The 288358-nt window shown below is 36.1% G+C and overlaps 16 protein-coding genes and 1 long non-coding RNA gene across 22 annotated transcripts; 12 read left to right on the top strand and 5 right to left on the bottom strand.

Moving 5' to 3' along the window:
• The first annotated feature begins 9808 nt into the window (after window positions 1-9808).
• On the top strand, window positions 9809-21465 carry LOC113114251 (transforming growth factor-beta-induced protein ig-h3-like). Of its 2 annotated transcripts, XM_026281118.1 has the most exons (17): window positions 9809-9971; window positions 10195-10293; window positions 14081-14145; window positions 14227-14384; window positions 14539-14703; window positions 14900-15046; window positions 15153-15294; window positions 15799-16011; window positions 16893-17030; window positions 17119-17264; window positions 17710-17846; window positions 18947-19077; window positions 19245-19369; window positions 20130-20232; window positions 20308-20369; window positions 20518-20542; window positions 20678-21465. In XM_026281118.1, exons 1-17 carry the CDS (start codon window positions 9856-9858, stop codon window positions 20737-20739), a joined length of 2034 nt encoding a protein of 677 aa, XP_026136903.1. In that variant the 5' UTR covers window positions 9809-9855; the 3' UTR covers window positions 20740-21465. The 2 variants fall into 2 exon arrangements, with proteins under 2 accessions (XP_026136903.1, XP_026136904.1); XM_026281119.1 differs by lacking the exon at window positions 20308-20369.
• A 6034-nt stretch (window positions 21466-27499) lies between these two features.
• On the top strand, window positions 27500-43664 carry LOC113114252 (mothers against decapentaplegic homolog 5-like). The gene is made up of 7 exons (XM_026281121.1): window positions 27500-27653; window positions 33631-34384; window positions 35766-36023; window positions 38627-38740; window positions 39720-39941; window positions 42596-42852; window positions 42944-43664. Exons 2-7 carry the CDS (start codon window positions 33982-33984, stop codon window positions 43085-43087), a joined length of 1398 nt encoding a protein of 465 aa, XP_026136906.1. The 5' UTR covers window positions 27500-27653; window positions 33631-33981; the 3' UTR covers window positions 43088-43664.
• Window positions 43665-45280: 1616 nt separating this feature from the next.
• Window positions 45281-54827, top strand: LOC113114254 (E3 ubiquitin-protein ligase synoviolin-like). The gene is made up of 16 exons (XM_026281124.1): window positions 45281-45479; window positions 46224-46361; window positions 46455-46547; window positions 46627-46779; window positions 47336-47384; window positions 47578-47681; window positions 47835-47961; window positions 48047-48146; window positions 48221-48286; window positions 51904-52020; window positions 52111-52262; window positions 52347-52502; window positions 52589-52729; window positions 53502-53685; window positions 53778-53890; window positions 54154-54827. The coding sequence occupies exons 2-16, from the start codon at window positions 46230-46232 to the stop codon at window positions 54318-54320; spliced, it is 1854 nt and encodes a 617-aa protein (XP_026136909.1). The 5' UTR covers window positions 45281-45479; window positions 46224-46229; the 3' UTR covers window positions 54321-54827.
• Window positions 54828-55433: 606 nt separating this feature from the next.
• LOC113114256 (integral membrane protein GPR137-like) lies at window positions 55434-60242 on the bottom strand. 3 transcript variants are annotated; one of them, XM_026281127.1, is made up of 8 exons: window positions 60106-60242; window positions 57450-58052; window positions 57305-57354; window positions 56981-57221; window positions 56453-56596; window positions 56239-56367; window positions 56015-56121; window positions 55434-55927 (listed from the first exon to the last, which is right to left on the bottom strand). In XM_026281127.1, exons 2-8 carry the CDS (start codon window positions 57792-57794, stop codon window positions 55834-55836), a joined length of 1110 nt encoding a protein of 369 aa, XP_026136912.1. In that variant the 5' UTR covers window positions 57795-58052; window positions 60106-60242; the 3' UTR covers window positions 55434-55833. The 3 variants fall into 3 exon arrangements, with proteins under 3 accessions (XP_026136912.1, XP_026136913.1, XP_026136915.1); XM_026281128.1 differs by lacking the exon at window positions 60106-60242 and adding an exon at window positions 58468-58600; XM_026281130.1 differs by lacking the exon at window positions 60106-60242 and adding an exon at window positions 58473-58557.
• LOC113114253 (phospholipase D3-like) lies at window positions 58770-65392 on the top strand. Of its 2 annotated transcripts, none has more exons than XM_026281122.1 (11): window positions 58770-59489; window positions 59969-60859; window positions 61767-61954; window positions 62040-62223; window positions 62338-62452; window positions 62579-62706; window positions 62972-63175; window positions 63544-63683; window positions 64215-64380; window positions 64478-64577; window positions 64792-65392. In XM_026281122.1, the coding sequence occupies exons 1-11, from the start codon at window positions 59487-59489 to the stop codon at window positions 64995-64997; spliced, it is 2325 nt and encodes a 774-aa protein (XP_026136907.1). In that variant the 5' UTR covers window positions 58770-59486; the 3' UTR covers window positions 64998-65392. The 2 variants fall into 2 exon arrangements, with proteins under 2 accessions (XP_026136907.1, XP_026136908.1); XM_026281123.1 differs by having other exon boundaries at window positions 61770-61954.
• A 1282-nt stretch (window positions 65393-66674) lies between these two features.
• Window positions 66675-72576, top strand: LOC113114255 (vesicular integral-membrane protein VIP36-like). Of its 2 annotated transcripts, none has more exons than XM_026281126.1 (8): window positions 66675-66898; window positions 68239-68357; window positions 68548-68665; window positions 68956-69035; window positions 70164-70325; window positions 71257-71371; window positions 71461-71580; window positions 71661-71890. In XM_026281126.1, exons 1-8 carry the CDS (start codon window positions 66724-66726, stop codon window positions 71819-71821), a joined length of 1050 nt encoding a protein of 349 aa, XP_026136911.1. In that variant the 5' UTR covers window positions 66675-66723; the 3' UTR covers window positions 71822-71890. The 2 variants fall into 2 exon arrangements, with proteins under 2 accessions (XP_026136911.1, XP_026136910.1); XM_026281125.1 differs by lacking the exon at window positions 68956-69035 and adding an exon at window positions 68834-68916 and having other exon boundaries at window positions 66677-66898; window positions 71661-72576.
• Window positions 72577-77167: 4591 nt separating this feature from the next.
• LOC113114257 (transmembrane emp24 domain-containing protein 9-like) lies at window positions 77168-80527 on the top strand. Its single transcript, XM_026281131.1, has 5 exons — window positions 77168-77408; window positions 77905-78005; window positions 78086-78211; window positions 79003-79149; window positions 79257-80527. The coding sequence occupies exons 1-5, from the start codon at window positions 77198-77200 to the stop codon at window positions 79404-79406; spliced, it is 735 nt and encodes a 244-aa protein (XP_026136916.1). The 5' UTR covers window positions 77168-77197; the 3' UTR covers window positions 79407-80527.
• Window positions 80528-81386: 859 nt separating this feature from the next.
• On the top strand, window positions 81387-87053 carry LOC113114258 (beta-1,4-galactosyltransferase 7-like). The gene is made up of 6 exons (XM_026281132.1): window positions 81387-81975; window positions 83371-83700; window positions 83789-84014; window positions 84107-84190; window positions 84274-84378; window positions 86394-87053. Exons 1-6 carry the CDS (start codon window positions 81923-81925, stop codon window positions 86547-86549), a joined length of 954 nt encoding a protein of 317 aa, XP_026136917.1. The 5' UTR covers window positions 81387-81922; the 3' UTR covers window positions 86550-87053.
• Window positions 87054-91317: 4264 nt separating this feature from the next.
• On the top strand, window positions 91318-100490 carry LOC113114259 (homeobox protein EMX1-like). The gene is made up of 3 exons (XM_026281133.1): window positions 91318-92052; window positions 97798-97982; window positions 99138-100490. The coding sequence occupies exons 1-3, from the start codon at window positions 91704-91706 to the stop codon at window positions 99303-99305; spliced, it is 702 nt and encodes a 233-aa protein (XP_026136918.1). The 5' UTR covers window positions 91318-91703; the 3' UTR covers window positions 99306-100490.
• Window positions 100491-106184: 5694 nt separating this feature from the next.
• LOC113114532 (uncharacterized) lies at window positions 106185-137558 on the top strand. Its single transcript, XR_003293758.1, has 3 exons — window positions 106185-106466; window positions 125360-125499; window positions 137284-137558. It is a non-coding gene; the product is annotated as an uncharacterized LOC113114532 (long non-coding RNA).
• A 7120-nt stretch (window positions 137559-144678) lies between these two features.
• On the bottom strand, window positions 144679-156629 carry LOC113114260 (coiled-coil domain-containing protein 69-like). Its single transcript, XM_026281134.1, has 9 exons — window positions 156354-156629; window positions 152389-152452; window positions 151907-152064; window positions 149678-149765; window positions 149432-149505; window positions 149191-149292; window positions 148988-149107; window positions 148531-148628; window positions 144679-146176 (listed from the first exon to the last, which is right to left on the bottom strand). The coding sequence occupies exons 1-9, from the start codon at window positions 156399-156401 to the stop codon at window positions 146017-146019; spliced, it is 912 nt and encodes a 303-aa protein (XP_026136919.1). The 5' UTR covers window positions 156402-156629; the 3' UTR covers window positions 144679-146016.
• A 4222-nt stretch (window positions 156630-160851) lies between these two features.
• On the bottom strand, window positions 160852-163246 carry LOC113114533 (ganglioside GM2 activator). The gene is made up of 4 exons (XM_026281444.1): window positions 162929-163246; window positions 162689-162841; window positions 162285-162470; window positions 160852-162195 (listed from the first exon to the last, which is right to left on the bottom strand). Exons 1-4 carry the CDS (start codon window positions 163019-163021, stop codon window positions 162022-162024), a joined length of 606 nt encoding a protein of 201 aa, XP_026137229.1. The 5' UTR covers window positions 163022-163246; the 3' UTR covers window positions 160852-162021.
• A 603-nt stretch (window positions 163247-163849) lies between these two features.
• On the bottom strand, window positions 163850-166407 carry gm2a (ganglioside GM2 activator). The gene is made up of 4 exons (XM_026281135.1): window positions 166061-166407; window positions 165494-165646; window positions 164527-164709; window positions 163850-164398 (listed from the first exon to the last, which is right to left on the bottom strand). The coding sequence occupies exons 1-4, from the start codon at window positions 166163-166165 to the stop codon at window positions 164219-164221; spliced, it is 621 nt and encodes a 206-aa protein (XP_026136920.1). The 5' UTR covers window positions 166166-166407; the 3' UTR covers window positions 163850-164218.
• A 16479-nt stretch (window positions 166408-182886) lies between these two features.
• Window positions 182887-228185, top strand: LOC113114262 (protocadherin Fat 2-like). Its single transcript, XM_026281136.1, has 24 exons — window positions 182887-183114; window positions 186143-189427; window positions 191076-191387; window positions 193143-193201; window positions 194215-194526; window positions 195729-195939; window positions 198259-198398; window positions 198575-198850; window positions 199196-199406; window positions 199606-203646; window positions 203862-204058; window positions 204436-204589; window positions 205159-205392; window positions 206379-206768; window positions 210560-210771; window positions 211975-212112; window positions 212296-212439; window positions 213670-213867; window positions 215208-216009; window positions 217314-217468; window positions 222084-222525; window positions 223547-223706; window positions 225362-225867; window positions 226552-228185. Exons 2-24 carry the CDS (start codon window positions 186172-186174, stop codon window positions 227019-227021), a joined length of 13020 nt encoding a protein of 4339 aa, XP_026136921.1. The 5' UTR covers window positions 182887-183114; window positions 186143-186171; the 3' UTR covers window positions 227022-228185.
• A 5417-nt stretch (window positions 228186-233602) lies between these two features.
• Window positions 233603-241677, top strand: mtnr1al (melatonin receptor type 1A like). Its single transcript, XM_026281445.1, has 2 exons — window positions 233603-233841; window positions 240658-241677. Exons 1-2 carry the CDS (start codon window positions 233655-233657, stop codon window positions 241425-241427), a joined length of 957 nt encoding a protein of 318 aa, XP_026137230.1. The 5' UTR covers window positions 233603-233654; the 3' UTR covers window positions 241428-241677.
• Window positions 241678-247829: 6152 nt separating this feature from the next.
• LOC113114264 (proton-coupled amino acid transporter 1-like) lies at window positions 247830-276870 on the bottom strand. Its single transcript, XM_026281137.1, has 12 exons — window positions 276708-276870; window positions 274870-274979; window positions 274207-274318; window positions 274041-274131; window positions 271812-271900; window positions 271585-271674; window positions 269844-269928; window positions 269222-269440; window positions 267737-267835; window positions 267467-267633; window positions 266630-266799; window positions 247830-249494 (listed from the first exon to the last, which is right to left on the bottom strand). Exons 2-12 carry the CDS (start codon window positions 274895-274897, stop codon window positions 249226-249228), a joined length of 1419 nt encoding a protein of 472 aa, XP_026136922.1. The 5' UTR covers window positions 274898-274979; window positions 276708-276870; the 3' UTR covers window positions 247830-249225.
• Window positions 276871-278544: 1674 nt separating this feature from the next.
• On the top strand, window positions 278545-280158 carry atox1 (antioxidant 1 copper chaperone). The gene is made up of 4 exons (XM_026281138.1): window positions 278545-278699; window positions 278882-278954; window positions 279127-279277; window positions 279837-280158. Exons 1-3 carry the CDS (start codon window positions 278694-278696, stop codon window positions 279249-279251), a joined length of 204 nt encoding a protein of 67 aa, XP_026136923.1. The 5' UTR covers window positions 278545-278693; the 3' UTR covers window positions 279252-279277; window positions 279837-280158.
• The last annotated feature ends 8200 nt before the right edge of the window (window positions 280159-288358 follow it).

The following is a 288358-nucleotide window of genomic DNA, read 5'->3' on the forward strand; positions in this document are numbered from 1 at the left end:
AATGAATCATCCGTTTCTAACGAATCCATTGATTAAATGACTGACCGACTCACTCATTAAGGCAGTGGCATGCCGCCACCTAGTGGCAAAGTACCATTCTAATTTTTTTTTCATAATTTCATATTTCTGTAGCCTATTCCAAATTGTATATTTGATACATTAACCTTCTTATGATTATTTATGCAATTTGTAAGTGCTGTGTAAGTCCTCCTTCAAAAATATAAGTGTATAGAGCCCTGCGTTTATAATTATACTTGGCTTTAAACACAGAGATAAAGTCCTTTGACTGGTATATCTTTATAGAGTAAGAGTATGGCAGTGCACTGCTTCATGTTTGCTTCTTATCCCTGTTCTACCAGGACGAGTGTAGCCAGTCAGGCTTGATTGGAAAATAAAATAAAACAGAGACAGAGACAAAAAAAAAAAAGTGAGATAGAGACACAACATCAGCATATGTGTCAGGATACAAGGGATAAACTTTAAATAAAATGTTTTAAATTTGTTTTTATTGTTTTTGTATATTTTAAACGAGGTAAATCTTTCTGATTTATTAAAATAAAAAGTCACATACATGGATCTCCACTCACCCTAGAACCAACCCTGCTTATGACAACAAACTGTTAGAAGAAAGGGATCATTGGGGTTCTATATAGAACCATAGGGTTCTTTACTCAAGATCCCGCTCAAGCTCGCCGTCTCTGCAAGATTAACGAGCACAGCTACTAGAAGATTTACATCTGTCAGACAGGTTGCTGACGTCATCAAGCTTCGTTTGAGTCTGCGCGTCAGAAACGGAAGTGCTAAAAAACGCTAAAACTGGGCTCCATTTGTCTCAATTGAGTTCCAATGGGGTCGCTCTGTCCATTTCTTTTACTGTCTATGGCTACGAACTCCCGAACTGACTCAAATGATTCGTGATCCTCAAAATGACTCAAATGATTCGCGATCCCGCTATGCACTCCCGAACTGTTTCAAATAATTTGCGATCCCCAAACTGACTCAAATGATTCGCGATACCGCTACGAACTCCCGAACTTATTCAAATGATTCGCGATCCCCAAATTGACTCAAATGATTCGCGATCTCGCTACGAACTCCCGAACTTATTCAAATGAATCGCGATCCCGCTAAGAACTCCCGAACTGACTCAAATGATTCGCGAACCCGCTACGAACTCCCGAACTGACTCAAATGGTTTGCGATCCCAATACACATAATGCTATAAAAGTGTGCACATCGAGAGAAATAAACAGCAGATGTTCATGTTAACAACTTCTTTAACTTGAGCAAACGCTGCAAATACACCTACATGTTAATAAAGTAAATAAAACAAAAAATGAATGTTTTAATGCTACTGAATAAAAATAAACGATCCAGTCGAAAGTCTCTGCTCATCATGACAGGACCTGGATCAGTGAGTAGTGATGGCCGATTCGTGAACGAATCGTTCAATTTAACCAGTTCACCAAATCGAACTGAATCGTTTGAAACGGTTCACGTCTCCAATAAGCATAAATCCACAAATTACTTAAGCTGTTAACTTTTTTAACGTGACTGACACTCCCTCTAAGTCAGAATAAACCAATATCCCGGGGTAATCCATTTACTCAAACAGTACACTGAATGAAATGCTGTGAAGACCGAACTGAAGATGAACACTGAGCCGAGCCAGATAATGAACAAACACGCCCACTGCTGGAGCAGTTCTCGTTCTCGAGTCAAGAACCGGTTGCTTCGGTGTTCGGATCACCAGTACACTCAACCGAGAATCGTTTCTGTCGGACGCGTCCGATTTGAGAACCGATGAGCTGATTCTCGTTCTCGAGTCAAGAACCGGTTGCTTCGGTTTTCGGATCACCAGTACACTCAACCGAGAATCGTTTCTGTCGGACGCGTCCGAATTGAGAACCGATGAACTGATGATACTGCGCATGCGTGTAATTTTGTAAGTATTTTGTTAAACATCGGAAAGTGTGATAAAATAACTATATTTTATTTTGATTTTTTTATTATTATTTGTTTTAGAATAATGTTTCCAATCTGTATATTGTATATAATGTATAGGCCAAATGGGTTTTCAGGGAAGTTGGACAATAATTAAGACTCTAAAGACTATTATGTTTAATAGGAATAAGGGATGATTTATGAGATATCTGTACTGTATTTATAGTTAATGATGACATTCACAAATTGAGTTTGTAGTAAACAGAACATGAACATGAGTAAAGCAGCTGATGACACTGAACTGCAGCACGTGCCGGTTAGAGCGATTCTCGTTCTCGAGTCAAGAACCGGTTGCATCGGTTTTCGGATCATCAGTACACTCAACCGAGAATCGTTTCTGTCGGACGCGTCCGAATTGAGAACCGATGAACTGATGATACTGCGCATGCGCGATTCAGCGTGAAGCCAACTGACTCACAGCATGTCTGAACCGAAGGGATTCTTTTGGTGATTGATTCTGATTCTGTACTATTAACGTTATGAGCGGGTATTTTGAGGGCTTGGATGAAGGGCAATCTGGCGAAACGTAAGTTCATTTAATAACAAATACATCGCAATGGATTATGTTTAGTAAGTGGATCATGGTTTCTGCGCTGATGACACCTAATTTATTTACTTTATATCTTCAAGACTTAAATCCTCATATGCACATTATTGCTGTTACTGTATTTAGGTGTTGCAAAACTCAAATGTAAACTTTTCATGATTATGAGGTTTTAACTGACTAAAGTTATGATTAATGACTTTATATATTTGAATGTTTGATAGACGTGACGCCATTATGTCATCGCCAATGACGTCATTACGTCGAGCGTGAAAGAACCGATGAACCGGTTTTTTCAACCGGTTTATTGAATCGAACCGTCCGAAAGAACCGGTTCGCGGAAAAGAATCGAACTTCCCATCACTATCAGTGAGCTGCGTCTGGGGCCGATGACGTCACTTCCATGGAGGCATGTTGTACACGCCCCCGTCCATTGACTCCGCCCCCACGTCAAAAACGGTGCCACAAAGAGTGACGTGCAGAAAAGTGAAGCGCAAAGGAAAAATGGCTTCGCAAGCTCAAACTAGACTGACACGCAAAATAAAAGCAGCGTTGCAAATAAATTAATAGATATGACCATGGAAAATATGTATTGCAAAATCATTACTTTCGCGCTGTTCCATTTGTTTTGCAATTCTTAATTTTTGTTTGCAAAAAGCAAATGTATTTTCCTCAATACTTTAAATAAAATGTTTTAAATTTGTTTTTGTTTTTATTGTTTTTGTATATTTTAAATAAGGTATATCTTTCTGATTTATTAAAATAAAAAGTCACATACATGGATTTTTCTGGGCTAAGCCCCGGATCTCCACTCACCCTAGAACCACCCCTGGACTCAAATGATTCGCGAACCCTCTACGAACTCCCGAACTCACTCAAATGATTCGCGATCCCCAAACTGACTCAAATTATTCGCGAACCCGCGACGAACTCCCGAACTGACTTAAATGATTCGCGAACCCACTCCGGACTCTCAAACTGACTCAAATGATTCGCGATCCCCAAACTGACTCAAATGATTCGCGAACCCGCTACGAACTCCCGAACTGACTCAAATGATTCACGAACCCGCTCATGATTCTCGAACTGAATCAAATGATTTGCGATCCCTCTCCGAACTCCCATACTGACTCAAATGATTTGCGATCCCAAAACTGACTCAAATGATTCGCGAACCCGCTACGAACTCCCGAACTGACTCAAATGATTCGCGAACCCACTCATGATTCTCGAACTGAATCAAATGATTTGCGATCCCTCTCCGAACTCCCATACTGACTCAAATGATTTGCGATCCCAAAACTGATTCAAATGATTCGCGAACCCGCTACGAACTCCTGAACTCACTCAAATGATTCGCGATCCCGCTCCGAACTCCCGAACTGACTCAAATGATTCGCGAACCCGCTACGAATTATTGTTTGTAGTAACTTAATATCATATTTTAATCATGCTGATTTTTTAAGAAAAGCTGAAATGGCACTCTCCGTGTGATATTGATTAACTACATAAAATTATATCAATATATACATTTTCTAACCCCCAAGTCCCCCATATCTTGAATTTTGTGATTCACATGCATTCATAAATAATGCAGTGAAAGAACTCACTCAAAATGCACACGCACCACTTGCACTAGTGACTTCATCATGTAACAGATGCGTGCACTTTTTAGGCACGATTTGTTTAGTTTTTGAATATACTTAATACTGTTAAAATGCACATCATTAAAAGAAACACACGTAGAAAACGTAATAAGAACTAGCTACTAAATTTTTTAAAAACTCCTATCCATATACAGCTCCCCATATTTGTGTGAAGAGCAGATGAGTGTTTGTATTCAAAAGTTTGGGGTCAGTACAATAGTTTTTTTAATTATTCTTTTGAAGTTTATTTTTTTCTTCCAGAAAGTAAATTGATCAAATGTGATGGTAAAGACATTCATAATGTTTCAAATAAATGCTATTTTTAAGCTTTCTTTTCTGTAAGAATCCTAAAAAAGAAGATCATGATTTAATTTCCTCAAAAATATTTAGCAGCACAACAGGAAAAGTCTAGGTAAACTTTTTTTTTTTTTTTTTTTTTTGCTATAACTATAACTAACTGAAAATACCATGGCTAAACTATAGAAACAATATTTTTTCGCTTTAAGATAACAATCTGTTAGCAAGAAATTAGTATTGCAGTAATGAAATATCCACTTAGTTATCACCAAAAAACTCTATATTTTGCTTTAGATCATTAAACCATTACTTCACCTCTAATATAAAGAAAAGCAATAACGTGTTTTTTGTTAATCTGTTTAATTATATAATAGCCTATTATATAATTTATGTGATCCTATACATTTTTATTCCTTTTATGTGCTTAATTTCTGTTTTTCTCCTTTCACAGAAGCGCTGTGCATGATGCGATGACTGAGTCCTCATGGTCTTGTTTATTACGCTGCTATTCACGCATATACAGCTAAAGCCCTGTATAAACCCCACAGGTTTTTTAGGCTAACTCAAAAACTTACGTACACAAGCTGAGACCTGACGTGAGATTTGATCGTAGCCATCGTAGTTTTGTGTTGAAACGATCATACACCTAATATTCTGTGGTACGTTCATTTCATAAATGAGGCCCAATGGGACTGATATCAAATGGGTATCAAATGTAAAAATTCCACTTTCACTCTTTTTTGTTTACTGGGCATCTGAAACACTGAGGTATCAAAATTCAAATGGCAAATGGGTATTCCTTCTCCCTCTGGAGGTTTCGGAGCAAAGGAATTTGCTCTTCCCTGGATGAAGCCGAGCTGAACATTAAACACTAGGCCTCATGGCAACTCCTGGACATGGCCATAAAAAGTAATAGAAGAAACAGACCTCAGAGAGGTAATGTGCCGTATTTCATTTCTGACATGAAATAACAAATACAAAATAGTGAGTAAAGTAGACTGTCAATCAATGTTGATTTTTTTCACTGAAGATTAAACACTTTTTATTGGAGATTTTCTTGTTTTTTGACAATGCATTGAACAGATGTCCTTCACTGAAATTATATTTAAATCAGATAAAAATTGGAGGCTGGATTTGTATTGTGTACAATTTCAAAACCTGTAGAAACCAGAAGGATTTATGTTTATTATGTATGAAAAGGGAGATTGAAGTAACAGATTGGGAGGTTTGTTGCAAAAGGTTTCGAATGGTTCTCTAGAGGATGTCTGTGATCAAAATGTTTGCTTTTTTCCTCTTTGATCTTAGAATCAAATCGAAATGAGTTTCTCGTCATGCAAATAAAGCGTGTAAGTTATTCACATCTATCAGGAAACTTTGGCTAACATTTGGAAAGGTTCTGTCAGTAGCTAACATTAATAGAACATTTATTCAGTTATCAGGGGCCAGTTGCATAATGTGTTTGACCAACTATAGCAGTAAGCCAAAAAATAATCAGTCTTTCTTTTCTGATTCAGATTGGGCCAATTTTGTAACTGACTTTAATGACCACTCTTGAAAAAAACAAATAAGATGATTAGTCTAAGCAGCTTACGCAACTTCCCCTGGTCTTCGATGTTATTGAAACATTAGCAAAAATACAAAAACACTATTTATATTTTGTTCATAGAATGTTTTTATGAAATATTGATGCTTTACAGAACATTCAAATGTAACATTCTCATTATGTTTTCAAAATTAAATAATGGAATGTTCCCCTTAATTTTTTTTTTTAAATAGTGGATGTTTTGAAGTTTCATAGAACATTCAGAAATAATTAATCAACTTAATTGCAAAACAAAGTGCAAAAGATTAATTAAAACCAATGGTTTAGAGACCGATGGCTTTCATGTGCATGTGTGCCAGGCTGTATGTGATATGATATTTGATGTGGCAGGCATCTGCATCATAAAGGTCTACCATAACATGCAGCATCCTGGATCCATGCTGCTTTTATACAAGGAAAGATAATCAAGATCGGAAAATAACCCCATTATGGTTCAGGTAGATCTCAGTAGACATTCCTGTTATTCAATAAACTTCAAAAACAAAGTCGTACCATAAAAGTAAGGCTTTAATGCACATGCAGCAAAACAAGGGAAAATCACTCCAAAAGCTACTCAGGAGGAATCATCTCTCTATAATACCACACAGCTAATGGAGCATCGGCCGTCTAGAGGATATGAGGGGCGGTTATTAACCACTGCTGCTAGATTTATAGGCAGGGGCGGGTCTACGTGGTGGCCAGGGGGGGCACCGGCCCCCCCTGAAATTCGATTGGCCACCCCAGGTGCCCCCCCATAAGATGTCTTGTGATTGGTTCATTTTATGGCAAATCAGTCTATAGACTCTACTGAAGTTCGGGATTCAAAGAAGTGCAGCGTCTTCAGAGAAACAACGCTCGTCGCGATCTTGGACTTAATTAATTAATTCTTGACCTGGGTATTCAGTCTGTGATTAACTCACCTCGTGTCTGACAAGTCTTCGGGTTCAAATCATTCCTTAATCACGTGACAGACCCATGCGCTATTTCTGACATTTCTGTCACTGTGTTTTTGTTACTGTTTCTTGAGGATCTGTGATGTTATTATTTTATAAATAAATAAAACCTTTTAATAAATAAAATATTGATTAATTTGTCTTTTTGACTGTCTATCAGTAAATAAACACTAGGCTATATAATAATCTAATAATCTAATAAAGTATTTATAGCCTAGTTTAATTTTTAATCCATTTTTAATAATATATGTATAAGATGCTTGCTCAAAAAGGACATAATGACATAAATTAAAAGCAAACAACATTTTGAATCCTAAACAAGTAACACTACAGTTCTATAGTCTAATCTGAAGGGTGAACTCAAAAGATATAAATCATACAACACGGTCTTTTTTGAAGATTAGAATCCACTGTAAAAAAAAAAAAAAAATCAAAGTGATGTCGCCGTCATAGAGACGACTCGTTCTTCCCTAGTCACATTAAAGATTCGTCGTTCAAGAACGACACATCACAAGACACCAAACAAAGAGCTGGTAGGTAACCTTTATGTATGGTTTAAAATGTTTGTATGGTTTTCTCAGATCAATGTTTTTACCCCGTCAGGCTCTGCTCGCGTTGGTCGTGGTTGATTTCAATCGAATGTTCAGTCAACGTTTAATAAAACACAATAAAAGTAAAATACGATGGGGGGCTATCAAACAATAAACATGTCATGTTGATTTGCATATTTTGTATCAGTTTATTTTGTGACAGTGACCACATATAGCAAGATTGCACCAAATGACAATATGCACAGAATGTTCCATAATAATATTTGTCTGGTGACACGTTACTTGTTAATGCATGAGAGTAAGTCAGTTAGAGAGTCAGTTAAATTGTCAGGCCTAACTTAGCCATTTACACATGAAATGTTGTTGATGCATTCTGTGCATTTCATTTACAATTTGAATTTTTTTTTTTGAGATTGAGAAAAACAGACACACATAAGTGTTTCTTTTGAAGGCAGGGAAGAGAGCAGTGGCAAGCCATGAAAAGAAGTAAAGATATAGGGAGTTTCTTTCAATGAAAAAAAAAAAATATGAAAAAAAAATTTGCTTTATTACTGCATTTGTTTACAAGTAACTTATTCAAGTTAAAAATAATAATAAAATCAATAGGATATACGTAATAAACTTTAGAATTTTGCTTTTGGGGGGGGGGGGGCAGTGGCGGCCACCCCATTTGGAGGCAGTGCCCCAGCATGGCCCCCCCACTGAAAATGCTCTAGACACGCCCCTGTTTATAGGGTAACCCCAAAATAGACCACATGCCAACCCTACTGTAAATGAAAACGACAAAGAAAGCCTGTCCAAACATACCATCTCCTCCCATTGACACAATGTTTATTTTAGATCATCTCTCGTATTTTTTGGCAAAATCTGCTGTATCAACATTATTTAATTATGAGTTTCTCACTTATTTATTAGTTTACAGTAGTGGATTTGATTATGTAACTAGCCACATAACTCCCACACTCGATTAAAAAATGTAACTGATGGAATTAAGTGTAATTTAAACATCTAAGAAAAATGATTCAAGGGTTTAATCAGCCCATTTATTCAGCTGGATTGGAAACTTGACCTCTTTATTGTACAATTAAATGCTTTTTGGAAACAAATTTGAAAGAAAAGTGTAGCAGTAAGGCATTCTGTAATGGATTTAAATGCCATTTGTGCTGCTTTTGTAGGGAAAATAGAAGAAAGGATAAGTGTCTTTTTGGGATGTAAATCCAAGTTTAATAAAATAAAATAAAATAAAATATTGCAAAGACATTGTTGGGGTTGAAAGTGAGTGTTTTGAAAAGTCTAAGCACACAGACACAAGTGTTTTATAAATGCTGAAAATAGTTGAAGTATTTTGATGTTCCAAACATGTGACTGTTCAAGTGAGGTTTTGGTGACGTTTATCAGGTAATATTATAGTTCCAGAATAGGTGTGTTTCTTTAGTCATTCTTCGGTCTTTAGAGGTCAGAATTGAGGTAAATTACACAAAGCAAGCATGCAAACCAAGACATTTTTACAATTGCCACAATACCCCAATTTTAATTAAGAATTCTAATAGTGCAATTAAAATATGGTGAATTATCATGGTATCACAAATTTTAAAAACATTTTTTTAAAATGCACTGCTTGGGGGGGGGGGTGCTCATTTTACCCAGGGGTTACACCTTTAACCCAAATGGCAGCTCAAATTCATTGGATGTTGAGAAGCTAATTTTACCTCATGGTTATTACATTTATAAATTAACAGTGAACTAGTGCAAGCTATTGATAGGATTTTTCTTTTACCTAATTGGAATTTGTTTTTGCAAGTAAAGATAAATTAATTAAAATTATTTAAAAAAAAAAAGAAAGAAAGAAATAAGTACGCCATCAAAGGTAATTATATACTACTATTTTACTATTTGACTATTTTAATGATAGGCTATACTACATAGACTACACAAGAATGGGTCAGGCTATTGAAAAGGCTATAAATAAGCTATAGGCTATATTTACTCCATTTTACTTTCATTTTGCATTCAATTACTTTATGCACAGCTGTCGGTTTACCTATTAAATAAATATAGCAGTATAATATGTTTACAGTGTATTAGCCTATTACAAATAAAAACTTTAACGGGGTTATTCTGTTCGGTGTTATAATCCAGTAACATGCATCAGAGCTGTGAAAGTGTCGTGTTTCTGCTCGTCTCGAGCCCCTCCCTGAGCTCCGAGCTCTCGGTATATAAGCCGGACTCTGGCGCGCGCGACGCGAGCCGCTCTGGAGTGCGCGTGCAGGGACGCGAGATGAAGCGCTTAACTTTGTGTGCCCTGGCTATCACCTTAATCGCGACAGTTTTCGCCGCGAAAACCCCGTATGAAGCGGTTCTTCAGCACAGCAGGATAAGAGGAAGATCCCATGGGTAAGAGCTGTTCCGCAGGGATCATACTCTTGATTCTTTCGATGATTATTATAAAGGCAGATAAACACAAATAAAGGCCATCTGGTTTATATGCAACCCTACTGATCATTTTCCCAATACCACTGAAAAACTTTCCTTCTTTAGTCCTGCAAGCATGCATTGAGCATTTGGTGCATGTTGGGAAAATGTAAAGAAAGCTGTGTTGATTTGATTTGTGTTGCAGCCCCAATGTTTGTGCTATGCAGAAGATTCAAGGAACCGATAAGAAGTATTTCACCAACTGCAAGCAATGGTATCATCGCAAAATATGTGGCAAACCAACGTGAGTTACCACAGATATCTTAAAACAGAAACTGAAAATATCTATCTATCTGTCTATCTATCTCTCTATCTATCTATTTATCTGTCTATCTATCTATCTATCTATCTATCTATCTATCTATCTATCTATCTATCTGTCTGTCTGTCTGGTTGTCTGTCTCACAGTATAACAGCATTTTGCAAATATTATTTTACTGCAAAAAGAATGAACCAGTGTATTGGATTCAGTGAAGAGTTCTTAGACAAAATACCATTGTCTTTTTAAGTTGCAGAGGAAAAAAAAAATCTCTCAGGACGTAACTAGATGGAAAATATTTCACCAGTTGTCATGCAAGAGTCTTTTCCCCTCATTTATGCAATTAGATTTACATTTATTATAGACCTTTTCATCTAAATTACCTGAATGGGGAATTCATCACATATATTCATAGGGTTGGACAACTTTGGTCAAGCATATTCTAAAATAATAACCTTTTGAAGACCTGAATAGGAAATGTCTTGTTAAAGTGTTAATGACTTTAACTATAGTTATATATGTACATAGTAGACACATGAAGCATCTATATAACGGAACAGTGAACAGGGTATCTGAGTTCAAGTTGACAGTAGATATAGAAGAACTTTGTCTAGTAATGGTATCCATATGTCTCTTGGTAATTGGCTTCAGTCTTCGTGAGGTTAAATTGCCTGACATCCTGAACATTGCATTAATGTGAGGCTGACAAATCTTAGTGCCTCTCTGTCTGAAAGCTCTTCAGTGCAATAAGACCTGGATCACAATTACAACTTGTAGCAACGCTGTTTGACTGACATCCACTCGATGTCCCCACAGGGGGAAAAGTTATTATTGGTTACACGAACATACCACAGACAAATATGTGACCCAGGACCACAAAACCAGTCTTAAGTGTCATCTTCATGGAACATGATCTTTACTTAATATCCTAATGATTTTTGGCATAAAAGAATAATCGATAATTATGACCCAAACAATGTTTTTTGGCTATTGCTACAAATATACCCCAGCAACTTAAGACTGCTTTTGTGCTCCAGGGTCACATATATAAGAGTTCAGGGGAAAACTGCGTATTCAGTGTCTACAATGCAGAAATCAAACTTTAAAGTATAAAATCACGGGTGTAAATGAAGCCGATGTTTTGGCACAGGACATGATGGATGCTTATTAAGAATGCTGGAATGGAGTCTGGAATGTTTATTTGCGTCTAGATTTGAAGACATTATGTAACAGATTAATGTTGTTTTCATAAGGTACATCAACAAGTGTTGGGGGTTGCTTAGTGTGCAGAAGTTTTGGAATATCCCAGTGTATTCTGGTTTAGGTGATACTTTGTCATAAAATAATCAGGCTTATTTACACCGCCGTCCAAAAGATTAAAAATACACTATAAGTATAAAAATTGTGAAATATAATTGCAATTTAAAATAACACTTTTCTATTTGGGAAAGATAAATGATTACTCCAGTCTTCAGTGTCCCGTGATTCTTCAGAAACCATTCTACATGCTGATTTGCTGCTAAAGAAACATTTTTGATTAATATCCGTGTTGAAAACAGTTCAGCTGCATTATATATTTGTGGAAACTTTGTAAAAAAAAAAAAATTGTGGTTACCTCCTTTGATCAGTTTAATGGATCCTACTGAATAATAGTTTTAATTTTACTGACCCCAAACTATTATACAGTAGTGTACATTAAAAAAAATGTTGTGGGAGAATGACAGTGATTTTTTTCTAACTAATAATTAGTTGGTTTTGCCTGTTATTAGTCATACATTTAGTTATTTTTTTCTTTCCAACGCTGTCTGTTTGGCAATTCTGCTCCAGAACAAGATTTAAAATCACACCGGAAAATCTTGAGACACAGAAGGACTTGTTTTAATCATCTCCCCATGTTTCAACAGAGTTTCTTTCATAGCCGTTCTCAAGAAACAAGAAGGAAGTCAGAGTTGCTGTGGGTGCTTGGATGCTTTTAGGAAATGACTTCAGTTGGGACTCCTGAAAGTCTTACATCCCCAAACACACACAAATCATTGAGACCAGGTCTCAAGGAGTTTTCCATTCACTCCGATGTCTGTGAGAAAAAAAATGTTGAGCCTTGCGGTGAAAGGATGTACCTTGCTCTGGAAAGCCCAAGGTTGGGTTCTGTGACACTTAAGTTCACTTGATTTACAGAGTTTCTTTGGGGTTTGGAAGTATGGGGTTTGAGGAATTTTGTGGGAACAATTGCACTCTTTGTATGGTTGGTCCATAAAGGTCAGTGCTGTGAAACAGGATGTTTCCAGGTCACTTGAGGAGACCAATAACTTTTTTCACAAATTACTACCCAGTACTCTTTTTTTGCTAGCCACCTGGTACAGGCACTTTATTTTCACAGAATTTTTTTTTTGCTGAATATCAGTGGTTATATTGATACATAGATTGGTTATCGCAATTATATGATTGGATGAATTCAGCAAACCTTTTAAAAATGATAAAGATTTTTTAGCCTTATCTTCTGTTTAAGAAAAAGCTTATTATATTGTCACCTCTGGTATAAGGAAGTGAGGCATTTTAGAAGATGCAAAATGACGAATCAGATGACCACCCACATGTAGATTTCAACATAATACAGTTTTCACAATGCTTTTTGGAACCACTTGAAAGTGCACAATATGTAACTTATGTGGCCAAGCTGTTTATTTTGTGAGAAATCTATGGCTACCATCTTTGCTTATGTTGGCAGAGGACAACCAGAGGTTGAGTTACCATCTGTTTTGATAATCACTTCAATCTGTTTTCCTCTTCCGTGTGTTTTACAAGTCTGTCCCATGCCTAAATGTTAGGATTGTTGACTTTGTTTAGATTTGCCTTCTAGTTTTTCACTCGATCACTGTCTAAGATGCTGTGGGTCGCTCAAGATAGCATACTAACAATTTGTTGAGATTGGTATGTCAGCAACCTTTGAAAAAATATAACTCAAATACCTAAATGCACATACCATGGAATATATCATCAAAGTATCTTCAAGGTTTCCTTATCAAAATATCTTGTCAAACAACTGTAAGTCACGATGTGGGATGAATTATGCAAAAGCAAATTCTTATGTTACACAATAAGCAGAAATATATTTTTCATTCAAGTTTATAGTCTAGTAATGGCTCTGAAATAGACTTAGTAGTCTCAGTACAAGCACTGTGTCATTGAAAAACCCCATTTTACCCTCGTGAAAAAATGCAACGTTTATTTCTTGGAAAAACAAAAATTTTTAGTAGTGCGTTAGTAATAGTGAACTGGTAAAAAGTGATGCATATAAGTATTAAATGCATTATTAAGAGATCATAAAATCTTTCAGAAAGGAAACGTTTAAGGAAAGTTGCATGTCAGTCTTCAGTATTGCACCTTTGCATGGTGGTTCCTTGGAATTTCCCATTGTTTTTATTGGCAGGACTTCTGGTGTTAGAGTTCCCTCTCAGGAGTTTCCCTGGCCCATACCCTACCTCTGGATTCTTCAGCTACCAAAGGAAATTAGATTTTATGACCCTCTAAGACAAACTCGAGCACAGACCTTATTTATCATGGAAATACCTGGCACAAAATAAAAAGAAGAAGTACAGTATAGCTTAAGCCATGCACTTTAAAACGCATTTCACGAGTGTGTTGTTCACAGCCCTCACAGTAATAAAGAGAGAAATATAGACCTGATTTCCTGCAGAAGTTCCTGAAGAACTCCCATCTGTACAGAATCTTCTATGAAATCCACTGAAGTGATGTTTTTAACATTTCTTTGTAGGGTGGTCAGCTATGAGTGCTGTCCTGGTTATGAGAAGGTGATTGGGGAAAAAGGCTGTCCAGCAGGTACGTTATTATAAATTGTGTGCATGAAAAGGGGTTTGTTATGATGACATAACAATTAAAAAATGTATTTATTTTTCAAAGCTCTACCTCTGGTGAACATCTTTAGAACCTTGGGTGTGGTTGGAGCCACTACTACCAAGATGTACTCTGAAAGAGCGAAATTGCAGGAAGAGATCGAAGGTCCTGGCAGCTTCACATTCTTTGCTCCAAGCAATGAGGCTTGGGCTGCACTTCCCATGGTGAGTTCCCACTAGTGCGTCTCCATACATCATGTAGAAGAAATAAAGAGTTTCCTTTCATTTTAGGCAACGCAGAGTTCCCAAAATCCATTATAATTGTAAAAACAGCTAAATTATTAAGATTAGCTCAATGTCATTTCAAAATGTGCTGTAGGAAATTCTGGATGCCCTGGTGAGCAACGTCAACATTGAACTCCTCAACGCTCTTCACTACCACATGATCAACAAGCGCTTGACTTCTGAAGATCTTAAGCATGGCGCTTCGTTCCCCTCCATGTATCAGGACTTTGATGTTCATATCCACCATTATTCTAATGGAGTAAGTTCAGTTTGGCTAAAAACCGTAAGTGCTGCTTGAACCAACAAGAATCTTGTTTAGATGTTCTCAATGGAAATATGTTGTTTACTTTCTCTCTGTGTATGTAATGCTGTTGAGATTTGTGTCAACTGGTGTATATTCCAAATGATTTGCTGTGAGGTTTTGTGTACTTAACCAATCCTATGTTTTGTTGCAGGTTGTTACAGTGAACTGTGCAAGGCTTGTGAAGACAGACCAGCATGCCACCAATGGAATTGTGCATGTTGTTGACAGAGTCATCACCGCCATTACCAATAATGTCAACTCTTTGATTGACACTGATGATGACCTGGACACTCTACGGGTAGATCTTATATAGTTTTTTTGAGGGAATTTGCTAGTTCAGAAGGCATTTAGTAGTATAAATAGTACAAAGTCAATTGAACGACATCATTTGCTTTTCATTTTAGACTGCGGTTGCTGCCGCTGGCCTCACCAGTCTATTGGAGAACGAGGGATCCTACACCATCTTTGCTCCAACCAATGAAGCCTTTGAGAAGATTCCTCCAGAAACGCTGACCAGAATTTTGGGAGACCCTGTTGCTCTCAAAGGTTTGCTTTTGCTCTTTTTCTGCAAGAAGCAATTTTCATTTTACTTCCAAATATGATGCATTTCTGAGGAAAACTGGATATTCAGAGAGAAAAAAGTGAGTGGGATTTAATTTATGTCCATTGGGAATTGATTGGCTTGTTAAAGGTAGGCGTTTGTCTGTAGCAGAATGGACCCGGGTGGAAGTTGGAAGTAAGAGGGATTTGTTCGTAATGTAAGCCAAGGAGGAAATTGTTTCAGCATCCAAGCAAGCTATTAGACTGTGCAAAAGATTATGAAGACAAACATTTGGTTAGGAATAATGTACACTTGTGATTTGTGTATATTAAGAGCAGAAACATGCAGAAAATATAGGAACTATGTTGAGTTTGGGTTCATGTAAGTGTTACCCCATAAACTTCCCAGATGTTGCAACATCAGTTTCATTTTTTGTGTTTCCAGAACAGTTGTCTTGGTTTCACAATTGTGCTGATGTTTTGACTTTTTTTGGTCTCCACCCACTTTAGATCTGCTGAATTACCACATTCTGAAGAACCTGCACTGCTCTGAGTCCATTGTGGCTGGAACACCTCTGGAGACCCTGCAGGGCACCGTGCTGGAAGTCGGCTGCAGCGGCGAAGAGATGACCATCAACGGCAAAGCCATCGTCACGCAGAGAGACAAGCTTGGAACCAACGGAGTCATTCACTACGTCAATGAACTTCTTATCCCTGACTCAGGTTTGATCTTTAGAAGATCTTAGGGCCAGATTTACTAAACAGGGAATAATTAGTGTGAGAGCACAATCCCTCAGTGCATGAAATGAAGAACACAGACACAGCTGGATCATTTCCAAAATGACCAACGCAATCTACTAAGAGCAGTGCAAATTAGCATCTGGTTTAAGATATGCTTTTTCAGCTGTTAAATTACGGTACAAAAAACAACAAAACTGACTAGCTCAAACCTTGCTAAACTTGCATGATTCATTTAAATACTCTCATACCATAAAGTTTGCTTCGGAGAGGGAAACTTCAACAAATGCATAAGCAAATAAGGTCTGGATAAAAAATAATTGTCCATGTTCCATGCACAAATTTTTCACTGCATGCCTTTAGTAAATCCTGACAGTAGTTTCTCAATGCCAAAAGTAGGTCTGCGCTGGTGCAAGCTGTTAGTAAATCTAGCCTAAATCTCAATGTTTTTTTCATGTGAATTTATCAAAAAAAAGATATGTACAAAATGCAATTGATACATACAGTAATTTGATTACACATATTTTATTTTATATTCTATTATAGATATATGTGTGTGCATGTGTGTGTGTGTGTGTGTGTGTGTGTGTTTCTATGTAATAATTTCTAAATTAATTCATGCTGATTTATTTATTTATTTATTTATTTTGAGGACATAAAATCAGATAATAGGAACTTTTGATTATGTTCTAATAATTTAGGATGATACAAAAAGAGCATAATGGTATTTTTTGAATTTGCAATACATGATATTTGTACATTTATTTATTTCTTTTTTGCAGAAAATGTAATTAATGTTTCTATATACATGCATGCATATTATACACATCATTTTAAATATTTTTTATTTATTTGTTTATTTTTAGCCAAGACCCTCCTGGAGCTTGCAGAGGGTTCAGTTGTTACTACAGCCTCCAAGTTTTTTAAAGACGCCGGTCTTACTGATCATCTCATTGGCTCTGAGTCTGTGACTTTATTAGCTCCGCTGAACGATGCATTTAAAGGTTGGATCACTCCATTTTCTTTGAGCTACTGTAGCAACTGAGCATTACGAAACTCTGAAATAACTGTAATTGTGTAATTTGCATGCAGACAAGAGTTTGGCCATGACGCCCGACCTAAAGAGACTGCTGAGAAACCACATTCTCAAGGAGAAGTTTTCCTCTAAGAGCCTTTACCATGGGCAGGAGTTGGAGACCCTTGGTGGATTGAAACTCAGAGTGTTTGTGTTCAGAAATGTAAGTCTTGAATTATGCACATGGGAATGATTCAACAGAAGCTATTTTTAAACGAAGCATTGATATCTATCTATACTGAACAAAATCTTAACAACAGATCAATACTTTCATTTTCCTGACAATGGTTAAGGAAATAAATCTTTCTTGACCACATCTTGCATTATGAAACTCCCCATTTCCCATCTCTATCCATCAAACCCACATAAGAGCCACGTTTGTCTTTTTAGCCATGTTATAGCTGGCAGCAAGGTTGGTATAGTTCAGTCTGCACTCTCACATTTCTGCTTTGTAATGGAATTCACAGACCACCGGAAACCTCTCCTTTGGATCACCTTAACGTTTTCCACAGACCGCTTCATGCATCATTTGTCTTGTGAGAAAAGAGAGCTTTGAAACAAATGTGCTGATCTGTTTAGCCAATAACCTCAGGCGTTTCACTTTGCAGACCCTGTGCATTGAGAACGCCTGCATTGCTGCACATGACAAAAATGGCCGCTATGCAAATATGTTCATCATTGACCAGATCCTAGCACCCCCCATGGGAACTGTCATGGACGTCCTGAAGGCAGATGATCGTTTCAGGTAAGCACGTTGATGATAATCCTCACAGTGATGTCGTTGAATTAAATTCTAGTGTCAATTTCTCATCTGAATGTTATTTCAAACCAGTATGGCTTTCCGCTGTATATATTCAGTACTAGGACAAAAGTACATCTTAAAGTTGAATCAAATGTGGCCTCACTGATGTGAATGGCAGGTAGTGAGAAGACATTTGTAAACAAATTGCGTTTGGTGTCAAAAGGCACCAACAAACCAAAGCTATTGAGTGGTTGAAAGACCAAATTCCACGTGCTTTTCATTTTTCAACATTTTTTAATTCCCCTTTTGTATTCCACACAAAACATATAGCTGTATGGGCTTGGATCAGTGTAATTTTCGTATCAGTGAGATACTATTATAGTTTTTATTATCACTTTTTATTTTTATATTGTCAGTTTTTAATGTTTAGTTAGTTTTAATAATTTTTTAAAAACTTTTCCATAATACTATTCTATTATTATTTTATTCCGTATATTTTAGTTTTAGCTTTTGTTATTTTACTGCATTTTTTATTATTTTAGTGCAAACTAGATTTCAATTAAATCGAAAATATATTTATTATTTCATTCTAAATTATGATTATTTCATTATATATTATTTCAGTTAGTGTTTATTTTATTTCAAGTAAAGAATAATTTTTTATGGTTTCAGTTTTAGTTAAAAATAACCGTTTAGAATGAAAAGATTTAATATATATATATATATATATATATATATATATATATATATAGTTTTTTTGTTTTGTTTTTTTTTTACTTTAAAAAAGGTGATTATGACCATTTAAGCCATTCAAGAGGTATTTGAGAGTACAAACGATTTAACCTCACATCAGTGGCGAGTTAACCAAAAAAAGATTTTCCTCTATAAAGGGCGTCTTATTGAAAGGGGACTTGCAGCTGCCGTTTCTCCCCCACGTTCAGTGTTTTTCGTAATGATCTTGTTCTTGCATGTTCAAACTCGATGCTGCAATTTCTTCAGATTTCTAATGACCCAGGTGGAATCTGAACTGTCAGTCTAACTGTCTTCTATCGCCTAAAGATACACTCCTAATAATGTGCATTAATGAACTCTCATCTGTACAGCACTTTGGTTGGCGCCATTCAGAAAGCAGGCCTGTCTGAGCTCCTGAACAAAAAAGGGACCTACACCTTCTTCGCCCCCACCAATGCTGCCTTCAGTGCAATGCCCCGCGCCGACCTCAACAAACTCATGAGTAATGTCTCCTGTGTTACCATATGTGTTAGAAAAGCAGATGTTCAGTCCATCATTACACACTAACTACACGGATTTGTTTCTATGGGAACTCTGCAATCAGTTTAAGTGTTTGTGTCTGTGCAGAATATACCTACATCTGTTGTTCCCTTGCTATTTCGTACATAGGAGACCCCAAGGAGCTGGCAAACCTTCTGAGATACCACATTGGTGAAGAGTTCCTGGTCAGCGGTGCTGTGACCTCACATACCAGAGTGACGCCCCTGACAGGAGAAAAACTGGAGCTAGGCACTGTCAGTTCTCAACAATCAATTTCATCTTATTATTGAATCCAGAAATAGATTTTCTATCTTTAATAGAAGTGAAATCTAAGCCAACAAATTGGTGTACTGATGTTAAAAAGTCTGGGGTTGGTACGTTTTTTAAAAGAAGTTCACCAAGTCTGCACTTATTTGATCTAAGATCAGTAATATTAGGAAATAATATTACATTCTAAAATAACTGAAAAACATATAAATATATTTATTCTAGAATTTTCAGCAGCATGAGTCCAGCCTTCAGTGTCACATGATCCTTCAGAAATCATTTTAATATGCTGATTTATAATCGGGGTTGGAAAGAGTTGTGCTGCTCAATATTTGTTTTTGTTTTTTTAATTTTCTGATAAACAACGTTCAAAAGATCTGTATTTATTTAAAATAGAAATGATTTGTAACATAAATGTGATACAAATCGTTACTGTTACTATTAATAGCATTCGTTTCTTCTTCTTTTAAAAAAAAAAAAAAAATCTTACTTACCCCAAACTTTTGAATGGTAGCACAGCTCGGTTCACCCAAGGGCAAGGTTGGGGGTTCGAATCCCACGGAACACATGTTAGGAGAAAATTGTTAGCTTGAATGCAATGTAAATCGCTCTGGATTAAAAGTGTCTGCTAAATACATAAATATATGCTGTTGTTTTGCAGAACAATGTCAATTTAAGGCTTCTCCACAATTTTGTTTTCAGTAGAAAAAAATAACATGAGTTTCTTTTTTAATCTCTTTTGTTCAGCGTAACTCCACTGTATACGTGAACAGGGTGCCTGTTGTCGAGACTGATCTGATGGCTACCAATGGAGTTGTACATGCTGTTGATGTAATCATAAAGCCACTGCGTAAGTCATAATCCAGTTTTTCTTAAACTTTATGATAAAAGCACTCTTATTTTAGAGCATGCAACTCTATTGTAGCTCCTAAAGTTATGAGTGACCAGGCTGAAGACTCAACAATCAGACGCACCTCTGCTGTGAGGGTTAGTATGTCATCAACTGTTATTTACTAATAGATCAGTGTTCATATTTAATTGCTTTCATCTTCGCTTGCTAACTTTTTGTCCGTATTTTTGCGCTTGCATTGTCAAAATAAATTAAATATATCTTCTTCTCTATTTTTCATCCCAGGCTGGGACTCAAGGAATGAAAAATGGTGTGTACGCATTCTTCACTAACGTTTAGTTAAAAGTTAAACTGTCTCTTCAAATTTGCATGTGATTGCACTGAAAACAAAATGAAAGAGAAAAGTCAAATGAATCTTAATAATATATTTCTTGTCACATTACAGATGATCTCTTCCAGAAGGTCCTGAGAAGTCATAGCAGCAGAACAATGTCTCGTGTTCAGTAAACATTGCTCTACAAAGTAAAACTGTAGTTCATTTTAACCTCCGCCACTTCAAAAGGATGGAAACACACAGTTGAGAGATAATTAAAGGCTGAGAAAATCCAGGCAACAAAGTACATAATGCTGAAAGTGGAAACCAGTTCAGCATTGCAAGATTGTGACTTTTTTCATGTGCCAAAGACCCTTGGATGAAGAGCTGTGGTTTCTAAATATCGCAAAATTCATGACATATGGCACTTCATGTGGTTTGGATATTCATATGACTTCTGTTTTGGAATTTCAGTCTGAATTATTTGAATAAGATGTTGGTTCAAGGTTTTTTCTTTTACATTTTGTATTTCTTTTTATTGTTTTGTAATGATTTGATATACCTGAAGCATGTTTGCATGGTTTATGCTGGAACAAATGCTATTTGGGCACATTAAAAAATTCATTTCCCATGCATGGTCTATAATGTAAACTTGTGCAGCTTATTTGTTATATTATACCAAAGATGTTTTGTGAAGAACTGAAGATCACTGTCTGCATATTTCTTAATAAAAATGACCATTTTGTAGCCACAGAGTTATAGTTTACATATAACTAGCTAGTGCCCTTGAATGTAGTTTGCGCTGTCTGTTACAAGCCAATTTGTCAGTTCACAGAGCTGAATTCACAATGTGGTGGATTGTCATAATGTGGCGAATTATGCGTGGCAATAAAAAGTCTCACTCGGATGATAATTTAAAAGTCTGCTTGTTCCCATTATTCATAAATCATTTCTCCACATTTCCTGTTTGAAGTCCCCCTGCAGTCGCTAATTTTATCCCTTAAAACTCATCTTAACTCAGTAAAACATCATATTTCAATATTTCCCCCATGAAAATAATTTTTTCATGCTATTGCGTAAAAAAAAAGCTTAGATCTAATTAAACATGCAGGGTTCTATACACTTTTTTTGTTTGTTTTATATTCATATTAGAATTTGCATTTACACTGCACTTACAAATTGCATAAATAATGTTATGAAATTAATGTTTTATTAATGTATCTGTATAAGATGATGATTATGATCCATTCATTTATTTACATATTGAAAAATAAAAAAGATGTAAAAATAGTAATTGTAATAGATTGTAATAAATAGATTGTTATCATGTCTAGAACAGGTTAAAATTAATTGAAAACAAAAACAGGTATAGGCCTGTAAACAAATTAATAAACAAAAGTGAGAATTTAAAAGTGAGATTATGAGGTAAATGAGATATGAAATAATTGATACCAAACAGTTGCATTTCGAAAAAAAAAAAAAAAATTATCATAATAAAACTGCAGGAACACAACAGTGTACACTCTAAGCAACTGATGGGAATTATTCAGAATGAATATATTTTCAAAATATTTCACCTGTTTTGTGACATCTTCTTCTCCCATTTGCTCTTTTTGACTACCACTCTAATACAACCAGGTACAACAGTCATTTCTCAAATATCTACATATTTATTACAATACTGATAAATCTTCAAGCTACGAGAATAGGCCCACTATTTGTCTGGGGTACTCACATACTCAGGGAAAATAATTGTTGAATAAATTATGTTATTATTGTTTTCTTTGCGCACAAAAAAAAGTATTCTCATAGCTTCGTTAAAATGAGTTGAACCACTGATGTCACATGAACTATTTTACTGATGTCCTTGCTATGTTTCTGGACCTGGGAACATTGCAGTTGTGTTGTTCTACGAAGGGTCAGAGATCTCTCAGATTTGATCAAAAATACACTCTTAAAAGTAAAGGTGCTTCAAAAGGTTCTTCAAGCGATGCCATAAAAGAACCATTTTTGGTTCCACAAAGAACCATTTAGTCAAAGGTTATTTAAAGAACCATCTTTTTCTTACCTATTGATAATCTGAAGAACCATCTTTCGCCACAAAGAACCTTTTGTGAAAGAGAAAGGTTCTTCAGAGGTTAAAGGTTCTTTAAGGGACTGTTTAGAAAAAAAGGTTCTTCTATCGCATCCTGAAGCATTTTATTTTTAAGAGTGATTCTTAATTTGTGTTCCGAAGATAAATGATGGTCTTGCAAATTTGGATAGCATATATCTGCTAAAGGTGAATTTTGCTTGTTACTGTTTAAGGGTACACTAAAATGTTCAGCAGATGACCTTAAAGCAAGTACATGTACTAAAAGCAATAAAATATTTATTTTAATTTCATGCGGTCTTTAAAAGTTCTAGTTAGTTATCCTCAACTCACAATTATATGGTTCATTGCATTTTATTATTTACATTTAGCATTGTGCCCCCCCCCCCCCATTCATTACCCTATCAGAACAGACGTGCCATTTTTGGATCCCAACCAACCACTGGAATGCAAAGATGCCTCTGCTATTTTGCTTTACTGTGCTTGTTATATCACCGCATACACTCTGGAAACATTTGAGGATGGTAAACAGAGCTTCTGTACCCAGCAGCGGTCCTGGGATGGGATGTGATGGGATGTCTCAAAGCTGCCCAACAGAGCTGCAGTAGGAAGCATATGTGCACAGTACCCTTTCTCAGCTTTCAGCCCAAACGAAACATTCCTGCTGCATTTTGCTCCTACAGCAAGACACTGGCAGCCTGTTTTGTGTCTCGGAGGGCAGTGGGGTTTAGTGCTACTGGAACCTGCTGGCAAACACACTACTTAAGTTATTATTACAGTATACATGTAACAACCAATGGTCAATGTGCTGAAAAATATTGAAGATACTCTCATCTCTTCTTGCTAAACCATGTTTATCCCGCCGTTAAAATCATTACAGCACTGCACGGAAATAAATGTCAAGTCTAATAAGTCTCCATCTGTATTACATTCAGAGTTACGCTGTAGGATGCCTGAGACGTTTATAAATAATTTGATGTCTGTTTCCCTTTAGTGTCAATCCACAATAATCAGAGGTGTTTTTGTTTTTCAGGTTTTTTTCTTGTCCACTAATTTGACCTTCTAAATTTAAATTGGATTATCAGTATTATTGTTATATCTGGCATTATTAATGGTGATTTACAATCTGCTTTGGACCAAAATGCATAAATCTGACATTTTTATTTGAAGCAGTCTCCTGTAATGCCTCCAGCTCACCTACACATGCGATTGTAGGATATCTTATATCATAGGATATCTGTCTGTGAACGATCTTTCTAATGGGAAACACGTGTGGCCATTAATGGCTCGATATAATGTCGTTTTTCACTCTCTGTATATCAAAAATGTGCTTCATGTGGTTCTACATCTACATCTACTGTATCTATTCAAGTCAAAAATATAGAATTTGTCTGATCGAACCTGAGTTCATTAGGTTACACCATTTTTTTAAGGAGTAGTTAACCCCAGAATTAAAAATGACGATGAAATGTATGATGAAATAATGATGAAACTCATCATCAGGCGATTCCAATATGTAGATGAGTTTGTTTCTTTATCCGAACAGATTTGGAGAAATGTAGTATTACATCACTTGCTCACCAATGGCTCCTTTGCAGTGAATGGGTGCCGTCAGAATGAGAGTCCAAACAGTTGATAAAAACATCACAATAATCCACACTACTCCAGTCCATCAGTTAACATCAGTTTGTACATCTTTTTGCTTTTCAAGACGATAACTTATGAACTGGAGTGATGCTGATTACTTGTGGATTATTGTGATGTTTGAATCAGCCGTTTGAACTCTAATTCTGACGGCACCCATTCACTGCAGAGGATGCAATGGTGAACCAATTATGCTAAATTCTTCAAAACTGTCCCGATTAATTTTCTTTAAAGGTAAGATCGAGTATTATAATGTAACAACTATACACACTGTTCACTTTTTACAGTATATTACAGTATATTACAGTATACAGTATATTATTTACTGAGACTTACTGAGCAAAAATATCAGTGTTTGGCGACTTGACTCTTGCTTGGACAATGCATAGTGAAGTCAGAGCTACATCAAACATAAGTGGAATTTAGGGCAGTTGTTTCATGCTAGTCATACGTTTCATATTAAATGTGTGTATTGCATGCAGCTGTTCTCTTTTAGCTGGAGTGACAGAGCGAGTTTTCATTGATGGCAAGGCTTACAGTAACAAAACCCAGCCAAGCTTCAGTGTTCATAAAAGGTGGTGACATAAAAGAGACAAACTGTTTAGATTTCTGAAACTGAAAAGAATAAGTCCTTCTTCAGTCCTTACAGACAGACACAGATGTTTTGGGATCTGGGTGGATGACCTGTTCTACATATGTTGCCCTCTGATTTGGCCTTTTGCTGTGTGGGCTTGACCCACAGTAGCTCTCTTATATCACATGCAGGACACCCAGTGAGAACCGATTGTAGAACCAGGTCTCCAGTATCCATACAACTCACAGCTTGTGAAAGACTGACCCTTGTATGAACAAAACCTGTGAAGATGTCTTGAAAATCAAGCTGGAGACACAAAGTAAAACAGGAACAGAAATTAAATATAATGACCTTAAACTGCACAAAAACACCTCGCTCCACTCAGGAAGACTAATGGTTCATTTAATACTACTTAAGAAACTTGCTGGCCTCTGACATTGATGTTTGTTACTTCAGCTGTTCGAAAACATTGTCCAAAGTAAATGTGAAAAATAGTATTCCATCTTGTATATGCATTTTGTTTGTAGATTAAAACCCACATTTTACGAACTGTTTAAAGAGTTGTTAACATACATTTAAAATATTTTTTTAAGAAAAGTTTAACAGAATATATGAAACCGTCTTTTTTTTTTTTTTTTTTTTGAAGAGAAAGACTGACCCCTGGTGATTATTTTAGGATGTGTCTGCTTGTTTATATATATATATATATATATATATATATATATATATATATATATATATATATATATATATATATGTATATATATATATATATATATATATATATATATATATACGTATATATATGTATATATATATTATATATATATATATATATATATATATATATATATATATATATATATATATATATATGTATACATATGTATATATATGTATACATATATATATATATATATATATATATATATATATATATATATATATATATATATATATATATATATATATATATATGTATATATATGTATATATATACGTATACACACACACACACACAGACACACACACATACATACACATATATCTTATTATTTTAAATCTTATGATCTTATGATGAATCTAGGTGTTATGTACCATGAACATAATGTTCAGATAAAGATTAATTATACCAACTTAAATCCACACTTACCACTTGGCTCATTCATGACAATATCATAAGATTCTTTATTTATTCACTTATTGAAAGACATTACAGAAAAGCTTGAGAGAAACTCTGAATGGAGATGTTTTCACATCTGCACAGTGGATCCATTGCAACTTAAAAAGCATCATAGTCTGAAACTTACTGTTAAAACATATTAATAATGTAAATACTTTCTTCAAGTGCTACCTACTAGATTAAACATATTCATTATCTTAAACATTAAATCAATGGTGTGCTTATGTACTGATTGTAAAGATAGGTTTATACATACACTAGATTCAGAAGATAGATAGATAGATAGATAGATAGATAGATAGATAGATAGATAGATAGATAGATAGATAGATAGATAGATAGATAGATAGATAGATAGATAGATAGATAGATAGATAGATAGATAGATAGATAGATAGATAAGCGAACTAATTAGTTTGAATATGACCTCGTGTGTATGCGCGAGCAAGTACTGCGTAACTCACTCTCTATTGGTTGTTGTACTGCTGAAGTTTTAAAAGCCAGACAGAGTGGAGCCAACTTTCGTGACGTCACGTGACCGTAGCACAACTTCAAGACAGTAGTTGTATAAAGTGGCAACCTGCTGTATCCTTCCGCCTTTACATAGACTATAGTTCTAAGTGTATTTTGTGGTTGCTCTTTGTGTCAAGTCAGATCGTGTGTGTGCTGTACACAAATTAGGCTGTTTGTTTTTCAGATGATATTCACGTAAATAGATACCGTATAATAAATAAGCATAGCGCCTAATGTTATGTAAAATGTTAGAAGTTCATTTGAATATTTTTCTGGCTAAATATATGAAAATAAATCGTTAAAGCTGATTAAATCATCAACATAGACTATTTTATTCAGCTGCATACGCATCGCAGGGTTGTGCATTTTGAAAAAAAAAATTTTTTAGTTGTATTATTATTCATAATTATTATTTAGGAACTAATGTTATTATTAATAATAATATTTGTTATCAGATATAATAATGATTTCTGTCTGTTGGAAACTGTTTTTATGTATGCACAAATGTTCATATCAATCTTTATGTGCTCCAGTACTATGTTTTTTCCAGTAAAATCGCAGTGGCAAAATATCCATAAATCTCAATAAAGGCAAAACAGAAACAACTAAATAATAATAATGAGCAATAAATTCAGGGCCAGATATAGCAAGTCAGAACGAATGAACACTAATAACATAATATAACACTAATATTGTAATGTAATAAATTATATAGAGTTAATTGAATCACAGTTACATCCACCTCCATATATAGGCCCCATCTCATTAGAACAAGTATTTGACTGTTAGTAAATGCCTTCTAATATTACAGCCATTATAGAGAAGCCATAATACTAACATAATAATACAATACTATTCTTCATTTATCACAGTCATACTTTGATTATCTCAAGTGCACCCGCAGGCTCAGAAGAGTAGTGGGTTGTCAAATGCGCGGATGGATATGCACTAATGTGATTCGCCTCCAGCCTGTTTGACGCCAGGAGGGACTGATAGACGAGGGAAAGAGAGGCAGGAAAAAAGGGAGAAAAAAAAAACTCCTTCATGTCGGTGTCTGTAAAACAGAGCAGAGGTCGACAGACGCTACACTACTTCATGAAAGGTATGTAATCTAATGATAATACATATAGGCGATAAAAACGGTTCAGTGGTCACTTATCAACTTTATTCCAACAGGGATGGTGGCTTTTCCGCAGGGGGGTGTTGAGAAGTGAATGAAAAAGTTTCCTTGCTGTTTTTTTTTCTATCTTTCCTTTCTGTGCGTATGATGTGAGGGAAACACGTGAACGAAGTATAGTTTTATTTTATAAAAGTACTATTTGAAATGGATAGACCGTTATATTGAGCTTGTAACGGTTATTTGGGTTTAATTAACGTTAAACCGCGAACTGCAAATCTAAACGGCTAACTGGCTATGTAGCGACACGGCTAGCAGTAAGTTTTACACACAACACAGAAAAACAAGTGTAACAAGAATGTATCCACAAGTATGTCGTTGAAAGTTTTGAAAACGCGTCATTTTATAGTAAAAGCGGCTTGAATTTAAACCGAAGACCCAGTTTTGAACTCAATCCCACAAAGTTGCGGCTAACGTAGCTTAGCTTCGCTCCTCGTTTATTCAGCTAATAAATATTTATGATTTCACGCGAAGTCGCGCATGTTTACACATAAAACCCCGCGAGGATTAAATAAACAACGACTTGCTTTAATAATAATTAGTGTATAGTTAAAGAAAGTGTCTGATCACATTCTTGTGAGGAAAGATGTGCGTGTCGTGGCGTGTCTTACTGGCTGTGTCTCAAAACCTAACGTAGTGTGCTGCCCACTCAGACTGCATTTTTGGGGGCGTTATAGTATCTAAAAACTGGTGTTCTGCCTTGGCTGGGACTTTCTAAACGTGCCTGTGAAGTCCAAAATGCTGTCTAGATGGGTAGCTCACTTGGTTTTGGACAGTCAGCGAGATTGTCTTCAGTAATATTCGTTCAAATCACATTCACAGATGTTTTCTTATGGTTAAGTCCCTATCGGATGGGTGAAGTTTATATTTTAGCATCTTTTTGATAGTAATCATGTGATGTGATAAGCTGATATCAACCATTTCTGCTGAACAGTCTTTTGAAATATCTTTAGTGTCCTTCTCAAATCGTTCTGAGATGTGATCATCCTTGAAACATTTGGAGAAAGATGTTTTGAAGATCTAAATATATTAAGATGTGTGTGGTCTGAGACAAAGACAAAGAGCTTCAAAATCACAATTTTTACTTGGCGCACATAGATAAATGCTGCACATTTAATGGCATTTTCCTAAGTATCATAATATTACAGCTCTTTGTAGAAACACATTTGAAAGACATCGGCTTGTTTTTGACCTTGACCAAGGGGAGGTTTAGATACAGTCAGCTTGTAACATGTTATAGGAGATGGTGTGCCTTCAATGAGCAGCATCACCGTGTTACTGGCTTTCATTCATTACATTAGAAGATTCTGGTTTATAAAAGTGTAGCATTGCTTTATTTCTTTAATGGTGATGCATAAATTATTGTCTCATCAATACTGCTGAACTCTCTGTTCTTTTTCAGTAGTCTTATATTTGAGATATTTCTTTTAAGCAGAATAGAAATTTAAAAAAAGTCTGCATTGGTAAGCATTACAAACCAGATCAAAAATATACATAACAGGAAATATGAGTCCGCATCTATTGATTTTCTATGAAAAAAAATCATATTTTTCACATAGTGGATCTAACATTGGAAGTAAAAATAGATGATACATACAAAATTTGGTTGATTTCAAGAGTTTGATTTTTAACATACTGATGAGATGTTTTTTCCAATTAAACATTTTTTTCATGGGTGGAGCTGTAAGTCATATTTGGCTTCTGGACTGGTTGTTTGAAGTTTCTTCTTTGCATTTTTGCAATCGCCGAATTCGTTTCCATTGAGAGCCTCTGAATATCTGCCAACGTGTAACATCTGTCACATAGATGTTCATGTGAGCGTTCACATCTGTTGTCGATCTTGAGCTATGATCTGGTCCTGAATAATGTTGATTAAAATGAATGTTGCAGATGTATACCTTCAGAAACCTGTTTTTCTTTGTAGTATTTCAGGCATGGAGAACAATGGGGTGGTAATTGTTTATGTGCAGCATAAAGAGGATCTATCTCTATTTGTGTCGATGATGTAAGGCTCCAGGGATGGAGAGACTGGATGGTGTCAAGCAATTAAACAGCCCCCCTCTGAACGACTGCATCTTTGTCTTGGATGGGTGTGACGGCTCTCCTTTTTATTTAGAAAAAGAGATCTTGTTCGGTGCTTTTAAGAAAGCCATATTTTTCTGATCAAATTCAAACTGATAAAATTGTAAGGCTGTCTTACATCTGTCGTGCTCTTAAATGTCACTGAAATGTTAGATGGCTTTTTCAATCTGGCTATTATACCTAATTGCATGCGTAATTTGATTTTAAGGATAATGCATGGGTTGAAGCCCACTAGAGGCATTGCGGCTGCAGGACAGTCCTTGTAATAAATCAATTGATCCAGCAAGGAATAAAAGCACCTCTTCCTTGGTCTGGAACTCTATTAGTGTCAAAATGTGACTCCCTTATGATTTAGAAAGCTGATTTCATGTGTAATTTTGCAAATGGCATTGCTCTTGAATGTATATCATAATTATAAAGCAGCATCAAGATGCACATCTTCTGATAATCATGTTGTGGTTGTGGTCAGCATCTTAATGTTATTTTAATTATTTGGGATGAAACAGATGACTGTCAATTTTCATTTTATGGGCATATTAGCCTCACGTCAAACATTTCTTCTTCACTTTTAAAGCAAAATGTCGTTCTCCCCATGAAATAAGAGCATAGAAAGAGTAAAAGCTTTAAGTGGGAGGCTTTTGTGACTCCTAGAAAAATCAATACGAGTAATGCTTTTCTGTGCTTCTCAGTTTGCAAATGGTGTATCTGAGTGTAGCGGCAGGATGGAGATATGGAGCAGGGAAGTGTGTGTTTGTGTATTGAGCTTCTATATTGCTGATCTGAGTCCTGTACTTCCTATTGTTAAAGCTTCGCTATCACCGGTCTCTCAGCAATCAAGGCAGAGTGTGCTGGTTACAAGCTGATTACTTTTCACTGCTGATAAGCAAGGTGTTTGGTGTGTGCCGAACATAATCACAGGAAGATTTCAGGAAATCAATCTCTGGCTTAATTTGTTTTTTTACCATTCACCCTGTTAGTGATTGATCAGAATAGAGCAGTCTAAAGTAATGGTGAGTTTCAATTCAAGTTGTCCTCTATTGACAGGATTGGTGGGTAGTGTTGAGTAGCACATAAAATACTTTTCACTCAGTTTTTTTTAAATATACTGAACATTGTTTCGACGCATTCATATTTTGTAAATCATAGTCATGTAACTTTGGCATGGTATGTGTGAGGATCCAAGAACAGGACTTTTTACATACAGTATTGAAAAACAGGAATTTCATCAGTGACAAACTGTATGAAGTTGACACCCGTCCCCAGTGAAATGCGGGTACGTTTTCCACAGTAAATAGATTTTTTTGTTTTTGGGGCAGTGACCGTGACGGGTAACTTCTCCAATCTTAAAGACATTTGACACATACTGGTTTTTTTTTTTTAATGCAAACTTAAAAAAGAAAAATTACTAAATGCATTTTAATGCTTTTTGCATTTTTTTACCGTTCAAGTGCATATCTCCATAAACTTGTTAATGCATGTTTAATATTACTGCTATTTTTGAAAGACTAGTAGATTTTTCCAAACGAAGTTGTCAATGGAGCTAAATTTACACTCATTAAAAAAAAAAATTATTTGCACTTTTATTTAGCAAAGATGCATTAAATGGATCAATTATGAATTATCACATTACACTGACTTCGATTTCAAATAAATGCTGTTCTTTTGAATCTTTAATCAAAGAAACCTAAAAAAAAAGATTAATTTCTGCAACAATATTAGGCAGCACAACTATTTTCAGCATTAGTAGTTAACTGCAAATTAGAATGATTTCTGGAGGATGGAGTAATGATGCTTAAAATTCAGCTTTGAGTCACGTGAATAAATTACTTTTTGAAGTTTTTTTTTTTAATATTTGAAATTGCAAATAATATTTCATATTATTGATTTCATTGTATTTTTGATTAAAAAAATGCATCCTTGGTGAGCATAAGAAACTAAAAAGGGGAACAGAATATCTTAGCAACTCCTAACATTTGAACAGCAGTGTATATTGAACTCCTAACATTACCTTTAATTCATATGATGAACTGCAAAATTAAATCTGTACTCCTGGTGGAAGGCAATGATATGTCAATTGCAGCTTGTGCTATTAATGTCAGGGCTGGTTTGATTTGCTCCTGCTTCCGTTGTATATATGTGCCTGTACACACACAGGGTCTGAACAATATTGGGGAAACTCTGTTGTGCTGACAGTGGAGTGAGAGGAGATGACCTACTTCACTTACTGTGTGGAGATGTCTGGCTGCCCGTCTTAACTGCACCTTTGACTGACAATGATTACTGTTCCATCATTCTCATTTTACATAAAGCATGGTGTGGTTTGACAGGACAAACACCGTAGTGGTCTGGGTGTGGGAAGTGCTTTGAATAGTAAGATTTTTCCAGAAGAGCCAATGGGCTGATGTTTGGCAGCTGAAGAGGTCAAGGGGAAGGGATGTGGCTACAGGAAGTGCCTCTCAGAGGTCTTATATCCTTTCTGTCCTGGTTACTCTTGCAACTTGTTCAGCAGCTGTGCTGTGCTTCGCTGGTCTTGCTCTGGGAGCTCCCTGGGTGGGGCAGCGGGAGGCTGTTGCTTACAGATCCAACACAATGAGTCTGTTGTAGTACACCATAATACATGGAAAATGGGTACATCCTAACAGTTATCTCCAAGACCTCAGATGTGTGCGTAAGTGTGTGTGGTTTTTATAACTGATTAGGCCGTAGTGATTTTTGTGAACTTTCTTGAGACAGTGTTTTTATGTATTTTATTTATTTAATTTTTAGATGCCTAAAATTGTCATTGTGTTCACTGATATACTGGTTTAAATGATTGGTCACTTGTTACCAAAACCTATAAGTATTCTAATTATACTACTTAAAGACTCAGTAGGAATACAATTTTAGCCTGTTTTTCAGCACTGTTAAGAGCTTAATGGCTTTAGTGTAACTGTTTGTCACGCATAAGGGCTATGGATTTTTTTTTTTTTTTTTGTGTGAGTGCATGAGGAATGTTATGTATTTTACATCAATGCTTTCCGACCTTTTTGACTCTCATGCTTCCCATTATCCACAACAATACTCAAGGCACTGTCATATAGCTGATGGGTTTCCACATCTGCTGTAATATCAGTTTTGTTCTCAAAACTTTTTTTTTTTTTTATGTGCAGAATCTGGGACTGTTCAAAGATTAAAATAAGTAGAAAAAGTAATTATAATTTTAGAATTCCACAATTTTAAGAATGTTGAAGTGAATTTATATGATTTTTCAAATGAAGTATGCGTATTCTGTATAAAAATGCCTATGATGTTTTAAGTAAAAAAAAAAGTTTAGGTATAGAAAACTAAACTTTTAAAATTAGGCTACCTCTTAGGTTCTTCAAAGGAAACCTATATTAATTGATTTTCTCTATTTAGATTATTATTCTTTTTTTTTTTTCAAATAGTTATATCTCTGCCAAATATTGTCCTGTCCTAACAAACCATACATCATCCTGTGTTTGAAGATGGTGAGCGTGCGGCCGGGTCTCGCTCTCTCTCTCTCTACCCTGTTAAACTGACAGGACTTAAAAACACATGCAAATGATAAACTTTCACTCTATGATGGTTAAGCTGTGCAGCTGGCCTGTACAGTTAATGAATAACAGATCAACTACGACAGCCTACATCGCACATCCTGCGATGTGACTTTCATGGATTCGTACATCGCGATATCGATGCTTAAACGACACATCGTGGAGCCCTATAGGAGATATACAGTCCATGTGATCTTTGTCATCATTATGAATTGTATACATGCATGTTATTTCCAAACTGATGTCAGTTTCTCTTTTTGTTGCAGGTGCCCTTTCTCGATGTGTCAGCCTCTGACCGCAACCAGTTTCTGGCATGGATTAGTCTAATATCTAATAGTCATCTCGTCGTTGTTTTAAGCTTTAATTTCTCAATTGCCCTTTACACTAATTCTCGGAGTGGTTGTGACCCAGTTTCACCCCCTTCACTGCAGGCCTTCCTGAACCCTGAGCATCAGCAGCTGTGTCCTGCCTCGACTTCCTGTCCTTGGCCGTGCAAGGCTAATCTCGTCTACTCCCCTACCCCCCCCCCACATACACAAACACACACTTAATCGTCTTCCTGACACACTGCAGGCCGAGAGCGCTTCAGATCCTGCTTCCTGGTGCAGCCCAGCACTATGACCTCCATGTCCAGTCTGTTCTCCTTCACCAGCCCGGCGGTGAAGCGGTTGCTGGGCTGGAAGCAGGGCGACGAGGAGGAAAAATGGGCGGAAAAGGCTGTGGACGCCCTGGTGAAGAAGCTGAAGAAGAAAAAGGGCGCCATGGAGGACTTGGAGAAGGCCCTAAGCAGTCCCGGACAGCCCAGTAAATGTGTGACCATCCCACGGTCGCTGGACGGGCGGCTGCAGGTGTCCCACAGGAAGGGCCTGCCTCACGTCATCTACTGCCGCGTGTGGCGCTGGCCTGACCTGCAGTCCCATCACGAGCTCAAACCCCTCGAGGTGTGCGAGTATCCGTTCGGTTCCAAACAGAAAGAAGTGTGTATCAACCCATATCACTACAAACGAGTTGAAAGTCCTGGTAAGTCAATACTGATGTTTATTTTACTTCTCATGACAGATTATTTACAACAAATGTTTTTCATATTACGAATTTTCTTGGCACATTTATGGATAAGTGATAAAAGAACACTACAGGGTAATTAAAGTGAAAACTATAAAAGCATTTTTGTTACTTGAAATGAAATAAACAAGACCAGGAATAAAAAAATAATAATAATTTTAAAAACCTGTATTTTATTTTGGCTAGTTGCCAAAGCAACATTTCTCATTTTATTATTTATTTATTAATTATTTATTTATTTGATGTACTAAAATTACTGAAATAATTCAAACTAAAATAAAAATAATAATATAGACATATTTAAAAATGCATAATAATAATAAAAACTGCATAAAAATTACTAAAATTAAAATAAAATGTAAAATACACAATTAATTGTAAAACAGTAGCAGTATTTCAGTAATATTAAAATAACACCTTGTACGCTACTGTTTCTAATTTGTTGGTATTTTTTGTTAATATCTTATGTTCACTAAAGCTGCATTTATTTGATCAAATACAGTAAAAACAGTGATATTATGAAATCTTATTACTATTTAAAATGTTTAATAATATATTTTAAAATTACATTTTACACACCCACTGCTTCAGGTGTGCGTTCACGGCTGTGTGTGTGCACTTTGATGGGTTAAATGCAGAGCACGAATTCTGAGTATGGGTCACCATACTTGGCTGAATTTCATATCATTTTCACTTGAAATTTTATTTATTCTTGACTATAACTGTGTACATTTTTCAACAAAGAATCTCCAAATCCCCAAATTTTCAAATGTGTAGTGTTTTTTTTTTTCAACCAGTATATCACCAGTCTTAGCAGTTTAATCTTTTTTGTTGAATCATGTTAAAACTCATTTGATCATTCACACATATTAAATCCTAATCGGCTGATTTCATTTCTCTGCAAGCGCAGTGTTCTTCCGATAAGCTGTTGTTGATGGCCAGCAAACAAAAACAGACAAAATAACAGTGGATTGGTAAACACATGTCCCCTGTGAGGATATGTGGCCTATAATTTCCTCTGCATATCCAGCAGTATAGACCGTGTTGACTTGTCAGATATACCTTCCCCCAAGAGGCCTTCTGATCTCCGTAACCTCTGTTGCCCTCTGCTTCGATTGAGATGTGCATTGTATTTAGATTTTCAAGGGCAGATATCACATGTCTCTCAGGAGAGAAAACACATTTCTGTTGAAGCCGGAAAACTGATCTGTAGTGCCTTAGCCATATTACCTTGGAGCCAGAGTCGGCCAATCACCACAAAGATGTTAAGGATGCAGGATTTTTCTGCCATGAATATAAAAATCAGAATCATGTTTAAAATCCTGTTATCTTTTCTCAGTGCTTCCTCCGGTGTTGGTGCCACGACACAGCGAGTTCAATCCTCAGCACAGTCTGCTGGTGCAGTTTCGCAACCTGAGTCACAATGAGCCTCACATGCCTCTCAACGCCACCTTCCCAGAGTCCTTCCAGCAGCACAGCGGAGGAAGCTCCTTCCCCATCTCTCCAAACTCGCCTTACCCTCCGTCTCCCGCCAGCAGCGGCACCTACCCCAACTCTCCTGCAAGCTCTGGGCCATCCAGCCCCTTCCAGCTGCCAGGTACACACAACACCTCTCGTTAGAGCTGCACGATTAATCCTTAAAAGATCACAACCTCGATTCAAACACCCATGCCATCCCATTTTTAAATGATGACGATTCACCCGTGTCTATTAAACCTTTGGAAAAATTATATCGGAAAATTCAAATCTGTGTTTGCTTTGCTGCTCACACAGAGAGAGCATGTTTAGATAAGAAACAGCTTCACAAATAATCTTTTCCAACTACACAGTATTATTTTTGTCTTGCATTTATATTATCACAGAAATACTGGGATGAAAATTTATAGTACAGATATAAACTTTGTTGTCTATGATAGCATTCAAAATTGAGCAAATGCCCTTTTGAAAGTAATTGGCGCTTTAACATTTGTGTTGGTTACATTGTTTCGATACGAGGTGGCAAAAAGTGGCTTTTGAATATGTATTTGTCACTGAGTCATTCATTCGAGAGGTTTGTTTAAAAACACTGATTCATCCAGTAATGAAACAAGTTAAGTATTTATGAGTGAGTCATTGAATCATTCATTCAAACCACTTAATAATTTTTTTATTTTTTATTTTAATATAAAAAATGTTTGTATTAAATATTATATTGTAAATGCATATACATTAAATCATTTAATAACTCATTAACATTTATTAAACCCTTAGCAATAACATTTTGTTATACATTATTTTGTTTAATTCAGTATCTCGTGAGAATCTTTGCAGTATCTTGATCTCTATTTGAGACGCACAAAAATCGTGATTCTCAATTTATCCAGAATCGTGCAGCTCTACCACTCATAATATTGATAGATCTTTTGGGATGTTTTTGCCAGTGGCAAACTGATGTGTTGATTTTCTTTGCTGCTGCGATTGCAAACGGATGTGTGACGCTGAATGATAAACCTGTGATATGACGGTGAGTTGTGCAGTGGCAATTGCTGTCTGTAAACAATGGAAATGCCAGCTAAGCAGCACACTAAAGCCTGGTGACTTCAGTCCTGCTGCTGGGTGCCCATCACTTGGCACCGGCCCGCGCTCCCTCTATTCTGTATCGAGTGATTTGCTGATGCCTGCATCTGTAGGCTGGGTGCACTCAGGCAGAAGCACAGCAAATGTTTTATAGCGCTGTGGGTTAGAACTAAAGCTGGTTTTATTCATAGAAATTGCTTGATTCATCACAGCTTCAGATCTGCCTCAGTGATTAAAGTGATGGAAAGCACTTGAAGCTTTGACATTTACATTGTGAAAGAATAACTGCTTTTTTGTGTTGGCTAATCACTAGTGCAGTGCCAACAGCATCAACAATTTAATATTTAAACACTACCATGATAAAGTTTGACACTTTTATTCAGCAAGGATGGATAAAAATTTTCAAAAATGACCGTAAAGATGTTAATAATTTTACAATAGATTTTTATTTCCTTTTTAGTCAAACAATCCTGAAAAAATGTACTGCAGTTTCCACAACAAATTAAAGCTTCTGCTAAATTACTAAATGAAAATATAAAGCAGCACGACTGTTTTCAACATCGATAATTATTAAATAAAATGCTTAAAATTCAATATTGCAATCACAGAAATAAATTACAATTGTTAATGTATTCATAAAAACAGTAAGTTGTTATAATATTATACAATAATACTGTAACAAAATGTAACTTTTTGATCAAATAACTGCAGCCTTTGCAATCATTTTTCAAAAACATTAAATCTTACCAACCCCAGACTTTCGTGATGATAATGATTCATTCAGATTCCAAAAGAAAAACAGCATAATTTAGTTCCATTGTTCAATAAAAAAACTCATCTTTTATGACTGATACACCAGACAAGCAATCTGACAACGCTCTTCTCCTTTGCCTTCATTGAATTTTAACTTAATTAGCTTTTTTTAAATACTTCTTGCATTAGATAATGTCTTTCACCAATTTTTTTTTTTTTTTCAGAGCCAGAGGTGCTTTTATTTTTATTTTATTTTTATTTTGTTATTAGCCATAAACTGTTAACGGAAGAGATTGCGTTCAAATATATTTTGCTGTTCTGTTTGCTTATTAGTGGTGAAACAGATACCGTATTTCCCGGACTATAATTCACACTTTTTTCATAGTTTGGCTGGTCCTGCGACTTTTAGTCAGGTGCGACTTACTTATCAAAATGAATTTGACATGAACCAAGTGAAAACATTACCGTCTTCAGCCGCGAGAGGGCGCGATTTTTGGACTGATGCGACTTATACTTAGGTGCGACTTATAGTCTGAAAAATATGGTACTTTAAAGTACCAAAAACTAAAGTACTAAAGCAATATATGTGTCCAAATAATACTCATCCCTGACACATAAACTAGCCCAGATTATACTGTCAAAAAAAGGAAAAGAAAAGAAGCCTGCTTTAAATAGCTGTTTCCACATCATGAATAACTGTATTGTACAGAGGTGGATGTTTGATGTAAGGGATTCATGAAATCTGACACTAAAAGGTTTCCATAAGATGCAAAGCAGCTTCCTGTAAAGAATCATCAGAATTCAGGCTCCAGAGGATTGCAGTGGTAGCCCATATGTTTGCAGCAGGCCTCATTGTCTGACTGCTATCTCACTGTGGTGTCTCTTTACCAGCTGATACCCCTCCTCCTGCCTACATGCCTCCAGATGAACAGATGGGACAGGACGGGTCTCAGTCCATGGAGACTGGCAGCACTAGCATGGTTCCTCAGAATATGCCCAGAGGGGGTAAGAAACTATTAACGTCCTATTCAGAAGTGATCCAGGTGTGATGACAAAGAACATAAAAACTCCATCAAATCTGAGTATTTTGTCATGTAGCTTGTTCATTACAGAAGTATGCATGTATGTCTGTTTATGGCATGTTTCATTGAAGTAATATTGACCTATATTGACAATGGCCTTGCAGAAACAGACTTTATTACAGCCATAAAGCCACCCATTTAAACAGGGAATGAAATATAAGAGGTTAAAATTCACAACAGTCCAAAATCTTGCGATTTTTATTTTTAAATATAGTAATTAACACACATTTATCTGTGGAGTGATTTATCACAGCATATTAAAGTGTGTTTTGAATTTTGTGATTTAAATTCACAAATTAAATTGAAAGCTTGATATAAAAGTAAAACAATGCAAAGCTCATTGCAACCGGTGCACGACAGGCATGCTACAAATTGTTAACAGAAAACAGCACTGACTAAAATATCGCTCTTAATATTTAAGAATTGATATTGGTTCATCAAAATGAGAACCCATTTAAGTCAAGAAATCAAATTTTGAAAACCCAGGACTAAAAATCAGTGTAATAAAATGACCAACAACAGTTCACTCTTTGTACAAATCAATTGAAATGACTAGTTTTTCATCAGAAGTTTTCATTGTAGTAACCTGGTACTTTGAAAACACAAGTTTGTTTTGCGGCAGACCGAAATAAAACCTGTGCATGGCAATTGGGTCAAGCCAGACAGTCCGATTAGAGGTCACAACACTGAGAAAGCTCTTGCAATTTTTTTTTAAGGCAAAGTCACAGTAACACCCTCTGAATTTCTAACACATTGCCTGTTGTGATCTTTAAATCCTTTTGGCCCGGTATCCCCCTCTAATCTCTCCATAAGGTTTATCTAGCTGATGTGGTGAAGCATCTGAGCAAGTAGAAACAATAGATGGCTTCGGCTCAAGGTCTTGTTTTATTTTCCTCTTTCAGATGTGCAGCCAGTGGAGTATGAGGAGCCCAGTCACTGGTGCTCTATTGTGTACTATGAGTTGAATAATCGTGTGGGAGAGGCTTACCACGCTTCCTCCACCAGCGTGCTAGTTGATGGATTCACTGACCCATCCAACAACAAGAACCGCTTCTGCCTGGGCCTGCTCTCCAACGTCAATCGCAACTCCACTATTGAAAACACTCGTCGCCACATTGGCAAAGGTATGCATAATGTTATTATGCACGAAGATCTTGTACACACAACTGTGCTTTGTCACTCAGTCCTGGAAACCCAGTGGGAGGTGACTTTAACCTTCTGCACAGCAGTGATCTTATCATTCAAGGGTTAGTTCATCGAAAAATCATAATTATGTCATTAATAACTCACCCTCATGTCGTTTCAAACCCGTGAACCCTCTGTTTATATTTGGGACACAGTTTAAGATATTTTAGATTTAGTCCGAGAGCTCTCAGTCCCTCCATTGAAACTGTGTGTACAGTATACTTTCCATGTCCAGGAATGTAAGAAAAACATCATCAAAGTAGTCCATGTGACATCAGAGGATCAGTTAGAATATTTTGAAGCATCGAAAATACATTTTGGTCCAAAAATATCAAACACTACGACTTTCAGCATTTTCTTCTCTTCCGTGTCTGTTGAGAGAGAAAGAGTAACAAACAAAGCAGTTTGTGATATCCGGTTCACGAACGAATAATTCGATGTAACTGGATCTTTTTGAACCAATTCACTAAATCGAACTGAATCGTTTTAAACGGTTCGCGTCTCCAATACTCATTAATCCAAAAATGACTTAAGCTGTTCACTTTTTTAATGTGGCTAACACTCCCTCTGAGTTCAAACAAACCAATATCCCAGAGTAATGCATTTACTCAAACAGTACACTGACTGAACTGCTGTGAAGAGAGAACTGAAGATGAACACCGAGCCGAGCCAGATAACGATAGCGAACAGTTTAAAACGATTTGTGTTCAATTTGGTGAATTGGTTCAAAAAGATCCGATTACATCGAATGATTTGTTCGCGAACCGGATATCACAAACTGCTTTGTTTTGAACTGTCTTACAACAGACACGGAAGAGAAGAAAATGCTGAAAGTCGTAGTTTTTGATATTTTTGGACCAAAATGTATTTTCGATGCTTCAAAATATTCTAACTGACCCTTTGATGTCACATGGACTTCTTTGATTTTGTTTTTCTTACCTTTCTAAACTGTGTCCTGAATAATGGATGTCTCACGGGTTTGGAACGACATGAGGGTGAGTCATTAATGACATAATTATGAGTTTTCTGTGAACTAACCCTTTAACTAAAGGTTTTGACTTTGTTTCTTTTTTTTCTTATATATATATATATATATATATATATATATATATATATATATATATATATATATATATATATATATATATATATATATATATATATATATATATATATATAGACAACTATTACGTTAAACATTAGGTGGAAAAACTAAACAAACATTAGAAATGTTGCCTTGTCAAGTAACTGAGGTTGAAATTCTAGAATTACTAACTCAACTTATCTAAACTTGAAAAAAATTCAAACATTTAAAAATATTTTTTACAAAATTCATTAATAAAAATACAAAAAAGTAAACTAAAATGTAAGTAAAAAATAACTAAATATATAAAAATAAGTTATTCAGAATATTATTAAAAAGTATAATAGTGTATAAATAATACTAAAATAACCCAGTGGCAAAGGTTTGTCAGCAAGAAGACCAATAATGTCAACCTTAACCCTGTTTAGGGCCCGTTCACACCAAAAAAAGATAACTGTACTGATAACTATATGGCATGCACACCATCTGAAAATAATGGTCTAATGGTGTAATATATGCTGTTATAAAAAAAAATATTTTTTTATAAAATAGTTTTTGCCAATTTAAATGCTTGTGATCTTTAAATTTGGGTGGATTCGGATTGTTTTTAGCTTTCAGATGGATAAAAATAGTTTTGAAAGTGATTTGAAAGATATTGTTCCTCTGGTTATAGATGTGATGTAGACTTCCCTATTGTCATACAATCGATTTATCATTGCATTTTATAATAAAAATTATAGTTTTTGTCCTCTGTGTGCATGGGCTTTTAAAAGCAAGGCACTTTTTCCCATCAGTTTTTAGATGATTCATGTTGGCATGATCTGGTTTAGTAATAGAGACAATTGTGTTAATATTACAATGATTAGCAATGAATCATCTCCACACCTAAAAAGTTAAATGTGACCCTGGACCACAAAACCAGTATTAGGTTTTCATTTTTCACAATTTAGATTTATATATAATCTGAAAGCTGAATAAATAAGCTTTCCATTGATGTATGGTTTGTTATGATCAGACGATATTTGGCCGATGTACAACAATTTAAAATACAAATACTGAGAAAATCACCCTTAAAGTTGTCCAGATTAATTCTTATGAAGGCTTGTTACTAATCAAAAATTTAGTTTTGATACATTTACAGTAGGGAATTTACTAAATATCTTCATGGAACATGATCTTAACATCCTAATGATTTTTGGCATAAAAGAAAAATCTTATCATTTTTTACCTATACAATGGTTTTTAAGCTATTGCTAAAAATATATCCCAGAGACTTAAGACTGCTTTTGTGCTCCAGGGTCACACATTTTCTCAAAGTGAACATGTTTGTTTACAATGGTGGATCACTGTTGGACTGTATTATGATTCACTATTGAAATAAATCACAGGAAGACCATCTTTTTCTAATCTTGCACAGAATTTTTATGAAGCCAAATGTTAATTATTTAGCATTTTACTCTATAATAGAATATTTCTGAAGCACATTTACGACGATCTCTTCTTCCTCAGGTGTCCACCTGTATTACGTTGGAGGAGAAGTGTATGCAGAGTGTCTGAGTGACACCAGCATTTTTGTCCAGAGTCGAAACTGTAACTACCATCATGGCTTCCACCCCACAACCGTCTGTAAAATCCCCAGCGGCTGCAGCCTCAAGATCTTCAACAACCAAGAATTTGCTCAGCTGCTCGCTCAGTCGGTCAACCACGGATTCGAGGCCGTCTACGAGCTCACCAAGATGTGCACCATCCGCATGAGCTTTGTTAAGGTACGAGTTTCACCACTGATGAGCAGTTTACAGATGGTTATTTACCAACCTCTTACAATAATTTACTTTTTTTTTTTTTTTTTTTTTTAAGGGTTGGGGCGCGGAGTATCACAGACAAGATGTTACAAGCACCCCTTGCTGGATAGAAGTGCATCTTCACGGTCCCCTCCAATGGCTGGATAAAGTCCTTACACAAATGGGTTCTCCTCTGAACCCCATCTCTTCGGTCTCATAATGATGGGCCCTGCTGGGCTGGGAGGATCTTAAATTTTTTTTTATTATTATAATTTTTTTATCTTCACTTTTGAAAGAAAAGGAGATCTTAAGGGGTGAACTGTTTACACTACCTGCAGAAGGGCGACCGGATCCTGCGGCAGTCAGAACCAGAAGAATGAACTTGGGCTACAAGCACATCTAGCCGAGGAAAATTCTAGGCAGTGACACAAAATGGACTAACTACTGCTTTAGCAATTGCCTTTGTTTGTTTGTTTATTTGTTTTTTTGCATACAATTGTTTTAAAATGATGCTTGTATGAATGACTTTCTCTAACTGTAGGTAATCTAGTAGATGAAACTGACATGCTTTCATGCATCTCTACTTCACTTTACACCAGTTGATAATGGTAATTTTCTAGTTCTATGAGAATCTTTTAAATTTCTATGCTGTCTAATCCCTGTTATTCACAAGGCATATTTTCCTTTATATGTTTACTGTTAACTGACTCATTACAAATGTTTCCTTTTTATAGCATCTGTTGCCTTAAGGCAAATCAAAATTACTGCTTTTAAATAAAGTTCTTTTATCTGAAAAATTGTGCTCATTTGTTTTATGATGACAAACAAAATGTGTGAGCCTTATGGACAGAGACTTTTAACTTTTAAATCCACAGCTGTTGGCTAGAACAATATGTCATTGCATGTGTCTCGGTTTTCTCCAACATAGAAAACCTAAAAGTGCATAGTGAAGTAGCTTTCATTTGTGTTGCATGATTGTACTTGTTTTATACAAACAGATTCTTGAAGTGGAATCAGTGCTCATGGAGACTAAACTGGTCTTTGATGTCTGTTATCTGGTTCCCTCTACTGGTCAAGACATGGACTATTTTTAGTGCAAGTTTCTGTGAAAATCTGTAACATTCATGTTTGTTTCTGTTCACATCAAAACGATATGCGTTCTAGGATCTAAAACAGAAGTTTGAATTTGAAAACGTTAATTTCGACCACATTAAAGCCATTCTGTTTAGAATGGAATAGACTTTGTCAGATTTGTGACCCTGCTGTATCTCTCTGTCTGTTCACGTGAGAATGATCAGACCAAAATACTTTCTAAATACAGAAGTGAGAAGTGTAGACATCCGTGTCAATTTTAGGGGTGATACCAGACAGTTTATCCATAATAATAACCATTAAAAATGCAATAACGTCTGGATGGACTGCACGTTGTATTAAGGTATTTACTTTTCAATCAAAAAAGTAAAAAAAAAAAAAAAAAATCAATTATGTAACCTGAGCATGATTGCCCTCAATACTGCGCTCTCACACTAATATCTGACAAACAGAGACCTGTAGTTAAACATTTCTTGTTTCAGGTTTCATTGTATGATCACTTTTTATTCACACATCTGAAATAGTTGGTTTTTCATTTTTATAAAGACGTACAAATACTATCAACCAAGATTCATCTATCTATCTATCTGTCTGTTTATCTATCATCCATCTATTTGTTTCTATCTGTCTGTCTATCATCCCTCCATCTATCTATCTGTTTCTATCTAACTGTCTGTCTATCATCCCTCCATCTATCTATCTGTTTCTATCTATCAATCCATCCATCTGTTTCTATCTATCTATCTGTCTGTCTGTCTATCTATCATCCATCCAGCTTTCAACTGTATTTTATGACACTTAGGCCCTGTCTTAACATAAGGGGTATGAATCTGTTACTTTTATTTGCTAAATTTAGTTTAATAAATGTAAACGTGGGGGAATAAGTCTGTTTTAAAGGCAGAAATTCACTAATACATAAAAAGTATATTAGAAAAAAAAAGAAAGCTGTAAAATGTAAATATGGAAATTAAACTAATTTGTAATAAATTAGCATTGCATATTTATTTTTATGTAAAAATACGTATATTTTTTATAAAAAATATAATTTGTATAATTGAAATTATATATTTATAATGTATTTATTAACCTACATATTTACCTATAATACATTTACCTTTATTTATTTATTTGGTTTGATTCTCTCAATGTAAAGCTGTATATATTTAAAAACTAATGAAAAAAAATATTTCTTTGAAAACGAAAGGACCTATTCTTGGAAACGAACAAACTTGTCTGGTCGGATTGATGTATTTGTCTTTGATTGAAGGACGTTTCTAAAGCTTTTATTTTGAAAGCGAAACTCTGACGGTTCAGCTTCACTAAATCAACACTCACCGGAAGTGAGGTGGCCTTTCTCGAGAGCAAGCGAAAAATAAACACGTAACCGTCGAGCGGCTTCGACTACGAGAGATTAGAAGCGACACGATTGGTTTAGATGGAAGAATAGACACAGTTATTAGAAGCAGAACTCAACACAGGCATCTCTCTAAAGCAGAAACAGCGGATTCCTGCGACTGAAGGTGAGACACACTTCGTGTCATATCAGTCCACTCCCGACTTCATACTTCATCAACATATGCTGGGTTATTAAAACATGCTGTGACGGATTTAATTAGTGTTTACTTTCTGTATGGAAACGTTAGATTAATTACAGCTGTCATACTGTCTTTCGTATCCTTCTGGTGCTGCTTTCAAACTGTAACGTTATCTGTAGCCAACCATTTAACAGACAAAATGTATAGATAATACAGTGTAAAACAAACTTTATTTAGCTCTCAGTAATGTGTATGATAGGTCTAGGTATTAAATGCATATGCATAGTGTAATCTTGGTCATTACTTTCACTTCAGTTTACTGGAAATGTCTTTCCCAAACATGTAAATAAACAGCATTATTTTTTCCCCCCAGCATATTAATGGTGTTATAATACTGTCCTGTCAGCATTATATTTGGGTGTCATGAAATCTTTTTGCCTCCATCATTGATTCCCTCTTAGCTGTGATAAATTCACTGTAAACAACAGCTTCACAGGGCTTATTGCTTTTATAAAACGGTTATTCCATATGCGTAGTAAGCTTTAACATAATAAAACAGAGCCAATAAAGTCTAATGATATCAATAAAAAAACTAAAACAATGTGGTTCCTTAGGAACAGTTGTGGTTCCGACACAGTGGTTGCAGAGCAACACGCCGAAGTAAACATTGATGTATGTTTGTAGTGTCATGTAACTCTGTTTTATGTTTGTTCTCTCTCTCTTCTGTAGTTGAAGATGGTGCGAGCCGCTCTGGTGACAGCCACCAGTTTGGTGCTGACTGGTGCAGTGGTGGCTCATGCATACTTCCTCAAGCACCAGTTCTACCCCACTGTGGTGTACCTCACTAAAAGCAGCCCTAGCATGGCAGTAAGTTATTACATCAGTTTATTAAATGTCAGACCTTTATGGGAAGGCACTGTAAACTTTGTGATTTTTACTTGTCTACTATTTCTCTGGCAGGTTTTATACATTCAGGCTTTCGTTTTGGTTTTCCTTTTGGGGAAATTAATGCGGAAAGTTTTTTTTGGGCAACTGAGAGCTGCTGAAATGGAGGTTGGTGACTACATTTGCAATGTGTGTGGAAAGACAGAATTTGTTTTGTCTCTCATTTGTATATTGTTTATGTTTTCAGCATCTGATTGAACGCTCCTGGTATGCGGTGACCGAGACCTGTTTGGCATTTACAGTATTCAGGGATGATTTCTCTCCACGCTTTGTGGCCCTGTTCACTTTGCTGCTTTTCCTCAAGTGCTTCCACTGGCTGGCTGAAGACAGGGTGGACTTTGTGAGTGAACACTGAGATTGTGAAAAAAAAAGATTTTATAGATTTCTTTTTAATCATAAATATTTAATCTATTGTTTTTGAATACAATGTTTCATATTTTATTATTAGATAATTGAGAGGTTGCATCTCATTTGGAGAAAATAGTATTTATTACAGTTTGTATCTGTATTTAAATTTTATATATATATATATATATATATATATATATATTAAATTTATTAATTTAGCAGACACTTTTATCCAAAGCGACTTTCAAATGAGGACAATGGAAGCAATCGAAATCAACAAAATAGCAATTATATACAAGTGCTATTATGCTACATAAACTCTCAGTTAATTTAACACAGCTAATTTATTATTTTATTATATATATATATATATTAGAGGGAGAGTGAGATGACATTTTATATCTATTTCATTAGAAAATTAATTAATTTGTAAAATATATTTTCATATTTTATTTTTATTTGTGAGCATTGAGAGGTTACGTCTAATCTGTTAAAAATTTAACTTTATTTATTTTTTTAAAGGTTTTCATTGTTTATTTTATTTTTAGATGGAAAGGAGTCCAAATATCTCATGGGTCTTCCACTTTAGAGTTCTCTGTGAGTAATTTCAGCCTGTGTTCTGCAGGCTCTCTTACTTCCCTTTTACATATGAAACTACTTTGCTAACTCATTTTTTGGACATGCAAATTTTTGAGCTGCACCTGTATCTTGAATTGAATGCCATTTGACTTCAGACTGCACTCATGGTTGTGGTTATTGCATCACTAATGTTCTTGTCTCTCTGCTGCAGCTCTGATGGTGTTGCTGGCAGTGTTGGACTTTCTGTTTGTCAATCATGCGTGTCACAGCATTATAACAAGAGGAGCTTCAGTGCAGCTGGTTTTTGGATTTGAGGTGAGCAGCATTTTTTATTTTTTTTTAATTTGAGTGAGATCCTGCAAAATACATTTCATTAATGAAAGGTCCTTAACATTATTGCATATCCCATAAGAAGTGCAGTATGTCATCTGTCATGTTAGCAGTTGAGTATGCAATTCTGTCTTTCAGTATGCAATTCTGATGACTGTGGTCCTCACCACCTTCATCAAGTACACCTTACATACAGTTGATCTGCAGAGTGAGAATCCGTGGGACAATAAGGCCGTCTACATGCTCTACACAGAGCTCTTTACAGGTACATCCTATAGAGCCAGAGCTTGGATGGTTGTGTTTCCATATTGCCTATTCACAGATTGACTGATGATACATTTATCCTTCAGGTTTCATCAAGGTGCTTCTGTATATGGCGTTCATGACCATAATGATCAAAGTGCACACCTTCCCTCTGTTTGCCATTCGACCCATGTATCTCGCATTGAGGTGAGTGATAAACCATCAGGTGTTGTGTCAACAAATAGAACAGTTTGTCTTATGCAATATGTTTGTCTTTCCAGGCAATTCAAGAAGGCAGTGACAGACGCCATCATGTCTCGACGAGCCATTCGTAATATGAATACTCTGTGAGTATCTCTTTGAAGTCGTTTCAAATATCTTTTACGTATTTTTTTTTTTTATGAATATAGTGCAATTTAATGATTACTATTTTTTTTAAATTAGTAATTCGTTTTTTAGTGTAATATTTTTTTTTTGTATTTAATAATTCGCTTTTACAGTTAAAAAAAAAAATATATACTCCATCTCTGAAATAATCAGCAATATCTTTTAATGCCCAAGTGTTATAGTTTGAATTATTATTATTATTATTATTATTATTATTATTTTATTTATTATTTTTTTTAACAATGCAGTGTAATTTTTTTTGTATTCATTTCTTTATTTTTATTTATTTTTTTCAGTTTATATTTGTTTAGAACAAATAGTGGTTACAGTTTTTTTTTTTTTTTTTTAAGGTGTCCTTATTACAATGTAATTATATTTAAGCACTGAGTGATAATAATTAACTATATGTACTTACTATATGATTAGGGTTTGGCTTAAAGATATTTCACTTGCATGTAATTATGCATAATTAGGGCCCGAGCACCGAGGTGCGAGGACCCTCTTGTATCTGCTTTGTTTTTTATTATTATTATTCTTCTTCTTCTTCTTCTTCTTCTTCTCCCGAATGAATCGCATTTTTGAGGGCTTTAACATGCTCAAAAAGTCATGAAACTTTGCACACGCGTCAAACCTGGTGAAAATTTTCGTCTGATATAGGATTCAGAAGAGGGTGTGGCAAAATGGCTCGACAGCGCCACCTATACCAAGAAAATCAACAGCCTTCCAGCTATGTTTCACGTACATGCACGAAAATTGGCACACATATGTAACACACCAATACCTACAAAAAAGACTCTTGGAGCGAAATTCTAAACCCAACAGGAAGTCGGTTATTTTTAATATTATGAGCATATTTTGTGTAATTTTGGTCATTTCCATGTGTTGTATTTTAACGAACTCCTCCTAGAGAGTTCTTCAAATCAACACCAAATTTGGTATGCCTAATCTAAAGGCCTTTGCGATGTTAAATTGCGAAGATCCTGACTTTTCGTTGAAGGGCGTGTCTGTGGCGGCCTGGCGAATTTCGATAATTCGCCATGAAAAATGAAGTTGCTATAACTCACACATACAATGACCAATCTGCCCCAAACTTCACATGTTTGATGAGACTCCGAACCTGAACAGATTGACATGCCCATATTCAGTTATAGTCATAGCGCCACCTATTGGCAACAGGAAGTGACATATTTTAAGCTGCGACGAACTACTCCTAGAAATTTTATGACATCAATGTCTTTTTTGTGGTCAGTCTAATCTAAAGGCCTGTGCGATGTTCAGTTGTGAAGATCTTGAGTTTTCGTTAAAAGGCTTGTTCATGCCGCCGCGACGAAGTTCGATGTCTCGCCATGCGAATAAAAGATGTTATAACTCAGGCATAAGATGTCCGATCTTCCCCAAACTTCACATGTGTGATAAGAGTCCTGGCCTGAACACATCTGAAGGCCAATATTCCACCGGGTGTGGCAAAATGGCTCGATAGCGCCACCTATACACTTTCAACAGAGTGCGCCTCGAGCTATGTTTCACGTACATGTAAAAAAATCGGTATACACATGTAACACAGCAATACCTACAAAAAAGTCTCTTGGCACGAAATCCGAATCCCAACAGGAAGTCGGTTATTTAGAATTTTCTCTGCAAAATTGGCGTTGTTTTTGCCATTTTCAAGGGTTGTACTTTAACGAACTCCTCCTAGAGATTTATTCAGATCAACAACAAACTTGGTCAGTGTAATCTTAAGCACTTTGCGATGTTAAATTGCGAAGATCTTGAGGTTTCGTTAAAGGGCGTGTCCATGGCGGCCTGACAAATTTCAAAGTGTCGCCATGAAAAAGGAAGTTGCTGTAACTCAGACATACAATGTCCAATCTGCCCCAAACTTCACATGTTGGATAAGACTCTTGACCTGAACAGATCTACATGCCCACATTCAGTTATAGTCATAGCGCCACCTGTTGGCAACAGGAAGTGACATATTTTACACTGTGACAGACTATTTCTAGAAATTTTATGACATCAATGTCTTTTTTGTGATCAGTCTAATCTAAAGACCTGTGTGATGTTTAGTTGTGAAGATCTTGAGTTTTTGTTAAAAGGCGTGTCCATGGCGCCGTGACGAAGTTCGATGTCTCGCCATGGGAATAAAAGATGTTATAACTCAGGCATAAAATGTCCGATCTTCCCCAAGCTTCACGTGTGTGATAAGGGTCCTGGCCTGAACATATATGAAGGCAAATATTCCATTGGGTGTGGCAAAATGGCTCGATAGCGCCACCTATACACTTTCAACGGAGTGCATATGCACTTTCAACGGAGTGTGCATCGAGCTATGTTTCACGTACATGTACAAAAATCAGTACACACATGTAACACACCAATACCTACAAAAAAGTCTCTTGGTACGAAATCCGAATCCCAACAGGAAGTCAGTTATTTAGAATTTTCTCTGCAAAATTGGTGTTGTTTTTGCCATTTTCAGGGGTTGTACTTTAACTAACTCCTCCTAGAGATTTATTCAGATCTTCACCAAACTTGGTCAGTGTAATCTAAAGGCCTTTGCATTGTTAAATTGCGAAGATCTTGAGGTTTCGTTAAAGGACGTGTCCATGGCGGCCTGACAAATTTTGATATATTGCGATGAAAAGGAAGTTGCTGTAACTCAGACATACAATGTCCAATCTGCGCCAAACTTCACATGTTAGTTAAGACTTCTGCCCTTAACAGATCAACATGCCCATATTCAGTTATAGTAATAGCGCCACCTGCTGGCAACAGGAAGTGACATGTTTTAGGCTGCGACAAACTACTCCTATAATTTTTTTGAGATTAACATATATTTTGTGGTCAGTCTAATCTAAAGGCCTGTGCAATGTTAACTTTTGGAGATCTTGAGTTTTTGTTAAAGGGTGTTTCCATGGCGCCATGACAAAATTTGATGTCTTGCCACAGCAAGAGAAGTTGTTGTAACTCAAGCATAAAATGTTCAATCTTCCCCAAACTTCACATGTTTGATAAAAGTCCTGGCCTGAACACATCTGAAGGCCAATATTCCATTATAATGATAGCGCCACCTGCTGGCAACAGGAAGATTGGCACATATATGGGATATACTTTGATATATTCAACTTATATTTAGGACATTAAATGCATATTTCTCAACGTTCACCTTTTTACTAAAGCCACACGATTGCTGTGAGCCCGGGTGCGAGGGCCCGTTCATCGCTGCTTGCAGCTTTAATTGTTACTGTAATAGCAAGTACATGTAATGTGTAACAAGGAAACCTTAAAATAATGTTACCAAAATTGTATTTGTTTATTTTATTGTGTAATTTTTTTATTCTTAATATTGGGCGATGATTATTATTGGTAGTCTTTTCTTTTTCAATTTTAAAATTATTTTTTTAAGTAGAATTTCATTAAAGTTTTTTTATTTATTTATTTGTATTTATTTTTTACAGTTTAATTCTTTCAACGTTTTTATCAGTTTCTATTGTATATTTCATGTTTTTAATATGTTAAGTATATGTTTTAGTAATATTTTAAACTCTTTATCACTGTCTGCCATGCTTTGTTCCAGCTATCCAGATGCCACCCCTGAAGACTTGCAAGCCACTGATAATGTGTGCATCATTTGCAGAGAAGAGATGGTGACTGGAGCCAAGAAACTGCCGTGCAACCACATCTTTCACTCAAGGTTCACTCCCTCTGTTTATGGAAAAAAATCGGTCTCTTTGGTTTTAGTGTCAACATACATATTCTGAATAGTTTGTTTTTCTCGTTGTAGTTGCCTTCGCTCATGGTTCCAGAGACAGCAGACGTGTCCGACGTGTCGTATGGATGTCCTCCGAGCATCCCAGCCGAACCAGACTCCAGCTCCTGCACAAGCACCTGCCCCAGCCGCTCCTGCTAATGCCCCTGTACCTCCACCTGTCAATGGTAAAAACACCAAGACCAGGCCGATCAAAGCTGCTGATATTTGGCTGTTTGTGCAACGTAAACCATGCTTTCTTTTCTGTGCAGTCGCTCCAGGTATGATGCCTCAGTTTCCTCCGGGTCTGTTTCCCTTTTGGGGTCCCTTCCCAGGCGCGCCTCCTCCTCCTCCTGCTGCTCCAGGTGCACAGGCAGCTACTGACGCACCACAGACCAGCGCCGCTGCAACACAGGCACAGGGAGCAGGTCAGCAGCTCTTATCTGTTCTGCCTCACTGTGAACAGCTAGAATACTCATGAATCAGATCGTAAATTTCACGTTGTGTGATGTAGAATCAGGAGCCAGCAGCTCGACCCAGCCGAATGCAGACAGCGCCTCTGCTGCTCCTGGAGCAATGCCTGGATTCCCCTTCTCCATGCCTCCACCTTTCCCATCAGCTCCGTGGCTGCCGATGCCTCCTCCTCCACCCTTTAGTACGTTACAGCAGTCAGATCGCAGCATTATAATAATGTCAGAAATTAAAGCTAGACAAATTAATAACACACAAAAATAGGCTATTGGAAATATAGGTTTCATTTTATAATACTTGATTTTTTTAATACCTGTAAAGATCACGATCTAAAGTCCCATCACTGTCCAACACGATTATTCACATTTGCTAAGAAATGTCTTCTGGTATTTCTGTTGAATCTGAAAATAGTGCTTGTTTTAAAACTTTGTTTTAACTAGAAGTGTTATTATATTCCATTTAGTTAATTAATTAAATTAATTAATAATTCTATGCAACAATTGTTATTGTTGGGGAAAAAAAAAATGTTAGCCTGAATGCACTGTAAGTCGCTTTGGATAAAAGCGTCTGCTAAATGCAAAAATTATTAATTATTAAAATTATAATGCGATAAATCGCATCCAAAATAAAAAAATGGGTTTGCATAGTATATGTATTTATGCTTTGTATATTTGTTATGTGTATATATAAATACACACACATGCATGGATATATTTAAGAAAAATGTTATATATTAAATATTTTTATAAGTTATATGAATATAAATGTAGATGTAAATATTTTCAAAGTATGTGTGAGTATTTATATAAACATACAAAGAGCACACATATACATTATGCAAACAAAAACTTTTCTTTTGTATGAGATTAATCGCCATGAATCGTTTGACAGCACTAAATATCATACATCATTGAAAAATGATATATTGGAGTAATCTGGGACCCGTGTTTTATTAGTGTCATCGATGCCGCCGCCTCCATCGACTCTGTCCACCATGTCCGAGGCCGAGCTCAGGGAACTGGAGCAGGAGGGCAGGCGAGGTTTGGAAGCCAGGTTGCAGTGCCTTCACAACATCCACACACTGCTGGATGCCGCCATGCTCAACATTCACCACTACCTCAGCACGGTGGCTACGTTAAGGTATGCAAACATGAAGTGTGATTAAAAAGTGGCACATCCAGTTCCCACTTCTGAAATCCCCATATTTTCTTTCTTTTTCACTTTCTGTTTAGTCCTCCAAGATCAGATAACAATCCTGGTGAGACGAGTGCATCAGTGAATGCAGAGTCCTCTTCCTCCACGGGTAACACGGAAACTCCCAGTCAGGAGAACGAGGCTCCGAGCGGTGAGTAGATTGATGCCACAACTTCTCGAATGACTCGCCTAATATGTGTGCATGCGTGTTTGTGACTTTAGTGTCACATGATTGTTCAGAAGTCATTCTTGTATGCAGTTTGCTGGATAAGAATCTTATTATAATAAATGTTGAAAATAGTTGTGCTGCTTAATATTTCTATAGAAACCATGATTCATTATCTTTCAAAATAAAAAGATATATATATTAATCATGTTAATATCATTGAGTCTTCGTATTTTCTTGCTCCATAGATGGATCCGTCAATGGAGCTACAGGCTTTTCTCTACCAGACTCAACCACAGGAGTGGATAAAGACAGGAAGGAGGAAGATGAAGAGGATGAGGGTGAGCCAAATGCTGCTGAGTTGAGACGACGTCGTCTGCGTAAACTGGAGACCACTAATACTCCTGACCACTGATGATGTGATGCATTTAAATCCTGAATCGACTTCTGTCAGTAGAAATGCTTTTTATGGACTCTTGGGCACTTGGCATGTTGATGTCAGATTATCTGAGGAAGCTTCAAGAGTTCTTAGATTTTCATTTAAATGAGGCACATCAAGCACTTCCCGCTGTGTGGAGGATTATTCACGTGTACAGAAGATGCCATGGGAAACCATGCGTGACAGTCTGCTGTGACGTCTGACTCGAGTATTGCTGAGACTTTCCTCTGAATGTTATTTCTGTCTTTCAGAGGAACACGTCTGTTGAATTCTTGTGTGCCCTTAAAATTTGATGTTTTCCCATTCTTTGTGCATTTTCATTATTTCTAGCTCTACATCATAGATTCTTTTCCTATATCAACTTTGGTTGTGGCTGAAAGATATCCATGAACCAAATATCTACATTAACCTACTGTACATAATGTATAAAGTATTTTAATAGGAGGATCTGTACATACTGCACAATAAATTGTTCAAAACAGACATTGTCTTGATAGTTTATCAACTATACACTTTAGGGTCAGTATGCTTTTTTAAATATATATATACACACACACACATTTATTTAGTAAGACATTTTACAAAAGATTTCTTATTTCATATAAATGCTTTTCTTTTGAATCCTGAATAAACAATGTTTCAGTTTCCACAAAATAATAATTATTATTATTATTGTGGAAACTGATACTTTGATAATGTTTCTTGAGTAGTAAATCAGCATATTAGACTGATTTCTAAAGGATCATGTGACACTGAAGAGTAATGGTGCGTAAAATTCAACTTTGATCACAGGAATAAATTAGAAATAGAAAATTATTCTAAATTGCAGAAATATTTCACAATATTGTATATATATATATATATATGCATCCTTGATGAGAATAAGAGACTTATTTTAAAAGATTTAATCATACCTACCCTAAACTGTAAAGTAAAAAAATAAATGTACTTCTAATAAACATTAACCTAAAAAAAAAAAACTATATATATATATTGGATTAGCTTTTTATTTTACTTTTTTTTTCTGAAACCCTAATGAGACAAACTCTGAATGTGCAACATATATATAAATGCCAAATTACAAACTAAACTGTTTAAATTAGTTTTTTATTAAAATACATAGTCAAATTTCAGCACACGGTTAGATCCAAAATTATTGCTTTCTTATGCACCATTTACAATGGAAGGTCATCATCCCACACACAAATAACATCTGTTAATACATTTCAAGGATACTCTTATAAATGAAGAAAAGACAAATGTGGTAATAACTCCTCCTTATAGAAAAAAATCATCAGCTGGTCCCTTTTTTTATCACAAGCATCTAGTCTATTGTGGTCTGCTTTAAAAAGTCAAGGTGCAACTTCAGAAGTACAGATGCTTCTGTTGAAGAATAGTGCAAATGAACCTATTGAGCTCCTCAGGAAGAGGTAATGCTGTGCTATTGCCTGAGAATGTCAGAGAGGATCTCTACAGCTTTGCATAGCGGTCAGGTCTGTGGAGTGGAGTAGAGAGAGTGGTGCTGGTTGCTCTGCGGAGTCCGGTTGAAGAGGAGTGGAGTCGTCTCACTGGATCCAAACCAGCTGTTGGTGCAGAGGATTGGTTATATCATAACTGATCCCACAAGTGGTTTTAATGTTAAATATCTGAGCTGTCATAAAGCCTGACACCTGCTACTGTGACTCCAGAGAGAACCCGTGTCGTCATCATTTCCACGAGGGTCGTCAAAGAAATATGAGCGTGAGCCTCGTGTGTTGAACATCGCTGGGCTGCAGTTCTGAAATAAACAAAGCAAACAGCTCCAAAAAAAATACACCCAAATATTTTAAACGGTAGTGTGTTAACAAACTAAAATCACATGTAACAGCCATGGAAAAATGCACAATCAGCAAACCTTTTCTTGAGGAGGCTGGCGAACCCTGAAGATGAGAATGAGCAGGCTGGTAGGAAGCAGCTCCCAAATGAAGAGAACCGCTCCGAAGATAATATAACCTCTGTCTCCGAGCTCACTCTGAAGGTCAGCCTTCGAAAACAACAGCGAGCATCACAAACCGACTGACGACAGGAACAACCTTTTCATCAGCAACCAATGAAGTGCAACTGCCCACCTGATCAGAGATGTTGTACCAGTCAAAGTCAAAGGCCTCGACTTTATGATTCTGAAACAAAAACAGCACAGCAAGATTGTAGCATGCCCTGCTAGAGAAGAGCAAGATGACACCTGCCCCCAGCACCGCAGTCCGACAAAGCCCCTGCAAGCAGAAGATGAAATAAATAGCTGCAAATAATCTTTTTGGTATTTGGTAGAATTCGAATCCCATAATATTCCCAGTGTCCTGGTGAGAAACTCTTTTTGTCTGAATCAGTTAGTCATTAGTTCTAAATAAGTATGTTGGTGGATTTTGATGAGAAAGGACAACAGGAGATGGACTTTTTCACTGAAGGAAGTGAAAAATATGGTTTATAAACTCAGAAAGACACAGCTTTTCACTTTACAAGATGATAACTGGTGGACTGGAATACTATGGATTATTGTGAGGTTTTTATCAGCTGTTTGGACTCTCTGTTCACACCCATCCACTGCAGAGCTTTAGAGGATTGGATACTACTTATTTAAGCACATGCCAAGTATGTACCTTACTACGTAGATAAGGAGTGGTAGGGTGCGAGGATCGAGTTAAGAGGAGCAGAGACGTGGCCAGACACACGGCTTCCAGAATGAACAGCAGGTCATTAACCAGCACTCGAACCAGAACCAGCCTCCAAGTATTGTCTCCAGCTCCACCGGAAGAGCCATGCTGTCCGAGGCTTGCGCAAACTATATTGACACACAGGAAGATGACGCTCATGCTGGCATACACCCACCGAGCTGCCCGTCTAGAAATCAAAGTTGACACACAAACACATTATGGCTTTTAAAACACACAATCATTAAGATGCTAATATTGCAATCCACTCACAGTCCTTTCCTGGGCTCAACTCTGAACAGGCTTCGAACTTTGAGCAGCTCCTGTCAAAATGAAACATTGTTATTAAGGGAGGGGATTGATTTCTCAACTACATGAAAACATGCTCTTATGAATCTTTCTTTAGGAGTCGTCTTACCTGAGTGAAGTAAATGTTGAAGAGGCTCAGGGTGAAGAATTGTAAGCACACTGGGAAGCAGTAAAAAAGCCAGTAGACTGGAGCGGGCAGGAGGTTGGCCGCAAGGGCATTACGAAAATAAAAGGAGAAGAGCGTTGTGCGAAGCGCTGCCCAGAACAGGCAAAGAAAAAGAAAAATACTTTGGTAACTCCAGCGCTTGTGCCGGTAGAGTAACAGCAGCCAAAGCTGAACATATACGATTAAAAACAGACTCCCATAAAGACAAGTGTAAAGAACCGTGACCCCCAGCTCTACTGAAGGGGCCACGGCTGGTTTCATAGGGGAAGGTGGAACTGGAATGTGCATTATGATGATAGATGTACAAAAAAAAATAAAAATAATAATAATATCAAAATTATAAAAAACAATGCATAGACCAAAGTTTTAAAATAAAATAAAACAAAACTGGTGCAAAAAGCCAAGATTAATAATATTAAGAAAAAGGACAAACAAATATGTTCAGGCAAGCGTGGATTATCATTGGTTTAGTGTTCTATCTACAGTCTCTTATGACGAGGCCAGGATCAAACACTTATCAGAATTCGCCGCTTCTGTGACGAGCACCTGTGAGAGAAAAATGAAAGTATTAAATGGAGCTGAAGAAAACACAGCCAAGCTTTACACAAAAACATCTCAAAACATTCACAATGATATCAATAACACAATCTCCCTAATCGAAAACAAACGCATGTTTTGTCTGAAAGCAGTTTTGACAGCTAGACTATGTTTATTCGTTAGACCTGATATAACGTTACATCTACCGGATAGATTGTACCGCACAAACTATAATATTTTTTAACTGTTTAACTAAATCGTACAGTCAAACATTTGTATTAAACTCACTTTAGAGACTGATATAAAGTACGTTAGCTATCTGAATGGCTAACCTTACTAGATTAAGTTTATGTTTACCAAGGCTTTGGTATAAATATGCGACACACATTTTTAAAAAATGCTACTAAATTAAATCCAGCGTTACCTTACCAATCACCAAGACCGTGTAATCGACGTAACAAATCCGATAAATCCTTTCCTTCATCACTAAAGTCAATGCGCTGCGTTTTCAAACGAACTAATCGCTGTTGGCGACATCTAGCGGTGAATACTGGTAAAGCAAAAAAACGTAAAAAAGGCGTCTTCCTCTTCCTGTGAGATCACGCCCCCACACGCTTCCTTCTTAAAATTTTACACGTGCAAAAGAATTTTTAAAATAACAATGTTTTAAAATAAGTACAAAGAGGAACAGAGAGAGTCCCGCCATCTAGAAAATCGATGGCTTTATTTAGTGTGCGGGCTTTGTGGGCGTGGTTTGTCGGAAACCTGGGCGTGGTTTACAACGCACCGGGCGTGGTTTGCAGTCTTGCCTATCATGAAAAAACGCCCATTGCTTTACCGCGCTGTACTGAGAAGAACAGGAAACGGCGGTTATTTCAATTTTACACCATCCATAACCGTCGCGTCAACTGTCATTTCTATCTGTCATCATCATATAAACGTTACTTCATTACACGAACTGACGGAGAATCAAAAATCTGGTTCAATTAACAACTTTATAGATCACAAATGCAATCCACTGTATCAGATAAGCTCATCGTTTAATAACTTTGTTATGTTTCGTGTTATATTTTTTAGCAGCGTGTACATATTGACAGGCTGTGAGTCACAAGTGGTTTGTAAGGTAACCATTGACTAACTCATAGCGTGTTAGTAGGCGAGTCTCTCTCTCTCTCTCTCTCTCTCTCTCTCTCTCTCTCTCTCTCTCTCTCTCTCCTCTCTCTCTCTCTTTCTTTATTATACCGCTGTAGTTCTGCAGCCACGTCGCGGACACAGACAGCATTGCTCTTACAAACCTTATCGTCTTCACCTGCAGCTGCCCAAAACAGGACCGACAACAACCGTCTCTCCTCGTACAGTTCGTCAGACAGCGTATTTACACATTTTTATGTTAAAAATAGTTACTCGTCACGGATAAATCGAGAGTAGGTCTCCGCTGTGGTCATGGTGAGTATAGCCTGCTTGCTAACTTATGTCTCAAACTCGCTGACTAAGTGTTAAAAAAAGGATACAAACAGTTTTCTTTAGCGTTTAAGCATCGCAGTTTGTTGTACAGTTTGTTAGGCAAACGTTTTTTTCAGTAATTACTACTTATTTACTATCTATCTATCTATCTATCTATCTATCTATCTATCTATCTATCTACAGTCCTTGCCCTTTAAATACAATACAAATGATAATAACATACATGTATTTGTTCCAAAATATAGTGTATATACAAACAACAAATTACATTTACACATACACCTATATATATATATATATATATATATATATATATATATATATATATATACTACCTTCAGATTTTGTACACTAAATACATTCTGTACCAAAGTGTAAATATTATGCATAAATTACATATACATTACATATGTGTATATACACCCATTATATAATGTTTTTGCATTCAACTAATGCTATAGGAACCAGAGGATGTACATTTCAGGTCAGCAGAACATTTGATAGATGAGGAAGAGAACAAAAAAGCAGCATTCGGGAGGAAGGAGGATGGAGAGAAGCACCGTAAAGCAGGTAGACCACCGTTGACCCGCATCCCTACCTTTCAAAGCTCTGTGGGCCGCAAGCGACTCACTGTCCAGACTGCAGAGTCATCACCGAAGACGGATGGATCTACCCAGCAGGGCCAGAAAGAGAGAGTTGGCTCTACAGAGGCTGGAAGAGTGAAAATGTCAGGATCTGGAGGGATAGAAACAGCACTGCCCGTCCCATCGGCTCGTTTACACACAAGCCTCGCTGATGTTCTCTCTCAAGGTGATATCTCGGGTCACGCCTCCTCTGTTTCAGCTCCGAAAGTAAATCAATCTCTTGATCAAACGCCTGAGATTACCAAAGACTCTGATCAAGTTGATATGTCTCTAAAGCGACCCCCGCTCAGGAATGTCAATGAAGCCTCTGATGTCGTTGTAGAGCCAAGCAGAGAAACCATCTCAGAAGATGAGCAGATGTCGGCGCAGGATGCCATCGTAGAGGATCTGAGCTCATGCTCTTCTGTTGATCAGCGTGAGGCATCTGATCAAGCTTGTGAAGATACTTTAAGAGATGATTGTGATAATGGAAGTGCAGCCCAATCACACTGGACAGAAGAAAATCGTGTCACGGGGAATGATGAGAAATGTGAGGAATGTGTTCCAGATAAGGATGATGGATCCATACTTAGTGGTCAAGATGAAACTACTAAGATCCCGAAACCTTCAGATAGTAAAAAATGCTTTAAAGAAACACAGCAAGGATGCAAAACTGCCAATACTACTCAGACAAAACATGCCGAGACGAAAAGGTGTACACCCTCCAAGGTGAGGTGAACCATATTTCGTAACATGCAACGTACAAAATTAATGGCGTTTGCTAAAGCAAGAGTACTATTATTGTTGGTACTAAGGGTTAGGGATTTTAGCACACAAAAGTAAACTTCATCAAGCACTGTTTTGTCGAGGAGAGATGTGTTATTATTGTTTTAAGTGAACAGACATACAATTTTCTCCTGGTGGAAAATAAAAATGATTTTTTTTTTAATCTCTTGTATTTACATAAAAAAATAAAAGAAATCACACTGCAAAAAAAAAAATAATAATAATTTTTCTCATAATTTATCTTGATTTCTTATAAATATAATAGATACATTTAATTGAGAAACAAAATTATGAGATAAGTCTTGTTTTCCGACAAAATGTATCAAAATAAATGTTACTTTATCTTTATTTATTTATTTTTGCTTAACACAAAAAAAAATGGAATAAGAAAAATAATCTTGTTTTCCCTTTTAAATTAAGTAAATTATTTACCCCATCATACCTAAGGTTTTTTTCTTTATTTAGCCGTAAACTTTCACAATTTTAATACATTTTTCAGAAGAAAAACATTCATCACAGTCATTGAGATAATTTTATTGGTCAAAACAAATAAGTAAGAAAGTAAAATACTGCAGTAAAAGTTATATATACAGTCCAGAATGTTTTTCTCTGCTCTGATTTGTCCTCTTTGATTTGCATACTTATGCAAAGTGTTTAAACTAGTTGCTTTGACAAGTATTTGTTTCGCCATCAAATCCACAACAGAAGAGGATATGTGAAATTAAACAGCCACAAGACAGTCATTTCATTGCTAACAGACATATACATGCAGTATATGTTGCTGGAAAGATGTTTGCATGAGTATAAAGAAAGTCTTCAATTTATTATCACTGATTTTCTATTGTTTTAGCAGACAAAAGGAAGGAGCTTTTCCCTTTTCTGTCTCTTGCCCACCATTCTTCTCCTTTTGGGTGGATTTGCATCACATGTCTGGCAGTATGGAGTCCCTAAATCTGTGTCACACCTGATGACACAACTAGAGCTGCACTGGTTGGAAAGTTTCTGGATGCCTCAAGAGACATGCATATCTGACTGTAGGTGAGGAAACAGCTCCTTTTCATATTTTTAAATATATAAATGGCAAGTTTGAGATGTTAATGTGTTTCTAAACTCTCCTTATCAGGCTTACTCTTGTTGAAAGTGTCCCTGAGGGCCTCATCTTCCCTTCCGGCTCGCCACACCTGCCGAGCATTTCAGACACTTGGATGAATCTACTAAACAAAGCAAACCGCTCTGTCCACATTGGTGCTTTCTATTTCACCCTCCAAGATTCAGATTTAGGCCTTACGGAGCCCTCTTCTGTGCTGGTACATTGTATTGTGGACATTCTACCAACTCTGAAGGCTCTAGAACATTTGTTACCTGCAGGATAATATTAATTTTGATTATATGAGGCATTCAATTTAAATCTTTTTTTATAGGGCAAAAAAGTGTTTAATCGGCTTAAGCAGCTGGAACCAAAAGGAGTGAAGTTGAAGATCGCTGTTAACGCCCCTCAGCCATACATTGCAGACACAGACGAACTGGAAGCAACAGGTACAACAGCATGCCTACTGCACACGCAGCGCGTGAAAATGCATACACTGAGAATGGTGAAGGGTTTGGAATGGATGTTATGCAGCTTTTTTTCCTTTAGTTTTCTTGCTTTGTGCTTTCTCTCAGGGGCTGAGGTCAGGGGAGTTGACTTGCAGAGCATCACTGGAGGCATTTTGCACACCAAACTATGGGTTGTGGATAAGAAACACATGTATTTAGGGAGTGCAAACATGGATTGGCGTTCCCTTACCCAGGTACGTCTAATTCAAGCAACATTGTGTCATTATCTGACTGGACAAATCTTGTCGGTTGACATGCAAATATGCATGGTCAATGCGCATGCATGCCTTTGACGTGTAAATGTGATTTTTATTATTATTTTTATTTTTTATATATTTATTTATTTTATTAATTATCCAGTGCAATTTATTAGACTGCATTGTCAAAATGGCTATTAACCCAAGTAATAAATTTTTGAAAATATACATGCATATACAGTTATATAATTTTTTCTAATAGGTGAAAGAGGTTGGTGTTTCTGTGGAAGACTGCAGCTGTCTGGCACAGGACGCCTCACGGATATTTGATGTGTACTGGGACGTCGGAGCTCAGAAGAATGGATCTCTTCCTCCTTTCTGGCCGGGCCGTTTCTCCGCCCTCTCCAGTTCTAAGTACCCATTAGCTGTTAAATTCAACGGTGTCCCTGCACGTGTCTATTTGTCTGTGAGTTATGTTTCTCTCACAAGTTGACTTCATTTGTTTGGTCTGATTTTTGTTAACCACATTCATAATATGTTTTCATTGCATGTTTTGTAATCATTTTATTCAAATTGTTCACATTTCCACTTATTCTCTGGCTCATTTTCATTTATTCCATGTGTGTGTTTTTCATTTAATGTATTGTGTAGATAAATGTGGTTTTTTGTCTTTTACCACCTTTTTCACTATAGAAAAACATTGCATGGTCAATATATAAGGCCTATAACATCTTGTTCATTTTCATTCATTTCTAAATGTGATGCATGCTGTTTTTAGCGTGTGCAGAAATGTGTTCTAAATATAACATGAGGGTTTTTGACTTGTTCTTGTAGAGTTCTCCTCCTCTGTTATCAGCACATGGCCGTTCTGACGATCTCTCAAGCATCCTGTCAGTAATCGCTGATGCTGAGCGCTTCATCTATGTGTCTGTGATGGATTACCTTCCCATGTCCCAGTTCACGGAGCCCATTCGGTAATCTTTACCATTTAATATCGAGTCAGGGTTATTATAGGGTTATTATAATTAACTAAAACTAAAAGCTTAAAAAACTTTTACTTTTGTACTTTATTTTAGTTACTTGATGTACTAAAATAACTAAAACTAAATCAAAAATGTATTAAATTATATAGAGATTTTAAAAATGGACAAAACACAACTGTGTGTTGTCACAAAGTGACAAAAAAAATTAACTGAAATTAAACTAAAAATAGAAAATACAACAATAAAACCTTAATTTATTTAACAAGTTTAAACAGCATGTGAAATATTATTGTTCATGTGTATATATGTTTTCAGTGGTTTACTATGTTTTGATGTACTAAGATAACTAAAACTAAAATGGAAAAAACAAGAATAAAACTATATAGGCATTTAAAAAAACCCGAAATATATATATTTTAGCAATACAAAAAAACAAAGAGGGGGTAATTTTGAAAATTCAGTACATTTGCATTTGGAAGATCATTGTGATGTTTTCGATGAATTTGATTGACTTGTCTTTAGGTTTTGGCCTGTCATCGACTCGGCCCTCCGGGAGGCAGCTTGCACGAGAGGTGTCGAAGTGAAGCTGCTGGTCAGTTGTTGGAGTCATTCTCCTGGTGCCATGTTTGTTTTCCTCCAGTCTTTATCGGTCCTCAACAAGCCCCCTCTGAGCTGCAAAATTCATGCTGTACGTTTTTGTAAGCTCTTTACATCTTCTAAGTGTATTGTTTTTCATCCAGCCTTCACTGGTTGTGATTTAATGTTTAAAACATTTAATTTCACAGAAAGTTTTTGAGGTGCCCTCGACACAAGAGCAGCAGAGGATCCCGTTTGCACGTGTTAACCATGCCAAGTACATGGTGACTGATCGAGTTGTTTACATTGGTACGTTCACTGTTTCCTCTCGACATTTCACAGCATGATCTCACTTGCATGCTTCTCCATATTCCAGCAACCTGACGGCAGGTTTGGCGCTGCATAGTAAAAACCCTGCCAACAGAAACAGTCGATGTTTACATTTACAATTGAATTTCAAAAGAGCGAATGTCAGTTTCGTAATCCTGCTATGACTGACTGATTGTTACATTGTGATTTACAGGAACTTCCAACTGGTCTGAGAATTACTTCACCCAGACGGCCGGGGTTGGGCTTGTCGTGAATCAGACTGGTTCTGAAGTAGGGCAGGGCCAGCAAACCATTCAGAGCAAGATGAAGGACGTTTTCCAGAGGGATTGGCATTCAGAATACGCTCAAACCCTCACTGATGTTCACGCGGAGCACTGCAGCGGAAAAAATCTTACATAATAAACCACGCTCTTTATTTGTCGTGTTGCTATGCACACAATGATTAAAAAAATAAAAACATCAGATGCCAAAAACTCAAAACCCTGGGGCATTCCTGCCTACTGATAATTTATTTATGATGGATGTATTTGCTAAAAGGATGCTGTGCATTTTTAATGTTTGTTATAAAAATGGCATATACTAATTCTTCTTCTTTTTATTTTTCAAGTGCATTTATTGTATATTTGCATTATGTGACATTTGCCAGAATAAGGACAAGGTCCTTGAGCAAGCACTGATCTCTGATGTTGAACTGGTTGAACATGCATGTAAATGAAGTATCATTATAATAGGTGTCTTGGCTTTAATGACTGTAATGTTTGTTCTCAAATTAAACTGCCTTTTCAGTAAGAAAATGCTTGTGCGCTGATGTTTTAATATTCATCTAGATTTATTTATTTTTTGTTTACTTTTCATGGATTAAACTGTTTACTGCATCTTTTACCATATATATATATATTTGGTAAACGGTGCAATAAACAGTTTAAACCATGAAAAGTAAACTATATATATATATATATATATATATACACACACATACATATGTGTGTGTGTGTGTTTAACCACGTTTAATACATATATGCTAAAACAATATTTTTTTTAATATATATATATATATATATATATATATATATATATAGTTTTAGTATATATGTATTAAACGTGGTTAAACACACTATATATATATATATATATAGTTTTTATATATATATATATATGTATATATATATATATAGTTTACTTTTCATGTTTTAAACTGTTTATATATATATATATATATATATATATATATATATATATAGTAAAAAGTGCGATAAACAGTTTAAAACATGAAAAGTAAACTATATATTTATATATATATATATATATATATATATATATATATATATATATATATATATATATATATATATAAACTATAAACTATATATACATAGTGTGTTTAACCACGTTTAATACATATATACTAAAACTATATATATATATATATATATATATATATAGTTATATACACATATGTGTGTGTGTTTAACCACGTTTAATACATATATGCTAAAACACACACACACACACACACACACACACACACACACACACACACACACACACACATATATATATATATATATATATATATATATATATTATCAGGTGACAGATAATTTATGACATTTTAAACAAAAAGACGAAGTTACGAAATCATATAAATTGTCTCACATTAATGTGTACATGTGACATTTTATTATTAATCATATAAATTAACATAAAAATCCCTGTCTCAAAACCAATTGAGCTCTTGCCTTACGAAAACAAACCGTGGTTATATTAGACTAGTGACAATAAAGGGCTACTACTACTACTTCTACTATTATAATAAAAGCGTAGTAAACATGGGTTTTGGCTGTTTGTTTACCGCTTGTGTAACCATGTCTTACTACAAATACCATGATTAAACTATGACTAGTGTTGCAAAACCATGGCTAATTTCTGTCTACCCTGGTTTAATCAGCATGCTTTTTAAGTTTTATTCGTAGTTAAACCACGGTTAATTATCGTAAAGGCTATAATGCTCGAATAGGCTGCTTAAAGCTCTCTAATGCTGTCTAGGCAGTCAGCTCGCGAGGTTTTAAACGCAGCCCGCGTCTCCTCGCAGGAAGTGAAGGCGCGAGGAAGGAAGACGCTAAACATGGCACGAGAAAGAAGTCCAGCTTCATGGCTTCACCCTCAAACAAGTGTAACTCGCAGAATAACGTTACTCTTGCTTTTATGGCTACTCCACTTTTCTTCCGTATATTCCGATATAACGGACGGGAATGCGGAGCACTTAAAGCGGGAGCATTCGCTCATTAAGCCCTATCAGGGTGAGTAGCTTGCTAGTCGAGTGATTAGGGTTTGATGACGTCCTGTAGCCACACACTCACTAAAGTGTCTTAGGTTTCCGTTCACTACGTAAATTAGGATACCACTCGAGTTGTTTTGTAATGTCATGGCTCATGTTTTTCATCAGGAACACGTATATAAACAGGCTACTGTAGAGTCATAACAGTGACAACTCACTGTAAACAAAGCTAGTCAGCCTTTATTTGAACAGATGCATTTAAAGTGGAGGTTATAAAGGAATCCACCTTCACAGGGAGAGCATGCAGATGATCAGTTTACTATTTAATTAAGAGAGAGGGGAAAACATATATTGCATAGTCAAGACTTTGATGACTGTTTTGTATTGTCATATACTGGGGTCTGAAGAACTGAAAAAGAGCGAAAAATTGCATTATCGGGGACAAAAGTGACACTATCAGGGACACGTTTACTTCATAGGTTTGTGCTAAACCTGATGATCTTGTTCTCCAGCATTATGTGAGGAAGACCTAAAGAGGATCTTATGGAATAAAGTCACACAGCAGTATCATGGATACTAAATATTTTGTATTAGTTTTATATCGTTAAAAAAAAATCATCCTACTGCTTTCTGGTTTATTTCCAGGTGCACTGTTAAAAAAAATTACATTACATTAATTACATTTACTTTAAAAACTTAGTTTATTGTAATAATACTGACAGTGCTTCCAGTGAGCTTATATATTTTATAATTTCTATAAAATATATATTTTATTTGTAACTAAGTATAAATTACTACTAATACTACTACGCTATTATTTTATATTTTATTAAGTGATATAATGTTCATTATAAGTGTCCTGTTAATAAAAAAAGGCCAATACTTTTAGGTCATACACACAGAATAACACGCATGACACTAATATAATTCAATAAATATTAATTTAATTATATACATAAAGAAAAACCCCTAATGTACATTATTGATAACAAAAATAAACTATTTGAATAATAATAAAAAAAAAATGATATGTGATTTGTCTTTTTTCGTTCTAAATTATATTCCTACAAAAAATTAACAAAATTAATAAATTGGTTGCAATTAACTAATTAACTTTTTTTTTTTTTTGCTGTAACATTTTTAAAGTTTATTTTAGTAGTCTTCTTTTTTTTTTTTTTTACCGTGTTTTCATTAATTGTTTTTGAAGGCTTTTGAACCCCAGTGTATGTGATGAAACTCATTTTTATCTACTAATGTTTCTCACGACTTACAATAACGTGTATATAAGCTTCACTCCAAATTACCAAAACACTGTAAATTCATGCAGCAGAAATTCATTATTCATTATTTTTCGTATGTCAGGTGTTGGAACAAGTTCGTCAAGTCAGTGGGACTTTTCGGGAAGTACTTTAGTAACCAGCCAGTATGTGCGTCTGACTCCGGATGAGAGGAGCAAACAGGGCTCCATCTGGAACACAGTGGTGAGTAAAACTGACCTAAAACCTAAACCAAGTAGTTAATTTGAACATGGAAAAGTCATGTGACCAACTTTAACCCAGTGCAAAATCTGCATGGAGAAATGTTTCATAAAATTCCTGAAAATTGGTTATTGTGATGCACTCTATTAAATGCAAAATGAGGTTGAGTTATATTAATATTCCCTCTCTGCAGCCCTGCTATTTGAAGGATTGGGAGATGCATGTGCAGTTTAAAATTCATGGATCAGGAAAGAAGAATCTCCATGGAGATGGTTTTGCCATTTGGTACACGAAAGAGAGGCTACATCCTGGTAAGACTGAAGGTTTAGATCCCGTCGAAGTCTTTCATTAATTTCATGAATTTAAATGTAATGAGTTATAATGCTATATATATGTGTGTGAGTGTGTGTGGTCCACGTGATCCATCGGCAAGTCAGCTCTTTCTTCCCTGCAGTTGATTGTGTCATACTTTTATTTAGGCCCTGTCTTTGGAAACCAAGACCGTTTTGTAGGCCTGGCTATTTATGTGGATACCTTCCGTAATGATCTTCAAGGAATGGATGTAAGTGGGCCGTACTCACGGGTCCTTCTTTCTCTACAGGCACCGTGTTTGGCAGTAGTGCCAACTTCCTTGGGTTGGCCATGTTTATAGACACATACCCTAACGATGAGGCTCCGGATGTGAGTTGAGAGATGTAAAATATTTGTGTCTTTGTACCTTCATTTGAACGGAAGCTTTGCTTTATCATTATGGGTTCAACTCTAGATATCTGTTTCTAAAAAGCGCTAGTATTTATGGGAATACTGGATCTTTGGCATGTTTGTTCTGCTTCTGTTCATTGGATTGCTCTTCACACAGAAAAATGAGGATAGTTTGAATATGATTATTATTTGACAGGTGTTTGCATTCAGATCAAACAATCCTTCGAGTAGAGAAGAATGTATTTTATTCAAACTATCCCTTCACTTTTTTTATTTACTATATGTGTCCCTGGACCACAAAACCAAACTTAAATGTTAATTATTGAAATTTGACATTTATACATCATATGGAAGATGAATAATGATGATGATAATTGATGTATGGTTTATTAGGATCGGACAATATTTGTCCGAGATGCAACTATTTTTGAAAAATCTGGAATCTGAGGGCGCAAAAAAATCTAAATACTGAGAAAATCACCTTTAAAATTGTCCAAATGAATTCTTAGCAATGCATATTACTAATCAAAAATTGAGTTTTGATATATTTATGGTAGGACATTTACAAAATATCTTCAAGGAACATGATCTTTACTTAATATCCTAATGATTTTTGTCATAAAAGAAAAAACAATAATTTTGACCCATACAATGTTTTTTTTGGGATTGCTAAAGATATACCCAGCGACTTAAGAATGGTTTTGTGCTCCAGGTTCACATATGTTCTGAATTATCAACATATAGCAACTTCATTTATATATTTTTTTCAACAATTTTGCCAAGCACTACAAATAATCATTGCTTTCTTTGTTTTGCTTGCATTATGTGGTCCCTCTTTTTTCACCCTCATCATTCATCATTCACTTGTTGATGAAGCATTTCATTAAAATATATATAAATATATTTAAAGTGCATATTGTTATAGTTTTTAGTAGAATGCAGTGACATTTTACGAATTTAGATCATTGTGTTTTACATGATCTGGTTCAGGAACAGCTGGATAAGGGTAGAGTTTGCCATCCTTTAGTAATTTACATTGCTTTTTTGTGTCAGCAATTAGGCAAAAATCTATGTAATAAATCGAATTGATAATCTTTGGTCCTCCAGCGCTCATTTCCCTATATTTCTGCAATGGTGAATAACGGCTCCCTGCCGTACGACCACGGGAAAGACGGTCGCTCCACTGAATTGGGAGGCTGCTCTGTGGAAATCAGGAACAAAGATCATGACACATACCTGGCCATTAGATACTCCAAAGGCAGACTCACGGTAAGATACTGCAAACACAGTGATAAAGAGTCAGTAAGATTTTTTTTGTTTAAATCTCAAAGATACAGGAAAGTGTCTTAAATACAATAAGGAAAAAAAAAATATATATGTAACATTTTGGTAATATTTTACATTTGGACTGCACTATTTTTAACGTAAGTAGACTGATTTTATACAGAAATGTGTTTAACTAATGTATTTTAAAAATGTATCGCCTGAATGTTTATTTTTTTGTCTAGTATTAATCTTGAACATCTTATAGTTTTTTTATTGTATGATTGTTGTGATTTATTCTGTTTTGGCCATGAAGATAGTCTCGCTACTGAAATTGTGTTAAAAGAGAAGTGAATTCATTAATAAAAGCTTTACGATTAGGCTCCACTTAACTTAAAATAGTTTTTATGACCCAACAAAAATATTTCAAAAAGCTTAATATTTACTAATACATTAATAAAAAGTTGCACTGTTAGTATTATATAATGGACTTGAGCTAACACAAACTGCGTCAGTATTTGTATTAAATAGCATTAATAAATACTGTGACAAAAGTATTGCTAATAGTTAGTAATTGTAAATCAATGCATTTACTGAAGTGTTTATTATCAGTGCTAAAAACAGTTGAGTTGCTTAATATTTTTATGGAAACCGTAATACAGGTTTATCTTTGATGGATAAAAAAATAGTAACAAAAGAACAGCACTTTTGTCCCATTCTAAGTATCTTTACTGTCATTTTTGATCAATTGGATGCATCCTTACTGAAATAAAGTATTAATTTCTTAAAAACAACTGTATTATAAATTGTTTTATTTTATTGTTTCATTTTGGCACTGAAACCACCATGATGTGTTTGTCATGATAAGAGCCATTTAATACATGGAGTTAAATATATATATGTGAAAGTATATGACAGCTGTGTTGTGTTTCCACAGATTATGGTAGATGTGGAAGACAGGAACGATTGGAAAGAGTGCATTGATATCGGAGGTGTCCGCCTCCCTACAGGATACTATTTTGGGGCTTCTGCGGCCACAGGAGATCTTTCTGGTAAGTGTTACTTTTAAATCTCCCCTTGATGTCCAAAGTGATCTTGATGCCTTTCGCCAGACCTCACTGATTCAGTTTGCTCTGTGCAGACAATCACGACATCATCTCTATGAAGATGTACCAGCTGATGGTGGAGCACACTCCTGAGGAGGACAACCAGGACTGGACCAAGATCGAGCCGAGTGTCAGTCTCCTCAAGTCACCCAAAGGTAACACGGCTGTTATGTAGCTCTAGATGGAAGGAGATTTAATTCAAGATGTCCGGTTCACATCTTCTCCCCCAAAACAGATAATATCGATGATCCGACGGGGAATTTCCGGAGCACGCCCCTCACTGGCTGGAAGGTGTTTCTGCTTCTGCTGTGCGCTCTGCTGGGAATCGTGGTTTGCGCCGTTGTTGGTGCCGTGGTGTTTCAGAAGCGCCAAGAGAGGAACAAGAGGTTCTACTAAACCACAGGATTTCAAAGAACTCTGGAGATTGTAGGTGAAATAAAAAAAAAAAACATTAATGTGAATTTTGAACAGCTGTAAACATGTGGATATTATCGAACTGCTCCACTGGAAGGAAAAATGGTTCGAGTCTAAAGAGTGCGATTTGTGGCTTCAAAGAAATGTGTCTTTATGTTGGTCTTTATTTGGGTCTTCCGAGGTAAATTACAAATTTTTAAAGCAGTCTACAGTAGAAGATTTTAATTTTTGCGTGTGCCCTTTATATCCTCTTTTTTTTTCTTGTTTTAACCCTTTATCAGTGTTTCCTTTCCATCTACACATTGCTTCATTCTGCTCTGAAGTTCTGATTGTTTTTATAACCTGTGTGATTTACTTCTAAGAGGATTTTAATGGACTGCACAAGAAATCGGACTGATGAAAAGTGTCCTCTTTAATTGTTCAAATCAATGTAAATATTTTAGGTTGCTGCCCTATAGTCTCTTTGTTCTATGGCATAATGATTGAGTCTTGTTTTTTTAATCATAGGAATTTAGAAAATATTGAACCAAAAATACTTTTGTTTTATTAATGTTCAGCCTTATGTGAGTCAAGTTGTTTTTCTTGCATCTTTTTGTTAATTTAGCTTTTTTTGAGCCTCTAAGAAGTTATTGCAATGCACTGATTTACAGTTGTTTCTGAAAGAAGTTCACATTTAAATGGGCAGTGACTGTACAATGATGCTTTTGGTGAGAAAATAAAGCAGGTACAACAGTTAACTAGTCAAATATTTGTCCTTTTTTTCAGTTTTGAACAGCTTTTTTCTTATTTTGCCCTTAATTATTAGGACCCAATTAATGTAATGCCATATATATATATATATATATATACAGTATTGTTCAAAATAATAGCAGTACAATGTGACTAACCAGAATAATCAAGGTTTTTCGTATATTTTTTTATTGCTACGTGGCAAACAAGTTACCAGTAGGTTCAGTAGATTCTTCGAAAACAAATGAGACCCAGCATTCATGATATGCACGCCCTTAAGGCTGTGCAATTGGGCAATTAGTTGAATTAGTTGGAAGGGGTGTGTTCAAAAAAATAGCAGTGTGGCATTCAATCACTGAGGTCATCAATTTTGTGAAGAAACAGGTGTGAATCAGGTGGCCCCTATTTAAGGATGAAGCCAACACTTGTTGAACATGCATTTGAAAGCTGAGGAAAATGGGTCGTTCAAGACATTGTTCAGAAGAACAGCGTACTTTGATTAAAAAGTTGATTAGAGAGGGGAAAACCTATACAGAGGTGCAAAAAATGATAGGCTGTTCAGCTAAAATGATCTCCAATGCCTTAAAATGGAGAGCAAAACCAGAGAGACGTGGAAGAAAACGGAAGACAACCATCAAAATGGATAGAAGAATAACCAGAATGGCAAAGGCTCAGCCAATGATCACCTCCAGGATGATCAAAGACAGTCTGGAGTTACCTGTAAGTACTGTGACAGTTAGAAGACGTCTGTGTGAAGCTAATCTATTTTCAAGAATCCCCTGCAAAGTCCCTCTGTTAAAAAAAAGGCATGTGCAGAAGAGGTTACAATTTGCCAAAGAACACATCAACTGGCCTAAAGAGAAATGGAGGAACATTTTGTGGACTGGTGAGAGTAAAATTGTTCTTTTTGGGTCCAAGGGCCACAGGCAGTTTGTGAGACGACCCCCAAACTCTGAATTCAAGCCACAGTACACAGTGAAGACAGTGAAGCATGGAGGTGCAAGCATCATGATATGGGCATGTTTCTCCTACTATGGTGTTGGGCCTATTTATCGCATACCAGGGATCATGGATCAGTTTGCATATGTTAAAATACTTGAAGAGGTCATGTTGCCCTATGCTGAAGAGGACATGCCCTTGAAATGGTTGTTTCAACAAGACAATGACCCAAAACACACTAGTAAACGGGCAAAGTCTTGGTTCCAAACCAACAAAATTAATGTTATGGAGTGGCCAGCCCAATCTCCAGACCTTAATCCAATTGAGAACTTGTGGGGTGATATCAAAAATGCTGTTTCTGAAGCAAAACCAAGAAATGTGAATGAATTGTGGAATGTTGTTAAAGAATCATGGAGTGGAATAACAGCTGAGAGGTGCCACAAGTTGGTTGACTCCATGCCACACAGATGTCAAGCAGTTTTAAAAAACTGTGGTCATACAACTAAATATTAGTTTAGTGATTCACAGGATTGCTAAATCCCAGAAAAAAAAAATGTTTGTACAAAATAGTTTTGAGTTTGTACAGTCAAAGGTAGACACTGCTATTTTTTTGAACACACCCCTTTCAACTAATTGCCCAATTGCACAGCCTTAAGAGCGTGCATATCATGAATGCTGGGTCTTGTTTGTTTTCTGACAATCTACTGAACCTACTGGTAACTTGTTTGCCACGTAGCAATAAAAAATATACTAAAAACCTTGATTATTCTGGTTAGTCACATTGTACTGCTATTATTTTGAACAATACTGTATATATATATATATATATATATATTATTATTTATTTTAAGTCGTTTTAGACTCTCGTCCCAAAAAATGCTTTTGTTCACAGAAATATGAAACTTTAAACTTGTACCAAAGCAGTAATTACTAATTTGATAGTATCAGATTCCCCAGTTGGCAGCAACGAATTAAAGGTTATGGCAAATTTGAAAATTTACGAGCGCGAATCTTTCGTGATTCGTGATCCTGCTCCGAACTCCCGAAATGATTCAAATGATTTGCGATCCCCAAACTGACTCAAAAGATTCGCGACCCCGCTACAAAGTCCCGAACTGATTCAAATGATTCGTGATCCCGCTCCGAACTCCCGAACTGATTCAAATGATTTGCGATCCCCAAACTGACTCAAATGATTCGCGACCCCGCTACGAACTCCCGAACTGATTCAAATGATTCGTGATCCCGCTCCGAACTCCCGAACTGATTCAAATGATTTGCGATCCCCAAACTGACTCAAATGATTCGCGAACCCGCTACGAACTCCCGAACTGATTCGCGAACCCGCTACGAATTCCCGAACTGACTCAAATTTTTTGCGATCCCCAAACTGACTCAAATGATTCGCGAACCCGCTACGAACTCCCAAACTGACTCAAATGATTCGCGATCCCCATAACTGACTCAAATGATTCGCGATCCCGCTACGAACTCCCGAACTGATGATTCGCGAACCCGCTTTGAACTCCCGAACTGACTCAAATGATTCGCGATCCCGCTCCGAACTCCCGAACTGACTCAATCTGCCTAGGGCACCAACTCCCAGAGGTGGCACCATCCCGCTTGCTCCAAAAAAAACTTCCTCCATTGTCCCATCTGCGTTCGCGACCGCTTGCACCTCATGTTTGCGGCTGAATGTTCATAATTGATGGATGAATCCAATCCAGCGAAGAGAAAAGAAAACTAAAAGTAAAAAAAAAAAAAAAAACAGACATTAAGTTGGCTTGACGTTGGACGTTGGACGAGTCTCAAATTTAGGGACCGTCTCTAAAGTTACATGCGATATTGGTATACACTTTTCTAACGTCAGTAGCATTTGAGGAGAATGACTTATAGTCATAAAAACAACTGTAATTGTTCATGTAGGTGTCAGCTATAATGCACAATTGAATTAAATGTTTGATATTCTTTAAAATAATCTGTAAATCATATGTAAATTATGCTACTCTTTCACATGGGCTCAAATGCAAATTTGAAGCTGCACACCTTATACATTTTTAATATATATTAAAATAAAGTATAAATCATTTAGGTAAAAATGAGGCCCGTTTATCACCTTCAGGCACATTCCTGTGAAAGATTTATTTTTTTTCAGGCTCCCTTACGAAAATTACCCATGGTTTTGACAATAGCACCACAAATCATCGTTCTTGTAGCCATGGTAACTGCAAATTAAATATTCAAATATTCACTTCATCTTTCATTTTTGGACAGGTTTTTGCTATAGATGACACAGCCTTTATAATTTCTTCAACAAAAAACGTGCATATCACAACCCTTACAAAAATAAACCATAGTTTTATCGTAGTAAAACTGCTTAGTTTCCTTTTGCATGATTTCTGAATGCTCGAGATTATAAAATAAATTAGAATCATAATAAAGTTATAGACACAGGTAAATGTTGAGAGCTACAATTGTAATTTGTAAATAATACAATTTATTCATTGAGTTTTTTATTTGATTAAAGTTCTATTTTCACTCCTATAGTAGATGAGAGGATTTCACCATTTCATTTGATAAAACTATCGTCATTCATTCGTATCATATACACAGACTGACAGAAACGGCAATGTCTTTACGACAGCCTGTCAAAATAAAATCTCAGTATAACTTGAAGAAATTCAGACAGAAATATAGTACCAGAGTAGAGTAGAGTAGAGTACGCAGCGCTATATGTCAAGTAGGCTTAATAGCTAATAATAATATTTAATTTAAAAACACAGAAACTCTGTCTACAACAAACCAAAATAAAAGTTTGGTCTAACTCAAAGAAATTATGTAAGAAATTGCTAAGTAAAATATACTTAAAAGATATACTAAAACATTATTTTAAAGGAATATCACACAAGTTTTCATAGAAGTTTTAATTTAAGCTTGCCAAAACAATAACACCATATTTTTAAAAAACAATTTCTAAAAGTAAATTTGTATTTGTGCCTATAATGCTTATTTATTTATTATTATTGTCAGCTAATAAAACCTATGCTTCAGGGACTATATTCATATAACATCTAAGGTTAAATGTAGCTCTAGACTGGTTGAGTTAAATGTGATTAACACTAAACTGTACAAAATCAGTTGAGTCTCCCCAGCTGTAAATGTCATTGGCTGTTAAAGTCTTGTGTTTCTCTTAATAAATTGACATATTGATAACACTGAACCTTTAATAATGCTCTTAATTACATGTTGATTTATACTGTATGCATTAGTGAGTGTGGTGGTGCTTATGGGGTATGATCACTTATTCCTTATATGAACGGTTTCAAATGCAAGACATTGATTGCATGAGATTAAGTTTGTAAATAATAGCATCAGACTGTGATAACTGTGACTAAATTCAGTATATATACGTCTGCCATATGTTGCCACCCCTCAAAAATTCCTGCCCTCTTCTGGCCACCCCATCAATATTTTTTTAGATCCGCCCCTGATCACGCGTCAAGGTTTCACGAAGAATGTGAAGTTAATAATGATAATACCGAGGTATGTTCGGATGGCAGGAGCTTTTATGACGAAATAAATAATTTTGCAATAAGTTGCAAAAGATTCGATTCACTCGGTTGAAACTACAATGACCATGAGCCATCTGGGGAACGCGCTTTCCGCTTTGTGATTGGACGGTGGCCGGCGATGGGTTACGTGGCACTGGAATCGCTGCGCATGCGCAGTGCGCGTCCCACCGGTAGTGTCCAGATGGCGGCAGTCAGAATGCAGTTCACACTTTACTTGGTGTTTTTGTTAAACATTTACAACAGTTTTGTGTCATCGTTGTATTTCCATATCGGCGAGACTGAAAAGAAATGCTTCATAGAAGAAATACCGGACGAAACCATGATAATAGGCAAGTAGGACTTTGTAGTGCACGTTAATGCTTAGCCTAGTGCTAACTAACGTTAGCAGGTTTGTCGTTAGAGTTTATTCTTTGGCAACAAGCTTGATTTTCAACTAGTTCAACTAAACAAAATATTAGTTACAAATGAGCTTTTCTAGGTTTTACCGTAACTTAGACAACATAACATCTAAATACACACGTGTAGATGCATACTAGACCGAGAAAGCAACAGTGTTAACTGTTTTAAAACGTTGAATGAAGGTAACTCCACAGTGATCCATCATCCTGCTGCTCTCTGTCTAAATAAGATGAAGAGATGAATTATGAGACAAGAATCTGATGTTGAAATATCCTGAATGCAGTGACACAACACCAAGTGAATATGACATAACTTCTCACTTGATGATAATAACTTACTGTTTTTAGTCAGGTGTTTTTGTCAGTGGATTATTATGAAAACAGTGAAATTCTTTTTTCTTACAATATGTCAAACTTTTTTAATCAGGTAACTACCGGACGCAGCTCTATGATAAGCAGAGAGAAGAGTATTTGCCTGCGACTCAAGGACTGGGGATGTTTGTGGAAGTGAAGGATCCTGATGAGAAGGTCTGTTTGATTAAAGTCAGAGTTATTAAAGTCAAGCATGTTTTCTTTTCTCATTTGCTTATCTTTTTGGTTGGTTTCAGGTGATCCTGTCCCGCCAGTATGGATCTGAGGGCAGGTTTATCTTCACCTCACACACACCTGGAGAGCATCAGATCTGCTTGCACTCAAATTCCTCCAAATTTGCTCTGTTTGCTGGTGGGATGCTTGTGAGTTTATTCTGCTCTCCTCAAACTATATTTATTAATATTTTGTTAAGAAAAGTACAATATTGCAGAGTACACAATGCAAATATGATCCACACGAACTGACAAAATGTTGTGAGGAAATAAAAGTTAATCCATAAAACTTTTGGAATAATATATTTTTTTTTAAATAAGTTTATATTTCATTTTAGATTTATACATTTTTACATTAAATGTTAGCATATTAAATGCAAGGAGAGTGTCTACTTTAATGTTTGAAATAATTTTTGTGAAAACAAAATATGGGTTAAATAATGTTAAATTTTTATGCATTGAAACACATTTATTCAAAAAAAGAAAATGTGAATTATTTAATATTTTACATTTTAAATTATTAAAAACTTCTTGCTGATAAATGGGTAAAACCTAGTGGTTTTAAGGCGTCTGTCATAGATTGGTATTGATTTAAAATGATGATAAATTAGATTTTGGGGCTGCACTGTGATCCTTAAATACAGGCTTTTAATGTTTCTTGCTCTAAATATCCCTGACACTTTTTTGGTAAATTGTCTATTGTTGCATTGAATTACATTTTAGTATGTGTCTTCTGTTAATCATGGTAAGAATGTATGATAGCCATTATTTTTTGTTTAGAAAGAAAATATTGCACAGGTCAAACTATGTATAAATTTTTTTTTTTAATCTACATGAAACCTTTTTTTAATTAAGCACACACACAATTAGAAATGTCATTTTTTTTGTCTTTTATATGATGACCTATTTAGTCAGCTTTTGCTTTTGAATTTTTTATACAGCGAGTTCACTTGGACATCCAAGTTGGTGAGCATACAAACAACTACGCAGAAATCGCAGCCAAAGACAAGCTGACTGAGCTGCAGCTGAGGGTGCGACAGCTGATGGAGCAAGTGGATCAGATCCAGAAAGAGCAGAACTATCAGCGGGTCAGTGCTTCGTGGGTTTGAGGTTATACAGAACTAGTGATAGAACAAGGCATTTCTGTCACATGTGCACAAGAATGATCCTAATCTGACTTTTCTTGTCCTTCTAGTATCGTGAGGAGCGCTTCAGACAGACCAGCGAGAGCACCAATCAGAGAGTCCTGTGGTGGTCTATCGTCCAAACGCTGATCCTGGTGGCCATTGGGTTTTGGCAAATGAGACACCTGAAGAGCTTCTTTGAAGCCAAGAAATTAGTATAGAACTGTATTCCGATTTTTTTTAAGTTGTGATGATTGTCAGCACACACAGCATTTTGAAGACTGCCTGCTTCATGTGTGGTCAAGAGCAAGTCAACATGCTCTCAGCTCTGTAGTTCCCTACTTTAAATTGTTTTGCGCTGTTTGTATCAGTGCCACACCCCATGTAATGTGAACCTAGATTCTGTTCAGAAACGCATTACAATTTGGAGGTGATGTGCACTCAACAAAGCAGTTAACTGTATTCAAAACACAAATTGCATAGTGGTTGCCTTCTCATCTATTACAGCCCCTTGATAAAATATTTGTTTGAGAAAGCTGATGAAGTCATTAACTATTAACTGGGCTGCGAGTATGATGCTCTTCCTAATTGACCTTGGATTATTCGCTTAAACATTTACAAGACAAAACTAACCGAGTTTATCCTGGTGGCAGGTGTAAATGGATTCTGTTGTTTGGTTATGCAGTTAATAGTATGATATTTAAAGGTATGCTCAGAGTGAATGTTTCTCGGTGTTAAAATGTTTATTCTTTATACAACTGGATGATGATTTCTTTTCTAGACCCCTATTTTATTTTATGACACATTGAAATAGAGGATATCAAAAGGTTTATATTTTTCATGAATACCCATTAGCTATCAGCTATTACTATGACAGAGCTTTTCTGCTTGCTTTGAAAGCCGTCTAACCATCTTACACAGACATTATCATGTTTTTCACATCTTTTTCTATTGTAAACTCCTCAGGTTGATGTAGAGATTTCAGTGGTTCATTCACTCTTAAATTGATCTGCCTAGAATACACTGTCAAAACCGCAAACAATATTTGAGATTTGCTCGCTTTTTCAGATACTATAGCTGGTGTAATTTTTTTTTTCTTTAAAAAAATATTACTGGATGTTGTTTTGAGTGTTTTGTTACGCATTGATTACTGCACACTGAAATGCTTTGCCATCACATTTGTATGGTTTAACTTTTTTGTTTTTGGTCATTTTAGTTTGTGAACAGCCACTGGGAAATGGGTTTACTTTTTTTAAAAAGTAGGGACAGGGGAAGGAAAACTTGTTGGTGAGAAATCTACCCCATAAATGCACTCAGAAATAAAGTTTCCCACTCTCCTCAACATTGGCTCAGTTGTCTTCATAGTTTTTTGGGTGAAACAACTTCTACAAGTTAGTAATTTGAGGAATTAATTTACTTGAGGAGTGTTACACACCTTGACCATATTTGGCTAATGATATGAAACGGTCATACTACAGTCATCAAAAAAAGAATTTACATTTACGCTAAATTAACTAATGTAATTTGTTTTTTGCATAGATATATTTAATTATTTAAACTATTCCGAACTTTAAAAATTTAATTGGATGTTTGATATTTTACTTATTATCTTAGACTATCTACGTCCGATTCGTGATCGAATCTTTCTTTGGTTTGGATCTTTTCAGTGAACCTGTTGAACCGATTCACTCAGCCGATCTAAGCGGTCTGCAAAATAGTTTTATTTAAACCTGCAAAACGTATTTTGTTTCAGCTACAATACATTTATATTTTGTTTAGTGTAAATACATATTTCATATCTAGGTTCTAACTAAATTTTATGAGCTAAATGAAGATTGCAACAAACTGAACGCTGAACACGAATGACTAAAATAAACATATTAACCTGCGTAATAAACATAATAAACAATGTAATATTCTATTGAAATGTAAAGTCATGCGATAGCGTAAAATAGTCACTGAATCGTTTTAAATGAACTGTTCTAAAATAACGATTCTTGGAAAAGAGTTGAATTCCACATCACAATTGCTCGTCAGTTATATTTGTACTATTATTATTTTTTGTATTACTGCACCCGCTATCATTTGGTTGCCGTTTTAATACCGTTTGGTTACTGTATTAAAATATTTCTGATCATGTCTCTAAATGAATTGTAACGTTCAGGTCAGAAAATCATAGGAACTTTATTCCGTACGTTGTTTCCGGGGGAATATTTTAAAGACGGAGGTTACAGCTAGCCTGTGACTTTTTTATTTTATCATAGTTGTCTCGTACGTTTTTAAACGATTACCGGCAATGAGTCGCCTAATAAAAAAACTTAAACCATATAGTATTTCTGATGCTTGTAAAACACGTCAAAAGTAATTCAGACGAATGCGTTAACCCTCAATCATTAACGCGAGCTCGTGCTGTGCGCTTGTTTTTTTTTGTCGCACCGTCATGAGTGACGTGGAACCATAGCGTGGAACTGAACTCACTCAAATGTGCTAATCAAACACAACACGCATGAAATGGGTTTATGATTGTGCTTTACAGATAGTGTGATTGGCATCTTACCTGCTATGAAAGAAATCAATTAGGAAGGAAGAATGGGATTTTACGCTGCAAGTCATTTGTGATGTAAAGAGGCACACGAACTAGGAATTTGATTTTAACATGTAGACGACATGATCTCGAGCTCGAGGCGGTGTCAGTGAAATATTCGTGGAGATATTACGGTCTGCTCGCGTGGTAGAGATGATGTACTCTTCACGGAGGAAACCTGTGCTTTATTTCAGAGATGACAGAAGGTAAAAGGCATGCATATTAACGTGTGACCATTCTAATCTGTTTTTTGTTTCAATACAATCTTATTCTGAAAGATGCATTGTTGTAGTCATCTACAAATGTTGTTCTGTGGCTTGTAAAAGCTTCTGTGTAAGTGAACCCAGATCTTGGTAGTAGATGTTGTTTCATGTGTTTCATCATTTGAAGAAGTGAAAGTCAAAGGGTGCATCAACATGGAGAGGTTGAGTGAGTATATGTTGAGAAGTGTGAAGAGTTTTAATAACCCTGTAAAGCCTGACATATGCAATGATGGTCAGAATAAATCACAAACTTAAAATGCAATGCAAACTAATGGTGGTTAAGAGCTTAACTATTAGATGTTCCTTCAAATATGATACATCAGGCTTTTGAAACTCTTTTTTTCTTCTCTAGATAATCATGTAAACGCTTGTTCCATCAGTCCAGTAAATGCATCAATAACAACAGGCTTGTATGTAATTCTTTAAAAAAAAAATCATTAAAGATTTTGTAGCAAAAAGGCCATTTATTGGCTTAAAATGTATAAACTATCAGTCAGTTAACAGAAAGGGTGTACGAGATTGTGTACTACAGGTTTTCAAGCAAAGTTTTAATCATTTTAGTACTTTACAGGACTTTAGAAACTCATCTACATGATGCATTAGGCTTTATAGGGTTAATTCTGATTGAGAAAGATGCATGAGGATCAACAATACATTTGTCAACAAATGTAACTAATGCTTGCAGTTGCATATTTTAAGTAAGTTGCTTATGCTAATTCATTTTGATCAACTGTCTAACTAAAACTCTTAGTGTAACCTTTTTGTAATGTACTTCAAAGACCCTATGAATAATAACTGGGTTTTATTACTTTTACGCCATTTCTGTTCGCTTTTAAGTCATGTGCAGACATAAACATTTCAAATGATTGTAAAAATAATAAATAGCAATTGTAAAGATTATTTCTCTTCTTGAAAACTAACCAAAAAAGTATGGCTGACTCATCATGCACTCATTCGTTTTGTCCAATCACATGCTTTCCTAGAATGTTGCTTAAAAGTACAGTCACGTTAGTTAAATTTCATTGCATAAAGCGGCCTACTGTCAACTTTCTGTTGGACAGAATAATCAACATATAGCTGTTGTGAAATCTGCATGGGGAAGTCTTTTGTGCTCACATGAAATGACTGGATTTTGCACTTAAAAATAGTGATAAATGTGACTGCATCTCACTTCTGACTTTGAGCTCTAATTCCGGGACATACGTCAGTTTCACTCAAAAATGTTTTTTTTTTAAAGCCTTAAACAAGTGTTGGCCACTGATGTTTTGTATGCACGGACTGCTTTGCTCCATTTATTTAGTGCTTGAACATGGTTATATTTTGTGTTCATGTTTCCAGTTTTCTGTCGAGGAAATGCACCGTCTGGAAGCTCTTTGGGCTCTGCATGCTGTTTGTCTTGGGCTCTCTTCTTTGGGTGCAGCTGACTTGTTCAGGAGACATGAGCCAGACGGTTAGGCACGGTCACCTCCCTCACCAGCCCTGTCCCGTCGAGAGACAGTCCTCGTCTGCTGATGACCCTTCCTGGGGCCCTCACAAAATGGCCCTCATTGTGCCATTCAGAGAGCGCTTCGAAGAGCTGCTTATATTTGTCCCTTATATGCATGCATTTCTCAACAAAAAGAAAATACGACATCAAATATTTATTGTGAACCAACTGGATCACTTCCGGTGAGTAACTTTCATTGCTGGAATAGTCTAGCTATGTATGTATTTGGTCTTTTATTGAAAGCTGTATCCATTGCACAACCCTTTTCAGCTTCAATCGGGCCTCTCTTATTAACGTTGGGTTTATGGAAAGCGGTAATGACACAGACTACATTGCAATGCATGATGTAGACTTGTTGCCTCAAAATGAGGATCTGGACTATGGTTTCCCAAACGAGGGTCCCTTCCATGTGGCTTCGCCAGAGCTTCATCCCTTATATCATTACAAGACGTATGTTGGAGGAATCCTGCTGCTCACCAAGAAACATTATCAGCTGGTAAGAATCCTCAATAGTTGTGTGAGTATTGAATACTGCTTCAGAAGAGAATTGGTTCGCAAGTTACAGTCGCTTTTCATGTGTGTCTGAAGTGCAATGGGATGTCAAATCGCTTCTGGGGATGGGGAAGAGAAGACGACGAGTTTTTTAGGAGACTAAAAACAGCAGATCTTAAGGTACTTGAAGATGTTTGACAGTATCTTTAACTGTTTTTCTGTTCGCATAAATCGTTTTGTCTTTACCATTCAAATGCCTGCAGCTTTTTAGGCCAGCGGGGATTACTACAGGAACTAAAACATTTCGACACATCCATGATCCAGGCTGGAGGAAGAGAGATCAGAAGCGGATCGCTGCACAAAAACAGGTCCAAAAATCTGGATTTTAAAATATGTATTCCTCATATGAAATTGGGCATCATTGTGATTATGTATTAATCATGTGATTTCATATATTTTGATGCCATTTGGCAGTTAGACTAGTCTTAAGTTAGTCGTCTAGACTGGTCATAACTTTTTTAACTCAGTTTTGAAAAGGTAGATTGGTCTTATTTATTGGCAGCTGCTAATTGATCAAACTAGTTCTGGTGGCTGGTTTATGCATCTTGCCCTTGGTTGTTTCAGTAAGTTTGTATAGTAGTATTTTACTTAGAGTTGTTCCGATTCCGATACTAGTATCGGAAATATCTCCGATACCACAACAAATTCTGGCATCGGCATCGGCGAGTACATGAACCCATATACCGATCCGATACCATTTTCTTAAAAAAGACCTAGTTATGACCGCAAGCTTTGCCTAACCGCTGCACGGTTCTTCTTCGCTGCTCAAAATGCATTGAAAACACAGGAAGTTGTGCTGTGTTGCCACAAGCAACCCCTGTTTAGAGCAGCGAAGAAGAAATGAAAACGCGTTAGCAGCCCTTATCTATATATGACTGGATCACTCATCACATTCTAAACTGCCAAAAGACAGTGAAGCCGCTACTATATTATAGATCAGTGGTTAGCAGTATGTCTCTGTAGTACCGGTAGTTACAGACTCTCAAGTATATTCAGTACCGGCAGCTGTGTTCAGTCGCTTCCGTGTAAGTCAAAGCGCAGGGCTCCAGACAGTAGCCGAATATATACTAGTGTCTGTGAATATTAAACTGCAAAATACTATTTAAATATTACTCCCGCAAAATCTACATCTCTGTGGGTGACTGGCACAGATGCGCGAGAGCTCGCTGTTTTGTAGTCTCTGCTGTGTGTCATGAGGACACGAACGCATAAACCGTCACTTCATGAGAATTTACCGTTTCATTTGAGAATACTGTCATATCATAAACACAGACACTCAAAGATCTTCATGGCAGCCCATTAAAATAAATGTTTGGTTTACATGAGTAAATTGACAATATATAAAGCTACTGTTGTAGCCTACAGTAATAATAATACAGCTCTATAATAATAATAATTATGCCTAGATGGTTGCTTGTTTTTTACTTGTTTTTTACTTGTTAGAGATTATCTGATTAATAGATCTTTTTTTATATTCCTAGACTTATTTGTTGCAGTTTTTTTATACAGTTATATTGTAAAACTTAAATACCTTTTTTAGTTTGCGGTGTTAGATTTTTGGCTGCATTTGAAGTTCTTTTTTGCATAAGAAAATAAATAATACTGTCAAATTCATGTTAGATAATAAAAATACTGTAATAAATACAGTAGTTCACCATGTATTTGTTCATGTTTTATTGAGGGATCTGTCTGAAGCACACCATAAAAAAATTCTAGCAATTTACACAGGGCTAGTAGTATATACAGCTGTATATACAGATATACACCCAGGTATCGGATCAGTACTCGGTATCGGCCGATACCCTGAGCCCAGGTATCGGAATCGGTATCGGAACATCTCTAATTTTACTCTTCACTTCAAAACTATGTCTAAAAAAATGGTGATATTTTATGCATCTGAGTAGGAATGGGGAAGAGAGAGAGGCAAACATTTTGCATTTCAGGTCAGCATTTCCAGCTAATCAGCCAATATTGTCTTAAATAGCCTGCATTACACTTTATCTTTTATAGCATGAGATTTTGACCAAATATTTTCAGACTTGATTTTTGTAAAATGTTGCAAAAAAAAAAGCTTTTAAGAAAAAGTCAATTTTTGGACATACAAGGTAATAAAAATATTTAAAAAATACCTTAAGGTAACTACAAATGAGCATGCAAAGCAAATATCTTTCAAAGGAACTCCATGAGGAGCATGCACCAGACCCGTGCAATCTTCTCACCTTTTATTCCCCATGTACCTGTACATCTCTGCTCTCTCATGACACATTGTCCTCATGCTGACCCCTGTCCTAATGTTCAGATTTGTGTCTGTCTGTGTTTTCAGGAGCAGTTTAAGGTGGACCCAGAGGGCGGCCTGACTAACCTCCGCTACAAGGTGGAGTCCAGACAGGAAGTGACCATCAGCGGAGCTCCGTGTACTGTCATCAACACCTTTCTAGAGTGTGACGTCAGTCTGACCCCATGGTGCCAGCCGAGCTAACACACTTGAGCAGGACACATTCTCCTTCTGTGTACTGAAGGTTTCACAGATTCAGTCACACTTGAAAAATCACCCTGATCTGCTAACCCAAAGGACTTGAATATGTGTCTGAGGGAAAAGAACTTTCTCTAAGTTTTTATTTTTATAGGACAGTGTTGTGGGCTTCATCCATGATGAAGCGCTGCCTCATTTTTGAACTGAACTGTGGACCAGGTTCTGCGCTGAGTTTGCATCATCTGCATTTCAAATACGAGTATCCAAATGTCCGGTTTTTAAAGATGAGTTTTATAATATTTTAGTTGTAGCAGTGGTCTGTTTTGGACTGTTTCTCTTTGTGAAATTGTGAGTATTTTGCTCAGCCGTGTCTTGACAGAATTCTGTTTCTTTTCGCATGAATTCAAAATCATGTCTTGGAAAGGAAAATATATATATGAAAGGGTTTCGATGGTACTTGGATTGTATTTGCACATTGTTCAGTATTTGTATAAAAGCAAAGGTTTCCTAGTTTCAGTCTTTGTACTTTTCTCCCATGTTTCAGATGCATGGAATGTTGTTACGACTTACACTCACAGGATTGTATCTAGATCTTATCCAGGGCTGAGAACCAGAAGGGCGTAAGTGACATTTCACCAACTTTACACGAGGGCCAAAAGAATATATGAATATATATATATATATATATATATATATATATATATATATATATATATATATATATATATATATATATAAAAACATGGGTGCATCTGCTGACAATATGAACAAAACATTACATTAATGAGTTTCTTACATCAAATTAATTAACCCCTTAACTGTCATCCACGTTTAAAATTTTTTTTAATTCACTAGAAAGTGCACTATACAAACTTAAATTATTATAATTCATGAACGCTTTTGAATACAGACCTAAGGTTGGTCTGTTTTTAATGAAGATAATTAGCAGAGTATTACAGAAGTGAAATCATTTAATAAATTGAAAGTATTCAAAAATTATAAAGTTTACATTTACTGTAAAGATGCGTTGTACTATTTTTCTTATGTATAAAATTTTTGCAAGATATCTAAAGTGTATACTGTATACTTGCAATAATTCCACTTATACGTCAGTATAATAAGTATATTTTAATTTGGACAGCACAATTAAAGTGCATTAAGCACAAAATGTATAGCAGATTGATATGCTAAAAGTACAATTGCATGTTGTTTTTAGAAAGCACATAAATATGTAAATGTATTTGTAGCATAATTAGCATGTAATGTATTTCAAATGCATTTTAGTATGTTTATTTTTCACTAGGGACATACCAAAATAATGTAAGTTGCTGGTTTCTGCTAGATAGATAGCTACACCTCACTGACAGTGAATTCTGGATATTTCATTTTTTCCCTTATCATCTGGCTCTTTGTCACAAAATAAGATTAATATTACATCTTCAGCAGTAAAAACTGTTTCTTATCATGGTTCATTTGATATATATATATCTCCATTTTGCCCGAAATGTCACTTATGCCCTACTGTTTCTCACCCCTCATTATGAACTGTAGGCATAAAGTTTTATCCAAAAAACATCTTGCTGTGCAAATGTTAATAAAATTCGGACTCTACACACTTAAATGCCTGAAATGAAACTGTGAATCAGTTTTCTGTCCAAACTAAAGTGTTACAAACTGCTGCAGAGTTACACAGAACACGTTTGCCAAAAAATAAAGAGAATATGACTCCATGCCATTGCATATGAGCTCCATGACATTGTACTGTTAATGAAGTTTACAGTGCTGGGTTTTAATGAGATGTTGTGTAATTTTTTGTTAAGTAAATGAACGGCTATTGATTGGCGTTTTAATGGGTGTTGAAGACCGGTAAGTTGATCAAAAGTTAGGAACACTTTGCTAATTTTGTGAAGTTAAATTCCTCATTAGCTTACAAGCCTTCTAAAGCTGTATGTTCAAATGTTAGAAATAATTATTATAATTTTAATTAAACAAATTTTAAAAAAATGCCTTGTACGAATTTCTTCACCTTTTTTATTTTATTATATTTATTCATTTATTTATTTATGATAAGAAGGGGAGCTGGAGTCCAGAAGCTTAAATAGAATTAGTTTCGAACTTCGAATTTTGAACTTAGATTAGATTTAGATTTTTTTTTTCACACTTTGCATTGTTTTTTTTTTTTTCCTAGTTTTTAAATGACTTTTACTCTAATATGCCGAAACAATTTTAATAAGAAATTCTTAAATTCATTTAAACGTGTTAAGTAAATGGTCACTTTAAGAATAAGACTTCGATTTTTCCTCTTTTGTCACAAGCATATAATATGTTAAAGTATTGATCATATGTATTTTAGTGTGAATCTGGAGTGTCAGCATCCAGTTAAAAAACTGTATCTTTTAATCCATCGATTTCTAAAAACATGTCTCAACCAGTCACTACTGGGTTAACCGAACGTGCTCTGTGTCTTTAACAGATTGGTCCACTAGAGGGCGTTATTGTATAGAATGAGGCTCACCACGCATCTACCAGTGCTCTGGAAACCTGGAGACTGTAACTAACAAAAGCCTGTATCAGATCTGATTGAGACATGTAATACATTTATTTTGTTTAGTGAAAAACGGATTACATGCGCAGGTACTAGTGCCACATTAAACAACGATTGTGTGCTTAAACCACTGCATCCATATAGCTTCTTACATATTTAGCTGTAGCCTAAATCTTGCAAACGTTGGATTTATTTTTCAGTCATAGGGTTTCTTAATAATAAACTTGTTTTACTGTGAGAACTTATCCTGTTTTACAAATTGTTCTAATTCTTGCTTTCTTTGTCATTATGCAGTATTTATCTGTCATTAGGCTACTACTTCTTTTTAACCTTGCATCAAAAGTAATTACATCTATATTATAGCTTATGCAAATTATTAATTCTTCTTTTCAAAAAGAATACTTTGCACATTTCTGCAAATACTGAATTCAGCACTTGGTCGCCTAAAGAGTTTACTGTGGCTGTTTTATTAACATTAACTAATAGACCTGAGTTCTATACATAATTTAAGAAGTTTTAGTTTAATTAAACCTTTTTCTAATGCATCTTTGTCCTGTAAATTTGTCATCATGAATAGCTGAATTCATGAACGTGCTAGCTATTTCTTATCCTGTTCCTATTGATGGTTGTCCATTTAATTTAGGCTCAGCTAATGACTGGTAAAATAACCAATCTTGGCTTCTCCGTGTTCAAAGAGGGTTTAACACCAGTTAGTTCCAGACAGGGGAACAATAATCACATTTTAACTCGCCTTCACACCCAGAGTGCTTATAAAAACTCCCACTGTTACAGCCTTTCAGCTCTGCACAATCTGCAATCAATTGCCAGAGGCGAAATTAATGGATGTTAATGGCCATTTGTATTTGAGGCAAAGGGGGCAAAATTGGCTAGAGAAAGCTATTAATTATATGCAGAGGGACTGAGAAGGGAGGGACAAGAGGGCTGGAGACGGGCTTCTTTGGGGCTCAAAGGGGTCTGTGCCCTTCACATGGGTTTCCACTGGGTGGGTTGAGAAAGGCCTGAGCAGAGGGGCTTTTGTGTGGCTCCCGGGCCACGATTGTTCCTTCTCAAAGGGTGACATCTGTCCAGGGTTTCCGAGACTCTGATCCACCCCATTAGCCTCCATCCTCTCTCAACAACTTATTGCATTTGTAACTGACAAATGAGACAAGGAGAGGGACTCGAGACACGTCAAGCCACGAGATCAGTGCCCTCTTCCCTTGATCTGTGCCTGCTTTATCAAGACACCTTCAAAAAACACCCAAACCCAGAGTCCTCTTTCTATCCATAAAATAATCATGAGTGATGGGGGTTTCAATTTAAGATTGCATTGACAAGTGACAGCTCTTTATGATCTCACAATTTCAATTTCTTTTTCTTTATTATTATCTTAATTTGTAAGGAACACACTTCAAGAAGCTAATTAAAGGATATTACTGGATAATATTATAATCATTTGATGCAACAACAGCAACAATTAGGGTTAATAATAAAACCATTAATGCTGCTAATAATGACATTTATTATTATTTTTTGCTTACTAAAGCGAATTTCGTCATTTGTAGTCTTTAATTCTAGTATTTTAATAGGCTACACCACTAAATAAATAAAACATAATTCCAATGTGCATTATCATATAAACACTTTCGGAATATTTTAAATTATCGAATATAATTAGGGCTAATATAATAAAATAATTTGGGATTTTAAACAAAATATTTTATAGTGTGTGAATAATTATAAACGCAAAAAAACGAGGCCTATTTCTGTTAAAATGGATAGTCTACGTTTCAGTCTATAAGACAACAAAAAAGTAATAGAGTCAATCACTGTAGCCTAAATGTGTTTTCTTTTACGCTAGCCTATAGACATATTGTGTATCATATCATATCATTGTGTATCATATTTTATGAAATCCTTTCACTTGAAAAAGCAAGAAAAAAATAGTAATCATAATGCAATAAAATGAAATAAATTGTAGCCTACTGCACCGCATAACCAAGGACACGATCATGCCATCAGAAAGATTCAGATCTGAGGTTTCTCCTGTCTCATGTTTAATTTAGTTGTGATGTTGAACTCTTTCTGGTCAAATCCTGAATTTCTTTACACAACACAAAATGGCTGTAATTGAGTGCGAGTGCGTCGCTCGCCGGTCTGCGCGTGCGCACCGCACCTCTCTGCCGGAGCTCCGCGCGCAGGTATTGAAGTTGGCTCGTGACACTCCTCAGCGCACAATCTGACGGATCATCGATCATCAGAGCTCGCAGGGATCCGCATCGGAGGAGCTGATGCCTGCTTCAGATAACACAGCTGACTCTGCGCGAGCTCTGCTCTGACAAGGACATGAATGAGAGGAGATCTGAATTCATTTGAACATAACGCACGCGTCTGTTTCCAGCTATTGGAAGTGTATTGCAATCCACGAAATTGAAGGATCCAAAGGAAACGTATGAAGTTATGGATTGTAGATGGACTTTATAAATATTATCTTTTTTGACTTTTTTTTTTTTTTAAACGTGGGTACATTCCAAGATTCGGTTTCAGAGTGACATACTTGTTGACTGACTTTTTTTAATTTATTATTATTTAATTAATTTCTACAACCCCTCACAATGTTCCAGTACAATAAGAAGTGCTTCACCATTGAATCTCTCGTTGGTAAAGACTCCAATTCCTCCAGTTCTGCCGCGGAGGAGCCCATCAGACCCACTGCTCTGAGGTTTACTGAATCCATCCATCCTTCTCCCTTTGGGAGCTGCTTCCAGAACTCAGGCAGGACATTGTACAGCAGCAGCCCAGAGATGATGTTCACAGACCCGGCCACTCACTCCAGCAACCCCGGCCTGTCTCTGCGGCACCTCCAGATCCCCACACAGCCCTTCTTCAGTCCCCACCAGAGAGAAACCTTGAACTTCTACCCGTGGGTGCTGAGGAACAGATATCTGGGACATCGATTCCAAGGTGAGGATATGTTTTCAGTTATGCTGATGGGGAGGGTGCAGAGAAAATATCGAAATACTGAAAACAGTGCAGGCCTTTGAAGTTAAAAACAGACTGGCCTCATCTTCTTCATGCATAAAAAAGCAACAAAAAATATTTTAAGTAGTCTATAAAGTAGTCGGTGTTTTCAGCACTGCAAGGCCTGTATTGATTTCAATGTTTTATTTTAATAGGCCTATTATATATATATATATATATATATATATATATATATATATATATATATATATGTAGTGATGCGCACGGGAGAAGTCATAAATACCCTAACATTGTTCTTTATTAACGTTCCAGTGAATATTATTATTTTTATGTTAAGTAAATTTTTTTCGATAAAAGCGTCTGCTAAATACATACATTTAATTAAATCAAATTTTAACGATTTTAACGAAAATATTCAAAATCATGTGAAAACCACGCCTTGCAATAGATATTCATGTTTTTTTTAATTACTGTAAATACTTTGAAGCGCTTTTTTATTACCCCTTTAACCAATAAACACGATTTGCAAAATAATAATCGTTAAATTACGAAAGACCGGTGCTTTATTTAGATTACGTAGCCTATTTTGGAAATATTATAAAATAACAGAATAGCTTGATACAAATCGTTTGTGTTCTGTTTGAATTATTCTCAGTCCTCAGTGTACAATATTATTATAATACATAATTGATTATTAAAACATTATCGCAGTTGTAATTATTTTTAAGCATAAAATGTAGCTACCTAAATGTTCCGTCTTTAATTAATTGAACGTAGATCAGCCTTTAAGGATTATTTTAGTTAAAAATGTGTTACATTTAATAGAATCATATGAACATCTGATCTAATTTTTATATGTAAAAGATAACTAAGGACCCAAATTGTACTGTTATGCACTGTATTTCTACATCTACATTTTTAAAAGTTGTATATACATAAACTATTACGACACTTAATTTATTTATTTATTTTAGGGGGCGAAAGTGATTACTATTAGCCTACATGTGGAAATTGTTATGAGGTGAATTTGCTGCATGCAGCTACTCTCTTTTTATGTTTGTTATTATACCGTCTTGTTATTATAACTCTTAAAATTTCACTATAATAAAATGCAAACATTTATAATACTGTTAAAGACATATCTTAGCTTTTTTACCAGTTATATGCACAAGCACTTTATGGATTTATTAGGTAACCGTAGAAAAATCTCACTTGAGATCATTGTTTGAGGTGAGATTGTTTCTTGAAACTTCTTTAAAACATTTTGTATTGTTAAAAATGAAATTGTAGTATATAATATGATAGATCTGATATTCCTGTTTACAGAGTGCTTAAAAAGTGTAATTGATACTGTGAGGTCCTATTTACCAGGCAATTTGTTAAGGCAGCTATCAGTAGCTCTGGCCGGTTTGTGAGGGTCCTGAGCTGCTCCACAGTCCTTGAGGGCATTGCTCAGGTAATTGGTCAGAGGTTGTTGTCACTATCACTCAGATCCGGGGTTCAGATAGAGCCTCTTTGTTTACACTCAGAGCCGATCCACTCACTGATGGTGTCCAATAACCTAGAAAACTACTGTTTAGACAAGACTAAATGCAGCCGTGGGGAATGGCTGGGAAAGGATGGCCTAATGTGTCCATGGAGTTTAACTCTGCCACTTCCTGAATGGGAAAAGAGATGTGTCCATGTCTTGGGGTCCGTCATGCGGGACAAGGTAAACAGGATCTCAGAGCGGCCTGCTGTTGTACATGAGCAGGGGTTTGTGTTATGGGTGCGTTTCACAGACTGTGACAGTGCCACACTGATGCACTTTTCTGAGATTTGTGTGCGATCAGGTTACAATACAAACCTTCCAGAGGTAAAAACACCGTCATCAGCAGCAGACTCTTAACGCTGCTGATTTTCATTTTTAAAGGCTTCATTCCAACCCATAATGTAACAATGTAATAATATAAAAGCACATCATATCAGTTAAGAAATATACAGTATATATGTTCTATATATAATTATATAGGCCTAATAATAACTGTATTTTGAAAAAATGAAAAAATAATGAAAAAAGATTAATTTGTTTCTTCAAATTTGTTGAAATCTAAAAAATCTAATTTGATAGGTTTGATAATCATGTTGTTCTTTAAGAAGAATAATCGAACTTGGTATATATATATATATATGTGTGTGTGTGTGTGTGTGTGTGTGTATATATATTTATATATATATGTTTGTATGTAAAGTGTGTGTATATGTGTGTGTTGTAATAGACATATAGGCTATAGATGTATTAACAGTGTTAAGTAAGCAGTAATTAAGTTTTTATATATAATTTTACGTAATTCTTCAAAAGTTTGAAAAATAAAAAGATTATTTTCCAAGTTCGAGTTTGTAAAAAAAAAAAAAAAAAAAAGAGGCTTCATATCATAGCAAAATGTACTAATAAATAATTTGTATATAGTACTAATATACACACACACACACACACACATATATATATATATATATATGATCTATTCAACCATTTTATTGGAAATTAACGATATGCAAGGACAGAGAGAGAGAGAGAGGGAATGAGTGAGAGAAATTCATAAATTGTGTCATCAAAAGACTTTTAAGCAGTCTTTATTTGGAGGTCTTGTGCAAAAGTATAATGTAATAAAATAATATAACAATGTAATAATCTAAAAGTCATAATAGCATTAAAGTCATACACATGTGTGTGTTTTATTTGATCAAGCCTGAAGAATCGGAGCGAGGCAGCGTCACAGGGAACACACATTCTGTAGGAAAGACCAAAGGGTCCAGTCTCTTTCTTTCGCTCTATAGGCCACCCTTCTCCCTGCCTCTAATGAGAACAGCACTGACAAGACCAAGCTTGTTTGTGCCAAGGGAATGATAGTCAAGCTGATCTGGGTGCCATCTGGTTCCCTTTTCCTCATGTTGGGGGCTTTCTTGCTGTGGATAGGCCAGTGTGTGTTTGAGTCCAAAGCCCCGGAGGGTCTCCCATGCAGCTCTTCAGGAGGCTCGAGTCTCAGTCAGTGTTCTGGCCTGTGAGTCTGATCCACGCCGAGGTGATGCCACACATGCTGACGATGCTAGACCGAGCGCACACTTTGTTTCCGAAAGTTTCGAAAAGTTGCCATCGAGCTCAGTTTCGGTTGGTTGGCGCTAAGCGCACCTTGAGGAAGGTTTAAGGAGAGCTTTTCAACACCTTCAAACCGCCTAGAACTCATTATTTACATTCTTGCACCCGGCTCCCCTCATTTTTGCACGGAGGTGTCTCCATTGTTTTTGCCTGTGGTGTTCAAAGCGTTTTCAGCACGCCAGCTGAACGCAGTCGTCAATGACAGTGCAGTGACAGAAAATATGCACCTTTTAGTAAAATAGAAGCAAAGGTCCTACATTATTAGGACCTTTGGGAAGCCTCTGCTAATGAAGGCTTGTGTCGTTCTGTGCGTGGAAACAAACACCCTATATGTTGCAAATGGGCAAAAATGTGTTTTTGTGTGCTTTGGGATGTGTGTAGATGACATATTATTTTTAAGCAGGAGCTGCTGTGTTTGAGACTGAGAGTTGAAGTTGTTTCTGTGTGATGGCTTAGCGCTCCTCTGAAAGGAGTCAGTTCAAAGCTATTGTCTGTGGATGAAGGGTTGGATTCGGAGTTTTTAAAGAGACTTAAAGTCTGTACAGCCTCATGCTAATCCGCTTTTCATCTTCTGGTGATGCCATTAGTGAGCTTTTGTGCTCAGAATTGGTACATGACTGTGCATTCTTTGATGATCGGTCTTAAAATTTAATTGCTTCTGTGTAAACGTAACTCTTATGGCTTACTATTTGGATTTGGGTTAAATTAAAATCAAATCAATCTAAATTCGTGGTTAGAGGATTTAGTCGCCCTTTGGAGTTGCGAAAGTATTTCTGGATGACTGCATATATTTCAAAACTTCCATTTGATATGTTAATATACTTCTAGCAATTGCAGTTGACGGCCTTTGTGGCCTACCAACCGCATTCATGACTGCAGCCGATGCTCAGAAGCAGTCGTTATTGGAGCAAACATCTTTTTGAGGCGTTTGCATGTTACCGATGTACATTTGCGGTTGCACACCTGATGCGAACGTTGAAACATTTTGGTTATTTTTTCATTGACAAAAGATCATGGTCTGTCACTTCTGCGCGCCTCACAATCCTCCCAGTAACCGCTCCGCGAGAATATTTTGTTTGTACGTGATTGCGGTCATCATCTTTCTGAAGATTCTTTCAAGCATAGCTCTCCAAACACTAAAGTGGTCACCTAAATTACACATCCATTTGTTTATGAAAAATGTTTTTCTCTCTTTGTGTGTTTGCAATAAACGGCATTGGGACTCTGCCCTCCAGATGTTGTCTGGGGTCGCGCGAACATCACGTTTGCCCTGACGCTGATGGAGACTAAATTTTACTATTCCCTCATGTTGAATATAATCAACCCAAATGTAAAGGATTTAGATTTGCTTAACTGACAATTAACATATTCATCACTATTGCTTTACATCTTTTCAGCCACGGATGTCTATTTATATTTTAGCAGCAATATTTCAAAGCCTTGCATTTGTATGAAAATCAGGATAATGCCACATTATTAGGGCCGAAGGTTAAAGTCTGGTCTCTGAATGCACGGAGACGTTGGGTTGGTATAAATGATGCGGTGTGAACACACTTTACATCAGCCGTGTCTGGAACAGACCTGGAATTATTCAAATCGACTCATGTGGCTCAATTAAGACATGCAATCCTGCGCCTAATGTCTGCATCACTGTGCCTATGTAAAGCAATCATTTTGTGTAAAAGTATACAGGGTCTTTAGATAATACATCTGCTAAATGAACACATGGCAATGTAATGGTTGCCGTAAGATAGATATTTCAATATTCTAATTAACTCTAAAAGAATTTTATGAATGCACATGTAATGGCATACACGTGTGGAATTCAAATAGTTACTTTCCAAAAGCAATACAATGAATGAAAGACATCCAGCAGTAGGTTACTAAAAATGTAACACAAAAAAACTTAGTTTTACACTTAATTCACTAATTTAAAAAAAAAAGGTATACATGTATAAATGTCCTTTATTTTTTGTAGATTTAAAAAAAAAATGTTTTTAATTTTTTCAAAACCCCACTACCTGTCCACTTATTAATTATTCCACATAATTGATTTCTCTATTTCTGTATTTTTTTATATAATATATTTTCAGTTTTAAGTATTTTTTTTGTTAAGTACATTTTAAATTATTATTTATTTTTGAAAAATCCCACTATAAAATTTTTATATTGTTTTTAATTTTTTAAGAACAATTTATTTATTTATTTAAAATTCATTTAAAATTGTACACATCCCAATTAATGCATACTCTTTATTTTTCTCTTTTTTTTTTATAAAACCTTACATTTTTATTTATTTATTCACAATCGCTCTAAAATTGTCTAATTTTTAATTAGCATGCTCTCTTTATTTTTAGATTTAGGCTTTATTTATTAAATATATAGACTTTATTTCTATATATTTATTTAAAAACAATATTAAATATTTCAATACCTAATTAACTTGCACTCTTTAATTCTTACTATTACTAATATTTTTTGCTATTTTTTTAAGGTTTTCTTTAGATTATTTTAAAAGAAAGTTTTTGAATTGTATGTATTTGTTTTGTCGACTTCCTAATTAACATGTACTCTTTATTTCTTGTCTCCAGGTGACGACAGTAGTCCGGAAAACCTGCTGCTACACGGACCTTTCTCTCGCAAGCCCAAGCGCATCCGTACGGCCTTCTCCCCCTCGCAGCTGCTCCGGCTGGAACGTGCCTTTGAGAAGAACCATTACGTGGTGGGAGCCGAGCGTAAGCAGTTAGCCAACGGGCTGTGCCTCACAGAGACACAGGTGAGCAGGCAGAGGCACCAGGGTCCATCCCTCCGGCGAACACAGCTGCATTACACCACACACACGGGACGTGAACACACATTTACTCATCTAGTTTCCTCACAGGACGGAACTAATTAATCATTCCTTGCCTTGGGATAGGCCATATAAATTCCAAAGCATGTATACAACACTCAATAACTGGTTATTTTCACAATCGTCTGTACATACATATTTGTGTAGGATCGTTAGGCTTGAGCAATACCTGCCGTCCAAAAGTCTGAGGCACTTTTGAAAACCTGGGATTTCAAATCTGAACCTGGAAATAAATGGAAAAATTTCATTAAAAATAACTAAATACATTTTATGAGATTTAGAGTTTAGGGTTTCGGAGACTGGCTGTGAATCTTTAAAATCAAAATTATTAACAATTAAATTAATTAATTAAATGTAACATTTTCATGTGTCAATGTAACATGGTTTTAAAGTAATTTTTACGTTTTTTTATCTTTCTTTAAAGAAATCTAACAACAACAACATCTACTTTTATTTTGGATGTGTTTTTTTTAAATACATTTTTATCTATATTTTGCTACATTTTAAAATTAAACATTTTTAAACATTAAAATCAACTGATAATATAATCTGTCAATATATGTATTTAAATGAATTACATTTAAATTTTATTTCAATTAAATTACAAAACTCTCTATAATCTTCACTAGTAGTTTCAGACTTTGCTTTGAATCTTTTAAATTAGTTATTTTGTTTTTACATCTACTTATTCTAACACTGTTTTATCTGTATTGGGATCCATTTTTAAATTAAGAATGTTAATTTCTAATGAAACTTTTATTTTGAATGCTTTTTACGTACATTTTAAAAGCTCACACAGTATATATATATATATATATGTGTGTGTGTGTGTGTGTTTTCAAATATATTGCAGAAGAGATGCAATCCTGCACACTTTCTATACTTAATACTAAATATTAAAGTTTAACATCACAAGCAATGCTTCGGTCCACTGACCTTCATCAGGCATAGGCCTAGGACAGGATTGCATTGTTTTATATATTTAAAAAAAGACTAAAAACATGCATTTAAATAAATATTTCTAAGTAATTGTTTTAAGCTGATATATTAACGTGGCCTCTCTTTGTCATTCTTGTTAAGGTGAAAGTCTGGTTCCAGAACAGAAGGACCAAACACAAGAGACAGAAGCTGGAGGAGGAGTCGCCGGACTCGCAGCAGAAGAGGAAAGGTACTCAGCATGTGAGCCGCTGGAGGGTGGCCACGCAGCAGGGCAGCCCCGAGGACATTGACGTCATTTCAGAAGACTGATATCACACGTCTAATAAAACATCAGTCATGCTGATGGATCAGACTTTGTCATTGAACAGTCGGCTGATCGTGCACAGCTGAACAGAGACTCGACTGGAAGACTTCTGTATGCAATACACATGGACCTCTTGGTTTTGGATGGCGTTCCATCTCAGAGCAATGAAGACTTTTTGTATGCTTTCTTTTGTTACACTTCTCCCTTGCTCTTTTGTTATCAGTCAGAACATTTCCATTAGAAAGTAGTATATCGGACGGCAAAACCACCTTAATGAATAGATTGATAAATGTTTGTAGTGTTAAATTGCTTTAGACATTAAACGGCCACAGTCTAACGACGATAGGTCGATCCATTGTGTGAATCGAATATCTCTCGTAGATGTACTTCTGAAAAACTGGATGTTTGTATTCGACAAAATGTCAATATTTTATGAATGGTGAAATACCCTCACGGTCTTTCTAGAAAATCACTAGTGCAGTTTCACATCTGAAATGGTTCTATTTATTCTGAATGAGTGGACTTTTCTATGCATTTGAGCTCCAAGCTCAATATTTTATTTAGCGTTTTACATCGGGGTTAAAGCTTACAAAAGATTTGACTTGTTATGCGTGAGGATGATTTTTCTTTCCTTTTTTTTTAATGGCTCTTGAACTGATGTCAGATATCAGTGAATTAGAGGCTTAGAAAATGCTTGAATTTCTTTCTTTGCTTAATTAAAATAGAAAATAAATCAGATACATCTCAGTCTAACCTCCATGACCCAGAATGGTTTGTAGCACTTCCTTGCAGTTTGTTTCTTTATTGGGTGAAAAGCACTGTAATTCCCATCCGTTTGTCTTCATTGTTCAGGCTTTTTTTTTTTTATGTGTTTGTTTAACCTTTTTTCTGCAGACTATTAGATAATAAAACTTTAACTTAATGTCTGTTTGGAAATGATTTATTCCTTGGTTCCCACTATTGTTTTTATTACTATTATGTTACTTTGAATGGATTTGATAAGTGCGGGAACTTTAGTGTTTTTGTTTTAATATAAGTTACTTTTGCATTCCTGAGCAACCACAACTTAATTAGTTCAGTTACATAAAGCAGACGTGGATCGTTACTCAGAAATACTCCCAATAATAATGTATTTACATGATCACACAACTTATAAGTGCTTGAACGTGAACACAAACATCTCCACCTTTGGATTTCCATGTGCAAACAGTCAGCATCACCTTCACTTCTGAATACGTTTCTGAAGTTTTTTTATTTAATATGCATTATTTGGAGAATTAAACTGTTCACTTATGTGCATCTGATCATGTAACTTCTGTTTGCTCATTAGAATGTACGTATATATATATATATATATATATATATATATATATATATATATATACACACACATACACATTCATATATTTCAGTCAGCTGGAAATGCATCCATGTCACCTTTATGTGCTGTAATTTACACCTACTAATCCTTAAGGCCCAGAGTGACAGAAATGAATTACATTTGCTTCTCTGCTTCACCTCAGATGTTTATACAAGCCTCATTATCAATCGCAATGCCTATAAACTGTGAAAGATAATATAAGAACAATCTATTCATATTCTCTTTAATTAATGGAAAAGTCCCCAGGAAACAACGCTTCTGAAAGACACAGGGTAAAAAAAAAAAAACATATGCCGCAACACTTCAAACAGATATAATACGCTTAATTTAAACTCAAACACCCACTGCATGGAAAATATCACTCGCTTGAAGATTGAAGTGTAAACAAAGGCTGTTTCTGTCATACCCATTATGTTTCAGACAGCCAGGTATTTAGTTCTGTGTACCGAAATGAAATCACAAACAATGAATGATTGTGAATGTCCCCCGTGATAAATCCTGTGTGGGTATAGTCAAACTTCACTAATGCAGCATAACCAGCGAAGTCACAGTGTTTTTGTGTATGCAAAATCTGTGCCACTCTCTGTCTGCATGAGTAATGATTGCATAGACAGGACGTTATCGCTGTAAAACACATGATGATACATAGTAGCTTGAGATAACTCAATGATATGGTTGAGATAGGATGCAACATATGGCCTAATAGTGCAAGAAGAAGTGTGTAAAATAGTTTAGACTGACTAATATGCTGGAGACACTGTATTATATTGTGATTCTGTCTCAGAATATTCCTCTGTGTAAAAGCACACAAACGCTCATTAATCTTAAGAGGGCTATACTTACAAATATTTCCGACTAGCTACCTGCCCCTATGTTGTTGCCATGGATATGAAGAGGTGTAAACAAAAGAACAGATGGTGGAAAGCATGTAGGTGTAGCGAGCAGTCTGTGATGTTTCCCAACTATGTTAAGTGAAATAATTCATCTAACTTACAGTAATTTGATCTGGACCGATGCCAAGCTTGGAGTGGGCCACCGTTTTGGCTTCATCTAGATTACCCAAACTGCTTATTACTGCAGCAAACCGAGTCTGTCTATAATAGAGATAACGCAATTCTTTTCGCATAATTGGTCTTTGTCTTCCAGAAACAATTTTCATTCAGAAATTGCTTGCAAATTTTTAGTGTTAGAAAGAAATAGCAAGTAATGCATTGAATCAAACATGAAATTTCGAAGTACGAAGACTGAAATAGTAATTTCTTTTAAAACATAATCCTATATTTTTATTTATTTATTTACAACTTTGAGAAAACGTGCATTGTTAAAACTTTGACCATTGTGTTTAATTCCCTTTCCTATTAATTCTGAATACAAAACTGACCATTTTTTGCAGTTACTAAAATAATATATTTGAGAAATATATATACAGCAGGTATATTTTATGAATTTGCAGTGCGTCCATTAATTTTGATAACGTTTATAATTAATATGCAATCAATGTATTTTACAACAGCACCAACAACAAAAATATTATTCCAATATTAATACATCAAAATGTCACATATAATTCAGTATGTTACTTGGTGTTTCTATGTATTTCTTTGGGTAATGTATTAGCAATTTCTTCCAATTTGTTTCATCTTTATTCCAGTTTGGTGCTACTTATTTAAATTACTAAATAAATAAATTAAATAAATATATAATTTAAAAGAAAAAATATTGACATTAAATAATAGGCCAAATAATTATTTTTTATTTTTTAAACGTATTTATAGCAATCAGTTGTGAATGAAACAAAGATTACTGGATTATGTTTTGTCTTTCTGCTTTAAAATGTATTATTTGATTCAGTGTGTTACTTGATGTTTCTTTGTTTTGATAGTCTTTTACTTAATATGTTATTGATTTTTAAACAACTTCTTTGTAAGTTGGTGTTTTATATAAATCTCCATTGGTTAAAAAAAACAAAAAAAACATATCTAGTTGCTTATCTATACTGTAAAAAATAAAAAGTTGAGAACTTTAACGGTTAAGGCCACCAGCTTTAGCAGATTTTTTTTATTTTCTCAACTTGTTGTTTTCAGTCTATACAGTACAGCAAAAAGTTGAGAAAACTCAAAAATTTGCTTAAAGTAGTTGCCTTAAACTTTTAAGTCTTTTCAACTTTTTTATTTTTTACAGGAGTGACTAATTTGTGGCTGTTTCGACTGCAACTGAGCAATTAGCATGTGTTTAGAGGCTGAGAACATACAGTACCTCAGCGAGGCTATAAACAGTGTCACTGTTCAGTGCTGTATGTGTTTTAATTACAATTATTCATCAAATTATCCAATAACTGCGCAAATGACTAAACTAAACAACATGCTGCTATTACCAGTAGTCTATGGGTTGTCATGATTATAACAGCCAATGGAAAACAAAAACCAGATGGGAGGTTTAGTACTTTTCCAAAGCAGAATTATGTGGGATATGATGGACAAAAGGCATTATAAAAATGTTGTACATCCTTGTTTCTAGATGACAGGATAATAATTTGGTATGTGGGTGAGTAAACTGGGGATGTTTGGATTTGAGAACGAGGAAGTACAAACTAGATACATTTGTATCTAATGTGCAGCGTACAGTAAGGAGGGACAATGTTACACATGTGTGTGATTTATTAACAGTTTTCACAGGTATATTTGTGATGGAACCGTTCAATCGAACTACTTTTTGAAAAAGGCATTTACTCTTTTTTTATTTTTTTCCCAAAACTTTTTTAGGTGGTAGGGGGTAATATGTGCTGCATGTGATGAAACATTGACAAGACACAGTGTGATTTACAACACAAATGATATGATAATTGCAGGCTGGCAACTTTCAGGAACTAGTTAGCCAGTTTTATGGACTGGAAGAGCTTGTTTCCTCTGCTGCCACCTGTTTGGTCTGCACCGATTGGCTGCGGGGCACTTGAGAAAAGGAAAGCAGCCACCCAATTACAGGGTCCTGCCAGTCAAGTCTAGAAGGGTAATTGATTGGTTTTTGTGAATCAGTGTTAGGAGCTCTAATTAATGCACAATGACCGTTGCCGATCCAAAATCCATGAGCTAAACCGAAGACGCTCATCAGCGATTCCATCGATCTCTCGAAAGTAAATTGCTTTTGACATTGGGCTTTCGCAACAATATTTTGATTGGCGAGGCTTTTTTGTGTACCCAAAACAGTCAGTGAGAGTTTTCTGTTTTGATTACAAATATTTAAATTATTGCAGACATGCCGCTTAGCTTCTTTGAAAACATACCAGCCTCTTTTGTGAGTCTCTGTGTGTGTTGGTAAAACACACAGACAGGGTAATTACACAGAAACATCCGTTAATAGCGTGTTGAGTGGACAAAGACACAGAGGGAGTTAAAGAATCATAACAATCATTCATGTGCAATACTTCTTTGCAGATAGAAATCTACCTTGTCTTTCACATGTCAGAGCCGATGAAACATGTAGCACCTTTGTATACAGTATCATTCAAAGCTCTTGTTTGTGTGTTATTTAAAATTAAATATTAACGTCTAATTTTAACTATTGTAAATTAAAGATTGTATAAAAGTAATATTAAATCAAGACGTAGTTTAAAGGAACAAGTAAACCAAAATATGATGATATCGTACTCACCCTCAGGGCATCCAAGATGAGTATGAGTTTGTTTCTTCAGCAGAACAGATTGGGAGAAATAGAGCATTCCATCACTTGCTCACTAATGGATCCACTGCAGTGAATGGGTGCCGTCAGAATTTGAGTCCAAACAGCTGACAAGAGGTTTCTATCTTAAAATGATTGCTTCCAGCTCAAATACGGCTAAAAGTCATAGTCATCTCATCTGAATCAGGAGAGAAATATGCACAAATTAAGCAAGTGAAAACAATCCAAATCAGTTCTAAACAAATATGGTGGATTTTCATGTGAGAGGAAAACAAGGGATGGACTTTTTCTTAACTGGAGAAAGATTTGTTAGGGATATGAACAATATGAATAATATTTTGACTATGTGATGGTTTAATGTTAAAATATCTTCATTATGGATGGTTGTTAAACAGAGATTTCCCCTTTTACAAGATGTAAACTGATTGACAGGAGTGGTGTGGATTACTGTGAAGTTTTTATCAGCTGTTTGGACTCTCATTCTGATGGCACCCATTCACTGCAGAGCATCCATTGATGAGCAAGTTACTCATAACGCTGCATCGTTTTCCTGGTCCCATCACTCTCATCTTGCATTTTTTGTCCTTTTCATAGATACACAGTGGGTTTTCTGATGTGTGAGCTGTTGTTCCTTTGTTTCATGTAGAAAGTTTGTCGCTTGATTCCTTGCAAACAGCTTGAGACCCTCCGACGTGTGTGTTAAAATCAGAAAAAGCAGTCCCAGCAGATGACTTTGACTGACAGCTGATAGAATGACACTTGCGGCCTTTTGCTTATACCAGATACAGTTTTGAATGGCTTTCACACAGACCTGTGACTAATTAAGTTAATCGACTTGTAGCCAAAGATGATTGTGCATGCTCAATGTGTGTAAAAATATCGCAATTCTACAGTATTAGGCTGTATCACACTGATGATTAATAATAATAACATTGATGAGCACATTTCTTTCCCTGCCAACGCCTCTCCTCCCGGCTCAGCTATAAAACTGACGCGCGTCCCCATTGGCACTCACCAGACAGCGCGAATCAACACCCGACAGCAGGTTTTCTCCAATGTGATCACGCATCCCCTATTTGTGTTCTAGCACATTACTATTTAAGGTGCCCAGTCTGGTTCTGGGTGCAGAATTATGATGAAAAGCGGTGCATCAGCATCACGGACATCCGGCTGCTGTGACTATATTTACTAATCCTACATTTACAGATGACAGTAAAGAGACTGACCACTGACAGTCACATCAGACCGAGTGAGATGAGAAATTTACACCACATCAGCAGCTTACACTTCTCTCTGAAGGTCATCACATGCTGAAAAGTTTTGTGAGATAAAAAAAAAAGTTCCTTATGTGCTGTGTGCCCCTACAGGGCCTTCAGTAAAGCCCTGAAATCCCTACTGTAAACACTGAAATGTATTGCTTTTGACTCTTTAACTGAAATAATAATAAAAATGATTATTATTATCATAACTGTATTATCATATATGTATTTTTTTCTTCTTTTTGACTTCACTAAAGCATAAAAATATTTATATAAATATAGTATTTCAACACCCCCGGTTGCCAGTCGGCAGAAAACACAGCAAATTGCAGCCATGAAATCCAGCAAACGACCTCATATTCTACTCGACTCAAAAAAGCTTCTATCTAAAAGGCTTTATGACCAGATAAGGCAGATAAATAGCCATCCTTTTGTCAATTGGACTTGTTTCAGTTGCTTGTTCTCAATCCAGTGGCTCAATCTGGCAACCCGCGTAAACGTCCAGTCTGAGGAGGAGGAGGCGGGAAACAACAATCTCCAAAATTTGAATTTGAAATGCAGCACTCATTTTAACCGTTGGTTGTCAATATTACCCGCTGCACCTTTGATATTGTTGGATATCTTTAGCATTATAGCCTACTTAAACTTCGGCCTCTTTCGCCATCTGTGGTTGAAACATAAAATTACGTTATTTTATTTACGCCAATTGTGCTTCTGCGATAGTTTCCGGTGTCTGCATAGTTGCCGGTAATCGCCATTATCAGCGCGGATCTGTCATGCTGCATCAAGATCACCAGACTGCGAATATTTTCCAACAAATCGTATAAAACAAAAAGATCTCATCTGAGCTAGTAAGTTGGCTGTCATATCTGTAGTTGTGGTTCAGGTTTAGTTTTCCATTTTTCTGTAATGCAGGCTTTCCGAAGTTCGCGGTTTGTTTGTTTGTTTTGAAAGGGTGATTCTCAGGTCATCAGCGAGAGTTACCGTTAAGGACTGTCCGTCTTAATGGCTATCCTGTTGACTATTTCAAACACCTGTTTATTGTTGCAACAGTCTAATCGCCAAACTTCTGTGTTTAATATGGACGTGACCTGAAGACCGAACGAATAACGTATGGAAGTCAACGCGAAATCCGTCCCGACAGATCAAAATGTAAATGAAAAAATGTAATGTTACCAGAGTAAATTTGACAAATTTGAGCACTATGTTTTGAACTTCAGCAACAATAGAATTTTTTTATTTTTTGGCCAAAAATCTAGCAGCTTTACTATTATTATTATAGTCACTAGGTTACTATTAATCAATTCATTTTATTTAAAACAATTAATTGAATTTTCTTTTTTATACATTTAAATCAATATCACTTGTCACAAAAACGCACTCTGTGACAAGTGGTATTGATTTAAATGTATAGAAAAATGTGTTTCACAGTTGACATTTTCATTCATACATTTTCAGTCTGAATAGGTCTATACATATTTCCATATGATAAAGTATGCAAAAAGAATTCTGTCAGTTGAGTAAGCTGTCCAAAGACCTAGTATTCATGATATAACCTTTGTCCTATCCCATTATGTCACAGGATCTGGAAGCTAATAATCTGTAACATATATGTATGCATATATAAATAGGTATGTATATGGTCTGTATTCTCTCTCTCTCTCTCTCTCTCTCTCTCTCTCTCTCTCTCTATATATATATATATATATATATATATATATATAATTACAGATTTTTAGCTTTCATTTTTCACGTTTTTATATTTATAGATACTTATATTGGACATACCTGTCAAGTTTTGGATTTGCAAATAAGGGAAATTTTCCGGCACCCACCGCGAGCAGTACCACCACCCCAACAAAGCTCCAGTATCCCTTAGATTTTTAGACAGGTGTTATAGCCCAAATGAAAGCACAAACGGGTATATATGAAGAGCATTTATTTAAAGGCTTATTTGCATATTTTCTGTTAATTTAACATTGCTTGTCTTTACATTTACATTTTCATTCCACACATTGTTTTCATTTCATATTGCTTTTCTTTTACAGTTTTTCTTTTAATTTCACATAACTTTTCTTTTACTCTTTTAGTGAGTTGTTGTACAAATTTGTTGCAAACTTTGCATTCTTTAAAAAAGTAAATTCGCTGTCCCATTTATCACGGTATTTACACAAGGGTTTTGGTTTTTTGGGATGGTGTGCCTTCACTCTCTATCGTAGCATCCATCATCCGTCTCGGTTTTGTCTTTTGTTGTTGTTTTTCCCGCGTTATAACTCATGTCATCTGACCTCACACACCCCTCGCGACAGGCTACTACAGGTGGCAGTTATCGCGAGACTAGTGACAGAGCTCAGATTGGGAATGTTTTTTTTTATTATTATTTTATTAATAACGCAGGTTAAAATTAAAAGAAATTAAAATACGGGAGATTTACGGGAAAATACTAATACGGGAGGACGGCGGGAAAGAAGGGTAAAATAGGTGACTTTCCCGGCCAAAACGGGATACTTGACAGGTATGATATTGGAAGTGCTATAAGTACCAAGAGCATTGCTCCATTTTTAATTGTACTTAACAATAACCAATAATTATTATTATAGCAGTTGGTTTTAGTATGAGAAATATCAATACCATTAATCATGCTACATGGCGAATGTAGAATAGAATGTACTTCATCAAGGGCTCAGAGGTAAATTCAGCAAATTCTGAAAGTTTTTTTACACAAAGCAATCCCCCCCCCCCGTTCTTAAAGATGAGTTGAAAAAAATATAATCTAATATATGAATATGATCTAATATAAAAGAATATTATATTTATTTATTTAGAATGTATTATATTTTTAATTACTTATTGTTTAACACAGCAAAAATTAAAATTTATTTCAAGTTGTGCAGGATGATATCCATTTAGCTGGAGGCTAAAGTCTGCTCTATGTAAAGCTTTAGATTTATAGCCATAGTTTTCAGTAGATGTGGAAAATGTGTGGTCCCATCAAGACAGAGCGGATGAAAAAGCAACTATGAAAAGCATTAGCCTCAAGTGGGTATTCAAAGTGTTAAACTCGGATGTATCGTGTGAGAGACTTTTGAGTATCTTAACACTTGTTTCACAACGCTCCTTAATTGCTGCTTTAAGCGCAGAAGAACGTTTTAATATCAGGCCTTGGGTTAAGACTACGTTCCTCTACACTTCATGAAAAGGTATGGTATTTCCCTGTTATCTGCTCCGTCTTGAATATCGCTGTAAAAATCCAACTCATACTATTTAATAAGCTGCAGTTAGCTTGTCTTGTCTGCTGAAAATAAGGCTTAAACATGGTAATCCAAGAAGGGAAATTGAGACGTGCATCACGTAAATTTAACCTCAAATGGAGACTTACTCGCTCTTGTGACTATTAGCGCAATTCAGCCCCAGAGTTAGAAATGTCTGAAGTAACTAACCTCTCTAATTTAGACAATAACACGATGATTAATGCTGATTAACAAACTTTTTCTAAACCGATATAATAAGGCAGGAGCACCTTTGTCATCAAAGGCAAATTTGCATTATGGTATAATTTCACCATCTCTGTTCAAAGGTGTCAGCATTTACTCCAGTGTTGCTAATTAATTTTCTCCCAAACAGGATGGTTTTATTCAAATGAGCCAATCCCTTCATTAGCACACCTGTGCTCTGCTCCCTCATTAAAATTGGAATCCTGTAAATTTTTACATCCGCAGACGGTGGCTCTGTTACCAAATATTGAGCAAGGTAGCACTGTGTTAATTAATGTTATAACGAGTCGGTGAGTCAACGAGGACTGATTTGCATAACCTGTGCAAAAACAAAACCTGCCGATGAGTATTCGCTCGGTGTGATTGTCGGAGGTCTCTTCATAAAATACATTGCATTGTGTTATTTTGTACCCTCCGGCCCACTAACGCGTTTACCGATGCCCTGTGGAGAAAAACCTATAGCAGGAAATATCAAAGAAACAATGGTTCATTAAAATTTGCTTCATAAGTCACACGTTGTGAGAGAGGAAATTGATATGATTAACTCACCAGTAAGCTGATGTGTGGTGAGCGTTCTGGGGCAACATGGCTGCCGTCGCATCTTCCAGCTGGATGCTGCACACTGGTGGTGGATGAGGAGATACCCCCTAACAATGTAAAGCGCTTTGAGTGCCTAGAAAAGCGCTTTATAAATGTAAGGAATTATTATTATTATTATACTATAAAATGTTTAATATTTATATATTTTACAAAATAACTATTCATTTTATAATATTCTTACTATTGTTATAGTATTATTTTATGTTTAACAATGCGAAATTTAAAATGATACCAAAAAACAACAACCAGGATCCTGAAAAAGCGGTAGATGACTGAGTGCTGGTTTGTGTTGCTAAAAAATGTCAAAAAGCCCAGTCTCTGATTCATTACCGATTTTATTGCAAAATATTTCACAATTATTTATTTTTGCCGACCATCTCAGTCAACCTATCTTTTCACTGTTCACTCGAAACAATATTTCATGTCAGTTTATTTAGTTATTTTTCAGGTTTGAAAGCTCCTTTTAGAATGATACAAGACCCATTTGCTTGCTTCGTGTTGGGTTTATTTTGCCATAATAATTGGTAATCTGATTATCTCCTATGCATTACTAACAAGAGTAAGATCTCTCTTGTTCTTCTCTGTTTAAAAACTCAATCATTCCTTATGGCTTCACAGATTGAGGCATCAATCAAACGTCTCCTTTGTTCACTGTAATAGTCCTCAGACCAATTGGTACTGGCGCTGTCTAAATTGGCCATTTGGACATGGGTTATTTATTGGTTATTTGTTTAAAATGGACTGTGGGCAAAGAGCAGGCTTCTTCCTTCCTCTTTAAATTGTCTTTTGTGCGATGTCTACTGGGTGCACACTGCACTCATGCATGCCAAGTGGGGTGTGGTACCCACGTCCTGCAAATTAGCAGGATTATTTCCATCGGAAAGTTTGGACAGCTCAGACCAAGCGTAGCAAGCGGGCCTAAAGAGGCCGGCCATGACCATTGCGGTTGGGCCAGAGGCTGCTCTCGCAATTCAAAACAGTTGACTTAGTTATTACAACTAGGGATTACCCAAATAGTTTTACCATGCTCTGTTAGGTTTGGCTCATGTAACACTGGCCGGGATTGGCTGTGGGGAGGCTTGTTTATTTAACGTCTTCCGCGCTCGCTCGCAGGGGGTTCAGTAAGGTGTGCTACCAATCCTCATTGTTTTCACTGCTGTTGACAGAGTGGAGCAGAAGATTTGACGACTGCATTAGCAAAGAAAGCACATACATCATTATAGTGACCTTGTCAAATCATCAAAGCGAAAACACCAAACAGAAAGAGTGCGCGCTATATATATCAGCAGCGTGCTAAAAAAGACTTTTGGCAGAGAATGATTCATCATATGTTTCTGTTAATGAGAAAGTAGGAATCCGCGAGGCTCTTTGCCCGAGAAGTTGGTTGCACAGAATCTTGGCACGAAACTGCCGGTGTGTGATAGAGTTAAATAAATGCACTTAAAGTTGTAATCATAAGCATATGCACCACAGTCTGTTGTGTTATTTTCCAGCACGCTAATCACCAAAAAGCAAATTTAGTGCGTCCTGCCTGTAAAAATTCTGGAAAGACTTCACAGTTAATAATGCATAAGCACTTGCTAATCTCACTGTAGGAGTCTAATTAACGCATCATTAAAAGCATAATTCTGATAATTATAATTTCTCACTTTTTAAATGGGAGCGCCACAGAACCGAGCAGAGTGAGGAAGGGTGTCTGTACAGCCAATTTACTCAGTCAACCAGATGCCAGAAAGGAAAGAGCCCCTAGTTAGGGCGCAAACGTTGGTCGGTGCACTCCCTTTAGATGTTTTACATCACGTTCACTTGCATTCAAGTGATAATCCCACTAAACGCGATGTTGACTCTGATGTTTGGCATAATCGATAATTAAAGTTGACTTAAATAATATATCTGAAGATCTGATTATCAAAGTAACACCACAATTGTAAAGAAAGGCTAATTCGCTTTACCGGGGAATGCTTTTAATGCATTCGCGGGGAAATATTGGTGTAAATGACTGCGCCTCGCAGTTCATCCTTCTTTTATTATGTCATCAGAATGTGTGACGGGGTGAGAACGACCCCAGATGTTCGTGGCGCGGCTGCCGTCCAAATCAATTATTCCTCTCTCAGCATGAATTCAATTCTCCTGCACTCATCAGAGGTGTGAATAGGTAAACATCACTCTATCCTCTTTTTCCCTTATGATGCAGCACTGCATAAAATGAGACGTAGGGGTTGTGCGGCTCGTATATATAGCGGCTGGTGTTGCTGCCTTCTTCCCATCATGCCGAGCGGGGTTAAATACGGCGCTGATTTCCCTAATGGAATGACACGAATTCACAGGCCTGTTACAGATGTGTACCCTTGTTGATGCTCTCTGGAAGTGAACGATTAGGTTCTTCCTTCTCATGCTGTTTGATGGAGTGATTAGATCAAATATCCACCTTCTAAAGTGTCTGATGATCCGAAAGTCTGTTGCACACCTGCGTTGGGCTTGATGAGACTTCACGTGATTCAACCTGAATAAAGATCCATTGTATTTGCTTTTACACCTGTACGCGATTGGGAGGTGAGAGCTTCACCACCTCCGGTGTGAGAAGGATGTCGACTTTCTTTTGTGTGCGAATGCGTGTGTTGATGTGGCTTTGTTTCTTGCGTGTTTGTGGCACTTTCCATTTTGGTAGGTGTCTTACAATCACAAACTGGGTTCAAAACAAAGATGAGACAAAGAACAGAACTTTTTACTGAGGCCTTGCTGATTTCTTAAAATGCATCTTTGATGCGAAAGAACATTCATAGTTCATTGTTTAGTCAGTTTTCCTCATTAAAAAATGTACAGTCCCATGAGATGACATCAAAACGAATATATTTTAGATTTTGTTTTACATTAAGCAGACCATTTTTGCTGGTGCTCTCTTTGCATTGCTCACATTATGATGGTGTGTTTGCTTAAGCTTAATGATTTAGCAAATTAAGATGTATGCATGATATGGACAAATCTCTTCAATCTGTTTTACATGCTACCTGCTATTATTTTAGTTATTCAGGAAGAGTTGTGTAGTATTTGAATTGGTTCGCCGGTACATGTATGATTCTTTTGTTGCAGTTTACAGATTTATACTGCTTGGAGGTTGTGCATAAATTCCATGAATGCTGAATTAATACATAAATAAGCATAATTATGCATAAATAAATTAATAAATGTGGCTCCGTGGGTAGTATGCTCCTCCATACATATATAATAATAAAAACATAATGCCTAATGTCTACATCTATTTAAAGCTTTTGCATGAGCTCCAGAAATGTGAATTTATTCTGTTCTGTCATGTTTTCAAACCTGTTAATAAGCTTGATAGGTTTGGTTACTTTAATTATGAGAAAAATCACATTAACATAATCACTGTATTCAGTTTAGATGCTACTAAAGGACGTTTCTCATGAACCAGTAACAAAGGTTATTTAAAATAAAATAAATTCACTATTTAAAACATTGCTAATCATTGAAATTAAACTGAAATATAAAATTAAATATTTAGTTAATTTTAGGAAAATTAGGAACGTTACCTAGGCAGCTTACTGAACAAAGTTTAGGCTGAATAACAACAATTACGAATAAATACTACTAATAAATATTACTAAAATACTATCAATAAAATGACTGCAAATATCATGTTTTGAATTCTAAAAGTTGCAATGTTTTTGTACTTCAAAGCTTTTTTCTCAAAAGACAACGTATGACTCGCATAATGAGCATTTAGTCATCATATTAAGACTTTATTCCAATCCTAAATGAGGCTTAACATGCAAAAGTCTTATAATATGATGTGACATTACAGAAAGTTTAGGTGAGAAACAGAAATGAATGGTCTGAATGAGTCAGAGGAGCACACTTCAGAAGTTTAGCATGTGTGTCTCTCGTCTGAGCTGTGATTTAAGGCACCTTACTGTCAGCTGAAAGACCCTGAGGGTAAGTTTGAGGATTGGGTTGATATAGTTACACCTGAGGACTTGTTCTTGAGTACATGATCCTGATCACTAGAGTTATTTTGGTGGTCCCATGCAGGACACTCTCAGTCTCTATCCTTGTCTTTATAAGAATAAAAATGCTTTCCATGTTATCTTAATGTTAGATTGCATGTTTTTAGCTTTATTACCAAGTTTACAAACACAAGGAATTTAACTTGACAGCAGGAGCTTCCAGTGCAGAAGAAAGTAATTAAGCATACAGGTACAGTATCAAGCACTAATACTAAACATTTCTTTTGCTACATGTCCTTAAAAAGGCCTTTTTTTTTTTTATGTAGACCACAGCAGACAAGCGCATTCAGCAGCCACACTACACACATAAAACACACATTTATAATAAGTCATTTAAAAACATGATTGCAGCAGGTTCTTGTTGTGTCCTAAATTGTATACCATGGGTACTTCTTCTGAATAAATAATTACTTAAACGACCGTTAAACAAGCATCTATATAAGGTGTAGTCTATTTGACTGTAAGTGGACTGTGAAGTTGACTTCACAGGGTATTTTGACATTTTAAGTTAGATTCCATTCTGAAGGGATTGAACATGTTCAGTTCGAAGGGCACTGTGAATGGCATAGGGAATAAGGGAACATCAATTAAATCACTTTACAGGAAGTGGAGAGGGAAAAACCCAATTGTCATTGCGTATCAAGTCGTGTTTAAAAGGCTCTGCAATGGAACGGGGGCAATAAATGTTGTTATTATACAAATGAGAGTATTTATGAATGGTAATGACAATGAATGTTACATTTGCATATTGTATTGTATGAATAGGTGAAACTAAGTAAAACTGACGAGAAACAGCTGAGGTGCTGTAATTTTATCGCTGTTTTTTTATCTTACTTTATTAGTTAACTTTGAGGCTGTGTGTGGGAATGAAAGTGCACGGGATGAGACCACAACATTCTGTTAACAGTCAAAACATATAAATTTTGAGTATATTTATTATATACATATTGCAAATTATATGTATTTAAATTTGAAAAAACAAAAATACAATATTTATGTTATATAATAATCTTCATGACCCCGTCGTTGACTTTCTTTGATGACGTTCCAGGGCGTTCCAATGAGCGATTATTGTCATTGATGTTCACTTTAATGGATGGTATGAATTTAATCCAAACTTTTTTCATGTTGACATGTGACCTACAGCATAAGTTGCATTGCTTAACTGCCATATTCTCTCCTGTAGCATCATGGGATAGTAAAGTGTTCATCAGATGCTACACGCATCAGAATGTCACCGGAAGTAGTAGATAATCAATTTTAGGACTATATCACTACTATGCTAACATATGCTTACAGTCAAATGCATAGCATTTTAAAGTATCAAACTCCATTTGATAGTGTGCTCAGGTGGTCGAGGAAGGCGCTTAAAGTTTCATCTTTGTCCAGTGTCTACTGTGTTTTGCTCTTAAAGTTATGACTGATAAAAATGTTTGTGTACTATTTTTAAAGGTGGGGTGAAATGCTATTTCATGCGTACTGAGTTTTTTATACTAGAGTTGGATTCCCATGCTAAACATGGACAAAGTTTCAAAAATTAAGTTGTACGTTTGAAGGAGTATTTTTGTTCGGAACGTTTTTTTCGAGTATGGCTCTGTGTGACGTTAGATGGAGCGGAATTTCCTTATATGGGTCCTAAGGGCACGTCTTCCGGAAGAGCGCGGGCTCCTGTATAGCAGAGCACAGCAGAGCAATTCACTGATCAGAAGGAGAACGAAATGTCTCAAAAAAAGTGTGTTTTTGGTTGCGAGGGCAAGACAACCCTGCACAGATTACCAAAAAAAAAAAAAACATTGAGGGACCAGTGGACGGAGTTTATTTTTAAAGAGCATTGATGGAGTTGTGCAAGTGTTTGTGTTTGTTCCCTGCATTTCGAAGATGCTTGTTTTACAAACAAGGCCCAGTTTGACGCTGGATTTGCATATAGTTTATTTCTTAAGGATGATGCAATCCCAACGAAAAAGGGTCACGATCGTGTGTTGGAACCGCAGGCAGTGAGTAAAACTGCTTCAAATATCTCTGTGTGGTTAACTTAACTATTGGCGCGTAGCACATCAAGTAAACCTTGTACACCTTTAAAGAAAAAAAAAAAGACGACATAAAGTGGAACTTAGTCATTTTCCAAAACCGCTAAGTGTAACGGAGGCCAGCGAGTTAGTGCTGTGCAGGTAAACCTCCCCGATCTCAAGAGACGCACTAGTAACAGACGCTAGTGGCTGTAGCCATTTAGCCTCCTTGTTAGTGCGTCCTAGAGACGTCCTGTTGCGGTCTCAGTCAGTTTCAGCCTCGGGATCTGATTCAGGATCATAAATATACGGCTGAATCTGACTGTTAGCCATGGTTTGTTTTGGATGATGTTTTTTTTTCCTCACGGTAATGTCACAACTTCCAAACGCTCTCAATGCAAAAGCCTACTCGCGCTCGTGATTCTTTAGCTCCGCCCACACGTCACGCCTCCAGCGGCTCGTGTTTTTCTGAAAAAATTGGCACAGACTATTTTTCTCTTATAAATATAATAAAACTTAAGACTTTTTGGAGATATGAAGGATGCAGTACTACTCTATAGGTACTCAAGATTAACAGGAGATTGAGTGAAAACGAGCATTTCACCCCCCCTTTAAACTTCAGTGTCTGCTCTCTCATAACCTCCTCACACTAGTGCTCGTCAAAGCAGGCATTTGTTGTCTTTGCAGTCTTCTCTATTTTGTGGTTGTTGTTTTTCTGTCTGTTTAGTTTCATTTCTACTGTGAAACAGTGGCCTGAGCCAGCACTAACAACTTTACGGAGCAACTGATTAGTGCAAAACCAAGTCAATGCACATGTGCAACCTGTGCGTACGTACGTAAAATTGTACGTACGTACGCAAGACTCTTGCGTATGCGTAAAAACCGAAGTATACTTTGGCCTTTAAGGCCCAATTGTACTTCTGCGCACAATCATGTACATATAAGTTTCAATGTATACTAAAGCTTGGATCAACAAATTAGACGCATGCATTAACACACCTAGTGTACTCTCCTGTCTCAATGTTCACCTCGCACCAGAGCTGTTGTACATGAACTGTCCACATGGAGCCCAACTTTTCTTTCTTTGCAAACAGTGTGCATACAACAGCACAGGTGCGGATGTCTGCAGACACTCCTGATCATTAAAATTAAGTTGTGCTGGTGAAGTAGAATTTGGCCTTTTGAGCTTGGCTTCAAACAGGATTCCCCAAACACTCCCGTCTGCCATTGGCAGCCTTGACTCCTAATTTCCACAATTGACCTATCGGTTGCTGTTGCGAACTCAGACATACAAACAGAATTGCTAACTGTCTTACAATTGCGATTTAAATTTTACCTCATTTAAAATAAATACTTTGATCTAAATAATGATATTAAACTCATAATTGCAGCAAGCATAATCATATTAACGTAGGTGGTGTAAGCCAATTTTATAACTGCAGTATTGCAACTCTGACCAAAGTGAGCATTAGCTTGTTACATACATCAATGACGTGACGCGTACCTGTAATAACATGCAGATTAGAAATGATGGCGGGGAAGAAAGCATCGCATTTCTGGATAAAACAAAACTCTATTCCACCAGTCTGTTCCTTATCCTCATCCAGAAACGGCGACTAGAACGTGAAGGCTGTGTAGGCAGATGATCACATTTTTATGGCACCAAAAAAGCATGGAATACAGCCATACAAACGTGTTTTGCATTAGACATAAATAAACTAAAACAGCGTCCAGTAACACACCTGATGTGTTCTTCCACTAAGAAATGGTAAGTGAATTATCTCAATTCTTAATGGATAATAAAATCATGGAAATTACATGTAAATCGTATGAAGAGCTTTGCTCTTGACATGTAAACATCATAAGGTGATTAAGTCCTTACTCTGTTTATTGGAAATAATCGCATTATTTGTGCGCATGTAAACGTAGTCAATTACAGCTGTCAGTGTGAAAAAGTTGTCCCTATATCTTTTTGTAAATTTTGGACACAGAAGGACCACCCTTCAAGTGGTACTTAAATAAAGTTCCTGTGGCTCAAGAGGTAGAGCAATACTTTAGCAGCGCAAGGTTGTGGGTTTGATTTCCAGGGAACACGTTATGTAAAAATTTTTACAAAAATGTTAGCCTTAATGCACTGTAAGTCGCTTTGGATAAAAGCGTCTGCTAATTGCATAAATGTAAATATGCCATGGTGGGATATATAAAAGATTTTAAAATAAATATTGTGGGTATTAATTTGGAATCAAGGGTTTACAGATCACAATGCAAGCGGAAGAAGTCTTATATTACAGTCGTCACTATTGCAGATGAAAAACACTGTTCATGTATCACATGCTATGGAGAGATACTAAAATGTAGGCCTTCGTTTATGTGTTTTTGCCCTTTTGCCCTGTACCCACGAGGACATAGCCTGCATGCATGGGGAAGAGCGCCCCTCCTCTCTCGTGCATTTGTATGTCAGCATGGACCTACTACATTTAATGTTAGCTAGTTTTAACCAGAGATACCTGAAGTTTAACATAACATTTAAGTTCTGCTTAAGCAGCTGAAAATTGTAACTTAATAAGAGTATGACAACGAGAAAATAGGGATTGGGGGTGAATTCTTATGTACATTTTGCTGTGTCTTGTTTGGGTTTAGGAAATGGAATAAAAAAAATTCTGTGCCTATGTTTTCAGGATACCTGGAATGAATGTTACAAGACATCCCAGGCACATTATTTTTCTCATTTTTGAAGCATAAACCCCATTAAATAGATGCTAGCTTTGGATCTTCCAATGTTTCTCTATGGCTCAGGCCTCTGAGATGCTTTTATTAAAGGGGACATTTGATGCAATTTCAAGTTTCCTTTCTCTTTGGAGTTTTACAAGCTGTTTGTGAAGAGATAAGATCCCTAAAGTTCCAAAGACTAAAGTCTCAAACTCAAAGAGAAATTCTTAATAAAAGTTTAGACTACGTAAAAGTCTACATCCTCCTAAAACACCTTGTTTAAACATGCCCCTACGTCTACGTCATGATGGGGGAAGATTTGCATAACACCAGCTAAATATTCACACAAAGAAAGAAGGCATACCTTTTGATTCTCGCTGTTGGAAAAAAGACCGTAAAACACAGTACAAGTCATTATAATCAGTAATTATGTTCCCACTGGATGCAACAAATGGCTTGTTTGTAATGGGTTTAATTGGTTTTGTCTTGTTGCGCTGGTGTTCTGACTGGGACACAGCGTCACAGTATTTCTGTCACACGCTTGAATGATTCAGCCAATCACAACACACACTGGATAGCTGGCCAATCACAGCACACCTCGCTTTGTCTGAGTTCCACTCCCCATGCAGCTTATAGTCGACTGCAATTGGCTAGCCTGTGCTCGAAGGGGAGGGCCATACCAATAGGTCAACTGGTTGAGCCAATGTTTCTTTAAGCTCTTTGTAATGCTAAAACAATGTGTTACACTTCTTAGGGACATAAATAAATTAGTTTTTATATTTTTAGTAGTAGTTTTTATATGAATAGTTAATTAATTCTACATATTTTGTCCAAAACTGCACTCTTCAGTTAAACATACAATTTTATAAACGTAATTTATAAATGCTTTCACAGTTTAAATTTAAGTAGACTGAGCCCCCACTTATGACACTTCCAGTGCAGTGTAACACAAGGATTTCCATAACTATTACCAACACTTAATATGCAGGTGATAATCACTGACTACATAATGAGCTCCTTCCCAGTTCCCCTTTTGCACTTAAGATAAATCATTTACACTCATTAAATCTTTTGAAGTAATTGATGTCACCTCCTAAAAGTTCATGCTCCATTAGTGGGTGATAGTGCACAACAGAAAAGGCTGCGACATCTCAAACGCTCTCTTTAAAAGCCCTCAGTACTGGGGCTGCTGCTGACACAATGTGGGCTGGCTGCAGACTCACGCTTTGCCACAGCTACAGATGGCAAATGCTTGTCCAGCCCTGAATCCTCAGTACAAGATGGCTGGATTGGCTCACATCTCTCTATCGCCGTCTGCACACGTTAAATCCAGCCAGCTACTCAGCACATCACCGCGCATCGAACAAACGGAGCCCACGTAAAGCGGGTCTCTTGATGCACAGTGTCACTACGGTGGATCCGCATTCATCTGCAATGCTTCGGCTTTAAGTGCAGCAGGCACTTTGTTGGCATGGCTGAAGTCTGTGTTGAGACAGGAGGCCCACAGCTTTCTATGACTGACAGACAATGATGATGTCATCGCGTGTGAAGGACTCTGACCTGAACAGAAGAGGAAAGCTGGTGCGTGCGACTCTCCCAGCTGAGGTGCCTGCCGGTGCAGATGGACAGGGGCTGGGTGTGGGTCTCTGTGTGGGAGAGAGGAGAGCTGGGAACAGGACAGAACTGGAGACGTGCTTCAGTCCTCGATCACCTCTCAAGATTTCTCTGTGCCTCTGAAGGAAGAGCAAACCACTGTGTTGGGAAATAACAGCCCAAATCATCTGAAAGATTTGGTTTAACTTTCAGGAAATCATCTTTTCCCACGAGTCAGACACCAAGTACCAGAGCGGTTGCCAACATAAACATTGAGGGGCCAACCTATCAAGATATGGCTGTTCCAATATACCATTAGTGGTAAACCAAAATGGGTTTTCAATCAAGTTGCGTTTAGCTTATTTATATAACACTTATGCAATACAGATCAAAGCAGTTTCACATTCCAAAAAAATTACTTAATGTTGCAGAAATTCATCAATGATGAAACAATTCAATTTCAGCTATAAAGTATCTCTGTAGTGTCATTTTTCTAATCAATTTCATTTAAATGTTGTTTCAGTAGACCCTTCACTGGGAGTTTGATTGACAGGCGATCTGACCAATCATAAAACAGAATCTGCCATTTTTTGTCCAGCACACAAACCAGACGAAAGTAGATTGCAGTCAGTGGGCTTGAACTTGAAAAATGGTGTGTATTGAACTCTTAATGTGGTTGAAACAAGATACATTTCTGATGTTCATTCATGTTTATTTCATGCTCTAACTAGTAAAGAGAAGGGGATGATCACTCCACATGCTGCTTGAACTGAGCTGCTGCAAATCTGTCAGGCACAAAATACTATTTATTGTTTGAATTTCTAAAAAAAAAAAAAAAAATTCAAAGCTGAGACTGTTTCATACCAAAAGTAACCTACTCTGTGTTGTGTGTGGGCTCATTGTCAGTTTCCTCTTTGCTCCACTATATATTTTTCACTGGGGCAAGAACGTGATGTGTGGCGTGAGAGCACCTTGGCTTGACGGACTCAGACAGCAACAGTTACAAAGGGTGCGGGTCTTTGCTATAGGTTAATTCAGTTCAATAAAGAGAGAGATTAATTTATTTATCCTTTCGGAAATTTGTTCTGTCTGAAATCTGTCAATGTTCCAAAGTTCATCAATTATGAAACAAAGTCAATTTCAGCTGCTCCACAGAAGACAATAGTGTGATTATTCAGCTCAATTCAGTTGATTCAGCTCAGTCAATGTTGCAAAATTAGTGTCTTTATCCAGTTGCTGGTTCTGTACCACCAACTTTCAACCAAATGTGTGGTTATGGGCTTGCAAAGTACAAATCTACATTTTACTAACCATGAAATGCTTCAGTATTGTCAACCCCGCCACAATATGTTTGAAATATAATTTTAATTTTATTAGTATCACTCAATTTCAGTCATAAATTGTCATAATATTTGGAATTTTTGCCTTTATTATACTAGTTCTCAACAAGGGGCCTCAGTAAATTTGCATGGCTGCTCCAATACTAAAAAAATTTCTAGTATTTAAATTTATCGTATTGAAATAGTTTAACTTAATTAAAATCCTAAAAACACACAGAATCAAGATGTAAATTGAAATCATTCCCACCCCACCTACAGTAACGATCACATGACTTCAACATCACTGTCACTAGCTTTTAAAGACTCGTTCAGTGTTTATTTCAAATCTACATTTTAAATATTTTGAATAGAATAGTTTGCACTGCAGTAGCATGATTATAAAAAATGTAAAGACCTCGGTATAGTCCTATTTAGACAGTTTGTGTTAAGCACTGACCTCTTTTCAGGCGTTTTACCGTAAAAACCACAGGACAGTGGAACTGGATATATTAAAATACTTGTGCATTTCCGTGTTTTAGACTCCAAAAATATGTAATCCCTGCAGCACTGGTTAATTAATTTTATATTTCAACACTCCCAGTTTCTGTTAATACAAATTGAAAACAAGCCGCTTTGCCGTAATTACAGCAGAAATACCAGAGGAAGTATTTTATATAGCTAACAGAGTTGAAATAATGAGCTGCACTAAGCTAATATGCAATAGCATAATTAAATGTTTGAATGTTTTGGTGAAATGATGTGATGTTACTTAAATAGGCCTCATGACCTCATGAAGTGAATAAGACAGATGTGTTTAACCTCATTGATGCAACCTGTGTTTTATGCTATACAACATCCATCACAATACAGAAATACTATGTAGAGAGATTTCATATCTGTGGTTACTATGCCTTTTTTGATAGAATATAAATCACACTTTTCTTGGCAGCTGATGCCAACAGTCCTGTCTGAGGAATGCAGTGAAAACCCTTGAGCCATGCTCACATTACAGCGATGATGTCGCAATGATTTAATGATGACAATTGATATTAAAGTACTAAAGCTGTGTGTGGTTAGCGTTCCCATTGAGTTGATTGCTATAAAGATATCTGCAAACAGCACAGAGATTCCTGCTGTGAAGAAAAGAGAAACGTGAGTTTTACAGAACAAAGGCAGCCTTTGCTTCCGTTTTAATTACTTCAACACATTCAGTATGTGTGTTCTTTGTTGGCTACCCAAAACAGGATTAAGCACAAAAATCTAACACAATGATAAAAACAAAACAAGAAAGTGCTGCAAGAACTCACCTTCTACCCGAAAGATAATAAAACAGATTGCTTTCCAGATAAAAACTCATAATTGCTCTCATAAACCATCGAGAACTTCTCAGATGTTTTAAGCAGTGATCAATTAACACTGTTGCATGTGAATAAACAAAATTAATCCCCCCCTGAAACAAGATCTGCCAACTCTTTTCATTGTGATTTTCATGTCTTTGGAAGCACTGTGCTGTCCGGGAGGACATGAGTGAAACTTCAATCCTGGAGCAAAAATCTGAGACTGGAGCAGCGTTGTTGTAGTGGATGATGCACAAATTTAAGAGAGACAGAAAAGCAAAATGAGCGTTTAGCCGCGAGTGTGAATTGCCTTTCGCACCAGACAGATTTTCTGATCCCATTATGGCTCCAGCTAGCGTTTTTAGTGCAAATTTCTCAGTGCTTGTGTGGATTGCACATGCTCCCGATGCCTAATGAGGGAGCATTAGCCAAGGGAGAAGCAGTAATTAGAGCAAGCGTCAGAGCTGAGGACAGATGGCATGCAAAGACAAGTCTTTTCCTTCAGACTTATTGTCCTTCTCCTATGAGGGATGTCAAGACACGCAGCTTTGATTCCGGCTCGTGATACTTTTGATACACTAATTACAAAACTGTTTACTTTGAGGAGCTAAAAAGAGGATTACCTTCTATTCCGTAATTCTTATTAATCTTAATCATATTAATCTTATTTTTATATATATGAACTGAAAGTTTAATTTATAGAGAACATTTCCCAGACCCACACAAAATTATAGTCAGAAATAGCAATTTTTGATTAAAAAAAATTATTATACACCTTTATAAACCTCTACTGATCAACCTTTTTATTAACATTGTAATATCTCCTAATATATATATATATATATATATATATATATATATATATATATATATATATATATATATATATATATATATATATATATATACACACAATGTAATTTTTATGAACATTTACATCTTATAATTCTTATAGATGCACGTTTCACATTTGGCTATTTTGTTTTTCTGGCCAATATATATTACAAATATATGCCAAATATATATTATGTGTTTGAAATGTAGTAAAATATATGTTAACAACAAGCCTTAATAATTAAACAATATATTAAAATGTATATCATTAAAATATGAAATGTGTAGTGTGGCCATTTTGTGTAAAATGTTGAATTATTTATTTAAATTTATAACCCACATAAAAATTATAGCCATATATCTTGAAATAAAAAATACAAAAATTATAACATTTTTTACAGCTAGTCATATTCACACAAACTATAAAACACTAAGATTTTGAAATGTCTTTTTCCCCCCTACCTTTGAATGCATCTGAATGTGCATCCTGTGTTCGGCGAGTAGCATGTCTGCCTTGTTAGTGGGAATAGAAGTAATTTATTTATCTTTTCAGAATTCATAAAGGCTGATGTGATTATTTAGTTTTGACTGTACATAATTAGCCTGAAATTATGGCATAATTTAATGTGTTTTATTAGTGTATTGTTTATGGTAATTTATTGTTCATGTACTCAAATATTGCGAGACGTTCTGCATTTGTCAATGGCACATTTGGATCTCTAATTAGGTTGCATGGAGTTGCGAAGAAAATTGTGCGAAGATGTTGACAGGCCTATCAACATATCTCAGAGGTTTATGGGTAACTTGCAGTGTGAGAATGTTACTTGGATGACAAACACAATGTGATGTGCCCTGTTTATGCGTCTCAGCGTGTATTAACATTCGTGCACGTGCTGCTTTCGCAAGCTGTTTTTATGGCAGTGACGACAGACACTCACACTCGCACATAAGCGACTGTCAGGAGGCTTCTGTTTGTATCAGAGCAAATTCATATTTACTTAAAACTCAGTATTCACACAGTGCACTTTGAGCTTCTCCTGTTACTCATGCAGTTCAGGTGTCGGTGGTGAAGGTGTTATATGGGCTGTGTGAAGCTGGGCGCATTAGTCAAGGAGGCCCAGCCCTCTCTCACCGGATGCAATGCTTTAGGGAATTCTTTCTGATTCACACATATTCCCCCAAGCATCTCTCACTCCGTCTGAAGTCACTGAATCAGCACTATGTGGATTTACAGGGCCCTCAATTCTCAGAGAGGCCTGACAGCTTCGGCTTTCATAGCATTGTGACATTCTTGCGTCATATTTTGTTTATTTTCCTCTTTCTTCATGTCGGGAAACTGCTAGCGCTGTCGGTCCGGCTTACACACCTGCAGCGCCCCGGGGGAAGAGCGCGGCTCAGACCCTACACCCCTGATGCTCTTAACTTCTAGGAAACGGGGAACAATTAAATGTGAGGAACCTTTCAGAGATCACAGAGTGTGGAGTTATCACCCGGCCGTAACAAAACACTGCGGCTGCAGTTCTGCCGCTCTATCTAAACACCAACAAAACCTGTCATCTCCAGGCAATTATCAACAAAGACATATTGCCAGGAATTAAATTTACAGTGCCACACTTAAAATACGGGAATGATGTTTAGTCGACAATCCCAATGAACGCCTTAGTGTTTTTGCACTCCGTATCAAATTAGCTTGATGGTTATACGGGATTAATTGTTGTTTTTGGAATAACAGTATCTGTAGCTACTGGTCTGTTTGTGTGTGTGTGTGTGTGTACGCGTATGCACATGCTAACTTTTTTTTTTTTTTGCATATGCATGTGTGATCTGCAGCACCTGGGACATCAGGCACACCAGGAACGGTCTCTTTCCCAGAGTGCCGCGCAGCAGTGCCCGCCTAGCTTTGGCACCTCAGCTGTCAGCCCGCTCTGCTGATGAGGAGAAGGTGTGGGGCGATGAAGTCGATAATGAAGGTACCATCTTGTTGTCACGACAGATTGTTTGCTCTGGGCTTTCCGAGGTGCTGGCGAGCTCCTCCAAACTCCACGCCCCCTCCGCCTCGGGGCTTGGCACCTCTGCCGGGGAGAGGAAGGTATTTTTACCCGGCGTGCAACTTTCCGCACTCCTTGCCCAGAGCAGCCATGTTAAATCTGAATGATAATATTTTGCCTAATGACTGTGTATTTTGTAGAAGCGCACGTGTTTTCGGTCTCTCTCTGTGTTAATAAACTGTAAGCGCACACACACAAGCGATTTTACTCTGAAGAGCATGGAAAATTAAACTCGCCGTTGCAGATTTAGATTTACTTCGAAATGGTTTCATGTGAAGTTTCTCGCTCTCTCTGCGGAGCTTTAGAGCTGAAGCCTCTGAATGGCAGTAGCTGAGTGAGCCAAGACTTCAAAAAGGGGTCTTTGTGAAATCTGTCAAGGATTTGCCTCTAATGAGAGTTTGCCCACTTGATGAGGGACGCCCACTTCCTCTGCGGTAAATGCCATATTCATTACCTGCTTGTCTCTGATATTGTGCTCTTTGTCTCTGACTTGTTGTATTCTTTATAATCTGCCACTCCAGATCAAAGTGATCTGATCTTTATTCTCCCTAAACGCATAAGGATCCTTGCGGATGGATAGAAACAGAGGAAAGTTTAATTAACTTTATAAACTAACTCGTGTATATAGAGACTTTGACAGAAGATTTAAAACTAACTAAAATGAACTAACTAGTGAGATTAAATCTATGCTTGATAGTCTAGAAACAGGGAAAAATAATACAAAGATTATTACAGATTTACAACATAAATAGATAAAACAACAAATGAATAATTAATAATAAAATTTTAATTCAGTGCTATACTTGCTGTTTTGAAATTCACTTGCAGTTTCTGAGTGAAAATAGTTTTAACGTAATTCTACACCATTTTCTTTCAGTGTAATTAAATACATAGTAATTAAAACAAGAGGACAAGAGCACATGCTAGCTAACTTACTAAGTAAATAAATAGTGATCTGATCATAGGCAAACACATACTGACTGGCAGAAGGGTACAGTAGAAACGGGAAAGACTAACCAGCTAACTAATCCAGTGTAAAAACTAGACCATGACAGAAGGATTAAAACGAAGGATAGCTAAATAACTAACTATAAGAATAATATGTTTAATTTATATAGTGCCTTTTCCGAGCTCAAGGACGCTGAACATTGTACACCAAAGCAACAAAAATTGATAACAAGGAACAATTTCATTGGACATTAGCCCAATCCAAAAAAATGCAGTTGAATATAACACAGATTATGTAGTGGAGACATAAAAATGTAAAACAAAACGGACAAGTACACATGTAAATTAGTGATAGTGTTGATTTAAACAAACATGTTTTAAGTTTTGACTTGAATTCACTAAAAGAGGTGAGTGTTCTGAGTGCCAGGGGAAGTGAATTTCAAAGTTTGGGTGCAATAACTGAAAGGCAACTGCTGCACATTGAAGAAGGCGGCGGAACCTAGGTACAGAAAGAAGTTCAGAATTAGAAGACCGGAGTATGCAAGAAGGTATATAATAAGATAGTAGGTCAGAAAGATAGGAGGGAGCAAGACCTTTTAAGTGTCTTCAAGGTGAGCAGAAGAATTTTGTATTGCACACGAATAGATACAAGCAACCAGTGAAGATTAAATAAAATAGGGGTGATGTGAGCAGATTTTTTTTGTGGAAAATAATAATCTGGCAGCAGATGTACTGAATGTACTGCAGATGAATGATGGAGTTGAGATGGATTAGCTGGTAAACCAGAGAAAAGAGCGTTACAATAGTCTAGGCAAGTGGTAATAAATGCATGCACTAATGATTCTGCATCTTTTCTACTCCGAAAAGGATGAAGTTGTGCAATTCGACGTAATTGGAAAAAAAAAGCAGCTTTGGAGAGTTTGCTAATGTGGTCACCCAAGGTTAGTGATGGGTCTAGAGTGAAATAGCTCGTGAAATAGAAATAGCGCCATGGTCAAAGCTAGAAACAATTTTATTTTTTATTAGAGATGGGGGACCAATTATTAAAATTTCTGTTTTATTCAAGTTCAGACTGAGAAATTTAGAATGTAACCAATCCTTTAACTGACACATGAAGATAAGGATGTCATCGACTGGGTAGAATTTGGTTGATAAGCAGTATATGTCTGGATGTCATCAGCATAAGTAGTTAAAACCATGACGACGAATTATTTGGCCAAGAGGCTGAATATAAAGGATGAATAATAATGGTCCGAGAACTGAGCCTTGGGGAACTCCTTGTTTGAACAAGACAGCATGAGATTTGGAATTGTGCAGTGAGATGAGGTATTATCTATCTGTGAGATAGCTAGTACCTAGTAAGATGATGTCTGTGCTCAATAAACATATAGCCAAGAAACCTCTCAAAAGTGTAAAAACAGGACAATAACTAACTAAATTAGTGTACTGAGGTAAATTCCTAAAAACAACATAATGACTTACAGAAGGATTAAAACAGAGCAGCAGAGCTAATTTAACTAGCTAATTATATAATTAACTAGTAATCTGATATTAGGTGAACACATATGGACCCTTGCAGAAAGAGAAAAGACTAACTAATTAACTATAAATACTAACTAATGAAGCATAGACCTTGACAGAAGGATTCAAACCAAATCACTATCTGTAAGATGATAGACAAATAAACAACCTCATAAAAGTGTAAAAACAATTTACCTAACCAACTGAAGTCGGGCTCACACTACAGGATTTTTAGCAGATTTTCAAAAATCTTGTCAAGCACCTCGATCGGTCCCAATTTTCGTTTGTGGATTATCTGGTAATGTGAGGCGTTCACTTATTACATTTTGCACCTCCCGATCTGCTCGTATACAAATTGAGGCCTCCCTGATCATATCAAACATGTTTGATATTTAGTATTTAAATCGGGATAATGATGGCAATATGATTACGTCAGTATTTTTACAATAGCCAATGTGCGAGTGCAAAACAGCTGCTGTACGGCTCTGTTGAATACTGGAGACGGAGGAAACTGCTTTTTAATGTTTTGTAGTAACACGATTGTCTGTATAATGTGTCGAAAATGTATCATAAACGTAAGGAGAAAGACAAGCGCTGGGGTGAAATTGCCACAGTTTTGAATGAGTGCAGAAAGCTACTATCATGCTAGCTAACATATGTAAACATAACTAAAATATCAATGAGGATCTGCTGGCATGATAATCTTAATATATCTTTTGTGATGTGCCACGATTTTCTAATCTTGTAATGTGTACATGTTTAAGAATAGCAAAGATTGCGTGTGCTGCGACCAGATTTCATAATCGGTTACGATTTTGAGCGTGAGCCAGGCTGAAGTGTACTGCGGTTCATTTCTGATAACAACATAATGGATCAGACAGAAGGATTTATAAAGCTAAATTAACTTACCTCTTACAATTAACCAATCTGATCTTAGGTAAATACATATGGGCCCTGGCAGAAGGGTAGACCAAGGAAAAACTAACTACTTGACTAAATGACTAATCAGCAACAAAAGGATTAAAACAGAGCAAAACCAAATAATTAAATAACTGACTAGTTAGATGAAGTCTAAAATGTAGAGAGAGAAAAAATACGAAATGAATGCTTAAGTGCACTGATAAAAACATAATAAAACATAATGGCAAAGCAAACGTTCCTATACTAACTAGTGATCTGATTGTAAAGAAACTAACTAACCAGCTAGCTAGCCAACTAACTAGTGGTGTGATTTTCTGATAAGCACATCCACACACCCTGAGAGAAGTGCAGGAAGAGCTAATCGAGTAAATAAATAAATCCTATTAACTTTTAGGGCATTAATCCCACTAATGAAATGAATCATTTGAATGGAACCATATGCAGAAGCATCTGCTTTCTCTGACTCTTAACTTGCTGAAAAGTCCAAACTATCTCCAGAGTCTCTTGCAGCACACCAAACACTGTTTTCACATGGAAGGGCCATCTGTCCTCCGCTCTTCCCTTGCGAGGGCTTTTCTTGGCACACAGGGATGCTCTACCTCCACCGCCGACACTCTGAAATAACTCTCTCCAGACAACTCCCAATAGTGGTGGGATATGGGCTGTGATTGGACGATCTGTGTGTGTGAATCCGCTGAAAGTATTTGGAGAAGCATAGATCTCACACTAAATGTCACACAAAGTGAACTGCCAACATATGACTTGAAGTAAATATTTTCTCAGGCATAAATTCATGTGACCAATTAACTCCCAATCTGTTTCATCTTTTGATGCAAAAAAAAGGAAGACAAATCTAAGAATATCTTCATTTCCTGAAACCCTTTTGTCCGTTCCACCTGTAACAAAAGTGAGTCATCAAAGCCCTGGGGCTTTCAGAGGAAGACAGGCTTATGTAGGGACTGCTAAAGGAAAGCTTTAATCTGACGTCTTTTCAGGTCTTGAATGGTTGAGAGCTAAAGAGGTCTGTGGCAATAGGGTGCATGAATGAGATCGGATTGGACGGTCAAAAACTGACCCGTTTCTGTGGGTAATTAGACATTTTGAAAATTAAAGAAAAAAAATTTAATTTATAAAAGTAATGAGCTATTAGCAGTCATCCAGGATACATTTATTCAGCAAAAGTGTAGAATAGAAAGATTAAGCGAGTAGTATTTGTCTGGTCATGTTATCTTAGTATGGGAAAGGGATATTTTATTATTATTTAAAGTAAAAGAATATTTATTCATTTTAGATTTTTCATTTGTATTTTTTATTTTGTATTTTTTCGGTAAATTTTATTGAATGTTCTTTTGTCTATTAGGGTTTTTTATACTATTCTAGTGATATTTAATACTTCAGCTTACTTTATTTCTGTTTATTTTATTTTAATGCAAGCTTATTTTAGTTCCTGAATTAATTTTTTTTTGCAGTTTTGGTGTTAATTAAAAATAACAACGTTGTCACGAGGTGAGTACAGGGTTATTACAGTTAACTAAAACTAAAATTACAACTAAAATGAAAACCATAAAAACTTTCCACTGCTTAAAATAAAATAAATGTTAAAGTATGAAAAACATTTAATTTCAGATAGCTGCCTGGGCAAAATCAAAAATGAAAAACACACAGCAAAATCACTAAAACTTTAGCTAAAATAAAAGTCAATTTAAAATATGAATAAAACCTATGATAGCACTGGAGGCAATCCGATCCAAATTAAGTTTTTCTTATGCTGCAAAGACTGAATTGTTTATCTCATATGTACGTTATTTTAAAATAGTTGTAGAGAGTACCATTCATTTATTTACCTATTAAAATGAGGATGATACCTCCATTTCACAATACATATGAAGCACCTTTAACTAGCCTTTAAGGGCCGGCATGTTTTCATATCACACCCCATGCAATGAGAGCAATGACCAGATGAAAGGTCATGCTATCGCCAGAATGCCCCCTCGTCGCATAGCTGAAGCCGAAGGTGAGTGCTGTGTTAATCACTGCTGATAATACAGCGAGCTCCGGTCCTGCCGCTCGTAATGAGGGACTTGTTTTGGGAACCTGGGATGACGGCGGCTCCTGCAGGTGTCTTTTGTGTTGGCTCTCCAGGAGAGGTTTAGGAGTGGGAGGAGTGGCGGCTAGTTTGAAAACCACCGCTAGAAAAGGAGCAGGCATGGATTAGCTTGTTCCCAGCAGTATGGGGCTATTTTGGAGGTAACGTCATTAGATGGCATTAAAGCGATTCACTTTTTTCCCCTTTATGCTGGAGTCTTTCTACAGTGAGGGAAGGATTAGAATAAAAGCAGCTTTAATTGGCAAAGCACAATCATTATCGATTTGCCTCCGAATAACGTTATCCTCGCCGATACCCTACTACATAAACGTCTAGCTTTACATCCAGAGAAAACAACAAAGCCTGAAACCAATCCGGAGTTTATCATGTTTAGTCAAACAAGGTTGATTGTGTTTAGCAAAATCCATGTACTTGTATCTGAAATTAGTTCAACATCCAAAGCAGCGTTTTGCGGAAATGCCAGGTTGTTTTGACTAATGGCTCCTACTTCATGACCCGGCTGAAAAATTGCAATTCGCCAATTACAGCCATTAGAAGTGAACTATTTTGCTCAAGTGAGGTAACTTTACCATTGGCATAGCAGGAACAAGCACTAACACTAACGCAGCCCTTCATCTCTCTAGAGCCGCGCTGTAATTAAAGCATGATTAAGAGGCCGGGGCTGATGAATGTGTTTCTAAGTGCCCCATGCTGTGCTGCTGTTGGGCCCAGCATGCCGATTTTAATTGATTCGGGCTAATCAGTGAACAGAATTAAAACAGTCACAGTTGTTTGGAAGAACAAGAGAGCAGGTCTGGGCACCAGGATGAGTGAAACCAGCAGAAGGCCCGATCCACGCTGGAACGGATTTGAGCCCTGCATAAATTACGGCGAGGAGGCGCAGCATCGCGCCTGGCAGTTTGGTGAGACAAATGTGAGCTGCTATTGTTTATTATCTGCTGAAAGACTGCTCTGCCTCGTTTTTATGCCTACACAGGACTTTGTGTTGTCCATGTGTGATTATTTGAAATAACAATGGAAGTGAATTGTGCGTGTGATTGCAGCGGGTTTTGATTTATTAGCTTGATTGCTTTGGCGACGCACAGAAAACATTCTATTTAGTCAGTTTGAAGATTTCTAATGATTGCAGGGTTGCGTAATGTCAAGCCGAAGGAGTCTATAAGCTCAAAGCTGACAAGCTGAGTAGTCTTTAGTTGGTTTAACCCCCTGTTGTGGCTCTAGTGTTGGCAGGAGGCCCTGCTGCTCAAGAAGAGGAAGTCCTGATGATGTCCGTGACAGCAGCCCTCGGGGCCTGGACCGGAGCCAGAGAGTCCATAATGACAAGCACTCAGATGGACCAATGATTTCACAGGACTTAAATTACTACCTTAAATCAGTGAAGGGGTCAGCTGTGGAGGGAAAACGCCATAGAGGGCAGATAAAGTTAAACCAGGTTGATGTCTTCTAGAATCTAACTTTTAGATTAGATTTGCATGGAAGGTGTTGAAGGAATACTTCACCCAAAAATAACTACTCAACCTACATGTCATTACAAACCTGTATGACTGACTTTCTTTTCTTCTGCATTGAAACAAAGCAAATACATACTTTTACAGTTTACAAAAACATATGACTCAAATGCTCCCATCCAGCAAAAAAAAAAAAAAAAAAAAAAAATATATATATATATATATATATATATATATATATATATATATATATATATATATATATATATATATATATATATATATATACATATACTTATACATATATAAATAAATAACCAAAAATGTTTTTTTCTAAAATGTTTCAAAATATATTTGTGCATATAATTTGCTTTTGGAAATCATATATTTTTGACAATATACTAATATATTTTAAAACATTTAAAAATATATTTTGACCTATATATGTAAATCCAAGAAAATACATTTAAATACAGTAAAAACAACTTTAATTGAAAATACTTGAGGTCTTAACATTTATACAACATTTAGTAGGATGATTGTGCTTTCACAAACAGAGATACCATAGTTCTCATAACATATTAAGTGTCTTGTAAGTCTATTTATATGGCATTAAAAATGTTGGATCAGTTTATTGTCTAATGAATGAATATCAGGTTTGGAGTGACATGGTGAACTATCCCTTTAAACGGCGAGGATACAACTTCAAAAAAGTTCCCCTATTATTGAATTTACTCTATTTGTGTCCACAGACCAGCTTGGATCATAGTTCCCCAACAAACATGATGTACAGTAAAGACAGATGTTTTGGCTGTGAACACGTCGATGGCGGTGATCTAATGAGAGAAGCCAAGCTGGCTGTACAGATGGCCGTCCTGAGGTGGCTATAACATCCAGAAAGAAAGATGTCATAGGATCTGCCTCCAAGGCCCCTATTAGAAGAATCAGACAATTAAACACCATTTATAAACTCTCTGGTACATATGTATACACAATGTGGCAGTTAAACACCAATAAATGATGCTCAAATACGGCATAATTAGTACATTTAGATTATCTAAAGACAATTAAAATGATGTTCGTTATTGCAATTCTAATGTGTCTCGGAAGACGAATCGGTTTCCTAGTGGAGCTCTAATTTAATAACCTAATCTCCTCCTGACTGAGCTAAAAATAATGAGTGTGTTTACTGTGAAGTACTACTTAGAAATGACTAAAGTCAATGTCAACCTATTTTGCCACCGTGATGTGGTGCAACAGGGTATTGAGAACAAATGTATAGGTCAGGACTTGATTTTATCCATCAGGAATGGATTGGACCTTGAAAACCAGAATTTACTGCCTTATTATTGGTTAATATTATCCATCAGCTCACTCAAGGTTTTTGTATTAACATGCACTAATAAAATGTGCACAATAAGGCACTGAACATCTAAGGTAATAATATAATCCATCAGTGAACATCTAATTGACATCCGTGAAATAGTAGCTTTATTTCCATATGAGTAATTATATTTTAATAAAATATTGTGAAAAATTACAAAAAAAAAATTATGTTAGCATCATCTCGAGTTTAGAATGAATGTATAAATTAATTAATTTAAATTATATTTGTTATTATCAGTGTCAGGAAAGTTATTTTTAAAAGTAATGCATTACAATATAGTATTAATCCCTGAAAAGCAACTAATTTTGTTACTTAGTTAATTTTATAGAATCTAATGCATTACATTACATTGCTTTTTTCATCTGGGTTTTGTTTTCAATAAAAGAAAAGTTATATTTTTGACAAATGTAATATCCCTGTCACACCAAAAATAACAAGAATGCGCCTCAGGTTGAAGGAAACAAATTAAAGTCATTTTTGCTTATAAATGTGGTTGCATTGGATCACTGAAGGTCAGCAGCAAAAGCAAAATGGCATTAAATACATAAAGGATATGTGTGGTGTTAAAAACTGAATAACTGCTGTTTGCATTTCAGTGTTTTCAGGCACTTTAAGGAATATTGAATCTGTTTTTGTCTGAGAGATGAGTAAATGCATGTTCACATATAGTCTGTAATGACAGTAACATTGACAGCGCACACAACGCCTCTGCACTTACTCCTGGTTTCTCTCAACATGAGGACAGGAGAGCTGTCAGTCAGTACATGGGAAAACAAAGTAACTGGCATTACTTGTTTGAAAAAGTCACTCAGATATTTTCTTGTCAACTAAAAAGTAATTAGTTACTTGAGATAAGTAATCTGGTTATGTAACTAGATTGATTCTAATGCGTTACCCCAACAATGATTATACATTTTTATTTACATGCACTTATGAAGCATGCACAATAAAAAAAAAACAAAAGCAATGCAAACCCACCTTCTTTACAAACACACACACACATACACACACACACACACTCACCTCCCCAGTAGGTCTGTGCACTGTAAGAGGCACACCTGGAGACGCTCGAGTGCTCCTTGTGTGAAGCCTGCATTATGCTAATTGTGACCCATGGGCACTGTGTGAAGGCTTGGTATAATTATCCGTGTAATTGTCTCGTATTTTGTAAAGTGCCAGATCGTTTAATTCAGGATTAACATTTCTTCACCTCCAACGGCCAAAGGCTTTACTTGACTGAAGCCCTCACCTCCCTCCCCACCCACAGGGAATTGAACAGTATTCATACATTTGATTTTCATGCACCTCTCTTATTGTTTAGTGTGCATGAACTTACTTATTTGGTGTTCATAAAACAAGGGAGTTTTTTTCCTTGTGTTGTAAAGCAGAGGGTTTGACGTGTACTCTTGTGAAGGGAGATGACAGAACGGCTTTCATTTAAAGCAGCGTCTGTTTTCACATGCTTTAATGATGCCTTAATCCTTCAACCGTTTTCCCGTGTGGCTGTTTGGGGTGAGTTTTCGCTCGCAGCCAGTGTTTCCAACGAAGCCAGAGAAGCAACCACAAATTGAGGTGTTATTAGTCTCTGTAACTCACTAGCGTTGTGGTTTGTTACTAAAGCCGAACGACACTAGAAACTGCTCTGACGCTAAAAGACGTTTTAGCAGCATGTCAATTCATTTCCACAGATGCTCTGCATGTTAAATCAGAAATATTAGTTGTGAGTTCTTGAAATGTTTAATGTCATTTTCCACTTCCCGTCTGTTTCTGTGATACTGACAGGCATGGCTTAAGATTTTTATATAAAAAGTTTGGTACGTGGCCAAGGCTTTTTGTCTCTTGATAATTTGCAGTGTCTATCTGTTGTGACATATACCTGGGTTCTTTGAGTGAGAGACATGGCACTCTATTAATTTCTCATCAGTGTCCCTTCAGGCACAGACTGAATGATTCTTTCAAGTCTTAATTATACACTTACAATTATAATCTATAAACCCCTATGTCTGGGCTCTGCCCATCACCTGTCTGAAAATAATAGATGAGTAACTAAGATTGAGTAAGGTAAAAATTGCATCATTTTAAAGTCAGCATGAAATTGTTTCTTCATCAGAACAGATTTGGAGAAATGTAGCATTACATCACTTGCCCATCAATGTGCAGTGAATGGGTGCCGTCAGAACCCATTGATAAAAACATCACAATAATAATATATTAAACTATTCCTTTAAATATATTAAGCAAAAAATATAAAAAAAACAAATGCATCACCCTGTAGACTGAATAATGGTGTTTGCAAACCAATTCTTAGTTCCCAGCCCTAATCACAAAATCATATTATGTATGCTCTGTACATTGCTGACAATTATAAATAGCAGCAGTAACATTGCTATGTCATTATAAACATCTGCAACTAAGAATGTGTTATGAAATGCATCATCCCAACCAAAAAGACATTTCTGGAATATACTTGTGAACGTAACATGAAAATCACTCCAGGATGCAGCATTTTATTTAAACTAATCTGACAAATGAGCAGTCTCGAGCAAAATGATTAGGCCTCGAGCAAGACGAGACACACTGCGGTGTCTCAGGTGACAGCCACTGAAACACCTGACATCGAGGAGTTTTGCATTTAAACATTTCTGGGTAAAACAGTCTGTTCTTTGCTGATGAAGGGCTGCGTAATTCAAGTTTGGACTTGAAACACCCTCACTATAAACTGTACGTTTATTTGCGTTAAAGTGACTCAGCTCCCCCTGGCATGCTGAGTTTTCACATTTCCCAAAATCCATGATAATAGCCGTTTGTCACCTTGATTTACAGTGAATTACAAGCATTAAGAGATATTTGATCTAGTCACAGAAACGCTGTCTTTCAAACGTCTGAAGTCCTGACATGCTTACAGGTCATTAGAGAGGAAGCAAAGTTGGAGAATTTTCCCTTTCATTGAGGGATGATGGCCTACGAATTGCTTGACTGGACATGTCAATATATATATATATATATATATATATATATATATATATATATATATATAAGACAGACGCCACATTGGTCTACTGAGCTCTGATATCTCTAAGATGTTGTTCCAGATTTCCAACACTTCATAAACCTGTTGTACCTTCTGTATGCTGTGACTGCCAAATCATCCTACAGAAAAAAAGAAAAGAAATCATTCCTCATGCTGTGTAAGAGATGAATACTGGGTTTGTGAAACTCGCTGTATCCATAAGCAGTTACATGATATTCTGCATGTCAATATCTTTGATTCATCCATGTTTTTTTTTTTTTTTTTCTTTGGGACGCGTCCAACATCAAACAAATGCTCTTTGTCAGTGTTTATGACACGGTCTGTTTTTGTTTCCTCCTGATAGGTGACTGACGACTAGCATGTTACCATCTGCACTGTGTGTTTCTAAAAACACTCCAGTGACGCAAAAGGCATCCTGCAGCAGTCAAATCAACTGGCATAACAACTTTGTCAGACTTATAGTTGTCAGTAACAGTGGTACAGAAAGTACATCTAAATATTAGTGGTGCAAACTCCTATTAAAGAAAAAAATCAACCACAGTGCTTTCTGAAGGTTTTTTTCTTCAGTGCTTTATTCCAGTATACTAGTGGTTAACGATCACGGTGGGCGACTTTTAACTGAACTTTCAAATAAATATTTCAACTGTAAATTTCGGTAGTGCACTCTGTGACTAATACAGTGATTGCGGACCATGCTGGAACCAGACTTACTTTAATGTCAAACCACCTCCCATCAAGCACTTATATTGCATTTTCACATATTCAATTGTTGTTATATTCAGGAGAGAAAGGAACTTGTTGCTAGGTGTTAGTCTATTTTTTTAAAGGTGAAACGAAAATACAAATTACGAGTAGGACAATGTGTCTTGTCATTCTTTTTTCTTTCTCTTTACTCTAGGTCTATTGCACAAAGCTGTTTCCTTAAAATTACAAGAAATTATAATAAATACATAATCAAATTTACATTTTTCAAAAGTTAATTTTCTCTTTAGTCACAATCCTAGTCTTGACTTAAAAAATAATAAATAAATAAATTATATATATGCACACAAATGTGGTATACACTTTATACTTGTTTGCCAGTTTTTTGAAGGTCATTTTCTCTAGGCACACTCCAAGTCTTGACTACAGATAGATTTTTTTGCATATTTAAACTGTATAATTATTTAGAATTTAGCTGTTTAAACAAGCTGTTTGAAACCAATTTACAAACCACTGCTAGAGAAAACATGCACTGGTGTAATTTATCTCCATGTGACAACTAGCCCCGGTCTCCCCTGCAATAGAGAGCGTGCTAAATATATAATTACGTTCTCATTTAATGCCTATAGAGAATTTCTGGCACACTGGCCCTGAAGGGGGGGGTGGAGGGACGTCAGAGTGGGCTTATCTGATCCAGACCACTTTTGAGACGACACCTGTAGAATTTTCGAAGATAAATAACCACCTAAGTAGCCATAAAAGAGGATTTACTGTCAAACTCCTGCGGTCCCGACAGCTGGAAGAAGCCTTACATCAATGCGCCTAAAATTATAATACTGAGAAAGTTGCATACTAATTCATACTGCTTAACTAAAAAATCTAATTGTTGCAAAATAGTGACAAATTACCTACAGACTGTCTCAAGTTGGACTTTATTTGGTTAAAAGGTTTGAGGCAAACCGATCACACAGGCCCATTAGTATTGTGCCCAGGGACTTAAGAACACTGATCCACACTGTCAAGTGAGGTCTTTCGGTTGCCTACCTGCTGGCTCAGGTTGAAAGGTAGTTTATTTGACACCTAATGTGTTGACAGGTGTCAAGGTAGGGTGCCTTTGCTTTGTAAAGGGGAGATGGGCTGATGGGAAGAGGGGGTGTCTCGTTGCCCCTGGGGTCTTCCTGTGGTGGCGTATGTTTCCAGTGAAATCCCTAAAGGTGATGGGGCTTTAAATAGAGGCTTTAACCAGCCCAAACGGCTCCCTGGTGTGCACAATTAAGCCTTTGTACATCTCTGTTTGTTTTCCTGTTTTCATGTCGAGTCATTGTTTGTTTTGGTGGAATGTTATGTTCTTACGACGTCGACTTCGTTTTGATGTCTGAAAAGGTGTCATCTTTGAGCTGGGCATTGATTTCCAATATATATATATATATATATATAATATATATATAATCAGAACAAATGTACCAAAATATCTACTGAGTTCTACAATAAAATAATTGTTGGGTAAATGTTTTAAATTTCAGTTTCTCTAATTTTGAAAGTCATGACTACCAAGAAAAGCAATGGGATCCAAATCAACATTGGGGCTCATTGCCTTTCTTTGTATGAAAAAATTAGTGCTGTCAAGTGATTAATCACATGCAAATTATAAGTTTTTGTTTTCATAATATATGTGTGTGTATTATATGTATATACACATATATAAGAAAAATGTTACGTTTATATATGATATGTTTATATATGATATAAATTATATCAATATAAATATATGCATGTGAATATTTTCAAAATATATGCTGTGTGTTTTTATATTGTATATGCATAATAAATATACACAACACATGTTATGTAAACAAAAGCTTTTATTTTGGAATTATGATTGGTCAATTCAGCTGTCAATCAAGCTTTTTGTGAATGATCAACAACATTCTCAAAATAACAGAAGACCCTATTATCTTTAATTGTACTGATATAAATACACTCAGATGCTCTTCAGAATATCTTCTACAAGAAGAGCCAGTTAATTATGTCATGGGTTAATTTTTTGGGCATTTGATGAATTAGCTATTATGCATAATTCTTTTTCAAGTATGAGACTTTTTTTATTTTTATTTTTTTTTAACTAAATGGCTCTGAATGACTCAGCTAAAGCGCTAACAGGTTGATGGATTATGGCAGGAAACGGACTTTGAAAAACATCCTCGCTGATGATTGACTCAAATTAGTTTCTTCCTGCAAAAATGATATAAATTGACATGACGCATACCACCGAGTTAGAGAGCGAGAGAGTGGACTCATATAAGGTAAGAATGTGGCTAAGCTGCATCTCTTGTCCATCATCCACCTCTGATGTAAGGCACATGTCAGTCACACTCCTTCCGGCTCTCAGCGCAGCCGCAGGGCAATCCTCACCCAGTAACACATCTGTCAGCTTCAGAGCTGCTTGATCCTCGATGATGAAGGACTAAGATGACAACAAGCCAATAATCCTGATAAATATTGTTAATATAAATAAATCGAGGATTTGCGCAGGTGAGCGTCCATGTGTGTCATTAAACAACAGTTTAATTTGCAGGGAACGTTCAGTGATCGCTATACCTTCAAACACACTGGTCTATTGTGTCTACTGTTTAAAAAAAAAAAAAACTGATGAGGAAGATCCCTGGTGGCAGTTTCATAAAGGCACAGACTTCCTGCTTTAAGTAATTAGTCTACCTGTATCAGCCAAGAGCACCTATATAGACTCATTAGGGAGTCACCTTTTGAGTGCACACAAGTGTCCTTGACCCCATAAGGGAAATATTGCAGTATATACAGTATTGTAAGCATTTAGCTGTGATAATGTGCAAAAGCAAGATGTTTAATCCATGCAATTTGGTGTCACTTTCATGTCCAACTTTGTCTAGCAGTTAAAGGCAGTAATAGTCAGCTTTTAGACGATAATTTATGTTTTGTTCCTCTGGACACTTTGCTTCAGGGGTGGTGTACCATTAACTAAACTGAATCTCTTCTGCATGTTTTCACCTGTATGAGAGCTATGCAAAAAATGCCATAACTCACCATATCTCTGGGCAACTGAAGACATATGAGGGAGTTTGAGCACATATTTCAAAGTGACAGAAACAACTCTTTCACTACCTCGTCGGAGCTGTCAGTTCATCTGTCCGTCTAAATGTGGGACATTTGGAAATCTAATCATCTGGTAACTATAATGAACTCCTATGAAGATTTAAAGAAAGGAAAAGTATGCATGTTGTATTCTAGTGTACAGGCTACAGACGCAGACTAAAAGGTAATCACAAGTTAAACTAGCCCATTACACTACTTTTATTACCTCATTATGAAGCCGCCACATTTAAATAATTCGCATATTTGAATAAAAATGTAAAGATGATCAGCTTAATATGAAGTCTTTGTGAAATTGACAGTTTTTTTACCTGACAATAAAAGTGGTATCGTTTCAGTGATCAGCTCTAGCCATCAAATCTCTTGATTTATTAACCAGCCAGACACATGGCGCTATCATCCCGACAAATTACGACGAGTAGTCAGTGCAAACATGTTGTATCTTATCTGATTTGCATTAGGAATGAAGCCAACGTTTGGTGGAGCGCGCATGACTGGGGCGGAGCGCGCTCTCGTGGAGATCCATTACATTACTCTCCAACAGTAGTCCATTGAGAACGAGACGCTCAGCTCTTCTCAAGTCTGAGGGAGAGTAATGCATGCCAGCATTCCGCTTGTTATATCTGAGAACAATTCCGGGGAGGATACTCGTGATTTTAAAGTCTCTCAGAAATGTGAAGATGAAAAGTCCTGTGAAACATGGATCAAATAGGCTACAAATAAGGCAGAAATATTCGAATAATCTACTTTTAAACACGCAGTCCTACCATGTTTATAGAAATAAAATAAAGGTGGTATTCATGTTTGGGTAAAACACTGAATCATCATTTAATCACTCTAAAGATGTCAAATGGTGTAACCTAGAAACGTATATGCTTTTCTCGTGCGCGTTATAGGATGCATGTTATGTATGTAACTTTATAGCCTTTATATAAATATTTTATATAAAAAAAACAGGCCTACGATGTCTAAAATAGTAAAAAAAAATGAATTATAAAATAAAAAATTAAACGTCACTGTGAAAAATATTTGTAACAGAAATAACAAATTATGCAAACATTTAGCCTGTTTTCTCCCTCTAAATAATTTCAGGCTTTTAACCAGATTTCCCCCGTTTTGCCTCCAGACCTGTAAAACCTACAAACATGCTAATCAAAAGTAGCTTATATTTTGTATGAATTTTATGCATTTGCATTTTATGCATTTGTTATATATATATATATATATATATATATATATATATATATATATATATATATATATATATATATATATATAAGTGTATCATGTCATAAAACACAAGGAAGCGTAGTGACGTAAGACGAAACAGTTTTTTTAGCCTATAAACTTGAATCCTCATGCAACTATTTCTGCATTAGTGAATGAAGCCTTGGTTATGTATGAATAGTTAGATGCTTCAAATATCGTTGATGTTGTTTGTGAAATGATCCACTTGTTTAAATGCCATCTGTATACCCATGTCATGTTTAAAATATTATACTGCTGCAGTGAAACAGGAGTTTAGGAAATTAAGCTGATTATGGTGTGTAAAAATTGGGGTGATAACCAGCCCCACACCTTTTAATCAAAGCTGTTTTCCCCGGGGTGCAATTTTCACCTTTTTTTTTTTTTTTTCAAGTCAAAGTGATAAGGAACAACTCAGCAGCCCCAAATAGCAATCATCTTATTTGAGAAGATTTGTGTCTGCCTCCAACCCCTGACAATTTAAAGGTTATCTTTACTGTAATAAACTGAAATTGTAATAAATATTTTCCAGTTTCGCGCGAGAGCAGATGTAAGTTAATAGCAACACGTTATTTTCCGCACTGTTAATGCATATGGGGACGCTTCTGCTGGCAATTAGCAGATAATGGAATGAAAGACAGGTTTTGTATTACATGCATGTGGCTGATGATGATGTCATTGAGGGACAGCGCGTGAACTCAGGTGTACGGCTCCACTACAAAACCGCGCGCCTTCCCGCCAAATCAGAGGAAGCAGAATTAACATATTTTCTTTTTTACACAAGTTTTAGTTGATATAAAATATAATTTGTGTGTGTATATATATATAGAGCCTATTATAAAAAAATATTTAGGCCTACCTATTTTTTTCAATCCTAAAAATGGTAATCATTTAAACATTCCCACATTCTTAAAATAGAACAAATAGGCCTAATTTAAAAATCTATGAGATTGTTGGTTAAATTTAAAGTTAACAAGAATTGTTGCAATTTAGGAAATATAGTAATTGCATTAGAGAAAAAAATAAAGTATCCAACCTTGATCTGTTGGGAGTAAGCAAGCATTAAAAATAAATAAATAAATATATAATTACAAAGTGTTACTGAATACCGAGTCTCGGATTGTTATTATTACACAAACAGCTGATTAAATTAGACAATGTAGATCAATTGTAGGCTTTATGTAGCGCTTTTATAATATTTATATTACAATAATATAATCACCAAATGCTCTGTGAAAAATACTGATAAAGGTGCACGTGCATTTCAAAAGATCCTTAATATTTATGCTACACGTTCAAGTGATCCAGCTTTAAAAATGTCTTAAGGCAAAAAATCTAACCTTTTTTGTTTGAGTTTTTTGCCAAGAAAACCTGCTTTACTGCGGTTCCCTCAAAATAAATAATAATAATGATTGTAATAAAATGCCTTAAAGACTTAAACATGATGACGTTTCATAATTGTTATGCGTCGACCAAAACAAAATTGACGTCAGCGGAGCATACAATTATTCCTAGCAAACTCGTTTGATATGCATTATTTCTGACAAATATTCCATCTTTTGTATTTAATGAAGTGGTCAGTCACTAGTCTACTTGATGTAGCTACTGACTAAACACATATTCACCAGTTGAGCACTATTTTAAGCAAAAAGGCACATTTTGCTGCAAATATATAAAAATGCTTACTAGAGTTACTTTATAGTGATTGCATGAAAAAGTTGTTTATTGACACCATGACTTCAAGTCGGATGTTGACTGTGTTCACTTGGGCTGCAAAGAAAACACTTGAGGTTCTCCAGGTGGCTGGTAAATGCTCTGGGAACCTCCTGACATCACTACAGGGGGCTGACCTGTGCTGATCTTAGTGGCTAGGCAGGTATTGTCCAAACATGTCAGACAGTCAGGGAAGCAGTGAACCCTACATCCGCTCAACCAGCAAAAAGAGCCGGGCTCTTCTCCATGTTAAGTGCTGTGTAGTCTACTGAGGGGGTACCACGGGGCAAACGTCTCAGTCTGTCAATCAGCTGGACTTCAGGCTCTTATTTGTCACGAGAGACACCCAACAATCAGTGTCTCATTACATGCAACAGTGAAAGTTGTTGGGTGAGTGACCTTATACATGAGAGGCAAAAGTCAATTTGTGGGCCAAAAAGGAAAGGGAACTATTAATAAACAATAGCTAAATTAATATATTAATGGCTTCAGTCTGGACCAGACTATTCTAACATCAGGCACACTGACATACTAACAAAGTGCCTGAAGAATGACTTTCATGAAGCTGTAATTCAAAACATATTGACAGGCCGAGGTGAAACACCCAGACAACTTCAAAACTTGTCAAAACAAGAATAACAAAAATTCCCACGCCTGTTTTAATCTGGAGTCCTTGCGCCCCCTAGAGCCCAAACCTGTGTATTAACATCTAAGACATTGGCAAGCCTTGTGACGTCTGAATTCCATTCATTTCATTAATCTTGAAAGCCTAATTTGACTAAACCTGGTATTCATTTAGGAAAACCAAGACTGTGGAAAAACAGGTGATCTGCCATGACCACCCTTGCTGAATATTTAAGTTGTCACTTCTGGAGAAATTTGTGTGGGATTTTCCCAAAGCAGTTCTTTGGTTGAACGATTTTGTTCTGGAATAACTGTGCAGAACTTCACATACAGTCCCTCTGATGCAGCTTTTATTGCTTGATTTTTCCAGGAAACAACTTAAACCAAAGGCACTGATGCAGAAGTAAACATATACATGGCAGAACATTTACAATAATTCACAATATCTTACAAAAAGGGGGAGATTAAAAAAAATAATTGGGATACAAGGGCAACCTGTTTACCACTCAAAAACAAATCAATGCAGTTATTAGAAAATGAAACCCAAATGTACTCCGGCCACTTGGTGACCAATGAATGCTCTGCAGTGAATGGGTGCCGTCAGAATGAGAGGCCAAACAGCTGATAAAAACATCACAATAATAAACTGTTGCTTTCAGCCAAAATAAAAGTTGAATGCATAATAATGTTTCTTGCAAATTAAAAGCTAACATGCCTTAACGATTGATTTTTTTTATTTTAAGCACAGATTTTCATTTCACAAGACGTTAACTGATGGACTTGAGGGGTGTGGATTATTGCGATGTTTTTATTATCTGTTTGGACTCTTAATCTGACGGCACCCATTCACTGCAGAGGATCCTTTGGTGAGCAAGTGATGCAATGATAATTTCTCCACTTTTCTCTTCACTTTGGTGCGAACTTTTCTTTTGAATTATTTAATAACTTTAAAGAGCATACTGGGAGTGTTCCGAATTTTACGATTATTCTTTCAAAGCTTGGGTTTGCCCGGGTGACAAAACAGAAGATGGCTAGACTAGACTCTTCTTCAAATACACATTTGCCTGAGCTGAAATGACTAGATTTTATCCAATAGGACCCCGGTACTTTACCTACCACTGAAAAGCAGAAGGATTAAAAACAAAAAAAAGAAATACTGTGTGCAAAGTGTAGAATGAAAGCATACTGGTAATCACCAAAAGCCCAGTATCTCTCCAACAAATAAAACACTGATAAAAGTGCAAGTGCATCTGATCCCAGATATTCATGTACACGTCCAAGTGCTCTGGCTCCAATAATGCCTTAAGGCAAAAATATTTGCTAACAATACCTGCTGTTTCCTGGAAAGAAATAAAAATAATAATAAAACCGATATCAAAAATGGGAAGAACTGCTACTACACCTTGTTCAACAACAAAAAGACTTAACATGAGTTAACTGCATAGATCCACAACTATTTTCAAAAGCAACCAAAAACTGATAAGAAACGTCTCTTCAAACAAAAATGTACAAAAATATTTGTTTTGCCAGTTAAGATGATAAATGCAGTGAGTAAGTCCATATCAGCACTGCATGCTCACAGCACTCTCCATTATAACCTGGCATTAAAAAAAATCACTATGAAGGCACCGAGGCCAGGTGGGGTGAGGATACAGTGATGCTGCGGTCAGCTGGGGATGACAGAAGGAAGGTGGAAGGAGGAGCATGAGTCTCTGCGGTGTATGAGTTTAAAGAGCAGCTCTTCTTTCTCCTGGCTGAGCTTCTGGTTCTGCAGAGCCTGCTTCTCTAGCGCCTCCTGCAGCTCGTTCTGCTCCTTAGACAGTTGTCTGAAAGAGGATGACAAGAGTTTATGGAAAAATTTTAAAATAATAACAAGAAAAAAAAAAAGAGTTTTTATTTTATGTAGACTCATGCATTCAGTCTATTAAAATTTCAAACTCATAACTGGGCAATCCTGCATCTACAACGCCAGGTGGCGCCACATACAAGCATTTGAGATGACAGACCTTCACTCTGACGGTGCAGGAATAAAATAACTCCAGGAAAACTTAAAGCTTTTTATTATATTTGGACAATAGCAAGATAGAGACTAGCAAGTGAAAGCCTACTGTATCATATTTGAGGCACAGATTTCAGTCAAATGTTAGTCATTTTTCAAGATGAACAAGATTCTTTATTATTTTTGTTATTCTTGTATTTTTTTTTTTTTTTTTTTTTTTTACAAAAATTATGTTCAAATGTATCAAATATGATGCATCAGGCTTTTGAGGAACATTTATTTTATTTATTTATTTGCATGGTATTATGTTTTGCCCTCTCCACGATAAAAACAACAAAGCTTTAATCATAAAACATATTACTGGAAATCTAAACTATTATTTATATGCATTTTATGCAAGGAGTCCTACTGAAGTACTATACGGTTATAAAGATCTCACTGATTTACATTACATGCTTTTTAGCTACACAACAACACCAGCACAGAATCACATATACTTGCTTTAGTGTGAGCTCCTTATTCTAGTATATCATACTATATGAACCATACAAGCCTGATGTATCAAATACGAAAAAAAAAAGTTTTATCTAAAGGGTCAATAAACTGTTCCCTTAATTTCATACTATTATTTCATATATCAGGTTTGCAGGGTTAAACTAAATTAAATAAATAAAAAAAATTAATCTATCCCATTACCATATTGGATCTTCATAAAATCTTTGTAAAATTTAAGAGATGCTGCATGTGCTACTTACATTCCTAAACAGAATTGAAATAATTCCAGCCATTGGCAGGACAGACAAATATTCCTGCCCCAAACACTATAAAAGCACAGTCAGGGTTTATACATTTTGAGAGGATCAACCCCTTCAAATGCATATTAAGCTTCTTTACTCTTATCAAACATTTTCACCCAGAAAGAAGTGCACAATTGTGCCGCATTTCCACCAAAATTGGCGGAACATTTATACCAGGAACGTCTTTTGTTTTTTATCTTCTTCTCACAGGAACTGGTTATTCCCCCCAGACCCGTTGCTTTCTGCGTTCCCACCGCGGTCCACCATATAAATGTATGTGTTGTGTTGCTACTGTAAGTGCATGTGTACTGCTGTCTACACAAAGAGTTGCCTTTTAAGGACAACAAAGCTGAGTAAGTCAAGAGTACAGTGAAGATTAGGCAAATAGATTGGTGATGTAGGTCAGCACCCGTTTCTCAATACAAGGCACACAAATTTCAGACTTGCATCCTCGGTAGTTTTGGACTTTGTGAGTTTGACTCAGTAGTGTGATCTCCGACAGATGGGACGACGCAAGTCCGGTAATTCTGCAAACAGCGGCGTACTTGATAACATCAGTCAGTTCGTCTTGGCTACTTCAATTTTCCTCACTGTATATTTACAATAAGACCAAGTATGATATCAAACACCACTGCCTTCTTTCATTTTCATTTAAACGTATTTATAGCCACAGAAATGTAGTTCAGAGAAATGTGTAGCTCTACATTGCCTACATTACAATGAAACTAAATATTTTATCAAACAGTATTGCCTCTTTTTATTTTCATTTTAACATATTAATAGATTAATTGAATAAAGACCAAAGATTTCCTGTTAGATTTACCAAAAAACTTTTTTTTATTATGTTTAGCCACTAGAGAGACATCAGAGCCAGCGGCAGATATCAGAAGGACAAGCCGAGTAGAGGCTGTTCTCGGTGGATACATGATCACTGAGCTCTCGTTGCTCACGTGGAGCTGACCGTCTCTGAAATCGCTGAAACACATTTTTAAATAGGCGCCGTCTTTATAAATAAACCGCAGATTTGAGTTTTTAACAACTACATTCTTGCCTGAAATACTTTTAAAACTAAATTTCATGACACGATAGGAGTAATATTTTAAAATGATGAGAATAAATGGTGGTTGAAATCACAATGCTGCGTGAACTCAACCAATCAGGATGTTTAGTGCCCAAGTCCCGCCCCTGAAAGTTCCGGAACTTTGAAAAAGTACCACCTCTCCAGCAGGGACTTTCTGATGGGCAATTGTTTTTTACCAGGAACTGTATTTAGTTCCTGGTTCCTGTGGTGGAAACACACCGAGTACCAGCCCAAAGTTCCAGCGATGGAAATGCGACTGACTATTTTAAAATAGTTAGTTTGCAGATTGATGTAAACACGTACTGTATGAGGCTTTGGTAGTTGTCCATCCTCACTCTGTAGTCCTCGCTCTGCTGGAGCGCCTGCAGAAGCTGATCCTCCAGCGACAGATTCCTCTCCACCTGACAATCACAACACAAGAAGCAGGAAGTTATCAAAATAGCTGACATATTGTAAAAAAAAAACTTTGGTTTTGGTTTGAGTTGAGTTGGTGACTTCTGCATTTCTTTATGCAAACAAATAGGTCAATTTGCCACATTCAAATAAACACATGAATACACAAATAATGCACCTGGACTTATTTCTGTGCATTATTTCTCCATGACGGAGTATAAAGCAGATGACTTGTTTACACAAAGTGGATGTAAACCTTTTTTTTTTTTTAACGTAAGAATCTGGCACTGAATATACATATTGATTGACCTCTAATCTGAAGATCATGAGTTACTGGCCTACAATAACTATCAATACAACTTCATACCAGTGTTTCCATCTGCAGCAGCTTGTTCCCCTGGTCCTGTAAACGCTCACGCTTCATTTCGATGACAAATAACAGACTTTCCTGCTCCTGCTCCCAGAATGCACCAGGGCTGCCATGAGTCTGGGATGAAAAGAGCGATACAGCTGAAAACTGCAGCTATCTGAAGCACGCTTTGCCAACAGATCTCCACTCTCCTAACAAACCTCAATGTTTCTCTGAAGGTCTCTCTTGAGCGTGGACTCCTGCGCTCTGCGCTTTAACTCGTTGAACAGCTTCAGCTCTGACGTCAGCCCTTCAATCTGATCCTGAGTTCATAGGAAGTTCAGACCAATCACTTTAAAATCAAGTCTGGTATGTCTAGCTTGACGTGGGAAGTATATTAGATCAGCTCTCAATCAAATGTAATAAGGTAATTCAGTGAGGTTACAAAGAGATGCGTTTTACCTTCAGTGCATTCTCAGCTGCTGCATGAGACTCATTTAAAACATTCTTCTCTTCACTGTGTAATCGCTGTAGCTCTGCAAAGCAAACAGTTATTGAATATTACCATTTACCAAAAGATTATCTCTCTCTCATATAGTATGTGTATATATATACACACACAGAGACACATTTATTGCTCTTAGAAACTGTGTTTGCCAAAGTTACATTAGATTTGTTTGTCAGCTGATAGTATTTCAGTGCTCTGACCTTCTGTTGCGCTCTGATGCCGCTCTAAGGTGCTCCTCGTCTGTTTTTCATGAAGATCATTTAGATCAGTGGTTATCTCAGTCTTTACCTGTTAACACAGGAAATTATACATTTATTTACCATTTAACGCCTTATCAGCAGCAAAGGCTATTCTCATGGCAACATAGTACAAATTAAAGCGCCTCTTTTATGGGTAATGAGAGTTTTGGGAGTCCTCAACAACAGGTTGACATGCATGCAAGGTCAAAAAACACCTTTATTATCTTATATGCATTTATTTTTTCCTTACTTGCTCAAGGACTCCCAGATTATTCGATCAATAATTCATTTTAACAAAAATCCCTACTTTGCGTGACGCTAATCAGCAGTGATTGGTCTCATTTTCTTTTCATCATGCCTGTGATGCCTGATAAAACAGTTTTTGAGCGCAGTGCTACTTTGTATTCAGCGTTACAAGGGACAGCGCTATTTAACTGCTTCAAAAGCGGCACCTAGTGGCAAAGAATCAATTTGCATTTTCATTCAGACCAACCTGAAAATCGACTGATGTAAAGTTCGCCGAGGTCTGTGCTCGCAACAAGTGGACGGGCATTATGCTAATGTTTCATGTTGACGTCAATATGAAACAGCTTGGGATTCAAAAAAAAGACTCGTTTCAATGATTCAGAGTTGACTCTTTCTTTTGAGAGACTTTGGGTCTCATTCATGAAACATTCGTAAATATACAAGTAAATATCTGAGTGATTTGCGCGTAAAGAGAACTTCCCGAAAACTCTTCTCCTGATTCACAAAAACTTCATAAACGTCACATGTGATAGTGAAATGTGTGTGTGTTAATGAATTCCAATCAGTCGTAAATGGGACGCGCATGCACGCTCACGCTCAATTACCACAAATCCCGCCTATTAAATCCGACTGACAACTATATATGAGCATCATATTATGACACCAAACGAAGGATTTCCACATTTCTTCTCAAAAGCGACTGAAAAAGAAACATTTCTCATCTGCAGAAATTGAAGTTTTATTATCAGAAGTTCATTCAAAATGGCACATTTTATTTTCAAGCGTACTAGTGGCGTATCAGGTCCTAAAAAAGGAAGTTTGGCAGCATATTACAGATCCTATTACTGGCTCTCATAATAAAAGTTAAAAGAAAAGCAGTATGTAATTAATATATATAATATTTTTTTCAAAATGCTGTGTAAATATGTAGCCGATTAAGGTGAATTAAAATGCAGCCGTATTAATGAGCAAAACGTTCAGACATTAAACGCACTATTTACGCGTGGCTGGGAGCAGGTGTAGATTTCTTTCGTACCAACTAACATTTGGAAAATACGAACGTTTTAATGAATCCGAAAATTTACGCCAAAACCACTTTACACGCGATTTACACAAAAATTCGTTCTGCTCGTGTTTCATGAATGAAACCCAATAACTTTATACACTGTGCACTTTTTAACTTAAAACTTTGCGGGATGTTTGCATTCACTCAGAGCTGTGTTACAACTTTGTTAGGTCATTTCCAAAAAAATAAAAAAAAAATAATTAAAAACATAATGGGGCACTTTGAAATAAGAAACGTCTATAAAGGATGATATGCAAAAATATTTTCTATGTTTTTCTAAAAATAATTTTTACTTAAGATCTTTAAGTTTGATATTTGATAGAAGTTTACAGTTTCTTGTTGGGGTAGGTTATATTATTTATACATAGCTTTTTATACAAAATTTTATGTTTTATGAAATGTTCCCAATTATATTTATGTATACATTAATTGTGTCTTTAAACTGCTAATAAACTTTACATAATAAATGAGTCTGCAATGTTCTTAAAAAAACATCTTTGTTCTGTCTTGTTAAAGCAAGCAGTGCTCTACTGTGTTAAACACAAAAACCAGTCATCTTTACAGGGCAGTGAATAAACATCCCTCCCAGCAAACAGGTTTAGCTTTGTTGGTCAGAGGTTAGCACAAGGACAGATGCACCAAAGCACACGTTCCCAAACCCTGAACAACAGCGCACAGAATCGGCCTAATTCCCAATTATGCTGTAATAAAAGCATGTCTTGTTTTTATTGCTTGTGACAGCTTTAAAAAGTATAACCCGCTGACATAATCTGGGATCAGAATACTATTCGTGTCTGAATGCCTACATGAAGCTACATGTACTTGCAATGTATTCTATTTACACTACATAAAGAAAGGGCTTTGAATACCAACTCTACCTTCTCTATAATACTGTGGACTAAAGTGCAGATGTCTCCAGGATGGTCCTTGAGGAGCTGGTCTCTCTCCTGGTCTCCTGAAGCCGTCAAAACTGCATTTAGTAGCTTTAGCTGACACTCATAAGTCTCCAACAGATTCTCCACAGATGAGTGTGTACCTGGGGGAGAGCAATTGAACACTACATGTTTGCTCAATGGTACATCTGAAACAATATCTCCATGAGCTTAAGCCAGGATCGCCCACGGCCAGCAACACAAGAGTATTAACAGGTCTCTGCAACCCAACATCCGTGTTACAAAACCCTGCGCTCTGCCAACAACAACACACTGAAAAGACACAGTAACAGATAATAACTGTAGCACACGTACCACGATCTAGAAGTGCAAAACAAGCTTTTCAGTCACAATGCATTTTCTGTTTTTGTTTATCTAAAGAACATCTGCACTTGTTCCCATGACCTGATCGAGGGGAAACCACTTACCACTTCCATCTTGAAGTTTGATGTCCTTTATGTGCTTCTCAGCTCCTTGTGCTTCATTTTTTTTCTGAAAGACATTGCAGACACGGGATCAGTGATTCAGCAACTAGCTGACAAACTCAATCTACATGCATGACTTAAACATTTCACAGAAGTGTCATATAAATTGATATTTGTTGCACTCCAAAGTGTTCAGACATTACCGGAGAGATATGTGCTCAAGATTGCATAACCATGACATCATTGAAAAACCACTTCCAGTGGTGCAGTATACTTTGAAAACTTGAGGTGTATTTCTCAATGGGTGGAACAAGTGAAATCTAAATTTAAAAGATGCATTATGTAACACTGACAGAATGTTTGAAATGGGAATGAGCGACGAGTTTGCCTTCGGAGTTTGTTTGTTGGGTTCAATGGCTGCAATACGCCGTTTTCTCCAATAACTGGCAACCCAGAGTGTCAAACTACTATTGGATAAAGGGGCAGTGGGCGGAGTCAAACAGAACAAAACAAAAACAGATATTCTGACACAGAACACACATTTCAAAGTAGAATAACTGAAATAACTGTTACATTGCTTTTCAGAAAAACAACTTTGGTATACAGAGGTATTTTTACGCTTTAGTACAGTCAAAATAAGATTTTTTTCCCCCTGTTGCAGACAGTCACTGCTTAATACATACCAATGATATGAATTAAGAACAAAAACAGAGACAAACAAAGTGTGAAGGCCTATTTACCAAATTAGTAAAAATTTATTTTTTTGAAAATTCTCATGTTCACCAAGGCTGCATTTATCTGATCAAAAATACAGTAAAAATGAATTACTGTAAAGTATTACAATTTTAATATATATATACACACACCTTTCTTATTATAAACAGTTGTGTCGTTTAATATTTTGGTGGAAAGCGTGATCAACCTTTTTTGTTAAATATAAAGAACAGCGTTTACTTGAAATATAAATATTTTGTATATTTATTAATGTCTTTACTGTCAGTTTTGATCAATTTAATGTATCCTTGTTAAATATATATTAATTTCTTTCAACCCCCCTGACTGACTCTAACAGTAGTGCACATAGACTCCAGTTAACGGTGTTAAGCAAAATGAAATCAAACATTCAAGCTTCTTCAATGGATGGTCTTCTTCCTGTTCAAAACATGAATACGCTTTATTCAGTTTAGTATCATGCTCTCCACACAATCCTTGAAATTCAGGAAGAATGCTGTCATACATCCATAGTGAGTAAAGATTGTGGATTCTAGTGTGAACGTCTGAAGATAGAGCTCAAGTTCAACAACATTCACAGATGATTTAACATTCTGAAGCTTACGTGCCAAATGTCTGCAGAGATATAGCCCACACACAACCTCAAAACACTCACAAGTGCAACATGTCTCTCCTTTGAGAGCAAAATCTCCTGTTTAGGCCTAGTTCAGGTAAGAGATGCATTTAAACTCACAGATAAGATCTGAGAGCTGAGGCAAAGACTATCAGTGAGTTCAATTTCACAGTTTCACATTTAGTATGACTTTCAACTATGATTTCTGGGACTTGATGGCCCCTTCTCTCCTTTCTCTTCACCTCTACTATGAGGCCAACACGCGTTTTCAAGAACAAAAAGAGTCAAACCTTGTCAAATCATCCTGGTTAATAACTACTGAGATTCTCACTGTCACTTGAGATGAGAAATGAGAAATGACAAGACATGTGTGGTTTAGTGTCGGGCTGGGACACATGCCAACCAAAACATGACACTTATGCTTCACGCCATCCACAGTTTGAAAGGAACCACAAGCAAATGATGTCATCCTGCCCGTGTACACTTGTATAGAAACAAACGCCTGCCTGGAGGGCATTCAGCTTTCCTCTGCTGAATGCAATTCATTTTTACCAGGTTTCTATTAGGAACTAAATGTACAAAGACAGTGATATTAAAAGAGCAAACTCCGTATACACCTTATTAATCATGAAAACTATGTATAGATGAAAAGATGCAGCCACAATACAAATTCAACTTGCTGAATTTGCACACAAGGCATTTTCCATTAAAAAAGCATTATAAAGAAAATGCTTTATATAGCTAAATGCATTCATATTCTGGGCCCAGATGCTTGCTTATTTAGATTGCATCATCAGTAAAGTCTATGTTGAATTTAATCTTTTAATATAACTTAAAAAATATAAAATATTATATAAAATATTTTTTTTAGGTGTGTGTGTGTATATATATATATATATATATATATATATATTTTACAGAATTATCCACCATTTTTAGTCATTAAAATGCTGCGGCAAGTGCTTTATATGGATTGCAAGTTCCCAAAACTTGCAGATTGTTTGCATTACTTTGTTTTCTTCTTTTTTGAGAGATGATCTAAACTAATAGCTTAAAACAAACTATGAATGTAGCTTGTGCCGAAAACTATGAATAGCATTTTAAAGGTCTTCAACTTTTTTAGCCTAGGCTTATTTTTCATAAATTAATCAGCAATAAAAACCCAGAACAGGAACTGCTTTCATCTCATAATTCGGTTTAATCCACAATAACACTATTATGCATTTGCCGGCTCTCTGTGGCAGGGAACCAAATGTTCTGGAACTTTAATGAACCCATAGCTTTATTGCACTTTTGCAGTCATGTGGTTATGTGCTTTTGATGCAACTCCAATAGAGGCTGTAATAGTGAGCGTAAGGCTTTCTCTGTTCAGTCTTCAGGGAATTTTCACACTTCTCCAGTTGTCCATGTCAAGTATACTGACACATGGCTATGTGATTAACAGGACCAAATGAACTCAGGCTGTTTATAGATCACATTAAAACTTGCAGTGAGAAACTCGGGACCCTGTGTCTGTCACATCCAAGCCCAGTGAATATAAATCCTTCAGCAATCTGGGCTAATGAAAGCTTGACCCTGTTATTATCAAAGCTAGATGTCCCTGTATGTTTAAAGGCCCCAAAAATGCATTGATTTTTCTCATGCATTTACATTAAAAATGTCAAATCTAAAGTGCGATTGATGTTCTAGTGGTTTTACTTTTAATGCATGCATGAAAACACATTAAAATTCAATTTATTAAAAATAAATGGCTAAATATGCCTCTTCTATGATGAACATTTTCAATATGTGGTACGACTGCCCAGTTAGCTTGAAAATTACAATTATAATGCTTTAATGCATGCACAAATAACTTGAATAAAAAACACACACGATAGGCTACTAAATAAAAAAGGTCCAATTAAAATACTGAAATTCTTAAAATTTAATTTCTCTAAATATCCTAAAAAAATCCATAAGTAATTTGGCAATCTAAATAAAACAGACATAATTAATCAGGTCAATATTTATTTTATTTATTAATTGTTATTATTATTTTATTTTTTGACGTATCATTTTCGTTAACTGGAGTAACCCTAAGAAGAAGAAAAAAACTATGACTAAAAATATTTTATATTTACAAAGCTGTGTACCAAAATACATGAATTAAAACCACAAAATGATAACATTTACATATAGTGTTAGTACGAAACTAACAGGTATACCAAGAAGACTAAAAACAAAAAAAAAACTACATATAAATTACATTTGACCTTTTTTACAACCTCGTATATCCTGATTTGTCATTGACCGAAATGCGGAACAATTTAAAAGGAGCACAAAGTGATCAAACTTAAATGCTGGATAACACGCCTTTAATTTGTCATAACGGATGTCAGCAGCACATTTTAAGTTAGATCTCATCGGTTTCTAATTAAAACTTCCACAAGTCGACAAACTATCATGATGAGAGCTTTAGCATCGACTAACGCATTAGAGAGGAAGTAACGTTAACCAAACAGTGGCTCCCATAATACAGACACATTTACACGTGCTGTATTTGCTACATTTCTCGTCTCCACAGTATAACATTGTAAGTTTGCATTATTTTTGAAGATCCTGGGAAGGTTTTAAAACGACTTACCTTCTTCCGGGAGACCTGGCCACAAACTTTGCTGTTGTGACAACCCATGCTCCTCTGATCTGCCTCTGTATTTCAGCCCGTTGTTGTGTCGCTGGTAAGTTTCTGGCTGTTTGCAGGAGTTCAAATATGAGCGGAGCTCTCTTTGAGCCTCATTGTCGCAGAGGCTGAGACTGAGCAGATGGGCGGGAACTACAGAGTCAAGGCGGCGTTCCGAGAACGCAGGCTGCATTTAAATCAACAATTTAAACCGAGACAAGCGGGAAATTTGTCGATCTGTGCGCAGCAGCTGCGCAAACGGATGCATACTGCAGCTTCCTCGAATGAAAACATAAATAAATAAGTGTATTTGGCCAATACAATAGTATGTCCCTAAATATGATGTTCATTGTTTCCCCACTCATTTCTTTCTATTTAATGTAGGCCTATTTTTTTTTCTCTCTGTCTCTCTTTTACATTTTAATTGCCGTATTGTTTGACCATCCTTGAACTCATGGCTCTTTATCTTTTCTTTCACATTTGTATTTCCCGAGCAAGTGTTTAATAAAATATGTATGTATTGTCACTAATTATAATAAAGCTAAATTAAGCATTTATTAAATTAAATAATTGTTTGTTAATTTTTTTAACATATTTTATTATAGAAATATTAACCATATAGAGAACGTTGACAGAGTAACACGGCGGATATCGCATTTTGCGTAAAATTCTAAATGGACTTTTAAATACCGACAGGATAAAATACTGATTTTGGCGGGAACTTTTTTTGTTTATCGCGTTTTGGTCCCAAACTCTTCATATGCTTTTATGGATCTGGGTATTTGATGCTAAACCACTTTTTAGTGAGAAGGTTTAATTTATGTTTATGTCATATGAAGCCATAGTTACAGGCCACATGGTAGCTCAAACACGTTACTGTTACAGTAAGTGTTGTAAAAAAAAAAAAAACATGGTTAAAACTGAAAGTTTTACTGAAAGTAACTGTTTGAGGGTTAATTATAGACCATAGGCCCTGCAGACATATTGTTACTTTTTGTTCAACAAAAAAAAAAAAAAAAAAAGCATTGAGCAAATTTAGCAAATTATCATCCAGCAGATTTGAATGAGTAAAAATGTGAGGCTCACAGGTCAACGGAGTGAATCTTAATTTGTATTTTAAGCTGCCATATTGTCATCCCGCTGCTGTAGAGGAATTCTGTTTAGAGAAACTGTCAAAACAGCAGTGATCCATAGCCAGCGGTGAGGTATGTGGATGCACATGCTGAATCTAAACATTACAAGATTCATACCGGCTGCTAGGTATGATTTCATCACCAGTGTCATTTTAATGACAAATGAGTTAAACACTAAGTGTAAACTGAGAAAAAGAGAAGCATGGATATTTAAACCTTTCTAGCATGTTGTCACTGTCTATTGTAACAACATATTGTTCATATATTCAGTGGAGAAAATATAAACGGGCAGATCTGAGCTCATCATATTCACTGCTTTATATGGTGCATACAGTAGTGTGTCAGAGATATATCTATCTTTGGCCTCTTGGCTCTCTTGTTTGGTATATATTAAGCGTTAATATGATACATCGACTTCAGATCTTCTGGGTAATTTGAGACTTGCCGAAACAGTGTCTATTTATAGTAGGGTCTCAGATCTGTCATAAAAACGATAGAGCAGTTGTTGCTGAGAAGTGTGCGTCATGACAAACTTTCCATTGACAGGCAGCTGCAGGGACTCGGCAGCTCAGTGGTGACAATAATAAAGATCAGGTCTCCACTTATCTACAGGAACAAAAACAAAGCAATCACATAAAAGAGTATGTTTGGATTAAACATAGGATCTGCCAAAGTTAACAGGCTTATCACACATATGAGGTCAGGATTTGAAGGGAGAACAATAAATCAAGTCTGTTTTCCTTAACACTGGTCAGGAATCATTTCCCTGCATGTATTCTGAATTGTTTTGGTATTATTTTTGGACAATCATGATTTTCGGTTTGTATTTTGGGACTATGGGAACTGAAAAGTGATGTTCTAAACCTAAATGAGATTCTTTCTTCTGTTAAAACACAAAAGAAGATATTTTTGATAAATGTTGACAGTAGTCATTGACTTCCATTGTATTATTTATCCATACTATGGAAATCAATGGCTGCCATCAACTGTTTGGTTACCAACATTCTTCAAAATATCTTCTTTTGTGCTTTGGTTTATAGGTTTGAAACAGTGAGTTAATGGTTACAGGATTTTTTATTTTTTGGGAGGTGAACTATACCTTTAAGGACTTTGTTTCTTAAAATGTTGAGTTTATTTCTCACAATTCTGACTTTATTTCTCAGAATTGCAAGAAAAAAAGTCAGAATTATGAAATAAAAAGTCACAAATACCTGAAAAAAAAAGTGATCCCATATAGTCTTGCACATGCATTTAATGCTGGTGCAAAGATATCTGCCATTTATATACTCCCAGAACATAAAGGGGGAATGTGGCCTTTCGCGTTATTAGAAGTCATTGCACCATCAGAATGGATTTTGAATTGTTATTTAAATGTACAAACACACATGGAGTTGCTTTAAGTTCATTGTTTGAGTTCACATAGTATATTTCTCAATTTCTAATGTTTTTGAGGGAGATTTTCTGCATTGTAAATGCCTGTAGTCTGCCAGCCAGGAGTAGCATGTTCCATAAAGCTTTATGAACGTGCTTTGTGCCACAAAGCTCTTAAAAAAACCAGACACAAGCTCTCAGTCAGCCAGGAGATAACATTCTTTCCACTGCTCCCCCTCCGACCCCAGGCATAGTGTAAGCCTCAAGGACTCGCAAAAACCTCCACGTTTTCAAAGGGCAAAATAAAACATAGAAGTCCTACTGAGAATTCTGTCTTAGGTTTAATTAAAACTGTAAACAAATAATTGTTATGCATAATAATACACTATACTGTTCTCTTACTGCTGTGAGTTCTAAACTTCAGAGTTAAGTGTGTATGTGCATTTTAGTAAACAGCACATTTCACATTTCAGGAAAGTTTTACAAGTGATGTTACATCTGGGTTCAGCAATCATTAAAGGGGACTCATGACGTTGCAAAAAAAAAAAAAAAAAAACTTTGTGTATTTGGTGTTATGCAATGTGTTTATGCCGTTTAAGGTTAAAAAAAAAAAAAAAAAAAAAAAAAAAAAACCACTATATTTTCCAGATACGGTATATTATTATTGTTGCTCTCTATGCCCTGCCTTTCTAAGACGCGTACATTTTTACAAAGTTCATTGTTCTGAAAAGCAAGGTGTGCTCTGATTGGCCGAATTCCTCTAGCATGTGACGGAAATGTCACGCCCCCTTACCATACTGTGATGTCATGTCCTGGCCGGCGCAATGAGACAAAACAAAAAAACCCGTTACAAACAAGGCATTTGTTCAGGGCCGGCCCTGACCAATTTGCTGCCCTAGGCAAGATTTTACCTGGCGCCCCATGCATCACAGCCCATTTCACCCTGTCATTGTGTTCATGATTTAGCGCATATATATATATATATATATATATATATATATATATATATATATATATATATATATATATATATATATATATATATATATATATATAGACTGGATGTCACATGCGACACTGAAGAATGGAGTAATGATGCTGAAAATTAAGCTTTGCATCACAGAAATAAATGATAATTTAAAGTATAATAAATTGAAAAAAAATTATTTTAAATTGTAATAATATATCACAATATTAAATTTTTTTCTGTATTTTTGATCAAATAAATGCAGGCTTGATGAGCAGAAGAAACTTCTTTCAAAAACATTAAAAATAGTAATGTTTCCAAACTTTTGACCTGTACTGTATCCCCCCAAAACTGCACAACTGTAGAGTAAAACATTAATAAAAAGGTGATAATAAAAAATGCGTCTTAAAACTGACATGATTGTACAAAATCACAGTCTGGGGACTCAGAACTCAGAACGACTGCTAACATTAAGTTTAAGGTAAAAATAACTGCCACGAAATTATAGTATCTTACTCCTATGCAATAAATTGTTCTTTCACTACATCTCTTTACCTCTGTCTTTATCCTCTTCTCTTCTTTTTGGCACTGTATCTATCGCAGACTATGCTCATTTATAATGTGTCATGTAAATTCGGCCTTCCGTCACAATCAGGAAACTTTCACCGTGTCTAGAACTGGCGCGAGCTGCCAGACCCATTTCTACGAGCTGCGTGTTAACAAAAGCAGTGCTGTCTACATTGGATGCGGCGTCGGGCACGCTACACAACAAATTACCAACAACTGATCGTGCGCGCGCTCTGTTTCTGACGCACTTCAAGCACTCGATGGGCGGGGGAAGATTGAAGAGCCGGACCTTTTTTTTTTTTTTGCTTTATTTGGTAGTATTTAGAATTAATGGTTTTTAAATAGTAGCCTATTATTAAAAAAAAAACTATGTAAAAAAAAAAATTCACTCGTTCACTCATTCTGGCGCCCCTATGGATGAGTGGCGCCCTTAGCATTTGCCTATACCGCTGGCCGGCCCTGCATTTGTTGCATCCAGTGGGGACATAATTACTGATTATAATGACTTATACTGTCTTTTTACACGTTGCATTGTGTATCACGCCACGTAAACATGAAACCACGTCTGCCTTTGTGATCAGAGCAATGCCAAACAACAAGCACTACTCTAAACTGCTCAAAACTTGCGTTTAAATCATTGGTGGCAAATTCTTTAAATATAAAAACGTACTGACAGGATGTGAGTCAGAAGCGCCAGACTGTCATGGCAAAGTTGGAATTGCTCCACTTTAGAAACAACCTTTGTGCACAGAAGGCGTTGTAAGCTACACTCAAATGTTCAGGAAACAGTCCTCTGTAAAATGCACTACACACATCTGAATATTTGGGTTGAACTGTTCTGGAACAGTGTTGTAAATACAACTTAACCACTGATTTCCAGTTGTGTGCTCTTTTGGAAGATCAAACAAAGTATTATTGCTTTCACAACTAAACACACAGCATCTCCACAGTTTTTCTCTGTTTCCACACAAAGTCATCAAGTGTATGAATGATAGGGGTTTAAAATCTGTCCAAAACTGTACATTTTATGTAGTCTATTCCAGCCTTAACTGACGTTCTTTTGTGGAAAGCAAAATATTTTGTGCACTTTGCTCCATAAAACATAATCATACAGGGACCAGGAGAAATTAAGCTAAAAACAGATAATAAAGTAACATATAAGCAGTGCAAGCAACTTCCCTCCACTGCCGCTCTCAAATCTCATTAGTATTTGCATACATTTAAACTTTTGGTTATTTGGCCATTTTGCATGGCTGACATCACTGACACATCTGTGCAAATGAGATTTAAAAGCTATGGCACAAAGGAAAATAAGATTTAAAAAAATAATAGTGTAGCATTAAAGATTCAATGGGAACAATATAATACATAACTAAAATAAAACTGTTACTGATTTGAATGTTAAGTTTTGTGTTTTTTTTAATCAGTAACTGAATTGGCTTCTTTTGCCACTGCATCACATTAGTGCATTAATCATGATGGGAACGGTAGAGGTTACAAGTGTTTGATCCTGAACCCGTAACATCTCAATTTAGTCCTGGACATTTGGCTCTTTTTTTGACACTTTCCCAAAAACCAGGAAAAGAGCAGATTGCTACATTTCATTGTGTCGGTTGTACAGTACTGATGCTATTGAGAAGCTGACTTTAATGCATCCCAGCTCTTCTCCAGAGTTTCCTAAAACGACCTGTAATCTGAAATTGGTCAGCCTGTTAGGCAGTGAAAAATTTGGGATGTAAATTCCAGATGATGGCCAATAGTAGTCCCCCTGGGGAAAAAAACAAATAAATGTTAACCTGATTTAATAAAATACACAAAGGTTTGCTGTGGATGTTCAGTGAATGAGGACACACTCACAGCTCTGAATGGACATCCACAGGGGACACTAGATGAAGGTTTAGGTTCAGGACAGAGCTGCGGGATCCACATAAAGAGCTGGGCCAGCCGCACACAGGCATCAGGATAATAACAACTTCCCAAGTCATCAACACAAGGCACTTTTATCCATACACCAGCAACTTCTCTTTCCAGTGTCAAGTTCACCTGAAACAAATAAAATAACATCATGTTTTGTAATCCAGATGATTTTATGAAGGCACAGTGTTGAGCCGTTTAAATGTGGACAGACAGGTTTACCGTCTGCACAATGCTCACAGCAAGTCTCAGGCATAAATACATTCATGTCACCATGAGTTTGTAGGTGATAGGATGGGTACAGCTCAGTTTCGAGTTCCAATAAAAAAGAAGGTCAGGGAGCTCACACTGAAGGGAGAGCGCAGGTGCAGCGATGTGGAGGCAGATGCAGATGCCATCACATATCCCGGTGAAGGAATTGGGTTTGGATACACATGAAGAGTCTTCACATAAGTTGGGTCTTCTGGCTTTCCACAGGTGTCCCAGGAAAAGCCTCTAAACTAATCAGTAATAGAACCTACTTTAACATGTGGCGATACAAAGAAAGTATTAAAACAATATCATTTCCATATAGCTCACGTTCTCACCTTTGTAAAGGCAAAGCTTCTCCTGCTATGCCATTTGCTCGAGACATCCATTAAAATAATGCAAGCAATAAACACGGAAATGCATCTTTTCATTTCGCACGGCTGAGAATCGTATTTTACTTAAAGTTAAAGATATGAATGCTCTGAAACACCAGAGCGATCTATGCCCCATCAAAGACACTTAAGGAACTCTTTGTCATTTTACTTCCTTATGGTAATGAAATATGTTTCTTCCCCGTGTCATTTATGGAAACAATTATACAGCGTTCTACAGCGCCATCTACAGGCTGATGCGCACAGAACCATAAGAACCCGTTTAAAATAATGGATGAAGGTAACGACAGCTTAAAAAAATATATAATTATAATTTAAGCTCCTTTAAACACTACCGTACTCTGTCACATGTTAGAGGATAACAGCATTGATACAAGATTATTACTATAAAAGTTAGGATTATTTAGTGACATATAGCATCTGAATAAATGGAATTATATATATATATAATTTAATTAACGTTATAGAAAAATAATGTGAATCAATTTTACTAGGTTATAATAAAATCTTGGTAAATGTAAAATACTGGAAGCGATAAAAAGTATATCAATATTGTCGGTTTTTGAATTTTGATGAAGAAAGATTTACTAAATTCTTACAGCAGAACTGTTACGCATCTCCAAGCAACACAGCGGCGTTTCATTTCAAAAATAAATACTGACACATTTCTTGTATTATCTTCTCAAAATTCAAATTATGTCGACTCAGATCAAGTTTTCTTTCTCAAGCTATTTGTAATGTCTATTGGATGCTTTTTCTCACTTAGCAAAGGGGTGATTTCTTAGCCAAAATATGATGTGCAATAAATTACATAACAGCTCTAATATCTATCACATCATTTTGCATTAAAATAACTGCTAAACACTCTAATGTTTGAATATTTATTATGAAAAAAAACCAAACTGAAACATCCCCTTTAAAAAGAACTGAGAAACTTGGTTCCACATTGACACTGAACTTGTTTAACCTCAGAGAACAAGAATAAATCACAAAAGCAGCAGTTAAAACTAGACAAAGCATTGTTAACATGTTAATAAAAAAAAAAATAATTAAGAAAAATCAAAATGTGCATTCCAGTGGTTCATAAAGTAAACGTAAACCATATTTACTTCCACCAAAAACAAAAAATATTCAAAGCGATTTATCATTAGTAAAAAGAAATGCGTTCATTAGGACTGAAAATTCATCATTCTAAAAAGCTAAAAGAGAATCTGAAGTAAAAGTCCGATAGAATGATCAAATGCTACTTTTCTTTTGCTTCCTGGAGGAATGCAGGGAGAAGCTGAGTTTGAGGCATCCCAGTTCTTTCCCAGAGCTTCCTAAAATGCCCTGTACTCTGTAGTTTCCATTGGTCAGCCATCCAGGCAGTTCCACATGTGGGATGACGATGTCTGATGATGGCAAAGCATAATCACCCTGGAAAAAAGATATGATAAATGTCATGCCTCTCAAAATACAAGACCTATCGGTCACAAAAAGAAGTCTTTATGAACCCGTAAACACGTGCATGTTGAGTAAAGTCTCCTAAAGCGGGGCACACTCACAGCTTTGAAGGGGCAGTGGCAGGGCAGGCCGTATGTGTGCAGGGGCTCGGGACAGTCCTGTCCCGGCGGGATGAGTTGATCGAGCAGGTCACAGGCGTTAGGATAATGACAACTTCCTATTTCATCCAGACACGGGATTTTCACCCACAAACCTGCGATTTCTCTTTCCAACGTCACGTTCACCTGAAACAAATAATATGGGGCGGACATGGAATTGAGTTTTTAAAACAATGCCTTATGGAGGCACAATTATAAGAAGTGATAATCATGGAGGTTTACAGCCTCTTGTGAAAAGCATTTATTTCACTGCCATAAACTAGGTCACGAGAACACTGAACTCTATTCCTAAGCCTGTCTGGCCTTTTTTTGTTGAATGTCAATGTAGTATTTGCATTTCAGTAGCATTACAATTTGACAATTTCAGAAAATTTTCAGGAAATTATAGTGAAATGAAGCCAAGATGCAACTATAAATGATTTTTATCCTTAAAATATAATATAATATACATACACACTTATATAAACTTACATAACCTTTTTCATAAGCATACCAGCACATAGATGAATTACAAATGCTTGCTTTAAATAGGCAAGTGTATCATTCTCTTGACTATATTAGGAGTATTATTACAAATTATAAACATTTTAAATATATTTAATTACTTCCAGATTCATTGCCCTACCTATAGAAATCAAAGTCAAATTAAATAAGTAAATAAGTGACTAGCACAGTACCAAAGAGTTCCTCTTTCTACACACAAATACAGAATTGGTACTTCCTAAAAACCTACAAGAGGAAGTCCTCACGGTCATCTGTGAAAAGCTTAACATCTACCTGGATATTTTTACCTTCGAGATATATATAAATAAATAAATGCCCCCTGCAAAAAACATGAAATGTTGTGTCTCAGACAAAAATCAAAACCGTCTCTGGATTTCCAGAAAGCTGATAAATGTCTGTATCTTACAGAGAGAGGAGATGTCAGCGCTACAGACGTGGAGCCCGACGCCGCTGCGGTCAGCTGTCCCGGGATGGAGATGGGATCTGGAGAAATACTGAGACTCTTCATCTTTGCAGGATCATCTTGAGCACCGCAGTTTTGCCAAGAAAAGCCCCAAACCTATTCAATGAGAATCATCAACAATGTGATCCTGGACCACAAAACCAGTCACAAGAGTCAATTCTTCAAAACTGACATTTATACATCATCTGTAAGCTGAAAAAAGAGATATGATGGTGCAAAAAATAAAATAATTTTAAATTGAGAAAATCACCTTTAATGCCATTCAAATGAAGTTCTTAGCAATTAATATTACTAAACAAAAATTAATTTTTGATATATTTACGGTAGGAAATGTACACAATATATTCATGGAACATGATCTTTACTAAAGAAAAACAGATCATTTTGACCCATACAATGTATTTTTGGCTATTGCTACAAATACACCCCAGCAACTTAAGACACAAATGACAATTAAATTAACTATATATAAAAAAATAAAATAAAAAAGTCATTATTTCACCCCCTTACCGTCGTGAATTTGGATATTCCCTTTCCGAGAAACTGACTCGAGGCTTCCAGCGAAAAACAGTTTACAGCGAAGAGAGCAATGAACACGGAAACGCAGCTTTTCATTTTGCACGGTTAATATAAAAAACCCACGAAGTGTATCTTGAGATTTTGCTTAATAAATGGAGAGCCTCACAAAAGCGCAAGCGAGCATGCCCAAAAACAACAGAAGCAGTGCACGACACGATGTGATTCAGCACCTGACTCCACAACAGGACGATGAAGACCGTGCGAGACTCTTCCCATCAGGAACTGTCAGAACCGTCATGTGAGGCTGGTGTTGTCTTTAAATACTTTGACATGATTCTTTCCGCATTGTTTTCGCCAACACTGCGATACACAGAGCTACAGCGCTCTCTAAGGCCAGGAGGAATATAACAGCAAGCCAGTTACAAACAGAAAATGACATTTTTACACAAGTATACATCTTATAAAAATGACAACTGTGAAATTATTTATTAAATTAGGTAAGCAAATCTTAATGCTTTCCATGTCACCTGCTGTGAGTTCAACAATGCTTCACTGGCTCTGGTGAGTTCATAACTAAATTAGTTTAATTGATCATAGTTTTATTTGGTGTTATTTAGCCACATTTTTATATGTTCTGTGTCACACCCATGATATGTAAGCTCGATCAAAATAATTGCAGAGAAACTGTTTTTGATTTTTAAAAACATACTTTTCACAGGTCCTGTTAGTTGCTTATATAGCAGCACTAGAAAAGCAAAATGTTCTGTATATGTGTGCATCTGATGGCGTTAACTCATGCATTGAACTGCAGTTTTGAATATTTCCCTACCCACTTATCACACAAAAAATATCCATGCATTGGATCGGTGGCATGGAATGGTGTGCTTTGAACAGATGTATCTTTGTAGACATACTGAAAACTTTCCACTGATCACAGAAGTGTTAGTAGAAATAACATGACGTGATATGACTGTGGTCATAGTGTCAAAGTTACTCTCAGCTTCTAGAAAGCCTTGTTCTAAATACGGTGTAACACACACCCTTCACTTCTTGTGTGAGTGTCTCAGGCCATCTGGTAACGTTTTAACATGCAAAATTATACATTCACTTTATGATTGCATATTTTAGCTACTGAAATATATGTTCACTCTGAATTATAACAATAAGAAAAAACAAAACAACAACGGTAAAAAATCTAGAATCCATAGCGAGAGAGAAAAAAGTACTGTACTAATAGATTTCTGCTGGACATTTACATTCAACGCACAACCTACACAGTGCATAATTAAAAATATAAAAAATATTAGAAAGAAAAACACCTGTGGAAAAATAAATATTTAAAATTCCTTCATATACAGTATGCTTTATTTGATGGACTTTTCCTGTGATTTTTTCCCCCAGCCTTTTTACTGTTGAAATATTTATTTTAAAATAATATTTTCAGAATTCTATATTTATTTGTCTGATGGTGCTCATTGTGTGAATTTAATTTAATTTAATTTAATTTAATTTAATTTAATTTAATTTAATTTAATTTAATTTAATTTAATTTAATTTAATTAGAATACACATGCTTAAAAGGGTTTGGTGATTGGTTTTGAAAGGAGTGATTGATTTTAAGTGTGGTCTCTCTCAGGCCACACAGTACCTCATTGTCTTTTGTCTTATGTTGATGTCATTTAAATAACCATTGAAACAGCTGAAACCAGTTGCATTCTTTCGTTGTCATCACTGTGGCCACAAGATGGAGATCTTGTATTTGTGCTTAGAGAGTCATGCTGTTTCGCTCTTGGTCTGTAAGTATACGTAAATCCATACATTTTCTAAACCACAAGCACATTAATTCAATGCACACATACATTCAATCTGAAATAAAGCTAGTAATGCACACACATTTTAAATCTGAATAGTTTTATGGGAGAAATTCCCGTGCAGATTTGCACCCTACAATCATTTCATGAGAAATACGAGGCTATGTAATTTTCTTTGTCTGCTTCATGTGTTTTCTTCTGTTATGAATCACAAAAGAGTGCATTAATCAGGGTTTCAGGTTTTATTTGATGCAGTGCTTGTATTCACAGGCCGTATGATGATACTGTACGTGTGCATGAGTCACCTTTAATCTCTCTGCATGTGCCTGCAGGTAATTGCCAGAACACATGTGCCAAATAATAAACTAATGTTTTGATCTAAGGGTACTATTCAAACACAGCTTTCTTCGTAAAGTTTAACTCCTAAACAGTGCTGGAAAAAATCACAGCTTATCAAATTACTGTACACACCTGCCCAGGGATTTGTCAGTGTGTTCAGAGGTCATGTACTGTACTTAAGCTATATGCATTAGAACTATATAGCAAAGTATGTCATGATGTGTAAAAAGTGTTAAATGCACAAACCGTGTTGAAGCACGTTATCTCTGAACATGCTCCTAAATCTTAGAAGAGCATTTAATTTGATTAGCAGCTAAATCATTATAGATTGGCAGCCAACTTTCTGGAAGAATGATTTGTAAAATGTTTTGAATGTTCACCAAGGCTGCATTCATATGATCAGAAATACAGTAAAAACAGTAATATTGTGAAATATTCAGCACTGTTAAATTTTTAACGTCACGTGTCACATGATTTTCACAGATTTTGAGATGAGGATGAATGGTATGTGGTAAAACCGACTGGAAACTCTTTTCCAAACAAGCTGAATGACTTGCATACAAGTGCATCATGTATTGTGTGTAAGTGTGCATTCTGTATTGATTTTTCTCATCTCATATTGAGATGATTATGTGGATCAGTTCGGAAAACATTACACTGGTTCTCCACAGTTCACTATTGTATGCCAATGAATATCCTTTATGGATAATTTGTATAAATTGTTTAAATACTCACTGAAAAGTGAGAGGCATTGAGATTTTTCCCTTTTTTGGGGGCAAAAAAAATATCTGTAGTTTTTAGTTTAACTAAATACATTTTTTTTTGTCCCCAACTCTCTTATTTGCAGATGTATAAACGTATACACTGCCTGCCAAAAGATGTAAAATATACTGTTTTTTTTGTGTTTTGAAAGAAGCCTCTTATGCTCACCAAGGCTACGTATATTTGATTCAAAAATACAGTAAAAACTGTGCTATTATTAAATATTATTACAATTAAGTCAAAACTGCATTCTCAGCATCATTACATTAGTGTCACGTGATCTTTAGAAATCAATGTTGAAAGCAGCTTTTTGTAATATTTTTGGAAACTGTGATACACTACTGTTCAGAAGTTTGGGGGAAATATTATTAAAAAATAATTAATATTTTTATTTAGCAAGAATGCATTGAATTGATCTAATGTGACAGTAAAGACAAGTATATCAAGTATTACAAGTACTTTTCACATAACTATTAGAAGAATACAGATTTTTTTTATCACAGTTTCTACACAAACAATTGATCTATCTATCATGTCTGTGTTATTAAATATGACCATGCAATTTTTTTTTCAAATAACAAATTTTAATATGTATTTAACTACATTTTACTAGTTTTAGAACAAGTAAAACACAAGATACTATCCATTAACGCTGTGGTCTCTTGCACCATCATTCATCAGTAGATGATACACTCAAACGCAGCTGAGTTAAATGAATAGCCAGCATCTCTCTCTCACTCCCTCTCTCTCTCTACACGTCAGACAAACAGTTCACAGGTCTCCCAGGGTGATAATGTTACCCCTTACCTCGCACAGATGCACCCTGTAGGTACAGGAATGAATGAGGGTTTCACTTGGCCTTGGTTCTGCGAGTGAACTCGTGCATGACAATACTTTAATAACATAATACACCGGGTTCCCTGATAAGTTCATGTGCAGTGTTTCTTTAAAATATCATAGCTGCGTGAATGTGCGGGTGCCTTCAGGACACTTGCTTAAATAATACACCAAGGGTTTTTTCCATTTCAGTCGAGAAGGGATTTCGATAGATGACAATAAATCAAATCCAAGAATCTTTGCGCAAGTAAAACCTGTGTTGACAATCCTGAGCTGCAGCTTGTGAAATATAGCTGACATTTCTAAATGCCACTAGTCAGTACCATCATACATAAATAGGCTGCAACATACTTGTGAGAAAAAGGCCACATGATTTACATTTCTGCACTAGATTTTGTAGGATTGTCTTCAGTGTTTGCTTGATCTAGCCTTGGATAATTTTGAACTCGATTTTCTAGCAAAAACTAAAAAGCTAAACCTGTCGACTACATAAACATCACTTTAGGAGATTTGCTTTAGTCACTACATATAATAAAATAAAATAAAATAAAAAACAGCGCTTTCTCTGAATAACATTATGTCAACCAACAGTTATTTAATAGCATTATTAAATAATTAATAAGTTTAGGGTCAAGTCAATTTTAATGTTTTTGAAAGAAGTTTCTTTTTCTCACCAATGAAACATTTATTTGAATAAATACAGTACAACATATATATTGTGAAATATTATTAAAACTTAGTTATATAGTTAAATGGATATATATTTTATTTATTCCTATAATACTTTTCAAGCTGAAATGTACATATTATCTACATATTATTATTCAGAAATCATTCTAATATGCTGATGTGGTGCTCAAGAAATATCATATTACGTTACAAATAACACCATGATTACTTTTTTTTTTTTGATGAATGTTTTGTTTTATTTTGAATGTTTTGAATGTCATTAACAGTGCTCATGAAAACTAAAAAAAACAAACATGCAGAATTAAAATAAATATTTATCTGTAGTAAACCAATGTCTCATAATTAGTAATAGTAGTAATGTACCATACCTACAGTAAATATTTACCACAATATGTAATTGATGCTACATGGAAATAATTAGTAAAATAAATAAGCACCACATAATGTCAGAAGAACAAAGAATACATTGTTATGTAATAATTTAATAAGACAGCTTAAAATGCATTGAAAAATTTTGAAAACAGATGCTGCTTAATATTTTTCTAGAAACCTTTAAACATTTTTCCTAAAAAATAAATTCTGGCACACTTTATTTTAAGACCCAGTTTCACTGTTAACAAACCATCAATGACTACAACTTTTGCTTCAATAAACTTCTAATTTGCTGCTTGTTAATAGTTATTATGGCAGTTGTTAAGTTTAGGTTTTGAGTAGGATTAGTAATGCACAATATGTTCATGCAGAATATGTGCTTTATACGTATACTGATAAACAGCCATTATGTCAATAACACGCATTCTAATAAGCAACCAGTTAATAGTGAGAATTGGTCTCTGTAATATACACATTTGATCAATTAAATGGATCCATGATAAATAAAATATTTAACTAAAAAAAACACCAAACTTTTTAATGTGCATTTTTTTATTTTATTTATCAGGACAATGCATATTAACAACAGTAAACCTGTAACATGCCAGAGTTAGCCGATGGCTAATCATGTTTCATACATTTCTGTAGTTCAATAAAATGTCTCATGATTTATTTAATAGTTTTTATACTGTGTCAAGAAGAGTGTTTTTCTAGAATGCTGAAGCATAAATATTCCTTTTCCATTTCTAAAGTTGGTCTTTAAGTATCAGTAGAAACAGAAACATGTTTACAGGCAGACAACAAGTACCTCAAGGTTGCTAAAAGTTATTATGGTGGCTCTTTTTACACCAAATTCCAACTTAGTATTTCCAGCTGAACCAAACCCTTTTGTGCAGTTGATTTGAGTCAGTTATTTCTGTTAATGTTTTGGGTTCGATTCAAACGCTTCAAGGGTGGCATGATCCACACCGAACCCTGTTAAAAGCTCAGACTTTGCCAGTTCTTACTGGCGCCTGAAGCATTGTTGAGCAACTGCACTGAATGCATTTGACTTGCTGAGGCAAAGCCTGCGAGAGAAACTGATACTACGAACAGACTGGGTGAAAGGTTGCCCAGAATACGATCTATCTTCGCTGTAGTCTGTTTTAAGAGTGCACATATTCAGGTGCCCATTCCTCAATTCTCATAGTGCACTTTTGTCATCTGCTGCTTAACAATGCATATCAATAGCAGCTGTTATTCATTTAGGAATCCCAATGGGATGGTAAAGCCTAGTTTTCTCGTCCTTCATTTGCTCTTCTTTATCCTACATAGAAATATACAGTATCGTAGATCATTTCCAGAATTGCAGGACTTGAATTAAAGCAATGTATTTCCATTAAACATTCATGAGCATCTTGCTTGGGTTCCTGGTTTCTCCTCGTGGATAATGCTTTGTATTTACCTGCCGACCTGTGTGTGTGTGTGTGTGTGTGTGTGTGTGAGTGAGAGTGTAGATCATGGCCAAGGCTTTCCTCCAAAGACATCTGCATCCTTATCTAATCGTGTTACACAATATAATCTTTCTTTTTGCTTCTGTTGGTGCGAACATCAACCTCTTCATCAAAAAGGTCTTTGTTCCAAAAGAGAACAACGCAACCATTTAATCTTATCTGAACACTTGTCGCTGCAGCTGAGCTACAGTATGTTGTTACAACAATTCTTGACAAAGCCTTTGTCTGAGCACTTTGAAATATGGCACTTTCATCAGGCTTAAAAGGAAAATGTAGCGCTGTCGTATTTTATGTGTTAAAGATGGCTGAGAGGACAGTGGAATTTAAATGTCATAAAAATTAAAAAGAAGATTTGGGGATCATCAGTCATTCAGTATGATACTGATGGGGCTTATGAGTAGATTAATGACCTAATAAACTATAAAACACACATAAACCTCCGCAACAGGATGCCATCATAGATTTACAATGCAAATCTGTAAATCAAGCAAATCCGTGCTGGTTAAACCAGTTTTCAGCTTTGTCGACAAATACAGGAAAAGCACTTTGAGGCTTAACTGTATATATTTATATTGTACATATTACTTTTTTTACTATCATTCAATAGACAGTTTTAGAAATTCTTAATTCTGATTGGTCGTTTGCAACATTTTGTGTTGCATTTATGTGTGATGATGATGGTGTTTTTTTTTATAGTTGTCGGCACTCTCTCGCTTCTTTGTTATTAATATAATTTAAACTTGATATCTTGATAACTCTAAAATTTGATATCCATGTATTTATTAGGGAGGTAGAGCCATCCAATAAGAATGATGAAGCACATGTATGTACTTGGAAAAAGAAAATATGCTTTAGTTTGATTTCTTTGGTTTTTGTGTACATTTCATGCTAAACAGTTCTAGATCTTGAAGCAATCACCCATGTAAAAATTACCTTTAGCCGCAATAACTACAAGCAAACGTTACCTGTATTTGGAGATCAGTGCCTCCTCACCTCTTTGCATTAGATCAGAACTGCTATAGTTCAGCCTCATTGAAGGGGTTGAGCATAAACTTCCTGTTTAAGATCCTGTCACAGCAACTCAATTGGGTTCAAGTCATAACTTTGACAAGGCCACTCTGAAAAATGTAATCTAGTTTGGTCCTTGTGTCTTTTTTGACTTCCTGGATGACACGTCGATGTACTCTTGGAGGAATTTCACAAGGCTGGACACCTCTGGGAAGGTTTGCTACAGTGTTTGGATTTTCTTTTCTTTTTCATTTGGAGATATTGGCTCTCACTGTGGATCTTTTGGAGTCTGAAAGCCTCTGAAATAGCTTTGTAACCCTTCGAAGACTGATGTATTTTAGTCACATTCTTCCCCAACATAGGAAAAAAAAAAAATGCAGATCCATAGAATTAGGAACTACAGAGGCAAATAAATGTTTACAACTTGAATGGTCCCTTTTTTTAAGACTGTGATCACACATTTTAAATGTCATGAGCATTGTAAATCTCGTCTTTAATTAAAACTTTACATTTGAAACACAATACTTTGTATTATATTAATTTGCATCAAATTATAAAAAGTGAATGTTGTTTGCGGGTGTTTTTACTGTAATACAGTGGCTGTGGAAGTGATTGGACATTTTTGACATGTTCTGTCTACTAACAGATGTTATCAGTCTCTCTATGTTTTTTCCTCTTTTGGCAAATTTTTTAAACACTATTGTAGACTTTACCCATTAGAGCAAATGACAACACAAAAATATACTTGATTTAATCTCCTGTTCACTGCTGAAGGAGTTTACCTAATTATGGCTACTTCCACTTCTGAGAGAGTGTGATTAATTTGAATATTTAAACTATTTAGTATGAAATACACACAAAAAAGGGAGTAATCAGGAAGCCCATTCCTAAACTTAACAACTACCTTACTAACTCTTAAATTATCATTTTCTTGAGACAAATGTTGTAGTTATTAGTTAATAGTGAGAATATGAAATATATCACTTGAATGAAACCAGATAATTTGCATGTTAACACAGGAAGCAAACCTCAGACTGACCTCATTCAGCTTTTATTTACACTGGAACCGAATCCTTTTAATATTTGACTTTCTTTGGCACGGAGGACATCACATGCAGCACGTGCATCCAAACACATGCATGTGTATTATTGCAGCCTCTGCAGTTTTGTCTCCAGAAACATGTCTGGGAAAGGTTATATTATTAGTGACCTTTTGGAAACACATTTAAGTTATAGCAAATGGCCATAGCAGGTAAGGTTTGAGGGGAGACTGAGATTGAGAGAGAGAGAGATGTGATGTATGTCAGACTCAGTGGGTCTGCTGAGAGTTTGATTGTATTTCCTGAGCGTGCTGCGTCGTGCCTAGTCCTGTCCCCTCTCTCCCCAACCACGCGCCATCTGCCTCTCCCACTCCTCATCCTCCTCTCTCTCTCCTCCAGTATCCAAACAGCATTTCAACCCACCCTCGTGGCCTGCTTAGAGCTGGGACAGGCGGTGATGGTGTGACACGAGGAGCGGTTTTCTCCCCTCTAGCACTCTTCGTTCCCTGTTGACGTGTGACGCTCTTACGACAGAACAGGGTGGATAAAAACATGCCGCACATTAATGCCTCGAGTGTGAAAAGTTGCTGCCTTTGTGTGGTGAACTGGGTAATACCCAGACTTGTTTTTGCAAGACTATGAAAACATAGTGATGCATTGCTGCTGAGATCTCATGTGTTTGAGCTGCTCACATATATGAAGATTAGATGCACATTTTCTCACTGTGTTACACTAATAGGAGATTTGCATGGTGGAATTGACTCTCAAAACTATAATTACAGTCCATCTCTCAGCAGACAGTGGGAACACGCGTTGGCTTTTGTTTCTGCCTCATTTAGTTTTCTACACCATTGAATTAGTATTTGTTTCAATGTGTGTCTTTGTTTTTTGCACGTCTGGCGTGTTTAAGTGTTTTAAAAAGACAGTCTCTTCAGCTCACCAAGACTGCACTTATTTGATCAAAACTACAGTAATACTGTCAAATATTATTACAATTAAAAATGACGGTAACACTTTATTTTAGAGTCTATTAGCTAGTTTCTTATTAGTATGCATATTACTACAATCTTAGAAAAAAGGGTTCATTGGGGTTCTTTACTCAACTCCAAAGAACCTTTTATGCTAAAAAGGTTCTATAATGACAAGAAAGAACCCTTTTGGCACAAAGGTTCTTTAGGCTATTATTCATTCATATATTACATTATTCTGCAACATTTTGTATTTGTAATTAAATTATTGTTTGTAGTAACTTAATATCACATTTTAATCATGCAGATTTTTGGAGAAAAATTAAAATGGCACTCTTCGTGTGATATTGATTGACTACATAAAATGATATCAATTATATAAATTTTCTAACCCCCATATCTTGAATTCTGTGATAATTCACATGCATTCACATGAGCACTAGTATGACTTCATCATGTAACTTTACATTAGCCTAGATGCGTGCACTTTTTAATTCATACTGTTAAAAAGCACATCATTAAAACAAAAAATACGAGTTCACATATCACACCTAAACACGTGTGGAAAACGTAATTAGAACTAGCTGCTAAATTAGTTAAAATGCCTATCCATATACAGCTATGATTCGTGAACCCCAAACTGACACAAAAGATTCGCGAACCTGCTCCAAACTTCCAAACTGACACAAATGATTCGCGAACCAGCTCCGAACTCCAGAACTGACTCAAATGATTCGCGCACCCGCTCCGAACTCTCGAACTGATTCAAATGATCCGTAAAGCCGCTCCGAACCACCAAACTGACTCCAATGATTCGCGAACCCGCATTGAACTCCCAAACTGATTCAAATTATTCGCGATCCCGCTCCGAACTCCCGAACTGACTCAAATGATTGGCGATCCCCAAACGGACTCCAATGATTCGCTAACCCGCTTTGAACTTCTGAACTGACTCGAATGATTCGCGAACCCGCTACGAACTCCTAAACTGATTCAAATGATTCGCGATCACGCTCCGAACTCCGAACTGACTCAAATGATTCGCGGACCCGCTCCGAACTCCAGAACTGACTCAAATGATTCGCGAACCTTCTACGAACTCTCGAACTGATTCAAATGATCCGCGAAGCCGCTCCGAACTCCCAAACTGACTCAATGATTGGCGATCCCCTAACTGACTCATATGATTCGCGAACTAGCTTTGAACTCCCGAACTGACTCAAATGATTCGCGAACCCGCTACGAACTCCCGAACTGATTCAAATGATTCGTGATCCCGCTCCCGCTATTCAGTCTGATAATTTCAGGGGGAAAAAGGCAGAAATGTGAGCTTTTTTTCTTTTTATTCTGTTGGTGAAACAAGCTTCCATCATAAACAGCTGCTTTTTTCAGGATTTTAGGATGAATAGAAAGTTCAAGAGGACATCATTTATTTGAAATCGAAATATTTTCTAAACATATTAACCTTTGAACAACTTAGTGCATCCATGCAGAATAAAAGTATTAATTTCCTTATAAAAATCTTACTTTTTATCAACCAGAGGGTGATGAATGACACAATTCTCTTTAAACCTTTAAATGCAACATCTTTGGTTGCAGCAGGTGGGTAAAGTTTTATCCTCCAGTCTGACCCAGTGAACTTTCTCTGAAATATTTGTCAGCTCTGCTTGATCAGCTACAATCAAAACAACACAGACTAGCCCAAAACAGACCTCATTCTTCAAGGTGACTTCAATCCACTTTTTCACACCTGCATACAAGCAAAAGACACATATATTTAACAATAAGAGTCTATAATCTATTTCCTCCACCGTCTGACAAAAAGGCCTGTTGAAAGAAAATTGCTCTCATCTCAGGAAAGAAGATGAAATGGCAGCATTCTTTTGAACAGAAGGTACTAAAAGTGATTTACCTGTCTTGTCCAATCTACACTACTTTACACTAGAAGAAAACTGTGCGATCGAAACATAAACCTTTCATCGAAAGATACTCTTCAGATGTTTAGGATTGCATGTGTGGTTGCGGTTTATCATGCACTGTATGCCTTGTAGTCAGTTGAAGAAGAACTGAACTGACGGGAACTCTTTGTGCACTTGGACAATGCCATCTAAAGCCGTACATGTAAAACCATTCAATCAGGACTCGAGTCAGATTAACATCTCTTTATTCAAATACCTGGTTTGTTAAATAATACAGGAGGATCATAGTTGTCCCTGTCATGTGAAGACAATAACCCAGTGATTTGTTCTGATGGGACCTACATTATCTTACAGAAACAGGCAGTACGGGAATCTTCTGATTAGCATTGCAGAGTCAGACTGACATATGAGTGAGCTCAAACTCATAGCCGTCCTGATCTCTCTCCCGCTGCTGCTGTGATCTCGCTGTGAATTGTTATGCAGGCCACGGGCAGCTGTTCTCATTCTAATGATGCAGTTAATGCGTCCATGACAGGTCCAAGCGCTATAAACATTAGTAGCAACTGAGCCGTCCACTGTCCAGAATTTCAATCAGAGATTATCACGAGTTGCCTAATCTCAATGATTTAATTGCCAGATGATTGGCATTCTGAGTTAATGCAACCAACTGTGTATCGCATTCTTTGAGGAATGTTGACATGCGCCAATGATTCACACTCAAAATCATTTACTCATTATTATGTCGTTTTACACCTGAGGTTTCTTTTTTTCAGTGAAATGGAAAAGGAGAGGTTTAGCACAATGTTCATGCTGCTTGTTTCCATAATCACCAGGTAAGACATGTTCCTTGATCAACATCCCAATCCCTATCTCTAAACCTAACCCTACCCAAAACATTTTCCTCAAATGAGTGAGAAATTATAGCTGATTAACAAGGGTGAAGAAGCACCTAACCCTGATAGTAAGCCTAAAATAAATATTTCCTGAAAGGTTATGTCTCTATTCTGATTGGTTGTTTGGAATATTGTTCCAGGATCAAAAGGATGTTGATCCAGGAACATGTTGTACATGGTGAAATCACGCTAGCCTTGTTTCCATACCAATAAGTTAATGATGAGCAGGGATTGTCAAGGTAAAATAGTAAAAACCGCCATAAACTCTCTCAAATCATATTTTGTGGTTTATGTAAGAAAACAAAATTGATTTGTAATTATATGAGGCAATGAGATCAAACAATGTTTGAGTAAACCATCCATTTCAAGGAATAGTTCATCCAAAAAGTCTTGGCCTAATGGTTAGAGTGTTGGACTCCCAATCGAAAGGTTGTGAGTTCAAGTCCCGGGCCGGTAGGAATTGTGGGTGGGGGGAGTGCATGTACAGCTCTCTCTCCACCTTCAATACCATGACTTAGGTGCCCTTGAGCAAGGCATCGAACACCCAACTGCTCCCCGGGCGCCGCAGCATAAATGGCTGCCCACTGCTCCGGGTGTGTGTTCACAGTGTGTGTGTGTGTGTGTTCACTGCTCTGTGTGTGTGCATTTCGGATGGGTTATGCAAAAATCTGCTCACCCTCAGATTGTTTATTCACTTCTCACATTTGAAGAAATTTCGACTTGCTCACTAAGGTATCCTCTGTAGTGAATTGGTGCCATCAGAACGAGAGTCCAGACAGCAGATAACCCCTCTCCCCCCCAAATTATCCATTCTCCATAACAACTCTAGTCCATCAATTAATATTTTGTGAAGTGAAAAGCTGTGTGTTTGTAACAAACAAATTCATCATTAAGATATTTTTACGGTCAGTTTTAACTTGCTTCAGTTGCTTCCATGGCTGAAATACTAGTCATCTATCCAAAAAATTTATTTGTCCAGTGTAAAGGTCTGAATCAGGAGATAAATATGCACAGATCAAACAAGGTTTACACGTGAAAGCAGTCCAAAACAGCTCCAAAAAATATGTTGTTTAATCTTGATGTAAGAGGACAACAGGGGATAGATTTTTTTAATTTTATTGGAGGGAGCATTATTATGGATTACAGGTTCATATTTTGGCCAGAAGAAATGGTTTAAAGTTTTTTTTCTTTCAAACACGCATCTTTTTACTTCACAAGACATTATCTGATGGACTGGAGTGGTGCGGATTATTGTGATGTTTTTATCAGTTGTTTGGACTCTCATTCTGACGGCACCCATTCACTCCAGAAGATCCAATTTGTTTTGATAAGAAACAAGCTCATCTACATCTTGGATGGCCTCAGGGTGAGTACATTTTCAGTTCAATTTGTACCACTTTGTTATTTCTATATGCTTGTTTTATGGCTGCTCTCATCGGGTGTTTTTATATGTAGCAAAGTAATGCTGGGGCATCTGTAAATGCACTCATCTGTTTAATTCTTTCTGCTTTATCATGTTAGTAACCACATCATGCTCCTTCTGAAGCCAGCACACTGAAATTCACACAGTAATCAATAGTACGATGCAATATTCAGAACAATATTACTACATAAAACTCACCTCGAGAAAAAGTCACAGACAGGGCTTTATGTTTATACATATGATCAGTAAAATCTTGCAGGCGCTCTCGACATCTGAGAACATTCTGCCCTCAGTCTAACATGAAATATAGTTATGGGCAAATTCCCAGTTGAGATGCTTAACAAACTCTGATGACAAGCTTTGATCAGTGTATATTTACAATAAATAAAACAGTACTTGCCAAAATCTTAAAAATTTATGATTGTTTTGGCACAATAAGAATATAATAAAAGCCCTGGAGGAAAGAGATCATTGTTGTGCAGCCTGTTCTCTTAAACCAACCAAGTCCGACCTTACCTATAAAAACTCCCTGTGCTGTTTACTCAAGTTCATCTAAACATGAAAAGTCTGCCATTAACACACAGCGTTATCGTATCGCTTCATAATGCTTGAAGTGTGATGCATGAGTTATATAGACCACATATATGGTGCTTTTGTCTGTTTAATGCCTTTTTGATCACCATGAATCATTGCAGTACGTAAAAAAGCTGCATAAGAGTTTACAGAAAAAAATGCAATATTATTAATTACATTATTTTTTACGACTTGAAAAAAATCTTAAAAAAAATGCCTGCTTCAATTGTTAGAGATATTTGTCATTGATCTCTCATCACATAGACACTCGAGAGACATTTGTAGAAATATTTAGAAACCACATAGAAATTAGATGAAAACTAGTCTAACTGATCATTTTGAGTACAGGGACTTATGATATTATAAGTCAACTACTTACTTAATGTAATGACACAACACAACAACAACAACAATGCAATTAAAACTGGAAAACAATATATTTTTATGCCCCAGTGGCTGCTGGGAAAAGTGCAGATGAGACTGATGAACAAAAATAAATAATTTTTTTAGGCCAGAAAAAAGACTGTTGTGTTTGTGGATGTATCATAAAAATCTGTGTACTGTATATCATAATGGAAAAGTTAAAGATGCTAACTTCAAAATTGTAAGTAAACAAAATATTCAAGCAAATATGTGTGTCTATAATTATTTATCTTTTTCAGTTTATTAAAAATAAGTGCTTCTTGTTAGAGTTTGTATTGTTGTTGTTTGTTTTATGATTTGCCTTCCTCAAAAGACATCATATAAAATATAAAATTAAAACTTTTTTAAATTAAAAGCTTGGTGGTTTGCTGTTTTTTAAACCATGTACCTTTATATGTACATTAACAGTATTAATTGGTATTTGATATCAAAATAATATAAATTTTCAATTTGTAAATGTAAAAAAATCTAACACAAACTAGTACATTTCTGTTCATTTTTAATTATTTAAAAGTACTTTATATATATATATATATATATATATATATATATATATATATATATATATATATATATATATATATATATATAGTTAATATTAGTGCAAAATTCCATCCATCTATTAACATTATTGCATAAATATAGTCTATAAATAATCATAGAGAAATATCACAGAGGATTTCAAAGTCTGCAAATAGCCATTAGAAAGAAATAAGAAACAATTAAGTGTCTGTCAATATCCATTTATTTGCTTATTACTTCACTCTCAGAAAGCTGTCTCCGTGGTGGTACCTTTTCAAAAGGCACACCTTTGTACCTAAACAGTCCATATTAGTACCTAAAAGGAACAAAAGTGTACCTCTTGAAAAGGTACTGCCCCAGTGACAGCTTTTATGAGGGTATGGGACTGTACAGCATCACTTTAAAAAAAATAACACACCATGTCTTGGAAGACTGATGATGACTTAATGGAAATATTCACATGATGAGAGAGTACAATGACTTTAATTAAAGTTTAGCGTCTTTTAAGGGAAGCTGAACAGAACGACACACTCTGTTTCACTCCTTCACACTCCTCTGACGGTTAATGTAAATTCAAGGAAAATGAGGTGATGAAGAATCAGAGAAGCACACATTGAGATGGTCAACAGATAAAACAGAGCTGTCACTCAAGTCTGTCAAACCCAGATGAAACTGCTATTTCTAATGATTGATAGTGAACACTTCGCTCTGAGGCAGTGCCAAGAAAGGCTTTGAATCTTTTACCTTGTGGATCCTATGATTAACGGGTTTGATTTCCTTCCTTGCATTTTGCAGGTGATGATTGATCCATTATCAAGATATGGTGTGAAATTATGTGAGTCCACAAACTTGCAAAAGACAGGATGTCACTAAATACTGATGTGTACATGCTTAATCGACTCACAAAACTGTCCAAATAAGCAGCGTTTCGAAATATAGATGCATGTGGCTCTATCTCGTGCCCTTAGGGTTGCACATTTTTCACTTCATCCTCAAAATGCACTTCGGCAAAGTCCACCTGCTGCCTGTGGCCCGGTGCCCACCGTCTGTTGAGTCTTATTTGTGGGCCGTGCCTGCTCCATGTGCTCATCCTCTCTCGCTCCACGGCAGGTCTTGGCACTGAGAGTGGGGTCTGTTTACATCATCTCTGGTCCAAAAAAGTGCTGTTGTACCCCAACGTACAGTTTCGGTCCGTGACTGTGGAGAACTTTTAATTGAGGAATCTGCTAAAGAAATGCTGATCACCTTGCGTCTCAACATGATACGCATTACACTGCCTGAGTGTGAACGGTGATCTCTGTTTACATAACAGTTGAACAAAGACTACATGCTTCAGGCTGTTAGCAGTAGCGCTAACACCAATAATAGGTAATTGCCTTCTGGTATCCGTTGGAGCGGTTTCATGTTTAGATTTTGAGAGTTAGTCAGCCACTGATTTTCTTAAGTCTGTTTCAGTATTTTGTCCACAGACTTCAAAAGCATTGAGGTGACTCCATCTAGCACAATGCATTAGAGACTCTGCACTGTACTCAGCAATATGAAACCTGTGAGCTGTGTGTTTACTTTGAACGGGACTGTGTGTAAAACTTGGAGACCTACCTCGCCCAAAGGCTAAAACAAAGAGAGAGAAAGGGTCCTCCAATCTGTGTTCCCGGCTGATGGTGGACGGGTGTTGGGCTGAGTTTAGGGCAGGGGGAGGGTTTCAGAGGGAGGGACGATGTCATCAGGATTGGGGAGGAGAAGATCAACCTGATTCCTCAGGGAATGAGGTGTCTCAACAGACTTGCAACTCTTTAGTCTCGTGAACATGCTAAATTAGCTGGAACCGTCAATACTGGCTTTTCTGGCAGATTTTTGCTGTTCATTATGGATGAAAAGGGATTCGATTTATTTCCGTGCTGGAATACTGTCATGCCAAAGGTTTGAGGACTTTCTGAAAAGTTTTATGCATAGCAGCAGTCGAGGACCTCAGGTGAGTTTCTGAGTTGTCAAAGGCATGCGGTGTCAGTTTGCTCAACTCCTTTGCCTCATTTCTGATCCAAAAGTGTGTTTGCTTTGTGGGATTTAATAAATATTACTATTTTGCTGTGGTAAGCATTTCTTTGGGCTGCAGTCAGGTTGTTAAGAAATGTTGCAGTTAAGCAAATGTGTTATCACACTGTATTTTAAGGTCCAATTCTTACTACTAAATTTTGCCTAAATATACTCCTAATTTTCTGTTTATTAATAGTTAATAAGGTAGTACTTAAGTTAAGGTTTAAGAAGTTTGGTCATGCAGAATAAGGCATTAATATGTGCTTTATAAAGTACTAATAAACAGCCAATATGATAGTAATATCCATGAATTGGACTTTAAAATAAAGTGTTTTTCATGTTCTATATACAATTAAAAGTATTTTAAATGTTGGTACAAACAAAAAGGTGCTAGTAATTACTAATGTAAAGACTGTGCAAGTGAATTTCACAGGTCTGTGTGTTTATAAAAAAAAAGAGTTGTTAAGGCACATACGAATATTATTTTTATATTATTATTGTTAATTAAAATGTTCGACTTGTCGTCTAAAACACAGACAGAAGCTCTCCTCTGTTCTAATACATTTTGACTGGGGCCTAAGGTAATCTCGGCCAATATTATTTCTTCCTAAATACACAGCATTTCACATCTCATCCATCAAGGCCTTTAACGTGGTGTGCTCAAAGAGATTATATAATGAACACTGAGTTGATTTACATACTGAACATTTTGTGGTAGAAGGTGGTTATAGATGAAGGTGGACAGCTTTACGATAGCAAGAAGGTGGTCACCTTAAATGTCCAGGTCCAGGTAAACTGGGTTTAAGCTATTTGTCTAAACTATCCATACTCTGAAGTCCTCCTAGCAATTTAGATAATTGCCTCCCTGTGGCACTAGGTGTGCATGTGAGGAAATTTATGTGAGGTCCTCACTTAAGTATCCATTTGACAGATGGGGAACTAGCTCACACAAGAAAATGTTGTAAAGATTTGTATTTGTATTTTTTTTAAAAAAAGGATTTAATCTTTTATCTCTGATAGAATACGACAGAAAAGGCTTGTAATCATTGCTTTGCTTTAAACAAAGATAACTGCATTTATCATAATCTAATTAGCAGGTTTTTTTTGGGAGGAAGTTCAATTCTGCGTCATCCGTACTAACAGCCGAGCTCTTCTGTTAAAAGATGACGCATCTTTGGGCATGTTGATGCTTGGCTCTGGCCACAACTTTTGCAAACAATAAACCAACAGCAAGAGCTAGTATAATCCTACAGTAATCCATGCGCCACAAAGCAATGATCGTGCAGGGAAAGTAACAAGAACTCGTGTAGAGTATGAAAAATTGCAGAATGTGCAATAGTTGAAGACTACACTTTGTTGGCTTACTTGTGGCTTACAGTATGCATGTTTTAAACACATGCTGCAGTTTGCTTTGGTGTGACTTTCTTGAGTGTTATTAGTACTTGCTGCATGTAAAATTTGATTTAGTACCATTAGAAGACGTCCAAGCACTGCTGAACTGTTCACAGTATCCTTAAATGTCATTAAATCTAACATAACTGGCAAAGTGAGAACTGATTGTGAAACCTGATCCGAGTGTGTGCCGCCTGGTTGAACGTGTGGCGGCAGGTATCTGTGAGAGCAGCACACTGCACATCCTACTGCTAACAGACTCACCCTGAGGGATTTCACAACTCTTACCTGTTGGATTTCATCAGATTTCAAAAGAGTTCAGATGTATTGTTCCTGAAACCCACACAGAAATGCAGGTTTTATTGAAGTCTAACCGGTATGGGACAGATTAATTCTCTGTTACTACCTCTATCCTGTTCTGGGAAATATGGCTACACCCCCCCCACCCCCCCACCCCCATCTTGAGAGATTTATGGCAGTTAGATCTGTTATCATACATCTACAGAAATAACCAGCAGACTGACAGAGAATAATAGTTTAAATAAGCATAAAATTAGTTCAGCTTGCTTTTTAAATTCTTTACAGTCTCACACAGTGTATTGTTGTTAAATCATATCAATCCATTTTAGGGGGTTAATGCAATACAATATTTTTTAAGTAAAAACATTTGAAATATCTTAATATTTGAAATTCAAGCTAATTTAACAAAACATTTAAAAAAAATTAAATAAAATAAAGAAATGGATTTGCATGGCTCCAAAGCAAAAATATATGGTCACAATTTATTTTAAGATCCAATTCTGTCCATTAACAAACCATTTAATTTGACTTTTGCCCCAAACTCCTAAATGTTCTGCTTATTAACAGTTAGTAAGGTAGTTTTTAATTTTAAGGCATTGGTTAGGATTAGGGATGTAGAATATGTTCATGCTAAATATGTGCTTTATAAGTACTAATAAAAGGCCAATATGTCAATAATAGGCATGTTAATACGCACTTGTTAATAGTGAAAACTGGTCCTTATGCTAAAGTGTTAACATAATTGTTTTTGTGTTTATTAAAAAATAAAGAAGCTGGGTGTGAAATTAAATATTGGGTTAAATCTTGTCTCTAAAATTGCTGTCGAACAAGAGGGAAAGGGAAGCTCAATATCAGGCATCCCCAAAATAAATAATTTTGGTACCCGATTTGAATAGCCACCCAATGTAGTTTAGTTCGTAAGTTACTAAACCCGTTTTCATATGCTTATTGTAGTTGACTTGTAGTTAAAGAAAACTGGCTCAACCATGTGAAAATGTATCACCTGGTCTAAATGTTCTGGTGTTCTTCTCACAGTTAAACAATGTAATGTTGCTTGTCAAGGCATGTCAAAACGGGACAAAAAATACCTGGCTATGGTCTTTCACAAGGTCGAACAGACAATGAGATGAATGTGTGTATGTGTTTTGTGCTATTTAGTTTCGGTATGTGGTTAGATAAAGGTCATTGTAATATTACTTTGGCATATTGGTTCATGGTAAAACCATGCTGTGGTCTACTTGGCAGTTTTTAATTTTTTCCCCCCTTCTTTTCAGGTCTGCGGGTCCAGGTTGAGACAGTGAGAATGGCTTTCACAGACACAGCCATAATTCTCAATGTCATAGCAGTCCTAGGAATGCTAACCAGATGTCAAGGGAGCCTGGTTAAAGACAACTCTCTGCTGAGGTTCACCCATCATTTATATAATGCCAGCATTTATGAGAACTCTGCCCCAAGGACCTATACGGAGAGCCCGGTCCGAATGGGCATCATACTATCTGATCCTTTCTGGGACGTTAAGTACAAGATTGTCTCTGGTGATGATGATGGCCTTTTTAAAGCCGAGGAGGTAACCATAGGAGATTTCTGCTTTCTGAGAATCAAAACCCGAAGCAGTTACTCAGCTGTGCTAAACAGAGAGGTACGAGACATTTACACTCTCACCGTTGAGGCTACCGAAAGCACCTTTGACAACCGAGCTAGAACTAAGGTATCGATCCAAGTGCTTGACACAAATGATCTGAAACCGCTCTTCTACCCTGCCTCTTATCATGCTCTAATCAAAGAAGACACACCGATTAAGTCGAGTCTGGTGAGAGTGAGTGCAACAGATGCTGATATTGGCAGCAACGCAGAATTTTATTACTCATTCACCACTAGATCACACCCCTTTGCCGTTGATCCGTTCACAGGGACCGTTACACTTATCAAGACGCTTGACACCAGTCAAGACAGGTATGAGCTGACTGTGCTGGCAGAGGACAGGACAAAGAAAATCTCTGGTGTGCAGAAGTTTGGAAATGTGGCGAAGGTTGTTGTGGCCGTACAAAATGTGACAGAAAACTTTACCCTCGTCACACCCACCATTGCAGCGACTCCACAGACGGATGACGACAAAATAAGTGTAAACATCAAAACGGAGCCCAAGGAGAAGGAAAAAGTGGCATCTTTAAGTATAGTTGAAGGGGATCCGCTGAAGTGCTTTCAGATTATTCCATCAACGTTGCATGATGGTGGCTTTCAACTGGTCTCAACACAATTGATTGATTGGTCGCAAAACCAATTTGGACTAAACATTTCTCTTCAAGCCAAAGACAGAAGAAACCCTCCTTTGCTAACACCAATAAAAACTGTGCATATACCTCCTCCTTCTCAAGTTAAACCTTTGGCATTCGAGCAAGAACTCTATTACGTCACTCTCAGTGAATTTTCTCCTCCCAAAAGTCATGTAGTCCGAGTATCTGTAGGTTTGAGTTTCAAAAATATAACCTACAGCATCAAAGAAAACCCAGATAGCTATAAATTCAAAATCAGTGGCAAAACTGGTGTGATAGTGACTTCTCAGACTCTTGACTTTGAAAAGCACTCTCACTATGAGTTTGATGTCACAGTAAATGATGGAGAAGCATTTACCCGTGTCGTTGTGGATATAATTGATGAAAACGATAATGCCCCCAGGTTCACATTGCCCTCATACCAGGCTTCTCTGCCTGAAAACATCCCGATCGGAACAAGCATCTTGACTGTCTCTGCTATTGATGTGGACAAAGATAACAATGGTTTTGTAACATACTCTATAGCAAACACAAGTCCAGTTCCTTTCAATATAGACCCACTGACCGGTGTGATTTCAACCTCTCAGGAGTTCGATTATGAGCTTATGAAGAGATGGTACCACCTGAGAATCTGGGCCTCTGATAGCGGAAGCCCTTTTAACAGGGTAAGCGAATGCTCCGCAACCATCACCATGACCAACGTCAATGACAATGTTCCAGTGTTTGAGCGGGTGGCATGCAATGCCTCCATACCCCAAGACTTTGCTGTAGGGGAAACTATTGCAGAGATGTCAGCACTCGATCTGGATGAGCTACAGCACATTATATACAGGATAGAGTCTGGGAATGATGATGGACTGTTTAAACTTAACCCTGTTTCTGGCTCTATCAAACTTGATAAGGAAATTCCCTCAATGGACGAAGGCACAGAACATCCTTTATATATACTTAAAATAACAGCAACAGATGGCCAATATAGTTCTGACCCCAACACTGTGACAGTGCGTATCACAAGCAAGGGCGAAGTCGCCAGCATACATTGCGAGGAGACTGGAATTACAAGGCAGTTGACAGAGAAGCTTATTGAGTCATTTAAGCCGTCTCTCAACGCCAAAGAAGAAGAGTATATCTCAGACGTTCATATAATTAACCAGCACTCTCCAAAGTTTGTCACAGGCACACCAAGCTCGATTGATATCAGGGAAGACTTTGCTCTTGATAGATCTGTGTTGCAGTTTAATGCCACTGACAATGACTCTGGCTTTAACGCAAAACTTGTCTATGCAATTTCTAGTGGAAATGAGGATGGATGTTTTACTATTGACATGGACACAGGTGAACTGAAGGTAATCAGTGCTTTGGATAGAGAGCAAAAAGAGTTTTACATTCTAAACATAACCGTGTTTGACCTGGGATCTCCACAATCCTCTACATGGAAGCTTCTTGCCATTAACGTTCTTGATGCAAATGATAATCCTCCGTTATTTTCTCAGCCAAGATATGTTGTGAACATCCCGGAAAACACGGAGGTTGACAAAAGCATATTCAAAGTCAGTGCAGCCGATTTTGACTCTGAAGACAATGGGGCATTTACATTTTCATTGCTAACCTTTACCGATTTGTTCAAGATTGATGAAGTCACAGGGGTGGTGAAGGTAACTGGGCCTTTAGACAGAGAGACCTTTAGCAGATACGACATAACAATTGAGGCCAGAGATCAAGCCAAACTGGACCCACAGCTTTTCTCATTTACAGAGTTAGTGGTTGTGCTGGAGGACATCAATGACAATCCTCCAAAGTTTGTACCTACTATCTACAGGATCAAAGTTCCTGAGGATTTTCCTCCAGGCACAGTGCTGTTATGGGTTGAAAGCTTTGATTTAGATCTGGATAGCGGAGGTCTCATAAGTTACAACCTAAAGAACAGCGAAGCAGGGACCTTTTTCCTGGATACATCCACAGGGTCCTTGACTCTGGAGCATGAACTGGACTTTGAGAAGCAGCAGTTTTATAATCTAACAGTTCGAGCTGTAGACCACGGAAAGCCCCGGTCTTTATCATCTTCGTGTTTCATCGAGGTTGAAGTGTTAGATGTAAACGAAAACCTGAACCGGCCCCTCTTCACCGAGTTTGTGCATAACACAGCCGTAATGGAGGATGCTACAGTAGGAACCTCAGTACTGACACTAACCGCTGTAGATAACGACCTGGGACGAGATGGAGTAGTCAGATATTACATCCATGATGGCTCAGGGCTTGGCGTCTTCACAATTGATGAAGAAACAGGTATGATTTTGATTACAACACATCTCACATGCTTTACCTAGATAGAAAAATACGTCATGGATATTGCTGACCTTTTCTATTACAGCACCTGCCTTAAGAATGTAGGATCACCAATGCATGTTCAAACATTTACAGATCAGACATTACGCATTCCATACATATGTAAAGACAAAATGATACATAGCTTTTTCCTGCATGTTGGAGGATATTAGCCATTTAGCGTTAAGATTACATAATCACTGGGATGAGTTTTGCAGATCTTGTGCACATTGTACGATGAAGTGGTTGAACTGGCCAAGAAAAGGAAGTAAGGATATTGTTAAAATAGTCTATGTGACATCAGTGGTTCACTGATGAATGAGATCACGTATGTCACATGGACATAAAAATTAAGGCTGAACCACAGATGTCACATGGGCTATTTCAGTGATGTACTTACTACCTTTCTGGGCCTAGAACATGGTAGTTGTTTTGGTGTTTATGGAGAGTCAGAAAGCTCTCGGATTTCATTAAAAATATCTTAATTTGTGTTCCGAAGATGAATGAAGGTGTTATGGGTTTAGAATGACATGAGGGTGAGTAAGTAATGACAGAATTGTCATTTTTGGGTGAGCTATCCCTTTAAGTTTAGGTATGGGGTACACTGTAAAAAATAAGTGTAATTTTAACTGTAAAATTTTGTAAAAACGCTACGGAAAAAAACTAATAATAGGTTAACAGTAAGTTCCCGTACTATATACAGGGAAAAACTGTAAAAGATCTAACAAAGCATTTAATGTAAATTTACAGTAAAATTCTGTTAATTATACAGCTTTTAGAAGTAAAAAAAGAACAAATCAATGTATAATTTACAGTCTAAAACTGTAAACTGATATTCCCAGAATTCCCTGCGTGACACTCCACGTTTGAAAGTATTTTGTTTAAATAATCATGTTTTTAAATAGTTCTTGTTATCAGTTATGTACATTTGAGCTTTATGTTACATCTTCTGTTGCTTAATGAAAGTTTTTTGCATTATTTAAGTATCACGTGTGTTACCATGATGGTGTTTTGTGTTTCCATAAATGTGCACCTTCTATATGTTAATATATACTTCTGCTTGTGGTGAAGCTACTTGTGATGAGCTTTGATACTTCATGTGGCTTTCTCTTATACAGTACCATCTTTATTATTATGGTGGTTGTCAGTATTTTCAAGGTACAAAACAGATTAAATTTTGTGTGTTGTTGAATTTACTGGTTTATATTCACATTTTCTTGTTTGTAAATTACAGCTTTATATTGTAAAATTAACAGTTTTTGACGTAAATGTGTTTACAGTTTTCTGTATTTTTACAAAATTATTCTGGCAACCACAGCTGCCAAAAAGTTTTTGTAAAAACAACAATAAATTTTTTACAGTGTAGGGTTAAGGGAGTTAAAATATGGTCATGCAGGATAAGGCATGAATATGTGCTTTATAAGTACTAGTAAACAGCTGATATGCTAGTAATATGCATGCCAATAACCAACTACTTAATAGTGAGACTTAAAATAATGTATGACCGAATGTTTAACATTATATGAAGAGAAGAACATATTTATTGTTAAATGTGCAGGGTATTGCTGTTGCTATCAGTTAGTGATACTGAAACAATTACATTTTGCAGGTGTTATTCAGACCGCAGGCCTTCTGGATCGTGAAGCCGTGCCACACTACTGGCTGACAGTTTATGCAAAAGATCTGGGCACTGTACCACTGGTATCCTGGACCGAGGTCTACATTGAAGTTTGGGATATTAATGACAATCCCCCTGAGCTGTCCCAGCCTGTCTACTTTGGCTCAGTACAAGAGAATTTGCCAAAGGACAAATCTGTGTTAAAAGTATCTGCCACAGACATGGACAAGTCCTCTGAGGGGAAGCTTGCTTTCCAGATCCTAGATTCGCAACGAGTGTATTTCACCATTGACGCAAAAACAGGTAAACGCTATATTTCAAAGGGTCCGTCAGAAAGTACTTGTTTATCAGTTTTGGCTTTTTATGAGAATGATGAAATGGCACAAGTTGGTGATTCATGTCATGCAATCTTTGATGGATTGATAAAACGTGTCTAAACACATTATTTATGTAAGTGTGGTATGCCTCATGAAGGGCTCAATGAATAGGACCTCTAATTACTGTGAATACTGTGATCAGTGTGTGTCATTTTATGTCAAGGGTGAGGACAGTTGTTAAGCAGGCCCACAGAGTCACAAAAACCATAACACCTCTGACCCTTTTTTGCAGCTCGACCTAGCCTTTGAGCACTAGATATGAAAATTAAAACTGCATTAACCAGCGTTGCAAGCTCACACTTGTCTTCACTAAGTCCCATCTCTTTGTTGTTTCGTACGCCCCACCCTGAGCTAATAGTCAAGGATTACAAAGAAGACAGGGGGTTGGGTTGTGTTATATGAAGGATCTACCACACTGAAATGTTCATTTATAGATGTTTAAAAAATTTGCATGTTTGCATTTGCATTGTTATGGTGCTGGCGGTTTGGCTGGAAGCTTGAGGTGAAAAGTTCTGTCAAAAACCCAACCGGTGTGAAGCATTACTTTTAAAAGAGATCTCTATGAATATTGTATGCACTGTAGAGTCCAGGAGGATCAAGGAGAATGCTAAATGGATATAAAAGTGTAATATAATCAATGCTACATCTCAAGAGCCAGCAGAGACCGCAACAAATCACACATGAGTGCGGTTTAGCTTGCTTCCCTCAGGGCTAAAGGGACTAGAGTTTTTTTGGCACTCCATGTCAGGACAGGACGGACTTAGATGACTAATCACTAGAATGAACATTGTGACTAAGCTAACTGCCTTAACAGCTTAGCACCACTAAAACATAGCATTAATCGAATATGAACACTTTCTAGTAAGTAGGCAAGCCAAATATTTCTTATGTAGGTTGGGAGTTTACATTATCAAAAGCCAACTGCTCTAGAGGAGATTAAGACATGAGAAATGAGATAAAAAGGCCTGCTTTGTCAATTTTTTTTGCATGTTGAAAGTGCTAAAGACGTGTTTTTAATCCATGCAATTGCCTATTGTCCCATGCACAATAAAGCGATCTTTCCACAGGTGGGCATTAATGCCAATACCACACTTTCAGGATTGCCTGCCTAAATACAGGCTGTCATAAAAGCCCAGCAGGGTTTGTTTTGAGTGCTGCACAAGTTGATAGACACTGTGGGTCCTTGCCAGCCCTTGTCTAAACGACCCTCTTAAGTGTTTATTGCAGTGGAGTTAAACCACTGTCACTGGTGCATTTTGTCCATCCTTAGCTGGAAATCAGCTGTTGACCCTTGGAGCACACTTAACCAAGCCCCTAACACCCAGTTTATAAAAGTGTCTGAAAACCTCTTGTACTAATTCACAACACTTCAGTGGCTCTTAAGCCATTGCTCATTTTCTGTCAGTTTCTTGGCAACTGGGAAGCTTGGTGTTTTGGTCTACGTCTGCGATGGCTAAATCCTCACTGACATAGACTTAAATAATAACCATTGTTCCCATGTCTTGTACACCACAGGTTGACCTAGTATAAACAGTGGAACAAAACAAATAAAGCTTGAAAAACAAAGCTGTGGGAAGAAAAAGTTAAACGGGCAGCCTAGGGTGAACGAACAGGTGTGCCATTCATCTGAAGCTGTGGTGGCATTGATCAACCTGTCTGTTCTTCCTGTGTGTTTGTTTAGGTGTGATCAGCACCCTTGCTCCCCTGGACCGGGAACAAAAAGCAGAGCATATCATTGAGGTTGGTACACTTGCGTTCTTCTGTTTACTAGGTCGTGAACCACAGGCATGAGCCTTTCTCTGGCTGATTGCTGAGAACATGTTGCGGTTAAGTTACACATTAAGGAGAACATGTGAATAATATTCAGGTGCGTCTATGCTACTCAACAATTCACAGTGTCCATAAGCTCCAAAGGGACAAAAAGCATAATAAATGTACATATGACTTATTTTAAGTTTTCTGAAGCCAAGCCAAGTTCTGAGTGAAATGTATAATGATTCACTCATAATCATTTCCTCTAGTGTGCTCCTCTTAACTTCAGATCCATTGTGGCCGAATCATTGACTCAGTGTTGAATCAGAGAACCAGATCTGTCCAATTTATAAACGAATCACTTTTTTTTTTTTCAACAAACTGGTTTATCTGTTTCGCTTATCGTGATCAGTTTGAATCATGTGATATGGCACTGTTGTTTGTGAGGTTAAGAAATGCATTAACATTCACTTGAAATTTATCCTATAAAAAGTAACAGCATTTCAATTTGGGTGAAGTACACTAAGCATATTTGTAGTGTGGTTAATACTTGATAATAATAAAAACTATATTTGATTTGAAACGGAAATGAAAATTCTCCTTAATTTTAACTAACAAAAATTATTTATAAAAAGTTGTTTAATGGAAAGTAAAATGGATATGAATTCTGTGGATATGGTTACAGTGAATGCAAATATAAAGAATATAGCAGTTATAATATTTTATATTTGAACTTTTGTATTATTCGTTATTAAAAATCTCTGTTTTTCATATTTATTTAATGTATAAGCAAAATTTAGTTTAGTGAACCTAAGAGTCAGTTTTATTAGTTTGTCTTGTGTTTGATTAATTACTGTCACACAGTGTTACCTAAAACTATTTAAACATTTTTTTAAATTTCACAAGTGCATGCAACAAAGATTTAAATACTCTGTAAAACAGGTGTTTATTTAAAGATAGATGTGTTTTTGATTTGTGCACATGTTCTTGATGTGGTTTAGGTCATGGTATCAGATGAAGGGGTCCCTCCATTAAGCTCCACTGCTACCGTAGTCATTGAAGTCCTGGATGAGAATGATAACAGCCCTCAGTTCAGCCATAAGCTTTTCCAGGTTAAACTCCCGGAGCTGCAGAGCACGGCTGAGCCTCAAGAGATCTACAGGATGGTGGCCCGTGATGACGATGTGGGGCCCAACGGCATGATCAAATACAGTCTGGAAGACAGCAGTGAGGATCGGTTTGATATTCATCCTGACACTGGGGTGGTGACAGCTAGAGGAGAGTTTGTTCGGGGCAACTACACTATTCTGACGGTACGAATACAAACTAGAACGGTGGACTTTTAGAGTGACAAGATCTTACAGTTTGGTTTAGAACAACCATTTGAATCAGTTTTTTTTTTTAAATGCATTAAGACAGTTCTGTTCACTAGACAAGAAATATTTCAGTTGTGTCATATATTATTTACCCATGTGAGTCGCAGTACTATCAGTTTTGGGGCACAATCAAACATGTGGTGTAATTTTTTTTAAACAATTATACTAAGGGTCAAAAGTTATTGGAATATTTACGATATTTGAAGTCTCTGCTGCTCACTAAGACTGCTTTTATTTGATAAAAATATAGTGAAACTAAGATTGTGAACTATTATTACAATTTAAAGGAACTGTTTTCTATTTGAATGTATTTTTTTTTTACATTATTTATTACTGTAATGACAAAGCTGGATTTTAAGCACAAAAGTTTTATGGAAGATATTGTGATATTTGTTGGTATATATATATATATATATATATATATATATATATATATATATATATAATTGCTTTTTTAATTCTCAGTAGTGTTATAAGAATTCTGTTTTCAGGTTTTATCGCATAAAATACCACAGATTAATATGATCTTTCTTGAAATATGACTTTTCAATTGAGAAAGCTGAATTTTTAGCATCATTAAACATGATCCTTCAGAAATCATTCGAATAGGCTGATTTGTGGTTCAAGAATTTGTGGTTATTATTAGTAAATCAGAAAACTGTTGTGCTGCTTAATATTTTTGTGGAAACTGTGATACAGAAATTTCTGAAAGAATACGTGACACTGAAGACTGGCGTAATGATGCTGAAAATGCAGCTTTACGTCACATCAATAAATTACATTTTAAAATATATTCACGTAGAAAACAGTTATTGTAAATTGTAATAATATTTCACAATTGTATTGCATTACTAAGTGTTTTTAATCAAATAAACAGCTTACCAATGCTGTTTTCTTAAAAAAAAAAAACTAATTATATAAAAAAAGTTATCAGTAGTGTAAATAATTCACAATTCAAAAGTCATGTTTCAAGAATAATGCAAGAAATTTTTAAGCAACATACTCTGATAAAAAAAAAATTGTTATAATTCTTAAACATTCTACAAGCATTAACAGAATTTACGCCAACAAAGATAATGTGCTATATTCCAATTAAACAAAAAGGAAAAAGATACACGTTTTCTTTTTCACTCTCACAGATTCAAGCAACAGATCAAGGCAGTCCTCCAAGAATGTCTGATGCCCGTTTGCATGTTGAATGGCAGTCCCAACCTGAGCCCAGCTCCGATGTGCTGGCTTTTGATGAGCCCCCCTTTAACTACGTGGTGATGGAGACAGATCCTGTCACTGACATGGTGGGAATCATCCGAACGGAGATCCCGCAGGACCTTCTCTTGTATGACATTATCGGTAAGCCCCTCTCTATCATTAATTTAACTCAAACAGTAAGGATGTTGGCTATTATGGTACAGTACAGCAGGGGGTCTGGGGTCACTGTGATTCTATAGCGTCCCTCTCTGTGCCAGGATGCTAATCTTAACAGTGACACATTTCTTCAGATGATAAGCCAGAGCACCAAAGGAGCTGTCTTCCTCACAGCCCTGCCATCAGTCTCTCTGTGGCCGTGCAAGCAGCACATATTCGCCTGCAGTTAAGGGCTGAACCTGACCTTCACTCTGCTCCCGCATTCTTACCTTCAGCCCTGCAGACTCACTCCGAGAGAAATGAGCTTCAGTGGAAATAAATCACAAACATTCGTAGTAGGGAGGGAAAATGAATAGCATGGAAAAAAGTTCACCTGTTGGCTACATATCTTGTTTTATCTCAGCGTGGTTCTGATATGATGACAGCGAGGCTGGCATTAATTTACATTCGTTATCTTACTCTTAGATACGAACACATTATATTTTAACCAGAAGACTGGGTCAGTCTGATGAAAAAGACTCTTTGATATGAGACCCGGAGTCATACATTTCAGATAACATACACATAGCTCGGAATTCGTGATGCATAATTTTGTGATTTATTAACGTTAGGTCATAGAAGTGGTTTCACTTTGTGCTTTTAATTATGATTTTTAATTTGATTCTGTACTTGATAAATGAAGCTAGACAGTTTGAAGTGATGTGATTACATAAATGTATAATTAAAAGTGCTAGTCTGTAAACCCCACACTTATTTAATTAGGAAGAAAACCAATGACAAAAAGAAGTAGATATTGTAATAAGTTATGGATTATTACTTTGCATGGCAGAATTAACTGGGCAAAGTTGATTTGTTCATTAAAGCATTAAATAGTCTATAATGGTTTTATGTTAGGACCATTCATGTTAAAAGCAATAATTTACATAAACAGCAGGAAAAATATAGAGAATATTATAGGTCTGAATCTTAATGCAGTGCTTGTTAGAAGTTGAATGATTGCATCTCTAATGTGCTTAACTTTAACACTAACCCTGACTTTTCATCATTAAGTTTCAAGGCTTTGTTTCACTGTAGCAGCCCATGAGAAGCCAATTATGTGTTCATCAAAAAAGATCAACAGACAGCTTTTCAGAATATATCTCAAAACCTCCATCAAGGCCAGTATTAGAAATGGTTGATCTTCAGCAAAGAGCTAGATCCATTTGAAAGCTTTGTAAAGTTTGGAAATAAACACAGCGAACAGACACCTGAAAATATAGTTATATTAAATCAGGACCGGAAAATGGGCCTTCAATAGGTGGAATTTTTTAATAACCACCATCTGTTAAAGCAAGCATGAATTTACCCCCACTGAGTAAGAAGTCTGGTCTTTTTATGCATGTGCCAAATATTTTCCCTTAAACAATAGTGCTGATCTGATGAATAGTGCCATAGGAGTGCCATTGTTTTCTATCATTATTGTAACAGGATGGGCATAACAACAAAGTCTCATGTGGGTGTTAGAGAGAATTTGCATGATTGGTACCCATACCCTGAAATGTGACATCTACAGTATGCTGGTGCTTTTCATCAAGGCTTTTTGTTTTTTAGAGGATTGTACATCTATTACAGTTCACCTGAATCTAACTGTCACAACACTTCATGTTACTCAGCCCTAAAGTAATGCATACGGGTTCACCCACAGAGGTTCACTCAGAGGTGTTGATGGCAAACCATCAGATGTGCTTAACATGTTATTTTCTAATGCAGCAGATTTATGTTGGACAGTGATTGTTGACCTACAAAGAACAATGCAAAAGTACACAACAATTTTCTTAAAATCATACACTATAATTCATTAATCTTCATCATATTAATATAATATTGAATTATAATATTATTAATATTAATATTAGCAGTCAGTAATACAGAAAGCATGCATATAGTCCAAAAATGAAGCTACATTGTTACATACATTTATAATTAAAAGCACTAGTCTGATTACAAACGTAATAAACTATTATTTTTATGGACTGTTGTAATTATGTAATATTGAAATGCATGCATTTAAATAATATTAATTGAATAGTAATTAAAACACATAAACAATGATTAATAGGCCAGCTAGAGAAGCAACAAATGAATAAGCACCATAAAGTTTGTTCGAATACATGCCCTTTGATGAGTATAATACATGGTAAGTGTTTTTAAAGTTGACAAGCCTTTTTTGTGGTTGCATTTACATGGTTAGTTCAGAACAAACCTCAGACCGATGGGTTGAGAACCACTGATCTAACCAATAACTAATGTTATACTTTACTTTAGGTGGTGATGAAGAGCAGGACTTCTACATTGAGAAGAACACCGGAAGCATTGTGAAAGCTAGACGTCTGGATGCAGGCAGAAAATCTCATTACAACTTAACAGTCAGAGTCACAGATGGATTTCAGGCCATAACCACTCAGGTATGAGCACACATTCCAAATCCATCACACAATTAATGCAGAGTCAATAAATTCATAGTGTGCAAACAGAATGCAAGATGAAAGATGTATCATTGTTATCAGATCAGCATATTAATATGTCTCACTTTATGCAAATGGACAACTGAGAGTGTATTGGTTTGGCTTTCTTCTCTTAGGCCTACATTCAAGTAGTGGATATAAATGAACATCGGCCCATGTTCTTGAAGAGCCTCTATGAGGTGAGAGTGCCAGAGGACACGTCTCCATGGATGGAGATCCTTCGCATCAGTGCCCATGATGCAGATGCCAACAGTGGACTTTATTACTCCATCCACAGCAGCCTTAACCCAGACAGCCTCACATACTTTCACCTGGACCAAAGGAGCGGTGTGCTTGTCATTAAAGAGGAGCTAGACTATGAGACCATCTCCACTCATACTCTGATTGTGATGGTAAAGAGACACCTGACTTGACTCATCTAGACTCATCTCAATGTCTTATGTAAATAGTAGCCAGTGCAATCTGTTTCAATTATAGACAAGCTCTGATTAAATGGGCATGAAAACATTTGGTAAATTTTCCAGTTGAATAATATTAGAATTCATTTAATCATCTCGAGTCCCCGACATAATGATATAGATGGGGTCACAGCACAGGGAAGACCATAAATCCACATTCCTGAAACATTCCTGACCTCAATTAAGCACCTAAAAGAGAAAAAAAAAATGTAGGTTATCTAAGGTCATCTTCTTGACTCTTGCACAACACACATTAACCCGTGTACTTTATCATTCCAGGTACGGGATGAGAAGATCCCAATAAAAAAGAACTTTGCGAAGGTTGTTGTGCATGTAGAAGACTGTAATGACCACAACCCATCTTTTCTGAGTACTCATTACGAGGGGACCATAAATAATATGGCACTCACCGGCACTGAAGTGCTAAGAGTCAAAGCCCTGGATAAGGATACTGGGAGCAATGCACAGCTTGTTTATTCCTTTCACTCGGGTAAGACATTTGCCTGGAGCACTATGTTACCTTTGCTTTTTAACAACTTTTGAGTTCATGCAAAGCACAAATACAAGTCTTGCCTTAATACTTCATTTGAATGTGGCATTTATAAATACACTTGTGTGGCAATTAAAAAAGTATAATCATGTTTAATCTGTTTTTGACATTTAACACAAAAATTATATTTTTTGTCCAGGTGGGAATGTAGATGGTGCTTTTGAAATCGACCAGGAGACAGGAAGCATTCGTGTGTCTGATGCATTAGACAAACTTCCGCAGGAGTTGTATCACCTCACAGTAAAAGCCACAGATCAGGGCTTTCCCCAGCGCAGTGCCCTTTGCCCTGTTACCGTCACCGTAAAGCTGTCTGAATTCACACCACCCAGGTTCTCCTCCGAAGAATACATCACTGAGATAAGTGAGGCCGTGCCTCCTGACTCCCCTGCGCTATCTGTCTCCGCCAGCTGCCCGTCCTCAGTGCTGTACAGGATCACTGACGGCGACCCCAATGGGACATTCCACATCAACATAAACTCTGGACTCTTGTCTGTCCGAAACACTCTCGATTTTGAGCAACACCCTTCCTACCGTCTGACAATAAGAGCTACTAATACAGCGGGAGTCTCATCTGATGCAGTGGTTTACATTTATGTGATAGATAAAAATGACAACGCCCCTGTTTTCCATCAGAACACTTATTATGGGAAAATTAGTGAGTCTGCACCCATCAATAGCATGGTAACAGGGGAGAACAACACGCCGCTAGTGATTAAGGCGTCAGATGCGGACAAAGACACAAACGCTCTTCTGGTCTTCCAAATCCTTGAGCCTGCTGCTCAGAAAGTGTTTCAAATAGACCCAAGCATGGGTACTATCTCCTTAAAGTCTACAGTCGACTTTGAGGCAACACCTGAATTTTTCTTCACAGTTCAGGTGTGGGATTCTGGTGAGCCATCGCTAAGTGCATCCAAACCATGCAGAGTAAACATTCGTGTCCTGGACATTAACGATTGTCCTCCCAAATTTGCTTTACCTGTATATGAAACTGCCCTCACCTTACCGTTTTTTGAAGACATGGATGTGATCCAAGTGACAGCTCATGATGCAGATTCAGCAGTCACCTACATGATTTCAGAGAGCACTATTAATAATGCTTTTAAAATAGACCAGTCCACTGGAAACATCTCAGTGAATGATTCGTCAGAACTAGAGACCCATTATGAGTTAAAGATCACAGCCTCAGATGGGTTATATAAAGACACTACCCTAGTGAGATTAAATATCACCAATGCAACAAAGACTAGTCTGAAGTTCGAGGACAGGATACATGTAGCCACTGTACTGGAGAACAGTACGTCTATAAAAAATTTAGCTGTTCTGAGAGCAACAGGTAGCTACCTGAATGAGCCCTTGAAGTACACTGTCTTGAACCCACATGGAAAGTTTGCAGTGATCCCATCATCTGGAATCCTGCAGACCACTGGCTTTCCGTTTGACCGGGAGGAACAGAATGAGTATGATGTTGCGGTGGAGGTTCGAGATTTGAGGAATCCTCCGCGTGTGGATGTCACTCATGTTAAGGTCTATATAGATGATATCAATGACAATGCCCCAGAAATATCAAATTTGCCTCATTCGCTGATGATATCGGATGAAACCGAACCAGGGGATGTTCTCTTTCAAGTTCTTGCGACCGACAATGACTCCGGTGAAAACGGATCCATACTATTTTCACTGGAGGATGATTTCAGTCTCTTCAGAATCGACCGTTATCTTGGAGATGTGTCACTACTAAGACCTTTAGATTTTGAGTCTGTGAATAAATATGTTCTCACTGTATTGGCATCAGATGAGGGTGAGCCGAGTATGTCAGCCGCCGGGACGCTGTACGTCCAAGTGCAAAATCGTTCACATCCCATATTTCAAAGCTTGTACTACCCATTGAAATTACCTGAGAATATTAAGCCATTGACAACGATCCTGCATGTGCAAGCAAGAAATCCTGAAGGATACCGCCTTATCTACAATCTAGAGGAAGACAACGCCTCCAGGTTCTTTAACATCGATTTCAAAACAGGGGTCTTAAGTGTCACTGATTTCCTAGACTTTGAGACTCAAACAAAGCATATTTTGACTGTTCGTGCCACGGATTCGGTGACTGGCACCTTTACCGAAGCCAAAGTAGAGATCGATGTGGAAGATATAAATGACAATGCCCCTGTCTTTCAGAGTCTGTCTTATGTTGTAGATGTGTCTGAAGGCCTTCCAATAGGGACATCTGTTTTACAAGTCTCGGCTGTTGATAGAGATTCAGGCAGGAATTCAGATTTGATTTACCAGCTAATTGACAAAGAAAAATATTTTTGGGAAATCGACCCACTAAGTGGAATTTTGGTGACATCGCAAATATTAGACTATGAAACCTCACAACAGTTCACTCTGAAAGTTAAAGCCACAGATAAAGGCACTCCCAGTCTCAGCGGTGAGGCTCAAATCATCGTGAACGTCCTAGATGTCAATGATAACCCTCCAGATTTTATCGAGCCATCTTATCGGGCCTCTCTTGATGAAAAGGCCACTTGTGGCCACATCGTCATTAAAGTTCAGGCTTCAGACCCCGATAGTAAGGATGACCTCCAATATAAGATCCTGTCAGGCAATGAAGGAAGATTTTTCTCCATTAATGAATCATCCGGACTTATCTCATTCTCAAATGTGTGCAAAAGAAACCTGGATCCGTTTTATAACCTCACTGTAGCGGTTTCTGATGGTGTGTTTCAGAAGACTGCCCCTGTTAACATTGACATGACAAACGGCAACAAGTACAGCCCCTACTTTAGCCAGAACATTTACGAGGCAGATCTGGCAGAGAATGCAGAAGTGGGAACTCGTGTGATCCGACTGGCTGCTATTGACCCGGACGATGGTCCATACGGGAGTGTCGATTACACCATCATAAACAAGCTTGCTGATGAGAAGTTCTCTATCAACGAAGATGGACAAATTGTGACTTCTCAGTCTTTGGACAGAGAAAATCCATCGCAACGTGTGATCGCAATTAAGGTCATGGCTAAGGATGGAGGAGGAAGAGTTGGGTTTTGCACTGTAAAGATTATTCTAACAGATGAAAATGATAACGCCCCTCAGTTTAAAGCCTCAGAGTATCAGATTTCCATTCAATCAACAGTGAACAAAGGCTCACCGGTTATACAGATAATGGCTTATGACGCAGATGAAGGTAAAAACGCTGATGTCACTTACACAGTAGAAGAAGCGGAAGAGGTTACAGAAGATATTATTGAGGTCAACCCTTTTACCGGAGTGGTCAGTGTCAAAGAGAGTCTGGTTGGTTTGGAGAATAAGATTTTCAGCTTCAAAGTTAAGGCTAAAGATGGAGGCATACCCTTTTACAACTCCTCTGTGCCGGTACAGGTCAAGGTGGTCCCACCGGAGGTCATTCTCCCCCAGTTTACAGAGCCACTGTACTCGTTCTCAGCATCTGAGGACCTCCCTATTGGATATGAGATAGGGACAGTCAAGGCGGACGCCGATATGCCACTAATATACAGTTTGGTGAATGGCAACACTATAGACAGCAACAAAGAACATGTTTTTGCTGTCGACAAAGACACCGGTACTCTAGTAATGCAGAAGCACATTGACCACGAAAAAACCAAGACATACAAGATTGACGTGATCGCTCAAGGAAGTCACAATGGCACCGATGTAGCATCTCTTGTATCTGTTCACATAGAGGTTCAAGATGTTAATGACAATAAACCTGTGTTTGAGGCAGACCCCTACGAGGCCTTCCTGGCTGAGAATTTGCCCCCTGGCACCACAGTCATTCAAGTGACTGCTAATGATGCAGATACAAACGTCAATGGAGAAGTCTCATATACGCTTGAGTCGGACTCAGATGATATTGGCGACATGTTTACCATTGATTCGCAAACTGGCTGGATTACTACCTTAAAGAGGGCTGATTCTGAGACAAAACAGCTTTATAGGTTCTATGTGGTAGCCACTGATCATGGCAACGCTGTTAAACTATCCTCTTCTGCACTAGTTGAGGTTACTATCACAGATGAAAATGACAACCCACCTCAGTTTACAGAGGAACTGTACCAAGGGTCCATCCTTGAGAACAGCAGGCCTGGAGAAACCATTGTCACTCTGACAACTGCTGATAAAGATGTGTCTGCAGAACACAGACAGATTGTATGTTATATAACAGGTATGCAAAGTTAAAGGATGCCTTATTGTTTATAGAGATTACAGTTGTCATTACCAAATCTAAATCATTTATAAAACCGAGTTCTGGAAGTTCTTCTGGTTTTACAGTTCAGCTTTGACATTTTAATTCAAGTCTGTTGTATAAACAAGTTTTGCATGGGTGAAGTTGTGTATTTTGGTTTTAAACAAATACTGTTGGTGTTTTCATCTCTGAAGATGGAGACCCATTGGGCCAGTTCTCAGTCACAGCAGCAGGGGAGGAGTGGACAGTAATTTCCAAAAGTCCACTTGACAGAGAAGACAAAGACAGATATAACCTTAAGATAATGGCCACAGATGGAAGGTTTCAAACATCTGCTAATGTGGAGGTCCATGTTCTCGACCTCAATGACAACAGTCCTTTGTGTGAACAAGTAAGTCAGATAATCTCCAGAAGATATGTGTGCTTCTTCAATTATGGCCACTTTGTCTCTAAATGCAAAATAATAATAAATAAATCTGGTGAAATTAATTTTTGAATGTAGGAAAAATAAGCAATGAATGCATGGCAAAAAGTTTCCAATATGTTATTCATAAAGTAGATTGAAAACATTGAAATTCATTCAAGAAAAATCACCCTAAAAAGTGTTTGTAGAAACACCCAAAATTCTAAAAGTACTTGGGTTATTGTTTCCAAATTACACAACTTGATGAAATATGATGTAAATGTTGAAATATGATGGCAACCCATTTTTTGTTGTTGAAAACTTGCCATTTGGAATATATTTAGTAACTTTTTCCCTTTTCCCAGTTACTTTATACTGAGGCTGTCATGGAGAATTTAAAACCACGCTTGTTCATCCTGAAGATATCCGCTTCTGACCCCGACATTGGGACAAATGGCCAAGTGTCATTCACTCTCCATGGACCTAATGCAGACAAGTTCCATCTTGATTCCAGAACTGGTAATTTTGATCTCCAGATCTAGTTCCTCCTGTATTTTCCTAGAAGAATTCACTGTTTAAAAATAGCTAGAAACAGTTAGAGATTGCCTTTGCTTATTACTGTTTTGAGGAAAGTTTGTCAACAACGAAGATAAGAGGCAACTCTTCCAGGGCATTGGGAATTTTTTGAATTCCTTGTAAACAATGAGAGTTTTTGATTTATGATAAGTTTATGTGACCTACCTTCTTCCACAGTATCCTATCTAAATGTAACATCTTTAAAGCTGGTTATATTGGGTTTCAAAGATACAAGCTGCATGAAATGCTTTGGGCAAAGGACTGTGTCCAGCTCTGTAGTGTTAAATTCCTGAAACAGCAACTTTCTTTGTTTTTTGTAGCCATGTTAAGAAAAGAAACCAGTAACTCCAAGTATATAATCTGTTGCACACCTTTATCAAATAAATAACTAGTCAAGACTCGTCTCAGATACCATACATGTTACAACACCTTGTGTTTAACGCTCCCCTGTTATCGTCAGTAAAGCCTTGCTTCGAGCATATGCATTCTTTTTTAATTTTTTTTTATTTTAGGAGAGCTGTTCACCCTTGCTGTTTTGGACCGGGAGCGGGAAACAGAATATGATCTTGTTGTTAAAGCGACTGATGGTGGTGGCCGCTCTTGTCAGACAGACGTCACACTCATGGTGCAAGACATGAACGACAACCCGCCACAATTCTCCACAAGCCATTATGAAATCACGGTGTTTGACAACACTACGATTAGGACGCCTATTGCTGTCATCTATGCCAAAGACCCAGACACAGGTATGGTACTGCTTCTCTTGTCACGAATGCCTGCTTTAAAGCAAAAAAAAAAAAGAGCTGTTTTCAGCTTATCTACTCAGAAAGCATTAAAAGCCCCCAGGTTTTTTCACTGACCCATTGCATGCAGGTTGAAATCCTAAAAGTATGCAGTGTTTGATGTGGGAATGAAGGTTGTGACAGAGAAACATGATTAGGGAGGGACAGACCACACCTGGAGATGTGTGTGAACATGTACACACACTGACTACCGTCAGAGGGATTCGTGTGAATTTGAAATACTTTGCCTTTTATATAATATGTCTTCAGGTGAATTAATGACATTATCATCTTTAAACACATGTATTATGCAAATGTGCAAAGTCAAAGAACAGAATGTGTTTATATTGCAATGTGACCATCAATCAATGCTAACACTTTCTTTACCAACTAACGTCATTAGAGTATTAGTAAACTGGCTGCTTGATATCTGCTAACACTTTATTCTGACTATAAGTAACTTTGAAAGTACATGTCGACATATTCTACCAACCCTAACTAATACTGAAATGAGTGTTAGTTGACATGAAGTTGCAAATTAATGAGCGTTAGTTGATGTGTATGTTGCAAAGTTACTTATAGTTAGTAGAATGTCTAAAGTAGACTATCAAAATAAAGTGTAATCAAATAACAGTAACCAGTTAAATAATTATGCAGTGACCAATTCTCACTATTAAAAAGCAGGCGTATTACTAATATATTTGCTGTTTATTAGTACGTTTAAAGCACATGCTTTATTTTTTATGATCTTATTTTAGATCCCTTTATGCTAAACTTAACTACCTTACTAATTAGGAGTTTACTGATATAAAAGTAATTGTCAGTAGTTAGTTAATAGTGAGAAATAGCATATCACTTTTAAGAAACCGAATCATTTTTAGGCATCTGTTGTGCATCTGTCCTTTCCTGAACTGAAATACTGAGAATATCATGTTATGTAACTCTTCCAGGTATAAACTCAGAGGTGAGATACTCTCTTCAAGGCGCAGACAGTGGCTTCTTCTCCCTAGATGAAATCTCAGGCATTCTGAGACTGGAGAGATCTCTAGCCGATGAGATCAAGTCCACTTATGAGATGAAAGTGAAAGCCACTGACCGAGGCCTCCCTCGTCACCTCTTCTCCTTCGCCACCGTTACAGTACACGTGGTGGTCCTGAGTGATTACCGGCCGCTGTTTCTTAGCTCGGAGTACTTTGTACAGATCCCAGAATCACTTCGGATCGGCTCGGAGGTGATCAGTGTGTCTGCCCTCACCAAAGACGACACAGAAAGTGAGCCTGTGCGATATACTATCATCTCTGGCAACGAAGACGGCCGATTCCAGATAAACCCCATGACAGGTACGGGCTTTTTAATTGCGATTTTTTGTTGTTGTTGTTGATGCATGTAAATAAAACTATTTTATGAAATATACAGCGTCAAACACGTCAACATTTTTACATACTATAAAATTCAAAGGTTGATTTAGATTTATTTTTTGTATAATTTTAGATCTTTTATTATGATGAAATCAAAGTGCAACCAACAAGAAAAATAAGAAAGTATGGTGAATTGCATAGTTAAATGTCAACTCCCAAAACAATGATATTTACGACTTAATTATATAAAATAAAAATGCCTTGAACATATTTACGTATTTAATGCACTCGCATGTATTCAAGGTGTACAGAAAATGTTTTTACCTTTCACTTGATTAAATTGAATCTTTTCTTGAAAATGCCATAAAAGTTATAATATAGGTTTTCAAAAAAAGTTAGGTCACACTTTATTTTAAGGCCCAGTTCTCAATATTAACTCACAGTTAACTTGTGACTTTTGCATTAATTAACTCCTAATTTGCTGTTTATTAATAGTTAGTAAGATGTAAATTATGGTCATGCAAAATTATGCATTAATATGTGCTATATAACAGCCAGTATGCTAGTAATATGCATTGGAATCGGTCCTTAAAATAAAGTTCTTATGTATTTTTACACTTTTTAGGAACCTTTTAACTAAAGAATCTGATATGAAAAGATTTAACTGCAGCCCATCTAACTTGAAGTCAGTGTCACTCTGTCAGAATGTTTGTGGTTTATGTACAGAACATTACTCATCATTACTTGCACAAAGTAGACGTGATATATTAGCATGCTGCCATTGATCCTCTGTGGCTTATTCCTGTTGTGTGAAGCTGGAGTTTTCTTCAGCATGAGTAAATGTTAAACAGAGGGACCTGTGCTGACATGTTCTGAATCCACACAGGCACTTGTCAGCTTGTTTATTCCCATCTGTTCATTCCTCTTAGTCTCTCCTCTCTATCTCTCTCGCTCGTGTCCTCTTATCGCGAATCCTCAGAGCCTTCGTGCTGTAAGACTTTTGTGAGAGATTGAGCCAAACTGTTTATTAGCTGTCAAACAATACACTACTTTGAGTTCTGCCAACAGGCTTTCTGCACAAATCAATTGGATATTTAGTGATCATTTCAACCCAAAAGCTATGAGTCCAGTGTGTAGTTGCTTATAGTCTCAGCACATAACAGTCAAGCTCATGTATGCATTAGATTTTGAACTATTTATTTGTGCCTAGAGTGCTATCTAGACAAACCTTTATATGGTATAAGAAAGTAAATAATATAGATGATTTATTGTAGTTCAACAGCATTTTTCCAGTGTTATGTCAGCAGTATATTCTTTCCGTGAAGTAGAATATTTCGTGCAAGTCATGACATAATTTAAATCCGTCAATCATACATTAAACCAGTTGCTCTGTATTATTGAGCCATTTTCTCATGTTATGCAAGGTGAAACTGAATAATTGTAGGATTAAAAATAAACACATTTAATTTACATCTCTTAAACCCAATTAAATGCAATAAGAACCAGTTACACTGATGGATTCATTAGTAAGATGATTTACACGATGTAGCCATGAATTACAGAAATAAAAATATGACCACGTTAGAAAATCACCTGTCCAACTCTGGTGTAAAAGTGATCATAATTTGATTAACGACATAATACCTCTGACATTTCAAAAGGACTTTAAATCCGGGGGTCTTAATGAAATGTCACGGAAATATTAGAGTATGGACGGATGTCTAATGGCTGTATCGCTGCAAATAGCCTCAGGAAAGAGTTTAAAATATCAGTTTGCTACTGCACTTTTTAAAGAAGAATAACATATAACAATGAAGATGTAGCTGCTTACTTTAGGTAATGAACTGGCAAGTTTGTGCTTGTTCATTAAATCTGGAAGGTCCACAAGGGTTAGTTAATATTGTGCAAGTGAGACGTTTTCCAGGTTACTGTCAGCTAATCAACTGCATTATTTTCCCCCACCCATACAGACATAAGTCAAAGTAAATGGCATATTTAATTTTTTTTGTAATGGGGAATGACAAGAAGGCGATGATGGATAGATGTGAATTTTTTTTTTTTTTTTTTTTTTTGTGATCCGGGTGTTGATCATCAGTCGAGTAAAGCCGTCCATGCTCACAATAACTATGAAAACAGGCGAAGCTACTCAACACCGTACTTGTCATTGTGAGCCGAAGGGACATAATCCTTTATTGTCAATAAAACATTCATACTGTATGTGCGACATCAACATTAGAGGATAATAGGAGCTATTATATTATACATTCATAACTGTTTTAAGACATTCTGACATGATAAATCACATGAATTTGTCATTACAGGAACTCATGAATGGGAATACTTACTGACTACTTTAGACATTCTACTAACTTTACAACTACATGTTAACTAGCAGCGTTTATTCTACTTCATCAAAATAATGAATCATATAAGCCCTCATAAAATAATGTACTTTTTCCAGTTTTTGCATCTTCCAGTAGATGTCACAGTTTTACATCTTATTACCCACGGTTCAGCGTCACATTGCATCTCTCACACTTTGATCTCTGCACTGACAGAAAGTGATTTCTGTCCTTCAAAGCAAATGGAAAATATAAATACGATCCGACATAAACTGATGTCTGACACTGATGGTTATTGCAATTCACATGGACTGTTCATTTTATGAAAGCCGAGCTGCATCATTCTCCATCTTACAATTAAATGATTTATAAATGCACATTTGGCCCTAGCGAGCCAATGATGCAGCATCTTCATCAAACTTGACATTGACCAGTGCTGCTTTCGCTTAGACGAGGATTACTTTTGCCGTCCACTTTTGCATTGAACTCAAGCTCTATGTTCAAACACAAGAACAAACACGCCTATATTGACAGAACGTGTGCCAAGGACAAACACGGCCCATAATAATACGGTGGAGGATCTCTAAGAAAGCCATTAAGTGACACAACATAGCCATTGATCTTTAAAAGCAATAAAAAGAAACAGAAGCAATTTTGCACTTGTTGCAAATGGATTCTTGAGCTAAGCAAAAAATGCCAGTTCTTCAGTGCCATCTCGTTTTACTCTAATGATGTAGGCAGAATGACCGGCAAAAGGTCCAATCGTAAACTTTCTCTTCTGGGACATACATAAAATAACAACGTCTACCCATAATGCACAGAGCAAATCGCACCGGATTTTCAAATGCTTTAGATGAATCAGCTTCTTGTAGGAATCAACTGCTTCGCAAAAACAGAAAAGGCAACGTTGCATAAAATATATCATGCATTCAGTCCAACTCCACTGGGAAGAACATGAGAGTTATTAGTCATGTTGGAATGTGAGTTTTCTATGCGGTCAGCTGATGCAACAATAAAATACAATCAGCTGGTGTTACATTGGAATGAAGTTTCTGTCAGCACTATTCTGTACTGAGCACACAATATGTTAGGCTCACAATAAATACAGCGGTTTAGTTTGGATAAATCTAAAGCAGATGAGCATAAACATTATCACACTTCACATTAGGTTTCTCTTCACAAATACTCCCAGACCAGCTGGTAACGTACTTCTGTCACTGGGGAAAAGCAAAACAAAACTCATCCGACCCTAGAGATTTTTTGTGTATCCTGCCAGCATTGTATTTTGTAATTTAAGCCACTATTTAATATTTTTAATTCTCACTTTTCCCCAGAATAAACTTTACTCTTCTTGCAATCACTTTGAACCAGCTGGAAACTGATAAAGAGATGACTCAGGCCTGGATGTGATTTTGTTGTTTTGTGCCACAGGTTTGCTGTCGCTGAACTCTGTGCTGGATTTCGAGCTCCGCCGCGAGTATTACCTGTCAGTGGAGGGAGCAAGGGGCAAGCCGTCGCTCAGTGACATTGCCACGGTTATGATCAATATCACAGACGTCAATGACAATCCGCCTGTCTTTAACTGCAGCAGCTACAGTGCTGTGATTGCAGAGGACATTTCCCCCGGGGACATGGTTCTGCAGGTATCACGCTTTCCCATAACTCTCACTCAACATCCAATGATAAGACTTTTTAGTTGAGGCCCCAATTTTCACTAAAACTAACTATTAACTATGACATTTGCCTCAAATAATGCATAATTACTGCTTATTAATCGTTAGTAATATAGTTGTTAAATATGGATACTGGGTAGGATTAAGAGATCTAGAATATGGAAATGCAGAATAAGTGCTTTGCAAGTATTAATAAACAAACAAATACAATAAACTAAACAAAATCTAAATTGTATATAAAGATATTAATATGCAATAACAATATACAGATGTTAAGAGTTATATATTATGGGAATATTATTATTTTGAATTAGGTGCATTTTTTATACCACATCAGAAGATTATATATATATTTTCTTGTTTAAATCATAAACCCCAATAGATAAAAAAATTAAATTTGTATATAAGCAAGTTACAACTTTACAATATTTTATGCACAACAAACAAACAATGTTATTTTAGTATTATTTATATAAAATTATACTATTTATTAAAATTTCTTTCTTAGTTATTTTTATATTTTAGTTATAATTTAAGTTTCAATCATTTTATTATATCATATATTTTTTACATTTCTGTTTAGCTTTAACTTATTTTTAGTTTGAGTAGTTTTAACACTTAAGTTTATTTCAGTTCTGCTAGAGCAACATTTATCATTTTTGTACATTCTTAAAAATTAATTTAATATTAATTATTTGATTTCAGCTTTATTTCAATTATCACTATTTTAAGTGATAGTTTTAACAAAATAGTTTTACTTTGTTAAAGTAAAGAGACTTTTAACGGAAAACAACGAAAAGTACTGATTATAAAACATTCTTTTTCGGGATTGTTGACTTCATAGTGTCTCAGACTCTTTCAGTGAAACAAAATGAAGCCAGCTGTTGTCAATCTGGTGGCGGGACTGAGACAAGCTATTGTGGCAGCTGTTAAGAGAATGATTTACTGCATCTGTCAGTTAAACAATCAGAAAAACAGTTTGAATGGAGAAATCAGCTAATGGTGATTGTATATGAGCACTCACAGTCAGCTCAGCGATTTGTTGCGGCATTAGCTTTGTCTAATGCAGACCGCTAGATTAGAAGAATCTGCAGTAATCCAGAGCTTTAAAGCTGTGTTTAATACCTCACAGGTGTGCTCATCTTCCTTTCACTAACTGTGCATCTGTCTCAGGTAAGAGCCGTCGACCTTGATGGGCCTCCGAATAATTTCATCGTCTACTCTATTGTGAGCGGTGATCCACAGCAACAGTTCAGCATCGATCCTCACACCGGCCACGTAACGGTGCGCTCCACGCTGGACAGGGAAGAGGTGGGTTTCTCTTTCACTCCTGAATCACTGCCCAGAGCACATACTCATATGTTTAATCAGGGATTTAGATGTATCTGTTGAATACTCTGATCATAGATGAACATTTTAATCACCACTGTGCATATTTGACTGCTGTTATTGAACGTCAGTGTCAGGATGTTCATATATGTTATCATATTTCAGATAACGCACTACTCATTAACCGTGCAAGCTGCCGATGAAGGCGATCCCCCTTTATCCTCCGCCGTCCAGGTGACAGTGACCGTATCTGACGTCAACGACAACCCACCGATGTTCTCGCAGATCAACCACAACCTCGTCCTTCAGGTAAAACACATGCCCGAAATCTACCTTTTTGCCTCCCTGCCCAATTAGTCAATGATTTTGTTAATTCAGACAGACAGCTTCAGATGGCAGTGCAATATCACGCCTAATGTTCTAGAAGAAATTCAAATGAGCTCTACAGATAACAAAGTGAAAATTGCATGCTTAAAATTGTTGTTTCATGGTAAAAATGAAAGAATACGTTTACTTCTTGCCACTCCATCATACACAAGGTTCAACCAAACAATGTTCTCTCCGAATTTGCTAGTGAATTTAACAATTAATAAGATCATGCTAACAAGAAAATGCTAGTAACACATTAAATTAAACATGAAATTTTGAAGAATAAAAATATGAAATACACTGAAAAATATATAATAATAAAAAAATAAAAAAAATAAGGTAAGTGGTTGCAATCAATTTATTTTAGCTACATTTAAATTAACAAATTCAGCTGATTAACTTTTAGCTGCAACCACTTACCTAAAATAAAAATGTAGTATAATTTTCTTCGGTGTAGTATTTTAATGTAAACCAGTAGTCTTTGTTTTATTTGTAACTTAAAAACACTTTTGGTAGCACTTTACTTAAACTATTTTATAGTGCATTATATATGATGGCTTTAATGCATTAATTATGTCTTGTAATGTACCTTAAAATACATTGTATGATCTCCTGAATAATTGTAACCCCTATTATAATACATTTCTATTCTCTGTTACGCCTTTAGAAAGCATAATGCATTAAAATGCGTTACAAACAAATATTATGCATTTTTCTAATATAATAGATTTTAATTTTGGTTACATCTACTTATGAAAAAATATAATGCATTACAATGTACATTTATAATACATTTTTAATACAATACACAAAGGCTGTAACACTTTCTTTTTTTTTCTTTTTTTTATCAGAGTAGCAATTTCTGATCGTTTCTACCCAATTTTTTCTTCTTCAATGCACTGAATCACAAGCATAGGATTGTGAGAAATCAAAGGTGCAAAAACCAGGCACGGTTGTCATCACATTTGTGCTCTTAGCTGCACATGAGCACAGGGGAAGCCAAGAGTTCAGGCTAAACTCCTGAAACAATTGCATACCGATAAAAATAAAGAACACATTAATGTTAATTGTTCATCTACTTTCGAGAAAGGAAAGCTACAATCTTTCTAAAAGTCTGACGGTATTTTCCAAACACGTGTGGCTTGATTAATGGTGTTTTTCTGGACACAGGAAGGGGAGGCTGTGGGCAGTGGAGTTCTGCAGCTGCTGGTAACAGACAGAGATATGCCTCAGAACGGCCCTCCCTTCTCCTTCTTTATTATCTCTGGAAACGAGGACAGGAGCTTTCACATTGACCAAGGAGGACTGCTGTCCGTCTCCTCCCCGCTGAGGAGGAGAGACAAGCCTCAGCATCTGCTTAAAATCCAGGTGAAAGATTTCATTCATTCAATTCAGTTAGGAGTACAGCGCATGATTACCACACATACTTGTTTTAAGATTAAAGTGGTACTGTAGTTCACCCAAAAATGAAAGACTGTCATCATTCACTCATCCTCTTGTTGTTCCACAGCATAAGAAGATTTTTATTTTTTATGCTTCTCCTTTCTTCTATAATGGAAGTGAACAAGGATGAGTCCTATCAAATTGTCATAAAAAATTAAAATAAAGAAAAACACTGTGAAACTACTATAAACCACAAATTGTACGCCATAGGACTATTCCAAGCCTTTAGAAGCCATAATGTGTATTTTTTTCTTCTTTTTTTCTTCTGCTGTTTAAGCTCAGCAACCTACAGTAGGTCTATTATATTATATTATATTATATTATATTATATTATATTATATTATATTATATTATATTATATTATATTATATTATATTATATTATATGTGTTAAATGATAAGTCAAGATTAATAGTAGCCAAAATATAAGTTTTTGTTTTCATAATATATTCTTGTGTACTGTGTATATTTATATAAATACAAACATACATGTATAATATTTCAGTAAAATATGTTAAAATATATTTATCTATGATGTAAATTATATTTGTATAAATATATACATGTAAATACATCTATGCATTTTTCAAAATATATACTCTATGTGTGTATATTTGTACATGCATAATATATAATATAATGCATAATATATAATATAATCGCGATTAATCGTTTGACAGCACTATAACATACAATTTTGTTATATTATGTTGTAAATGCACATTCCAATAGATTGCACAATTGTAAGTTCAGGTCTGCCTCTATTATAACCTACACGACCTTAAAAAATTCAGGCATTTCACAGAAGGTTTTCAGGCGTAGTTAATCCAGCCTTTCAAGTTCAGTCTTGACATACATTCATAAAAATGATACTTACTTCAGTCTCCTTGAATTTAAATGTAAAAGTCTAATTTTAAATGATGCTCTCTTTAACTTAAAGGAATCTCTGGTGACTATAAAAGAGTTCCGTGAACATTTGTCAAAACTTCTCCAAAACAAAAACCAGAAGTCATGCAGGTTTGCAACAACAATCCTATAGAGTAAATAAATTATGACAGAATCTTTCATTTTTATGTGAACTATACCTTCAAATGGAATTTGGCATGTATGGGATAGTACATCCTGACCTAAACTTGGTGGTTATCTGTGGACCAGTGATTCTACCACACCAATCTTCAATTATTTAAAGTGACTCTTCAAAGGTCAGTGCATTGTTCACACGTCGCAATGCTTTTTTCACACATCACATAAATATCATCTCCACAGGTCACTGACAGCGGCCACCCTCCTCTGTCCTCAATATGTGTGGTGAAAATCAGCATCACAGAGCAGAGCCGATATCCACCCACTGTGACTCCTCTAGAGGTTTTCATCACCACCGCCGGCGGGACGTTTTCCAAACGTGTCATCGGCAAGCTTCACGCCACGGACCAAGATCCCCAAGACGTCCTGTCTTACAAACTGGTTTCTGAAGGCCTGGAACAAGGCCTGTTCTCAGTGGATGCAGTGGATGGAAAGATCGTAGTGGAGAAGAACCTGGATCCAGGCCTGTACCGCTTGAACGTGAGCGTGTCAGATGGGAAATTTAGCATCTGGGCGGAAGTGAAAGTCCATGTCTGGGCTGCTGCTCAACACGATCTGGATCAGGGCTTCACGTTGCAGTTGGCTGGACTTTCGGCGGAAGAGTTCGTGTCTGATCACTGGAGAGGCCTCCAGCGAAGCCTGGGCTCGAAGCTGAACATCCCCAGACAAGAGCTGCACATCGCCAGCTTGCAACAGCAGCCAAACGCCATCAACATGGAGGTCCTTCTGGTCCGGAGAGCTCAGGATGGCTCTGTCCAGCCCATGCCTGCTCAGCAGCTCACTAGAGTCCTTTCATCCGTAGAAGATACGCTGGGTTTGAACGTCTTGAGACTGGACCATGATGGTTGTGTGGGTGCTGGTTGCCCACCTCGGGGTTGCAGGAACGCTGTGGTGATGAGGCAGGGGAGAATGAGTAACTACGCCACAGCACGGGCGAACTTCATCACCCCGCAGCACAGCTGGGAGAGCGTGTGCTCCTGCAACGGTAGGCGGCGAGACCACCAGCATCTTATTCTGTATTCCACTAAGGATTTAGACAAACCCGGAGGCCTTGAATTATTATCTTGTTTCTCACGTAGTTGCACCTTTCTGGGTTTGTCTTAAAGAAACAGTTCACTCTAAAAGTAAAAACACACTCATGTCATTCCAAAATAAGAACACAAAAGAAAAAAGTAATTTCAAGCTTTACTTTCAAACTTAAGTGAGGACAAAACGGTCTATATCAGTGGTTCTCAGCCAGGTGGCCAGGGCCCACAAGATGACTTAAAATTACATAAAATAAGATTAAATAAGATAAACAACACAAAATCCACCTCACCTTAATACTGTGATTTCTAGATTTCTAGAAAAGTCACATTAATTAATGCAATGTTAAAATGCCATGGATATTTGTATAATATTTTATGACCCTGGAGCACAAAACCAGTCTTAAGTCTCTGGGATATTTTTGTAGCAATAGCCAAAAATACATTGTATGGGTAAAAATTATTGATTGTTCTTTTATGCCAAAAATCTTTAAGTAAAGATCATGTTCCATTAATATATTTTGTAAATGTCCTACTGTATATTAAAACATAATTTTTGATTAGTAATATACATTGCAAAGAACTTCATTTGGATAACTTTAAAGGCGATCTTCTCAATATTTAGATTTTTTTTGCACCCTCAGATTCCAGATTTTCAAATAGTCGTATTTTGGCCAAATTTTGTCCTAACAAACCATATACATCAAGCTTATTTATACTGCTGATGATATATAAATCTCAATTTCGAAAAATTAACCCTTATGACTGGTTTTGTTGTCCAGGGTCATATTTATAAATTTTTAAAGTTGCGGTGACTTAAGAAAGTTTAGATATTTATTTATTTATTTTAAGACGATCCAGTAAATAATGAATGACATAGAGCTGAAGATTGTTTTGGACGACGGAAGTCAAACATTTTGAGAACCACTGACCTATATGACTTTATTTTCATTAGTATAATGTGTCTAAAGTTTTATATTATCAGAAAAAGTTTGCTATTCCAAAAACATTGTCAATCTCATTTCCCTATATTGTTCATATTTAAACTTGAGACATGGAAAATCCAAAGCCATTTGGCATAATTGACATCATGTGTTGGCAGCTGGCAAATTATATTGAAATTAATGTGAACTATTCCTTAAAAGATGTCTGTTGTGATGTCCGTCTATAAGCTTGTTTAATTTGATTCCCGTTACAACAAGAAGTAGACAGCTGCTTCACATTTTGCCAAATGTATTTACTATTTATGCTTCCTGCGTTGCAGAATCTGCAGTGAGATTTGACGGCAAGGGTTATCTGAAATACCTCTATCAGATGCAAGAGGGAAAAGAAAATTTCCATCTGTCTCTTCGACTCAAGACGTCTGCAGCAGAGGGCACAGTAATGTCCACCAATGCTTCTGACTGGGGAAAACTAGAGGTACGCCATTTTTTCAAACAGATGGACAAAGGTGTAGGTTTAAATCTAAAACCCCTGCCATCCACATCACAATAGAACGATCACAGGAAACTTCACTCCACCCAATGATAAATGCAATGTCCAAATGTTTGCAGTAGAAGCTTGTTTGTTCTCATGAAAGACTAACTGCGTTAATATTCAGGAGCACGTTTCAAAAGGCAATGAAAGCTCTTGTGATGGGGATTTCATCCCACCCTTCGAGAACATCAGGGATAAATCAACCTGTATTTCTGAAATGAGTGTTATGATGAATTCATGGCTGACTGCTCTCCTTCTTTGACTCTTTGAGTATGTGTTTATTTAAACGCCTAATGCAGCTTTGAAGCTTCAGCTAGAGGAAGTCTGCATAAAAGACTGAAAAGTGCATTCATGTTCTATATATTGTGAGTAAGATAAAGAATGCAGCAAGCATGACTTGAAACGCCGACCTCTGCTTCAAAAACATGTGACACCTCTCCCAGAGGACACTTCATTTATGCACCATAATTGAATATTCAATAGAAATGGCTGGCTACATCAAAAGGGCACTCTCCTTTTTTTTTGCAAATCTTTACCACTGGGTTTTGAAACTTGGCAAGCTGGACCATTTTATTGTTGAAGAGGGGCTTCAAAAGGAATTGTTAAACATGGCCATCCAAGAAATCTTCAGGGCATTAATTTTCACACGTTGCAAAGCTATACATGACATAATTCACGTGTCTCTCTGGAGAATTAACATTCTGGCGCACCTCAGCAAATTCATATATCAGTCTTTTAATTCGAGAGGAGCGACAGCTCGTGCTTTGGAAACTTGTACAATTTGAATAAACTGCTAAGCTTGTACTTTCATTTTTTTTTTTTACCTTTTAAGTAATTACATTCAAATGGAAACTGAGCCTATTTGAGCAAAGCCACCTGTGACAAGGAAAAGGGAAGAAAAGGTGACTTGTCAATTGAGCAGCTGTAGCATTTATAAATACTGACAGCTGTGATCTAACATCATTAAGAGAAAAGAGATCTGTGGCGGGATAGATACGCTGGAACTGATATCTTTTAATACAGTGAGCTGTCCGAGCATGAAGGCATTGATCGCAATAATTAGGTTTTTCTCCTAACATCAGGAGGTCTGTTACAAAACCTAGACAGAGTTGTAAGGCATTGCACACACAGTCCTGATGCCAAGACTCTTCCAAACAGCAGGAAACATCCAAGATCCATTATTTGGCCAAATTCTATTGCAAGATTGTATGCAAGATGGTAGATAGAATTGAGAAATTTTGATTTATTTATAAATGTAAATATATACATATACCATTCATAAGTTTTTTTTTTTTTTTATTAATGCTTTTATTCAGCAAGGATGCATTATATTGATTAAAAGTGACAGTTTATAATGTTATGAAATATTTTTTTCAAATAAATTCTGTTCGTGCTGTTTGAAGAAGTACTGTAAAAATAAATAAATATGCAAAGCAGCACAACTGCTTTCAACACTGATAATAATGTAAATGTTAATAAATTTGTAAATGATAATAGATAAATGTTTCTTGAACAGTAAATCATTATATTTGAATGATTTCTGAAGGATCATATGACACTGAAGATTAGTAAAGATGCTGAAATTCAACTTTGATCACAAGAATAAATTAAATTTTGAAATACATTCAAATTATGACCTAATTATTTTAAAGCAAAATAATATTTCACAATATTAATGTTTTTTTTTTTCTGTATGTTTGGATCAAATAAATGCTGCCTTGGAGACTTCTTTATAACACTTAAAAGTCTTACTGACCCCAAACTAGTATAAATACATTCATACAAATTGAGTTCATCACTACTAAAAAGTATCACTTAAAATGGATATCAGTCCAGTTCCTGTTTAAATCACATGCTATTTGTTCAAGTGAAGTTACTGCCATCTTGAATAGGATGCTTCCTATATGAATCCAGTGGACAATAAAGCAGAGCTTTAGAAAGCTTTCATCCATCATGCATTGAGGGATAATAACAATAATCAAGCGAGGGATAATAGACAGGCAGTATGAATGTGTATAGGATGATCAGGACATTATCTTTAAATGGTGTGTTTTGCTAAAACGACCAGCGCAGTATACATCATCTCACTTAATACACAGCTGCCTGCCAAATAAATGAATGCACATTGATTCGCGAGTCAAAATGATTTTTATTTGGCCACAGAATGCCACAACTGACCAACCAAGAACAGATATTCCAGAGAATAAGTTTAACATCATCAGCAAACATAATTTTTGCCATCAGCATTGCCCTCGAGGAACCAAAACTCAGATCGAAAATTCACCCTGGACGAGTTCTCTCGGGAAAAGTTCCTCTTCCTTTTCTGTGCTCATCTCACCACCAGCATCACTGCACACTCAGCTCATCCCAGCGCAGCAAAATCAAACAGCAGCTCCGTCCAATGAAAGCAAATGAGCAAAACCCATGGGCGGACTGGTTTCAGATCAGAGCAAAAGGCTCTGTGCTTCGTTTCTCTCATTGCAAAACTCTCTGAAGATTCTGCCGCAGCAATTAAGAGGCTGGTGTGAAGGAGATGACTGTTAATAATGTATACTCTCAGCATCAGTGTAATACTTTCAAATGTGAAGTGCACACACAAGCTATGTTTTTTTAATGCATAGAACAGGAAACTAATACATGCATATTTAAGTGATCCATTATTTGAGGGCGGATCGCTGAGGAGGCATAATGTCAGCGTCTGTTTGAATGCTTTGCATCACAAAGGTTTTGGTGTGATTGAAGGAGAACTAACTGCATTCTCCCGTGAGCTCTGTCTTTCACAACTATCTTCAGCACACACAAAGGGCTTCTTATCTCCCACAGAGCGAGCACAGAGAGCACAAGCTTCCAGCTGTGCAAAAACACACCTATCTGAGCTACCTCAGCAAGAGCTTCGCTGTCTCTCAACCTGGGCACAGTCCGTAAATATGTAACTTTATTCAAGATACAGACGTCAAGTTAAAGCTAATAATAAGTGTTTACTTTTGTTTTGATGGTTTTTATTTATTTGCCAGACTGAAGGCGCTTTTCTGCATCAATGACATGATGCACTTTAAAAAAAATACTTCTGATGTGCAGTTCCTACATGCAGTGGCTTGAAATTGTCTCTTTTGTGATGAACATGCTTTACATTTCAGAATCTATACTACAAACATAGACTTGACTTTATTTCTTTTGACTAATAAAGGTCTTAAAGTTGGCTGAAACATCACTGTTTTAAATAGTCAAGTCAATGTTTGTAGAGTGAGAATTTTTATTCTGAACTTTGAAATTGAGATTCATTGAGTTGAACAACCTCAACAAATTTTTGAGTGTCTGTTTAATATAAGTGATTCATTTGGAGCCCAAATCTGTGGAGTAGTGATTCTTTAGGAGACCGAGTTTGCACAGTAGTGATTCACTTGGAGTGTAGTCTGTGAAGCAGTGATTCATTTCAAGTTGGCACAGTAGTGATTCACCTGGAGTGGAGTCTGTGAAGCAGTGATTCATTTGGAGTTTGCATAGTAGTGATTCATCTGGAGCAGAGTCTTTGAAACAATGCTTCATTTGGAGTTGGCACAGTAGTGATTCACTTGGAGTGGAGTCTGTGAAGCAGTGATTCATTTGGAGTTTGCACAGTAGTGATTCATCTGGAGCAGAGTCTTTGAAACAATGCTTCATTTGGAGTTGGCACAGTAGTGATTAACTTGGAGTGGAGTCTGTGAAGCAGTGATTCATTTGGAGTTTGCACAGTAGTGATTCATCTGGAGCAGAGTCTTTGAAGCAGTGATTCATTTGGAGTTGGCACAGTAGTGATTCACCTGGAGTGGAGTCTGTGAAGCAGTGATTCATTTGGAGTTTGCACAGTAGTGATTCATCTGGAGCAGAGTCTTTGAAACAATGCTTCATTTGGAGTTGGCACAGTAGTGATTCACTTGGAGTGGAGTCTGTGAAGCAGTGATTCATTTGGAGTTTGCACAGTAGTGATTCATCTGGAGCAGAGTCTTTGAAGCAGTGATTCATTTGGAGTTGGCACAGTAGTGATTCATCTGGAGTGGAGTCTGTGCAGCAGTGATTCATTTGGAGTTGGAACAGTAGTGATTCATCTGGAGCAGAGTCTTTGAAGCAGTGATTCATTTCGAGTTGGCACAGTAGTGATTCATTTTTGAGCCTGAGTTTGCACAGTAGTGATTCACCTGGAGCAGATTTTGTGCAGTAGTGATCATGAGCTGGAGCCGTGGCATCAAAAACTCAATCACAAGCTTGCAACCATGACACCAAACCCCATTTTTATAGCATCAAATAACTAACTAAAAGCAAACTTACAAGAAAAAACACTTGAACATACATTATTGAACATGCATTGAACATACAATATTTTGAATTTAAGAATACTTTAAACTTTTTGATTCAAATCAGAACCACATGTTCAAATGTATAATTGAAAGTTTAATAAAGTATAATCAGTTTAGTCAGCAGATTTAACCTCTTTAAAAATTCTATTAAGGTTTTTCAAATCCACATGAAACTGTCATGAATACAAAGAGTGCATAAAAATGTTTTCCTGTTGTTTTTCCAGTTGGTGGACAAGGAGCTGTGGCTCAGATATAGATGTGGCAACATGCTCCCTGCCAGTCTGCATGTTTCCAACCACCCTGTGGCTGATGGCCGCTGGCACCACGTCTCTCTGGAGGTCAACGGCTCAACCCTTAGACTCACCATTGATGCTACCCACTCCAACTCGGTGGTCCTGTCTCAGCCCTGCAGGCTCAGTCAGTCCGGTGGAGCCCTGGTGCTGGCCAGCACCAATCCCAGCGCAGATGCAGAGCACTTGGGCTTCACCGGCTGTTTGGAGAGCATACAGTTTAACGGAGAGGCGGTGAGAAGAGAGGAGGGGACGACAGGAACTGGCCCACAGACCGTCAGGCTCTTCGGGATCTACCAGTGCTGCTCCGATGTGAAGATCTGTGCCAGTAATCCTTGTGAGAATGGAGGCACTTGTGTCGAAGAGCCCAGTGGAGGTGGGAAAGCAATGTCCTTCTAAATTTACACACACTTTCTTCCCTGTTTTACCTGCCCGTTCTTAAAATGTGATATGCAAATTAGGTCAGCAAATCTGAATGCCATTTGCACAACACAGTTTTCCTTCTTGCTTGTCAACATTATGGTACACTTTTGATATATGGATGATTATAATGCTACATTATTTAATCCGCATATGATGAACGACTGCTGACTTGATCACTAGAAAATGTACACAAGCATCTCTGTAAAATTAAATGCAATTTATTATCACAAAAAATCATATGTGCAGAAATAATAAAAACAGAGAAGGTTTGCAATGAAAAAAAAGTAATAATAATTACACTATACAATAAATTAAAATCATTAACATAAGATCGTTTGATCATCATTAACATAAGGATGAACAATAGAATTTAACTGCATTTATTAATAGCAGTTAATTTCACAAAAACATGACTATTGTAACATTTCTTGTTGTATAGATTAAAATTAATGTGTTATGAATGAACATGAATTAACGTTGAACAACAGATTTTTATATATATATATATATATATATATATATAAATGAACACTAGCCTAGATTAATAAAAGCTGTAAAAAGTTTTTTGTTAGTTCTGACATCAGAGGCTATTGCACCAGTTTAGCACACTTTCAAGATTTCAAATGTATTCACCCCTTATATATATTTCACCAGTTTTGTTTTCATCTCTGTTTCATGTAACAAGATTGTGAAGTACGGAATTAATTATTGAATATTAAACAAAGTCCCTTAACAAATTGGTAAGGGACAACAAACAGAAATACTTGAGTGTCTCTGGAGTATTTAAGCAACACTACACAGATATGGAAATAAATCTAGGGAGATAATATTCTCCGCTGTATTTTCACTCAAAAGATCTCTCGCTGCCCCAGTATCAGTCTACACTTTCATCTCAGCATAGAGAAGTTCCTTTGGAAATGTCTTTGTGATCTCGACCATTGCTCTAAGATGTTTTTTTTCCATCTGTCCTCCAGCGTTTCGCTGTAGCTGTCCATCGCCGTACTTTGGCTCTCGCTGTGAGATAGACATCCTGCCGGACAATCCTTGTGCATCCCAGCCATGTGCTAATGGTTTGTGTATGCCAAATAATCAAGGGTACATCTGCAACTGCTCTGCACAAATCGCTGGAAACAGGTGAGACTCACACAGCGAAGCTCTTGAAATCACACACTGTAAAAAATTTCTTGTTGTTTTTACAAAAACTTTTTGGCAGCTGTGGTTGCCAGAATAATTTTGTAAAAATACAGAAAACTGTAAACACATTTACGTCAAAAACTGTTAATTTTACAATATAAAGCTGTAATTTACAAACAAGAAAATGTGAATATAAACCAGTAAATTCAACAACACACAAAATTAAATCTGTTTTGTACCTTGAAAATACTGACAACCACCATAATAATAAAGATGGTACTGTATAAGAGAAAGCCACATGAAGTATCAAAGCTCATCACAAGTAGCTTCACCACAAGCAGAAGTATATATTAACATATAGAAGGTGCACATTTATGGAAACACAAAACACCATCATGGTAACACACGTGATACTTAAATAATGCAAAAAACTTTCATTAAGCAACAGAAGATGTAACATAAAGCTCAAATGTACATAACTGATAACAAGAACTATTTAAAAACATGATTATTTAAACAAAATACTTTCAAACGTGTAGTGTCACGCAGGGAATTCTGGGAATATCAGTTTACAGTTTTAGACTGTAAATTGTACATTGATTTGTTCTTTTTTTACTTCTAAAAGCTGTATAATTAACAGAATTTTACTGTAAATTTACATTAAATGCTTTGTTAGATCTTTTACAGTTTTTCCCTGTATATAGTACGGGAACTTACTGTTAACCTATTATCAGTTTTTTTCCGTAGCGTTTTTACAAAATTTTACAGTTAAAATTACACTTATTTTTTACAGTGCACATGCATATTATGTCCTTGGTGAAGGCACTGAGAATGAATACTCGCCCACACAGGTTACATGTGTTATGTGCATTTGCCATTTGCTTTGCGCCTTTGAGTTAACAAATTAGCTGAACATTATTGATTGTCCTCATTCATATATAACACCAAAGCTTGAGGAAATTATTCATGGAGTAAGAATTTGAATCAATAAATGTCCTTCTGCATGTCTTTCTCAGTGTGCATTAAAGCATAACACTTAACTGGTCACCACAGCATCACTTATATATATATATATATATATATATATATATATATATATATATATATATATGTAAGTCGCTTTGGATAAAAGCATCTGCTAAATGCATACCTTTAATTTTATTTAATTTAAATTTAATATAGACATAATTCATGTTCAGATATTCATATAGCAAAATATTCTGATAATTTTGTGAAAATGCAAAAAGAAATAAGAGCTGAAAGAGAAAGAGTTAACCAAAGCATTCTAAGATAAAAATCAGATAAAATACAGAATGAATTAAAAAAAGAAAATACCCTTCACGCCTGAAGGAAGAGATGTGTAGCTGACATTTTTTTATTTAATTTCTCAATATGAAAAGAGTTGTGTGGAAACACCCAGATGATGGCTTGATAACAGAACTGTGTTTTTCATGCATAAAGAAAATGTAAAAGAAATGCATCTGATACACTGGACCTTTGGAATGAGGAAAATATTCAGTTCTGATATCATGACATATGCCATTTCTATTGAATGGTAATTCATCGGTGGTCTCTGTGAGCGAGTGTAAGAATATCTAGATCAGTGTGGCCCACACACTCTCCTGCATTCAGTCAGTTGTTCCTTCTCTTTGCAGATGTCAGAATGCATGCACTCCCAATCCATGTCTTGCTGGTTTCGCCTGTTCAATGGCTGGAAATTTAATCAACTGTAAACGCACCACCTCCCCTCCGTATGTGGAAATCGCAGAGATCTGTGCAGGCATATTTGGGCTTGTCCTCCTCGTTGTGGCCTTTGTGTGTCTCCGAAAACACTATGTCAGCCGAAAGAAGCACAAGTCCGGCTGCGTTCAAGATTCCAATGGCTACCTCCCAGCTTTGCCCAAAAACATGATGAAAGAAACCGAGTTCAGCTCTCCTATGGAGGACAGCACCCCGATTGGCTCCAAAGGCAATCTGGACAGCAGTCCTTTCCGTTCACTCAAACCTCGAGAACAGCGGGATCTCGGCCCTCAGGTGGGCTCTCGGTCCAGGCCTCAGGGTCCTGTGGTTTGCAGCGTGGCCCCCAATTTACCTCCTCCACCTTCCACCAGCTCTGATAACGACTCTATTGTGAAAAACAATTGGGAGCACGACTATGAAGGTGAGAACTTGAGTTTATTCATTATTTATAAATATAATAATAATAATAATAATAATAATAATAATAATAAATGTTTCTTAAGCACCAGAATGAATTCTGAAGGTCATGTGACACTGAAGACTGGAATAATGACTGCCGGAAATTCAGCTCTGCCATTGAAATAAATTACATTTTTAAATATATTAAACACTTTTAAACACAAGTTAAAACAAATATTTTAAATAGTAATACGTTTTCACTGCATTTTTCATCAAATAAATGTAGCCTTGGTAAACTTTTCTAAAATCATTTTTTTACATTAACGTGATCAAAATTCGAAACTTTTTCCATAAATATAAACCAAGTGCAACTGAAGTCATGTGGTACAACTATCTCATCTATTAGTGTCAGAACTAATCAACTAGTGTGTAACCAAGAAATAAACGATTTCGGTAGCACCTTATTTTACAGTCCTGTTCCTCATGTACATACTATGTACTTATTATAGTAATTACAATAACTATGTAATAACTAGGTACTAACCCTGAACCTACCCCTAACCCTAACCCTACCCCACTGTAGTTACCTTGTGCTACCAGAACTTTCTTAGATAAGTACACTGTATGTACACTATAAGTACATGTTACTACATGTACTGTAAAATAAAGTGCGACCACGATTTCTAATAACAGCTCTCATTCACAGTGTATCCAGCTGATCCGGACTACTACGGCCGTCCCATAGCTCAAGAGTTCCCACAGTTTGACATTGTGGAAAGCACCTACTCGACGGCTAACACAGAGTCACGCAGAAACTCTCGCAGAAGCTTTCCTTTCCCGCTGGACCGCGCCGACCGCCGTGCTCCATTACCCCCTTGTTACAGCAATCAGAATTTAGATGACTTCTTGGGGCCGGATGGTCTGCCGCTGCCCAGCTCTCAGTGCCCTAACGAGTACACTGCCATAAGCTACTACCCTACCCAGCACACTCACAGCCTAGACAACGTCTCCAGCGGCTATAAGAGGCTCAGTGTGCGTTTGAGCGTGGCACAGCCTTCCTACGCGGACGGCGACGGCTCTAAGCGGCCTGGATCTACTAGAAGGACACTTAACAGTTACGCTGGCTCAGATATGGTGGAGAGTGACTACGGCAGCTGCGAGGAAGTCATGTTTTAAGAGATTGCGGTGGATCACATGTCCCGTATGAGTGGGGTTATAGAGGGGTAGCTCATCTCGTACATATAGTATATGAAGCTCAACGGCTGAAAGCCACTGAAGCACTATCAGTATTAATAGTCACTTTCAGGGAAAACGAATACATCTGTGTTGAAATGCAACTTTGCCCTTTATGAATCTGTGGAATTATTGCATGACCTTAAAACGTCTATGGTGTTGTTATGAATGATGTTAACAGTGTGTAGAAATGACTGATTGTAGTGTTGCATGTCATTATCAGTTTGGAAACCAGCGGTAGGGCGGATGATTATTTCTATAAAACATAGCTGAGGTGTGTTGTTCCCAGAGCCCATATGTGATCGCCGAAATCAGCGTGCTATGAAATTTGCAATGTTTTCAAGCATTCCATATGGTGTAAACATCTTTAGCAATGGCACATTTCACTACAGCGAAAGTACAGAGGTTACATTGATTTGTACATGCGACTGAAGCAGAGGCTGGTTCCCTGCTTTATCAAAAATTAATACACAATGTGAAATATAAGATGTATTTTAATGAAATATCAAATATAGGTCGATGATAAGTTGATCATTGCATGTTCACTCTCAGGCCTGTAGTTTTCTTTTTTTTATGGGAACAAATTTTTAGAAAATGTGCATTATGTCACTTGCTGACCAAGTGAATGGGTGCCGTCCAAATGAGAGTCCAAACAGCTGATAAAAACATCACAATAATCCACACCACTCCGGTCCATCAGTTAACATCTTGTGAAGTGAATAGCTGCTTGTCTGAAACAAATCCATCAAGGCGTATTATGTACAAATGCTAAATGCATAATGCTAAATTTCTCCAAATCTGTTCAGATGAAGAAACAAACTCATTTACATCTTGAACGGCCTGGGGGTGAATACATGTTCTGCAAATTTTCATTTTTGGGTGTACTGTTCCTTTAAGATGTGTCTGAATTGCTGTGCTTTGTGAATAGTAATTTCGAAATGTGAACTCTGTCTTTATCTGTTCATGCTATAGTTATAAGTTTTCAAAGGCAATCAAACTTACGCCATCATAAGTCTCTGTTCTGCTTTTTATGGCTCAGTTATGCAACTGTCATAATGCTTTCTAATCATTAAAATGATCACAGATATTGCCAAGTATGAAAGAAACTGAACAGATTGAATAATCATATAGACTGTATGTGTGTGCGAACATCAGAAACAACTAGATTTTATATTCTAAAGCACTTCTATCTTTGAGCTGTATTCACAACATTGATGTCATCTTTAGGGTTCAATATTTTTTGTTATAAACAGGGATTTCCACTAGAGTACATTTCATAGGATGCATAGATGACCTGAATGCGTTTGGCTTTAGAGACTGGTTTAGCGGACTGCTGCATGTGTTATCAAATGATATTGCATGTGCTCCTTTCCCTCATTGACTGTAGTCTATAGTGTTTCAAATGACAGTACAGTGTTGATGTACATATTATTAGCAAGTATGTTTGTGTAGTGGGTGGTAAGTACGAATGTAACTTTTGTATTTTGAAAGCTCAGTGTGGGATGACTCCCATGTTTTAAATAAGTTCCTCTGTGAGAGAATTTGTGCTGTCTGTTTCATTTCCCATCCATGTAAAAAACTATAAAAATACTATGAAATATATCAAATAAAATTATGTTTAATATACAGAATGTACTCTGTGTTGTATTAATTGTAATTTTATAGACTCTTATAGACTTAAATTGAATAGTAATTAAAAATTTTTTATTTTTTTATTTAGCTATGCTGCATTGGTCAAGAGTGACAGTAAAGGCATCATTTGTCTTTATAATATGTGACCCTGGACCACAAAACCAGTCATATGTGTCAATTTTGAAAACTGAAAACGTAAGCTTTCCATTGATGTATAGTTAAGATAATATTTGATCGAGATATGACTATTTGAAAATCTGGAAACTGAGGGTGAAAAAAAAATCACAGTATTGAGAAAATCACCTTTAAAGTTGTCCAAATGAATTCTTAGCAATGTATACTAAGCAAAAAAATTAGGTTTTGATATATTTACGGTACAAAACATTTTGAGGCAGTAGGGTAACAAATAATTTTTAGTTGAAACTAATTTTTATTTTTAACAGTTTATCTCTGTATTCAAAAATGTATTTAGGTACCACTTGTAGTACACTTGAGCATACTAGTGTATGAAATATTTCAAGTGTACTACAAGTATATATTTATATATCAAATATATGTTATAGACAACAGAGATAGTAAAGGCACATTTTAGTTCATATTCACTGTATTATTTTATATCTTATTTTTTTCATTAATTACTAAATTGGTGTGTGAGCACTTTAAGTAAATTATGGAAGTGCACTTTTTTCTCACCTGGGAATACTTATATATAAATATATAATCAAATACAAAGCAGTTATGTCAAACTAATATCTCACTATACTGTCTTTATTTTTGTCAAATGAATGCAACACTGGTGAGCAAGAGACTTTAAAAGATTTTTAAAATCTTATTGTATACAAAATATATAAATGTGGTTAATGTGGTAACATCTAAATCATTTTCTTCAAGCCAAAGTATTTGTCCTACTGCCACATTTGTGGACACTATCATCAGATTTCATCAGAACTGTTTATTAATGTTTATTTTTATTTTTCATCCTTCTAACAGCTGTTTTCTGTTTGAAACATCTCTGAATGAGTTAAGCATTGAGGGAGACTCATTAGCTTTCAGACGCAGAATAAAAGCGATTAGAATAATGGAAGAACATATGCGATCGAGATTGTGAATCAGAGCAGCAACAATCAGAGGAGCTCTGACTCAGCTCGCCACAATTACTGTAACTCAGCAATTCCCCAAGATCTATGCATCAGTGAAAGAGCAGTCCCATACATCCCCTGTCCTGAAGCACGGGAATCTCAAATAACCACATTCTCCATGCCACAATTGGACAATTATGAACAATTCTTGCAGGTTACAATAGGAACAATAGGAAAACAAAGCCATAACCTGGACATTTTAGGCAATTTAGTAAACCCTGCCAGGATATGTGCAGTGAAAACAGGACATGTAATCACCCTGTTTAATGTAAAATGTACCGTATTGTTTTATGTCATGAAATTCATTAAACTGTAGGAATGTCCCACTGTGCAGCTGTTTACAACTCAATTTTCAAGTACAAATTGAGCAAAAGACTTTGCACGGTTCACAGCAGAAGCACACGTGGGTCCAGCATGAAATGTTCGCCTCATACAAACCTTGGCCCAAACCTCTACAATCAGCACAGCCACAGAGAATTATTCAGATGCCAGTCAAGTTCAATAAAATAAAACAACATTGCCCTCGCACATACCGAAACACAGCGGCGTGAGTCGTAATTATAACAGGATTCAAGTGAGCTCCCTGTTAATCTGGCTTTGACACTCTCATGTAGCATGATAAACAGTCTTGTGGGTAAACTCGCTCACATCTGGATTGTTAAATACAGAGGCTGGAGCGCAACGCAAACTGCTTTGCATTCATCATCATACTCTGCAAACAAAAAAGTCTGGTTATTAATGTGACCCCTAGTCATTTCTGGGTCAACAGATGGAGGGCAGCAGTGTTTGTGTATTCAGATTAGTGCTTTTGTTGTGCAGTTACAAAAGAGGGGAGAGGAGAAATATACTGTGAATATCGTACGACTCACATCCAAATACACATCCAAATACAAATAAATGTCTGTTTCTGACATTATATATATATAATGTTAGAAAAAGACCATACATTAGGGAATTCATACTTATCTCTCAGGTTTGACACATATGTTTGTTTGGAAACTGATAGATGATGTTCAGTCTGATATATATTGCTTCACAGTGCAGCACGAAACATTGGACATCTTCATATTAATCATGAAATGCAGAAAATGTTTTGCACTTATTTTAAAGAGCCAGTAAGATGAAAATTCTAAGCTTCCTATCACTGTTTATAAGTCCTGTACAATAGGTTTAAATCCATCCAAGGTTAAAAAAACATTGTCCTTTTGTCAAAAAATATCATTTTAAAATTACCTCAATTCTCAGAGATCCCCAAACGGTTCGCGCGAAGCTGTTCAAAAGATTCAGTTTCCTTAAACCCCACCTTTCGGTAGCATACTGTGTTCTGATTGGTCAACTGACATAGTCATTTTTGATTGGTTGTTCCGCACACAACTTCATGGTAAACAATGCGTTAGCATCTTTTTGGGGTAAATTATGTCTTATTCCTCTCATCGCGAAGCAAACAGTAAAATAAAAAACTTGAACAGTCTCGCTGCTTTTTCTTCTGTGTGGGTGTATTCAAGCCGCGCGCTTCAGTTTGAATCTGAATAGTGCGTTCAGCGTGGGGGCGTGGTCACATTAGATATAGTGAAGGTAGACGTGAAAAACAGACATCGCGTTGTTTTCATCTTTATCACAGAATATCTGTTAGCAGCACTTGTTACACTTCTTTTTAATGACGTGTTTGTAAATGAAGATCAGCGCAGACAGGCTGCAGACAGCACACATACTGATAAGACGCTTGGGAGAAAACAAACACATAACTTCATAATCATACTTTGCGTTGTGAATCGGAGATGCTTGTTGGTCTAAATAAAGTTGGTAAAGAACCCTCTTTTATGGCCAAACGCTTTAAAAATCCCGCTGTACTCACCGAGATTAGAAAAGCAGTCATCAGTGAAATGTTGTGAACACAACAAGGATTTGTTGTACTGCTCTGTTATTGTGGTAAAAATGAATTTTAGCCATTGGTTCTTCTGATCTTCATTCTTTGGCAGTGAAAATAAAACAAACTTGTCTTTACAATTACAAACACACTGTCTCCTCGACATGATGCTATCACACCAACCAGAGCGTCTGTGTGTGGGTGGGGCAGGTCAGAGTTTCGTTTCTCTCAAGACGTTAGGCGGAGATTATTATGCAAAGTGTTCTAGTGACGTACATAGAGATGGGCAAAAGATTTGAAATCTATAACGACTCGTTTCAGCGATTCAGAGTCGACTCCTTACTTTAGAAGCATATAACTTTATAAATCGTGTACTTTTTGGTTTAATTACTTTGCACATTGTTACACTGATGGACAGCTACATCATACACTGTAATACAGGTAATTTTTGATTTCCCATCTGTGTGGCTCTTTAAGTACTTTATTGTTGCCTTAACAATTTACTTATTTATTTTATTAAATGAATCGAAACATTAAATCTGCAACACGTTACTGTATGTAGTAAGTGAGTGCATGTGTTCTCCTACATGCATTGACACTGCATTATGACATAAACGTATCAATAAACCAGCCAAGAATGACAAGATGAAGGATGATATATTTATTGACCCAGCTGACTGACAGATGAAGAGGTAGTGGAATATATCAGGAAAAAAATGTGCCATTACTGAGAGTTTATTATGAGCCATAAGCATCATCTTAAATATGCAGAATGCCACATTTCTTTAATGCTACTGAAGCATTGTAAACTACATAGGTGTGCACAAAAGCCATGATGTGAATGAGACAGCTACGAATATAAATGCAGTTTAAAAAGATGCAAAGGTTTTACATATTTGTTTTGTGACAAAATAAATTATTTTTGAATTGGATGGTTTTTTACGCTTCTGAAATGTCAAAAAATGTAATACATATCTGTGTCCCATTAGACATTCTTTCAAAAAGCATCTTTAGAGTAATTGTGCTGTGTGATTAAGAATGAATGAATGTTGGTTTTCAATGTGGGTCCAATTTGATCAGATGTGGGAGCAGCATTTTTTATTTTTAATGGTGCCTTTTTATTGACTGCAGAGTTGATATATTGTAATTTATAAATATTATATATGTGTGTGTACAATATGGTTTCTATATGGTTTCTTCTAACGCAACTTCTATTCGCCTTGCATTTGACTAACAGTGCAGTCTTATAAAAGTTTTTACTGTAGATTTTAATCTCTAAAATGTAAGTTATACAAACTTTTAAAACTTCCAGCATTGTGCTTCGATATTTTAGGGCAGCATGCCATGAAGAGCATCAGGTGTGCTCACATGATCAGAACATCCTCAGCATCAGCATCAGCATCAGCATCCAGCTTCACACGAAGCCAACACTTGTCAGAGCACACGCGGATATAAATGACACATGCCTCTTGATCTCCAGCTGCGTTTCACGACGGTAGCCTACTGAGAGATCTTCTGAAGTTTGGGAGGCGTTTATCCACTCTTTTATTTCCCGCCAGCTTTTAACAGTGAATGAGGACTGCACGGTTAAGAAGTGAATGAACGAACACGAGTTTACATGTTATGTAGCTAGCTATCAGATTTATGAATGTGCGTCTTAACAAGCACAGCGCGCTGCATGCTCTTCAAGTTCTCGCGATCTGGAGAGACGCTGGATTACAAATGTCACTCCGCGTGCCCTGCAGGATTTTATGTCTAAATACGAGTTTGAATGACAGCTATTTGTTTTTAAACGAAGCCAGTTTTCATCAGATGACGATTTAACAACTGCTTTGCCTGTTATGATATGGACATGGCTCTGTAGCGTCGGTAAGAGCGCACGGCTGCAGCGGCGGAGGACCGGAGCCCTCTCCGCTGTCCTGTGATGATGAACTGAGGATGGTGGAGGGAACAGACGCCCCTCTGAGGAACATTTCGACAGGAAACCGGGGCAGCAAGTACCTCTCTTTCCCCTGGATGGTGACTTTACTCTCCAGTGTTCTCATCACTACGATTATAGTAGATGTTCTGGGCAACCTGTTGGTCATTGTATCGGTCTTCAGAAACAGAAAGCTCAGGAAGGCGGGTAAATGTCTACAATATCTTTATAATTCATCACGCGGACAGTCATTTATTTGTATATTTTACTGGCAAGGTTTTGGGAAGTATCTCGTTCTTTGAAAATGTGTTTTTCCTTTGACAGAGTTGTATAATATGCATTATGAATATTTATTATTATCACCTGGTCAACTAAAAAGCAGTTAAAAGCGCCTAAAACCAAAAAAACAGACCAGCCTGACCAGAAAGCGTAGCAAATCATTTAATAGACTGGTTTAATTTTTTTTCCAGCAAGACATTATTAATATTTGTAATCTACTTTTTATAATAATAATAATAATAATAATAATTATTATTATTATTACTAATAGTACTTTGATAATTTTTTTTTACTACTAACAATAATTGTTCAGCAGTTATTAGTATCTTTAATCTTTTTCTTTTTACAAATTATTGTTGTTGTTATTATATTTATTAACAATTACAACAACAATAATAATAATTTTAATTTAAAAATGTTGTATAATTCATATAATAATAATTACAATAATAATAATAAATAGTACAAATATTAATAAAAGTCCTGCTGAACAATTATCATCATCATCATCATCATCATCATCATCATTATTAATAATAACAAAAACAACAAATTAAATTATCACATTTTCCATCTTTGTTTTGGACTGCCTTGCTGTTAAGCAAAACAACAACAACAACAACAAAACATAATTATCGATAAAATACTGTAAACAACACCTTAAAACTTACTTTAGATGTGAACATTTTTTTTTTGTGTTTTTTGGTGTTGTTTGATGCCACTCTTTAGACCAAACAGTAGTATTCATCTACGGCCTTGATATTAAAGTACAAATATCTTTCTCAGCTCATTATTTAAAATTCAGACACAGTAAATGACTCGTCAACGGCGTCCAGACCATCAAGTGTCATACTGAAAAGACAAAAGCCTGGTTGTGTGCAGCTGCTGTGAATGCCTCTGCATGCTGCCCTGTTAACATTGTCAGATTTAGTCTGAGATGCAACATCTCAATCTGTCCTCCGGCCACTAGTCTTATCTCAGGAACACACACAGCACACAGCCTGACCTCTTTTTAGAGATTTAAGCTTTAAGTGGTTCTAAGGTGCAGTTATTTTGTCTGAACAACTAATGATTGACCGTTAAAAGATACAAGCACTGATATAATGTAAAGACAAACGAGATACAATACACTTCTCTTAATGAGCTCAGCCCCAGATAAAACATAAAGTTTCAAACAGAGCTTGAAAGTGAGACTGAGCTTGCATATGCTGCAAACCAGACACATACAGATCCTATATAATCACCTGGCTAATGCAACATGTGTAGTCTTTTGGATACTAAACAGCTCCAGACAGAAATATACTTCTATGAGATGTTTAATTCAGTTGATTATACTCCCTTATACAGAACAGTACAAAACAACATGTTGTTTTCCTCTTAAAATAAAGGCATTGAGGATGCAGGAGCTCACTCAGTGCTGGCAGTGAGACGGGTTCATGAACTCCTGACACACCTCCAGTAATTAGAGCTCCAGTCTGTGTGTGGTTGCTTTAGAGACACCAGCACAGTATTTACACATCATTTGGTGCTTTGTCTTGGTGTGCTTTTATTTATTCATTAGTATTTTCATCATGCTTTTCAGTAAAAATATTCAAACATCCTTTAAACAAAATAAATTTACTTAGGAGGCAGAATTGCACAAGATAATTAAGGAAAGCTGTTTCCTGCCATGGAATAATAATAATAATAATAATAATAATAATAATAATAATAATAATAATTATAAGTAATTGCTACTTTTTTATCTCACAATTCTGCCCATTTATTTACAATTCTGTGTTTATATCTCACAATTCTTAAAAAAATGAACGAAATGTAAAGATATTAAGAAAAAAATAAGAACTGCAAGATATAAACAGTATTGTGAGATATAAACTTAAAGTTGTGAGATATAAACTTGCAAATGGGAAAAAGTCAGAACTGTGAGACATAAACTTAGAATTGTAAAAAAACAAAAACAAACAAACTTGCAAGTCTGAGAATAGAAGTCTGAATGAAGTCTCAAAGAAAAAAGAATTGTGCAAAATTCTCAGAATTGCAAGAAAAATTCAGAATTCTATTTATATATCACAATTATTATTATTATTATTATTATTATTATTATTATTATTATTATTATTATTTTATAAGAAACAAAGTCAGAATTGTGATACAAGTCCCAATTACTTTATTTATTTTGTATTTATTTTTGTAATTCAGTGACGGAGGAAAAAAGTTTTTTTTTTCTTAGAGGCAAAAACTTTGAAGCTAAAAAGATGACAATAACTAAATTTAAGATGTATTTTCTGAAAACAACTCTTAATAACTTTTTGCTGTAAAAGTAAAAAACGTTATGGGGTCTTATGTGTTGCTAAAAAAGAACATTATTTTGTGTATTTGGTGTAATGAAATGTGTTTATGCTGTTTAAGGTTCAAAGCACACATTATTTTCAACATGTACATTGTATTGTTTCTGCTCTCTGTCCAGCCTTTCTGAAATGCATGAATTTTTACAAAGCTTGTCGTTCTGAAAAGTGAGGTGTGCTCTGATTGGCCAGCTATCCAGTGCATTGTGATTGGCCGAATGCCTCAGGCATGTGACAGATTTGTACCGCCCCTTATCATAATGTCATGCCCGGTGTGACGAGACAAAAACAATAAAACACTTACAAACGAGGCATTTGTTGCATCCAGTGGGGACATAATTACTGATTATAATGACTTATACTGTCTTTTTACAAGTTGCATTGCATATCATGCCGCAAAAAACATAAAACAATGTGTGCATTTGTGATCGCAGAAACGATAAACAGCAAGCACTACTCTACACTGCTCAAAACTCGCGTGAATCAAATCCTTTAAATATGAAAACATACTTACAGGTTGTTAGTCAGAACAGCCGGCATTGTAGGTTCAGGAAACAGTTTCCCATAAAATGTGCTTAACACATCTGAATATTTGGGTTGAACTGTTCTGGAACAGTGTTGTAAATAAAACTTAACCACTGATTTCTAGTTGTGTGCTCTTTTGGAAGGCCCAAAGCAAGAATCAAAGTTACACCTTCTTTCTTTGTGTGAACATTCAGGTGGTGAGGCATTTTAGGAGGGCGTGGACAAGTCTAAACCCTTTAATAAAGAATATCTCTCTGGGTTTGAGACTTTAGTCTTTGCAACTTTAGGCATCTATTCACGAACAGCTTATAACACTCAGAAGAGAAAGGAAAACTTGAAACTGCATCATAAGACCCTTTTAAATGTGTTACCATTTTAAACACTTATAGCTGAAGCTCTACTTATCTCTTCACTTGATGCTCAGTGAGAGCAGATCCGGATCAAAGTGAATTTAAATGTGATGATTTATTCCATCACAGGTCCTGAAACTTCAGACTGGGTGATGCACAAGGGCCAAATTCAATTTGAGTCCCATTTCCATCACATTCATCGATAGCCAGCAAATTCATTTACAGCACATAAATTCATCAGTATTGTTGACCTCTATTCTTGAGACGCTGGTGATGACAGGTCACAGAAAGTTCCTCCATGACACAAGAATTCACATGAAGAACAATCCAGTGCCTCAAAATTCACACACGTACATCTGTAAAAGAGTTTCCTACTTTGATCAGCTATCTGAACTACCAAAACAACGCTGTGAGCTATACATGCATCCTGTCATCACAGATGTCTGTCGAGCAAGACCAGGTAAAATCTGTGAATTAATTGAGCAGTGCTGTGCAACAGAGAAAAACAATAATCCTGTAAAACTAGAACCACAGTTCTTCATCGTGCCTTTCATTTGTCACATTTGTAACCCTTCTCTACATGACTGGGTCTGAAAAGTCATTTAGAGATAGCTGTCCCTAATTTCTGCACCGTGATGACTGTGAAGAGAAGCACCATTAACATGTTCTTTGCTTCATCTGAACAGACAGACAACTTGGATATAATAACTATAACACAATACAATATTATAGTCTATAATATTATACTTTACATAATAATATGTAATATATAATATACTTTAAATACTTTATATATTTATATATTATGTTAGGTAAAAAATGTTAGCCGGAATGCACTGTAAGTCACTTTGGATAAAAGCGTCTGCTAAATGCATAAAATTATTTAAATTAATTTTTTTATACACAGTATAGGGAGAGAGAGTGAGACTTTATTTCAGATAAAATACATAGTTGGTTTTCGTGCACTTCAGCAAGACATTGACATATTTCTTCCCCCAGTCTTTGAAACATTTACTACTTATTTTATTCTTTTTTTTTTCAGTCATTTAAATGTGTATTTCTATATTTCTGCCCTTTTCTATTATTTCATTTATAAATTAATAAAACTAAAATAAGAAAATGAGTCATAAAGTGTACAATAAAGCACAATCAAATCCTTATATTATAATCACATTGTGCTTGAATCATGTTAAAGGTGTAATCTACCAGTTGTCCTGCCGGTGAATGCATAAATCTGTTTTCTTACGATGCACTTAGGGCTTAACGATTACTCCAGAGCACTCTTACATATACAATGATTTTCAAGTGCTACTTAAGTTACGATGCTTTTGGGAAACAGACCGTTATATTAAAATCAGTCGTACGATAATTTTTACAAGCTTCTGGGAAACAAAGCTTTTGGGAATCCCCACCCAGAACTGCTGTGCACTGGGCTAAATGCACTAATTACATTTGGTGTTATTTTTACCAGTTGATAACTCACAAAGAACTCATGAAATGTGTTAAGGACTGGAGTCAAAACAGTGGCAGGAATTCCTGGTGTGTTTGAGCATTCTGTCCGTTTTAGAGTTGTGTCTAGTGTGACATCACATCCTGTTTTTGGTTCGTTTAGATGTCTTTGATCCATGTTGCATTCATATTTCAAAAGGCCCACCCTTTTAAGGCGTCTTGGTTTGTTTTTGAGCACAGGTTCAGATGGCAGCATTCACACTTATTCAAATGAATTGCACTGATTGTAAAGCAATGACACCAGAGTTTATTTTAATTGAACAAACTCTGGATCCAAATTGTCATGGGTCCAACTTCCCATACTCCTAATACTTCCGTTAGAGGAAGATGAAAATCATTTGCAGTAAATGTGTTGTTCACTTAGTACAAAACCGGCCGACATGTGATGGATTAACACAGCTGGATGTGAAGCGTGTGCTCAGTAATTCAAAGAATTAAATCCATTGCCTTCAGTCACAGAAGTGGATGCACAAGTCAATCCAGCACTTGTTTAATGGAGCATCTGGTACCAGGAGAGTTGAAAACAATTCATTAGTGTGTTGGCGTGAATCTTAGTTTTATTATGAAGAGACACCACACATGCACTAAATGTAAAAGTCTCGTGTTCAAAGCGCTCCACAGGCACAGACCTGATTTAATTGTTTTATTCGATTTTATAATCTCATTGATGCAGTTAATCAGAGCAAGAAAATCCTTTTATTAAAGTAGAAAGGCCAGGCATTAGTCTTATTATGTGTGCGATCTTGAGCTACATGAGTTACGTGAGAGTGGAGTTATGAAGTCATTGCTCAAACATTACAGGATCCAGTTACAGTGTACTGTAGGTCACTGCTTTGATTTGTCTACTCACCGATGAATATTGATATTTACAGCACATGAGGTTTGTGACATATTAAGCACCCCTGCTTGTTTTGGGTTTATCACACAGATATGTTGCTGGCATTTATGTTAAAGTAAAGAATAATAACCCATGAAAAAGCAACAAGGCTGGTAATTTCAGGCACCATATTGGCAAGTAGGAGACTTTACCACATTGGTTCATTCAGGTGTGTTGTGGTTTCTCTGTTGTATTACACTACCTCAGACTCAGGCCTGAAACACTAAGTACATGATTGCTTCTAACCTTGCATGCTCAGTTTTATGACGCATTGCATTCTGAAATGTTTCTGTGATACATGGAGAAAGTCTCAATGGCAGCTGCACGACTGGCACAGAAGCCCCTCAGGAATATACAATTCATTTTGTTGTTGTTATTTTTTAAAAGATCCTTTTTTTTCTTTGCTTGAGCCATTAATTCTTTGTAAACAATAATTTTTACCTTTTCCCCAAATATTATTATGTTGCATGCAGTATCTACCAATGAGGCCAACCTGGACATGTTAAGATGACAAATAGAGAATACACAGACAAATCTTGCATTCTTCTAGTCAAGTCGTCAAGTCAAGTCACGTCACAGTTTTTTATATTGTGCTTTTTACAATACAGATTCTACTGTCATTGCAGAATAGAAATAATAGAAATTCTTAATCAAGAGACAGGATTATTGATTGAGTCTCCCAAATTGTATTTTTATTTTTAATTTTTTTAATCAATGTTACAGAATAGTCTTATTTAAGTCTTTGTGATAAACAAAAGTAATTTGTAATCAGTAATGGACTACAATTAATCTACCCAGTGCTGCACGTCACATATCACATTATATCCACAGAGGACAAACAGTTGGGAAAATGAATGAATGAATGTAACATAAAAATGGTAAAATTAGACTTTTCCTTTTCCTTTTTTTTGTGTGTGTTGCTATTCAAGAACCATTTTGATTCAGAAATTTAGGAATTAACTTTCATGCTTATTATTATTTTTTCTAAGTCATACATTTCCATATTGCATTTCCTAATGAGATGGTGTTGATTCTTGCATAGCTACAGTACAAAGCACCTAGATACAGCTACACAACCTGGACAAACGACACATCTTAACAGTGCTTTCGGTGATCTTTTACCCTCTTATCCTTACAGGTAATGCCTTTGTGGTGAGTTTGGCGGTAGCAGATCTGGTCGTGGCCATCTACCCCTACCCGCTCGTCCTGACCGCCATCTTCAATGACCGCTGGATCGCGGGTGATATTCACTGTCAGATCAGCGGCTTCCTCATGGGGCTCAGTGTGATCGGCTCTATTTTCAACATCACAGGCATCGCCATCAACCGCTACTGTTACATCTGCCACAGCCTCAAGTACGACAAGCTCTTCTCCAACAAGAACACAGTATGCTATGTGGTCCTGGTCTGGGCGCTGACTGTCCTGGCGATCGTCCCAAACTGGTTTGTGGAGTCTCTGCAGTACGACCCACGTGTCTACTCATGCACCTTCGCCCAATCGGTGAGCTCGCTCTACACCATCACGGTGGTGGTGGTGCACTTCATTCTGCCCATCGGCATCGTCACGTACTGCTACCTGCGCATCTGGATCCTCGTCATACAGGTGCGCAGACGGGTCAAGCCCGACAGTCGGCCCAAGATCAAGCCTCATGACTTAAGGAACTTTCTCACCATGTTTGTGGTGTTTGTGTTGTTCGCCGTCTGCTGGGCTCCGTTGAACTTCATAGGCCTGGCGGTGGCGATCCACCCCAGACTCGGTCAAGCTATACCCGAGTGGCTCTTCACTGCCAGCTACTTCATGGCGTACTTCAACAGCTGCCTCAATGGAGTTATATATGGAGTGCTGAACCACAACTTCCGAAAAGAGTATAAAAGGATTATACTTGCTATTTTCAAGTTTAATTGTTGAGTTTTCGGGATGAGACGAGCACTGTGTTTTTCTTAAAATTTGTAAGTTATGCAAAGCAATTGTAATGATGCATCTTTTGTGATTCGAATGTTTTTATTTGTCATAGCAAATATGGACGTATACTTTGATTCCCTGTATTTACATCCTAAGATTGGCACAAAATGACATGCGTTTGAACTTGAGTTCCTTGTTTACATTGTCATCTATGTTGTCATCTTATTTAAAAATGTAATCGGCATCTAAATGTGGAAGATCCCAACACTAATCAAAACCTTGATAATGTCTTTTTTTATATAAATGAAAATCAATGTACTTGATTTTGTTGAATATTCAAATGTCTAAAAATTCAGTGTTTGAATATAAAAAAAAAGTTGAAATGCAATTGCTTTAAAACGTCGTGATTTTTTATTTTATTATATATATATACATATATATAAATATATATATATATATATATATATATATATATATATATATATATATATATATATATATATATATATATATATATATATATATATATATATATATATTAAATTGAATGCACTGTAAGTCGCTTTGGATAAAAGCGTCTGCTAAATGCATAAATTTAATTTAATTTTATATATATTTATCATAACAGTAATGATGGTGTCTCATTTTTGTTAAATATTTGGGAGGAAAAAACTACAAAAACAATCAAGAGTACAAAAGTTTGAAGTACTAAGGGAGCATATGGAATCAATGAGAGGATTTTCAGATTATAATTGATGATGATTATACTTAAAATATAATTTTATCCCAATTTGATTTACTCAACCAATTGCATGTTATTAAGGTGATAGAAGTCATATATTTGGAGAGACTTGGGATATTATTAAATAAGAAAAAAATATCTGAATGAATTAAAGTTATCATTTATTAATGAGGATGTAAGATAGGAGATTTTAATAGATTATATATATATATATATATATATATATATATATATATATATATATATATATATATATATATATACATATACATAGAGCATATTTTTTCCTGAGCTAAATGAATTTACTCTATTATCTGATACCTCAACTGCAAAAAAGAATGTATGATGTACTCTATAATATTATAGCTTGTTTTCTGGTTAAAACAAAGAAAATGAACCAAAAGTGGAAAATTAGAGCAGTTTATGAACTAATGTTGCAAAACAATTCTCAGAAATATGAACGGTTTCAATGGAAAGCACTTCCATATATCCTACAAATATTAGTTTTTGTGTATCTAAAGGTGGAAATCAAACAGTGTAATACTGTGTTATTTGAAATCTCCACTGCACATTTTCTAAACAAATATTTATTAAACAATCATATTTTTATATGTAAACATTCCTATGAATGTACATCTGAGTGCTGCATTCATGTTTAATAGCAAGATGTCTTAATAAAATTGAATCACTGTGCAACGTGTCAAAATAGTCACTTCTCTGTGGGAAAACGAAGGGGTGTTTTACTCATAATTATAAATCATTTTTATTTCTGGTGTGGTTGTTTTCATAGATGAACACCACAAGTACATGTCTGACAAGACGTATGTTGGTTTCAGTGCCTCAGGTGTTTTACAAACAATACATACAGGTCTAGAAAGACACGATTGCCCGGGGCAGTTCTCTTCACGGTGTGCTGCCAGTCATCATTATCCATTCAGAGCAGGTATAGATCTCTGACAGGGAGCTTTGGGGGTCAGTGAGGACAAATAGCTTGTAGATGCTGGATTTCTGCCTCAGGGTTTGAGATGAAACCAGGGAAACATCACGCAGATGCTGAGACTCACACAAAGCCCAAATCACAGTTTTACTGGCCCCACTTTATATTAGGCTGACCTTAACTACTACTTACATCATACGTATTGTGTTAATATTGTATTGAAAAATACTTATGCTGCTATTGAGGTGGGATACGGGTACAACAGTGTAATTATAAATGTAGAAACAGAAATTATTTACCGTAAAGATTAAGCCTATACGCAAGTATTTTTTAAATATAAGTACAATGTAAAAATTTGCTAAAATTTGGTTAGATATGTTTGATTGTTGCAGGTTCAGTGCAAGTTAAGCTCTATCGACAGCACCATTACTACAGAAAATCATTGTACAAAGATCACATTTACAGTGATGCACTTATAGTGGACATGTATGGGGCATGGCATCTGACTGGAATATTAAACTTTAAAATACCTTTTTCAAAGCTTGACGAAGAAATTTTGAAAGCCGCATCACTAATATCATACGGTGTTATGTGATGGGGGCTTTCAAAGTATGCAAGTCATTTTTAAACCATTTATTCAGCGCACACATAAAAACTTCCAGTCACATGATCTCAGTAAATGAGGCTCCATTATGTCAGAACTATTCTGAAATGCCATATTTTGGTATTCTCTGTGAACCCAGGAACCTATTGTTACATCATCTCAGATTAAAGCTGCAGTAGGTAACTTTCGTAAAAATATATTTTTTACATATTTGTTAAACCTGTCATTGTGTCCTGACAGTAGAATATGAGACAGATAATCTGTGAAAAAAATCAAGCTCCTCTGGCTCCTCCCAGTGCTCCTATTGCCATTTTCAGAAAGTCATCCGCTCCCGTTAAGAAACAACCAATCAGAGCTGCGGTCCGTAACTTTGTTTGTGTTAAAAATGTAGAAAAATGTATATAATAAGCGAGTACACCATGAATCCATTTTCCAAACTGTGTTTTTAGCGTGTCCTGAATCAATAGGGTGCACCTATAATAAGTGTTTATATTCGGACTATTTTAGATTGCTTCGGGGATACCGCGGCGGAGTAACCCAGTACCTTTGTGATTCTTCATAGACATAAACAGAGAGAAGTAGTTCCGGCTACAATGTTCTTCCCTCTCTTTTATACCTTTTTATGAAACTAAATAACCTTCTTTCGCCACAATGAACCTTTTGTGAAAGGTTCTTCAGATGTTAAAGGTTCTTTATGGAGCCATTTAGACAAAAAGATTCTTCTATGGCATCGTGAAGCACCTTTATTTTCCAGAGTGTATACAGACACTTCATATTCGTGTTAGAGGATGTAATTCAGTTTTAGTTTGTAAAAGGTGTGTTTTTATGCATTAATGATCTTGAGAGTTTTGAGTTTTCATTGCATTCCTACTGTGAATAATTTTGTAAAACAAAAGTCAAAGTTTCAAAAAGTCTAATTTCTGTCAAATATGAAAACATCTCGAAAACTTGATTTGTCAATAACTTCATTCAGCCGACGTCCAACATCATTTCCAAATATTCAAGCTCAGCTAATATTCTGTGCTGCATGTTAACGCACTCATCCAGGTAAATGAATCCAGCACTACTTTTATGTCTCTTTTATATCACCGGCATCTAAAGACTTGATTATTAATATTACTGACATTATTGCAGGGATTGTCTTGTTCTAAACCAAATGTTTTGTAAAGTGTAACAGACATTTTTCTTAGAAGTAATTTGCTCAATAATGCAGCAATGAACTCATAAAATCAATATTGTCACTGGTCAACATTCTTTTTTTAATATTTACATTCATTAATGTAGCAGTCACTTTTATCCAATGCAGCACAGAACGTGTTAGAAATACAACAAGTGATTGATTCATTTTAAGGAGTCAATGCACACTGGAAACTTTTAGTAATCCTAGAACAGGAGCGATTAAGGAATAGTGAAAACACAGAAGAAACTTGTATTATTTGTTACTTATTAACTTCATAAGTAAGACCCTGCAACTTTCTCATGAAACATGACACGCTTCACATTTTGTTGACGTCAAAAGCTGAGTCTAAACTCACAAAATTCATCTGTCTCTTGGTGGATTCCAGCCAAATTACACAGAAGCCAGCGTGACCAGGTCGTATCATCCTCTCATCCATGAACACAAACCTCATCAGGTAAGAGAAAACACGACCCAGTCTATATTAAATCCAGCTTCACTTGCTGTGAGTATAAACTTGGTTTGTTCCTACCACAATATTCTGTGTGATGAACTTCTGTCTGCCGAGAGCATGAAACCATGAAATTACACAATTAACCATTTGTGTGTTGAGTCTCCACTTGATGTTCAGCGTAAAAGCTGGGTTTGGAAGCTAAATCCATTGTTAATGTGGCACCTCAAATAACACTCACTATTGTATGGAAGAATATCAACATTTTGTCAAAAACATGCGTGGCAATTTTTTAATTGTATTTTCCCATAGGCTTCCAAAGTTACTGTGTACCTCAATTGCCACAGATGCTGTATTGAACCAGGAAGATTTCTGTATTTCTGTGTTGATGCAAGTCATATATTACTTGACCTTTATTACATCCGGCACACTGCTGGACACTGGGAGTTCTTCTGTTGTTGTTTTGTGAATACGAGCATCTGAAGATATCCAATGCCCCAAACTACATGGTCAAAACATGACTTTAGCCAACACTGTATTTTTGCCTTATAAAGGATGACAGACGACCACAGCGATTTCCTTTTGATCTGTCTAAGAACAAACACTCTTAGTGCAATCTCTGACACAGTATTGTGGATGTCGGCTCTTCTCATTTCAATCAACCAACCAATCAAAGGCTTTACCAAGATGCAACTCCAATGAAAGTGTTGTAGATTATAAATCAAGATTCTCAGCTCCTTCATTTCACTAGTTCACGCTTACATATAATTAGCTGAGGTATGGTATGCGTATTTGGCGTGCTGTCCGGGGAAGAGCTCCGAGCTCGGGAATTGCCCGAACCTAGAGTACCCCCCCTTCCCCGTATATTGTAAAGTGAACTTGAAGTGAGGAGATGGGGTGGAGGAGGGATGCTGATAAACCGTCAATGGATAGAGGTAAGTCAGCGATATTTATACTGTGGGATTGATTACTTGATTGTGGTCCACCTGTGATGATTAGGCTAAGTATCTGACGCGCTCCTCCCGAATCTTCATCGATAATTACATTTAAGCAAACGTAACATTAGAAGAAAGGTAATATAATTTAAATGTACTAGTAATCAAAGCTATAATTCACACAAACTGTCTACAAAAGTCTGCAGGAGGTAAACACATGTTATCACAGCTGTGCTGATATTTAGTGACGAATTTAGCCTCACAATAAGTTATATTCTGTTTGCAGTGCTAGAAAGATAACTGGCTAATTGTAATCAGTCACTGATTCCAAATTAAGTGATACAAATTTTAGTTTTACGTAATCTATTACATTGCACATTTTAAGTAATATAATCAGATTTTAACTCATTTACCATGCTGATTTAAATAGGATAAATGTGCACCATATTGCTATACAAAACAAAGAGAAAGAAAATAGATTTCATTCATTGTTGTTAACAACATGAGATGCATTAGACAGTCTATTATATCGGAATTGCAAGGGGGTTTGTGAATTTAATAAAAAGTAAATAATTAACCAAATCATAAAAACATGAAATTACCGGTCAACTGTGGTGTGGCCTTTCTGTGATTTGTAAAGCAAACTAACCAGCAGGGTTGGTGACTAACTAGTTACATAATTTAATTATAAAATAAATGTAACTGTAATCTTTTACAATTACTTAGAAAAATGTGTTATTAAATTACAGTTACTTATACAAATGTTAATGATTACAAAAAGGGTTACATCTAAATACTTCTTGTATGAATATGTACTATTTCTTATGATTTTAAATCTGTATTCAAACTCAAAAGTTGAGTAATCAAATGTAACAAGTTACATTGCTTTAACAAAGCAATTGAAATACAGGTAGTTACACTATTTATTACATGTTCAGTAATATAATCTGTAACCCATTACATTTCCAAAATAACCTTCCCAACACTGGCACTAAGATCAGTGACTAGTCAGCAATGTCCACACATACGCATCGATTATTTTTGAAAGGTAAATTTAAAACATGAAAAGAAGAATCATGCATAATTCTTTGCTATTTTGATACTATGGAACCAATAAAAGAGTAACTGTAGTCTGATTACAATTACTTTAAAATCCAATGTCATCTAATTAAAGGCACTTTTTTAAAGCATCTGATGGTAAGTTACTGCCCAGCCCTCTCTATTGGTGTCACAGACAAGCACCTCGAACTAATGAGAACTATAGAGGAATGCAAGCATGTGTTCAGTTCATCTGAGCTTTTCACAGATTTCCTTTCTGTTTTTATAAACCGGCAAACCAAGCACTAACTTTACAAAGTGTTGCCCTCCCAAACATTTCTGAAAATTAATGTGACTAGAGCCGGACTCGTCACATCAGCTGAGACAGAAATTATTTTAGCATCGTTTTAAAATATAGACTTTTATCAAAGCTAAATATTTCCAAGAACCAGTGCAGCATGCATGCTGTTGGTTAGAAAACACTGTCTTACAACAAAAAGAAACGGTGAGAAACACATCACATCTGAGGAAGAGGCAGTAACATCTTTAATTCTAACACAGAGCACATAGCGGCTCTCAAGACCTGCTGTTTTACATCAACTAGAAAGACACAATGACGCAGCTCAACAGGTGGACCTGGAAACTCTCATGTCGATGATTAACAAATAAATGATCTAGTAATGTACAAAAATGAGCAATGTGATGCTTATCGGTTTGTAGAATCTTCCCTTTATATATTTAATCTATTTTAAAGTAGTTATGTTCATTTTCAACAAGGTGAGCATGAATTAATGACTTACAGCATATGTACAAGAAGGCAAAAAAAACACGAAATCAAAGTCAAAACAACAATGCAATTACAAAAGCAGCAGCTGAGTGCAACTTAAAAATGAATGTAAATTATATATTAAAAATAAACCCTCCAGGCAATAACTTTGGCATGGCCAACAATATATATATAGCAATTTCATACAACTAAAAAATTAAATAAAAAAAAATTCAAGTGCCACGGTAAAAAGTGTGTTTAACAACAGTACAAGTTACTCAACGTGCGTCCAGTTAAAACACACTTCTGTTTTGTGTGTGCGAAACAACAAGAGATCTGGAGCCGGTTTACAAAAAATAATATACTGCACATTTCGGAAGAAAATCTAGCCATATGAAAATACCGATAAAAACTACAGCTGGTAGATGAAAAAACAAATCAAGTTATATCAACAGACTTCTCTGCGAGATGACTAACTGACGGCACCTGTTGAATATAAAACACTGTTCGATGTCTGAGATGGCACAAATAAACCTATAAAACAACACTTTAAAAATACAAATCAATAAAACAAAAACTAGAACAGCAGACAAAGTGCAGATAACATCGTTGAAAGACCACCGTTCCGACTAATCTTTTGATTGTTGAGACTGAGGTACTGTAATAGTGCACTTTGACAATTTTCCACACTTTTAAAATCAAGTCTAGGTTGAGTCTGTGTGTAATATCCAGAAGTAAATAACTTGCCTTTTATCTTTAAAACAAGAGCCCTAAGAATACATTAACACAGTTACAAACAGAAATGACTGTTCACGTCACTTCGTTCCAATTGCAACTACTCCGAATGAGTATGTGACCCTGTTCAAGGAATCGGTTTGTGGCATTGAAACCCTGTAAACAAGACATGAGCTATATAGATATTTTTCCATTAATATTCATCTAAAATTTGGGATAAAAGGCTGTTTGAGTTGAAAATGAGTTCTTTGAAGCCAAGGCAACTTGGGAACTTGATATGAAGAGACTACAATGCTGCAAAAAACGAAGGACAAAAACACATTAAAAAAAAAAAATCTACAGACGCTGAGAAAGAAGAAACCCAAGTGGAACCGAATAGAAATCAAAGAAGCATGTAGGGTCTATATTTAATCAATTAATCACCCTACATACAGGTTTGTGCTGTTGTGTCTGATGCTGTTGCGTGCCACAATCTCCTGGATGGAGATGTACGTCCCTGCCACAAAGCCCACAAAGCCAATGAGGCTGATCCCGATGTCCTTGGCAATCTCCCACGACTTCAAGCCTTCATTATGGAAGGTGATGATCTGAAGCAGGGGAGGGAAGATGAGGGCCAGAGCGCTGCTGCTCACGGAGCCCACCAGAGAGATGACCAGGTCAAGCTCTGGGATCAATATGGCCAGAGCACCTGCGGTGAGACAGCAGAGGAACATCACGTTAAACTTCATCATGTTTGCATTGTAGAAGACTGTTGCAAGAGTGCATATATTAACCCTAACATGTTGTGCAGTGAGCATCCTGTGATACTATAGAATAGACTTTCCATAATATAACCCTAATATGTAATACATTTACATATTCATGTACTTAATCAAATACCCTGGGATTGTACTTTTAGTATAGTAAACTGCTAATTTAATTCACTTTAATTGTGCAGAAGTAGTGCTGCAGTTTAATTTAAGATATTATACATAATATATTTGCAGGTATACTTCTGGTACACTTTAAATATTTTGTATTTAAAGACTGATGTTATTTAAAGATCATACAATTCTCATCAAAAGTGACATTAAAACACATTTAAGACTTAATATTACTATAAGTTTATAGTGCACAACTAATACGCTGAATAAAGTCTAATTATAATTTTTTTAATGTCAGCAAGTCTTGAGTTATCTGTCAGTAAATATGTTAATGGATTTGAAGTATACTTGCTATGAAATAAATATATTTTATACTAGAGGACTCTGTGTATATTTCAGGTTTGTTTAGAATTCCTCTATTAAAATATCTGTCAGTGGGGTGAGAAAAATAAATTATTTATTATTTTTTTTTTTTTAAACAAGACTTTACATCTGAATCCATTTTCCTTGTCAAGTAAATGTATCTTGATTTAGGAACATTTAGATATTTTTAATGGAAAATAGGACCAAAATACTATGAAAGTAGTAGTTATTCTCGCCATTCTGTTTCATGCACTTACTTGAAAGTAAACTTTTGTAACTTATGTTTCTTGTAGCCCGTCACAAGAAGGGAATACTAAAAACCAGGGCCGTCCTCTAATAGTTGACTACGTTAGTTGACAAAAGTCGACCATATCTAAATTAGTCGATTGGTTGTGAAAAAAAAAAAAAAACAGGAAGTAGCAAAGTCACACAGTCTGTGACATAAACCTCTTATGACACGACTAATGTATATTTATTTATACATTTTTATGTAATGTATCCTATGGACTTGATGTAGCTCCCCCCCTTTTCAGCACTGCGCGTGTCGTCTCCTGTATTAAGGTTGTACTAATTTATGACTGAACCACTTGTTTTAAAATCTTCCTGGTCTGACATTTATGAAATCCCCTTCGAACATTACAAAGCAAATGATAACTTTCGTTAACTCAACAAAAAATAAATCCCCTTCACCAGCTAATAACTCTTCAGTAGTGATGCTACAGAGCTATTGATAAAACAAACAGAAATTCAAAGAAAAAATTGGTCACACTTTCTTTTAAGGTGATCTTGCTAGTGTAATTATACATACTTATTTGTTATTATAATAGTAAATACGTTATGTAATGTGTAACAATGACACCTTAAAATAAAGAGATACCAAAAAAAATGGCTGCACACTTGTTTCTCAAGTGTCTATATGCCTAATAATAGAGTAATTATTTAAACAGATACTATAAAAACTAGCATACATTTTGCATTCCAAGCAATCAAATCCTTCTAAATATCTCCTTATATCCCTTTATAAAGGAAAACAACATTATTTGATACATTTTCACAGCACCTGTAATGTGCTCCTTGGGAAAAACATAAGCGTCAAGCCCTTGAGAGGGAAAATGTAAAAATCCAGAAGACAATCGTAATGCTGATGAGTGCATTTCATGTTGAGTAGAGGACAGTGGCCATGCCGCGCACTGCTTTGGGAAGGAGTTATCTTGATCTGTCACTAAGAGGATTGAATTAGGCACCGAAAGGCAATGTTCTCCCCCAAACAAGCCTCCGCTGATGTCTTCCGAACGTTCCTCTGTTCTTCACACTGTGCACGGTGGGAATACACCGCAGCTTTTAAATCTTCAAACGATCACATGGCAAATCCCTGTCTGTCACACATGAACACACAAATTCAAGCGCACACCCACTTCCTGTCACTTACTATTATTTCGTAGGGGTTGTCAGCTGTTCACTTTCTTCTCACTTGGCACAAAGACTTGGTCTTTTTGAAGCAGGATATCTGGCAAATCGACACTGAAAGGCTGATCTTTTGAACGCCATGCAACAACCCACACTCTCTTGAAGACTTAGGCAAGGGGAAACAAACTGAACCAGACGGCCTGCTTTCGTCTTGAAATTTGGCCTTTGTAATCTGGTTGGTGTCTGCAGCTCAAATCTTCAAAGCAGACACAGGTGACAGATTCCCCTTGGGGACCGAGAGCAGAACAAGGCTTTAAAAGCTATTGCAAAGTAAATTCCCATTAAGGACATGTGCTGGATCAATTGATGGATCCTACGAAGCACAGCTCTTCCAGTAAACTAAATTGTCAAGGCGTCTACGAGTGCTCTGCAGGTGACTCATATGTGGCTCACTGTGATGATGGCAGGCATGAATTTGCAGAAAGATTAGACACACATTTGTATGAGTCAACGACATGGTGCTAATTGTTTTATTCAGAAACAAATGCAATTACAATGACTTGAGAATATGACATAAAGAAAAAGCACAAATCCTCATTGTAATAGAAAACTTCATTATGCCAAACCTTTTCATAATTGTTTAGCTGAATCTTTTATATTGATTTCCTTAAAAAAAAAAAAATTCTGCTCAAATAAAAGTAGTGCAGTGCAACCAACAAGAAAACCAACGAATAAATGAATAAATAAACACACTGCTGTTCATCAAGATTTTTGTGTTTTTTAGAGAAAAAAACTCATTGCTCATCAATGCTGCATTTATTTGATCAAAATACAGACAAGCTTCAAAACAAAAAACTTAATATTGTGCAATATTATTGCAATTTAAAATAATAATTTTAAATTTTTATGTACTTTAAAATTAAATTGAATCCTGTGATGCAAAGCTGAATTTTCAGCTATATTACTCCAGTGTTCAATATAGATGATATTAAAGACAGACAGTAAAGACTTTGTTAGAAAAGTAAAAAAAAATGCTGAAAAAAAGCATCACAGGTTCCAAATATTAAGCATCAAAAGAACTTTCCAACATAGGAAAATCATCATATTACAACGTTTCCGAAAGTGATCATCTAACACTGAATTTTTCTGATCAAATAATCCGGTGTTGATGAGCATAAGAGACTTCTTTAAAAACATTATGAATCTTACTGAGCACAAACTTTTGAACCTCAATGAAATGAGTGCAGAGAAAGATGATACTTGATCAGACAGACCCGTCCCTTGCGCTCATTAACTGGACGTCAGGCACATCCCCAACTGTGCTTTGAGGCAAATTGATTTATTTACAGAAGAGAAACTCAAAAAGTGTCAAGCAAAATGGTGTAAAATGAATCAATCATTTCTAACCCCAGAGCATGGTTTTACAGGTGTATATCAAGAACATTTGCTGTATGGTTTAAAATGGCATAAGCAGACGAGACTTTTGCTCTTGCGGAGTAAAAAGGTGAATGCACGTGTAACTCGCCATATTTCTTTATTTCTTCTGTTTATAAGCGGAGTTGCTTATAAAATTAAGTGAACACTTTTTCACAGCATACTGCATAATATTAGGTGACTCAATGTTTAAAAATTAAAACTGACATGTTATTAGTGAAATAATATAAATGATGCTATTTAATATAATTTGTTCATCTGTTTAAGTATCAAGGCCTGAATCACTGATACCATACAGATAATGCTAGTAGGATTTTTTTTTAACATTCCTTAGGATGAATGAGCAATTGTAACATTTAATATATTTAAAAACCCACATTTATTACTTTTTAAGGCCTAAAATGCAAATGATTAGATTACTGATAATATAATTATGAATTACACTAAGATTGGGATTAGTAAGACTCTTTTTTTAATGTTTTTAATGTTCACTCAAGCAGTTTTTTTAAATATAAAATACTGTAATATTAAGAAATACAATTTAAAAACTTTACATATTTTTCAGCATGCCCACTTTAGTCTTCAGTGTCACATGTCGCATGAAAATAAATACGTACATGTTTTAACTGGCACCTTTGATCAACTGAATGCATTTAATAGAGGTTTTTAATTCTTTAAAAATAATATTTATAATTTTTAGCATTTATTCTAGAAAATTATCTGTCTTAAAGCAACTTAATTTTAAATGGACTTATTTAAATGGAATTATAAAGGTATAGTCTTAGGTAGCTTTGCCTTTATTTCATGTAAAATATCTCTAGCTGATGCATTATTTGAAAACAGAATTGATTCACTTCAAGATCATTATCGAGAGTATCAATGCTTTAGGATGTCTCCACCCAACCAATTATTTCCTTTATACTCATGAGCACATTTAGAGGAGGTGAGATGCCTGTCTGGAGATGACTAGTCTTAGTGGGAACATTACGAGATCTCTGGCTTTTTGTTGCAATTACAATGCAAACGACACAACGGGAGCAGGAAAGAGCACAAGGCAACAATATTCAAGGCCATATAAATGTTACACATCCTTAGTCTCTTAATTACCAAACGCAGTGAACCTCAGGGACACATTTCACAGATGTAAACACAGAAGACATACAGGCATATCTGCACTTCCCAGCATTTAGAGACACCAGCAGACCAAAGTCAGCTCTGGGTCAGAGCGAGGGAGTCCACGTTAAGCCTTTTGCCTTCTTCTGAAAATATTCCCGGCTCTGATTAGCAGAACATTGGTTTGCTGAAGTTGAGAAATGGCCAGGCTAATTTGTTTATTTCCAGCTTTGAAAGTGTCTGTGTGTTCGGACCACACAAGTGAGATCATTTAATAACAATCCGATCTGCATTGGTGCACAGGGCAAATCCCCTTCTGCCATGTGAAGATTTCTAGAGGCGGACTGTGACAAAACTACAGAGGGGAGCGCAGACGCTGTGACAAATTACCCATTATTCCCTTGTGAACAATTCTTGACTGTCAGACAACGACTGTTTGAAATACAAATAGAGGCTCATCATGGGTTCATTGTCAGGAGACGTATGCGGCGGCCTGTATTTGAGCAGTAATGAATGTTTGCGTCAATGAAAAGTATGCATGTGAATCTCCATGGACAAAATATCCCCAAAAATTGAACTCCATTTATAAATATCTGTTGTCTGAAGATCACGAACAGTAGGCAGCTGTTGTTGGATGCAACTTTCTCTTTAATTAAAGTATATGAAAGTATGAAAGCCGGATGACACACTGCTTACACGTCACAGTAGATGTCAGACTAACGTTTTATAGAAATAGTGTTTTTCTATATAACGCATCAAAAGCAAGTAAACCATCGCCCATTATGTTATTACAGACTGGATGCACAAAAAGATCATTCTAGTGTGAGGAAAATGTATGTCAAGGCCTTTGCCCATTCTTGCAAAAATAAATACATGCATATTGTCCATAACAAGTCCACTGAGATGTTCCCAATGAATCCTTTCAGTCCAGTAAGAAGGCCTGTTGTCAGTGGCCGTTATACAAAATTAATAAGTTCATCTCAGACATATCAGTCACAGGGCAGCTATTTATTTCTCAGCAGCATTTCAAAAAGAGCAACTATTAAACTGTCAGAAGCACATGGAATATGTTGTTTGGGATAAAAGAGCCTTCAAAGGTGGGATGAAACACAACATAACGCCTCATTACAATGTCTAGGACAGTTAGTGTCATAAACACAGCGGTATCAGTCTTGAACCATAGTGTTTTAGCCTCTCTTAAGGCACTATGGTCAGAATGAGAGGCGATAATGAAGCTGAGACTATAATGTCATTATAAATGAAATCATGAGTTGCATTTTAGCTCCACAAATACTCCAGGTACACAATCATAGATCTGTATGTATATTACCATCTCATCAACGCATATGTGAAAACAATCTAAGATTAGAATAAGTTTAGTGTATTTAAATATTGATCATCAAAATAAGCCTCATATGCTCAGCAGCCAGCATGTGAGGACTAAAACTAATGCTCATGCATGTCATTTATTTGGACAAGTTTAGGCAGATTTTAACCTCGCAACTTAATTTAACCTTTAAATTAAGCTGCAATTTAAGAATATTCTGTTTTTTTTTATCTTTTTAAGACTTTTTGGTAAGCAGAAAAAGAACATTTGTAAATTATAGGATAAAGAGGGTGAAGTTTTTAGGAGGTGACACCGAGCATCAAGGCTCAACTTCCTGGAACACATGCAAAAACCGTTAGGTCACAGCTCTTAAATGACCCTTTTTATTTTAGCAAATGCATAGCAATTTACGTCTGATGAAAATACCCATAGGTTTACTTTAAAGAAAGGGCTTATACAGTGCCCTAAGCAGAACTGTATGGTTGTGACCCCTCCCCAAAATATTATGGAAGTAAAAAAAAACCAAAAACAACTACTATAGAGGTCAAAATAGAACATATATAAATATATATATATATATATATATATATATATATATATATATATATATATATATATATATAAAAGTAAAAAAATAAATTGAAATTAAACCATTATTTACAAATTTGTAACTGTAGGATTTGGCATTTGTAATAATATGTGATGGACATAAACAGTTTTTGTATTACATTATGTATTTGTAGCCACGATAATAACCGTCTGACTGTACAGTATCCCTCACTTAACAGGTGAAAAATGTTAAGTTCAAATACATACAGTAAAAGGTCAGGTTAAGTGTGTCTGTATAATTGACTAAAGGTCAGATCGTCACGTGAGCGGAGAGCAAGTCATCACGCGAGTCCATGAAAGTAGATCTGAAGACCTTCACTCTTTACTGGATGGCATTTTCAAAGACCTTTGGAGCCGCATGGTTCAGGTGTCTGCTTTAGTTTCAGCAGGACCGAAGCAAGCAGGTTTGGAGCCTCCCTGGGGCTGCGCGAGGTCAATTTCAGCAGCTCCTGAGGTAAAGCAGAGGAACACGGCGCAGTCAGAATGCCCTGGTGCTCATGTGTCAGCATGCTGTCAGCTATAGCACTGCACTCCCGGAAAAAGTACAGGACCAGAGGGGGCTCACGCACTGTCCATTCCACTTTCCATTAAGAGCGAACACGGGGACGCTCGCACCCTTGGAAACACAGTAGTCCCGCTATCATCTTTGCACAGCTTTGATGTGCTTGTCTGTGAAGCTGATTTCAAACAGACACTCCACTGTGAAAACCAAGGCTTTATAATAACTATAAAATGTGTTAATTTTTAGTTTCTGTGTGTCACACACCCACTTCATTCCCACGGCTTTCTTCAGGACAAATTCCCCCAATGGGAAAATGCAAAGCCAACTGAAGAACTTTCTGCACTTAATTCATCCAAACAGGATTCCGGCAGAAGAGATTCTTAAACAAATGAAAGACAGACAGCTTCCTCGCCTCAATAAATCAAAGCAAGACACAATACTGTGACACTTACAGAATGAAACTACTCAGAACGCTAAGCTCTGACGGCGCTGTATGAATGCACAATGCCTTTAAACAGCATTAAAGACAGAAAGGATTTCGAACTCTGAAGAGCCGTGTTGCTGTGAATTAGTCATTTGAACAGGAGTATTGCAGATGGCATATATCACAGTATGGATGGAGCATGTATTTTAACAGAGTAACTTGTATGTGCCTGCCACATGCATACCAATGCTTGCAAGGACTAGACAGAAACAATAATGTCACATCTCAAGTTGCATGTGCATGCATGCTGACAAATACGAGAAGATTCGAAGAGAAGAAGAGGAGAGTCCTTGATCCATTGTTATTCATTATTCATCTCTTATTTTTATGGTCTATTTCACTGGCACACTTGGCTGCCGCAGGACAAGATCTCTCAAATTTCTTGGTTATTGTAAACAACAGATATTAAACTTTATGACAGAGAGAGTTCTTGGGATTTAACTTTCTGTTTGGCCTTCGGCATATCTGCTGTTTTCAAACCAGGACACTTTATGCTCTACACATTCCCTGCCAAACACAGTGAAATAAACTGTGACATGCATGTTTTGAAAATCACATGCTAAAATAAATCAGATGAATGCATAATTTTTCAGACCACGTAAAGTTAAGTTTTAAATGCAACATACTCAGTGGCTTTGTTATAAATCCTTATTATCATCATAGGAATAGTATGGGATCATATTCAGGCCTAATGTATTGCAGTTGCGGACAAAAAAAATAACAAGCGTGAAATTAAAATTAAAAAACTTTTATTCCACAAAACGTATACATTTTTAGATCTGTGATATTAATATCAATATTAATTTTTGTGCAATTTATTTTTACTTGCGTCTTTAAATTTTGGTTTCATGCTTAATATTTTTTTTTTTAATCCATGACTGCAATACATCAGAAGGGAATTTGAGCCCATAGGATAGTTCACCTAAAACGTCGAAATCTGTCATCATTAACTCCACCGCAGAGGATCCATGGGAGAGCAAGTGATGTAATGCTACATTTCAAATCTGTTCTGATGAAGAAACAATCTACGTCTTGGATGGGATAAAGGGTGAGGTCATTCATATTTTGGGGTGAACGATTCTTTTAACCCTACTGTATGTTTCACACAAATTGCAGCTTGTGTACAGCTTTTCATTTAAATTATGAGGTGCTTCAGTGAGGATGTTGGCAATAGGACAGCACACCTGTAGCTCAATAGTTTTGGTAACACTGTTGTGTACCCTTCATAATATTTGCATTGCTTGATCTGACGTCTACACACTCCACTCTTTTCTTCAACCTCAATAACATAAAAACATTAAAAAGGCTGAAAACAGAAGTAAGTTGTAGTCCTTTTCATAAAACCTCATTATTCTGAAACATGAAAAACACTTTCCAAAACCAAGTCAGTGATCATGAGCCACAGGACAAGGTAAACTAGAGATTTTAACATCCTTTCAGACCAAACGCTACATTCATCTCATGTTCCCAACATATTGCTTTAAATATAGCAGAAGCCTTTGAGAGGACGGATGATAGCCTTATCTTTATGATACACATGTCTGTTTCTGTTGAGTGACTGATGTTCTTAAAAGGTTTCGTGATTTCAAGAACCACCACTTAACTGTTGCATGTTTTATAACAGCAGTCGGATCAAGTCTCCTTCAGCTGAGACGCTGCCGAACACAGTTGAAGCACATCATGGCCGTGGTCTCATCTCAATCTGGTATCTTTAAACAGGATTGACTTCTTAACAGCGACGTGATGAACATGCACTACTTTTTTTGTCCATCTCCTGCTGTGCATTTCCACGGCCTTTTGGGTTCATCTAAGTACTGTATACAGCTGGGGTGATGGAGGGAGGCGCAGATCTATTTACTCATTCATCTGGAGAGATACAACTACACAGTCCCTGCTGACACACCAGCTACAGCCCAGAGGATCCTGCCCTGCCTCAACATCAAACAACCTTGAGAAGCTCTCATTAGTTTCTGAAGTTACCAGTTGATCGACAGTTTCAATCTTTCAGAAAGAGGCCATATGAGGAGAGGGAAATATTAATTTCTTAGTTTTCTTTGGTCGGTTTCGCTGGGCACTACGGGACACAAATGTGCCAAAAGTTAATGCAACCTCACATCTGGGGCTGTTTGTCTTAAGAAGTACATAATGATCTCTGTAACTCTACAAAAATGAATATGCTTGTGTTGTAGTTTAAAGAAGTGTTTCTATAAAGAAAAAGGTCATTAATATGTTAAAGTCAAATTCTGCACTTAAACTTTGCTATTTATAACTTGATTATTTACCAAATGGCAAAATTTGCCATTTTATTTATTTATTTTTATTTTTTTGTAAGAATGTGTCAAATTGTTCAAAGTAACAGTATTAAAAGAAAAAAGTAATGTTACAAAAGATTTTCCATTTTAAATAAATACTGGTCTTCTGAACTTTATATTTCAAAAAAGGAAACTAAACTGCTTTCAACAATGCTAATTATAATAAATGTTTCTATAGAAGCAAATATAAAACAATTACTTAAAAATTGTAATTATATTACAAATGTTTCTGTATTTTGTCAAATAAATGCAGCCTTGCTAAGCATTAAGAGACTACTTCCAAAAACATTTCAAAATCTTAACCAAGTTTTGATATTATATTATTATACAGATTTATGATATTTTATTAAACAGGATGCAATGCTTGAGTGAAAGAAACAAACAGATCATCAAAGAATTCATGAGATCAATTGCTAAAAAAGACTTCTGTTAGTTACACGGATATTAGAAATAGACCAAGGAGCAGTTCACACCAAAGACAATAAATATAAAGTTTTCATTGTACCAATTCTTTGAAAACAGGAAGTCTATGGTAACAACGTCACACAGGAACAATAATGTTGAAATCATTTTCACAAAAAAATAAATAAATAAATAAACAGGCTGACCACCAATCAGAAACCATCAAAAAAAAAAAAAAAAAAAAAAAAAGCTAATTAATGAGTTAATTCTAAATCCATACCTACATTTTCGTAAATTACAAATTTTAAAACTATTACAAATTGTTCCTCAGCTTTTCTTTGCAAGTTTCCCTTTTATGAAAAGAGGGCTTCAGCGTAATATAGCCTAAGCATTGTGTAATTTCCACACACAAAAAAAAAAAACACCATGCAATTAAGCAAGGCATTTGCACCTCACAATATATATCTCAATACAACTACACAAGCTCCAAGAGGTTAATTAGCTCTTAGAGCAAATCTAATCCTGTCATGACATGTCAATTATTCTTCGAAAAGAATCCATCAGTCCAAACTGAAATACAGTCCCAAACTATTCCACAGTAAGAGAGACGAATGGACAATATAAACACTGCTGGCAGCCCTTAACGTCCACATTCAGCAACTGCTCTCATTCAGGAGATCCCTTCCCTTAGCTACTGACTCGAAGCATCGGTCTAGATGTCACTTACTCTCACTGAAATGGAAAACACACTTTTTCTTTGAATTTGCATGTCAATTAAATTAAATCCTAAAGAATGATATAGTTTAAAAGAGGAATTAGGAGAAAAGCAGCATTTGAAAAGCTTTTATTTATTGGTAAGCTGGGATGCTTTCCTTTGAAGTCTGTTTTGAAATCAAACCACAACATGAGAGCCTGAAAAAATGGCAAATACATCTTTAATCCATTACAAATTTTCTGTACACCAAAACCTGAACTGCTAAAACTAAAGAACAGAAAGGAGAATAAAACATCAGATCAGACAGGAACGGTTCCTTGACGGTCCAAAATGAGGATTATTGGAAACACTGAAGCAATTACACTTGTTTAAAAAGAATATCACAACACAGACAAACTGTGCAACGTCTCATGAATGAATAATAAACTTTATCAGTTTGTGTCAGATGATTTTTAGAGTTAATTGGGATTTTACACTCTACAGATGAGAAATACGTCCCATTTCTGCAGCGTTTCAACTCAATAAACCAGGACAGTTTCCTAAAATCTCGCATGACAACATGAAGACTTCGATTCTTTTGTATTGTTAAAAGAATAGTTCACCCAAAACTGAAATTTCTCATTTCTTGTCCCAAACCTGCAGCCTATGACTTAGGCTACTTTTTTTGTGAAGCACACACAGATTTGTAACACAAAGTATTAACTAGTGGATTACTTGTGATGTTTTTATCAGCTGTTTGGACTCCCATATTCTGACGGCACCCATTCACGGCAGATGATCTATTGGTGAGCAAGTGATGTAATGCTAAACATCTCCAAACATAATGCAGAAACAAACTCATCTATATCTTGGATGATCTGACTATCTAAGGTAAATTTTCAACAACTTTTAATTTTTGGCAAAAAGTGACAAATAATAAAGCCCTTGTGACAACTTTCAACTTTCAACTGGAACAACTAAACCACTCTCACCTACATATTTGGATGGTGTATGTTGATGTGTTTCTGGCAAGTGTATGTTCTGTAACCGATCCCTCTTTTTGAAGTGATGTCATTCTTTTGCACAAACAGTACTCTAAGGCATAAAGGATCTGTCCTCTTGCCAAACTCAGTGTTTTTGTCTTCTGACGTGATTCTCTGCGACACATGCTTACTGCATCCGCACTATCAGCACCGCTCAGCCACTGCTGGCCTTTGATGGATTCTGCATACACTTGTGATCATACGAGGAGGAAGAAGAGCCTCAGCTCTACACACTAGATGAGGCCCTCCAGCTTCTCTCTGGAGATCTTCCAATCACATGTCATATGCTGCACACTCTCTGTCTCTCTTCATCTCCAAGACAAAGGCACTTTCAACCACATCTGTCTGCCCTCAATGAGGCAACGCGCAGAGTCTGCAGTGTTTGATTTTGGATTCAGAATTAAACCAGGAAGGAACCGCGTTAAGAGTAATGCTACAGAGTGAATATTGATGGAAATTGCTGAGCAGACAGAAGAGCGCTGTACTCTATTCTGTGCTTACACTGAGATCATCCCAATGGACTGAAAACTTCCAGCGAAGCTGCAAACTAAGGACAGAAGTTGGAAAACACAAAGACTGAAGTATCGAGGGGTTGTCGCAATGAGAAAGTTCAATATATGGCAGATGTAACCAAGAAAAAAAAGTGTAATTACTTTAATTAATTTCAATAATCTAAACATCCTTAAGGCAAAATTTGCATATTGGTACTTGTGACTATGTATATATTTTTCCCCCAATTTATTGATTGTTGCTCTTTTGTTTAAAATTGTATGCAAGTGTGCTTTTCAATTACTGTAAGTTTTTTTTTTTTGCACAGGTAGTCACACATTATGACAGCTGAGACAGGAAGTTTAACTGTATTAAGCACAAATCTATTTGTTGGCTCCACAGCTTTGAACCGAAGTCAGTGGCGTTCAAATGGAGGGCGAGATGGAGGACTAAAGACGTCTGGTAGCTGAAGACCGTCTGAACTAAATGGTTACTGGAGCGTCCAGCACTCGGTCAAAGTATCATTCGGAGGAAATGACAACAGATTGCAGTCGGCACCAGTTTTGATTAAGTACTCCTGGACATGCGCATCTGTAAAGCGTAGAGGGGAGCGTGCATTTGCGGTGGCTGGGCCACGATTCGGGAATACCCTGCCTTTAGAGATCAGACTGGCCCCTTCCTTGTCTATTTTTAAGTCCTTGCTAAAACCTTTTTTCATTTCCTTAGTGTACTGACTACTGTGGTATGCTAAATTTTAAATGGATGGTTTTAAATTTTTGTCTGGTCTATTTTTCATGTATGTGTAATATTCTTGCTCTTCTGTAAAGCACTTTGGTCAGCCTGGAGGCGCTATACAAATAAAATTGAAATTGAAATTGAAAATTGAAATTAACACAGGGCGTTGTGAATAATGAAGGTGCTTCGACAGTATCTTCACCTCAGAGACTCGAATCCTGTGAGATTAATATTCAGAAAGCTCACACACAATCACAGGCGTTACACCCTGTAATTGATCTGCTAAATCACAACCCTGATTTTAACACGGAGAAACAATTTTTTGCTGCTAGTTTATTTAGTCTTTGGGTTGTTCGATTTAATGCATATTTGAAACCTAAAAATGAGATATTACTCAAGGCTGGAATGGAATAAAATGAGTATTGTTTTTAAATAATGTAATAACCTATAACAACAGATGGGTGCTATTGAACATTCCTGCTTCATAACTTGTCTTCCAGTGAAATGGGTGCAAAAGAAAGATTGAACTACACTTTTTGTTACAATTTTACCTTTTCAAGCCAAAGTCTCATTGTTAAGGCAGCTTGCCTTGGATTGTTATGCACTCTCAGTGATGTGCTGTAAGCAATGAATAACAACAAAGGTTTTCATTCTTGCCATTTCATTTGAGATAAACGTGAACACCTAAACTCACTGTGAACTGTCAGCATCTTCCTTTTTTTAATTGTTAGCGCTTTTATTAAAAGTGTAGCACATAAAGCGATGAAAGAGAAAAGACATTAAGGGATTGTTCACCTAAAAATACAAATTCTGTCACTCACCTTCAAGTTGTTCCAAACCTGTATTAATTCTGTTGAACACAAAAGACGTTATTTTGAAGAATGTTGGCAAACAAACATTTGATGGCAGCCATTAACTTCCATAGTGCTTTTTCTATACTATAGGAGTCAATGGCTACCATCATCTGCTTGGTTACAAATATTCTTTAAAATATCATATCTCCTTATGTGTTCAACAGAACAAAGAAACTCGAACAAGTTGAACAACTTGAGGGTGAGTCACCCGAAGTCAGTTTTCTTCATTCTGCTAAATAATATCTAATACTAACACATATGTTCATACTGGGTCATGTATGAAGAACCATTCAGGTGAGGAGATAAACATGCATTACACTTCACATCACATCTACTGTAATCACATGACATTTTCATTCACTTCTATTCTCAAAAAGCCAAATAAAAACATCAAGCACAATGCCTTGGCCGATTTAAAAATGAAAGGCACATCTCTTCAGGCCCCTGCCGTCTTACGTTATCATACGGGAGATTGCAAAAAAAAACAATGTTTAAAATGCTCAATTTAACTAATAACCAAATACAACATCACAGCTGCACATCCGACTCCATGCCAACACCACAATGCCAACAATTTAGTTTGAAAGCCTTTAACATGAGCAATGAAATGGTCCCTGCAAATACTGCTTTAATGTTTCTGCTTTATACCAGTTCGAAGCAACTAGGTCGACAGGAGCCACAACAGCATATTGATTTCTCCAATTCTTCATACAGTCCTTTTTAATCCATTAACAAAAATGTTTTCAATGCATTTTACACATTGTCAGATAATGTATCTACAAACACAAATCTACTGAAAACTGTCGTGAAAATGTCTGGGTCATATTGTACCCCAAAAATCAAACAAAACAACAAATAAAATGCCTTAAAAAAAAATGTACACTAGTGTTCAAAACTTTGGGATTACCGTGATACTAAAGACCAGAGTCATTCTATGGAAGCTAGTTTTCGCCACAGAACAAATGAGATATTAATATGTAAGGATAAAGTTTACAATCACAAAAAAAAAAAGAAAAAAAATTTGAATTGAATTTTGAAAACTGTGAGATATAAACTCATTGTGTGTAAGAATTGTGAATTGTGTGTAAATCTGACCCATATTACATTTTAAATGAAACAAATGCAGGCTCGGTTAGTAAAAGAATTATATAAATATGATCTACCATCTAAAGGATTTGTGCATGTTTTCATATTTTAAAAAATATATTATTTCGAAGGGGAAAAAAAAAGAAAAGAAAGATAAGTAGTTATGTAAGTAATGTTGGGTAAATTATAAATTCTGAAAATTAAACTTAGCAGTAAGGTGCATTAATATGTAATCTACATGTTTGATCCTCATGTGATAGCTCAGACTAAGTTAAGTATATTAAGATTAATAGGCTGCTCATAAGTGAAAGCTGTGTTAACAAGATGAAGGAGTGTTCAAGACTGCCTCCTAGTGAAGAAACACGATCAGCTGCTGCTCATGTGAGATCACTCCTCACATGTCAAACAGGAATAATCAACCTCAGGTTTGAAAGGAAATCAATATTTCTAAAAAGATGTTTAAATCTGTAGGATGTGGATGTTGTCCTGTAAGTAGAGTGATCTGGTTGAGCGTGTGAGCCATTCACAACTATTAAAAAAAATAGAAGGCATGATTCCCTTCATTTACAGATAAAGAGGCACACGTTCATGTTCACTACCCACCCACCCCATCAAAATATCAATCGCACGGCTGAGTCACACGCAGAAAACATTCGCTGTTGTGTTCAAGGTCCGGCTTGTTTCAGAAAAAGTGAAAAAGGTAAAAACAGACTTCTAACAATGACAAATGCACGGTGAAGTGGCTGAACAACCTTGAGCATGAACGCATTCACAAGTGAATGAGCTGTTGAAAACGCTCCTGACTTTTGACGCAAGTGGCTCAACGGCTGATGGTTTTAACTGAAAGACTGCTGGAGTTATTTTAAAGGGTTAGTTCACCCAAAAATGAAAAAAAAATGCCCATGTTTTACTTACCCTCAATGCATCCTGGGTGTATATGACTTTCTTCTTTTAGACAAATCCAATCGTAATTATATTAAAAATGGCCCTTCTTCTTCCCATTCCAAGCTTTAGAATGGGAGTGGATGGGTGTTTTTTTTTTCAACAGTCCAAAAGTAGTCAAATAAAGCGCATCCATCCATAATAAAAGGTGCCTCACATGGCTCCGGCCTCCTGTAGTGAACTGATGTGTTTTTGTAAAAATAAATTTCATATTTGGGTAACACTTTAGAATAAGGTTCCATTAGTTAATGTTAGTTAACTACTTTCGTTAACATGAACTAAGCAAGAACAATCCTTCTACAGCATTTATAAGTCTTAGTTCATGTTAATTTCAACATTTACTAATGCATTATTTCAATCAAAAGTTGTGCTTGTTAACATTAGTTAATGCACTGTGAATTACCATGAACTAACAATGAATAACTGTATTTTCATTAACGAAGATGAATAAATACAGTAATAAATGTATTATTCATTGTTTGTTCATGTTAATTAATACATTAACTAACATTAACTAATGGAACCTTATTCTAAAGTGTTACCCATATTTGAAATGTAATAAACACTTTTCTCTCTCTTCCGCTATCTGTCATATGTGCAAGCCGTTCAGGCGGATGATGTTGGACGTATGTGTCACACACACGCCGGTGAAATATGCTAGTCTCGCGAGTTTTGTTTACAGAAGCAAAGTTTTCTTACTTTCCCCAAAGGAAAACCAGTCTCCTCTTGGCTTATATCAAAGTTCTCGGACATTTTTCTTTAAAATTCCTTGTTTTGTGCTCCTAAATAGTGAATGGCTTTTTTTGTTCTCTCTCCAAATTTGTCACTTATCACTTAAGCGTGGCTGCACATATTTAATGTTTTAAAGATGGAAATTCTTTAAACAAAAATGCATCTATTTGCTACAGGAGGCCTTTATTCACCCCCTGGAGCTTTTTAATTATGGATTAATATTGTTTATTTGAGGTCTTTAGGACTGTTGAAAAAAACACCCACCTACTGTACTTCCATTGGAAGAGAAAGCATAGTTTTAATTATAACTTCCATTGGATTCGTCTGTAAGAAGAAATTTTTATAATTCGAGGATGTTTTGAGGTTGAATAAAACGTTTTTCATTTTTGGGTGAACTAACTCTTGAAGATGTTGTGTTGAAGCACGACTTACATGTGAGGCCTACGAGAGCCGCGCGGATGCCGAGGTCCACCATCAACGCCCATCTGGGACCACAGCGAGCCACCGCTGGCGGGATCAGGATCTCTGCTGACACGTAGAACTGCAGCGCATACGTGATGTAGATCCCAAAAGAGTACAGCAGCTTCACGCTCTGATATAACCTACAGAACAGACAGATATTATTAGACTGCAGCCACTGATGTCGAACTGAACATAGAATATCAGCTAGACCTTCTAATCAGGAGTAAATGTAAAATATGAGAACTGTAATGACAAATGAAAGCATCGTACGGGTATCGCTGCTATCTTCAATAATCATGAAAGAGCATTGAGTTACACATCAGTCACTAAACACACTAATAGAAACACAAGACTGACACTTCTGTGATTCTGCATGGAGTCTACAGCTTCTCCTCTTCACATGAGTTTGTCAGCAGGGAACAGAGATGTCATTGGGTGTATTTGGGACTGTTCCCAGTTTCAGTCAGCTATTTTGTCACCTGGGTTTAGTGACCTGTTCAAAAAGCTTGCTTTGTATTCGCCTGAAGTGAATAAGCCTCAAAGCATCGGAAATCAGCTGCCTTTAATTTCCAAGCTCTAGTACAACAAATTGCAGCAAGTCTCAGTTTTTGGTAGAAACAAACAAACTGTTTGTTTGTTTGTTCTAACATCTAGACAGACGTACTGCAACTTCTACAGTCAAAAATGTGGGTGTTATATTAGACAGCAACTTGAAAACTTTGGGTATTTCTGTGGACAACAGAGACTTATTTTGCATCTTGTAAAAGGGGGCATAATAGGTAACTTTAAAGATGCCCTGGCACTCACCAGCACAACGGTAAGTTCAGTGTGATGCTGCCCTGGATATGCTCTCCGAAGCCAATGTAGCCGATGGTGCCCAGGGTGATGTAGAGGGTGGTGACGATGCCCATACCCAGATACAGGACCGTGGTGAAGTTTCTGGGATTCTGCATCTTATTCTCAAGTGGTAGCACCTGATAAAGATCGAGTATGTCAGCTATTTAATTTAAACTTTTTTTCACTTGCATAATATTTCTGTGGTGACAAACATAATATGAGAGCAAAAGAAAAACGTACAACTCCAATTCCCTCAAAGGCGAAAATTGCTGTCCCAAAGAAGAGAGGATAGTCGATTCCTCTTCCTGCCAGCGGGAGGTTGATAGGGTATGGGATATTCTGACAAGAAGAAAAAGAACGTCTGACAATCTGTGACACGGTCGACATTTTAAAAAGAACGAAAAAAAAAACTTTTTCCTTTTGCATTTATAAAAAATACAGTAAAACAGTAAAATTGTGAAATATTGCTTTTTAAAAAAAGAGCTTTTTTTATGTTTGAATGTTTTCAAATATAATTTATTCCTGTGATGCACAGCTGTATTTTCAGCATCATTCCTCCAGTCTTCAGTGTCATGTGATCCTTCAGAAATCATTCTAATATACTGATCTGCTGCTCAAGAAACTTCTCTGATTATCAATCTTGAAAGCAATTTGTGCAAACCATAATATTTTTTTTTCAGGATTTACTGATGAATGGAGAGTTGAATAGAACAGCATTTATTTGAAATAGAAATATTTGTAAAATTATAAAAATCTTTACTGTCCCTTTTTAATAAATTGTATGCATCCTTGATAGATTTTTTTTTTTTTTTTGTTCTTACTGACCCCAAAGTTTTTAAGTCATTAACTGAAATATTTCTTATTTATTATACACAGTAAACAAAATGGTTATATCCCCTGATAAAATAATTATATAATAGAAATCCCATATTTACAAAGTCTCAGACTTTGGGACACAGTACACAAATCAGATTTTAAATAAAACATTTTTGGAGCACAAATTAAATCATGTCTTTAAGCCGTGGTGTAAATTAACAGTGATTGCATGATGTTCAAGATGCATTTAGATGTACATTTTACATGTTCATACATTTTATGTCTCTGCAAGCACTTTTGAAACCCTCTACAAAAAATAAAAAAATAATGTTTTCCAAACAACAAATCAATTTGCAATCTCTAGCCAGCCGTTTCCACCATGACACATTTTCTTTCCTTCCTAAAACAAATGTGTTACCTTCTTGCTTGTTTCTCAGTAGCTGCAATGCTGATTACAGACGCAGGGGCTGATTCAAGGCATTTTAAGCTGTTCAATAAGAAAAGCGCTCTAAAAAACAATGCTGAAACCTGTCATTGATGCTTAACTCTTCATCCATAACATCTGAGTCTCGATCAGCAGCTCGCCGAGAGGCCTTTGTCCTGAGCAAAGTATCTATTGTTTCAAACCTAACCAACTTTTTCAAACATTCAGCTTGAAAATGGATCTGGGTTATATATGTGTTTAAAATACACTACACTTGGTATAATATTTCTCTAATTGTATTATATTTATACATTATGTGGCTTAAATGTACTTTTTGATCCACCCAAGATGCGGTACTGTGGACTAAGTATGTATCATATATGACACTAATCACATTACATTAAAAGTCATGCAATGCAATTCAGGCCATACACTGACACACTTTCACCATATTAAGTGAGTGCTGTGTGTTTAATGTGTCTTACCGTCAGACAGTAGTAGTATATGAGGACCAGGCTGACACACATGGAAATGTTTGCGACAAATGACAGAGGGGCCAAGTACTTGAGGTTGCGGATGAACACCAACACGATGATAAAGGGCAGGAAGAAGAGCATGTAGAGGCGAGAGTTGTAGCTGGGGACAATCACTGAGGTTTGGTTGTTGTGACAGTTCCCGGTCGTCCCGTTTGCAGTCTCAACCACCTACGATGTGCAAGTCAATGGAAAGATTATTTTATGGCAGTAACAATGATCCTTTAACAATTCGAAAGAGAATTTTACATGTGTAAGTTCTAATTATAGAAAGGGTTTTGGGTTGATGCAAATATGTGTGAACAGAAAAGCAATGCTGCCCTCTTGTGGTGAACAAAGTCATTTGAATCAGAATTCTTGCAAAAGGAAAGAACAGAATATTATGCTTTTAAAGTTTATAAGTTCACTGTAAATTCACATGTTCTACCAGTTGGCCTAGATGAAAACTCCAAAGCTTCCATGGTTTCTTATTTTTTTAATAATATGACATTCTGTGTGCATACTGTATGATTCTGAATATTATTTTAACATGGACCTTTACTCAAATCTTCTTCTGTATTTAAAGCTCTCTCACCTGTTTGACATTATCACTGAGGAACACAAAGTAAACGCAGCAGAAGCCCAGCTGGGTTATGTTGAGGAACATATTCACCACACGCCTGAAAAGCCAATAAACAAACACCGAAACAAATCTATAAGTTCAGGTAGCAATCAAAATATTCTTTGTGATCTAAATGTCACCAAATCCATCCATTTACACTAGAGATGGGTTATACAACTTATTTTGTTTTCAAAACAATATTGATACATTTAAAGGCAAGTATCGTCGATATCGATACCGATATTGATACCGATACTAATAAACTGAACTTTTAAATTAGAAAATGTATTTAATTACTAAGAATAAAATGGGTAAGGACAACCACTTAACTTTATATTTGAAATGCATTTTAACATTCAATAAGCCTTAATTGCAATTTACTAGATTATATTTTTGTTTACACGTAGTTAAAATATATTTACTGTAGTGGTAACCATTGAAATCCACAAATGGCTAATTATAACCACTTAACTTTATACTACAGAACTAAACATAGTTCATTTATAAAAGGAACTGCCGGCGAAATGCTGTTGCACGCATAAAACTAAACCTATCTTTTAATGTTTAATATAAATAAATGTAATTGCACAGACTATGTAGACTATGGTTTAAATTTGTTTATTGTGAAATAACACTAACATATGTTTGTTAGTTTTTTCCTGTCCTCTAATGAGCATTGTTCATGGCTGCCGTTTCCTCAAGCTTTAATGCTTTCTTATTGAAAATAGTTCTATCTTACACAAGTGTTAGCTAACATAGGTTATTCGTCCGATTAAATGCATAATTTTTTTTGTTGTTAAATAAACTAAATCTCTGGTAAATAAAACAATAAAACATCAATATTTTTTGTTTGAGTATCAGTACGTTCGATACTCGTGTCAGTATTCATATATCGATACTTTCAATCGATACATCCATACACTACTGTTTAAAGATTTGGGGTCAGTAAAGATTTTTATTTTGAAGAAATTAAAAGTTTTATTCATCAAGAATTAATCAAATTGATCAAAAGACATTAAATATATTTTTATTTAAAAGATTTCTATTTCAAATAAATGCAGATTTTTTCTTTCTAGTTTTACTCATCAAAAATAAGTTTCAACTAAAATATGCAGGAGCACAGCGGTTTTCAACATTAATAATAATAATAATAATAATAATAATAATAATAATGTTTCATGAGCAGGATCATGTGACTTTAGAGACTAATAATTTAACTTTGAAATACGAATGAATTACATTTTAAAATGCATTCAAATAACACAAAAAAATATTATTTTGAATTAAACACATTTTTCACAATACTCCAATTTTTACTGCATTTTGAAACAAATAAACGCATTATTGGTGATAATAAGATACTTCTTTCAAAAATCTAACCACCCCAAAACATCTAGAAAACACTCTTAATTATTGCATACAAACATCTTAAAAATTGTGGTTTCATGAAAAATATAATATTATCAAATGATCTTTTAACGTTTCACAGGGGACATTTCATAACCACAGATTATAAAAGCATCTATGTATGTGTGCTATCATCTGTAAGATGTGAAACAGTGAATTTGCATGGAGATCAGGTGCTGAGAGAGTCATGTGACAAATGGTTATAAAGATTACGGAGAGAACAGCACAAACACAAGTCAACTTTAATATAGTGCTGATATAAAAACTGCTCTGTAAGCAGTGAAACACAGACGTTCAGTGACTGTACCTTCCCCACAGAGAGTGTCTGCTCAGCCACGGCACGTTCTCCATGCCATACTCCACCGCATCTCCGTAGGAAAGAAAGGGCTTGCCCAGCCTTAATATAGACAACATTTCAAATAGAAAAACAGAAAGAAATGTGTGCGATTTAACATACAAAGCAGTATGTTAGGTATCAAAACACTTGTCAAGGACATGAGGGGCAGCATTTCTAAAAATAATGTTTATTCTTACTTTGCACTTAGATGATGTGCACATTTCACGAGGAGGTTCATGCAATGTACAGCTACGATTCCCATTGCCAGAAGACTTAAAGGCCCCACCTGCAGAAAGAGAAGAGATAGAGAGTAACAAACTATTGATATAGCACTTTAATCAACTAGAACATTGGGGAAAAGTGTTTTAAACAATATGAATTTCAAATACAACCCACCAGGAACAGTCTGAGGTTTAGTGCTTTAACATGGCACTCAACATGTTAACACAGTTACTGATTTCAACTGATCTAATTTAAGAGGTAGTTTATTTCTGTGATCAAAGATGAATTTTCAGCATCATTCCTCCAGTCTCCAGTGTCACATGATCTTCAGAAATCATTCTGATATGTTAATTTACCGCTCAAGAAAAACTGATTACTTTTAATGTTGAAAACGTAATATTGTTTTGGAAACTGATTTTTAGGATCATTTGATAAACAGAAAGTTTAAAATAATAGCATTTATCTGAAATGTAAAATTGTCATGACTGACAGATACTGCATTTACAATTTGTCAGGAAGTGTTTTATAAAATAATGGTGTGCAACTACCGTATTTTCCGGACTATAAGTCACACTTTTTTTCATAGTTTGGCTGGTCCTGCGACTTATAGTCAGGTGCGACTTATTTATCAAAATTAATTTGACATGAACCGAGAGAAATGAACCAAGAGAAAACATTACCGTCTCCAGCCGCGAGAGGGCGCTCTGTTGCTCACTGCTCCTGTAGTCTACACTGTAGACATAGACCGCCCTCTCGTGGCTGTAGACTGTAATGTTTTCTCTTGGTTCTTGGTTCTAAATAAATGCGACTTATATATGTTTTTTTCCTTGTCATGATGTATTTTTGGACTGATGCGACTTATACTCAGGTGCGACTTATCGTCCTAAAAATACGGTACATATGTAACAGGACAAAGCAATTGATAAAAAGGTCAAAGCATAATATTCAAGTGTGGCAGTGAAGCAGAAAGCATCCTTGAGGGACGTGTCCAACACGTCTGGCATCTTTGATCTGGTGGAAACACTTGTCAGATTGTGTCTTGTTGTTCCTGTGTCCTCAGCTGATGCTGAGAGGTTTTAGAGGTCTACAGAGGCTGAAAACACGGCTCAGTGCAATGACACAAGCAGCTGAGTCAGACACGCAGAGGGAAGTCGCAGAAAGAGGTCGCTCAGCGATTTGTTGCTTGCAATGAAAACCACAAAACTTCAGATGCTAGTGATTAAGGCTTTAAACAACCATAACCTTTAGTTTCAAACTTCGTTTGTGCTATGGACATGAATGAGGCCTCAAATCAAACACACTGTTGAGAAAGGGTACACTATTACTCTTCAATTCGATAAAAGCCATGATTTGATTTGGTGAATAATATGGAAAAGGAAAAAAAAAAAATTCTCAACAAGGACACAATGATTTGATCTGAAGTTACAATAAAAGCATGTATAATGTCACAAAATATCTCTATTACAGATCAATGCTGTTCTTTTGAACGTTCTATTCATCAAAAAACCCCAGGAAAAAAGTTGCATGGTTTCCACAAAAATATGAAGCAGCATATTAGAATGATTTATAATATATAGACTTAATGTATAGATGCTGAAAATTCAGCTTTGACCACAGGAATAAATTACATTTTAAGATATACTCAAAAAATAATAATAATAATAATAATAATTTTAAATAGTAATAATATGATAGAATTTTACAGTTTTTATTGTATTTTTGATCAAATAAAAATGCAGCCTTTGTGAGCATGAAGGCCTTGTTTATAAAACATAACTCTAAGCATCTGAATAGCAGGGAAAAACATCTTGGGAACAGAATATGAAATATTACATCATTTAAGATGTAAATAAAAGGTTATTCATTAATTATTATTAATATTATTATTTTTTTTTGCTTAACAGTTTCACTTGCATTGTCTCTTCAAAACCCAAAAGGTGCGTTAGGTGTGGAAGTTTTTTAAAATCATAAAACTTATGAGAAATGGGAGAGAAATTTTAATTAAACGCTGACATGATGTTGACATAAGTAGATCATGTTCAGATAAGTACATACAGCTGCCACAATCACTCAACAACAAGATAAAGCTCAGAGGGAAGCGTGCACACATTTTACTGCGATGATATAGGATTTTATAAAAGGTCAGGACAGTTCAAAATATAATATCATGAGCATTCATCTCCAAACAAAATTTTCTGTCCTACCAGGAGTCCTGCATTCTTGACAGCCAGAGGCAAGCCGAGGAGTCCCGTACCAATATTTCCTTTAAGTAAATGAATTAAAGTCTGAGAAAACCTAAACAAATGAACACAAAATTAAAACGGGTCCAGGAACATGAAAGTTGTAATAGGTGAAGATGACAGTGCTTACGAGGATCCAGTTCTTCCTCCAAATCGTTCATATTCGGACTGTCGTTGGGAACTGGGTGAACGGACGGGCTCATCGTCAGCGGGACTCACATCTCTTCTGGAAAGGTCCGGGCCTTGAACCAACACACAAATATAGCTTTAACATGATCTTAAACACTGAACAGAAAACACAGACGCTTCCCTTCAAACGTTTGGGGTGTGTAAGATTTCTTAACGTTTACAAAAGAAGTATCTCACGATCATCAAAGCTGCATTTATTAGATCACAAAAATACTAAAAACAGGTAAATAAATATTATTACAATTTATTATTAAAATGTAATTTATTCCTATGATGAGCATCATTATTCCAGTCTTCTGTGCAGGGTTCTTTATTGAAGAGACACATTTGATTGAAAAAAATAAATAAAAATAAATAATACAAATTACAAATTAAATCTAATAATAATAAAAAAAAAAAAAAACCTATGGACGCTTAGTTGAATTGCAAGTATAAAAAAAAACAGACATTATTGCAACATTATAAATATATATACTACCACTTTTGATCAATTTAATGTGTTCTTTGCTGAATAAAAGTTCCAAAAAAAAAAAAAGTAAACTAAAATAAAGAAATAAAGAAAGATCACAGTCAATGTCAAATAATGCAAAGGAAATTGGTTTACCATCCTGATAGTTGATCTCAGAGGCCATGCTTGTTTTGGTGGGGTGTAATTAGCCTCTGATAGCCTCACTGATCACACACTTCCCTGCGGAGACGCTGCATCTACAGGCTCTGTGATCGCAGACAAATGAACAGAGTTAACACACCGGTGATGCACAGTGTGCCCTTCTGCGTCATTATATTCTCTATGGTCTCTTGAGGCTAAAAACCATACGAGGATTTCAAATATGCCAAATGATATTTTGCAATCAACATTAGTTATATCTGACACTTTAATATGGCTATGAGAATTCAGCAGAGAGGCTCAAATGAACCACTGCATCACTCACAGCCACCATCTGTATTATTATTATTATTATTATTATCACACATAGCGTTTATTAAAGGGGACCTATTATGCAAAATTCACTTTCACGTGTTGTTTGTTGGCAGTGTGTATGCACAATTAAAATTAATTAAATTAAATTCATGCCCTGTATCCTAAAAATGGCAATTTTAACAAGCTATAAAAAATGATCTGTAAGGTTTTCTGAGTTAAAACGTCACCTACACGCTCCGGGGACATCAAAGACTTATTTTACATATCGTGAAAGGGGGTATAATCGCTAGGTCCCCTTTAATGCTTTGTCAAATATGCTTTTTTTTTTTTTAAACCTGCAAACTCTATAGACACTGTTTTGTAGTGGTGAAGACAGGGTTGTCATATGAAGGTGAAATACACCAAATGTATGTGTCAACAAGATGTCTCAACTATTTGAAACCATTCCAAACCACACATATGCGGAACCTTGCGAGACAATTCAGCAAACTCATTCAGCTACTGAACTGTAAAAGCGAACTGACATTAAAACACAGAACTGGTCTCTACAAATATGTAAGTCATCCATGAAATAGTATAATTATAACCTGAAGCTGTGAATGTTTCAGGTTAAAAATTAAAGCCTAATTCTTTTGCTATAGATAGGTGTGCCTGAGCAACCATGCTATCTTATGATAATGCAAAGCAGCTCTATTCAGTGCTGTCAAATCAATGATTGACTTTGTAGGACACTTCTTTCCCTTGAACACATTTCCTACTGAAAACTTAATGTCTAGGTATGCAAAAGTCAAATCAATACAGAAACAGCTCAATGGGAAGACAGAAGTATTTCATGACCATGCAGTTGACTTGTTATTGGTGCACATTTAATAAACAGGTTGCATAGAAGTCTTAGTCAACAAAGTAAAACTACATTACCACAGTTAGGGGATCTTTAAAGCAATGCAGACTTCAAGAAACACAGAACATCTTTTGAAACTCAAGTATCTTTGTTGTAACAGTTTAAACAAGAAGTTGCATTTCTTAGTATTGTAACGTGCAACAAAATCCCATCTCATCCCATCCCAACTACCATGACCTAACAGTTATTAATATTTGTTAATGTTAGTAGGAAATGTAATTGCTCATTATTAGTATGTTAGTTCATTCATTTTTTTTAAAGTTATATTAGCAAATATTGCAATTAACATTGACTAATATTAATAAAGGGTGTAGAAGTATTGTTCATTGTTAACTAATGAAAGCTTAACTGTAACGTTAAACATATCGCAAGCATAACTAACGTTAGTTAAATATAGTGTAGAAGGGCCACATTTACTGTAACTTACACTGTTTTCCCGTCTTGACACGTATTTTCATTTACTGTCTTGTTCATGACCAGATTAAACACATAAATAGTACGAATTTCATAAACAGTGATGTACTGTAACGCATCATTTAGCCTTCAACGGTCAATGCTGTCACACCAACTGTGCTGTATGCTAATACCGTGCTACATGAAGTGACAGATTTGTACTTACCGTCAGCACAGTTAAACGATGTACTATAACAGATCTACTATGTTAACACCAAGAAGTCCATATCTGAAGCCGGGGATGCGATGTCAGCACAGAAGCAGACAGATAAGCGGACATGCTATGATTTGAAACCGCTTTCCTCATCGGATCCGCGTCCGACTGTCACGTGACCATCAACAGCGCATCAGTCAGCTGATTTCACTTCTGCTGAACAAACTAACTTGAATAATGATTTTGTTTCTGTTTTTAAAATAAAGACTTTCACTTTTAGAATTTAGTCACATTCCAAAATGATTTTAAAACAGAGAATACATATATATATATTATTAAAAATATATATATTCAATTGGATTTATTTCAGTTTATTGTTTAATTTTATGCCGGAAGGGGGCGCTTCATAATAAGGGAGCGTCTAAAATTTTAATATTACGTGTGTACTGTTTAAAACATATGAGCGCTTTTTAGTGCCTCATTGAAAAAGATTATGAGATTAAAGTTGAAAGTAAAAGAATAAAAGTAAATAATGAAGTCGAAATGTTTTGGGAACAAAGTCGAAATATTATGAGAATAAAGTCGAACTACTAAGAGAATACAGTCGAAATGTTTCAAGAATACAGTTGAAATATTACGAAAATAAAGTCGTAATACTACGAGAATAAAGTTATCACATTATCTTACCGGGATGAGGAAGAGTCAGTTTTAAGGACTTGCGGAAACATCTTAATATCAAGAATATGATATTTATTAACAGACTGAACAGAAAACATTTTTATATTAACATCAGCTCACACACTCAATCAACATTTGGGGGGGGGGGGGGGGGGTATGCGCCATAGCTCTCTGATTTAATACACTACAGATATATGTGGGATTATTAGCAGAAATAATACCATGTGTCATACTCGCAGGGGCAGTATGCTTGCCAAAAGTCTTCCATTGCATTCGTTATTTGTAGTGCGCCAGCCACCCAACAGTAATAAGATTTTTGCTTCTGATAGACCTACTTTTAATGTCTCAGCTTTCAAAATCAGTTTTAAAGCGAAACACAAATTATGTGTTTTACAATAATGTTTTTTCAAGCTCTTTAATGACCAGATAACTGTATTTATGTGAAACAATTCATTAAATTATACTATTTTCTTTGTGAAAATTACAAATAGGCTAAGTGAAAATGTATTCTAGTAATATTTCGACTTTATTCTCGAAACATATCGACTTTATTCTCTTAATATTTCAAATTTATTCTCGTAGTATTACGACTTTTTTTCTTGAAATATTTCGACTTGATTCTCGAAACATTTTAACTTTATTCTCGAAATATTTCAACTTTATTCTCATAATATTTCAACTTTATTCTTGAAACATTTTAACCTCATTCTCGTAATATTTTGACTTTATTCTCGTAATATTTTGACTTTATTCTCGTATATTACAACTTTATTCTCAAAACATTTAGACTTTATTCTCATAATATTACGACTTTATTCTTGAAACATTTGGACTTTATTCTCATAATATTAAAATTTTATTCTCGAAACATTTCGACTTTATTCTCGTAATATTTAGACTTCATTCTCATAGTAGGCCTATTACGACTATATTCTCAAAAATTGTGACTTTATTCTTGTAATACTTTGACTTTATTCTCGAAATATTATGACTTTAATCTCGTAATCTTTTTTTTTTTTTTTTTTTTTGTCAACGTGGCACTAAAACACCGTCGTAAAAACGCTTGTCCATTTATCCAGAAGTAACTAATTGACTCGTAAAACAAACATGACAACTAGGATAGCACAGTTTTCGCACTGATCTAATATATTTACACTAAGTTCTGTATACCTAGTGATTCAAATGCACGCTTTGTAAGATAAAGTAGTAATTTAGTGATGTTCCCTAAACTAAACAGCGCGTCATCATCAGACTGCACCGCTTCAGTCCAGCAGCAAAACCAAGTTTTGACTTGAGCTCGCAGCGACAATCTGATCGATCATGACGGTAATGTTACATTTATTTAAAAACTTAACTCATAAAGATCTGTTTATATGTTGCTACCTGATTTGTGGACATGTAAAATCACGTTTATTCGGCATAACTCCTCAGACACTTAGCGTTGTAGCTAGCTGGTGATTGATTCTCTTATAAAGCTGAATTAAACATGTTTTCTTTTCTCGTGACAGACTCACGAGTTTTTTGTTGACATGACATGTGAGGGATGCTCTGGTGCGGTCACTCGAGTGCTTAAAAAGCTAGGTATGCTTGTGAATATTTCCGATTTCAATTAACTAAACTGTTCATTTATATGCCTAAACTATTTCAAACCTGTTATGTTATGTCTGTGAAATTACTTCATTTCTTACTTGTTTTAGTGTGCTGCTTTGTCATGTGGGAACATAGTTCATAGTTCAGGTGTGTTTCTCAACAGATGTCAAGTTTGACATCGATCTGCCCAACAAGAAGGTCTTCATCGAGTCAGACAAAGACACGGATGTCCTTCTGGAAACACTGAAAAAGACTGGCAAAACTGTGACCTACATTGGTCCAAAATGAAATATTATACATTGAAGAACTCAAAGGTGAGAAGCAGATGTTTAAAAAAAAATGCAAGTGAATAATTTTGTTAATTGCAAAGTATTATGGATTGTGTGGACAGCGAATTATGAACCTAATAACAAATATTAACTGAAGCGTTATGTTAAAGTTGTTTAAAATGAAGTTGGTGGAAGCTTGTATAGAAATATCTTTTGATTCAATAATAGTGTTTGACGGGCAAATTAGGTTTCTTTATGATCACACGCCCTAAAGTTTTCAGTCTTGTGATCAGACGAGACTGACTTGAAAGTCCAAAGTTGTTGTTTTGAATGTCACAGTGTAACATAAAGAAAGGTTTCATCCTCCTGTTAATTCACCAATCGAGTGTTATCTCTGATTTTGTATATTTTAATCCTCTTAATACACCTGGATATATTTGGTTTTATGAGTGCATGGTCTCTTCTTTCATTCATTCCGGTAGAGAAACTCCAGTTTTTCATTTATTGTCACTTTTATTCTGATCATAGTGATGTTTCTGCAACACATGAATAGTGCATTTAAGATGACCTAAAGTGGACTTGTTTTCAATATTTGTTTCAATAGGTCAGAATCATGCTGCTTTGAAGATCATGAAGTGGGACTCCCTCATCGGACCGTACATCACTCGTCAGATGAATTATTACATATCTTTGGGACCACTGAAGGAAATCTGTTCAGCAGAGCATCATGAAGAGCAGCTACCAGGCTGATTTATATATTCTATATTTAGAGCATTTTCTATAATCTATAATCATTTACAATATGGTTGTTTTCCTGCCACACGTACGTAATTGTATAAGTGTCTAGATGCAATAAAATAAAAGTGAAAGTGTCTAGATGTAAAAAATAAAATAAAAGTGAATGTATTCACTGAAAGGGAAGAAAATCTGTGTGAGTTCATTGAGTGAGTGAGTGTGTGTGTGTGTGTTCATGTGTGTGTATGCATGCATGTATGTATGTATGTATATATACAGTACAGACCAAAAGTTTGGAAACATTACTATTTTTAATGTTTCTGAAAGAAGTTTCTTCTGCTCATCAAGCCTGCATTTATTTGATCAAAAATACAGAAAAAAAAACAGTAATATTGTGAAATATTATTACAACTTAAAATGATAGTTTTCTATTTGAATATACTTTAAAAATATAATTTATTCCTGTGATGCAAAGCTGAATTTTCAGCATCATTACTCCAGCCTTCAGTGTCACATGTGACATCCAGTCGATCACACGATCATTTAGAAATCATTCTAATATTCTGATTTATTATGAGTGTTGGAAACAGTTCTGCTCTCTAATATATTTGATCAATAAAAGGTTCAAAAGAACTGCATTTATTAAAAAAAAAAAAAAAAAAAAGATTCTTATAATATATATTCTAATAATATATTTTCTTTACTATCACTTTTTATCCATTTAACACATCCTTGCTGAATAAAAGTATTGATTTTATATAAAAAAGAAAGAAAGGAAAAAAATTCCTGACCCTATATTACTGATCAGTAGTGTATATTGTTATTACAAAATATGTATATTTGAAAAACATAGCTTCTTTTTTTTTTTTTTTTTTACTTTTTATTCATCAAAGTATCCTAAAAAAGTATCACATGTTCTGAAAAAATATTAAGCAGCAGAACTGTTTCCAACTTTGATAATGAATCATCATATTAGAATGATTTCTAAAGGATCATGTGATAATGATCCTACCAATTCAGCTTTGCATCACAGAAATAAATGATAATTTAAAGTATAATAAATTTAAAAACAATTATTTTAAACTGTAATAATATATCACAATATAACATTTTTTTCTGTATTTTTGATCAAATAAATGCAGGCTTGATGAGCAGAAGAAACTTCTTTCAAAAACATTAAAAATAGTAATGTTTCCAAACTTTTGGTCTGTACTGTATATATATATATATATATATATATATATATATATATATATATATATATATATATATGTGTGTATTCTCGGTTTCAGTGCCAAGGCTCTTAATGGAGTAATAAATATGGTTGCAGCAGAAAATCAAATTTTTATGTTTTTAAACTCACATCATTGGACTGGGCTTATAGTTTTAATTGCCCTCAGTTCACCAGTAGGGGGCAATGTTACCCTGCCATTAAAAAAAAAAAAAAAAAAAACATTTCAGCATGCAGCATTCTAGAAATCTGATATCTTCATGCTTCTTCAGGCCAATGACCCTTGTCGGGGGAGATACGTAAATATTAATGTAATGTATTTATATATTGTTATCATTACTGCTGTACATTGTAATGTACTTAAATAAAGGTGGGACATTTAAACACTATATACATATTAGTTTTCAAACTTGAAATTTATATTACATTTTTGTATAATGCATAATTACATATTTTTTTGTACAAAAATTTGTTAGGATTGCATATACATATATAATATCTCATACAAAGAAGAGCTATATGAGCTGTACATGTTGTACTTTAGAAATGGGTTTTGGCTAGATACCAATATGTCCAAAGCACATTTTTTATAAAAAAAGTATTATCAGCTTTGTTTAATGTGTGGAAAACAGATCCACAAAATAAAAGTGAATGTATTATTCTCATTGACGTAGAACAGGTTCTTTCCTGAACAGAATCTGAAAGAGTGAATCACCGGCTTGCCTTCTATTGTTCAAGCTGGTATAATTGCTGAGGGAGTAGTCTATAAAAGCACAGGACATGCTGACAGGCAATGCAGCTGTACTGAACCAGGGCCGTCGTCAGGGGTACACAACTGTCACGAGGGACCCTTGAATTTTAACAACTGCACTGTATATAGAAGATATATATATATATATTTATTTACTGATGAAACAATATCATTTAACTCCAAGAACAGATTCCAGTCCTGACAGAATGCAGCAATGTTGCAGTTAGATATCGTTCAACATCTAACCAGAAGATGAGAGTAAAACCGTCTTCTGTTATTCTTTTCAAAACCTCTCTGGTTTTAATGATGGAAGCTGAGATGGAAGCTCACTCGTGCTGCTGTGATATCAACACAATTGATCTTTTGTTGCCTGCAATGGCTAGTGAAAAGAGAAAATGCAAGGAATGCACAGGATCCAGGCCGTGTGTAGTGACTGGAGACGCAGACTCAACTGTAACAAGTGTCAAAAAGATAAATCAGTGAATGGCAAGGAAATCCCTTGTATACAACGAGGATAGAAGTGTGCATTACTGACCTCTTTTTTGAACAAAGAGCAGTGCTCACTTTTCTTTCTCTTTGCATGACAAATGAAGTATCACCACAAATCTGCAGTTCAGGGTAAATCCTTGATTACTATCAGGAACTTTGTCTCAAGCCCATTCGTTTCTTTTGTATTAATGAATCAGTGTAAGAGACTGACTGTGTTTTCAATGTGAAGCTGCAGATCACAAACACAGGCCATTAGCAAGTTATTACTGTGATCATTTCTGGGTGTTGATATAAAACAAAAGCTTTTTTTTTCTTTTTCTTTCATGCAATATTTAGCTTTTCCCTTTTGTGACTTAAGTGGGCTTTGTGTAATGTTAACTTATAGATGAAACCATACACATTTTTGACTTTATGAAATTTGTTTAAAATAACTTTCCCCAACACTGCACACTGGTTTGTAGAACATATACAGATTTACCATTTACTGCGCTTTTTATTCTAGCACTAATGCAGCCAAATAGTTTACTCCTGTGTTGCAAAATAAAATGATATTAAATTGATGAATATTAAATTACTTAAGTGAAATGCAAACAGCAATTAACACTGACGACTGTCACACTCAGAAAGACGTGTCTGTTTGCCATCATCATGTTCTGCAGACAGAAATCACCAGACACAACATGTCTGCTCCATACTGTGATATGAGGGATTCGTGCTCACTGCATGAGATTTAATGTGTATTAATTATTATTAGCACTTTGCTCCAGACATAATCATTAAATCCAAAGAATTTCAGTGAAATTCAGAAATGTAATACATGTTCAGACACAAGCGTTTAGTGACAGGCTCAGACAGGGCTTTCACAAATGAACTGCTACTGGTTCAGGACTCAGCATCCACTCACTAAACAACAAAAACACAAACACAAAACACAAATCTGGTCTCAAACAGCTGCTGCTCTATAGAATACTTGGACTTTTCGCTTTGGTGCTTCTGAAAACAGTACCTTTTTTTTTTTGCAAAGGATAAAATCTGCTGAAAAATGCCTCTTGGGGCACTGAAAAAGAATTCCATCCTTTCTCAAGATTTTGTGCCTGGAAGACGTGACTAGAGTGAGATGCCATGCAGGTAGAGACAAGTGTAATCATGCACTCATCAAGGCCAGAAGCATCCAATATACTGTAGCAGAAGCACAGCAGCTCAGAACTTTATTCATTTATTTATTTATTTTTATAACGCACATTTAAAAACAACCCAGGGTTGACCAAAGTACAGTACAGATGATAGAAGTCAAATAAAAATACAAATCATAATCTCTCAAACAACAAACAAAAAACACTAAAATAATACATTTGTATAATTGTTGTGCAGTCTTCTTAGCAAATGCCCAGCGTTTTAAAAAATGAGAAATCAAATAAGAGATTACTTAGATTTATGCTTTAAACAACTATCTTCATTCACTGAGCTCAACATAATTTGAGAGCAGTGGTGGAGGGTTGAGTTTAGTGACGAGCAATCATATTATTTATTATTCTTATTATTTATTTTATATTTATTTTATTTTTTGCAGTATGAAAGGGTAAAAAAAAATTAAACTATTAACCTCAATTTATAGTCCATGGGTAAATTATAACAAGTTTGCAGGTATTGGTTATGTGCTAAAATAGCTGTTAAAAAGCTTAACAGATGGAGCCAAAACTGAAGCTAATTATGAACACTAGGGGTTGATTAAATGCCGCTTTAATTTCTGTCTTTAAATGATGTTTTGTAGGGAGACTCTATGGATTATTCATTCCATTTAGATTTGAGAAGAAAGCTGCTGAGGTGGCAACACAAGGACATTTTTATGAGATCATATTTCTACTCTTAATGTTCTCGTCATTGGCACTGTCAAGTGTTTTAAATGTCTTCTGTATCGAATCCTTGTGGGGATTATTAGGGAATAACTGGCCTTCAGGAATGTCATTTAAATAACTGATTAAAAATGAGCTGCACTGAAATGATAAAAGTGTTGTTCACACATTTGGAGAGAAAATGGAAAAAAAGGGAAGGAAAAAGAAAAAAGTCATTTTGCATTTCTTAGCCTGAACGTTTTAATCTCTCTATTTTAAGTCATTTCATTTCTGTTAAATATAATGTGGGATCCAGAAGTCTAGTGAACTATTGTTCTTTGTTTAGAATTTTTGAGGTTCGTTCTTTTCAGTTAAATTGAGGTTGTAGATCCCAGACTTGCTTCTTGCCACATTTGCCTAAATCAAGAACTTTTCACACGTTCACACTAATTCTAAACGCTAGTAAACAGAATCCTGAATTATTTAGCTTCACGTTTCAAACTTATTTTACCATTTGACAAACAATAGTTTTTTATAACCCTGGTTAAAAAGCGGGGCTAACCCTGTTTCTAAATCAGTCTGAACATACTACCCAGGGTTAAAAGTGGGAAATGATTATAACCCAGGGTTAAGCACAATGTAAAAAGGCCAGAGTCCGAGCTAATGCTCACAGCTCAGTGTATTATGAATATAAGTTGTCTTTATAAAAAAAATCACCCTGTAACTCAATGTCAAGTATGATATTTGATAAAAAGATGTTATTTTATTTGGCGACAGCTAGATGTTATCCAAGACCTTCATGTGCGTGACTCACTTTTATCAGTTTAAGTACACCCTGGACATAATTCCTGTGCTTCATCTGGTCTTTAATGTCCCAGGTCACCTTCAGCAGCAGATCAACAATGCCTGCCAATAACAGCATCTCATGCCCACACCGCTGCGCTCTGATCCAGTTAGTCCAGCACACAATCATGACGCCCAGATGTTTATCTGGCCAAGTCTTCTGTGGAGAAAAGGAAATAAGGGATACAGAGGAAGGGCTGTTGTATTTTGACTAGCTCGCTATTGCGTTCTGCTTCTTCATCCGTACAGAGTTCTGTCCACAAAACAGTTTTCTTTAACACTTCAACATGTCTTCACTGTCGGATAAGATGACCACTTTATAGTCACAGATTACATTTAATCCTACACTCAGATAGATTTGCAGCATCACTGACAGTGCCGTTAAATCTATGGTTCAATCTGCCCATCACAAACCATAGTTTATATGTTACAAAAGCTTAGCATTAAATAAATACTTACTTGATTTTGCTACTTAATTTGTGGACCTCATCCGCATAACTGAAACCGGTTATGCTTTCGTGTCTCACTTGTTTCATACAAACACAGTTACAATATATATATATATATATATATATATAGCTTTTTGGAAGCTTTACATGATCTACATTCATTTCATGCTGGCTATGGTAAGCTGTTTTGACTTTTTTAATTTTTGATGTGAACAATTACATTTTCACTAGTTGACATTACAAAGCTTTATATCAGGTACTGCATTTTTACTTTATATCACTCACAGAAATCACTCAAATTCTTGATCAAAAACTAGTAAAAAAAACCATGTAGTTATTAATCTGTAATTGCATTTTAAATAGCATTAAATATTTTGAAATGTGTAATACCTTTGCATGCGATGAGTGCTGATGTCATTGCTGATATCAAGAATTATTTTTTTTTATTTTAAATAAATAATTAATTCCGGATATCAAGAATTCCCAATATTACTAGTGAAAATTCCATTCCTGATATCAATAATTTCCATTGTTACTAATTATATCAAGAATTATGATTTGTACTAGTAAAAATGTAATTCATGTTATCAAGAATGATAATTTGTACTAGTAAAAAATCAATACTGGATATAAAAAAATCCCATTGCTACTATAGTGAAAATTGCATTCCTGACATCAAGAATATAATTTTTTTAGCTAGTGAAATTTGAATGGTTGATATCAAAGATTGATATCATGGGAATGATTTGGTTAGCTGTACATTAACCCTTTTTTAAATATACAATACCTTGCCAATGTGTCGTTTTCTGGCAGACAGCAATATTCATATATCTTGCAGTTGTGAGCTTTGTGTAGAGGACACAAAAGTTTATGTTTCAGATCAAGGAATGTGAGTTAATTAAAATCCAGCCTTGAACAAGGGACCTGTCCTCAAAGTTTAGACAGTACTATATCTAGACTGAATCTGGGTTGAGTGTTTGCAGTATCTATAATATTATGCACCTGGATCTCCTAAATAGAGCGTTTTGTAACAGAAGTTTACACAGTAGCCACACTGGCAAAGATGAAGGAGTCCATTTGCAAATGACAGAGCAGCTCTCGAGACAATGAGATGGTTCACAGCAAAGACACATTCAGTTTGTGTGGGCTTCTTTCAGCTGACGTAATGACAAAGAGAGCTTTCTCTTGCCAAACACATTCTGTCATTGTATTTGCCATCACAATTTTTTTCTTTTATAGGGATGAAAATGTATTGCTTTACTTACTGGTGTTATAAGTTACATAATACTGTATGCTGGACTCTAAAGCCACCTGGACCTGCTCTATAAAGCATATGATTTTAGTGTGCATCCATGTGTGGATGCACACTAAACTATTAATGTGTGATGATATATTCCTGTCCAGTGTTGATATTACTTACTGATTCAGTTTATATGAAGTCTAAACAGGAACTAGCATGAAAAGCCACCTTGTTCCTTAAAGGATGTGAATCTTTGAAGAGCCTGTGGAAGTTTATTGAGGAAACGGTGGTCGAAATCCCACCGTCTGGTGTGTAATTCAGAATCCAGCTATTTTCAGTCAGGCCCCATGAGAGGTGTTTCCCGTAAACCAACCAAAGAAGGCTTCTTTAAAAAGAAGTCAGCATTTGTGATGCAATGTTTTGAAACATTTTCCAAACACACTTTATGACTTAAGCATTAAATGTAAAAAAAAAAAAAGCATTTTAGTATTTGACTATAATTTTACTTTATACTGTATACACACACATACGTTTTGTTTCTTTTATGCATTCTGTTTCTTCCATTATTTCATATTCTTTCTAATAGATTTTACTGTTTGACATTGAAATGTGTTTCAGTTCCTGTTCTAAATTTCAGGGAGTCTGTGACCCTCTGTGATCTTCTCAGATCCCACAGACAGCGCCACGTCTGCAGTGCATAGAATAATTACATCTCCTCCGTGGCCCTGCTTTCAGTGTCTGCAGAGGCCAGAATGGAAAATGCCACGTTGCAGAGAAACTATTTTTTTCCAGCGTTGTCTCATCCAGATGTTTCTTTCCTTTCTGCTCTGTATACTCAGAAAGAACAGACATTAGCAATCTACAGCAGAGTGAATCTCTGTGACTGTGAATTTAGGCAGACGTCTCATGGGTGGGATGAAATGGTAGGTGTGATTAGTTTAGTCTGCTGGTCAGGAGACACAAAACTAAGAGACAGTACAGTGGGATGGGCCCCTGGAATTTCAGACTGGAATTTTTTTTGGGATTCAACCATTTGAAACTCTCGGTCCAACATAGAAAAAAAGTGCTGCCCATTTGAAATACATGCTACATTTACAGTCAGCCACTATAGATCATATGTGAACCATTATCGGATCATAAATGCATTTTAGGATCATATATGATTTTACTTCGCTAACTCATTTGACCTTAGTTGACTTAACACAGAAACATTTTAAGTCCAGGTCATTTTGCTTTCTCTTTGTTGAAACAAAAACAAAAAAAACACAAATATAATAGCGTATAATAAAGCAAAGGAATTTTTTTTAATCAAATATTGTGTCAAAGTAACAGTTTGATTTATAAAATGATCAATAAATGTAATATTTTCCTTACATAAAACAAATAGAGTGTCATACAGGCCTTTATCATGGCTCTTTAAAAGGAAGTTGTTTATTTTTTATTTTATATTGTAAGGAAATAAGAACATTTATATCAGTAGTTTTTAATTAACTTTGCCTAATTATAACTTGTTTTAAACTTTAGTCTACTTTGGGGGGCTTTATTAGTTTTAACAA

The sequence above is a fragment of the Carassius auratus genome, chromosome 14 (genome assembly GCF_003368295.1).
Source record: "Carassius auratus strain Wakin chromosome 14, ASM336829v1, whole genome shotgun sequence".
Taxonomy (NCBI): domain Eukaryota; kingdom Metazoa; phylum Chordata; class Actinopteri; order Cypriniformes; family Cyprinidae; genus Carassius; species Carassius auratus.

Excerpts from the sequence above, each read along its gene's own strand:
- mtnr1al (XM_026281445.1), top strand. The coding sequence starts at position 233,655 with ATGGTGGAGGGAACAGACGCCCCTCTGAGGAACATTTCGACAGGAAAC. Across the intron at positions 233,842-240,657 it reads CAGAAAGCTCAGGAAGGCGG|GTAATGCCTTTGTGGTGAGT; the intron begins GTAAATGTCTAC and ends TTATCCTTACAG.
- gm2a (XM_026281135.1), bottom strand. The coding sequence starts at position 166,165 with ATGAAAAGCTGCGTTTCCGTGTTCATTGCTCTCTTCGCTGTAAACTGT. Across the intron at positions 165,647-166,060 it reads GAATATCCAAATTCACGACG|GTTTGGGGCTTTTCTTGGCA; the intron begins GTAAGGGGGTGA and ends CTCATTGAATAG. Across the intron at positions 164,399-164,526 it reads GCCACTGCCCCTTCAAAGCT|GGTGATTATGCTTTGCCATC; the intron begins GTGAGTGTGCCC and ends TCTTTTTTCCAG.
- LOC113114255 (XM_026281125.1), top strand. The coding sequence starts at position 66,724 with ATGGCACGAGAAAGAAGTCCAGCTTCATGGCTTCACCCTCAAACAAGT. Across the intron at positions 68,666-68,833 it reads GAAAGAGAGGCTACATCCTG|GCCCTGTCTTTGGAAACCAA; the intron begins GTAAGACTGAAG and ends ACTTTTATTTAG. Across the intron at positions 71,581-71,660 it reads TCTCCTCAAGTCACCCAAAG|ATAATATCGATGATCCGACG; the intron begins GTAACACGGCTG and ends CCCCCAAAACAG.
- LOC113114256 (XM_026281127.1), bottom strand. The coding sequence starts at position 57,794 with ATGCACATTCCAGTTCCACCTTCCCCTATGAAACCAGCCGTGGCCCCT. Across the intron at positions 57,222-57,304 it reads GTTGAGCCCAGGAAAGGACT|ACGGGCAGCTCGGTGGGTGT; the intron begins GTGAGTGGATTG and ends TTTGATTTCTAG. Across the intron at positions 56,368-56,452 it reads GGTACAACATCTCTGATCAG|GCTGACCTTCAGAGTGAGCT; the intron begins GTGGGCAGTTGC and ends TTGTTTTCGAAG.
- LOC113114533 (XM_026281444.1), bottom strand. The coding sequence starts at position 163,021 with ATGAAAAGATGCATTTCCGTGTTTATTGCTTGCATTATTTTAATGGAT. Across the intron at positions 162,842-162,928 it reads GAAGCTTTGCCTTTACAAAG|TTTAGAGGCTTTTCCTGGGA; the intron begins GTGAGAACGTGA and ends ATTACTGATTAG. Across the intron at positions 162,471-162,688 it reads ACCTGCGCTCTCCCTTCAGT|GTGAACTTGACACTGGAAAG; the intron begins GTGAGCTCCCTG and ends TATTTGTTTCAG.
- LOC113114253 (XM_026281122.1), top strand. Across the intron at positions 61,955-62,039 it reads ACATGCATATCTGACTGTAG|GCTTACTCTTGTTGAAAGTG; the intron begins GTGAGGAAACAG and ends TCTCCTTATCAG. Across the intron at positions 64,381-64,477 it reads TGAGCTGCAAAATTCATGCT|AAAGTTTTTGAGGTGCCCTC; the intron begins GTACGTTTTTGT and ends TTAATTTCACAG.
- atox1 (XM_026281138.1), top strand. Across the intron at positions 278,955-279,126 it reads TCGAGTGCTTAAAAAGCTAG|ATGTCAAGTTTGACATCGAT; the intron begins GTATGCTTGTGA and ends GTTTCTCAACAG.
- LOC113114257 (XM_026281131.1), top strand. The coding sequence starts at position 77,198 with ATGGGTTACGTGGCACTGGAATCGCTGCGCATGCGCAGTGCGCGTCCC. Across the intron at positions 77,409-77,904 it reads GGACGAAACCATGATAATAG|GTAACTACCGGACGCAGCTC; the intron begins GCAAGTAGGACT and ends TTTTTTAATCAG. Across the intron at positions 79,150-79,256 it reads AAGAGCAGAACTATCAGCGG|TATCGTGAGGAGCGCTTCAG; the intron begins GTCAGTGCTTCG and ends TTGTCCTTCTAG.
- LOC113114259 (XM_026281133.1), top strand. The coding sequence starts at position 91,704 with ATGTTCCAGTACAATAAGAAGTGCTTCACCATTGAATCTCTCGTTGGT. Across the intron at positions 92,053-97,797 it reads TCTGGGACATCGATTCCAAG|GTGACGACAGTAGTCCGGAA; the intron begins GTGAGGATATGT and ends TCTTGTCTCCAG. Across the intron at positions 97,983-99,137 it reads TGTGCCTCACAGAGACACAG|GTGAAAGTCTGGTTCCAGAA; the intron begins GTGAGCAGGCAG and ends ATTCTTGTTAAG.
- LOC113114260 (XM_026281134.1), bottom strand. The coding sequence starts at position 156,401 with ATGGGTTGTCACAACAGCAAAGTTTGTGGCCAGGTCTCCCGGAAGAAG. Across the intron at positions 149,766-151,906 it reads TCCACAGTATTATAGAGAAG|GTAAAGACTGAGATAACCAC; the intron begins GTAGAGTTGGTA and ends CTGTGTTAACAG. Across the intron at positions 149,293-149,431 it reads CAGCTGAGAATGCACTGAAG|GATCAGATTGAAGGGCTGAC; the intron begins GTAAAACGCATC and ends CTATGAACTCAG.
- LOC113114251 (XM_026281118.1), top strand. The coding sequence starts at position 9,856 with ATGAAGCGCTTAACTTTGTGTGCCCTGGCTATCACCTTAATCGCGACA. Across the intron at positions 14,146-14,226 it reads GGAAAAAGGCTGTCCAGCAG|CTCTACCTCTGGTGAACATC; the intron begins GTACGTTATTAT and ends TATTTTTCAAAG. Across the intron at positions 14,385-14,538 it reads CTTGGGCTGCACTTCCCATG|GAAATTCTGGATGCCCTGGT; the intron begins GTGAGTTCCCAC and ends AATGTGCTGTAG.
- LOC113114254 (XM_026281124.1), top strand. The coding sequence starts at position 46,230 with ATGGTGCGAGCCGCTCTGGTGACAGCCACCAGTTTGGTGCTGACTGGT. Across the intron at positions 46,362-46,454 it reads AAAGCAGCCCTAGCATGGCA|GTTTTATACATTCAGGCTTT; the intron begins GTAAGTTATTAC and ends TTTCTCTGGCAG. Across the intron at positions 46,780-47,335 it reads CTGAAGACAGGGTGGACTTT|ATGGAAAGGAGTCCAAATAT; the intron begins GTGAGTGAACAC and ends TTTTATTTTTAG.
- LOC113114252 (XM_026281121.1), top strand. The coding sequence starts at position 33,982 with ATGACCTCCATGTCCAGTCTGTTCTCCTTCACCAGCCCGGCGGTGAAG. Across the intron at positions 34,385-35,765 it reads CAAACGAGTTGAAAGTCCTG|TGCTTCCTCCGGTGTTGGTG; the intron begins GTAAGTCAATAC and ends ATCTTTTCTCAG. Across the intron at positions 42,853-42,943 it reads TCCGCATGAGCTTTGTTAAG|GGTTGGGGCGCGGAGTATCA; the intron begins GTACGAGTTTCA and ends TTTTTTTTTAAG.
- LOC113114258 (XM_026281132.1), top strand. The coding sequence starts at position 81,923 with ATGATGTACTCTTCACGGAGGAAACCTGTGCTTTATTTCAGAGATGAC. Across the intron at positions 81,976-83,370 it reads TATTTCAGAGATGACAGAAG|TTTTCTGTCGAGGAAATGCA; the intron begins GTAAAAGGCATG and ends TCATGTTTCCAG. Across the intron at positions 84,379-86,393 it reads GGATCGCTGCACAAAAACAG|GAGCAGTTTAAGGTGGACCC; the intron begins GTCCAAAAATCT and ends CTGTGTTTTCAG.
- LOC113114264 (XM_026281137.1), bottom strand. The coding sequence starts at position 274,897 with ATGGCCTCTGAGATCAACTATCAGGATG. Across the intron at positions 267,836-269,221 it reads TATACTACTACTGTCTGACG|AATATCCCATACCCTATCAA; the intron begins GTAAGACACATT and ends TCTTCTTGTCAG. Across the intron at positions 266,800-267,466 it reads CTGAACTTACCGTTGTGCTG|GTTATATCAGAGCGTGAAGC; the intron begins GTGAGTGCCAGG and ends TCTGTTCTGTAG.
- LOC113114262 (XM_026281136.1), top strand. The coding sequence starts at position 186,172 with ATGGCTTTCACAGACACAGCCATAATTCTCAATGTCATAGCAGTCCTA. Across the intron at positions 212,113-212,295 it reads CCACGCTGGACAGGGAAGAG|ATAACGCACTACTCATTAAC; the intron begins GTGGGTTTCTCT and ends ATCATATTTCAG. Across the intron at positions 222,526-223,546 it reads TGTCGAAGAGCCCAGTGGAG|CGTTTCGCTGTAGCTGTCCA; the intron begins GTGGGAAAGCAA and ends TCTGTCCTCCAG.